Source organism: Lepus europaeus, chromosome 9 (genome assembly GCF_033115175.1).
Source record: "Lepus europaeus isolate LE1 chromosome 9, mLepTim1.pri, whole genome shotgun sequence".
In the NCBI taxonomy this organism is placed as follows: Eukaryota; Metazoa; Chordata; class Mammalia; order Lagomorpha; family Leporidae; genus Lepus; species Lepus europaeus.
The window spans coordinates 83,314,454-83,602,811 of record NC_084835.1 but is presented as its reverse complement, the minus strand read 5'-3'; the positions used below and the strand labels follow the sequence as shown (position 1 = coordinate 83,602,811).

General features: G+C 43.7%; 1 protein-coding gene across 4 annotated transcripts; it reads right to left on the bottom strand.

The window, feature by feature from the left end:
* Positions 1-116,408: 116,408 nt before the first annotated feature.
* MAPRE2 (microtubule associated protein RP/EB family member 2) lies at positions 116,409-286,755 on the bottom strand. 4 transcript variants are annotated; one of them, XM_062201536.1, is made up of 9 exons: positions 286,738-286,755; positions 256,886-256,947; positions 191,630-191,757; positions 165,161-165,306; positions 159,484-159,697; positions 131,191-131,330; positions 126,087-126,245; positions 122,462-122,591; positions 116,409-119,139 (listed from the first exon to the last, which is right to left on the bottom strand). In XM_062201536.1, the coding sequence occupies exons 3-8, from the start codon at positions 191,748-191,750 to the stop codon at positions 122,490-122,492; spliced, it is 882 nt and encodes a 293-aa protein (XP_062057520.1). In that variant the 5' UTR covers positions 191,751-191,757; positions 256,886-256,947; positions 286,738-286,755; the 3' UTR covers positions 116,409-119,139; positions 122,462-122,489. The 4 variants fall into 4 exon arrangements, with proteins under 4 accessions (XP_062057520.1, XP_062057516.1, XP_062057519.1 ...); XM_062201532.1 differs by lacking the exons at positions 256,886-256,947; positions 286,738-286,755 and adding an exon at positions 220,523-220,775; XM_062201535.1 differs by lacking the exons at positions 122,462-122,591; positions 286,738-286,755.
* Between the last annotated feature and the right edge of the window lie 1,603 nt (positions 286,756-288,358).

Sequence of the window (288,358 nt, the reverse complement as noted above, 5' to 3'; positions counted from 1 at the left end):
CGACTTGCAGGAGCCGGGGAGAGCAAAGAGGATGCAGTCCTCCAAGTATTAGTGTCTGCGCTCTGCTCACCGAATGCTGCTCCTGACCACCTCCCTTACTATTTTTTTTGTTTGTTTGTTTTTAAGATTTATTTTATTTATTTGAAAGTCAGAGTTACAGAGAGGCAGAGGCAGTGAGAGAGAGAGAGAGAGAGATATTCCATCCACTGGTTCACTCCCAAGTTGGCCACAACAGCTGGAACTGCACCGATCGGAAGCCAGGAGCCATCTTCTACTGCTTTCCTAGGCCACAGCAGAGAGCTGGATGGGAAGTGGAGCAGGATGCCAGCAGGCAGGCAGCAACGCCGGCCCCTCCCCCTATAGTTGCTTCTTTTGTTACATGGCCTCCATTGTTGTAAGACTTCCAGAGACAGGGCATGTGTTGGGCACACTGGTTAGGTCATTGCTTGGGAGCTCATATCCCATGTTGGATTGCCTGGGTTCAAGTCTTGGCTCTGTGTCCAATTCCAACTTTCTGCTATATGGACCCTGGGAGGCAGCAGCTGATGGCTTTGAGTGCTTGGGTCCCTAATACCCATGTGAGAGACTCAGATTGAGTTCCCGTTCCTGACTGGCCTGTTGCAGGCATTTGGGGAGTGAGCCAGTGGGTGGAGGATCTCTGTGTGTCTATCTCTCTGCTTTTCAAGTAAATAAAAAATGACTTTTAAGGGTTGTAAAAGTCCAGTACTCCTTTTTATCCCACCTTAATTTTCCTTTTCTCCTCTTGGGAGTCAGACATTGGAAAACTGGGATATTCAGAAGCAAGATGGACACATTGAAAAGAAAGTAGCCATACATGATCAGGAAATGGTGCCAGCACAGAGATTGCCTATAACAGTGAGAAAAACAAAAACAATAAAAACAATAGAAAAGATGGCAGGATGTGGGAAAGCAGAGGGAGAATCTGATTTCTGGAATTACCACATTATTAGATTCAAATGTCCAGTTTTCAACAAAATATCATAAAGCATATATGGAACCAGGAAATCGACAGAAAATGTCCCTGAAAGAGACAGGATGGCAGGTCTACTAGAAAAGTATTTTAAAATAAGGTGCTCAAAGAACTAAAGGAGAAGTAGAGAAAGTCAAGAAAATAATGAATAGATGTACATACAATGTGGAAATACCAATAAAGAGCTAAAGAGAGAGCACTGTGGTACAGTGAGTTAAACCCCTTCTTGGGATGCCTATACTGGAATGATAGCTCAAGTTCTGACTACTCTGCTTCTGGTCCAGTTCTGCTAATTCACCCGGGAAAGCAGCAGAGGATGGGTCAAGTGCTTGGGCCCCTGTGGGAAACCTGTACTGGGTTCTGGGATACTGGCTTCAGTCTGGGTCAGCTGTTACAAGCATTTGAGGAGTAAGCCAGTGGATGGAAGTTCTTTCTCTTTCTCTTCCTTTCAAGTAGATGATAATAAATAATAAATAAATAAACTTTAAAAAGGCCAGAAAACCAAGAGAAACAAAAACATCCTAGAGTTGAAAAGTACAATGGGCCGGCGCCGTGGCTTAACAGGCTAATCCTCCGCCTTGTGGCGCCGGCACACCAGGTTCTAGTCCCGGTTGGGGCGCTGGATTCTATCCCGGTTGCCCCTCTTCCAGGCCAGCTCTCTGCTGTGGCCCAGGAGTGCAGTGGAGGATGGCCCAGGTTCTTGGGCCCTGCACCCCATGGGAGACCTGGAGAAGCACCTGGCTCCTGGCTTCGGATCAGCGCGATGTGCCGGCCGCATCGGCCATTGGAGGGTGAACCAACGGCAAAAGGAAGATCTTTCTCTCTGTCTCTCTTTCTCACTATCCACTCTGCCTGTCAAAAAAATAAATAAATAAAAATAAAAATAATTAAAAAAAGAAAAGTACAATGATATTTCTTATAGAAATGAAAAATTCAGTAGACAGATTAAAGGCAGATTTGAGTAGGCAGAAGATAGGGTCAAAGAACCTAAAGATGGATCAATGGGAACTATTGAAATTGTGGAGTAGAAAGAAAAAAAAGTAGAAGAACAATGTGTATCATTTTGGGAGTTTTAGAAGGAAAAGAGAAAGGGGGCAGAGAGAAGATTCAAATAAATAATGGCTCAAAACTTACCAAATTTGATGAAGGGGATGCATATAAACATCCAAGAAGCTCAGCAACGTCTTAGTTAAAGGAACTGAAAGAGACTCATGCCAAGACACATTACAATCAAGCCATCAAAAGGCAAAGAAATTGAGAATCTTTTTTTTTTAAAGATTTATTTATTTACTTGAAAGGCAGTTACAGAGAGGAAGAGGGAGCGAGAGCGAGAGCGAGGGAGAGAGAGAGAGAGAGAGGGGTCTTCCATTTGCTGGTTCACTCCCAAATGACTGCAGCAGCTGGAGCTGGGCTGATTCAAAGCCAGGAACCAGGAGCTTCTTCTGGGTCTCCCACGTGGGTGCAGGGTCCCAAGGACTTGGGCCATCTTCTACTGCTTTCCCAGGCCATAGCAAAGAACCAGATTGGAAGTGGAGCAGCAGGACTCCAACCAGCGCTCATATTGGATGCTGGCACTTCAGGCCACAAGCTTTACCTGTTACGCCACAGTGCTGGCCCCTGGAGTTTCTATACTGTTCCATTGGTCTATACATCTTTTTTTTTTTTTTTTCCAAGTAAGAGGCTGTTTTGATGATAATTGCCCTGTAGTATGTCTTCAAATCTGGTATTGTGGTACCTTTGGCTTTGTTTTTGTTGTATGAGATTGCTTTAGCTATTAGGGCTCTCTTGTGTTTCCATATGAATTTTAGCATCATTTTTTCTAGATCTAAGAAGAATGTCCTTGGTATTTTGGTTGGGATAACATTGAATCTGTAAATTTCTTTTGGTAGTATAGACAATTTTTTAAAAAGACTTATTTATTTATTTGAAAGGCAGAGTTATAGAGAGACATAGTTATAGAAAGACAGGCAGAGAGAGAGAGAGATACAGAAAGAGAGAGAGAGGTTTTCCATCAGCTGGTTCACTCCCCAGATGGCCACAATGGCCGGAGCTGCACTGATCTGAAGCCAGGAGCCAGGAGCCAGGAGCCAGGAGCTTCTTCCGGGTTTCCCGCATGGGTGCAGGGGTCCAAGGACTTGGGCCATATTCTATTGCTTTCCCAGGCCATAGTAGAGAGCAGGATTGGAAATGGAGCAGCTGGGACTCAAACCGGCACCCATATGGGATGCTGGCACTGCAGGCAGTGGCTTAACCCACTGTGCCACCGTGCCAGCCCCATTATGAACAATTTGATGATATTGATTCTCTAATCCATGAACATAGAAGATTTTACCATTTTTTATGTCTTCTTCCACTTTTTATTTAATGTTTCGTAATTTTCATCATAGAAATCTTTGATATCCTTGCTTAAATTTATTCCAATGTATTTAATATTTTTTTATAGCTATTGTGAATGGGATTGACCTTATAAGCTCTTTCTCAGCCATGGTGTTGTCTGTGTATACAAAGATTATTGATTTTTGTTTGTTGATTTTATATCCTCCTTTGTGAGTTCCAATAGTCTCTCAGTGGAGTCTTTAGGATCTCCCACATATAGAATCATCTCATCTGAAAATAGGGATAATTTGACTTCCTGCTCTCTGTCACTCTGCCTTTCAAATAATAAATAAATAAATAAATAAATATTTTAAAAGAGGACCACATAGAACAATATTTGATCAACCTTTTTTTTCTTCAACCATCACATACAACTTGGAAAACAAAAGATGAAGGAACATCTATTGTATTTATCCAAGTTTTTAGTCTTTCTATTCTTCCTTCCTGATCTTCCAAGTTACCCTCTTTTTTATTATTTCTGTTCTGCTTAACCCTAGGGTTAAGACTGGAGTTCAGTATATCTTCCGTTTCTTTGCTGAAACTTGTTTTTGCTCATTGGTATTTTTAATTCGTTTCAAATGTGTTCTTAATTGCGTATTGAAACATTCTTCTGATGGCTGTTTTAAAGTGCTTGTCAGATTATCTGTATCTGTCTCATCTCAGGATCAGTATTTGTTGATTATCTTTTCCCATTCAAGTTGATATTTTCCTAGGTCTTGATGTTTTAAAATTATAGGCAGAACATTTTGGGTATTTTGTTATAAGACAACTATGGATCCTGTATTTAAATATTTAAATATTTAAATTTTAAATATTAATTTGAAAGATTGAGACAGAGAGAGAGAAAGAGAAAGAGGGAGAGAGCAGGAATTTTCACCTGCTGGTTCATTTTCAAAATGCTTTGCAGCATCCAGGGCTGGGCAAGGCCAGGCTGAAGCCACGATCTAGGGACTCCATCCGGGTCTCCCACATGGGTGGCAGGGGACCAAGTACTCAGGCCATTATCTGCTACCTTCCCAGACAAATTAACAGGAAGTTGCATTGGAGGCAGAGAAGTTGGGACTTGAACCAGCACTCCGATATTGAATGCCACTGTCTCAAGCAGCCGCTTAACCTGCTGTGCTGACCCAGTGCAGCTGGTTTCTTGTGAGACATTTGTTGTTGTTGTTGTTGTTTGTGCTCATTGTTTTTTTCTGTGTTGTTGTTAGCCTTTCCAGCTCCAACTCTGGAATATGTGAAGCAAAAAGAAAACCCGAGAGAACTCACCACCTACCTTTCTTGGACCTTTGGACGTCCATAGCCAGTTTGCCTTTTTTCTTTTCTTTCTACCTTTTTAAACCTTTCTTTGTTGTGTTTTATGTATAATATTCAGAGATTTTTAACTATACTTAGCAGGGGGAATAGGGAGAAATGATTTTATTCCACCTTGTCCTGAAACCAGAAACCCACGGAATAGTTTTTAATATATAATATTATTTGTATTCAGATTTGGAAAATGGAGACTTAAGGAGCTCTCCAATGTGTAGTTGCTTTTTGGCAAGTATTGTAGAATTATCACCAGTGGAATTAAAATCATATGTCCTGAAGTCACTGTGCAAATGTCAAGAACAAAGTTTAAGATATTGGATGCAAAATCTAGCTGTGTTTCTGGGGATGCACAGTGATTTATTGACCAGAAGAAGAAGAGAACAGAATACCAGTTGAATGTGTCCAGTGTTTGTCACCCATCCTCTTTTGGACAGAATTACTTTCTGGGAGCTTCATAAAATAGCTCTGTGTGACAGGGAAGGACCTTAGAATTATAGGAAGCCTTGCCAAGATTCCACGTGCAGAGTTTTAGTGAGGCACACACTCATCAGTGTTGATTGGAGTTATGTAACTCATGTTCCCCAGGGTATTACAGCTTGCTTTGTTAGTGTCTAATCTACTGCCAGACTCCCAAAAGGCCGGAATCTGGCAAGACCACACTAAGACGAAATGCAACACTGTTTTTTGAAAGAAAAAAAAAAAAAAAAAAAAAAAAAGCAATCCAAGCTGTTCCCTGTAAATTTTAAGCCTAGATTTAATCAAGTCCAGCCAAAATTATTCCACCCAGGAGCTATTATCACATTCCTGCTTTTGAAAGCAGCTAAAACCACGGCATTGTTGGCAGTCATAGCCAATCCTTTAGGAACAAAAAATTCATATAGCCTCCCAGTTCTTAACTCCAACTTCCTTTTCCTGTTTAACATATTTATGAAGTTAGTTGGGAAAAAAAAGTTTGCGTTTTAATTTGTAAATCTTCAGTTTAGAACTTTCTGCTAATGAAAAGGATACTGAATCTGGACGACACACAGTTACTTGGAAAATTGATTTTTAAGGGGATTAATATGGAGAGCTGTATATAATTTTTTAAGCTAAGAAAATAAAAACCAAAACCCGAGAGATCATAACCTATGACTGACACTGAAAGCTACCAGTTTTTATTTATGTAAATACTCTTTGAGCTGCAAATACTTGACAAACTTGAAGCTAGACTGAGCTGTAATCTCTTCACTCTGTTTCTTCCCCTTGTTTTTGGAGATGCTTACATGAAAAAGAAAATACTTGAAGAGGTATGTATTCTATTATGCTTTTTCAGAAATATCTACTGTTTTGCTTGAGCTGTTTCTATTACACATGATAGCTACTTGCATGTTAATCAACAGACATGTTTTGATCTGGACAGACAGTTCTCTAGGGAAGACCTTGGAGAGCTATCCCGAGGGTACAAGGCAACCTCATTTTAAGCAAAATTGAGAAATACATGGAAGCAGGCTTTATTGAATCGGTGCACTGTTTGTCTTTCCTCAGTTCACCCATTTCCGGCCTCGCGTCTGGTCCCAAGGCTTGATTCTATCCTCTTGTGGCTGTCAGACATTTTTGTCAAAAATGGACTTATGGAATATATCAAAAGTGATTTAACAAAGGTATGAATTCTTTCAGTCTCTTTTGTTTTTACAACAGGATCTCTGGATGACAAAAAAGCGCTCTCGTCTTCCCGCTCTGCTCTCCCCAGGCGGAAGTGAAGAGTAAGAGAGCATGCCCTCTGCAGGCTGTGGGCCCTGGGCCTGTGTTCCCTGGACACACACGAGGCTCTTCCTGAACCAGGGAAGGCCCTCCTGCAGCGGGGAGGGCTGTAACCTGATCAAACCCCTGGAGCCCCGCCATCCCACGTTCTCAAGGGAAGAGCTTAAGCTAAAGACCTTCCCTCATTGGGCCATCAATCCAAATCAGAGTGTCTGTTCATTTAATTGCCAGTGGCCATCTGTTTGCTAATTCATGTACTTCTTTTTCTCTTAGGTTCCAGCTCCTTGTACTGGTTAGCCTGAGCTTGATCTTTAGGTGAACCACAGGTTAATTTTATCTGGAATGGAATATGGTTTTATTAATTCTTCCATTTGGTTGAACTATTTAAGGGAAAGGGAAAAATTGTTGTTATGCTAAAGTTTATGAGGACTGGTTATGTAGGCTCTGGATTGGTATTTGGCTTTGGCTGGGGACATTTGAATACTCCCAGATGAATTGTTCTGTGTTATTCCTTTTCTCAGTTTGGTGGTGAAGATGGTCCTGTTTACATTTACTGATTTTTTTTAAGTGCTAGGCATTGCTCTTTATTTTCTTTTTTTATTAAGCAATTCATATATATTGTAATGGATCCAGTCATATAGTATAAAGGGCAAGTTTAGATAATCAATGTTAATATCCCTTGGCTAAATTTGTACAAAAACGTATGTGTGGGATGGATTAAAGATCTAAATGTAACAAACAAAGCTACAGGAGAATATTTATTTATTCTTTTAGGTTTCATTTATTTGAAACACACACACACACACACAGAGGGAGGGAGGGAGGGAGAGAAACAGAGATCTTTCATCCACTCTTTCACCCAAAGACATCCAAAAATGAGAGTGGTCCAGGATGAAGCCCGCGTGGGCAACAAGAACCCATGCACTGTCACTGTCACTGTCACCTCCCTTGGTGTGCACAGGAGGCAGCTGGAGTCTGGAGCGGAGCTAGGACTCACATCTAGGCACTGGAGTAGGAGATGCAGTCATCTTAAGCAAACAACAAATGCCTGTCCCTGGTAGAATATTTTTGGATTGTGGCAAAGTAGAAGGAAGCAGTAAGGGAGTGTCTTGAAATGGAAAATCCAGAAGCGTAGTCAGATTTGAATACCATGAAAACTAAAAGTTTCTAAAGATGATAACCAGTTTGGGAAATTATTTATAGTGCACTTATAAATACTGCCACTGAATCAACCAATCGTTTTAGTACCACGTAGGCCTAATTTTGATTAATAATTTTAATTCACTCTTGCTCTCTCTCTTTTTTTTTTTTTTGACAGGCAGAGTGGACAGTGAGAGAGAGAGACAGAGAGAAAGGTCTTCCTTTGCCATTGGTTCACCCTCCAATGGCCGCCGTGGCCGGTGCGCTGCGGCTGGCGCACCGCGCTGATCCAAAGGCAGGAGCCAGGTGCTTCTCCTGGTCTCCCATGGGGTGCAGGGCCCATGCACTTGGGCCATCCTCCACTGCACTCCCTGGCCACAGCAGAGAGCTGGCCTGAAAGAGGGGCAACCGGGACAGAATCCAGCGCCCTGACCGGGACTAGAACCCAGTGTGCCGGCGCCGCAAGGTGGAAGATTAGCCTGTTGAGCCACGGCGCCAGCCACATATTCTCTTTTAATAGGAGAATATGTGGGCCAGCACCACAGTTCACTAGGCTAATCCTCCACCTGTGGCGCCAGCACCCCGGGTTCTAGTCCCGGTTGAGGCGCCGGATTCTGTCCTGGTTGCCCCTCTTCCAGTCCAGCTCTCTGCTGTGGCCCGGGAAGGCAGTGGAGGATGGCCCAAGTGCTTGGGCCCTGCACCCGCATGGGAGACCAGGAGGAAGTACCTAGCTCCTGGCTTCGGATCGGTGCAGCGCGCTGGCTGCAACGCGCTGGCCGTAGTGGCCACTTGGGGGGTGAACCGACAGAAGGAAGACTTTTCTCTCTCTCTCTCATTGTCTAACTCTGTCTGTCAAATAAATAAATAAATAAAAAAATAAGAGAATATGTGAATTAAAATTAGTATATTATATATAATTATACTATATTTACTATATGACTAGATATAATGTATATTATATTATATATTATAATATGAATTAAAATTAGACTGAAAATAAGTATATATGTTGAAAGAACCATAAGACTATATTGCCTTGGCTCTAAAAAATCTAACCAGTAGAATTTAAAAAATTCTTGAGTTTGATTTATTTTTGAATTTCTCTTTCATTCTAGATTCTGTAGATGGGAACGCTTAAGGAGAACTCAGTCTCCACCAGGAGAGCTCCTTGATCGTGGCCTGGAGAGCTGGGCCATTTCCCTTTCTGCATCTCCTGGTTTTCTTCACGTGCTAGCGTCTACACACACGGTGTTCCCTTCCTGAGCACTGTTCAATTGCACTTCCCACTGGAGAAGGACAGCACTGGGGACCTCTTTCTTCCTTAGGGTTATGATCTACACTGAGTGGTAAGACTGAGAGGAAAACATTTCTATTAACACTGTGAAGAAAACACAGCAACTTAAATAACAATTTCTTGGGGCTGGTGTTGTGGCACAATGAGTTAAGCCTCCATCTATGATGCCAGTATCACGTCCCTGCTAATGCATCTGGGAAAGCAGCGGAAGTGACTGGGTCCCTGCCACTCACATGGGAGAACCCCTTGGAGTTCCAGGCTCCTGGCTTCAGCCTGATCCAGCCGTAGCTACTGTGGCCATCTGGGGAGTGACCCAATGGGTGGAAGACCTCTTTCTCCTTATGTCTCTCCCTCTGTCTGTCATTCTGGCTTTCAAATAAACAAATCTTAAAAAAAAGTTCATGGGAGGTACATAAAAAGGAATTTTCTGCAATTTATATAAAGAAAGTTATATAGCATCCTGTTGTTTTGTGGGAGTCACTTAAAATTAGGATGGTATGTTGGTATTGTTTCATTGATTATGTTTCAGATTCTACAAATTGGCTGATAGTTATAATAAGGACAGTCCACGTTTCAAGCTGTAATTGAATTGTTGCCTGAATTGTGGACATTAGTGACGTCTGGATGCTGGAATGAAAATAGAGCTTTTCCTTTCCTGGGGTGAACATTCAGTGGGTCAGCCTCCATCGCAGAGGTTACCAGCATGTGACAAGGCACAGCCCTTACGGGCAGCATTTCCTCATCTAGGTTTACTACCGTTTTGCTTAGGCTGTCATCGATATTATTTTTTTCCCCAAGAAGTGTTTTATTTAAAGAATTTAAACTTAAAGCATTTCATAAATAACTTTAGGAACATAGTGATTCTTCCCACCGTACCCACCCTCTCACCCATACTCCACCCCCCTTCCTCTTCCCTCTCTTATTCTCAGTCTTATTTTTTACTAAGATCTATTTTCAGTTAACTTTATACAGAGATTATATATTAATATATATAATACATATAATATATAATAACTCTTTACTTAGTATAGAGTTAAAATATAAATATATAATATTATATATTATATAATATATAACTATATATTATACAATTATAATTATATTAATATAATATATAATTATATATTATATATAATTATACATGTAATTATATATAAAATATATATTTATATAATAATATATATATTAATATATATACTAACTCTATACTAAGTAAAGAGTTCAACAAATTGTATGAAAAAAAAAACCTGTTCCTCAACAGTTGAGACAGTCACTGTTCAAAGTCATTGCATCTTGAAGTTGATGTCACTTTGTAGATATTCTTAATATCACTTTTCTGCATTTGTTTTGTCTACTAAAAATTCGGTAAATATCTGGAAATTTAATTTAACTAATCCTGGGAGTACATTGTTTCCTACTTGCCTGGGTGTGAAAAAGGTAAGTGTGAAGTTATGAGCCTCATTTTATTTTATAAATATAGAACTTTGACAGAGAAACCATTCATTCTTTCCTTTTTCTCTTCTCTTTATGTTTCTCCCTTAAGAGGAATCCAAATTCAAGTGAACTTTGAAGGGCAAAGAACAAGCCCTGTAGCATGTGTACACATAGCAGGGGGAGCAGCAAAGGTCTGTAGGAGTTGAAAAAAAGATGCATTAACAATTTTCTTCATTAAAAATTTTTGACATAAAAATTGTGCATATGACATATGCACCATATGACATTTGGATACATGAATACATTGTGTAATGGCCAGTCAGGGTACATATAGCTGTCTATTTGAACATTTAACATTTCTTTTCCTCTTTTTAAAAATATTTATTTATTTATTTATTTATTTATTTATTTTTACTTTTATTTAATGAATATAAATTTCCAGTGTACAGCTTATGGATTACAATGGATCCCCCCCCCCCATAACTTCCCTCCCACCCGCAACCCTCCCCTCTCCCACTCCCTCTCCCCTTCCATTTGCATCAAGATTCATTTTCAATTCTCTTTATATACAGAAGATCAATTTAGTATAAAGATTTCAACAGTTTGCACCCACATAGAAACACAAAGTGAAACATACTGTTTGAGTACTAGTTATAGCATTAAATCACAATGTACAGCACATTAAGGACAGAGATCCCACATGAGGAGCAAGTGCACAGTGGCTCCTGTTGTTGACCCAACAAATTGACACTCTAGTTTATGGCGCCAGTAACCATCCTAGGCTGTCGTCATGAGTTGCCAAGGCTATGGAAGCCTTCCAAGTTTGCTGACTCTGATCATATTTAGAAAGGTCATAAAAGACAGAGTGAGGATAGTAACCAATGATCCTAAGAGTGGCATTTACCAGGTTTGAACAATTATACAGCATTAAGTGGGGAAGAGGACCATCAGTACACACATGTTGGGAGTAGAGCCATTGGTGGTAGAGTAGAGGTTATGATTACAAAGGAATGAGGCCCAAGTGCACTAGACAGGGCCTAGAACAAAGGACAGAGTCATTATTAGAGGAGCTAAGAAAGGTGCTGTCTAAGCTACAATTAAGTTTTCTGATTGAGAGGCAAATAGAACCTGATAGAAGGGGCTTGATAATAATCTGGTGGGCTTTAGGCCTTGTAAATTCAGAGGCCCAGACCTATCTATCTCTTCACATGGGGTATATCCTAAGGGAGGTGTGAACCTCCTAGGGGAAGGCACTCTGTTGACTTTCATTACTTGGCTGGCCTGGGAGGAGAGCTGGCCAGGTAAAGGCAGGGGGCATCTCTAACAAGAAATTTACAGTTCTGCCTGCAATGTTGCTGACCCTACTTGACCATCCCCTCAGCTGCAGTGGTCACTTTGGAAGTTGGGCTGAGTGAAGGGCTTTTCAGCTTAGAGCCAATAAGATCTGTGGCTCTGACCTGGGCATCCTTCGACTCCAGGGCAGGTCCATTTCCAGTGATCCAACTCTTGGCAGAGCTGCCAGGGCTCTTCACAAGCTGACTTCTGCTGGAGCCCAGGCTTACCACATTGAAAGCCACTGCAGTGGACTGGCCTGTTGGGTCTCCTTGAGGGCAGATCACTGTACAGATCAGCCATTAATAGGCCTGCCACCCATTGCTTCTGATGCCGAGCTTTCTTTTCCTCCTGGTTTGTGTTAAAGCAGACCAGAGGATGCAAGTCAAGGGAGTGCCCGTTTCCCATCTCTAATCTTTGGTGGCCTGAACTACAAGTCTATAGTCACAGGCATGTTCTGTAGTAGTTTTTCTAAGGTAGACAATGCCCATGAGGAAAATTATATTCTCACTTTAAAACTTTCTTTCCCTTTGGTCTGAAAGGGAGGTTTTTTCTACTTACTGTATACTTTGCTGATGGCGATGTGAATCTAGCTATGAGATTATTATTTAAGTTCTTATTTTGGCTATGCTATTGCAGAAAAATGTTAGCCATCTCTTTTATAAGGTCTAAAGATTAAATTGTGCATCCTACAGATTCCTTCATAATAGAATTAGTTTCCTACCTTGAAGAGAATAGAGAAATGAAAGAACAAGTTGGGCTTAGAATAGAGAAATGAGGGAGCAAGTCCTAGATCGCTTGCTGACAATAGCAATATCACATGAATACTTAGCAAACCGTTTCAACCATTAGATAACAACTTAAGAAAACATTTACCAGAAGGTCCAATGCCTTCTATAAATTTTAAGAATCATGTATTTGAAAACACCTCTTAAATATCTAACAAGGTGTAGTTTGTTTAGCCAGTAAACTTAAGCGCAACCATCTAAAATGTTTTTAGTTTCTTTCTACCAACAAGTCTAAAACATATGATACACAGATTCAGGTCACACAAATTAAAATGTATCTTTGATTGATTTTAGCAGCTTAAATTTATGGACAATCTTATCTATAAGCCATTTAAAATAAAACTCTTAATAAAATTTCCCCATGTGGACATACAATATGTACACACATATAATATAGCATAATAGACCAATATAGCAATTTCAATAATAGCTTTTAAAATCTTTAACTCTTTTTGTAGATTGCCAATTGATTTGAATTGCTTTTTCTTTTTAGTAACCTCAGTTAACCATACTTTCTCTCAGTTGGTACTGTTAATACATTATTGGCTTCATCTGTTTACAGAGCCATCCCAAAGTACTGAATACAATAAAAGTGGCTGGAAAAAGTCCATAGGAACCTATAAGAGGACAGCTAAACACAGAACCAACAACGCTTTAGTTTTATATGCAGGAGATCATATATAACTGTGGATGACAAAAGACTTTAAGTCGCCATGTTTAAAATTATAAACTCATCAACCAACAAGAGGCACTTGCTTACTTAACAGTATTTTTGAAAGCACCTGTAGGATTTTACAAGTATTTAACCCTTTAAGCCTCTGGGGCTTTCTCATTAAGATAACTATCATGTCTAGTAACACAAGATCATTAGACTTTTTAATTCTCAAACATTTGTATTAATAGCATTTTCCATTATAGAAACTTAAAGTCTGGTAACAGACATCAAGAGAACATAATAGATTACTTTAACACATTGATTTAACAGAGCATCAGAGTTTAATTCTATGTGTAAGAGAAACTGAGCTTCCTGTGATCTTTTGCTGTGATATTTCCTTCCTTTACCTTCTTTCATATTGGTGACCATGTTTCTGTGTTTCTGTGTGTAACACATCTTTAAGCATCTTTTGCAGGGCAGGATGAGTGGCAACAAATTCTTTCAGTTTCTGTTTGCTATGAAAAGTCTTAATTTCACCTTCATTCACAAATGAGAGCTTTGCAGGATATAGTATTCTGGGCTGGCAGTTTTTCTCTCTTAGTACCTGGGCTATGTCTCGCCATTCCCTTCTAGCTTGTAGGGTTTCTGATGAGAAGTCTGCTGTGAGTCTAATTGGAGATCCTCTAAGAGTGATCTGACGTTTCTCTCTTGCACCTTTTAGGATCTTTTCTTTATGTTTCACTGTGGTGAGTCTGATTACAACATGTCGTGGTGAGGATCTCTTTTGGTCATGTTTATTAGGGGTTCTATAAGCTTCCTGTACTAAGATGCCTCTGTCCTTCTCCAAACCTGGGAAATTTTCTGCTAGTATCTCACTGAAAATGCCTTCTAATCCTTTCTCCCTCTCCATGCCTTCAGGAACTCCTAGAACCCGAATGTTGGGTTTTTTAATAGTATCCTGTAGATTCCCGACAATATTTTTTAGATTTCTAATTTCTTCTTCTTTTCTTTGGTTTGCCTGTTTCCTTTCCTGTTCTCTGTCTTTTAAGTCTGATATTCTCTCTTCTGCTTCGCCCATTCTGTTTTTAAGGCTCTCTAATGTGTTTGTCATTTGATCTATTGAACTCTTCATTTCATTATGATTTCTAGTCACTATCAGAGTTTCTTGTTGCAGTAGTTGTTTCATTTCATTTTGATTCCTCCTTAATATTTCACTTTCACGAGAGAGATTTTCTATCTTGTCCATGAAGGATTTCTGTAGTGCAAGAATTTGTTTTTGAGAACTTCTTAATGTTCTTATCAATTTTTTGAGATCCGCTTCTTGCATTTCTTCGATCTCATCATCTTCATAATCTTGAATTGGGGTGTCTTTTTCATTTGGGGGCGTCATAGTTTCTTCCTTGTTCTTGTTAGCTTGGTTTTTGCGTTTGTTGTTTGGCATGTTGGAGATATTGGGTTTCTTCACTGTGGTGTTTTTTCTTGTTACACTATGGCTCTATATTAAGTGGACTGTCTGCTTTCGGTGGAGCCTTAGAGGCTTCAGATGAGTGTGGCCTGAGAGCTCTGTTTTGTTCCTCAGGGTTGAGGGTATGTCAAAGATGACACTCCCAGGTTAGGTGAGGTAAATCTCTCTTTCTTTTTTTGATTTAAAAGGGAAGTAATTCCGCACAGCTGAACGTAATTGGAGGTAGTTAGCAGGCAAATGATGTACCCACAGGAGCCAGAGATCGGAAGCTCTTTCCCAAGGACCACACAGGGAATCTCTGCTGCCCTCAGTGTGGGCTCCAATTCTCCTGCAGTCTCCCACTGGGTTGCCAAGTTAGATGCTAATCTCCTGTTATTTCACCCCTCCCCACAGAGTCAGGTTTTTCTGCTAGGCTCAGGGCTGGTGCAGACCTGAGGTCGCCCTGCTTATGACGTATGTCCAAAATGGCGCCTGCTCTGTCTTGCTCGCCTTTGAGAGGTGAGCGGAGAGAGAGAAACTTGTGTCCGTATCAGTCACTTTTTTTATTTTTTTTCTCTCTCTTCTAGTTAGCCTGGTGAACTTTTCCCCACGGAGTTTCAAGCCTCGTTCCCTCTAGCCTCCTCTTTCCGCTTGCCTGCTGGTATCTCGGGCTATGGAGGTTCGGCTCACCTCGCGTTCCAGCGCTGGTGCGTTGAGTCTGCCGCTGGTGTCCCGAACTTAGGCTCCCACGCTCTCCACGCAGGTCCACTGTGAATCACTAGTTCCGGAAGAGTTTCCTCTGCTGTTTCATCCCCTTCTCTTCCTTGACCCTGCAGTATCTCCACTTATATTAAACTTTCTCTCCCCCCGGACTAAGTGTGCTTCCTGCCTATTCCGCCATCTTGCCGCCTCCTCCAATTTATTTATTTATTTTTAATTTTTTATTTTGACAGGCAGAGTGGATAGTGAGAGAGAGACAGAGAGAAAGGTCTTCCTTTTTGCCGTTGGTTCACCCTCCAATGGCCGCTGCGGCCGGTGCATCTCGCTGATCCGAAGCCAGGAGCCAGGTGCTTCTCCTGGTCTCCCATGCGGGTGCAGGGCCCAAGCACTTGGGCCATCCTCCACTGCCTTCCTGGGCCATAGCAGAGAACTGGCCTGGAAGAGGGGCAACCGAGATAGAATCCGGCGCCCCAACCGGGACTAGAACCCGGTGTGCCGGCGCCGCAAGGCGGAGGATTAGCCTGTTAAGCCACGGCGCCGGCCTATTTATTTATTTATTTATTAGAGAGGTAAAGTTACAGAGAGAGAGAGGGAGAGAGACAGAGAATCTTCCATCCTTTGGTTCACTCCTCTAAATGGCCACAGCAGCTGGGGTTTGGCCAGGGCAAAGACAGGAGCTAGGGGTTTCATCTGGGTCTGCTACATGAGTGCAGGGACCCAGGGTCCTGGGGCATCTTCCACTACTTTCCTGGGTGTATTAGCATTGAGCTGGATCAGAAGTGGAGCAGCCAGGACTAGAACCAGTGCTCATATGGGATGCTGGCATTGCAGGCAGTGGCTTAACCTGCTGTGCCACAGTGCCAGCTCCCATTTAACATTTCTTTAAGGTAAAACATCCAATATCCTATCTTCCAATTTTCTTATAGAGAAATATGCAGTCCACTAACATTATTTATAGTTACCTTCATGAGTGATAGAGCCCCAGACCGTCTTACTACTAACTAGCTATTACTTAGTAGCCATTCATTAACCTCTCCCCTTTCACTCCCTCTCCTCTTCCTTCCCAGCTTCTGGTAATGACCATGAAACTTTTGAATTAAGATAAATAAAAAAGATTTATTTATTTATTTGAAAGAGTTGCAGCGAAGGAGGGAGAAAGGGAGGGAGGGAGGAAAGGAGAGACAGGGAGAGAGAGAGCGAGAAATTCCCTCATCCTCTGGTTCACTCCCAAGAGGCTACAACGGCCAGGCCTGAGCCAGGTGGAAGCCAGGATCCAGGAGATTCATTCAGGTGTCCCAGGTGGATGGCAGGGTCCCAGACACTTCGGCTGTCTTCTGCTGTTTTCCCAGGTGCATCAGCAGGGAGTGGCATCAGAAGTGGGGCAGCCAGGAACTCGAACCGGCAGCTGTATAGGGTGCCGGCATTGCAGGTGGCAGCTTTATGTGCTATGCCGCAACACCAGCCTAAGAGATGAATTTTTAAAGCTAAGTTTGGGGGCGGCGCTGTCATGTAGTGGGTAAAGCTGCCGCCTGCCATGCCAGGATCCCATATGGGCGCCAGTTCAAGTCCCAGCTGCTTCACTTCTGATCCAGCTCTCTTGCTGTGGCCTGGGAAAGCAGTAGATGATGGCCAATTGGGGAGTGAACCAGCGGATGACAGAAGACCTTTCTCTCTCTCTCTCTCTCTCTCTCTCTCTCTCTCTCTCTCTGCCTCCCCTTCTCTCTCTGTTTAACTGACTTTCAAATAAATAAATGATCTTTTTTAAAAGAGCTAAGTTTGAATTGGTTACCTGGAATCACAGAAATCAGAGACGAAGAAGGACATAGAAGTTCATGTAATGAAAAACCCAATAAAGTAGAAGAACTAAAGGCAGACAAGAGAAGTAACTTCTCTGGTTCACAGAGCTGGCTCTTGTAGGACAGCCTCAAAAGTGCAGGGGCTGCTCCTGGCGTGCCTGTCCTCTGGCAGTTTCAGATTGCCTTTCATGACTGAGACTTCAAATCTGGCAATGAGCATTCTGGGCAGTACATGAAGGTAAGCTGCAGTCAGTGTGCAGGAGAGGTTTGCTCTCATGTAACTTTTACAAATGGAGCCTTTTGTATTTGTTTTACTTTTAACCCAGTGGTTCTACTTTAGAGAACATGAACAATCTGGGAAAAGAGGCAACTGAACATCATGGGAGAATCACCCCAACATTTAGGGGCCTGAGGTAGGAGAGTGTATATGGAAGTACACGAGCTGCTGTCTCCTTCTTTGGCCATCCCTGGCTCAGTCCTGCAGGACAGGGGCCTTGTGTGTGTGTGCACATGGAGACCTGGGGAGCAGTCTCAGCCCCATATACCTCCCGATGTCACCTGACAGCCACCCCGGATACCCAGGGCATCAGGCCATACAGGTGCAGAGACCAGGCTCGGGACCTCCCAGGGAATTCCAGGGAAATGAGACCTGGAGCTAGAATGGGGGTGCCTCTCCTGTGAAAGATGTGGTGAGAAGAGGGCCCCCAAAATGGGAACTGGGGCAAGGTAAAGGGCATGAGGGTGGCCACTGGGTTCTTTATGGCGCAAGTGTTGTAATTAGAAAGTGTTGACCTGTTTAATGGTAGAGAAAAGGTTGACTGTGTCCCATTAATAATAAATAATAAGGGGGCTGCCACTGTGGCGTAACAGGTAAAGCTCCTGCCTGCAGTGCCAGCATCCCTTATGGACACTGGTTTGAATCCTGGCTGCTCCATTTCCAATCCAGTTCTCTGCTATGATGTGGGAAAGCAGTAGAAGTTGGCCCAAGTCCTTGGACCCCTGGGCCGCATGAGAGATCTGGAAGAAATTCCAGGCTCCTGGCTTTGGATCGTCCCAGCTCCGGCCATTGCAGCCAATTGGGGAGTGAACCAGCAGATGGGAGACCTCTCTCTCTCTCTCTCTCTCTCTCTCTCTCTCTGCCTCTGCCTCTCTCTAACTCTGCCTTTTAAATAAATAAATCTTTTTTTAAACTTTTATCTAGCAAATATAAATTTCCAAAGTACAGCTTATGGATTACAATGGCTTCCCCCCCCCCCAATAACTTCTTTCCCGCCCGCAACCCTCCCAACTCTCACTCCCTCTCCCATTCCATTCACATAAAGATTCATTTTCAATTATCTTTATATACAGAAGATCAATTTAGTATATATTAAGAAACGATTTCAACAGTTTGCATCCACACAGAACATAAAGTGTAAAATACTGTTTCAGTATTAGTTATAGCATTAATTCACATTGAACAACACATTAAGGACAGAGATCCTACATGAGGAGTAAGTGCACAGTGACTCCTGTTGTTGACTTAACAAATTGACACTCTTACAAATAAATAAATCTTTTTTTAAAACTTTTTTAAAAAACTTTTATTTAGTAAATATAATTTCCAAAGAACAGTTTATGGATTGCAATGGCTTCCCCCCCCCATAACTTCCCTCCCACCCACACCCCTCCCATCTCCCACTCCCTCTCCCATTCCATTCACATAAAAATTCATTTTCAATTATCTTTATATACAGAAGATCAATTTAGTATATACTAAGTAAAGATTTCATCAGTTTGCACCCACACAGAAACACAAAGTGTAAAATACTGTTTCAGTACTAGTTATAGCATTACTTCACATTGGACAACACATTAAGGACAGATCCCACATGAGAAGTAAGTGCACAGTGACTCCTGTTGTTGACTTAACAATTTGACACTCTTGTTTATGGCGTCAGAAATCTCCCTAGGCTCTAGTCATGAGTTGCCAAGGCTATGGAAGCCTTTAGAGTTCGCCGACTTCGATCTTATTCCGACAGGGTCATAGTCAAAGTGGAAGTTCTCTCCTTCCTTCAGAGAAAGGTACCTCCTTCTTTGATGGCCCATTCTTTCTACTGGGATCTCACTCACAGAGATCTTTCATTTAGGTTTTTTTTTTTTTCCCAGAGTGTCTTGGCTTTCCATGCCTAAAATACTCTCATGGGCTCTTCAGCCAGATCCGAATGCCTTAAGGGCTGATTCTGAGGCCAGAGTGCTATTTAGGACATCTGCCATTCTATGAGTCTGCTGTGTATCCCGCTTCCCATGATGGATCGTTCTCTCCCTTTTTGATTCTATCAGTTAGTATTAGCAGACACTTGTCTTGTTTGTGTGATCCCTTTGACTCTTAGACCTATCAGTGTGATCAATTGTGAACTGAAATTGATCACTTGGACTAGTGAGATGGCATTGGTACATGCCACCTTGATGGGATTGTATTGGAATCCCCTGGCACATTTCTAACTCCACCATTTGGGGCAAGTCCGTTTGAGCTTGTGCCAAATTGTACATCTCCTCCCTCTCTTATTCCCACTCTTATATTTAACAGGGATCACTCTTCAGCTAAAATTTAAATACCCAAGAATAATTGTGTGTTAATTACAGAGTTCAACAATAGTACTAGAACAAAAAAAATACTAAAATGGATAAAGTATTAAATTGTACATCAACAGTCAGGACAAGAGCTGATCAAGTCACTGTTTCTCATAGTGTCCATTTCACTTCAACAAGTTTCCTCTTTGGTGCTCAGTTAGTTGTCACCAATCAGGGAGAACATATGATATTTGTCCCTTTGGGACTGGCTTAATTCACTCAGCATAATGTTTTCCAGATTCCTCCATCTGATTGCAAATCACCGGATTTCATTGTTTTTGACTATTGTATAGTATTCTATGGAGTACATGTCCCATAATTTCTTTATCCAGTCTACTGTTGATGGGCATTTGGGTTGGTTCCAGGTCTTAGCTATTGTGAATTGAGCTGCAATAAACATTAATGTGCAGATGGCTTTTTTATTTGCCAAATTAATGTCCTTTGGGTAAATTCCAAGGAGTGGGATGGCTGGGTTGTCTGGTAGGGTTATATTTAGGTTTCTGAGGAATCTCCAGACTGACTTCCATAGTGGCTTAACCAGTTTGCATTCCCACCAACAGTGGGTTAGTGTCCCTTTTCCCCCCACATCCTCTCCAGCATCTATTATTGGTGAATTTCTGAATGTGAGCCATTCTAACCGGGGTGAGGTGAAACCTCATTGTGGTTTTCATTTGCATTTCCCTGATTGCTAGGGATCTTGAACATTTTTTCATGTGCCTGTTGGCCATTTGGATTTCCTCATTTGAAAAATGTCTATTGAGGTCCTTGGCCCATCTCTTAAGTGGGTTGTTTGTTATGTTGTTGTGGATTTTCTTGATTTCTTTGTAGATTCTGGTTATCAACCCTTTATCCGTAGTATAGTTTGCAAATATTTTGTCCCATTCTTTCGGTTACCTCTTCACTTTCCTGGCTGTTTCTTTTGAAGTATGGAAACTTCTCAATTTGATGCAATCCCAAATGTTAAGTTTTGCTTTGACTGCCTGTGCTTCTGGGGTCTTTTCCAGGAAGTCTTTGCCAGTACCTATATCTTACAGGGTTTCTCCAGTGCTCTCTAATAATTTGATGGTGTTGGGTCGTAGATTTAAGTCTTTAATCCATGTTGAGTGAATTTTTGTGTAAGATGAAAGGTAGGGGTCTTGCTTCATGATTCTGCATGTGGAAATCCAATTTTCCCAGCACCATTTATTGAATAGACTGTCCTTATTCCAGGGATTGGTTTTGGATCCTTGATCAAATATAAGTTGGCTGTAAATGTTTGGATTGATTTCTGGTGTTTCTATTCTGTTCCATTGGTCAATCCATCTGTTTCTGTACCAGTACCATGCTGTTTTGATAACAACTGCCCTATAGTATGTCCTGAAATCTGGTATTGTGATGCCTCCAGCTTTGTTTTTGTTGCATAAGATTGCTTTAGCTATTCGAGGTCTCCTGTGTCTCCATATGAATTTCAGCATCATTTTTTCCAGATCTGAGAAGAATGTCTTTGGTATTTTGATTGGTCTTGCATTGAATCTATAAATTGCTTTTGGGAGAATGGACATTTTGATGATGTTGATTCTTCCAATCCATGAGCATGGAAGATTTTTCCATTTTTTGGTATCCTCTTCTATTTCTTTCTTTAAGATTTTGTAGTTTTCATCGTAGAGATCTTTAACGTCCTTGGTTAAGTTTATTCCAAGGTATTTGATTGTTTGTTTTTGTAGCTATTGTGAATGGGATTGACCTTAGAAGTTCTTGCTCAGCCGTGGCATTGCCTGTGTATACAAAGGCTATTGATTTTTGTGTATTGATTTTATATCCTGCTACTTTTCCAAACTCTTCTATGAGTTCCAATAGTCTCTTAGTAGAGTTCTTTGGATCCCCTAAATAAAGAATCATATCATCTGCAAATAGGGATAGTTTGACTTCTTCCTTCCCAATTTGTATCCCTTTAATTTCTTTTTCTTGCCTAATAGCTCTGGCTAAAACTTCCAGAACTATATTGAGTACCAGTGGTGAGAGTGGGCATCCCTGTCTGGTACCAGATCTCAGTGGAAATGCTTCCAACTTTTCCCCATTCAATAGGATGTTGGCCGTGGGTTTTTCATAAATTGCTTTGATTGTATTGAGGAATGTTCCTTCCATACCCAGTTTGCTTAGAGTTTTCATCATGAAAGGGTGTTGTATTTTGTCAAATGCTTTCTCTGTGTCTATTGAGATAATCATATGGTTTTTCTTCTGCAGTCTGTTAATGTGGTGTATCACATTGATTGTTTTGCGAATGTTGAACCATCCCTGCATACCAGGGATAAATCCCACTTGGTCTGGGTGGATGATCTTTCTGATGTGTTGTTGCATTCTATTGGCCAGAATTTTATTGAGTATTTTTGCATCTATGTTCATCAGGGATATTGGTCTGTAATTCTCTTTCAATGCTGCATCTTTTTCCAGCTTAGGAATTAAGGTGATGCTGGCTTCATAGAAAGAATTTGGGAGGATTCCCTCTTTTTCGATTGGTCTGAATAGTTTGAGAAGAATTGGAGTTAGTTCTTCTTTAAATGTCTGGTAGAATTCAGCAGTGAATCCATCTGGTCCTGGGCTTTTCTTTGTTGGGAGGGCCTTTATTACTATTTCAATTTCTGTCTCAGTTATGGGTCTGCTTAGGTTTTCTATGTGTTCCTGGTTCAATTTAGGTAGATTGCATGTGTCCAGGAATCTATCCATTTCTGATAGATTTTCCTGTTTGCTGGCATACAAGCCCTTGTAGTAATTTCTGATGATTCTTTTTATTTCTGTGGTGTCTGTGTTATGTTTCCTTTTTCATTTCTGATTTTATTGATTTGGGTCTTTTCTCTTCTTTTTTTTTAGTTAGTTGGGCCAATGGGGTGTCGATTTTGTTTATTTTTTCAAAAAACCAGCTCCTCGTTTGGCTGATTTTTTGTAATGTTTTTTTTGGATTCAATCCTGTTGATTTCTTCTCTGATTTTAATTATTTCTCTTCTCCTACTAGATTTGGGTCTGGTTTGCTGCAGATTTTCTAGATCCTTGAGATGAATTGAAAGCTCATTTATTTGGTGCCTTTCCAATTTCTTGATGTAGGCACCTATTGATATAAACTTTCCTCTTAACACTGCTTTTGCTGTATCCCATAAGTTTTGGTATGTTGTGCTGTTATCCTCGTTTACTTCCAGAAAATTTTTGATTTCTCTTTGATTTCTTCTATGACCCATTGTTCATTCTGGAGCATGTTGTTCAATCTCCATGTGTTTGTATATGCTCTAGGGATTCCTGAGTTGCTAATTTCCAATTTCATTCCTTTATGGTCTGAGAAGCTGTATTGTATGATTCTAATTCTTTTGAATTTGCTGAGACTTGCTTTATGGCCTAGTATGTGGTCAATCCTAGAGAAGGTTCCATGTACTGCTGAGAAGAATGTAAAGTCTTTATGTGTAGGATGAAAAGTTCTGTAGATATCTGTTAGATCCATTTGGGCCATAGTGTCGTTTATATCTACTGTCTCCTTGTTGATCTTCTGTCCTGTTGATCTGTCTATTTCTGAGAGTGGAGTATTGAAGTCCCCCAGTACTATTGTATTGGAGTCTACGTCTCCCTTTAAGTCCCTTAACAAATCTTTTAAATAAACCGGTGCCCTGTAATTAGGTGCATATACATTGATAATCGTTGTATCTTCCTGTTGAATTGATCCCTTAATCATTCTATAGTGCCCCTTTTTGTCTCTCTTAACAGTTTTTGTGTTAAAGTTTATGTGGTCCGATATTAAGATGGCTACGCCCGCTCTTTTTTCATTTCTGTTGGCATGGTATATTTTTTTCCAGCCTTTCACTTTCAGTCTGTATGCATCTTCGTTGGAAAGATGTGTTTCTTGTAAGCAGCAAATAGATGGGTTTTGTTACTTAACCCAATCAGCCAATCGGTGTCTTTTAACTGGACAATTCAGGCCATTAATGTTCAATGTGACTATTGATAAGTAGTAACTTTGCCCTGCCATTTGCCAAAGATATTTTCTAATAATGCTTTGAGCTTCCTGTGATCTTTGGCTGTGAGGTTTTCTTCCTTTATCTTCTTTCATATTGATGACCGTGTTTCTGTGTTTCTGCGTGTAACACATCTTTAAGCATCTTTTGCAGGGCTGGATGAGTGGCGACAAATTCTTTCAATTTCTGTTTGCTGTGAAAGGTCTTTATTTCACCTTCATTCACAAATGAGAGTTTGCAGGATATAATATTCTGGGCTGGCAGTTTTTCTCTTAGTACCTGGGCTATGTCTTACCATTCCCTTCTAGCTTGTAGAGTTTCTGATGGGAAGTCTGCTGTGAGTCTAATGGAGATCCTCTGAGAGTAATCTGACGTTTCTGTCTTGCACATTTTAGAATCTTTTCTTTATGTTTCACTGTGGTGAGTTTGATTACAACGTGTCGTGGTGAGGATCTCTTTTGGTCATGTTTATTAGGGGTTCTATGAGCTTCCTGTACTAGGATGTCTCTGTCCTTCTCCAAACCCGGGAAGTTCTCTGCAAGTATCTCACTAAAAAGGCCTTCTAATCCTTTCTCTTTCTCCATGCTTTCAAGAACTCCTAGAACCCGAATGTTGGGTTTTTTAATAGTATCCTGTAGATTCCCAACAATATTTTTTAGATTTCTAATTTCCTCTTCTTTTCTTTGGTTTGACTGTTTCCTTTCCTGTTCTCTGTCTTCTAATTCCAATATTCTCTCTTCTGCTTCACCCATTCTGTTTTTAAGGCTCTCTAATGTGTTTGTCATTTGATCTATTGAGTTATTCATTTCATTATGGTTTCTTGTCACTATCACAGTTTCATGTTCTACTAGTTGTTTCATTTCATTTAGATTCCTCCTTAATATTTCATTTTCACGAGAGAGATTTTCTATCCTGTCCAGTAAGGAATTCCATACCTCAAACATTTGTTTTTGAAGACTTCTAATTGTTCTTATCATAAATTTTTTTGAAATCTGTATCTTGCATTTCTTCCATCTCATCATCTTCATAATCTTGGCTTGGGGTGTCTTGTTTATTTGGGGGTGTCATAATTTCTCCCTTGTTCTTGTTTCCTTGGTTTCTGCATTTGTTGCTTGGCATTGTAGAGATATTCTTTAGATTCTTCTTCCCTCACTGTGGTGTTTTTTCTTGTTATCCTATGACTGTATTAAGTGGACTGTCTGCTTTTGATGGAGCCTTAGAGGCTTGAGATGGGTGTGGCCCGAGAGCTCTGTTTTGTTCCTCAGAGTTAAGGGTGTGCCAAAGGTGTCACTCCCAGTTTGGGCGTGGTGAATCTTTCTTTTTTTGATTCAATAGGGAAGTAATTCCACACAGCTGAGTGGAATTGGAGGTAGTTAGTAGGCGAATGATATACCCACAGGAGCCAGCGATCGGAAGCTCTTTCCCAAGGACCACACAGGGAATCTGTGCTGCCCTCAGTGTGGGCTCAAATTCTCCTGCAGTCTCCCACTGGGTTGCCAAGGTTACCAAATTGTAGCGTCTCTGGAGAGTACTCACGTGAATTCTGTGAGTTCTCTCCCCCACTGTCTCTTTTTTTCACAGTTTCAGTTCATTAGCACCACACATTCACTAGGTCCTAATCTGCTGTTATTTCACGCCCTCAGAGTCAGGTTTTTCTGCTTGGCTGAGGGCGGGTGCAGACCTGAGGTCACCCGGCTTATGACGTATGTCCAAAATGGCACCTGCTCTTTGTCTTGCTCACTTTTGAGAGGTGAGCGGAGAGAGAGAAACTCATGCCTGTATTGGTCACTTTTTTTTTTTAACCTCTCTCTTTTAGATAGCTTGGTGAACTTTTCCCCACGGGGTTTCAAGCCTCATTCCCTCTAGTCTCCTCTTTCCACTTTCCCACTGGTAGACACTATGACTTTAACTACATAGAACCTCAACAAAAGGAGATCTGCTCCTAGGATTTTATCCTACTAATGTAATTGTATATTTGCATAAACATTTAAGTCCTTATTGTAACATTATTTGTAATAGCAAAAATTATAAATAGGTGATTTGGCATTCTATATAGTTTGAGTAATGTGTAGCTGTTAGAAAACAATGAGACAGCCCTACATACCAGTATGAAACCTTTTCTGCAAGACATTTTGCTGAAAAAACAAGAAACCTATGTCTTCCTGTTGATGTGAAATAAGGAGTTTTATGTGCATGAAAAAACAAGAATATATGGGAATGTTATAGATGATAATTGTCTTAAGGTTACAGGGATATGAGTGATGATTTTTCTGTATTTCCAAACATTTTTTAGTAACCTTGTAACTTCACATGGAAAGCTAGGAAAAATGAAGATTTGGGACAAATGAATTGTTAAGCATCCACAATAGGATGTTTCCTAGGCTCTAATATTTTTGTTATTCCTCTCAATTTTATTTTATTTTATTTTTTATATTTATTTTTTTTTGGCAGGCAGAGTGGATAGTGAGAGAGAGACAGAGGGAAGGGTCTTCCTTTTTGCCGTTGGTTCACCCTCCAATGGCCGCTGCGGCCAGCGCATCATGCTGATCCGAAGCCAGGAGCCAGGTGCTTCTCCTGGTCTCCCATGCGGGTGCAGGGCCCAAGGACTTGGGCCATCCTCCACTGCCTTCCTGGGCCATAGCAGAGAGCTGGCCTGGAAGAGGGGCAACCGGGATAGAATCCGGCACCCCAACTGGGACTAGAACCTGGTGTGCTGGCGCCGCAAGGCGGAAGATTAGCTTGTTAAGCCATGGCTCTGGCCTCAATTTTATTTTTTTAATTGTATAGTGTATCTCCTCTTTTTTTTAAAAAAAGATTTATTTATTTATTTGAAAGTCAGAGTTACACAGAGAGAGGAGAGGCAGAGAGAGAGAGAGAGAGAGAGAGAGAGAGAGAGAGAGGTCTTCCATCCATTAGTTCACTCCCCAGTTGGCTGCAACAGCTGGAGTTGCACTGATCCAAAGCCAGGAGCCAGGAGCTTCTTCCGGGTCTCCCACTTGGTTGCAGGGGGCCAAGGACTTGGGCCATCTACTACTTTCCCAGCCCATAGCAGAGAGCTGGATGGGAAGTAGAGCAGCTGGGACTAGAACCTGCGCCCATATGGGATGCTGGCGCTTCAGGCCAGGGTGTTAACCTGCTGTGCCACAGCGCCGGGCCCTCCTCTCAATTTTATAAAAAGTACTAGAGGAGTATTCTGTTCCTACACTATTGAATTCTAACTCTACTTGAACTTAAGAACATTTGACCAGGTCTCAAGTTTTTATTGCCTCTGTTTTATTTGGAAACAGAGTGCTATGATTTGGTTTCCATTAATACAATCATTATAGCATTGCACATGTCTATGCATTATCATGAAATAATGAAAAAGATTTGGTTTCCAGACTTCATTATTCGGTTGTGTGACATAGTTAAACTCAAGAGAGAAGACTGAATTAGAAATCTTTGGCTATGACCGAGAACTATTAACTGTTTTTTGTTGTTGTTGTTGTTGTTGTTTTGTTTTCTTTTCTTTTTAGAGATAGTTTTATTACTTTTTAAATTTTTAGAGTATATTTTTAACTTATTTGAAAGACAGAGAGGGACAGAGAAAGAGACATACAGATAGAGATCTTTCATTCACTGGGTCACTTCCCAAATGCCTGCAACAGCTGAGGCTGGCCAAGCTGAAGCCAGAGAAGGGAACACAATTTGGGTCTCCCACATGGGTGGTAGGGATCCAAGTACTTGGGCCATAACCTGCTGCTTCCCAGGGTATGTACTGGTAGGAAGCTAGAATTGGAAGCAGAGCCAGTACTCAAAGCCAGGCACTCTGATATGGGATGTGGTTGTCCTAACCACCGCCAGCTCCCCTCCCACTGGTTCTTCTCTGTTGGCACAATCTCATGAGTAAAACAAGGCACCTAGATGCTTTGCTTTTTTTTTTTTTCTTTCTTTTCTGGCTGAGCACTGAGCTGTATTATTTAACGTTTAGACACCATACTTCATTTATAGCTATATTTCTGAGTCTTGATAATAATTTGATCCTAATAGAAAAATCAAATCAGATAACTTCTGTAGGAAAAAGGATCTAGCACCGTTTTGAGGAGCTTGGGGTATCAAGGTGATATAATCAATTAAGTATATCAAGTTTCTTTATTCTCTGAGACTTGGCAAAATTCTTAAATCTTTACCTTTCATTGGCCGTCTTTGGCTGTGCAGGGCTAACCTGGAACCTATTTCTTATGAATAGCACAGATGGAAGTATTGAATTAATACTTCATATTAGATTGCCAGTTGAGGCTGAATTTCCATTCTAGTGCTAGAATTCTAATACTTTCTCCCCCACCCCAGATTCTTGATAATAATTGCATAAATAAATTACTACTATTTTTCAGCATAGATGAAAGGGAAATGATCCTAAATTGATTAAATTTAATTCCAGGCACAGGAAAATTGTTTATGATTATAGCTTCCTAATTTGCATATTAACTAACTTTTTAACTATGGCTTATATCCTAAAAATATGATTCATTAAAACTGGAGAAATTCTCTTGATTTATGAATACAGTTTTTGTGTGCCCCTTGTATCCTTGATTCAAATTCATCAGTAATCAAATTGCCAAGTTATGTTTGCAACTGGTGTTCTAATTAGTTTGGGATGGCAACTTACAGTATAAGCCAAAAACAGCATTTTTGAGTGGAATTGCCTCAATTCAGAGTTCTATTAAAATTTTTACTTTCTATTCTTTGAATTTAAAATCCCCCTATTTATTCCAGAAGGAATGGATTCTATATACCTGTTCTTTAATCTCTGTCACCCCCTCCCTCCCTGCAGGAGGTTATCTGATGATGAGAAGAGTAAGACATTTCTAAGCAGAATTCCTGACTGGCTTGAAGATTATATATTTTTCTTTGTAAAATTTGGCCAGTAGCAGAGTGGTAAAAAAGAACAAGTTTTGAAGTCAAGCGAAGTTTGGAATCTTGACATACTAACTGCTTATTGCTTCACACAACTTACCAGGAGTATACATTTGCCAGATGCAGTTTTCTCAAACATAAAGTACGCACATACCCTATCCTGGTAGTGAGTTGGGAGATAGAACGGGAGAGAATACCTGAAGGTGCTCAGGCACTCTGGCATCCATGTTTTGCAATTTGGCCTTTAATTGAATAAGTGTTCATTGAATACCCACTACAGTCCTAATATCATTTAAAAATAAATCAGATGATTTTTAATCAAAGGATACATTATAGAATATTTTACTGTAGTAAATGAATTAGTGATGTTTTATCATATGGAAACCTCACCTATTCTGTACTTCTGCAATCTATTATATAACAATATGATGATGATGATATTTAGTGTACCCCTAAACACAAAGGATCTTTCTAAATGATTAAAGATAGGATAAGTCACATGATTTTACCTTTAAGCATTTTTATTATGTTTTAATTCCTTAAAAATCAGTAATCCAGTTTACTGGGTTCCCTTTTGAGTACAAGTAACTAATCCTATCTATTACTTTTTTTTTTAAAGATTTATTTATTTGAAAATCAGTTACAGAGACACAGATCTTGCATCTGCTGGTTCACTTCCCAGATGGCCACAACAGATAGGGCTGGGCCAGGCCAAAGCCAGGAACCAGGAACTCCATCCAGGTCCACCATGTGGGTGGCAGGAGCCCAAGCGCTCGGGCCATCTTCTGCTGCTTTCCTAGGCACATTAGTAGGGAGCTGGATGGGAAGTGGGGCAGCTGAGATTTGAAGAGGTGCCCGTATGGGATGCCGACGTTGCTGGCAGCAGCTTAACCTACTGTTTTACAATACTGACCCCTAATCCTACATATTACTTTATTTTTCAACTCTTTAAAATTTATATGAGGTGAACAAATTTAATGTATTTTATATATACAAATTTAGGAGCATAGTGATACTTCTTACCCCACCCTCCCTCCCACTCCATATTACTTTTAACAATAGTGAATATGTATAGAACTTTCTGTTAACCAAGAATACCTGTTTTGAAATAATCATACCAGATAACCAGTACATTCAACATTTCAGTGCCAAATAACTAGTGCACTGAAAATTATTAGAAATATTATAAAAATAGTGCCCATTAGCAAGTGCTTACCAAATGCCGAGTTCTGCATAGTTTTCATCCAGTTTCATTGAAAATTAACTCACACTATGCAAGATGCGTAGTATTATCCTTATTGCACGTATTAAGAAACAAATGGGAAGGCCGGCGCCGTGGCTTAACAGGCTAATCCTGCGCCTTGCGGCTCCGGCACACCGGGTTCTAGTCCCGGTTGGGGCTCTGGATTCTATCCCGGTTGCCCCTCTTCCAGGCCAGCTCTCTGCTATGGCCCAGGAAGGCAGTGGAGGATGGCCCAAGTGCTTGGGCCCTGCACCCGCATGGGAGACCAGGAGAAGCACCTGGCTCCTGGCTTCAGATCAACGAGATGCGCTGGCCGCAGCGGCCATTGGAGGGTGAACCAACGGCAAAAAGGAAGACCTTTCTCTCTGTCTCTCTCTCACTATCCACTCTGCCTGTTAAAAAAAAAAAAAGAAAAAGAAACAAATGGGGCCAGTGTTGTGGCAGGGCAGTGAGGCTGCTGCCTGCGATGCCCATCCCATATGGGCACCTGTCCGAGTCCCAGCTGCTCTACTTCTGATCCAGCTCCCTACTAATGCATCTGGAAGAAGCAGTGGAGGATGACCCAAGTGGTTGGGCCCCTGCTTTCCATGTGGGAGACCTAGAGGGAGCTCCTGGCTTCTGGTTTTGGCCTGGCCCATCCCAGACGCTGCGGCCTTCTGGGGAGTGAACCAGTGGACTCTGTCTCTTCCTCTCTCTCTGTAACTCTGACTTTCAAATGGATAAAAAAAAAAAAAAGAAAGAAACTCAGAGACATTAAGTAAATTGCTCAACATCACACAGGACATAGTTGACAGAACCCGGACTTGGAAGCCACCTCAATCCAAAGTTTGGGCTCTTTCTTAACTACCATGCAGCTTTAAACTGCCTTTGAAATGTAGCTTGTATGCATTTTTATTATGCCTTGTGTTCAAACCCTTTCTGAATGCTTCTATGTTAGGAAAATGAATTGTGCATTATCATTGTACTTGTTGTAATATCAAGTCAAGACCATTTCAACGAGTGGGAAAACGTCCTGGCAGGAGCACAGCACCACCGCATCTCTGAGGTTGAGAGGTTGTACTTTTTTAACATCATTGTTGAAGACATGGAGATTCACCCATGTAAATGTCTATTGAGTCATTTCCCTAGCTCATGGCCAGAATGCGGTCATGGAAATGGTATGTTTCACTTCAAGGAAGATAAAGCAAAGAATTGGAGTGCTTGCTAGTAATCACCACAGGGAGATGAACTGGCAACATCAGCCTGTGACTGAGGATTCTAATCTGTCAGTGGAGACACCCTGAAGTTGGCAGCTGTCTGCACAGCCGGGTGTGATATGTGCTTTTTTTTTTTTTCCTGGGTGAAGGGTCCATAGCATTTGTCATATTCTCTATGGCATCCTCAACCAAAATCATGTTAAGAATCGGTTCTTCTAAATTTACCTTACAAAAGTGATTTTTAAAAATATGATTCAAGACATAGTTGAAGATAATTCATGGATATGTATTTGTGAGTTGTTTTATTTTGGCCACGGTGAACAAAGAGAGCTCTATGAGCAGCAGTATTGCCTGTTGCTTAAGAGCAGTTTGTTTCTGGAGTCAAAACTTGGGTTTGAATCATTATCACTGTTCTGTCCATTTTTAACTTCCAAGGAAGGCTGGACTTTCTCTTCTGTGCAGTGGGTATAGTATATGTATCTCATTGGGTCACCCTGGGAATTATATGCAAAAAGTCGGATTGTCTGTATAAAGAAAGTAGAAACGATCTAACTAGCTCAGACATTATGACCCTGGGTCTCACAGGTATGCAGCAAATGATTATAGCCAGAGCTTCATATCCTTTAGTTTTAAACCTAAGACAGTTCAGCTAATCCAGCTGGTAGCCAGGACATAGAAAACAACAAAGATTAAATTAGGTGAAGTCAAAGAAATGGCATTGTCGGCAGAATCGAGGCGGGAAATATGAAGAGAAGGCAGGCAGCTGGAGCAGCTGTGCAGGTCCCCGGGGAAGCCTTGGTGGAGAGGTGCAGTCTGGTTGAGCGACGGCAGGAAGTCCCCGACACTGTGGGTCACACGCTGTTCAGGTGCTCCCAGGTTCAGTCAAGTAAGTGATTTCTCCAGGGGATGAGCTGGCTGCTTGCAAAGCCTCTTCAGCCATGCTGGATGTGTCCGTCATGCTGAGAGAGACACTGCTTTCTAGTGCAAGGAGGGCCACAGAGAGGAAGTAGAAGTGATAGCTCCGCAGGGGTCCACTCTCCTTATGGCAGCTACCGGTGGGCAGGCTCAATCTGTGACCTCAGGTAGGAGGTCTTCTTCCTTGCAGGTAAGTCTTTCTCAGCCTGCTTCCAAGGAAGGTGTTGGCATAAAAGAAAGAAGTGCTTTTCCAATGAAAACAGGAGCTATTCCAAACAGTGACTCAACCACGAGAAGATATTTTAAATGATCATCATCGATCTTTTAAACTTGAAGACAAGGACCGGCGCTGCGGTGCAGCGAGTTAACACCCTGGCCTGAAGCACCGGCATCCCATACAGGCGCTGGTTCAAGACCCGGCTGCTCCACTTCCGATCCAGTTCTCTGCTATGACCTGGGAAAGCAGTAGAAGATGGCCCAAGTCCTAGGGTCCCTGCCCGCATGTGGGAGACCCAGAAGAAGCTCCTGGCTCCTGGCTACGGATCGGTGCAGCTCCCGCCATTGCAGCCATCTGGGGAGTGAACCAGCGGATGGAAGACCTCTCTCTCTCTCTCTGCCTCTCTTCTCTCTGTGTGTAACTCTGACTTTCAAATAAATAAATCTTTAAAAAAACACCTTGAAGACAGGCACTGATATGTATGTATCAGTTATTTTCTTGGTGTAACTATTTATATTAACATTTCTAGCACGGAGCCCCGCACACAGGTCTCCCTTGTTTTCTCCTCCGCCCTACCATCCCCTTCCTAGTCAATGGAGATGGTAGTGATTATTAGGGACCCGGTCACAACACCACAATTGTGTTTTCTAATGAATGACAAGACACATTTGCATGACAAAACACCTTTTTAAAAAAACAACAAAAAATGTCCTGCTGACAGGCCGTGGGACCCTGTAGGGTCAGGCATTTTCTGTTCTCACAGGACGTGACACTGGAGCATTTTCCCAAATAGAAACAGTGGATTTCTTTTCTCTGCAGTCAAGGCCTAGAAGAGTTTATGGACTTGTCCTTAGGTTTTATGAATGGGCCAGGAAAACACCCACATCCTTTTCCCAGGGGCTTTTTCAGAGAATGAGCTATTTTCTAGTCCTACTTATGTTCCAAATCCCTGCACAAAGCTAGTAATTTATAATTGCTGATTTGACTGAATGTATAATCTCAATCTTAGAGCAGTTCAAGTTCTTTTTGGCAATGGCAGGGAGTTTCCATGTTCCCAGAGGGAATGTTCAGTTTACTTTCCTCTTTAATTATAGGGGGTGGTGGTTTTAGCCCTAACACAAGAGGTAAGTTTTGATCAAATGAAGAATCCAGATGGAATGATGGTGTGGTGAGGGAAGAGACAAAGTGATGCAGAGTGTTAGGCAAGTGGCAGCTTCCAGTGGAACTTCTGTTCTTAATCCTACCAGAGCAGCACCAGCCGGGGTTTGTTGACTTCACTCACACTCACAAGAGATGCATTGCTAGCCTCATACGCTTTTCCATTCCGTACAGCAACAGCAATCATCTCTTTTTATCCAGATGACCCACAGTTTTATGTTAGAAGAGAGCTTTGGGTTCCTTCCTCCCTCCTTTCTTTCATTTATAAACAATAGAAATGTATACGTTACAGTTTGGTGTCAGCATATTTGGTATCTGGTGAGGGACACTTTCTGGTTCATGGATGGAACCTTATACTTGTATCCTTGCATGACAGAAGGACCTACATTTTTAATCCTATGGTCATTAATTTTATCTGAAATAGAGAAAATTTCTAGAGTTTTCTCTTGTTTGCTTTTTTTTTTTTAATTTTTGACAGGCAGAGTGGACAGTGAGAGAGAGAGACAGAGAGAAAGGTCTTCCTTTGCCGTTGGTTCACCCTCCAATGGCCGCCGCGGTAGGCGCGCTGCGGCCGGCGCACCGCGCTAATCCGATGGCAGGAGCCAGGTGCTTCTCCTGGTCTCCCATGGGGTGCAGGGCCCAAGCACTTGGGCCATCCTCCACTGCCTTCCCGGGCCACAGCAGAGAGCTGGCCTGGAAGAGGGGCAACCGGGACAGAATCCGGAGCCCCGACCGGGACTAGAACCCGGTGTGCCGGCACCGCAAGGTGGAGGATTAGCCTGTTGAGCCACGGCGCCGGCCTTGTTTGCTTTTTTTTTTTTTTAAATAACATATTTTGGTAGTGTAGCACTGTCACACATTACTTCGTAGGGGACACAGTAACATCTAGGCTTAGAGCGAATTGAGAAAAGGTGGTGGAGACAGCTCTAGAAGTCACTACAAAGCATCTGAGAATCTCCAGATACCAAAGTGGATCTGGGAACCTCAGAACTCCCCTGTGTTTCCTGTCTGGAAGTCTAACATCAAATCCGAGTCAACCTGGGAATCCAGGCTTAGAGAGCTTGAAGAGTCCCTGGAATGGTTGGTGGGTTTTTTGAAAGTTCTAGAAAATTCTAGCATAATTTAAAACCTCACAGCAGAAGGTGGCAAGCTGTGGCCTCGGTGGTTGGATTGCCTGCATTTGAATTCCAGCGCTGCCACTTACTGGCTGTACAACCTTGGGAAAGTTATTCAATCTTTCTTAGTGAGTTGGTTTTCTCATTTGTAAAATGGAGAAGATAATATTAGTAGGTTTGTTTAGAGGATCAAGTAAATTATCTTTAAACAGCTAAATAGGTTATGGCGCATAATAACTGTATAGATTTACAAAGAAAATCCCCGAGAAGGGAGAGATCAATATAATCAAGAGCAGGTGTTGGTAAACTATCACCCATTGGCCAGATCTGGCCCACCATCCGTTTTACATAAATAAAGTTTTATTGGAACACTGCCATGTCTATTCATGGCTGTTTTCTTGATACAATAGCAGAGTTTTAATATCTGAGACAGAGACTGTATGGTCTCAAAACCTAAAATATTTCCTGTCTGGTCATTTACAGAAGAAGTTTGGAGGCTTTGAACTAGTCTTCATTCTTTTGCATTATTTCCCTTATTCAAAAGTAAATGCCTTGGCCACAGATCGAGCCAAAGTGCTTCCAGCTACTCTCTCCCTCCCCAAATGCATGAGAGTCTGTAGGTCATGAAACTCCCATGAAGTAGCACATTGTACCACAAATGAAGCCGACAGGCTGCCCAATGTCACAGAATGAATTGTGACTGGATCTTTTGTGGTGGTACTGTGGGTCATTGAGACTAATATGAAAATTACCTTCTGAGCATTTATGCAAGATAATTTAATTTTAGAGCTCATAAACAAGATCAGAGTTATGTGGTTTAACAAAAGGTCTACTTATGTGTACACATCCTTGCCAAAAATATGATGAAATCCTGAAACATGGCAGACTTAATGGGCACTTTCAGATTTACATATGGCAAACAGCATTGCCTGGTGTATCTGTTCATAGATATTAGAGGTGCTACAGGAAGGCACTTGGGAAACATTGCCAGTAAGTATGAACATGATCTCATTCCTTCTTATAGGGCCCCAATCCCAATAAAGACTCTCATATCAAAGTTCTGCTTTTAAAAATGTTACCTTCCACTGCAAACGGACTCAGCTCTCCACAGCAGCCTGCGGTTCATTTGACCCTGTCCTTGTTCATATTGCATGTCCATTTCTCAAGGAACGCCTGTCTTGCAGCTGCTTACAGGCACGTCGTACAGAGGCTCCGACAACACAGTGGTAGACAAGAGCACTTGAATTAGGTTAAAAATTAAATTCGATTTGTTTTTCAAGCTTTCCCAGGTCATTTTAAAATTTAAGACAACCTTTTTTTTTTTTTTACTTTTATTTAATGAATATAAATTTCCAAAGTACAGCTTATGCATTACAATGGCTTCCCCCCCCATAACTTCCCTCCCACCCGCAACCCTCCCCTTTCCCGCTCCCTCTCCCCTTCCATTCACATCAAGATTCATTTTCAATTCTCTTTATATACAGAAGATCAGTTCAGTATATATTAAGCAAAGATTTCAACAGTTTGCCCCCACATAGCAACACAAAGTGAAAAATACTGCTGGAGTACTAGTTATAGCATTAAATAACAGTGTGCAGCACATTAAAGACAGAGATCCTACATGATATTTTTTAAAAATTAATTTTCTATGCAATTTCCAATTTAACACCAGGTTTTTTTTTTTCATTTTCAATTATCTTTATATACAGAAGATCAATTCAGTATATACTAAGTAAAGATTTCATCAGTTTGCACCCACACAGAAACACAAAGTGAAAAATACTGTTTCAGTACTAGTTATAGCATCACTTCACATTAGACAACACATTAAGGACAGATCCCACATGAGATGTAAGTACACAGTGACTCCTGTTATTGACTTAACAATTTGACACTCTTGTTTATGGCATCAGTAATCTCCCTAGGCTTTAGTCATGAGTTGCCAAGGCTATGGAAGCCTTTAGGGTTCGCCGACTTTGATCTTATTTAGACAAGGTCATAGTCAAAGTGGAAGTTCTCTCCTTCCTTCAGAGAAAGGTACCTCCTTCTTTGATGGCCCCGTTTAAGACAACCTTTTATTTTTTTCTTTCAACTCAATTGGAAAACACCGATGAAGTTATGCCTATGTGTCAACTGGCAAAGAATTGGTAGGAGACAAAGTCTTCAAATCAATTGAAAGTTACTAAGAGGCATACGACCACTCAGCAGTGTCCTGAGAATTAAGGGCTTGCTTCATTAGCATTGATGACTGACAGCAAATGCCATCAATGGCCAGTGTCATTCAGCGAGTACTTATTTACTAATTGTAAAAGTAATTTATTTATTTTGAGAGAGGGAGTGCAGGAGGGAGAGAAAGAGCCCGCATCTGCAAAGGCCAGCACTGGGGCCTGGCTGAAGCCGGTTGCCTGAAACTTAATCAGGGTCTCCCACGTGGGTGGCAGGAACCCAACTAAGCAAGAATTCATTTGGAGCAGACTCTGTGCAAAGTATGTGTGGCCATGCTTCTTTATAGTGGGTTGGTTGTGTTGCAACTGAAGTTCCAATGCCTGGAAGACTTAAATAAAGATCAGTTCAATAATTTTGGGGCCCCTGAAATAATATACAGAATGCTTACAGTTAATCACTGTAACTGTGATAGCACCTATGCAGAAATGGTGCTGTCTTATAAGAATTGCATTCTGTATAAAGCCTTGCTTAAAAGGAGTAGACCAAAATATGGTATTTTTTTTTTTTACTTAAAGATTGGCAAAGATTAAAAATACTTGATAATATGCCACGTGTTGGGTGCGGGGGGAAATGATGCGCTCATACAGTGTTGCTGGAGGTTTAAATTTGACAACATTTTGGGGGCAGTTTGGTGTCATATGTATGCATGTATTCCCTTGACTCAGCGATTCCACTTCAAGGAGTTTATTCTAGAATAAATGAGGGACAACTCCTACAGTAAACGCTCACACACATACAAAGTGGAGTAGTACAAGGATAGAGATTACATCGGACAGTGCAGTCCCCTAGAAATGACAATAACACAGCTGTGGCCCCTTCTAGCTCAGAGGGATGACGAGGTGGAGGGGTTGGTGCTCAGGACTCCCAGAGTGAGAGCTGTGTACACAATACCACCTTGAGGAGAGCAATGCACACACTGCCACAGGGAGGGAGCTGAGAGGTGTAAGCACCCAGCCTCCATCTCATTCCTCTCTGTGGTCTGCCCTAGGTCCCATCAGCTGAAACAATGGCAATCCAGAAGGAAGGGCTGCCTGTTGGTTCAGTTTCTGTAGGTCAACTGCCTGACATGGAGATGAGGGTGGAGAGTGTGTCTGGAAAGGGCCATGGAGAGGTTAGCACACAGACCCAAGCTGAATGTGAGTCACAGCCTTTCTATTCCTACTCATGGCCCTTAGCAAAAACTATTCAATTATCACAAGCTTATCTCCCTCATAGGTAAAATGGAGTTGCTAATCCTAACCTTAAATCTTTTTGATAATTAAATGTACTAATTTATATATAGTCCTTGGTATGATGCTGGACTCATAAAATGACCAATAAGCACTAGCTCTTTCATGGTCATCTTCGTCATTGTCTCATTTAACCTTATAGAGATCATATTAAAAATTATTGGAAAGGCAGAGAAACAGAGAGGATTAGAGACAGAGAGATCTTCTATCTACTGGCTCACTCCCCCAAGCTGTTGTGGGGTAGGGAGCAGGCTGAAGTCAGGATCCAGGAACTCAGTTTAGGTCTTCCCATGAGAGTAGCATGGATCCAAGAACTTGAACTTCCATCTGCCTCCCCCGATGCACATCAGCAGGAAGCTGGACTTGAACCCAGGCACCCTGACAAGGGTCCCAAGCAGTATCTCAATTTCTGTGCCAAACACCTGCCCCCAAAGATCCTATTTTTGAGGCATGCCTGCTCTGGTGCTAACCTGGAAAGGACCAATGGATTCAAAGATTCCTTAGTTGCTGATCTGGCCTCTTACAGAGAGGAAGCAGAGTCGCACACTGTCACTAGGCCTGGCATTGTACCCAGTCAGCTAGATCTTGGAAGCCCCAATTTGATTCCTACCAAAGGTCCGACTATGACAGCCCCAACACAAAGTGTTTGCTTTTTTTTTTTTTCACTTTACGCAAACATATTGTGTAAGGTGATAATGTTAGGATCTTTTTTCAAAGGAATTACTTCTGAAAAGTGCACGAGACACAAAATCCACCATATCTGGAAAAAGGCCGATGACTTTTAACACGTTAACTGCCAGGATCCTTGAATGGTTTCTGAAACACCATGTGAGAACATGTTCTTGAGCCGAACTCTGAACAATTCATTTTATTTTTATTTGGAAGTGTGGTGCTCTAAACATGCCACTGGAAAAATCATTTGTGTATCTCCTAATAAAATAAAAAATGAGGAGAACTTGGAATTTCATAGAATGGGAAACCATTAACTTCTCAGCAGTGTATATGGCTTAATTTACTGTGGAAGGAAAATGTGGAGGTGTAAGTGTATTCATAATTGTGATTTCTGGAGCTATGGTTAATTTTTTATAAAAAAGATTTACTTATTTATTTGCAGTCAGAGTTGAGTTACAGAGAGAAAGACACACACACACACACACATCTTTAATCTACTGATTAATTCCCCAAGTGGCTGCAATGGGCAGGGCTGGGCCAGGCCGAAGTAAGGAGCCAGGAGCTTCATCTGGGTCTCCCATGTGGGTCAGAGGCCCTACTACTTGGACCATCTGCTGCTTTCCCAGGCCACTAGCAGGGAGCTGGATCTGAAGTGGAGCAGCTGGGACATGGACCAGTACCCAAATGGGATGCCAGCATTGCAAGTCAGTGGCTTCACTTGCTGTGCCATAATGCCAGCCCCCAAGTTGTGGTTAATTTGAAAACAACCATCTACCACAACTTCCATTTGGGAACACGTAAGTCTAGGTATATCGTGTTGAACTCCTTGTACACGTCCTCAATTTTTTCATCAAAAGCATTAGGCCTATGCTACATGTTTCCTTCCAATTTGATTTTCCATTCTCATAATAAGAAAATTACCCCCGGGGCTGGCCAATAGAAGATCTCCCTCTCTGTCTTTCCTTTCTCTCACTCTGACTTTCAAATAAATGAACAGATCTTTAAAAAAAATGAAAATTATCCCCACTGAAATTTGCTCAAGGTAACCGGCCAAGTTAGATGCTTTCTGTCCTGTGTTTGGCATCACGTGCATCACTGCCATTTCTGCTATGTTAACCTGTTGGTGGTTGTCAGAGGCAGTCAGTCCAGAGTCTCAGCTCTGGTCTGGCAACACCTTCTGACTTCCGCCAGCGGGACAGGTGCAAGGAAGTGCCAGCTACAAGGTCGTTTTATTCTAAAGAGCAAACTCAATTGCACGGGAGGAACAGAGGCTTTCACAGGTGAGTAAGGCATTCTGGCGACCACAGACTCTCTCTGGAACAGAATGTAACCTAGAGAAATAGACTAACGTGTCCCAAAGAGGAATGTTAGAATTTCTGTGAGGCATTGATTCCATGATGTCGAATGGGGTTCTGTCCAGAACGTTTTCTGTTTCTAGAATAATTTAGAATGAGCACTTCAATGTTGCCCATCTTCACATTAAGGGAAAACCAGCCGTGGCCTCTCCACTGGGAGCAGCATTTGCAACTTTTCCCTGGGTGATGGTCACAGCAGCTGTGATCCATTCCATTGTGATGTGGCGATTTTCTGCCGCAAATATATGGGGGACCTTGCCTGTGGGCAGAGGCTGATGATGGATTTGGAGAGCACAAAGCACAGTGTTCAGAGGACTGTGAAGGGAACGGATCGGCAGCAATGTTTTCAAATTATTTTTCAGTGCAGTGATATTGAGATCTCTTTATGTTGACTGCATGACCTTTTCATTGCTCCTTGGATTGCTAATTCTGGAGGAGGGGCAAGGGGGACTTTTGCCAGATCTCCTGGGGTTACACAGGGCCAGCTGGCAGAACGGAGGTGACATTTAAACTGGGGTTCAGAAGCTGGAGGGGAGCCCTCCTATGTGGGGCTTTACAGTCAGGTTTCTGGGGCTATTTGCGCTCCTTGCATCTGAGCTGTCTCCTATCAGAGGCTGCAAATGTATGTTCTTGTTATATAACCCTACGCTTCTATGGAACAACATCTCAGGCTCTCTCCTCACTCTTAGACCACCCAAAGCTGTCTATAGAGTGCTGCATTCAGACCCCTCTGGTTAATGTGCAACCATGGCATCTGCTTTGGGGAGGGGAGTCTTTCAGTTTACATTATTATTTTTTAAAATTTTGTAGAGTATTAGTTATCTCATTTACTAGAACTATCTAAAAGATACACCACCCACCTTCCTTTTCCAGCTGAAACAGTTAATGTCGGAAGGAGGTAAGGAAGACAACAGCGGTTAGCTCTCCAGGTGTACGTGGCTACTGCAAATTTCTTTTTCTAAGCACTCAAACCCCTCTGTCAATTCTTGCCATAGTTTGAATAGGCTGTGGTCCCTGAACTCACGTTGATGTTGAAAGGATGGAAACTTAACTCAGTTACGGTGGTTTGAGGGGGGCCTATTGGGAGGTCCTGAGGTCACGGTGGTGGAGGGCGCATGGTGGTTCTCCTGAGACGGTTGGTTATAGAAGCAAAGTGGGTCCTAGCAACCCTCTCTGCTTGTGCTCCCAGCTACCATCCTCTGACCTCACCAGATGGCTAAACCAGTGGGTTCTGCCTGACCTTGGACTTGAACCCTCAAAAGAGTGAGCTCAAACAAACCCTCTTTCATAAACAACTTGTCATAAGTATTTCATTGTGATAACAAAAAGCCAACTCACAGGCTGCTACCAGACAAGTGGAGTCATTACTGCAACCACACTGCAGATATGCAGGGGCCTTTGCAACTACTTTACTGGGAAAGTCTGGGAGTGTTTGGAGGGGGCAGGCTGGGGAAAGCCTAGAATGATCTAAGTGGGTGCTATAAGCGATTCTGATCTGGATTTAGAAGACTGCAAAACTGAAATAAGCATGGTAAAGGCCACACTGGTGAGCTGTCAGTGGAAGTGAGATCTACTGCGGATTGGGCTAAGGCCACCCCTGCCATGCTGTGGCAGAGCCCCGTGGCAGAGCCTGGCTGCGTTGGGTCCCTGTCTGGAGACTGTGGGGAGGGGGGCCGAACTATAGGAGGTGCACCTGTTTGGCAGAGGAGATTTCAACGCAGCGGAGCGCTCAGGCTACAGCGTGGGGCAGCTGGATGCTGTTAGTTTTAGAGCAGAACCCAGAGCAGAAGGAGCAGCACAGAGAGATTAGGAAAATGCGCAGCCTGGCGGGAGAAGGAGCTTGTCTGGGACGAGAGAGAGAGAGAGAGAGAGAGAGAGAGAGAGAGAGAGAGAGAGAGAGAGAGAGAGAAAGCGCCAGATGAGAGGGGGCCACGTGGGAACAGCAAAACGAAAAGAGAAAGACCCCAGGCATGGCAGGCAGAGCTGCCCCAGGCTGCCTGGCAGCCAGAGGCCAGGCAGGCTGCAGGTGCACCCTGAACCCCAGGGCGCCCTCGGGATGCCTTTCCCTGCACTCAGCCTGTGAAGCGCTCTGGGCTGCAGCCCGGGTCCAGGCAGGCCCAGGTGCGGCTCGTGCTGCCTGCGGACCGTGGCATCCACGCCCACCTGAGGCTGATTTCGCAGGTGTGAGGAATACAAGAGTCTCCGGGTCGTGGCCGCTTCCACCGAGAAGTGGGAAGTCTGGGAGGCCGGAGTTGCGCTGTGGGGTTGGAGTGCAGACCAGGCGATGCCTCGGGAGCTCCCGGAGTGACGGTACGGTGGAGGCCGCGGGAGGGTAGAGGCCAGCAAGGTGAGACGCCTCCCAGGCTCAGGGATTACGTGGCGGGAGGTGGCCGGTTGGTGGTTCTCAGCGGCAGGATGTTGAATAATGGCGGAGTGGGTGAGTTGAGTTCACTGGTTTTTATCCTCCTGTTACTTTTCCTGAGGAACTGCCTATCCATAAAATTTACTTTAGTAGATTAGCATATGGCTGATTTTTTAAAAAAGGTTTATGTATTTATTTGAAAGTCAAGGTTAAGAGAGGAGAGAGAGAGAGAGAATATTCCATCTGCTGGTTCACCCCTCAATGGCCACAATAGCTGGAGCTGAGCCAGGAGCTTCTTCTGGCTCTCCCACGCAGGTGCAGGGGCCCAAGGACTTTGGCCATCTTCCACTACTTTCCCAGGACATAGCATAGAGTGGGATCAGAAGTAGAGCAGCAGGGACTCGAACCAGTGCCTGTATGGGATGCTGGCACTGCAGGCCACAGCTTTACCCGCTACACCACAGTGCCTGCCCCTGGCTGATTTTTAAAAATTTGTATTTATTTGAAAGACAAGAGGGAGAAAGATGAGGTGAGAGGTGCAGGGAGGAAGAAGGAAGAGAGAAAACTCATCCATTGATTTGCTTTCCAAATACCCTCAGCAACTGGACTGCGCTGGGCCAGGCCAAAACCAGGAGCCTGGCACTCCATCTGGGTCTCCCATGTGGGTGGCAGGGACCCATGTGCTGCTGCCTCTCAGGGTGTGCATTAGCAGGAAGCTGTAATCGGGAACTGATTAGGGCTGGGACTTGACCTCCCATGTGGGATGCAGGTGTCCCAAGTGGCGGCTGAACCGCTGCACCATGGCACACACCCCTGGCTGATGTTTTAATTCAATTTTTGTGTGGATTAGGCCGTACTGCCTTGATGTAAGTGGGCACTCACTAAGAATGTAATGTCGGTTCTTATTTAATTAACCTAACTGAAACCAACCTGAAACTTCTCTTGAAGCAGAAGCAGTAGCTACAAAAGACTAGGCTGGTAAATCCCTGTCTGAATAACATATGTCCAATTTGACAATACAAACCAATATTTTTACTAAATATCCCTCTACACCTCCATGGATTTTAATATCTGCTTTGTCTTTTGAAAAAAGCACCTACCGAGTCTGGAAGAAAACTTGGTTTCAGCTGCAGGTTTAGTAGGGCTCCGCCATTGTTTGCTGTCAAGGGTGTGCTTTTTAAAGTTCCTGGAAAGGAGAGGAAAAAAACAGAAGAGAGCACCAGTCTGTTGACAGATGGCGCAGGGGGCGTCGGCTCGCTGGGAGGGGCGCGGGCGGGTTTAGGGTGCACTGGGAGAGCTCCCCACCAGCTTGCTCAGTGGTGAGGATGGAGTGGATTCCCGCCCACAGCGTGGCGGGCCCGGGCGGGAGCAGCGACACCTGCAACAGCTGCCTGCGGTCTGCAGCACCGGAGACGGTTCCGGAACAGCCTCACGTTTCGGCGCCCGCGTGTCTGAGCATCGTGTCCTGTAGGGATTCAGTTTGCGTTCCTCGGAGCTTAATCTTCATTGTGAGGGGTCTGTTTGCGCACGGATGCTTTGGGTTTATTGCCCTGCCGGTGCAGAATGGATCACTCGGAGCTGCGGATGGCGTTTGTGTCAGGAACGGCAGGGAAGGCCCACAGGGCAGGACGTGGAACCGGTTTATGAAATAACTGGAAGGCCGCGTCTGCCTTCTCTGTTGTTCATCTCACCGCACTCTGCCTCCTCTAATTCTTTTGTCCTGTTCTACACCCCTCTAAGCCTTGTCTGTCACCATCTCCAGAGCAGGTTTTACCTCATCGTCCGTTTTATGCTCTCTTCCCCCCACCCCCCAATCATCTGCAGTCTCGTTATGTTTTTGAGTTACCAGTAGTTACCGTTTCTCCCCCATCTCTCATGGAGAACTCGCTCACACTCACCTCCTACCCATCTACTGTCTCCAGTGTACTCGCTGTTTCTTTGTAATAGTTCCTGAATTTTAATGCTCCCGGTTTTAAGTCTATCTGGGATTATGAGAAAGAGAAATGAGCTCCAAGCTTATAGGCTCCGTCCTAAGAAGATGTTTTGGGATAGGGGATAATATTCTAAGTGTCTTGGTCTATTGCATTGTGAAGACTTTGGAAAAGAAGGAGTATATGAATCCAAAATACTTGTCAAATTTGCGCTGCAAGTACTGTAAATATCAATTCTAGTTAAGGATGAATTAGACCTGTCTCACCAGGACTTTTGTTTTCTTTTAAAGATTTATTTGAAAGTCAGTTATGCAGAGAGAGAGCGCGAGCGAGCAGAGCAAGCGGGAGCGGGAGCTTCCATCCACTGGTTCACTCCCCAGTTGGCTGCAATGGCCGGAGCTGCACTGATCAGGAGCCAGGAGCTTCTCCCAGGTCTCCCACACGGGTACAGGGGCCCAAGGACTTGAGCCATCTTCTACTGCTTTCCCAGGCCATAGCAGAGATCTGGGTGGGAAGTGGAGCAGCTGGGACTAGAACCGGTGCCCATATGGTATGCCGGCATTGCAGGCATTGGCTTTACCCACTACATCACAGTGCTGGCCCCTCACCAGGACTTTTAACTTGGGTATATGCTAAGTGAAGCACATGGAAGAGTTCGATGTTGGGGAAGCAGCACAATATTATGGGAAAAACAGGGACTTTTGAACCAACCATATGTGAATTTGAATTGCTACTGTGCCCCTAGTTAGCCCTGTAATATGAGCAAATTATTGCCATCATTTTTAATTGATCACTAAATGCTTCAAGCTCACAGAAGTACATACTGGAACATTTCTATATCCACCATTTAGCTTAGTCAAACCTTATCCTTTGGCCATATTAATATCAGATCTCTTTGTTAATGATTAAAATACTACAGCAGTAGTTGCACTGTTGTGGTTTGAAGTTTGTTCACTTGTGAAATGGGTCCCATCAAATCTGTCCCCGGGTCATGAGAATTACAGAATGCAGCATCTAAAGCTTCTGCCCTATGGCAAATGCTTTCCAGGACCAGATTCCTCTCTCCCCGTGTGGAACATCTCAAGTAAATCATTGTCGTGGCCTGTTGGACACCATATGAATGAAAACCCATAATTTGGGGCTGGCGCTGTGGCACAGCAGGTTAAAGCCTGGCCTGAAGTGCTAGAATCCCATATGGGCGCCGGTTCTAGTCCCAGCTGCTGCTCTTCCTATCCAGCTCTCTGCTATGGCCTGGGAAAGCAGTAGAAGATGGCCCAGGTCCTTGGGCCCCTGCACCCGCGTGGGAGACCCGGAAGAAGCTCCTGACTTCAGATCAGCTCAGCTCCATTCATTGCGGCCATCTGGGGAGTGAACCAATGGATGGAAGACCTCTCTCTCTGTCTCTACCTCTCTCTATAACTCTTTGAAATAGCTAAAATAAATCTTTAAAAAACCACAATTTTTCTGGCTACAAGTAGCTTCTGATTCTTTATAATAAAACTAAAGATGCTTTTCCTACCACGGACTTAAAAAGCCAAATTTTAATCTTTTCTGAAACTGAGGGTTTTAATGGTTAAATTTTGACAGACATTTGAATTTTCCAATTCCTCACTAAATTGCATTTTGCAAAGAGCATTTTCTAGTCACTTTACTATTTGATTGTAAAAATATTCAAAAGGTGCTTTTCCTGGCACACGAGGGTTGGAACAGCAAGTATGTTTGCCAGATGTTGAGAGGGGAAGCATTTCCTTTGGTAGCTTGCTGTGCTGTAGCAGCAGCTGCCCTAAAGTAAGCTGTCGGCCAGGCAGACAACAGAAGTGTGTAGCCAGTGGGCAGAGAGTGGCACACCGGGGTGAAGGGACTGCCAGAGACTCTGGGAGAATCACTGCTGAGAGCATGCCATGTGTCTCATGAATATGCATGAGCAGTGTAGTCTTGTCAGGCACCATAGTAAGTGCCCACCAGGTGCCAGGCACTAGTTTGTGTGTCTGGGGTATATGTGTAAACTGACAAAAATCACTTTGGTGTGTGGAGCTTAGATTTGAGGGTGTTGAGGACAAGAAGTAAGGAAAAATGGAAGGAGTTCCAGTATGTTAGAAGGCAGTAGGTGGGGACAGTGCTGTGGCATAGCGGGTAAAGCTGCCACTTGCAGTGCTGCCATCCCATATGGGTGCCAGTTCGAGTCCCGGCTGCTCCACTTTCCATCCAGCTCCTGCTGTGGCCTGGGAAAGCAATGGAAGATGGCCCAAGTTCTTGAGCCCTTGCACCCACGTGGGAGACCCGGAAGAAGCTCCTGGCTCCTGGCTTCACATTGGCACAGCTCCAGCTGTTGTGGCCAATTCGGGAGTGAACCAAGGAATGGAAGACCTCTCTCTCTGCCTCGCCTTCTCTCTCTGTGTAACCCTTACTTACAAGTAAAAAAATAAAATATATATATTTTTAAAGACGGCAGTGGGTACCGTGGAGGGGAGAAAGTGGAAGGGTTCATTTGGAAGAGCTGGGTGGGGCGTGCCTTACAGCGGTGCATTAATTCTGTTATTCCTTGATTGGTTTTGTTGAACCAGGAGGTGGACATGCTCTAGGATCTGAAGTTACTTAGGCTCATGGGACAGCATGTCTGGTTGGGTGTGATTGACGTGGACCACAGGGATTGGGGCCAGGGGAGGATTTCTGGGAGGAGGAGGCAGTGCTGGGTGGTGAGAAGGCATGGGAATCTGCAGGATGTGCCTGCAAGCGGGGAGCAGTTGAGGTGGGGTGGGCAGAGCCGGGGTCCTGCTAGTCCAGCTGGGCAGACATGGTTCTACTATGTGGAGGCAGGGGTTGTGAGAGCACCATGGTGGTTTGGGGCTTGGGGGTGAGCTGGGTTGATGCGTGTGGGACTCTGAAAGCCATCGACAGATGAGTCCACAGGTCTGGAGAAGCCCTGGGGGGCGGTGAGGGGTTCCTGGGTGAGCTATCCACAGTGTCATGCTCGTGGGCTGCCCCATGTGGGAGCAGGGTGATCATAGAGGCAGGAGGCAGAGCGGTCACACAGACTGCCTGATGCTTTCTTTGACATGGGCTAGCTGTGGGTTCCTGTCTCTTTTACTGGTTCCCTTCCCACAGTCTTATACCACAGCCTTTTTATTTTTTATTTTGAATTTTTGACAGGCAGAGTGGACAGAGAGAGAGAGACAGAGAGAAAGGTCTTCCTTTTGCCGTTGGTTCACCCTCCAATGGCTGCCGCGGCCGGCACGCTGCGGCCTGTGCACTGCGCTGATCCCAAGGCAGGAGCCAGGTACTTCTCCTGGTCTCCCATGGGGTGCAGGGCCCAAGCACTTGGGCCATCCTCCTCTGCACTCCCGGGCTATAGCAGAGAGCTGACCTGGAAGAGGGGCAACCAGGACAGAATCCGGCACCCCGACCGGCACTAGAACCTGGTGTGCCGGCACCACAAGGCGGAGGATTAGCCTGTTGAGCCATGGCGCCGGCCCTACCACAGCCTTTAATATTTGTTTCTGAGGGGGAAATTAAGGACCCTATTGAAGAGCTCAGGCAGATCAGCTTTATTGCCAGCTATACTCAGAATCTCAGCATGGATTTAAAGCCTAATTCCATTGATCCATTTGCCTATTTTTACAAAAAGACTACACTGTCTTAATTACTATAACCTTGCAATCTGATAGCCTTTACTTTGTTCTTTGTAAAAAGCTTTTATGTGTGTTCTGTTGGTGGTGTTAGTTTAGGTCATGTGTAGTTCATTTGGAATTTAAAATCAATCTATACATGTCTACAAAAGGTCAGTTGGAGTTTTGATGAATCTTAGATAATTTTTGGCAAAGTTTCTGTCTTAGCACTATTCGTTTTTAATTTTTTAAAAATTTTATTTATTTGAAAGATAGAATTACACAGAGTAGGAGAGAAAGAGATAAAGGTCCTCCATTTGCTGGTTCACTCCCCAAATGGTTGCTTGAACTGGGCCAATCCAAAATCGGGAGCCAGGAGCTTCTTCCAGGTCTCCCACATGGTTGCAGGGGCTCAAGCACTTGGACCATCTTCCACTGCTTTCCCAGGCCATAGCAGAGAGCTGGATCAGAAGTGGGGCAGCCAGGACATAACCAGTGCCCATATGGGATGCTGGTTCACAGGTAGAGGCTGAGCCTACTATGCCATGGCACTGGTCCCAGCACTATTAGTTTTTTGATCCATGAAAACTGTGTATGTTTCCACTTTGGTGTTAATGTTTTCAGCAATGTTTCTAGTGTCAGTGTATTTATTGTGCACATTTTTGTCAGATTTATTGTATCTTGATGCTATTTTTAATGACACTTTGTTACTTCAATTTCCAGTTATACACTACTAGTATTTAGAAATAGAACTGAATTTGAGTACTGATTATATCCTCTAACCTTGTTAAACCCACTCATTCTCTCTTTAAAAATTTTTTTTAGATTGCTCTGCCTTGAAAAATCATGCCATGTGAATAAAGACCGTTTCACTATTTCCTTTCTAATGTGGGTAGCTTCCATTCCTTTTGTTAACTTTTGAACTGGCCAGAATCTTCTGTACAATATTGAATAGAAATGATGGAGTGGAAAGAAACCTTGTGATGTTTTTCAATTTCATGATCAAGTATGCTATTATAGCAGCAGGGCTTTTGGATATGCCCTTTAGCAGGTTGAGAAAGGTCCCTTTTGTTCCTAGTATGCTGAAATCTTTTTTTAAGACCAGGAATGAATGTTAGATTTTGGAAAAATTTTTTCCTACATCTATTGAGATGATCATATGGCTTTTATTTTTTGGTTCATTAGTATGGTTCATTATAGTGATTGCTTTTGCATATTAAACCAACCTTGTATTCTGGGATAATTTCCACTTGATCATAATGTATTATACTTTTAATATATTAGATTTTATGTACTAACTACTTAAAAGAATTTTTGTATGTCATTTCATGATTATTCTATATTTTTCTTTTTTTCCAGTGTCCCACTCTGGTTTTTGCATCAGGATAACAGTGGACTCATAGAATGAATTAGAAAGTATTTCTTTCTCTTTAATTTTATGGAAGTTCTAACTGATTTTTTTTCTCATCACATTGGTAGAATGTATCGGTGAGGACGTGGGTTTAAAGGGTATTAGGAACTAAAATTCATTCTTTAGTAGTTTGACAGCCACTTAGGTTATTCTTTTTAAAAAGATTTATTTATCTGAAAGAATGAGAGGGTGAGAACAAGAGTGAGATCTTCTGCTGATTCATATCCCGAATGGCTATAATTGCAGGGGCTGGGTCAGGCAGAAGCCAGAAGACTGGAACTCCATCCATGTCTCCCATGTTGGTTGCAGGGAACCAACTACTGGGGCCATCTTCCACTGTTCTCCCAGAAGCAATAGCAGGGTGCTGTATTGAAAGTAGAGCAGCTGGGACTTGAACTAGTGCTCTGCTATGGGATGCTGGCATCTTGGGCCACAGCTTAACCTGCAGCGCTACTCTAGCCCGTATCTATTTTTTGTTGAGTGAGCTTTATAAGTTGTATCCTTAAGGAGTAAGTTTATTTCATCTAAGATGTTGAATTTTTGACGTAAAGTGGTTCATAATATTCCCTTATAATGTCTTAAATGTGAGTAGACGCTGTGGTAATGTTCCTTCTCTCACTCCTGATACTGATCACTTGATTCTCCCGTTTTTTTTTTTTTTTCTAATCAGCCTGTCTGGATAAATTTTACTGAGCTTCTCAAAGGACCATGTTTTGGTTTCATCCATTTTTTCTATTGTTATTCCATTTCATGTTTTGTTATTCCAACTCTGATCTTTATTATCTAATTTCAGCTGATTGGAGTTGAATTTGTTCTTCTAATTTAAGGTGGACACTGAGGTCACTCATTTGAGACCTTTCTTCTTTTCTCTTACAGGCAGTTAGAGATTTATAGTTCTCCCTAAGCTTTGCTCTAGTAGGTCTTGTGATTGGGTTCTATGCTCATTCCCTCCCCTTGCACCTTAACCTGCAAGTTCTACCCAGTCAGTAAGCTGGGCTGATGGCAGGGCTCGCCTCTTTCATTTCCCACCTCTCAGAAATCACTGCCCTTCCTCCCCTGATAGACAGTGCCTTGAGGACCATTGATCTGTCTGGTGGCAGATGTTGTTTTTGCAGGTAGGAAGCTAAATGTGGTTCCTGTTACTCCATCATTTTTAGAGGTTTATACTTCTTTTTAATTTTAAATAATTTTTTATTTAAGGTGAATAAATTTTGTGTATTTCATATATACAAATTTAGGAACATAGTGATACTTCCCACTCTACCCTACCTCCCGCCCACACTGCCATTCTCCCTCCTCCTCCCATTTTTAAATTTTTTACAATGACATACTATCAGTTTATTTTGTCATCATAAGATTAACCCTCCACTAAGTAAAGAACTCAATAAAAAGAAGTTAAAAAAACACTGTTCAACAGTCCATTTAGCTAATAGATTCTACATTTTTTTTGTACTCTTAGTTATCACAGATCAGAGAACACATATGGTGTTTGTCTTTTTGAGACTGGCTTATTTCACTAAGTATAACTGTTTCCAGTTGTGTCCATTTTGTTATGAAAGACAGGATTTCATTCTTTATGGGTGAGTAATATTCCATAGTGTATATATACCACATATTCTTTATCCAGTCATAGGTTGATGGGCATCTGGGTTGATTCCATATCTTAGCTATTGTAATTGAGCTGCAATAAACATGGGGGTACAGATAATTCTTCCATATGCTGATTTCAATTCATCTGGGTGAATTCCCAGGAGTGGGATATCTGAGTCATATGGTAGATCTATTTTCAGCTTTCCGAGGAATCTCCATACTGTCTTCCACAGTGGCTGTACTAGTTTACATTATCACCAACAATGAATTGGGGTACCTTTTCCTCCACATCTTCACTGGCATTTATTGTTTTTTGATTTTTTTTGTATGAGAACCATTCTTTTTCTTTAAGTTTTATTATTTGAAAGGCAGAGTTATAGAGACTGGGAAAGAGAGGGGGAGAGAGGGGAAGAGTTGGGAAGAGGGAAGGGGGGGATCCTTCCATCTGCCTGTTCATTCTCCAAATGGCTGCAATGGCCAGGGCTGGGTTGATCCGAATCCAGGAGCCTGCAGCTTCTTCCAGGTCTCCCATTCGCATGCAGGGACCCAAAGAATTGGGCCATCTTCTGCTTCCTCAGGTCATAGCAGAGAGATTGAAAGTAGAGCAGCCAGGACTTGAACTGGTGATCATATGGGATGCCAGCATGCAGGCAGTGGCTTTACCTGCTAAGCCACAGTGCTCTTCCCCTTGAGAGCCATTCTGAAGGGGTGAAATGAAACTTCATTGTAGTTTTGATTTGCATTCCCTATGGCTAGTGTTCCTGAGCATTTATTCAAGTTCCTGCTGGCTATTTGCATTTCATCTTTTAAGGAATGTCTATTCAAGTTCTTTGTTTCTTAACTGGGTTTTTTGTTTTGTTGTTGAGTTTTTTGAGCTCTTTATAGATTGTGGATATTAATCCTTTACCAGTTGCATAGTTGGCAAATATTATCTCCCATTCTGTCAGTTGTCTCTTTACTTTGTTAAGTGTTTCCTTTGCAGTGCAGGAGCTTCTTAGCTTAATGCAATCCCACTTGTCTATATTTTCTTTGATCGCCTGTGCTTCTGAGGTCTTTCCTAAGAAGTCTTTGCCTATGCCAATGTCTTACAGCATTTCCACAATATTCTCCTCTGGTAATTTGATGGTATCAGGTGGTAGATTTAGGTCCTTGATCCACTTTGAGTGTTTATTTTTTTTTAAGAAAACTTATTTAATAAATATAAATTTCAAAAGTACAACTTTTGGACTATAGCGGTTTTTACCCCCTCTAACCAGCCTCCCTCCCACAAACCATCCCATCTCCTCCCTCTCCCACCCCATTCTTCATTAAGATTCATTTTCAATTATCTTTATATACAGAAGATCAACTTAGTATATACTAAGTAAAGATTTTAACAGATGGCACCCACACAGACACACAAAGTATAAAGTACTGTTTGAATACTAGTTTTACCATTAATTAGCATGGTACAACACATTAAGGACAGAGATCCTACATGGGGAGTAAGTGTACAGTGACTTCTGTTGTTGATTTAAGAATTGACACATTTATTAATGATGTCAGTAATCACCCAAGGCTCTTGTTATGAGCTGCTAAGGCTATGGAAGCCTCCTGAGTTCACAAACTCCGACCTTATTTAGACACGGCCATAATCAAAATCGAAGTTATCTCCTCCCTTCAGAGAAAGGTACTTCCTTCCTTGATGGCCCTATCTTTCCACTGGGATCTCACTCGCAGAGATCTTTCATTTAGGCCATTTCTTGCCACAGTGTCTTGACTTTCCATGCCTGAGAAACTCTTGTGGGGATTTTTAACCAGATCTGAATGCCTTCAGGGCTAATTCTGAAGCCAGAGTGTTGTTTAGGGCTTTTGCCATTCTATGAGTCTGCTGTGTATCTCACTTCCCATGTTGGGTCATTCTCTCCTTTTTAATTCTATCAATTATTATTAGCAGACACTGGTCTTATTTATGTGATGCTTTTGACACTTATTCCTATCTATATGATCAATTATGAACTTAAACTGATCACTTTAACTAGTAAGATGGCATTGGTACATGCTAGCTTAATGGGATTTGGAATCCCATGGCACGTTACTAGGTCTACCATTAGGGGTAAGTCTGAGTGAGAATGTGCCAAAATGTACATCTCCTCTGTCTATTCCTACTCTTATTTTTTAATAGGTATCAATTTTCAGTTAAATTTAAACACCTAAGAAGAATTGTATGTTCATTAAATAGTTCAACCAATGGTATTAAGTAGAAAAGTAAAATAATAAAGAATAAAATAGTAAGCTATTCCTCGACAATCGGGACAAGGGCTGATCAAGTCATTGTTTCTCACAGTGTCAGTTTCACTTCTACAGGTTTCCTTTTAGGTGCTCAGTTAGTTGTCACAGATCAGGGAGAAGATATGATATTTGTCCCTTTGGGACTGGCTTATTTCACTCAGCATGATGTTTTCCAGATTCCTCCATTTTGTTGCAAATGACCAGATTTCTTTTTTAAACTACTGTGTAGTATTCCATAGATTACCTATCCCATATTTCTTTATCCAGTCTTTGGTTGATGGAATTTAGGTTGATTCCATGTCTTAGCTATTGTGAATTGAGCAGCAATAAATATGGGGGTACAGATAACTCTTTTATTTGCTGATTTCATTTCCTTTGGGTAAATACCCAAGAGTGGGATGGCTGGGGGATATGGTGGGTCTATATTCACATTTCTGAGGTATCTCCAAACTGATTTCCATAGTGGCTTTACCAGTTAGCATTCCCACCAGCAGTGGATTAGAGTACCTTTTTTCCCACATCCTTACCAGCCATTTGTTGGTTTCTATATGAAAGCATTCTAACTGGGGTGAGGTGAAACCTCTTTGTGGTTTTGATTTGCATTTCCCTGACGGCTAGTGATCCTGAACATTTTTTCATGTGTCTGTTGGCCATTTGGATTTCCTCTTTTGAAACATGTCTAAGTCCTTTGCCCATTTCTTCACTGGGTTGTCTTGTTGTTGTGGAGTTTCCTGATCTCTTTATATATTCTGGTTATTAATCTGTTATCAGTTGCATGGCTTGCAAATAATTTCTCCCATTCTGTTGGTTGCATCTTCACATTCTTGAGTGTTTTTTTTTCACTACAGAAACTTCTCGATTTGAAGTAATCCCATTTGTTAATTTTCGCTTTGGCTGCCTGTGGGGTCTTTTCCAAGAATTCTTTTCCTGTGCCAATGTCTTGCAGGGTTTCCCCAATGTTCTCTAATAATTTGATGGTATCATGTTGTAGATTTAGGTCTTTAATTTGTTTTGAATGGATTTTTTTTAACGTGTAAGGTAGGGGTGCCGCTTCATACTTCTGCATGTGGAAACTCAGTTTTCCCAGAATCATTTGTTGAAGAGAGTGACCTTGCTCCAGGGATTGGTTTTAGCTCCTTGGTCACATATAAGTTGGTTGTAGATGCTTGGATTGGTTTTTGGAATTTCTATTCTGTTCCATTGGTCTACTTATCTGTTTCTGTACCAGTACCAGGCTATTTTGACTATAACTGCCTTGTGGTATGTCTTCAAATCTGGAATTGTGATACCTCTGACTTTGTTTTTGTTGTATAAGATTGCTTTAACTATTTGAGGTCTCCTGTGTTTCTATATGAATTTCAGTATCCTTTTTTCTAGATCTTAGAAGAATGTCTTTGGTATTTTGGTTGGTATAACATTGAATCTGTAATCGCTTTCAGAAGAATGGGCATTTTGATGATATTGATTCTTCCAATTCATGAACATGGAAGATTTTCATTTTTTGTATCTCCTTCATTTCTTTCTTTAATGTTTTGTAATTCTCATTGTAGAGATCTTTGACATCCTTGGTTAAATTTATTCCAAGGTATTTAATTTTTTTTGTAGCTATTTTGAATGGGATTGTTCTTAGAAGTTCTTTCTCAGCCGTGGCATTGTCTGTGTATAGAAAGGCTGTTGATTTTTGTGTGTTGATTTTTATATCCTATTTTACCAAACTCTTCCATGAGTTCCAAAAGTCTCTTGGTGGAGTATTTTGAAAACTGTATATATAGAATCATGTCATCTGCAAGTAGGGATATTTTGATTCCTCCTTCCCAATTTGTATCCCTTTGATTTCTTTTTCTTGCCTAATGGCTCTAGCTAAAACTTCGAGGACTATACTGAAAACAGTGGCAAGAGTGGAAATCTTTGGTACCAGATCTCAGTGGGAATGCTTCTAACTTTCCTCCATTCAATAGGAATTTGCTGTGGGTTTAACACAAATTGCTTTGTGTTGAGGAATGTTCCTTCTATACTCAATTTGCTTATAGTTTTCATCATGACAGGGTGTTGTGTTTTATCAAATGTTTTCTCTGCATCTATTGAGATAATCATATGATTTTTTTTCTTCAGTTTGTTAACATGACGTATCACATTGATTGATTGATACCATCCTGTATACCAGGGATAAATCCCACTTGGTCTGGGTGAATAATTTTTTTTTGACAGGCAGAGTGGACAGAGAGAGAGAGAGAGAGAGAAAGGTCTTCCTTTGCTGTTGGTTCACCCTCCAATGGCCGCCACAGCTGGCGCGCTGTGGCCAGTGCACCGTGCTGATCCGATGGCAGGAGCCAGGTGCTTATCCTGGTCTCCCATAGGGTGCAGGGCCCAAGTACTTGGGCTATCCTCTACTGCACTCTCTGGCCACAGCAGAGAGCAACTGGGACAGAATCCGGCACCCCGACCGGGACTAGAACCCGGTGTGCCAGCACCGCTAGGCGGAGGATTAGCCTTTTGAGCCACAGCGCCAGCCATGAATGATTTTTTTTATGTGTTGTTGGATTCCATTGGCCAGAATCTTGTTGAGGATTTTTGCATCTATGTTTGTCAGGGAAATTAGTCTGAAGTTCTCTTTATCTGTTGTTTCTTTCCCAGTTTATGAATTAAGGTGATGCTGGCTTCATAGAATTTGGGAGGATTCCTTTCCTTTCAATTATTTTGAATAACTTGAAGAATTGGAGTTAGTTCTTCTTTAAATGTCTGGTAGAATTCAGCAGTGAATCCATCTGGTCCTGGGCTTTTCTTTGTTGGGAGTGTCTTTATTACTGATTCAGTTTCTGTCTTGGTAATAGGTCTGTTTAGGTTTTCTGTGTTTTCATGGCTCAATTTAGGTAGGTTATATGTGTTCAGGAATATATCCATTTCTTCTAGGTTTCCCAGTTTGTTGGCATACAGCTCTTTGAAGTAATTTGTGATGTTTCTTTTTATTTCTGTGTTGTCTGTTGTTGCATTTCCTTTTTCATCTCATTTATTGATTTGGATATTCTCTCTCCTTTTTTTGTTAGTTGGGCCAATTATATGTCAATTTTGTTTATTTATTCAAAAAACCAGCTCTTCATTTTGCTGATCTTTATTTTTTTTAATCAATTTTGTTGTTTTCCTTCTACTAGTTTTTGGTTTGCTGTTGTTTTTTTAGATCCATGAGATGCATTGGTAGCTCATTTATTTGGTGCCTTTGCAATTTCTTGATGTAGGCACCAACTGCTTTCAACTTTCCTCATAACACTGCTTTTGCTTTATCCCATAGGTGTTGATATGTTGTGTTGTTGTCTTTGATTTCTCTTTTGATTTCTTCTATGACCTACTGGTCATGCGGGAGCATGTTGTTCAGTCTCCATGTGTTTGCATATGTTCTAGAGTTTCCTGAGTTGCTGATTTCCAGCTTCACTCCATTGTGGTCTGAGAAGATACATGCTATGTTTTTTATTTTTTTAATTTACTGAGATTTGTTTTATGGGCTAGCATGTGGTCAGTCCTAGAGAAGGTTCCATGCACAGGGGAGAAGAATGTGTATTCTGCAACTGTAGGATGAAAATTGCTGTAGAAATCTGTTAGGTCCATTTGGTCAATAGTGTTAATTAACTCTGTTGTTTCCTTGCTGATTTTCTGTCTGGTTGATCTGTCCATTGCTGAAAGTGGGGTTTTCAAAGCCCCCTGTTACTATTGTATTGTAGTCTATATCTCCCTTTAAATCCCTTAACATTTCTTTTAAATAGTCAGGTGCCCTCTAATTAGGTGCATATACATTTATAATAGTTATGTATTCCTGTTGAATTGATCCCTTAATCATTACATAGTGCCTTTCTTTGTCTCTTTTTAACAGCTTTTGTGTTAAAGTCTATTTTGTCTGATATTTGGGTAGCTACATCAACTCTTTTTCGGTTTCTGTTGGCATGGAATATCTTTTCTCCATCCTTTCATTTTTCATTCTAAGTGCTTCTTTGTTGCTGAGATGTGTTTCTTGTAGTCAGCAAATAGATGGGTTTTGTTCTTTAATCCATTCAGCCAGTCTGTGTCTTTTAACTGGGGATTTGATCCATTTATATTCAAGGTGACTATAAGTAATGACTTTGCCCTGCCACTTTTCCATAAATATTTTTATATTTTACTTTGGATTTCCTTTGTTCTTTTAATGGGAGATTTCCTTCCTTTACCTTCTTTTGTAGTGATGACCTTGTTTCTGTGTGCAGTATATCCTTAAGCATCTTTTGTAAGGCTAGATGGGTGGTGACAAATTCTTTCAACTTCTGTTTGTTGTGGAAGATCTTTATTTCACCCTCATATATAAATGAGAGCTTCTTAGGGTATAGTACTCTTGGTTGACATTTCTTTTCTCTTAAGACTTGGAGTATATCTCAGCATTCTCTTCTAGCTTATAGGGTTTCTGATGAGAATCTGCTGTGAGTCTTATTGGAGATCTTCTGAAAGTAAGCTGACGTTTCTCATGCACATTTTAGAATCTTTTCTTTGTTTTACTGTGGAGAGTTTGATTAGAATGTCTCATGGTAAAGGTCTTTTCTGGTCATGTCTATTAGGAGTTCTTTGTACTTTCTGTACTTGGATGTACCTTTCTTTCTCCAAATTGGAGAAATTTTCTGTTACTTACCTAAATAGGCCTTCTAATCCTTTCTCTTTTTCCATGCCTTTAGGAATTCCTAGAACCTTTACGTTGGGTCATTTGATAGTATCCTGTAGATTCCCAACAGTGTTTTTTTTAGTTTTCTAATTTCTTATTCTTGTGTTTGGTTTGACTGTACAAATTTCTTGTGCTTTGTCTTCAAAGTCAGATATTCTTTCTTCTGCTTAACCAATTTTGTTGTTAAGGCTTTCCACTGTATTTTTTTAATCTATTGAATTCTTCATTTCCAAGATTTTGATTTATCTTTAAGATCTCAATTTGTTGGGAAAAATTTTATTTCATGTCATGTATGGATTTCATTTTTTTTTGTGCATTTGCTTTTTATTATTATTAGACAGGCAGAGTTAGTGAGAGAGACAGAGAGAAAGGTCTTCCTTTCACCCTCCCCCCGCCCAATGGCTGCTACTACTGGCGTGCTGTGCCGATCTGAAGCCAGGAGCCAGGTGCTTTTCCTGGTTTCCCATGAGGGTGCAGGTACCCAAGCACTTGGGCCATCCTCCACTGCCTTCCTGGGCCACAGCAGAGAGCTGCACTGGAAGAGGGACTAGAACCCAGTACCCATGTGGGATGCCAGCGCCGCAGGCAGAGGATTACCAAAGGAGCCACGGCACTGGCCCCCTTGTGCATTTGCTTTTGATTACTTCTAAGTAATCCTATGATCAATATTTTGAATTCCATTTCTGGCATTTCTTCAATCTCATCGTCTTCACAGTGTAGTACTGAAGTGTTGTGTTCTTTTGGGAATGTCATGTTGTCTTCCTTATTCTTGTTCTTGAATTGGTGAGTTTGTTCAGCATTTGTGGATGTACTCATTGGTTTATTTTTTTTTTCCTTTGTGGTGGCTTTTATCTTTGAACCATGTCTGAGTGAATTAGTGGAGTGTCTGCTTTCAGTGAATACATAGAGGCATGTGGTGGGTGTGGCCAGGGAGCTCTGTTCAGTGTTCCAGGGTGAAAGCTGTGTCTGAGGTGACACACCCAGGTTTGGTATGGTAAATCTCCTTTTTTTTTTTTAAATTAGAGAGGAAGTTTGTTCTTGTCTGTTGGCATAGACTCAGCTGAGCTCCTCTCCTCAAAGGAGACCAGTGCCTGTGAGCTAGCCCCAGTGGGTATATTATCTGCTCTGCCACAAGGACCACACAAAGGATCTGTGCAGTCCTCAGTGTAAGCTCAGATTCTCCAGCAACATCCCTCGCCAGGGAACCAGGGAGCCCTGATCATGTGGAGCCTCCCACAGTGACTGCTCAAAGTCCCAGCCACACCCTGAGTCCTCCCACACAGCCTCAATGTTCTCACATTCCCAGCACACAAGCCTCCCACAGTCACGAGCACCCAGCCCCCTGTCTGTCCTTCCCAGATTTGGGATTTTCCACCTGGCTGGTTGCTGGGCGCAGAGACGAGTTGGTGCAGCTGTTATGTGTGTCCAAAATGGCGCCTGTTCTCTGTCAGCTTGTTACAGGATGCCTTTGCAGGATGATCAGGAGAGAGAAAATTTGTTTCCCCTCTATTTTCTCCTCTAGTTTGGCAAGCACACTATCCCCCACAGAGCTCCAAACCAGATAACCTGTAGGGTCTTCCTGCTTTTTCTTTTCTTTTCTTTTTTTTCTTTTTTATTTTTTTGACAGGCAGAGTGGACAGTGAGAGAGAGAGACAGAGAGAAAGGTCTTCCTTTGCCATTGGTTCACCCTCCAATGGCCACCGCGGCTGGCGCACCATGCTGATCCAATGGCAGGAGCCAGGTGCTTCTCCTGGTCTCCCATGGGGTGCAGGGCCCAAACACTTGGGCCATCCTCTACTGCACTCCCTGGCCACAGCAGAGAGCTGGCCTGGAAGAGGGGCAACCGGGACAGAATCTGGCACCCCGACCGGGACTAGAACCCGGTGTGCCGGCACCGCAAGGCAGAGGATTAGCCTAGTGAGCTGTGGCACCGGCCCTGCTGCTTTTTTGCCAGTGGCTTGGAATGCTGCAGTCTGGTCTCACTTCTCTCTCCAACGCTTGTGTGGGGCCTCTCGGCTGCTGGGGTCTTAAGTTGTGTGCGTCTTTGCCCTACATGTAGGTCCACTGTGTTCCTCTAATTTGTTAGTTTCCTCTGCTGTTTTCTCCCTAACTCTTCCCTGAGACTGCACTCTTTCCACTTCTTTAAAACTATCTTCTAGACTTGAGCAGCAAGCTCTCTTCTGCTCCATCATCTTAATCCAATTCCTCCTATTTGCTTTCTTGTTGAGATGCACATGCTGGCTCTACCAGTTTTATTAGCTTGAAAATATATCAAATGTTTTTGGGTCTCAGGTAAATATTTTGTTAAATATTTATTTGAAAGGCAAAGACAGGTTGACACACACACATATACACACAAGAGTGTGCCCATCCTCTGGTTCACTCCCATCAAATGCTTAAAACAGCAGGGCTGGGCTGGGTCAAAGTGAGGAGCCAGGAACTTAATTTTAATTCTGGTCTTCCATGTGGGTGGCAGTGACCAACTAATGAAGCCTCCTGCCTTCCAGGGTGTACACTAGCAGGAAGAAGGAATTGAGGGTGGATCTGAGACTTGAAGAGATGTGTCCCTGTGGTTGTTTTAATCACTGCTCCCATAACTGCCTCAGGTTCATAATTTTTACAGTGCAAATACTAGTGCCCATCTCAGTGGACTATTGTGAAGATTGGTTAATATATGTGAAGCACTTAGAGCATTGCCTGGTACCTAGTAAACCATTGCTGTTAATGATGTCACTGAGTTCTCAATAAAGATTGAACAGGGTAACAAGATGCTACATGCAAGCTCAGCTCTCTCAGATCTGCCATGAACTAGTAGCATTTGAAGCAGTTTGAATGGGGACGTGCACTGAAATAGTCCACTTTAATACAACCATTAACTTTTATGCAGACCAAATCCTACAGTTTCCCAAATTGAAAAAATTGTTTTCTTTTATTAGTTTGCTCAGACTGCCATCAAAAATACCACAAACTTGGTGCCTTACACAACATAATTTTTAAAAAATATTTATTTATTTGAAAGTCAGAGTTACACAGAGAGGAGAGGCAGAGATAGAGAGGTCTTCCATCCAATGTTTCACTTTCCAATTGGCCGCAATGGCTGGAGCTGCACCAATCCGAAGCCAGGAGCCAGGAGCTTCTTCCAGGTCTTTCACATTGGTGCAGGGGCCCAAGCACTTGGGCCATCTTGTACTGCTTTCCTAGGCCATAACAGAGATCTGGATCAGAAGTGGAGCAGCAAGGTCTTGAACCAGTGTCCATATGGGATGCCGGTGCTTCAGGCCAGGGCATTAACCCACTATGCCACAGTACTGACCCCTACACAATATAGTTTTTTTAAAAAAAGATTTATTTATTTGAGAGGTGAATTTATGGAGAAGGAGGGAAGGAGAGAAGGAGGCAGAGAGATACAGAGAGGGAGAGAGAATTCTCTCATCCTCTGGTTCACTCCTAAGAGGCTACAATGGCTGGGGGAGAGAAGGGGAGAGAGAGGAGGGGAGGGCTCTTCCATCCTGCTGGTCCACTCCCCAAATGGCCTCATTAGCTGGAGCTGAGCCAATCTGAAGGCAGGAACTAGGAGCTGCTTCTAGGTCTCCTGTGCAGGTGTGGGAGCCTAAGGGCTTGGCGATCTTCCTTTGCTTTCCTAGACTATCACAAAGGAGTTTGGAGCAACCAGGACTCAAACTATTTTCTTTTTTTTTATTAAACTTTTATTTAATGAATATAAATTTCCAAAGTATAGCTTATGGGTTACAATGGCTTCTCCCCTCCCATAACTTCCCTCCCGCCCGCAACCCTCCCCTTTCCCGCTCCCTTTCCCCTTCCATTGATGTAAAGATTCATTTTCAATTCTCTTTGTATACAGAAGATCAGTTTAGTATATATTAGGTAAAGATTTCAACATTTTGCCCATATAGCAACATAAAGTGAAAAAACTACCATTGGATTACTAATTATAGCATTAAATAGCAATGTACAGCACATTAAAGACAGAGATACTACATAATTTTTTTTTAAATTAATTAATATTCTATGCCATTTCCATTTTAACACCAGGTCGTTTTTTTTTTTCATTTCCAATTCTCTTTATATACAGAAGATCACTTCAGTATATAATTAGTAAAGACCTCATCAGTTTGTGCCCACACAGAAACGCAAAGTATAAAAATACTGTTTCAGTACTAGTTATAGCATCACTTGGCTTTAGACGACACATTAGGGACAGATCCCACATGGGGTGTAAGTACACAGTGACTCCTGTTGCTGATTTAACAATTTGACACTCCTGTTCATGGCGTCAGTAATCTCCCTAGGCTCTAGTCATGAGTTGCCAGGGCTATGGAAGCCTTTAGAGTTCGCTGACTTTGATCTTATTCCGATAGGGTCATAGTCAAAGTGGAAGTTCTCTCCTCCCTTCGGAGAAGGGTACCTCCTTCTTTGATGGCCCCATTCTTTCCACTAGGATCTCACTCACCGAGATCATTCATTTAGGTATTTTTTTTTTCCATGATATCTTGGCTTTCCATGCCTGCTATACTCTCATGGGCTCTTCAGCCAGATCTGAATGCCTTGAGGGCTGATTCTGAGGCCAGAGTGTTGTTTAGGACATCTGCCATCCTATGAGTCTGCTGTGTATCCCACTTCCCATGTTGGATCTTTCTCTCCCTTTTTGATTCTATCAGTTAGTATTAGCAGATACTTGTCTTGTTTGTGTGATCTCTTTGACTCTTAGACCTATCAGAGCTATCAATTGTGAGCTGAAATTGATCACTTGGACTAGTGCGATGGCATTGGTACATGCCATCTTGATGGGATTGTGTTGGAATCCCCTGGCACATTTCTAACTCCACCATTTGCGGCCAGTCCGATTGAGCATGTTCCAAATTGTTCATCTCCTCCCTCTCTTTTTCCACTCTTAGATTTAACAGGGATCACTTTTCAGTTAAAATTTAAACATCTGAGAATAATTGTGTGTTAATTACTGAGTTCAACCAATAGTACTAGAACAACAACTACAACAACAAATACTAAAAAGGATAAAGTATTACATTGTACATCTAAAGTCAGGACAGGAGCTGATCAGTTCATTGTTGCTTATAGTGTCCATTTCACTTAACAGGTTCCCCCTTTGGCGCTCAGTTGTCACCGATCAGGGAAAACAAATGATATTTGTCTCTTTGGGACTGGCTTAATTCACTCAGCATGATGTTTTCCAGATTGCTCCATCTTGTTGCAAATGACCGGGTTTCATTGTTTCTTACTGCTGTATAGTATTCTATGGAGTACATGTCCCATAATTTCTTTATCCAGTCTACTGTTGATGGGCATTTGGGTTGGTTCCAGGTCTTAGCTATTGTGAATTGAGCTGCAATAAACATTAATGTGCAGATGGCTTTTTTATTTGCCAAATTAATTTCCTTTGGGTAAATTCCAAGGAGTGGGATAGCTGGGTTGTATGGTAGGGTTATGTTCAAGTTTCTGAGGAATCTCCAGACTGACTTCCATAGTGGCTTAACCAGTTTGCATTCCCACCAACAGTGGGTTAGTGTCCCTTTTTCCCCACATCCTCTCCAGCATCTGTTGTTGGTAGATTTCTGAATGTGAGCCATTCTAACCAGGGTGAGGTGAAACCTCATTGTGGTTTTGATTTGCATTTCTCTGATTGCTAGTGATCTTGAACATTTTTTCATGTGTCTGTTGGCCATTTGGATTTCCTCTTTGGAAAAATGTCTATTGAGGTCCTTGGCCCATCTCTTAAGTGGGTTGTTTGTTTTGTTGTTGTGGATTTTCTTGATTTCTTTGTAGATTCTGGTTATCAATCCTTTATCTGTAGTATAGTTTGCGAATATTTTTTCCCATTCTGTTGGTTGCCTCTTCACTTTCCTGACTGTTTCTTTTGAAGTACAGAAACTTCTCAATTTGATGCAATCCCAAATGTTAATTTTGGTTTTGACTGCCTGTGCTGTTGGAGTATTTTCCAGGAAGTCTTTGCCTGTGCCTATATCTTGCAGGGTTTCTCCAATGCTCTCTAATAATTTGATGGTTTCGGGTCGTAGATTTAAGTCTTTAATCCATGTTGAGTGAATTTTTGTGTAAGGTGATAGGTATGGGTCTTGCTTCAAGCTTCTGCATGTGGAAATCCAATTTTCCCAGCACCATTTATTGAATAGACTGTCCTTATTCCAGGGATTAGATTTGGATCTTTGGTCAAATATGAGTTGGCTGTAGATGTTTGGATTGATTCTGGTGTTTCTATTCTGTTCCATTGGTCTATCCATCTGTTTCTGTACCAGTACCATGCTGTTTTGATAACAACTGCCCTGTAGTATGTCCTAAAATCAGGTATTGTGATGCCTCCGGCTTTGTTTTTGTTGTACAGGATTGCTTTGGCTATTCGAGGTCTTCTGTGTCTCCATATGAATTTCAGCATCATTTTTTCCAGATCTGAGAAGAAGGTCTTTGGTATCTTGATTGGTATTGCATTGAATGTATAAATTGCTTTTGGGAGAATAGACATTTTGATGATATTGATTCTTCCAATCCATGAGCATGGAAGATTTCTCCATTTTTTGGTATCCTCTTCTATTTCTTTCTGTAAGGTTTTGTAGTTTTCATCGTAGAGATCTTTAACGTCTTTGGTTAAGTTTATTCCAAGGTATTTGATTGTTTTTGTAGCTATTGAGGATGGGATTGATTTTAGAAGTTCTTCCTCAGCCGTGGCATTGCCTGTGTATACAAAGGCTGTTGATTTTTGTGCATTGATTTTATATCCTGCTACTTTGCCAAACTCTTCGATGAGTTCCAGCAGTCTCTTAGTAGAGTTCTTTGGGTCCCCTAAATAAAGAATCATATCATCTGCAAAGAGGGATAGTTTGAGTTCGTCCTTCCCGATTTGTATCCCTTTAATTTCTTTTTCTTGCCTAATAGCTCTGGCCAAAACTTCCAGAACTATATTGAACAGCAGTGGCGAGAGTGGGCATCCCTGTCTGGTACCAGATCTCAGTGGAAATGCTTCCAACTTTTCCCCATTCAATAGGATGTTGGCCGTGGGTTTTTCATAAATTGCTTTGATTGTATTGAGGAATGTTCCTTCCATACCCAGTTTGCTTAGAGTTTTCATCATGAAAGGGTGTTGTATTTTGTCAAATGCTTTCTCTGCATCTATTGAGATAATCATATGGTTTTTCTTCTGCAGTCTGTTAATGTAGTGTATTACGTTGATTGTTTTGCGAATGTTGAACCATCCCTGCATACCGGGGATGAATCCCACTTGGTCTGGGTGGATGATCTTTCTGATGTGTTGTTGCATTCTATTGGCCAGAATTTTATTGAGTATTTTTGCATCTATGTTCATCAGGGATATTGGTCTGTAATTCTCTTTCAATGTTGCGTCTCTTTCTGGCTTAGGAATTAAGGTGATGGTGGCTTCATAGAAAGAATTTGGGAGGATTCCCTCTTTTTCAATTGCTCTGAATAGTTTGAGAAGAATTGGAGTTAGTTCTTCTCTAAATGTTTGGTAGAACTCAGCAGTGAATCCATCTGGTCCTGGGCTTTTCTTTGTTGGGAGGGCCTTTATTACTGTTTCAATTTCTGTGTCACTTATGGGTCTGTTTAGGTTTTCTATGTCTTCCTGGCTCAATTTAGGTAGGTTGTATGTGTCCAAGAATCTGTCCATTGCTGATAGATTTCCCTGTTTGCTGGCATACAAGTCCTTGTAGTAATTTCTGATGATTCTTTTTATTTCTGTGGCGTCTGTTGTTACGTTTCCCATTTCATCTCTGATCCTATTGATTTGGGTCTTTTCTCTTCTTTTTTTAGTTAGTTGGGCCAATGGGGTGTCAATTTTGTTTATTTTTTCAAAAAACCAGCTCCTCGTTTGGCTGATTTTTTGTAATTTTTTTTTGGATTCAATCCTGTTGATTTCTTCTCTGATTTTAATTATTTCTCTTCTCCTACTGGGTTTGGGTTTGGTTTGCTGCAGATTTTCTAGATCCTTGAGATGACTTGAAAGCTCATCTATTTGGTGCCTTTCCAATTTCTTGATGTAGGCACCTATTGATATAAACTTTCCTCTTAACACTGCTTTTGTTGTATCCCATAGGTTTTGGTATGTTGTGCTTTTATCCTCATTTACTTCCAGAAAATTTTTGATTTCTCTTTTAATTTCTTCTGTGACCCATTTTTCATTCAGGAGCATGTTGTTCAATCTCCATGTGTTTGCACGTGCTCTAGGGATTCCTGAGTTGCCAATTTCCAATTTCATTCCTTTGTGGTCTGAGAAGCTGCATGGTATGATTCTAATTCTTTTGAATTTGCTGAGACTTGCTTTATGGCCTAGTATGTGGTCAATCCTAGAGAGGGTTCCATGTACTGCTGAGAAGAATGTAAAGTCTTTAGATGTAGGATGAAATGTTCTGTAGATATCTGTTAGATCCATTTGGGCTATAGTGTCATTTAAATCTACTGTCTCCTTGTTGATCTTCTGTCCTGTTGATCTGTCTATCTCTGAGATTGGAGTATTGAAGTCTCCCAGTACTATTGTATTGGGGTCTAAGTCTCCCTTTAAGTCCCTTAACAAGTCTTTTAAATAAGCTGGTGCCCTGTAATTAGGTGCATATACATTGATAATCGTTATATCTTCCTGTTGAATGGATCCCTTAATCATTATATAGTGCCCCTCTTTGTCTCTCCTAACAGTTTTTGTGGTAAAGTTTATGTTGTCCGGTATTAAGATGGCTACGCCTGCTCTCTTTTCATTTCTGTTGGCGTGGTATATCTTTTTCCAGCCTTTCACTCTCAGCCTGTATGGATCATTGTTGGATAGATGGGTTTCTTGTAAGCAGCAAAAGGATGGGTTTTGTTCCTTAACCCAATCAGCCAATCGGTGTCTTTTAACTGGACAGTTCAAGCCATTAACATTCAATGTGACTATTGAGAAGGAGTAACTTTGCCCTGCCATTAGCCAAAGATACTTTCTTTTTTTATTTTTTTATTTTTTTATTTTTTTTATTTTTGACAGGCAGAGTGGACAGTGAGAGAGAGAGAGACAGAGAGAAAGGTCTTCCTTTTGCCGTTGGTTCACCCTCCAATGGCCGCCGCGGTAGCGCGCTGCGGCCGGCGCACCGCGCTGTTCCGATGGCAGGAGCCAGGTGCTTATCCTGGTCTCCCCTGGGGTGCAGAGCCCAAACACTTGGGCCATCCTCCTCTGCACTCCCTGGCCACAGCAGAGAGCTGGCCTGGAAGAGGGGCAACCGGGACAGGATCGGTGCCCCGACCGGGACTAGAACCCGGTGTGCCGGCGCCGCAAGGCGGAGGATTAGCCTGTTGAGCCACGGCGCCGGCCCAAAGATACTTTCTAATATATGGTTTGAGATTCCTGTGATCTTTTGGTGTGAGGTTTCCTACCTTTACCTTCTTTCATATTGGTGACCGTGTTTCTGTGTTTCTGTATGTAAGACATCTTTAAGCATCTTTTGCAGGGCTGGACGAGTGGCGACAAATTCTTTCAATGTCTGTTTGCTGTGAAAGGTCTTTATTTCACCTTCATTCATAAATGAGAGCTTTGCAGGATATAATATTCTGGGCTGGCAGTTTTTCTCTCTTAGCACCTGGGCTATGTCTCGCCATTCTCTCCTAGCTTGTAGGGTTTCTGATGAGAAGTCAGCTGTGAGTCTAATTGGAGATCCTCTGAGAGTAATCTGGCGTTTCTCTCTTGCACATTTTAGGATCTTTTCTTTGTGTTTCACTGTGGTGAGTTTGATTACGACGTGTCGTGGTGAGGATCTCTTTTGGTCATGTTTATTTGGGGTTCTATGAGCTTCCTGTATTAGGATGTCTCTGTCTTTCTCCAAACCTGGGAAATTTTCTGCTAGTATCTCACTAAAAAGGCCTTCTAATCCTTTCTCTCTCTCCATGCCTTCAGGTACTCCTAGAACCCGAATGTTGGGTTTTTTAAGAGTATCCTGTAGATTCCTGACAGTATTTTTTAGATTTCTGATTTCTTCTTCTTTTCTTTGATTTGATTGTTTCCTTTCCTGTTCTCTGTCTTCTAAGTCTGATATTCTCTCTTCTGCTTCGTCCATTCTGTTTTTAAGACTCTCTAATGTGTTTGTCATTTGATCTATTGAATTCTTCATTTCATTATGATTTCTCGTCACTATCACAGTTTCATGTTCTACTAGTTGTTTCATTTCAATTTGATTCCTCCTTAATATTTCATTTTCACGAGAGATTTTCTATCTTGTCCATGAAGGATTTCTGTAGTTCAAGAATTTGTTTTTGAGAACTTCTTAATGTTGTTATCAATTTTTTGAGATCTGCTTCTTGCATTTCTTCAATTTCCTCATCTTCATAATCTTGAATTGGGGTGTCTTTTTCATTTGGGGGCATCATAGTGTCTTCCTTGTTCTTGTTACCTCGGTTTTTGCGTTTGTTGTATGGCATGTTGGAGATATTTGGTTTCTTCACTGTGGTGTTTTTTCTTGTTACACTATGGCTCTAGATTAAGTGGACTGTCTGCTTTCAGTGGTGCCTTAGAGGCTTGAGATGAGTGTGGACTGAGAGCTGTGTTTGGTTCCTCAGGGTTGAGGGTGTGTCAAAGATGACACTCCCAGGTTAGGTGTGGTAAATCTCTCTTTTTTGATTCAAAAGGGAAGTAATTCCGCACAGCTGAACGTAATTGGAGGTAGTTAGCAGGCAAATGATATACCCACAGGAGCCAGAGATCGGAAGCTCTTTCCCACGGACCACACAGGGAATCTCTGCTGCCCTCAGTGTGGGCTCCAATTCTCCTGCAATCTCCCACTGGGTTGCCAAGTTAGATGCTAATCTCCTGTTATTTCACCCCTCCCCCCAGAGTCAGGTGTTTCTGCTAGGCTCAGGGCTGGTGCAGACCTGAGGTCGCCCTGCTTATGACGTATGTCCAAAATGGCGCCTGCTCTGTCTTGCTCGCCTTTGAGAGGTGAGCGGAGAGAGAGAAACTTGTGTCCGTATCGGTCGCTTTTTTTAATTTTTTTCCTCTCTCTCTTCTAGTTAGCCTGGTGAACTTTTCCCCACGAAGTTTCAAGCCTCGTTCCCTCTAGCCTCCTCTTTCCGCTTGCCCGCTGGTGTCTCGGGCTATTGTGGTTCGGCTCACCTCGCGTTCCAGCGCTGGTGCGTTGAGTCTGCTGCTGGTGTCCCGAACTTGGGCTCCCGCGCTCTCCACGTAGGTACACTGTGAATTACTAGTTCCGGAAGAGTTTCCTATGCTGTTTCATCCCCTACTCTTCCTTGACCCTGCAGTATCTCCACTTATATTAACCTGTCTCTCTCTCCGGACTAGTAGTGTGCTCCCTGCCTATTCTGCCATCTTTCTCAAACTATTTTCTATATGGGTTGCCTGTGCTGCAGGTGGAGGCTTGACCTATTATGCCACAGCACCAACCCCAGAAATTTATTTTCGAAGTTCTGGAGGCTACAAATCCACGATCAAGATTCCAGGGTTGGTTTCTGGTGAGGGCCCTCTTCCTGCTTGTAGATGGCCACCTTCTCACTGGATCCTCACACAGCCTTTCCCCTGTGCACATTTTGTGTGTGTGTGTGCGCGTGCGCACACGTGCAAAGAGAGGTGTGAGTGTTGTTGTATGAAGACATCCATCTTATTGGGCTAGGGCCCAACTCTTATAACCTCATTTAACCTTAATTGCCTCTCTATGGGTCTTATCTGCAAATGCAGTTATGTTGGGGGTTAGGGTTTTACCTTGCACATTTTGGTGGGACACCATTCAGCCCATAATAAGGATCAGCCATTAAATTAGCTAAAGGAGTCTGATTACCTGAGGAATGTATAATAAATTTTTTTTCTTTCTGAATTTGAATTTTCTCATCTGCAAAGCGGGACCCTCTGAAACATTGTGGCTGGATTTGTTTGGGAATTCTGATAATTTTGATTTTTGAAAGAAAACAGTATACATACACCAAAGTATATATAATATGTTACATCTCAATAAAGCCTGGGGCAGCACTCCTTGATCAAACACATTAACCTATATAGAAGCAAAATGTATAAATATTCACACTAAGTGGATAAATATATTATTTAGAAAAAAATCTGTTGGCACAGATAGGGTTTTTGCTGCCAAGAGTGTACTATGTACTTAGTGAAACGTATTTTGGGTTTCAGAGCTACTTGTATTTTACAATTGCAGGTGAGAACTGCAGGCTTTCATCAAAAAGCTTTGGAGAGGGTTAAATATGTAAAGTACTTGACACTGAATCTCAGTAAACTATAGTGATTGTTGATTTCACTTTAGGACAAGTTTGATTTTGCAGAAGTAGAGCAGTAGCAGTCCCGTGGCGCTGTGGAAGTTGAGGGGTTTTCAGGAATATTCCGCAGTTTCCTTTACAGCTCGGGCCTGGCTGCACCGGTTGTGCTTCGCTGGAGGGTTTAGCTAAAAGTGAAGGCACTGGGAGGCCCACCCTCAGTGAGCAAGGAGGGGCTGTGTATGGAGTGGTGGTGGAGGGAACCCTACGGATACTGGTTCCTAAATAATAAAAATGATGACAGATACTTCCCAAGTAAATGGGAACGCGATGCTGTTGGGGAAGGAACCTGAGGTTTGGTAACAATGCCTGGATTCCAGCCTGGGTTTTGCTGGCTCTGTGATCTTGAACAAGTTACTTAATTGGATTTTAGTTTTTTGTTAGTGCGATGAGGATTACAAAGTTGACTTTGTCTACTTTCTCTGAGTTGTGTGAAGATCAAACAAGACATTGTACATAGAAGCATTTCATAACACTTATAAGTCTAGAGAAATGATAGGGCTGTCTCATAAACATGTTTTTTTTCTGTGCCTTTTTGGCAAAGGGCCCTCAGGTTCTCTTCCAAAGGAGAAGAGTTCATCACAGTTGAGTGTCTTCATTTAAAATGAATGAAGGTCGTCTCATCTCCTGCCAAACCAACCTTTCAGTTGGAGGCAGGGGAATTCTGTCCCTGAAAGCAGCAGGGGGCAGTAGGGTGGGACCGAGCCTCTGAGAATGAAGGGTGAAGAACAGAACAAATAGGCATTTCCGTATTGGTCTCTCTCACTGACACCTAGCTTGTGTCTTGTGATGTATATATCCCTCCTCCTGCTGAGGTTTCTGTTTAAAAATTTTATTTCAATTTATGTAAATCAGATTCAGGATGTAATTATTTGGAAAATGAACATGTTTGCTGCTTTGTGCATTGTTAATGTGAACTTGCTTTTGCTACCCCACATCATATTTTTTCTTGCTGTTACTGTGTCATCAGGTTGTTTCTCTGTAATCCTTTATGCTGCCTTAAGTGCTTTCCTTGGCTCTAATGGGCCATTGAAAATAGCCTATTGGCTCAGGAAACGCTGGCTGAATTACTAAAAGGACCTGGGCAAGGCAGCCTGGTGCAGTGGCAGGAGTGTGGGCGCGGCATCCTTTAGAGCTGGCTTTGCACCTCAGCTCTGCGGCCTGAAAGCTTTGGTTCACACAAGGTCAAGTCCTTTCTCTGAACCTCACCTTCCACTAACACAGAATGAGGAGACTGCTCCTCAGGCTGGGTGGTAACGGTTCTGAATAGCTTTGAACCGTGCTCGGTACAGGGGAGGTTGGTTGGTTGGTTGAAGATTTATTTGAAAGGCAGAGTGACTGAGGAAGAGAAAGAGAGGTCCTCCACCTCTATTCACTCTCTAAATGGCCACAGTGGCCAGGCTGGCTTTGGTCAGGTGTAAGCCCACAAGCCTGGAAATTCATCCTACTCTCCCACGTGGTGGCAGGAGCCCAAATTCTTGGCCATCTCTCACTGCTTTCTTAGGCTCAATAGCAGGGAACTGGATGGGAAACAGAGCAGTCAGGATTTGAACTGGAGCTCTGATATGCGATGCCAACATTGTTGCAGCTGGCATCTTAACCCACTACACCACAACACCACCCCAGGGAGGAGTAACTTTATTTTTGGGAGGACAGACTTTGGAATTTGACTCCAGGGCCATAGCTACCAGCTGTGAGATCTTAGCTAAGTCCCTTGTTTCTCCTGAACTCCTATCCTGTGTGTCACAGGATCACAAAAATACCGATCTACAAGGGTTGTTCTGAAACAAAAGATAGCACAGATGAAGCTCTGGAGCCAGTGGGAGCTGCTCTCCCTAATGCCAGTTGTTCAGTGGCTCAGTGCACAGCCAGGTGGGTCTGGGTCTCATTCCCAGTTCTGCCACTTAACCTTTTTCCCCCCACTTAGCCTGCTGAACTCTATTTTCCCCCTTAGCGAAATGGAGGATTCCATCTTCCTTGCGTCGTTTTTCCTGATGATTAGAGAGAATGTCTAGAAACATCTGGTGCTTTAGTCAAACTGCTTAATAGCTTGCAGTATTAGTAAGTCATTTGTATCTGATTTGCTAATTGCGATTTTTCATTTGCTGGACAATAGCCAATAACAGTTATGTTTAAAGTTTATTCTCTTTTTACACCTGTGCACAATTGCAGTAATGAAAAAAATGAGTTCTTGGCATTTGACTTAAGGGAAAAATGAGGCTGGGCAGATAATATCTGAGCTGGAGGCATAGCAGTAGGAAAGCAATTCAGAGTCCTCCGTGCCCACATGTGACTCAGATCTCATAATCACGCCTAAGACCTTGGGTGTTCAGCCTGCAAGGGAACCAAGCTTAGTTTATACCTAATGTTTATAATTTTTAAAAAACAGTAGTTCTCATTGTTTTTCCCTTTTAAATGTGGTTTGGGCCAGGCTACCAAAGCCAAAAGGTTAATTACATATAGAACCAGGAAGTAAGGGTCCAAGGACAGCTACACCATGTAACTCAAAGCTTACGTTTTTCTAAAATGTGAGTCAGTGAGATTGGATTTAGTTGTATTTGGGAAATTTTTCTCCTCCCCAGTAAGTCCAGTTCACATATACACTTGCCACTTAGAGTGTACAATGTTGTCTGACTTTCCTCTCTGTAGGTTGGCTTGCCTCAGAAATTACCAGGGCATTGCATGGTTTTACCTTATCTCGTGTCTTTTTGATAGAGTAGGAAGACAATTTCCTTATTCCCAATGATGTACTTTATCAGTAAAAGTAATACTTACAGTCACTTTATTTATTTATTTATTTTTTTGACAGGCAGAGTGGACAGTGAGAGAGAGAGACAGAGAGAAAGGTCGTCTTTGCTGTTGGTTCACCCTCCAATGGCCACTGTGGCCGGCGCACTGCACTGATCCGAAGCCAGGAGCCAGGTGCCTCTCCCAGTCTCCCATGTGGGTGCAGGGCCCAAGCACCTGGGCCATCCTCCTCTGCACTCCCGGGCCACAGCAGAGAGCAGGTCTGGAAGAGGGGCAACCGGGACAGAATCCGGCATCCCGACCGGCACTAGAACCCGGTGTGCCGGCGCCGCAGGTAGAGGATTAGCCTAGAGAACTGCGGCACCGGCCACTTACAGTCACTTTAAAAACAAGATCATCAGTCTGGGGCCGGTGCTGTGGCATATCAAGTAAAGCCGAAGCCTGCAGTCCCAGCATTCCATGTGGACTCCACTTCCTATCCAGCTCTCTGCTATGGCCTGGGAAAGCAGCAGAAGATGGTGCAAGTGCTTGGGCCCCTGTACACGTGTGGGAGATCTGGAAGAAGCTCCCAGATTTGAGCAGCTCAGTTCTGGCCATTGTGGGCATTTGGGGAGTGAACCAGCAGATGGCAGACCCCTCGCTCCCTTGCTCCCTCTCAGTAAATAAATCTTAAAAAAAAAAAAAAAAAAGGCATCCAAGAACTTCAGTCTCAGGGAACATGTTACAATCTGAGTAATTTAAAAATGTGGATATCCACTCTCAGAGATAGACAGATCAACAGGACAGAAGATCAACAAGGAGACAGTAGATTTAAATGACACTATAGCCCAAATGGATCTAACAGATATCTACAGAACATTTCATCCTACATCTAAAGACTTTACATTCTTCTCAGCAGTACATGGAACCTTCTCTAGGATTGACCACATACTAGGCCATAAAGCAAGTCTCAGCAAATTCAAAAGAATTAGAATCATACCATGCAGCTTCTCAGACCACAAAGGAATGAAATTGGAAATTAGCAACTCAGGAATCCCTAGAGCACGTGCAAACACATGGAGATTGAACAACATGCTCCTGAATGAACAATGGGTCATAGAAGAAATTAAAAAAGAAATAAAAAATTTTCTGGAAGTAAATGAGGATAAAAGCACAACATACCAAAACCTATGGGATACAACAAAAGCAGTGTTAAGAGGAAAGTTTATATCAATAGGTGCCTACATCAAGAAATTGGAAAGGCACCAAATAAATGAGCTTTCAAGTCATCTCAAGGATCTAGAAAGTCTGCAGCAAACCAAACCCAAACCCAGTAGGAGAAGAGAAATAATTAAAATCAAAGAAGAAATCAACAGGATTGAATCCAAAAAAAATTACAAAAAGTCAGCCAAACGAGGAGCTGGTTTTTTGAAAAAATAAACAAAATCGACACCCCATTGGCCCAACTAACTAAAAAAAGAAAAGACCCAAATCAATAGGATCAGAGATGAAAATGGAAACGTAACAACAGACACCACAGAAATAAAAAGAAACATCAGAAATTACTACAAGGACTTGTATGCCAGCAAACAGGGAAATCTATCAGAAATGGACAGATTCTTGGACACATACAACCTACCTAAATTGAGCCAGGAAGACGTAGAAAACCTAAACAGACCCATAACTGAGACAGAAATTGAAACAGTAATAAAGGCCCTCCCAACAAAGAAAAGCCCAGGACCAGATGGATTCACTGCTGAGTTCTACCAAACATTTAGAGAAGAACTAACTCTAATTCTTCTCAAACTATTCAAAACAATCTAAAAAGAGGGAATCCTCCCAAATTCTTTCTATGAAGCCACCATCACCTTAATTCCTAAGCCGGAAAAAGATGCAGCATTGAAAGAGAATTACAGATCAATATCCTTGATGAACATAGATGCAAAAATACTCAATAAAATTCTGGCCAATAGAATGCAACATCACATCAGAAAGATCATCCACCCAGACCAAGTGGGATTTATCCCTGGTATGCAGGGATGGTTCAATGTTTGCAAAACAATCAATGTGATACACTACATTAACAGACTGCAGAAGAAAAACCATATGATTCTCTCAATAGATGCATAGAAAGCATTTGACAAAATACAACACCCTTTCATGATGAAAACTCTAAGCAAACTGGGTATGGAAGGAACATTCCTCAATACAATCAAAGCAATTTATGAAAAACCCACGGCCAACATCCTATTGAATGGGGAAAAGTTGGAAGCATTTCCACTGAGATCTGGTACCAGACAGGGATGCCCACTCTCGCCACTGCTATTCAATATAGTTCTGGAAGTTTTAGCCAGAGCTATTAGGCAAGAAAAAGAAATTAAAGGGATACAAATTGGGAAGGAAGAAGTCAAACTATCCCTATTTGCAGATGATATGATTCTTTATTTAGGGGATCCAAAGAACTCTACTAAGAGACTACTGGAACTCATTGAAGAGTTTGGCAAAGTAGCAGGATATAAAATCAATGCACAAAAATCAACAGCCTTTGTATACACAGACAATGCCATGGCTGAGCAAGAACTTCTAAGGTCAATCCCATTCACAATAGCTACAAAAACTATCAAATACCTTGGAATAAACTTAACCAAGGACGTTAAAGATCTCTACGATGAAAACTACAAAACCTTAGAGAAAGAAATAGAAGAGGATACCAAAAAATGGAGAAATCTTCCATGCTCATGGATTGGAAGAATCAATATCATCAAAATGTCTATTCTCCCAAAAGCAATTTATACATTCAAAGCAATACCAATCAAGATACCAAAGACATTCTTCTCAGATCTGGAAAAAATGATGCTGAAATTCATATGGAGACACAGGAGACCTCGAATAGTTAAAGCAATCTTGTACAACAAAAACAAAGCTGGAGGCATCACAATACCAGATTTCAGGACATACTACAGGGCAGTTGTTATCAAAACAGCATGGTACTGGTACAGAAACAGATGGATTGACCAATGGAACAGAATAGAAACACCAGAAATCAATCCAAACATCTACAGCCAACTTATATTTGATCAAAGATCCAAAACTAATCCCTGGAATAAGGACAGTCTATTCAATAAATGGTGCTGGGAAAATTGGATTTCCACGTGCAGAAGCTTGAAGCAAGACCCATACCTTTCACCTTACACAAAAATTCACTCAACATGGATTAAAGACTTAAATCTATGACCCTACACCATCAAATTATTAGAGAGCATTGGAGAAACCCTGCAAGATATAGGTACAGGCAAAGACTTCTTGGAAAAGACCCCAGGAGCACAGGCAGTCAAAGCAAAACTTAATATTTGGGATTGCATCAAATTGAGAAGTTTCTGTACTTCCAAAGAAACAGTCGGGAAAGTGAAGAGGCAACCGACAGAATGGGAAAAAATATTTGCAAACTATACTACAGATAAAGGGTTGATAACCAGAATCTACAAAGAAATCAAGAAAATCCACAACAACAGAACAAACAACCCACTTAAGAGATGGGCCAAGGACCTCAATAGACATTTTTCCAAAGAGGAAATCCAAATGGCCAACAGACACATGAAAAAATGTTCAAGATCACTAGCAATCAGAGAAATGCAAATGAAAACCACAATGAGGTTTCACCTCACCCCGGTGAGAATGGCTCACATTCAGAAATTCACCAATAATAGATGCTGGAGAGGATGTGGGGGAAAAAGGGACACTAACCCACTGTTGGTGGGAATGCAAACTGGTTAAGCCACTATGGAAGTCAGTCTGGAGATTCCTCAGAAACCTGAACATAACCCTACCATACAACCCAGCCATCCCACTCCTTGGAATTTACCCAAAGGAAATTAATTTGGCAAATAAAAAAGCCATCTGCACATTAATGTTTATTGCAGCTCAATTCACAATAGCTAAGACCTGGAACCAACCCAAATGCCCATCAACAGTAGACTGGATAAAGAAATTATGGGACATGTACTCCATAGAATACTATACAGCAGTAAGAAACAATGAAATCCGGTGATTTGCAACAAGATGGAGGAATCTGGAACACATCATGCTGAGTGAATTAAGCCAGTCCCAAAGAGACAAATATTATTTGTTTTCCCTGATCGGTGACAACTGAGCACCAAAGGGGAAACTTGTTGAAGTGAAATGGACACTATAAGAAACAATGACCTGATCAGCTCTTGTCCTGACTCTAGATGTACAATGTAATACTTTATCCTTTTTAGTATTTTTTGTTGTTGTTGTAGTTGTTGTTCTAGTACTAGTGGTTGAACTCTGTAATCAACACACAATTATTCTTAGGTGTTTAAATTTTGACTGAAAAGTGATCCCTGTTAAATTTAAGAGTGGAAAAAGAGAGGGAGGAGATGTACAATTTGGGACATGCTCAATCGGACTTGCCCCAAATGGTGGAGTTAGAAATGTGCCAGGGGATTCCAATACAATCCCATCAAGGTGGCATGTACCAATGCCATCGCACTAGTCCAAGTGATCAATTTCAGTTCACAACTGATGGCTCTGATAGGTCTAAGAGTCAAAGGGATCACACAAACAAGACAAGTGTCTGCTAATACTAACTGATAGAATCAAAAAGGGAGAGAAAGATCCAACATGGGAAGTGGGATATACAGCAGACTCATAGAATGGCAGATGTCCTAAACAACACTCTGGCCTCAGAATCAGCCCTTAAGGCATTCGGATCTGGCTGAAGAGCCCATGAGAGTATTGTAGGCATGGAAAGCTAAGATATCATGGAAAAGAAAAAAAAGAAGAAGACCTAAATGAAAGATCTCTGTGAGTGAGATCTCAGTGGAAAGAACGGGGCCATCAAAGAAGGAGGTACCTTTCTCTGAAGGAAGGAGAGAACTTCCACTTTGACTATGACCCTGTCTAAATAAGATCAAAGTCAGTGAACTCTGAAGGTTTCCATAGCCCTGGCAACTCATGACTAGAGCCTAGGGAGATTCCTGACGCCATGAACAGGAGTGTCAGATTGTTAAGTCAACAACAGGAGTCACTGTGTACTTACATCCCATGTGGGATCTGTCCTTAATGTGTTGTCTAATGTGCAGTGATGGTATAACTAGTACTGAAACAGTATTTTTACACTTTGTGTCTCTGTGTGGGTACAAACTGATGAGATCTTTACTAATTATATACTGAATTGATCTTCTGTATATAAAGATAATTGGAAATGAAAAAAAAAACCTGGTGTTAAATTGGAAATGGCATAGAAAAATAATTAATTTAAAAAAATATTATGTAGGATCTCTGTCTTTAATGTGCTGCACACTGTTATTTAATGCTATAACTAGTACTCCAACAGTATTTTTTTTTCATTTTGTGTTGCTATATGGGGGCAAACTGTTGAAATCTTTACCTAATATATACTAAACTGATCTTCTGTATATAAAGAGAATTGAAAATGAATTTTGATGTGATTGGAAAGGGAGAGGGAGCGGGAAAGGGGAGGGTTGTGGGTGGGAGGGAAGTTTTGGGAGGGGGGGAAGCCATTGTAACCCATAAGCTGTACTTTGGAAATTTGTATTCATTAAATAAAAGTTTAATAAATGAAAAAAAAAAACCTACAGATTTAAAAAAAAATGTGGATATCTAATCAGGTCAATTTTCCACCCAAATAACAGTGTATTAGTGTGCTAGGGTTGCTGTAACAACTAAGTGCAAACTGGGTGGGTTAAACCAACAGGCGTTGGTGGTCTCACAGGAGGGCCACGATATCCGTGCAGGCCTTATGGAAGGTCTGTTCTACGGCTTGTGGAATCATTACTCCAGTCCATCTGACTTTGTGTGGTGTCCTCTCCGTACGTCTTCATGTCCTATTCCGTGTGTGTGTGTGCGCATGCGCTCATGTGCATCCCTGTCTCCCTTTTCCTAAGGACCAGTCTCACTGGATCAGGACTCATCTAATGAGCTTATTTTCACGTGATCACTTCTGTCAAGACCTTATTTGCACACGAAGTGACATTCTCGGGTAGATGGGGTTAAAACATCAACATGCCTGACCCAGGGGACACATTTCAATCCCTGGCAATGAGCAGGGTGCCTCACCAAGAAGGCTCAGACACTTTTCCGTGTTTACCCTATGTTCTTCCTTTCTTCACAGGCATCGCTCAAAGGCAAGAGGCACTGGCAAATTCCAATGGCTTTAGTTCTCCGGAGTCAGAGTGTTCTTGATACTTTGTGCTTATTTTGTTTGTTTTATAAGCTGTGGAGAGGAGAAATTGAACATCTATATTGTGCCTTTTGTTGAAAATAATGCTATGTTTTTAAGGACATCAAGTCATTAAAAAAGCAAAACGTATTGTGAGATAGAGTTTAGCTGTATTCATGCATGACTTAACATTTACAGAGTTGGCAAACAAAGGAACTAATGCAAGTTTTTTGTTGACTAAGTGCGTTAAGGCCTATGGTCAGTAGAGCAGAGCTAATGTAGAAGAGATTCCAGAGGAGGGAAAGTTGTTTTATGCTGAAGTTTGAAAGAAGCAAGAGGGGTACTTATTGCTGGAGAAGTCAAGGAAAAAATCAGTCTAAGAAGGGAAAAACTATACAAAACTTTATTTTTAAATACTATTTTTATCGTTTTTTAAAATGTGACAGTTTTTTTTTTTTTTTTAAGATTTATTTATTTGGGCCGGTGCTGCGGCTCAATAGGCTAATCTTCCGCCTGCGGCACTGGCACCCCGGGTTCTAGTCCCGGTTGGGGTGCTGGTTCTGTCCCGGTTGCTCCTCTTCCAGGCCAGCTCTCTGCTATGGCCCGGGAGTGTAGTGGAGGATGGCCCAAGTGCTTGGGCCCTGCACCCGCATGGGAGACTGAGAGAGGCACCTGGCTCCTGGCTTCGTATCAGTGCGGTGCGCCGGCTGCAGCGGCCATTATGGGGTGAACCAACGGAAAAGGAAGACCTTTCTCTCTGTCTCTCTCTCACTGTCCACTCTGCCTGTCAAAAAATAATAAAAAAAGATTTATTTATTTGAAAATCGGAGTTACACAGAGAGAAAAGGAGAGGCAGAGAGAGAGAGAGAGAGAGAGAGAGAAACCTGGTATCTGTTGGTTCACTCTCCAAATGGCTGAAACAGCCAGAGCTGTGCTGAGCTGAAGCTAGGAGCCAGGAGTTTCTTTAGGGTCTCCCATGTGGGTGCAGGGGCCCAAGGACTCGGGCCATCTTCTACTGTTTTCCCAGGCCATAGCAGAGAGCCGGATCAGAAGTAGAGCAGCTGGGACTTGAAGGAGTGCCCATATGGGATGCCAGCATGTCCCAGCGCCCATATGGGATGCTAGCACTGCAGGCGGAGGTCTTACCTGTTAAGCCACAGCCCCTTTATCAAGTTTTAAAGAAAATATCTTTTTTTATTTTTTGTTTTTTGGACAGGCAGAGTTAGAGAGAGACAGAGAGAAAGGTCTTCCTTTCGTTGGTTCACCCCCTAGTGGCTGCTATGGCCAGCGTGCTGTGCTGATCCGAAGCCAGGAGCCAGGTGCTTCCTCCTGGTCTCCCATGCGAGTGCAGGGCCCAAGCACTTGGGCCATCCTCCACTGCACTCAAAGCTGAGAGCTATGAATTCATCTGGATTTTCCACCCATGCACACCTGGTGCCTCCCAGGGTTTATGTTAGCAGGAAGCTAGAATCGGGAGCAGAGCAGGGATTTGAACTCAGATACTCAGGCATCCCAAGCAGCGTTTTAACCAAATGCCCAGCCTGGTACAGAACTTGAAACAATAGAAGGGACGAATCTGAGGGGCGATAAACTTGTGCAAATAAATATATCCTGAGTGCTGACTGTATGTCCACGTTCCAGGCACCTGAATTTATCAGTGAATGAAACAACAATCACTGCCCTCATGGAGCTTAGAGTCCTGAGGTGAGGAGACAGAAAGCAATACGTAAATGACATAATAAGTTAGAAGGTGATAAATATGAGGGTACTTCAAAAAGTTCATGGGAATAAAAGGTAAGATTATTTTGGTGCAAAGTTTTTTGAAATCATGCATAGTTTTTTTTTAACATACATTTTCCATAAACTTTTTGATGAGCCCTCATATTGCACGAAAATAAACATATTTTTAATCCATTTTCCATGAGCTTTTTGAAACACCTTCACCCCCGTCCCCCACGCCCTTGCCCATACTTTGGAAGGGGAAAGAGGACTAGGAGAATTGGAGGGAGAGTGGTTGCAGGTTTAAGTGAGCATACAGGGCAGGCCTCGCTGAGAAGAAATCATTTGATAGAAGAGAGGGAGGTGAGGGAAACATGGCTGCCTGGGGGAAGGGTGCTATTTGGGGGAGAAGAACTGATGCAGATGGCCTACGGGAGGACCGTGCCAGAGATGTTTAAGGAATGGGCACGTGGCCATTATAACTGAAGCAGACCAAGCAGGAGGAAGAGGTAAGAAATGAAGCCTTTTGTTGGTATCTGATTGAAATGGGGAGTAGTAGCCCTGATTTAAACTATATTTAAACAGGGTCTCTTGGTTCTTCAGGAGGGAAAGATAGAGGCAGGGAAACCATGTAGGGGGGCCCTGGGGTAACTGAGGTGAGAACTAGTGGTGCCACTGGGAAAGTGGTGAGGAAATGGATTCCATTTTTGACAGGCTGCTTTCCTGATGGTGTTCTGGTAGCCACCAGGATTTTCTGACAGATCAAATATGTAGTCTGTGGGTCAGCTAGGACACTAAGGTTTTTGTCTTGAACAGCTACAGGGATGGAGCTATTAGCTGATAAGAGGAAGCTTATAGGGCAGGGCGGGGTACAGAGAAATCAGGAGTTCAGTTTGGGATATGCTAAGCTTGGCTATGCAAGTGCAGATACTGAATAGATAGTTGGTATCAGCCTGGAGTACAGGAATGAGGTCTGAGTTGAAAATATAAATTTGGAAGTCATGGACATATGACAAGAACCAAAAGACTGAGCCCTGGGACCTTCCAACATCACAGAGAAAAAGCAACAAAGAAACGAAGGAGTAAAGTGATGGGTAGAAGGCAGAGCGATATGATGTGTTTAACTGTAGAGGAAGGTTAATCATCAACTGAGATATGAGAACATGAAGCTTTGAATATGCAGCAGAGAATCTAGATGTTGTAGATGTTGAGACTGAGGTATAAACTGATAGCACTCGTCTGAAAAGACTTGATGGTAAATATTTCCTTGCAGTATCAATTCCTTGATTCAATCAGTTTCTTTTTTTCCCCCAAAAGAAACCTTTTACTTATGAAATGCATGAAGTTTGTTTTCCTTAAATACAACTTGAGGAACATAGTGATTCTTTTTTTAAAATTTATTTTTTAAGGAATACAAATTAAATAAAATACAACTTTGGGAATATAGTTATTCTTCCCACCATAGCTGCCCTCCCACCCACACTCCTACTCCCCCCTCCTCCTCCCTCTCCCCTTGCCAGTCCAATTCTGCAATAAAATTCATTTTCAGTTAACTTTGTACACAGAAGACCAACTCTATATAAGTAGATATTTCAACAATTTATGCACGCACACACACACACACACTCAAAACTGTTTGAGAACTGGTTTTACAGTTAATTCTCATAATACAACTCATTGAGGTCAGAGGTCCTGTATGGAGAGTTAGTGCATAGTGACTCCTTTTGTTAATTTAAAAATTACCACTCTTATGTATGATGTCAGTGCCCACCTGAGGCTCTTGAAATGAGCTGCCTACTTTGGAGTCCACAAACTCTGTCAGTATTTGGACAAGGCCATAAACAAAGTGGAAGTTCCCTTCTTTAGAGAAGAGTATCCTTCCTCTTTATGGCCACTCACAGAGATCTTCATGTAGAACATTTTTTTGCCACAGTGTCATGGCAGCCTGAAATCCTCTCATGGACTTTTCAGATAAACCAAGAAGCCATAAGGGCTGATTTTGAGGTTTAAGTTTTACTTAAAGTGATTGTCATATTCTATGAGTCTGTTGTGTGGACTGCTTCCCACGTTGGAACAGTCTCTACTTTTTAATTCTATTTATTATTATTACCAGGCACTGGATCATATTTGTATGATCACTTTAACACTTGAGCCTATCTATATGTTCACTTTAACACTTAATATGGTGACTTTAACAATTAAGATGGCATTTTTACCATCAGGCTTAATGGGATTTGGAGTCCCATGGCAAGTTTTTAAACTGTATCCTTAGAGGTAAGTCCATAGGAATGTATGCAGAACTATACAGCTTTACAGTTACAAACTTCCTCCTCTCTCTCTTATTTCCACTCTTATTTTTTACTGAGATCGATGTTCAATGGGATTTATACACATGATTAATTCCATGTTTAGTAAAGTGTTCAACAAATAGTGTGAAGAAAAAAAACCAAAAATGAAACAGTTCTTTGACAGTCAAAATAAGGACAGCTGAAGTCATTCCTTCTTGAAGTGATAATTTCTCTTCTGCAGATTTAGATTTTGGTGCTGTATTCTCGAGATCAGGGAGAACACATGGTATTTATACCTTTTGGACTGTTTTATTTCACTAAGTATGATGTTTTCCAGATTCATCCATTTTTTTTTTTTGCAAGTGACCGGATTTCATTTTTTTAAAAATGCTGTGTAGTATTCCATAGTGCACATTTTTTATAATTTCTTTATCTAGTCTTTGGGTGACAGGCATTTAGGTTGATTCCATGTCTTAGCTATTGTGAATTGAGCTGCAATAAACATGGGGGTGCAAATAACTCTTTGATTTGCTGATTTCATTTCCCTTGGGTAAATTTTCAGAAGTGGGATGGCTGGGTCCATATGGTAGATCTATATTCAGTTTTCTGAAGTATCTCCACGCTGTTTTCCAGAGTGGCTTTGTCAGTTACATTCCCACCAAACAGTGGATTAAGGTACCCTTTACCCCACATCCTAGCCAGCATTTATTATTTGTTGATTTCTGTATGAAAGCCATTCTAACTGGGGTGAGGTGAAACCTCTTTGTGGTTTTGATTTGCATTTCCCTGATGGCTAGTGATCCTGAACATTTTTTTTCATGTGTCTGTTGGCCATTTGGATTTCCTATTTTGAAAAATGTCTATTTAAGTCCTTGGCCCATCTCTTAAGTGGGTTGCTTGTTTTGTTGTTGCAGAGTTTCTTGATCTCTTCGTAGATTCTGGTTATTAATCCTTTATTAGGCCGGTGCCATGGTTCAACAGGCTAATCCTCCGCCTTGCAGTGCCGGCACACCGGGTTCTAGTCCCGGTCGGGGCGCTGGATTCTGTCCCGGTTGCCCCTCTTCCAGGCCAGCTCTCTGCTGTGGCCCGGGAGTGCAGTGGAGGATGGCCCAAGTGCTTGGGCCCTGCACCCCATGGGAGACCAGGAGAAGCACCTGGCTCCTGCCTTCGGATCAGCGAGATGCGCCTGCCGCGGTGGCCATTGGAGGGTGAACCAACGGCAAAGGAAGACCTTTCTCTCTCTCTCTCTCTCTCTCTCTCTCTCTCTCTCTCTCTCCACTCTTTCTGTCAAAAATAAAAAAAATCCTTTATTAGTTGCATAGTTTGCAAATAACTTCTCAAATTCTGCCAGTTGCCTCTTCACTTTCCTGTTTCTTTTACAGTATAGAAGCTTCTCAGTATGATGTAATTCCATTTGTTAATTTTGGCTTTGATTGCCTGTGCTTTTGGGGTCTTTTCCAAGAAGTCTTTGCCTGTGCCAATGTGTTGCAGGGTTTCCTCAATGTTTTCTGATAATTTGATGGTGTCAGGTTGTAGATGTAGATCTTTAATCCATGTTGAGTGGATTTTTGTGTAAGGTGTAAGGTAGGGGTCTTGCTTCATACTTTTGCATGTGAAAATTTAGTTTTCTCAGCACCATTTGTTGAAGAGACTGTTCATGCTCCAGGGATTGGTTTTAGCTCCTTGGTCAAATATAAACTGGCTGTAGATGCTTGGATTGATTTCTGGTGTTTCTATTTGGTTCCTTTGCTCTATCCATCTGTTTTTGTACCAGTACTAGGCTATTTTGATTATAACTGCTCTGTAGCATGTCTTGAAATTTGGTATTGTGATGCCTCTGACTTTATTTTTTTAATTTTTTTTTATTTTTTTAACTTTTATTTAATGAATATAAATTTCCAAAGTACAGCTTATGGATTACAATGGCTCCCCCCCCCATTAACTTCCCTCCCACCCGCAACCCTCCCCTTTCCCGTTCCCTCTCCCCTTCCATTCACATCAAGATTCATTTTCAATTCTCTTTATATACAGAAGATCAGTTTAGTATATATTAAGTAAAGATTTCAACAGTTTGCCCCCGCATAGCAACACAAAGTGAAAAAATACTGTTGGAGTACTAGTTATAGCATTAAATAACAGTGTGCAGCACATTAAAGACAGAGATCCTACATGATATTTTTTTAAAAAAATTAATTAATTTTCTATGCAATTTCCAATTTAACACCAGTTTTCTTTTTTTTCATTTTCAATTATCTTTATATACAGAAGATCGATTCAGTATATACTAAGTCTCTCATGCAATTTTTGCCATATATTTTGAAAGAAGATCAAGTAAATGAATTATATTGCTTTATAAGATTCTTGTCAGTTATATATATATATATTTTAACTTTTATTTAATGAATATAAATTTCCAGTGTACGGCTCATGGATTACAATGGCTTCCCCCTCCCACAACTTCCCTCCCACCCACAACCCTCCCCTCTCCCGATCCCTCTCCCCTTCCATTCACATCAAGATTCATTTTCAATTCTCTTTATATACAGAAGATCAATTTAGTATAAAGATTTCAACAGTTTGCACCCACATAGAAACACAAAGTGAAACATACTGTTTGAGTACTAGTTATAGCATTAAATCACAATGTACAGCACATTAAGGACAGAGATCCCACATGAGGAGCAAGTGCACAGTGGCTCCTGTTGTTGACCCAACAAATTGACACTCTAGTTTATGGCGCCAGTAACCATCCTAGGCTGTAGTCATGAGTTGCTAAGGCTATGGCAGCCTTCCAAGTTTGCCGACTCTGATCATATTTAGACAAGGTCATAAAAGACAGGGTGAGGATAGTAACCAATGATCCTAAGAGTGGCATTTACCAGGTCTGAACAATTATACAGCATTAAGTGGGGAAGAGGACCATCAGTACACACAGGTTGGGAGTAGAGCCATTGGTGGTAGAGGTTATGATTACAAAGGAATGAGGCCCAAGTGCGCTAGACAGGGTCTAGAACAAAGGACAGAGTCATTATTAGAGGAGCTAAGAAAGGTGATGTCTAAGCTACAATTAAGTTTTCTGATTGAGAGGCAAATAAAACCTGACAGAAGGGGCTTGATAATAATCTGTTGGGCTTTAGGCCTTGTAAGTTAAGAGGCCCAGACCTATCCATCTCTTCACATGGGGTACATCCTAAGGGAGGTGTGGACCTCCTAGGGGAAGGCACTCTGTTGACTTTCATTACTTGGCTGGCCTGGGAGGAGAGCTGGCCAGGTAAAGGCAGGGGGCATCTCTAACAAGAAATTTACAGTTCTGCCTGCAATGTTGCTGACCCTACTTGGCCATACCCTCAGCTGCAGTGGTCACTTTGGAAGTTGGGCTGAGTGAAGGGCTTTTCAGCTTAGAGCCAATAAGATCTGTGGCTCTGACCTGGGCATCCTTCGACTCCAGGGCAGGTCCATTTCCAGTGATCCAACTCTTGGCAGAGCTGCCAGGGCTCTTCACAAGCTGACTTCTGCTGAAGCCCAGGCTTACCACATTGAAAGCCACTGCAGTGGACTGGCCTGTTGGGTCTCCTTGAGGGCAGATCACTGTACAGATCAGCCATTCATAGGCCTGCCACCCATTGCTTCTGATGCCTAGCTTTCTTTTCCTCCTGGTTTGTGTTAAAGCAGACCAGAGGATGCAAGTCAAGGGAGCGCCCAAGTTCCATCTCTAATCTTCGGTGGCCTGAACTACAAGTCTATAGTCACAGTCATGTTCTGTAGTAGTTTTTCTAAGGTAGACAATGCCCATGAGGAAAATTATATTCTCACTTTAAAACTTTCTTTCCCTTTGGTCTGAAAGGGAGGTTTTTTCTACTTACTGTATACTTCGCTGATGGCGAAGTGAATCTAGCTGTGAGATTATTATTTACGTTCTTATTTTGGTTATGCTATTACAGAAAAATGTTAGCCATCTCTTTTATAAGGTCTAAAGATTAAATTGTGCGTCCTACAGTTTCCTTCATAATAGAACTAGTTTCCTACCTTGAAGAGAATAGAGAAATGAAAGAACTAGTTGGGCTTAGAATAGAGAAATGAGGGAGCAGGTCTTAGATCGCTTGCTGACAATAGCAGTATTACATGAATACTTAGCAAACAGTTTCAACCATTAGATAACAACTTAAGAAAACATTTACCAGAAGGTCCAATGCCTTCTATAAATTTTACGGATCATGTATTTGAAAACACCTCTTAAATATCTAACATGGTGTAGTTTGTTTAACCAGTAAACTTAAGCACAACCATCTAAAATGTTTTTAGTTTCTTTCTACCAACAAGTTTAAAACATATGATACACAGATTCAGGTCACACACTGGAAATTTTAGAGTCCAGATTGTTTGAAACTTTGATTTTTTTGAATGCCTGTCAAGAATGCTAAGAAGGCTCAAAATCCAAAATATCTGCTTGAAATAAGATTCCTTAATATCATGACATAACATAGACCAAATTTGATCATTGTTACAAGGTTATTCTTCAAATCTTTGAAAATAAGCACATATTTAAGTAACCCATAGCTCTTAATAAAAATTCAGCTGTTTTTGAACAATTAGAATTTAACAGACATCAAGAGAACATAATAGATTACTTTAACACATTGCTTTAACAGAGCATCAGAGTTTAATTCTATGTCAAAGAGAAATTGAGCTTCCTGTGATCTTTTGCTGTGAGGTTTCCTTCCTTTACCTTCTTTCATATTGGTGACCATGTTTCTGTGTTTCTGTGTGTAACACATCTTTAAGCATCTTTTGCAGGGCAGGATGAGTGGCAACAAATTCTTTCAGTTTCTGTTTGCTATGAAAAGTTTTAATTTCACCTTCATTCACAAATGAGAGCTTTGCAGGATATAGTATTCTGGGCTGGCAGTTTTTCTCTCTTAGTACCTGGGCAATGTCTCGCCATTCCCTTCTAGCTTGTAGGGTTTCTGATGAGAAGTCTGCTGTGAGTCTAATTGGAGATCCTCTAAGAGTAATCTGATGTTTCTCTCTTGCACCTTTTAGAATCTTTTCTTTATGTTTCACTGTGGTGAGTTTGATTACAATGTGTCGTGGTGAGGATCTCTTTTGGTCATGTTTATTAGGGGTTCTATAAGCTTCCTGTACTAAGATGCCTCTGTCCTTCTCCAAACCTGGGAAATTTTCTGCTAGTATCTCACTGAAAATGCCTTTTAATCCTTTCTCCCTCTCCATGCCTTCAGGAACTCCTAGAACCCGAATGTTGGGTTTTTTAATAGTATCCTGTAGATTCCCGACAATATTTTTTAGATTTCTAATTTCTTCTTCTTTCCTTTGGTTTGCCTGTTTCCTTTCCTGTTCTCTGTCTTCTAAGTCTGATATTCTCTCTTCTGCTTCGCCCATTCTGTTTTTAAGGCTCTCTAATGTGTTTGTCATTTGATCTATTGAATTCTTCATTTCATTATGATTTCTGGTCACTACCACGGTTTCTTGTTCTACTCGTTGTTTCATTTCATTTTGATTCCTCCTTAATATTTCATTTTCATGAGAGAGATTTTCTATCTTGTCCATTAAGGATTTCTGTAGTTCAAGAATTTGTTTTTGAGAACTTCTTAATGTTCTTATCAATTTTTTGAGATCCGCTTCTTGCATTTCTTCGATCTCATCATCTTCATAATCTTGAATTGGGGTGTCTTTTTCATTTGGGGGCATCATAGTGTCTTCCTTGTTCTTGTTACCTCGGTTTTTGCGTTTGTTGTTTGGCATGTTGGATATATTTGGTTTCTTCACTGTGGTGTTTTTTCTTGTTACACTATGGCTCTATATTAAGTGGACTGTCTGCTTTCGGTGGAGCCTTAGAGGCTTGAGATGAGTGTGGACTGAGAGCTGTGTTTGGTTCCTCAGGGTTGAGGGTGTGTCAAAGATGACACTCCCAGGTTAGGCGTGGTAAATCTCTTTCTTTCTTTCTTTTTTTTTTTTGATTCAAAAGGGAAGTAATTCCACAAGGCTGAATGTAATTGGAGGTAGTTAGCAGGCGAATGATATACCCACAGGAGCCAGAGATCAGAAGCTCTTTCCCAAGGACCACACAGGGAATCTCTGCTGCCCTCAGTGTGGGCTCCAGTTCTCCTGCAGTCTCCCACTGGGTTGCCAAGTTAGATCCTAATCTCCTATTATTTCACCCCTCCCCCCAGAGTCAGGTGTTTCTGCTAGGCTCAGGGCCGGTGTGGACCTGAGGTCGCCCTGCTTATGACGTATGTCCAAAATGGCGCCTGCTCTGTCTTGCTCACCTTTGAGAGGTGAGCAGAGAGAGAGAAACTCGTGTCCGTATCGGTCACTTTTTTTTTTATTTTTCCTCTCTCTCTTCTAGTCAGCCTGGTGAACTTTTCCCCACGGAGTTTCAAGCCTCGTTCTCTCTAGTCTCCTCTTTCTACTTGCCCACTGGTGTCTCGGGCTATGGAGGTTCGGCTCACCTCACGTTCCAGCGCTGGTGCATTGAGTCTGCCGCTGGTGTCCCGAACTTGGGCTCCCACGCTCTCCACGCAGGTGCACTGTGAATCACTCGTTCCGGAAGAGTTTCCTCTGCTGTTTCTTCCCCTACTCTTCCTTGACCCTGCAGTATCTCCACTTTTACTAACCTCTGTCTTGCCGAACTCTCAATGTGCTCCCTTCCTATTCCGCCATCTTGCCGCCACCCTCCTGACTTTATTTTTGTTGTAGAAAATTGCTTTAGCTATTTGAGATCTCCTGTGCCTCCAGATGAATTTCAGCATCCTTTTTTCCAGATCTGAGAAGAATGTCTTTGGTGTTTTGACTGGTATCACATTGAATCTGTAAATTGCTTCTGGATGAATGGACATTTTGATGATATTGATTCTTCCAATCCATGAGCATGGAAGATTTTTTCCATTTTTTTGTATCTTATGTTTGTTTGTTTAGAGTTTTGTAATTCTCATCATAGAGATCTTTGATGTCCTTGGTTACATTTATTCCAAGTTATTTGATTTTTTTTTTTTGGTAGCTATTGTGAGTGGGATTGATCTTAGAAGTTCTTTCTCGGCCATGGCATTGTCTGTGTATTCAAAAGCTTTGATTTTTGTGTATTGATTTTATATCCTGCTACTTTGCTGAATTCTTCTATGAGTTCCAATAGTCTCTTGGTGGAGTTCTTTGGATCCCCTATATAAAGAATCATGTCATCTGCAAATAGGAATAGTTTGACTTCTTCCTTCCCAATTTGTATCCCTTTAATTTCTTTTTCTTGCCTAAAGGCTCTGGCTAAAACTTCCAGGACTATATTGAATAGAAATGGTGAGAGTGGGCATTCTTGTCTGGTACTGGTCTCAGTGGGAATGCTCCAACTTTTCCATTCAGTATGATGCTGGCCAAGGGTTTGTCATAAATTGCCTTGATTGTGTTGATGAATGTTCCTTCTATACCCAATTTGCTTAGATTTTCTTCATGAAAGGGTGTTGTATTTTATTAAATGCTTTCTATGCACCTTGAGAATATCATATGGTTTTTGTTCAGCAGTTTGTTTATGTGATGTATCACATTAATGATTTGTGAATGTTGAACCATCCCTGCATACCAGGAATAAATGCCACTTGGTCCGGGTGGATGATCTTTCTGATGTGTTGTTAGATTCCATTGGCTGGAATTCTGTTGAGGATTTTTGTATCTATGTTCATTGGGGAAATTGGTCTGTAATTGTCTTTCTTTGTTGCATCTTTTTCAGGTTTAGGAATTAAGGTTATGCTGGCTTCATAGAATTTGGGAGGATTTCATCTTTCAATTATTTTGAATAACTTGAAGAACTGGAGTTCTTGTCTGGTAGAATTCAGCAGTGAATCCATCTGGTCCTGGGCTTTCCTTTGTTGGGAGGGCCTTTATTACTCATTCAGTTTTAGTCTTGGTTATGGGTCTGTTTAGGTTTTCTATGTCTTCATGGCTCAATTTAGGTAGGTTGTGTGTGTTCAGGAATCTATTTCTTCTAGTTTTCCCAGTTTGTTGGCATACAGATCTTTGTAGTAATTGCTGATGATCCTTTTCATTTCTGGGGTGTCTGTTGTTAAATTTCTTTTTTCATCTCTAATTTTATTGATTTGGTTCTTCTCTCTCCTTTTTTTGGTTATTTGGGCCAATGGTGTGTCAATTTTGCTTATTTAAAAAAAAACTCGTTTTGCTGATCTGTTTTTATTCTATTTTGTTGATTTCTTCTCTAATTTTAATTATTTCTTTTCTCCTAGTTTTTGGTTTTCTGTTGTTTTTCTAGATCCATGAGATGCATTGATAGTTCATTTATTTGGTGCCTTTCCAATTTATTTTGTAGGCACCTATTGTTATAAACTTTCTCCTTAATCCTGCTTTTGTTGTATCCTGTATGTTTTGATATGTTGTGTTGTCTTCTTCATTTTTATCCAGAATTTTTTTGATTTCTCTTTCAATTTTTTTCTATGACTCACTGTTCATTCAGGAGCATGTTGTTGTGTCTCCATGTGTTTGCATATGTTCTAGAGATTCCTGAGTTGCTGAATTCCAGCTTCATCTCATTTAGGTCTGAGAAGATGCATGCTATGATTTCGATTTTTTTTTTTTTTTTGGTATTCGCTGAAATTTGCTTTATGGCCTAGTATTTGGTCAATCCTAGAGAATGTTCCTTGCACTGATGAAATGAATGTGCATTCTGCAACTGTAGCATGAAAAGTTCTGTAGATATCTGTTAGGTACATTTGGTCTACAGTGTCAATTAAATCTGCAGTTTCCTGTTGATTTTCTGTCTGGTTGATCTATCCATTGCTGAAAGTGGAGTATTGAAGTCCCCTGATACTTTTTTATTGGAGTCTAAGTCTACCTTTAAATCCCTTAACATTTCTTTTAAATAGCCAGGTGCCCTGTTATTAGGTGCATATATGTTTATAATAGTTACATCTTCCTGTTGAATTGACCCCTTAATCATTAAATAGTGCCCTTTTCCTCTTTTACTAGTTTTGTGTTAGTTTATTTTGTCTGATGTTAGTATGGCTATACCAGCTTTTTTTTTTTTTTTGTTTCTGTTGTCATTGAATATAATTTCCATCCTTTCACTTTCAGTCTGCATGCATCTTTATTGGTAAGATGTGTTTCTTAGGCCAGTGCCACAGCTCAATAGGCTAATACTCTGCCTGTGGCGCCATTGGAGGGTGAACCAATGGTAAAGGAAGACCTTTCTCTCTGTCTCTCTCTCTTATTGTGTGCTCTTCCTGTTTAAAAAAAAATGTGTTTCTTGTAGTCAGCAAATAGGTGGGTTTTGTTTTTTCTCCATTCAGCCAGTCTGTGTCTTTTAACTGGGGATTTGATCCATTTACATTCAAGGTGATTATTGATAAATAACTACTTTGCTCTGCCATTTTCCCAAAGATATTCCTAAATTATACTTTGAATTTCATTTGATCTTTACTGAGAGATTTTCTTTGTTTACCTTCTTTCATATTGATGATCATGTTTCTGTGTGTCTATGTGCAACATATCCTTAAGTATCTTTTGCAGTGCTAGACTGGTGACAAATTCTTTCAATTTCTGCTTGCCATGAAAGGTCTTTATTTCACCTTCATTCACAAATGAGAGCTTTGCAGGATATAATATTCTGGGATGGCAGTTTTTTCCTCTTAAGACCTGGACTATATCTCACCGTTCTCTCCTAGCCTGTAGCGTTTCTAATGAGAAGTCTGCTGTCAGTCTAATTGGAGATCCTCTGAAAATAATCTTGCATTTCTCTTGTGCACATTTTAGAATCTATGTTTCACTGCATTTCACATATATTTCACAATGTGTCATGGTGAGGATCTTTTCTGGTTATGTCTATTGGGAGTTCTGTGTGCTTCCTCTACTGGATGTCTCTTTCTTTCTCCAAACCTGAGAAGTTTTCTGCTATTATTTCACTAAAAAGTCCTTCTAATCCTGTCTTTTCCATGCCTTCAGGAACTCCTAGAACCCATGTTTTTTTTTTTTTTTTTTTTTTGACAGGCAGAGTGGACAGTGAGAGAGAGAGAGAGAAAGGTCTTCCTTTTTGCTGTTTGTTCACCCTCCAATGGCCACTGTGGCGCCGCATCTCACTGATCCGAAGCCAGGAGCCAGGTCTCCCATGCAGGTGCAGGGCCCAAGGATCTTGGCCATCCTCCACTGCACTCCCTGGCCACAGCAGTGAGCTGGCCTGGAAGAGGGGCAACCGGGATAGAATCCGGCTTCCCAACAGGGACTAGAACCCGGTGTGCCGGCGCCGCAAGGTGGAGGATTAGCCTGTTAAGCCATGGCGCTGGCCCATATGTTGTTTTTTTTGATATATATAGTATATATACTATATATATTATATATTTTTATATATTATATATATATACACACACACACACACACACTATAAGTAGTATCCTGTAGAATCCCACCAGTGTTTTTTAGTTTTCTAACTTCCTCTTTTGTGTTTGGTTTGACTGTATACTTTCCTGTGCTTTGTTTTCTAAGTCTGATATTCTCTCTTCTGCCTCACTGACTTCTGTTTCTGCCGCTCTCCACTATATTATTTGTTCTATTGAATTCTTCATTTGATTTTGACTCTTCTTTAAGATGTCAATTTCATGGGGGAAATTTTCTTTCATGGGCGGCATGGATTTTAGTAGTTCATGCATTTGCTTTTGATTACTTCTATAATCTTTTGATCATTTTTTTGAGTTACATTTCTTGTATTTCTTCTATCTTCTTGTCTTCACAATCTATTATCAAAGTGTCATGGAGCATCATGTTGTTTTCCTTATTCTTGTTTCTTGTCTTGGTGCATTTGTTGTTTGGCATTTGTTGAGATAACTTTAGTTTCTTCTTCGTCTTCCTTCCTCCTCTTCGTCTTCCTTCCTCCTTTTTTTTTTTTTTTGCTGTGGCAGCTTTTATCGTTGTACTATCACTCTGTAGATAAGTGAAATGTTTGCTTTCAGTGAATCTCTAGAAGCTTGTAGTGTATGTGGCCAGAGAGCTCTGTTCAGATCTCCAGGGTTAAGGGCATGCCTAAGGTGACACACCCAGGTTTGGTATGGTAATTCTCTCTCTCTCTCTTAATCAAAAGGGAGATATATTCTGCTCAGCTGAGCTCTCAGCAATGGAGACCAGAGCCTGAGCTCTAGCCCCAGTAGGTATAATATTTGCTCTGTCCCAAGGACCACACAAGGATCTGTGCAGTCCTCAGTGTAAGTTCAGATTCCCCAGATTCCGCTGTCTCTCACCAGGTAACCAGGAACCCCTGAGCTTGTGACATTTCCCACTGAGACTACTCAAAGTCCCAGCCACACTGTGAGTCCTCCCACACACCTTCACTTTTTTCCCCACAGTCTGGGTTCAGAAGCTTCACACAGTCACGAGCTCCTAGTCCCTGTTATTTCTCTCCACCAGAGTCAGGAGTCTCCACTTGGCTGGTTTCCAGGCACAGACACGAGCTGGTGCAGCTGTTATGTATATTCAAAATAGTGCCTGCTTTATTGGCTTGTTACAGTACAGTAAAGTGATCAGAGAGAGAGAAACATGTTTGTAATGTAGCCCCTCCCCACTTTTTTTTCCCTCTAGTTTGGCTGGTACACTTTCCCCACGGGACTCCAAGCCTGGTTCCCTCTAGGCTCTTCCTGCCACTTTTTCACCCATGGCTTAGCCTGCTGTGGTCTGGTTTCACTGCATTTTCCACTGCTGGTGTGTAGGCTCTCAGCTGTTGGAGTTCCGAGGTGTGGGCGCCCATGCCCTCCACATAGGTCCACCGTGTCCCTCTAATTTTGGTGGAGTTTCCTCTGCCATTTTTTCCTCAACTCTTCGCTGAGACTGCACTATCATCACTTTAAAAAAAAAAACAACTATCTTCTCCTGGGCTAGAGAAGTAAGCTCCCTCCCTGCTCTGTCATCTTGGAACTCCAGGAATCTCCCATAGGTTTTGATATGTTGTACTGTCATCTCCATTTGTTTCCAGAAATTTGATTTCTCTTGATTTTTTCTATGGTCCACTGTTCATTCAGGAGCATGTTGCTCAGTCTCCATGTGTCTGCAAATGTTCTAGAGATTCCTGAGTTGATTTCCAACTTCATTCCATTGTATCTGTTAGCATGGGCTATCTTTTCCCATTCTTTGACTTTTCAGTCTGCATGTGTCATTGTTGGTTGTGTTTCTTGTAGGCAGCAGCAAATAGATGGGTTATGTTTTTTAATCCATTCAGCCAATCTGTATCTTTTTACTGTAGAGTTGAGGACATCTACATTCAAGTTGACTATTGATATGTAATGGCTTTGCCCTGCCATTTTTCCAAAAATATTCCTATTTTTACTCTAAGTTTCCTTTTGAACTCTTAGTGATATTCTTCCTTTTCCTTCTTTTGTAGTAATGACCATGTTTTTGTGTTTGTGTTGTGCAGCATAGCCTTAAGCATCTTTTGTAGGTCTAGACGTGCTGTGACAAATTATTTTAATTTCTGTTTGTTGTGGAAGGTCTTTATTTCACAAATGAGAGCTTTGCAAAGTATAGTATTCTGGGTTGACAATTTTTTTCTCTTAAGATTTGGAATATATCTCGCCATTATCTCCTAGCCTGTAGGGTTTCTGATGAGGAGGCTATTGTGAATTTTATTGGAGATCCTCTGAAAGTGATCTGGCATTTCTCTCGTGCACATTTTAGAATCTTTTCTTTATGTTTTACTGTGCAGAGTGTGATTACAATGTGTCATGGTGAAGATCTTTTCTGATCATGTCTATTAGGAGTTCTCTGTGCTTCCTGTACTTGGATATCCCTTTCTTTCTCCAAATTGGAGAAGTTTTCTGTTATTATTTCACTAAAAAGTCTTTCTAATCCTTTCTCTTTTTCCATGCCTTCAGGAACTCCTAGAACCTGTATGTTGGGTTGATAGTATCCTGTAGATTCCCTATAGTGTTTTTTAGTTTCTAATTTCCTTTTTTTTGGTTTGACTGTATAATTTCCTGTTCTTTGTCTTTTAAGTCTGATATTCTTTTGCTTCTCCAATTAGGTAGTCATGACTTTTCACTGCATTTTTTTATTCTATTGAATTTTTCATTTCATTTCGACTTCTCTTTAATGTCTCAATATTTTGGGATAAATTTTCTTTCATGTCCTGTATGGATTTCAGTAGCTCATGCATTTGCTTATGATTACTTCTATGTAATCTCATGGTCAATTTTTTTGAATTCCATTTCTTGCAATCCTTCCATCTCATCTTCACAATGTAGTATTGAAGTGTTGTGTTCTTTTGGGGATGTCATGTTTTCTTCCTTATTCTTATTTCTTTAATTGGTGTGTCCATTGTTCAGCATTTGTGGAGTTTCTCTCTCTCTCTCTCTCTCTCTCTCTCTCTCTCTCTCTCTCTCTGTGGTGGCTTTTTTCTTTGTACTATTCTCATGTACATAAGTGGAGTGTAGGCTTTCAGTGAATATCTAAAGGCTTATTGTGGGTGTGGCCAAGGAGCTCTGTTAAGTTCTCCAGGGTAAAGGGTGTGTCTAAGATGACATACCCAGGTTCAGTGGGGTAAATCTCTTCTCCCTGTTTTTTTTGTTTTTGTTTTGTTTTTTAGCATAAGGGAAGTTTATTCTGCTCAACTGAGCTCTTCTCCACAAAGGAGACCAGTGCCCGAGTGCTAGCCCCAGTGAGTATAATAATTGTCTGCTCTACCTCATGGACCACACAAAGGATCTGTGTAAGCCTCAGTGTAAGTTCAGATTCCCCAGCGATGTCGCTCACCATGTAATCAGGAGCCCTGAGCATGTGAAGTCTCCCACAGTGATATCCAATGTCCCAGCCACACCGTGAGTCCTCCCACACAGCCTCAGTTTTTTTCACAGTCCCAGCACAGAAGCTTCTCACAGTCATGAGCTCCCAGCCTCCTGTTAGTTCTCCTCACTAGACTCAGGAGTCTCCACTTGGCTACTTGCTGGGCTCTGACACAAGCTGGTGCAACTGTTATGTATGTCCAAAATGGTGCCCACTCTATCGGCTCATTATAGGACGCTGTTGTAAAGTCATCGGGGAGAGAAATGTGTCCTTCCTTTTTTTTTCCTTTCTCTAGTTTGGCTGGTATACTATTCGCCATGGAGCTCCAAGCTGGATTCCCTCTAGGCTCTTCTTATAGCTTTAGCACCAGTGAGTTGGGCTGCTGCGATCTGGTCTCACTTCACTTTCCAACCATGGTGCTGAGGCTCTCAGCTGCTGGAGTCCTGAGTTGTGGGCATCCATGCCCTCCATGCAGGTCCACTGTGTCACTCTAATTTCCATAGAGCTTCCTCTGACATTTTCTCCCTAACTCTTCCCTGAGACTGCACTCTCTCCCCCCTTTTTAAAACTATCTTCTCTTGGACTAGAGCAGTAAGCTCCCTCCCTACTCCACCGTCTTGGAACTCTTAATTGGATTCTTTACAACTGAGAAAATTTTTCAAATGTGCAAGGTTCAGATGTATGCATCACATTCTACCATGGCATTTGATAAGATGTGGTGTTTCCTTCTGAATAGTTCAGAATAACAAGGTCTTCATCCATTAGAGCCAGCATGCACTTCTGTGTAGCATTTCAGAACCTTCCCCATAGTTACATGCCATTTCTTACAACTTAGTTTCACTCAAAAGCTTCATAAGGAAGAGGTGTATCTTCACAAGCCAGACTTCAGGACAGATCTTCCTGACTTCCAATTTTGGCCTCATGCTCTTTAGTTTTTTTGCTGTGATCATCTGTCTTGATTGTTGGCCTTTAACTCATTGGGAACTTGGGTTTTCTTGCATTATGTGTTATGAAATTAAAGACCAATAATTCCAAAAGGATGCTGAAATAATATATATTATATAAATTATTTAAAGATTTATTTATGTATTTGAAAGGCAGAGTTACAGAGAGAGAAGGAAGGATAGAGGGAGAGTTCCTCCATTTATTGGTTCACTGCCCAAATGGCTGCAATGGCCAGGAGCCCAGAGTCTACCACATGGGTGCAGGGGCCCAAGCACCTGGGCCATCTTCCACCACTTTCCCAGGTGCATCAGTGTGGAGCTGGATTGGAAGAGGAGCAACCAGGACTCAAATGGTTGTCCATATGGGATGCTGGTGCCACAGGCTGCAGCTTAAGCTACTATACCACAGCACCAGCCCCTGAAATAATATATTTTAAGAGTATTGAAGAAATTTCTAGGGGCTAGTACTATGGCATAGTGGGTAAAACCACCACCTGCAGTGCTGGCATCCCATATGGGCACCAGTTCAAGTCCCAGCTACTCCACTTCCAATCCAGCTCTCTGCTATGGCCTGGGAAAGTAGTAGAAGATGGTCTAGGTCCTTGGGCCTCTGCACCCATGTGAGAGACCTGGAGGGAACTCCTAGATCCTGACTTCGGATCAGCTCAGCTACAACCATCATGGCCATCTGAGGAGTGAACCAGTGGATGGAAGACCTTTCTCTCTCCCTCTCTACCTCTCTCTGTGACTCTGTCTTTCAAATAAATAAATCTTGGGGGAAAAAAAACATTCTAGAGAAGATGTGGAAGTTCAACAACAGCATCCTGCAAGAGAGCTAGGAGGAGGTTTCTGACACTTCTCTACCACGCAGACTCCATGTGTGTCTCCCTTAACCTGGATTCCAGCATGGTGCAAAATTTGCCTCTTTTTGTGGCTATTTGATAACTGCCGACTGAACTGGGGCTTCAGAGAAGTCACTAAGTGTTGGCATTTACTAACTTTTGAAACCTGCTTTGACTTTCCTGGTCCCATTTTCTCTGTTGTCATTGTGATCTAGGTTCTCCAGCTCTGTCAGAACTGCAGCAGGAAATTCAGATTTAACCTCAAGAGTCAATGTTTTGTCTTGTGTCTCCTCTAATTTAACACAGATGTTAGGATGGCTATATTTTACTGGAACATTTATTGAATTTCTGCCTTACTCCCCTTCGTTTTTTTTTTTTTAAATGGGAAACAGCTAACTCCAGTGTTCGTTAAACTCAGAATACAAGTTGCAATCTTGAGCATGTACGTGGAGAGAAGATATATTTGGATTATTTACTTAGATTACAAACCCTTAAACCGTTCCACTATTGGAGGGAGAAACTTTCCCTTCCATAAAAAGACATAGAAAAATAAACAAAACAGTACTAAAAATGAAAAAAAGTGCTTAAGGACTGAAAAAGTAGCCCTGCTGACTGCCCTTCTTTGGGCTAGTAGGAGTGTCAGTGCATTACCTGGGCGTATATAATGTGAGTGAGAAGTCACTCTTTTAACTTCTGCATTCTGTTTTCTGCTAAAAGGCTTTACTTTAAATTGCACGGTTTCAGAGAATTGCACAAACCATCTGGATGGCTCAGGATCCCTGAGAGTGCTTAATTTCATCTCAATGCAGCACACATCCTCTTTGGGTCAGCTGGTCAGGTGAGTGGCCAGCGACTCTAACAGAAACCATGAAATCCAGCTGCTTTGGCCACAATGCTGCATTTGCCTGTCAGTATTGGATTCACACTAAGATGAAGGTGTGAGATTATTCATATGTTTTTAGGTATTTTTTGTTTATCAGCCCAGTGACATGATTTGCTGCAAATAGTCCAAGCGTATATGTCCCAACTATATTTTGACACTCTTTAGATGTACTTGATTGCAGACATTGTTGTTTATTGTGTTACTGAGGAAAATAAACAGAAATCTGTGTCCTCAAACCAATCACCAATTTATTTACTCCAACAGAGACAGCTAATCATGAAACAGAACTGTGCTCTGATGGAATGGCTGCCTCCCATGGGGCGTAGGGAGCCCTCAGTACATGCAGCCGAGTCACTGGCATCACTGTGGCACGTGTTCACGTGACCATGTGGCAGGGATCTCACAAAGACACACATGCACTGAGTGGGCGGTCGGTCTCGACATCCGCGGCTCCCCTCACTGCCGGATGCTCTGTTAGGGCATTTGACTGAGTCCCGTCAGGGCTGGCAGCGTCTGGAAAGCTTGATTATTCAATGAGTGATTTGAAGTCCTGTTCACATCTGGTCCATTGTGTGCCAGTGAACCTGCTAATGATTACATGTATACACTTGGCTATGATACACAGAATCAGCCTTCTGGGGCGGGGAGGAACATTTATAATCATTTATTGTTTTGGCACTGAAGTTTCCTTTGAAATTAAAGATTTCTATCATGCATTCATTGGGAATGAGCTGGGCATCTGGTTTTAAGAAACCCAAACAACCTATATTGGCTGGAAACAGTGGTCAAAACAAAATGCAAAGTTCCCATCTCTTCCTCCCTACAGCACTTCCTCCCCCTAACTAGCATACTTCAAAAAGTTCCTAGAAAGTGGAATTAAAAGGCAAGTTTAGGCAGGTGGTGTTGTGCAGCAGTTAAACTGCTACTTGGTCTGCGTCCCCTCCCATATCAGAGTGACTGGGATTGGGTCCCACCTCTGCTTCTGATCCTGCTAATTTACACCAGGGGAGACAGCAGCGATGGCCCAAGTACATGGGTCCCTGCCACCCATGTGCCACCTAGATTGAGTTCCTGCCTCCTGGCTTTGGCCCGGCCTGGCCCTGGCCGGACTTTCAGGAAGTGAACCAGTAAATGGGAAACCTCTTTCTCTCTTCTGCCTTTCAAATACATGAAAATAAACATAAATAAAAGGTAACTATTTTGGCACAAAATTTTTGAAATCCATTCATGTTTTTTCATAATATGTATTTTTCCATGAGTTTTTTTTTTATCTATTTATTTATTTTTTTGGACAGGCAGAGTTAGTGAGAGAGACAGACAGAAAGGTCTTCCCTCTGTTGGTTCACCCCCCAAATGGCCGCTATGGCCGGCGCGCTGTGCCAATCGGAAGCCAGGAGCCAGGTGCTTCCTCCTGATCTTTCATGCGGGTGCAGGGCCCAAGCACTTAGGCCATCCTCCACTGCACTCCTGGGCCATAGCAGAGAGCTGGACTGGAAGAGGAGCAACTGGGACAGAATCTGGCACCCCAACTGGGACTAGAACCTGGGGTGCCAGCGCCGCAGACAGAGGATTATCCAAGTGAGCTGCAGCGCTGGCCATGAGTTTTTTTAAAAAATTATTTGAATGGCAGAGCAATAGAGGGAGAGACAGAAGAGAGATCATCCAACCCATGGCTTATCCCCAAGTGGCTCTGCTGAAGCAAAGAGCCTGAAACCTCATGCTGGCCTCTCATGTGGGTGGCAGGGGCCCAAGTACTTGGGCCATCTTCGGCTGCTTTCTCAGGTGCAGGGAGCCGGATTGGAAGCAGAGCAGTTGGGATTCAGACCAGCACTCCTGTATGGGATGCTGGTGATGAATTGACTGGCCCTGCCACTACACTGGCCCCTCTATGAGTTCTTTGAAGACCCCTGTGTGCATGGATTTCAAAGTTTTTCTGCACCAAAATTAACTTTTAATTTCATTTTCCATGAATCTTCTGAATTAACTTCACATATAACACCACCACCAATTATTATGCTAGTGATGCAACTGCTGCAGGAAGCAGTTTAGTGTATCTGGCCAATAACTTATTTTATAAGATGGTAAAATATTTCTATCATTTTTACTATGGTACAATTTATCCTTGTGGAATTATAACAAACTTAAAAAAAAAAAAAACCTGTCTTTTTTTTTTAAATTTTTGACAGGCAGAGTGAACAGTGAGAGAGAGACAGAGAGAAAGGTCTTCCTTTGCCGTTGGTTCACCCTCCAGTGGCCGCCGCGGTAGGCGCGCTGCGGCCGGCGCACCGCACTGATCCGATGGCAGGAGCCAGGTGCTTCTCCTGGTCTCCCATGGGGTGCAGGGCCCAAGGACTTGGGCCATCCTCCACTGCACTCCCTGGCCACAGCAGTGAGCTGGCCTGGAAGAGGGGCAACCGGGACAGAATCGGTGCCCCAACCAGGACTAGAACCCGGTGTGCCGGCGCCGCAAGGCGGAGGATTAGCCTAGTGAGCCGCGGCGCCGGCCAAACCTGTCTTTTAAGCTCCAAATTGCTATGGATTTCTTACCTTGACTCAGATTTTGCACAGCATCTACATGTAATTTTAAACCTAAAATGGTAAAGTAGTAGTTTCTAGAGGTTGTTGGTTCAGATTGACTTGACTATAAAGTTCAGCTGTGAAACTCAGCTGTTGTGTGGCAGTTTCCAACTTCTCAGATTTTTTGGGGAAAATGACACGGAGCCATGTGAGATTCTGCTTGGCCGTCCTGTGCCCAGAGAGACCTCTCTCGTAGGACGGATCACTCTGCCTACGGGGCCCGGGGCATTCAGTGAAGCAGGTTAAGAGCAACGTCAGAACCCCTCGCATCCTCTTTCTTCACCTGTGGTCTTGGCTTGGACCATGTTCAGCAGTTGGCAGGAGATCCGAGGCAGCAGAGGCTGAGTAGTGAGTGGGGAGGGACCAGGATTTGCTCAGCAATGAGGACCTTGATGTTCTTGAAAGATGGTACTTAGTTCAGCTACTGCCATTCGGCAAAGCAGAAAGCATAATCAGGCTTCTGAGAGTTAGTACTACCTCCAGAAGGCCTTCTGGCACACACTTTTGTTTTTCTTAGTGGGGCACATCTGAAGAAACCCCTGGAGAGAGATAGGTTTTATTAGGCTTTGCTTCCTTGGTGTCTCTTGTTTTTCTCTCTGTCCTCTCTGGATGCCTTAGCCCATGTGACATGTTGCCAGGCAACACAGGCTGTATTTATATCTGATGTTGCTCTCTCCAGAATGAGTTAAGGATCTCAGGGTCTATTTATTTATTTATTTATTTATTGGAAAGAGTTACAGAGAGAAGGAGAGGCAGAGAGAGAGAGAGGGCTTTCATCCATAGGTTCACTCCCCAATTGACTGCAACAGCTGGAGCTGCACTGATCCGAAGCCAGGAGCCAGCAGTTTCTTCCGGGTTTCCCATGCTGGTGCAGGGGCCTCAGGAGCTGGGCCATCTTCTACTGGTTTCCCGGGCCGTAGCAGAGAGCTGGACTGTAAGTGGGGCAGCTGGTACTTGAACTGGAATCCATGTGGGATGCTGGCACTGCAGGAGGCAGCTTTACTCGCTATGCCACAGCACAGACCCCAGGATCTCAGGGTCTTAATGACATTATTGCCCTGGCAGAAGCTCTTCCACAGTAGTGGTGTGAATCAAGCTTGCATTGATGAATCCAGGGAATATATACACTGTATATTAAATGGTGATTGATCTTTTGGAAGGACAGGACAGCTTTAGGTCTTCAGGTTTGGGGAATGACTAATGTTGTCTCAAGATGTTCCGAGCTTTGAGGATCCTATTTAAAAACAGGGAGTTTCTATGGGGTGGTATATAGAATATTCTCAGGACTGAAGGTCTTGGATTCATAGAAGTTGAATTTAATTCAGGTGAATTTAGGTGTTTCCATATTTGTACCTGCTACTGATTACAAGTTTTTTTTTAAAAAAAATATTAATTATTTTGAAGTCAGAGTTACACAGAGAGAGAAGAAAAGGCAGAGAGAGAGAGAGAGAGAGAGGTCTTCCAGCCACTGGTTTACTCCTCAGTTGGCTGCAAAGGCCAGAGCTGTACCAATCTGAAGGCAGGAGCTTCTTCTGGGTCTCCCACGTGGGTACAGGGGCCCAAGGACTGTGGTGGAATGAGAAGGCCATGCCAAGATGGCTGCTGGCCACAGAAACTGCCTGGCAACAGGCTGTGATTGGATGGCTTCGGAAACTGCCTGGCAACAGGGTTTGATTGGTTAGGGCATATATCATCCCTTGACCGGATTGGCTGCTTTGGCTATGTAAGCTGCTGTAGCAACTGAAATAAATGAGTCTGCAGGCTGCTCGCCTCTGGCCTGCTTTCACCCGACTCCCTGGGTCTGTGTGGTGACTCCGCTCCTCTTGCTCCCACCATGCTCCTCCTCTCAGAACAAATCCACTGCAACAAAGAACTTAAGCCATTTTCCATTGCTTTCCCATTGTCATAGCAGAGAGCTGGATCAGAAGTGGAGCAGCTGAGACTCAAACTGATACCCATATGGGATGCCGGCATTGCAAGTGGCAGTTTTACCTGCTACACCACAGTGCCAGTCCTGTGATTACAAGTTGTCAGATAAGTGTATTTATGGAAGATCCCACAAAATATACTCTAACTATGGTGCCAGTAATGTTCTAACTTGTAATTAACTTACAGTGATATGACTGACAGATTTTAATGAGTTTGGTTAATACAGGCAGATACACCTTATGGTTCAGGAGCAGCATCAAAAGAACTCTCCTGGATGTGATTGTTCTTGTCAGGCATGTTGAATCACTTAATTACTTTCCTTCCATTGGGGGAGGTGTTGGACTTAGTAGATGTAGGAGGAAGCTTGGTACTCTTGGGAAACACCTGTAGGTAGGACTGGTTCATGTTCTAATCACTCCACCAAACAAGGGTGTGGTTTAGAATTTCAACAGATGGGATTACTGGACTGGAGCTGGGTTTTGGGGAAAGGTTAGGGTTGCCCTTGGGCTACAGTGCATGCAGCCATGGGAGATTAAATGACACAATCCAGTCCAGGGCTTGAGTGGGGTGCAAGAACAGAGGAGGAACAAGTCAGAGTAGAGAGAAAACCTGGCCACGGGACTATGGCAAGGTAGCTGAAGACACTGGACTGAGCAAGTGAGTATAGCCCTGAAAGGGTAGGTAGGAGGCAGACTCTAAAGGTTCCTGGGTATGTTGGACAGCTCAGCTAATTGGAGAGCTACATGCAACCAGCTTACTTTGCACTGAAAATGGCTTAAGGCAAATATATTGTGTAAAAGATCATATCTGTGGATGTCCTGTTGACTGGGCTTGCAGAGCCTCATGGCTCTGGCTTGAGGAGAGAGGGCTCCAGGAAGTGCTTAGGTCATTCCAAGAGAAACTGGGGATGTCAGACCCTGCCTTTCTCTACCTTCCCGCTTCCTCCACATTAACAGCAAGCCTCACAGCAGGAGTCAGGACTTGTCATGGTTAAAGGGAAATACTAGAGAAGAGGTGGGAGACGCTGGTCCTTCGCGACTGGTTGGAAGCTCGATAGTCTGCCAGCTGCAGACGCATCAGTTCCATATTTCCTGTTGTCTGCTTTTACGTTTTGGCCTGCAGTGTTAAGGCAATCGGTGCAGTCCGCTCTTCAATTTCTGTGTGGTCCCATGAATGCTACAAGCGAACAGCGAGGGGACAGGGGTTTCTCTGCGGACTCATTGGATGGTCTTGCTTTCCAGTTTCATTTCAGTAAATAATGGTCTGCTCATTATAACTGGTAATACAAAGGAGCTATTGAAGTGGAGGGGTATTTTCATGTTCTCAAATCAGAGCCAAATGAGCAAAACATTACAGAATAGAAGTTGGAATTGTTTCCAAATCAGAAAAAGTCACATTGCTCTATAATTTTTTATTCTGATTCCTATTTATATTTTTTTGTGGAGGCTGAGTTGTGGTTGTCATAGCAATTCCTTTTTCTCTGCATAAAATTCTGATACTTGAGATTTTTAATTTTACCTCACAGTAAGAAAAGACCCAGTTAAGTCTAAATACTTCCTTTTAAATAATATCTGACCAGATCTTTTAACCTTTACCTCATCACCCTAACATTTTCTGATCTCTGAATTACAGGGTTCATCAGGATCCCATTTTGAAGGGCTGGGGAAATGGTCTTAAAAGCAGGATGGTTTGCAGCCCAGCCCGAGTCCCGGCACCCACCATCCTTTCCCTGACACCTTGGTGGCTCTGAACCCCTTGAGGATTTCCTTCCTGTCTGGATGCTGCAGGTCCTGGCTTAAACACCAAAAATCTTTGTTGGATTTTCTTTTCTTTCTACTCCTTTTTGTCTTCTTCATTTTGCTTTTTTGTATTTTTCAGGCATGTTTTACATGTTTTAGCCTTGCTATGCTACTAAAAATTCTATTTTGAAGCTGACAGTATTTAAAATTTTTATTTTATTTGGAAGGCAGAGAGACAGTGGTGGTGGTGTGATGGCGAGGGAAGTGGGAAGGTACAGATAGATAAATCTTTCATCTACTGGTTCACTTCCCAAGTGCTCCCAACAGCCAGTGCTGGGCCAGGCCAAAGCCAGGAGCCCAGAGTTCAATCTGAGTCTCCCACATGGGTGGAGAGGCCCAACTTGAGCTACTGCTGCGTCCTCCCAAGGGTGTGCATGAATAGGAAACTGGAATAGGGGGAGCAGGGACTTAAACCCGGGCGCTCTGATATGGGGTGCAGGCTGTGCCCAATGTTTGCCCATCATTCATTAATAACTGCGTGAGTATTGTGTACTTTCTTTGGGTCAGTGTTCTATGTAAGGATAGTGAGTCAAACAGTGTCTATGTGGCTGTGGTTCCTGGAGCAGTTAAAAGGATTAGAAATTAGCTAAGTAGTCCACTATAAACAGACTTGGATAGTTCTACACGATACTGAATGCTTATGTATGTAACTACCTATTGAGCAACGGTTATGTACCAGGCTGTGAGTGTACAAGCGGGCTCGTGGTACTTTCTCTGTGTTCCACGTAAGGAAGCTATTTCAGCACGCAATCCAATAACTTGCCAGACCTCAGACATGGGTCCCTGTCCACCGTGCTGGTGGAGGATTCACTGAGCGTGTGTGGGAAGTGTCGGAGAGGAGACTGCTGGAGCAGCAGCCTTGCCTCTGCTGGTCGTCATGAGAGGCGGCTGAGCAGAGCGTCCTGTGGAGCCCCCCCCAGCGATCGGGGGCCCTCATCCTGATGAATGAGGCAATGGCGAGGATTCCTCCTGAGATACAGTACAAGTTAGGAATAGAGAAAGGGATAGAGTGTGGCTCTGTGTTGAAAGTGAACAGCATGTCCAGTAAAATATGTGCTTTAAATGATCCCCGAGCTGTTTTTTAAATTGCAACCAATAAAGAAATCTGTCCAAAGGAAGCGTTTTTCCATAACCTTCCCTTTGGAAAGAGCCCAGGTTTTCTAGTCCTGCATACAGAGAAGGCATTTTCAGGAGAAGGGAGTTTGGGGGAGAGAGCAGGGCAGGAGAATGGGGACTCCCCATAGGTAACGGTGGCTGTGGATGGATTCTTGTGGCTGGCACTGCTCTCTGGTCACCTTAATGCGTGCTTCGTTGTTCTGTGGTGTGGAGTGACATCGGCTCAATGAGCAGCATTAGAGCCCTTTCTTGGCTCTGTTCCCCTGGGCTGTGGTCCTCACTGGTGTTACGAGGCCTCTGGAAAGGCTGAGGAACTGCCTCTTGTCTGCTTGGAAAACTGTGTCCTGGCTGTGACAGAGGATGTGGGGCACGCGATCTGTTACTGCTTCTGGGAGGTGGACAAAAGCGCCAGGGCTGAGGTGGAAGCAGGCGAGGCTGGGTCTGATGGCGGAGAGGGGCTCGTGTGAAACATGAGTGCTGTCCTGGGTGACTTCTCTGTGGTTTCCACCCGCCTGGCTGCCCTGAGCTAACCTAAGACGTAGCTGGCTGCTCGGATGCACGCACTGGCTGGGAAACCCTGGCAATGCTGGTCCGAGCGTGCAGGGCAGCCATTCGAAAATTCATTTACAAAGTTACTTTGGGCTAGTCTGCACTTATTTTTCCTCCTTCTTATTTGCACAGGAAGTGACCTCAGATTAAAAGACTGAGAGAAATTCAATCAACGTACCCTGGAAAGGGACCATGCAGTGCGTGGAGAATCAGCCCATTTCATTTCCTTCCCACCCTCCCTCCTGTAGCTTCTAGAAGTAGGCAAACTCTGCCTAGGTCAGGGAACTGTCCCTCAGGAGCAGGGTATTTTGATTGTGTAGTTTGTTAGGAATCAGGATCTCTAAAACCCAGAAGGGCTCTCCAGTGTCACCTTGCCCAGTGCTCTCATTTCCCAACATCTACATTTTATGAAGTTATCCACAGTGAAGTGATGTGCCCAATTATCTCCCAGCTGTTACAGCACACACGGGACTCAACTCGCACTCTGTGCATGGTAACCCTACGAAGTAATATCTGTCCTTTATGGTACGTTGTTCTAGTTATCTACTTCTGTGTAACAAGCCACCTAAACTTAGGGACTTAAACCAATTCATTATTATTTCTGGTGGTTCCATGGGGTGGCTGGGCAGGATGCACGGTTGCTGTTGAAGAACTGGATACTGGGAGTCACCTGCAGACTCCTGGGGGCTGCACACCCGGCATGGCTTCTTCATGCACCTGGTTGGCAGGTGATGCTGGCCTGTTAGCTGGGAGCTCAGCTGGACTTGACATTGGATGGTCTGGAAGGTTCCTTCTATTCTACACTGCTGGGCAAGTTACTTCCATCCAAGAGCCTCACCTCCTGATAATGTCTTAGATTGCAAGGAAGACTCAAATATTAACCCTGAAATTATATGGAATCTGCAAAACTGGTCAGATTTCAGACAGTCTCAGCCACTGTGTCCCAGGCTCTTTCCTGAATGTCCCTCACTCTTCCTTTTGGCACCGTCATCTTTTCCTGTGTTGTAGCAGCCAGTTGCTTGGCATGAGGGTTCCCTCCCCTGCCTTCCTTGAAAGCTCTAGCACCCACTGCACAGGTGCTCGACGTCTGGTACAGAGAGAGGAGGGGGAGGGCGCTGCCGTATCCAATTGCCCAGCCAAAGAGACCGAGGGGTCACTGGCAACCCTCAGTACTGACGGCCGCTGGGTCAGGTGTCTACCCTGGAGCAGGCAAGTCTAACGCATGGCTGCCTCTGGCTACTGCCGCCATGGGGGAGCTGGGAACAGGACAGAAATGTTTAGCACCAGGGTAATGATAATAATATTGTAATTCCTATGTTATCTCCCTCACAGTACTGCCATCCAAACCAAAATTAATAATAGCTACTATTAAACATCATGGTCAAGATACTTTATCAACATTATCTTCATTTATTTTTCAAAACGATTTTGCAAGGTAGGTGACATCTACATATACAGAATAGGGTATGAAGGCTAAGCAATGATTATACCCAAGTAGAGCAGGACTTGAATCCAGCTCAGATAATCATCCTCCTCGACAGGATTTGTGCAATAATTTTGCAACCTGTGACAGGTTTTACAGATACGACATTTTTTAAAAAAATTAAATTGTATTTATTTCAGAGGTAGAGCTACAGAATACAGAGAGGGAGAAACAGAAAGGTCTTCCATCCACTGGTTCACTCCCCAAATGGCTGCAATCACTGGAGCTGGGCCGATCTGGAGCCAGGAGCTGCTTCTGGGTCTGCCATGCAGGTGCACGGGCCCAAACACTTGGGTCATCTTCTGCTTTCCCAGGCCACAAGACAGCTGGATTGGAAGTGGGGCAGCTGGGATTTGAATCAGAGCCCATATGGAATGCTGGTGCTGCAGGCAGTGGCTTTACCAGCTACGTCACAGCGGCAGCCCCCAGTTATGATATTTTTATGGTAATACGATCCCCCTGAAAGACTTGTGTTTTGACATGGGCAACTAACCAGCTGTCGGTGGGCTTTCCTCAGGACAATTCTGATGGTTAGAAGAGCAATAGCCAATAGCTTCATATATTGCAATCTGAAAATTTCCCCGTCAGCACATTGCCAAAAGTAAGCCTAACAAATACCCACAAACTCGCAGGATTCAACTGTCTGGTGCTGCCAGGGAAGGCTGTGCCCTCTCTGCAGCCCTGGTTCTGGCTGTGTGAGGAGTGGGCTGGCGTCTCCAGGCAGGGCTCCCAGGCTTCCATGAGACCAGCCCCGGCCCTGGGTTTGCTGACTTCTGGGGACAGAGCGCCTTAATCAGCAGCATTCGGCGTCCACCCTCTAGGACCTGTCGGGGGTATAAGGTCACACTCTCTGCCAGTCAGTATCTGAACTTGTGCAGCAAAAAGGGCACGGGGCCTCACACCAAAGCTGCCGCCTCTCCTGCATGAGGCCCACCCTTCCCCTGCCCCCTGTGCCTTAGAGCTATCTGCACGCACAGACAGCTGGGGGCCCCAGGTAGGTTGCCCTTTCCTGAGCCACTCACTGGCTGGTTGGAAGCAGGCCCGAGACTGATGCTGTGCGTGCCGTGACAATTTGCCTAGGTTGGGCTGCTTACACTGTTTTAAGTTCCTCCTAGGAGGAGCCACTGAGAAATTTCTGTCTTAAGTGTCTGTGCTCCTAAGTTACTGGTTGGTTTTCATCTTGTGGACACTTGAAAACCAGCAAAGATTGCTTGCCTCTCTATGTTGGCTACTAGGGAGCTCAGAGGTAATCATTTTCCCTTTAGTAAAGGCCAGAAGACTGTAGGATCCATGTAGAGCTACTCCCTTTACTGCTGGCCACTTATCCTTTCTCTCCTGCCCACGCTGAATTCTCTGATGTCTCCCTTTACATTTGTAACATGCTGCTGTTAAAAACGGGCAAATGGGCTGGAGCTGTGGTACAGTGGGTTAAAGCCCTGGTCTGAAGTGCCGGCATCCCATATGGGCGCTGGTTCTAGTCCCGGTTGCTCCACTTCCAATCCAGCTCTCTGCTATGGCCTGGGAAGGCAGTGGAAGATGACCCAAGTCCTTGGGCCCTTGTGCCCATTTGGGAGACCCAAAAGAGGATCTTGGCTCCTGGCTTCAGATGGGCAGAGCTCTGGCCATTGCGGCCAGTTGGGGAGTGAACCATCGGATGGAGGACCTCTTCCCTCCGCCCCGGCCTCTCCTCTCTCTGTGTAACTCTGACTTCTGAATAAATAAATAAATAAATCTTTAAAAAAAATTGGCAAACAACTTCAGTTTACTTTTTCTGCGCTAGGGCAGGTAGCATAAGCTTAATGGATTCCGAATGCCTGTTCTATGCAGCTCTATAAGTATGGTGTTATTTTAGGAGGAAAACGTTACTTTTGGCAGCTGTGTTTCCCCCATAGTTAGTGCTCAGCTGCTGCTGCTGCTGCTTTTTTTTTTTTTTTTAAGGATTTATTTGAAATTCAGAGTTAGAGAAAGGGGGTGGGGAGACAGAGAGAGACAGACAGACATGGAGGGAGGGAGAGACCAAGACCTTCCTTCTGCTGGTTCACTCCCCAAATGGCCACAAAGGCTGGCCATGGGCCAGGCTGAAGCCAGCAGCTTCTTCCCGGTCTCCCACGTGGGTGCAGGGACTAAGCATATGGGGTACTGGTGTTGCACGCAGTGGTGTAACCTACGGTGCTACAGGACTGGCACCAGTGCCTAGCTGCTTAAAACAATTAGAGGATAAAACAAAAATGCTATTTACAAATTCTGTTTATTTTTAGCTTAAAAATTTGTCTCGAGTTTTTCTTAGCTAGTATTAGCAGTGTTCTTATATGTATGAGTATGATTTTAACTTTTAAAAAAGACTTGTGTTTGGTGATTCCCTCTCCTATTTCTTCCTGGGGAGATGGCTGGGTGCACACTTGAACATATCTATCTTCTTCAATAAAGAAGTGCAATCATGAATGACACCTTTCTGTGTGTCTGGCAAGGGCCAGTTCCTTCTCTGGTTTCCAAGGCACAGTTTCTCCAGAGGAGTATGTTAGTGGGCCAAGTGACTTCCCATCGGGGGTATGGCCACTCATCTGGCCTGTTCTCTGTGAGCAGCCAGTCCCTGCCTCAAACTAATTCATTGTACAAGGACTGTTCTTGTTGGGCTGTATCTGGCTAATGACACAATCAAGTCCACCGCTGTGTATTTCTTAGAACACAAATAAACGAGTTGAAGGCTGCAGGAGTATTGAGATATCTTAGAAATCAAGAAGGATGCTGTCTCAGACCATTGTTGCCAGCCTCCATTCCTCTCCTCTCTTTCCTTTCAAAGGACAATTCTGTAATGTGCGTGTCACTGAAGGGGACCAGCCAGGAGTTACCCAGGGAGCTGAAAGCTTCCTTAGGCACAGCTCTGATAGAAACTGCTCAGAGCCCTCAGACAGGTTCCCAAAAGCCAGTAAGTTTAGCCCTGTACTCACACATAGTGGGTGGCTTAGGAACACTTTTATACATAAATTCATTTTTTTTGGCGGAGGAGGGGGGATGCAGAGTGTGACCCAAGAAAATAGGAGAGACTGGGAAGCCAGTTTGGGTAACAGAGCATCTCAGTGAAGCAAGCTAGGTTTTGATGTTGTCTCCCTAGTAGCAGCTAAACGAGATTTCTTTTTTTAAATTTTATTTGACAGATAGAGTTAGAGACAGAGAAAGGTCTTCCTTCCATTGGTTCACCCCCCAAATGGCCGCTATGGCCGGAGCTACACTGATCCGAAGCCAGGAGCCAGGTGCTTCCTTTTGGTCTCCAATGTGGGTGCAGGGGCCCAAGCACTTGGGCCATCCTCCACTGCCTTCCCGGGCCACAGCAGAGAGCTGGACTGGAAGAGGAGCAACCAGGACCCATATGGGATGCCGGGTGCTGTAGGCGGAGGATTAACGAAGTGGGCCATAGCGCCAGCCCTAAATGAGATTATTTCACAGTCTTATGTGGCAAGTGTATAGCTGTGTGGTCCAAAGTACTCCTTTTTTGAGTTGTATGTGAACTGGCCATCATGTAACAAAATCATGTGTTCCAACTAGGAGTTACCTACACTGTGGAGTCTTTGCTTAGTAAGAGTGGTGATATAACATGTCTGCCATTTCCACCATAATGTTCTTAGAAGAGACACATTTTTTTCTAGTTTTTTTGTTTGCTTTAAATATTTTATTTGAAAGGCAGAGCTAGAAAGGAGGAGAGAAAGAGAAATGTTCCATCCACTGGTTCACTCCCCAAATGGGCCAGGCCAAAGCCAGGAGCCTCCTCCAGATCTCCCATGTGGGTGTGGGGCCCCAAACACCTGGGCCATGTTCTGCTTCTTTCCCAGGTGCATTAGCATTGAGCTGGATCAGAAGTGGACCAGACAGGACTTGAACCAGCACTCATATGGGTTGCTGGTGTCACAGGCAGCAGCTTTACCCACTAGGCTACAACGCCGGCCCTAGAGACCAATTCATATACTTGAGCCCTTTTAAATCTCCTGTAGGCATCACAAATACAGTCATTCATTCTGTGCCTATTAAATCTGCATCCTAAAAGGAATGTTTTGCATCCCTAAGTAAATGGTATCCATATTTAAAAATATTTTTAATTATTGCTTGAGAGGCAGAGAGATACAGAGAGTTCCCATCATTGGTTTGTTTTCTAAAAGTTGCAATGCCAGGGTTGGGCTGAAAGTGAGGAACTTAATCCAGGTCTCTCCTGTGGGGTCGGGAACCCAGGTACTTGAGCCATCAGCACCGCTGCCTCCTAGTGTCTGCATTAGCAGGAACCTGGAGTTGGGAGACAGAGCTGGGAATAAAACCCAGGCACTCCATGATGGGACATGGTAACTGCGAGGCTAAATGCTGGCTTCTGGTATCCGTGCTCTTAAGAAAGTAAAACTAAAACTTTGCACGTTGTAGTTGTGTGGCTAGGGACAACTGGAAAGCATCTCGTGATATTGTAGGATCATTCTCTTAAGAAAAAAACTGACAGCACTCTGGGGAAAAATTCCACATGCCTTGTCTTTTTATTTCTTATAAAGCGCAGGTGACTGGATAATGTCTGTGTCTAGAAGACAGGATGGCCCCTGTGCCTCTTTTGATGTGGCTTAGCCTATAAAAGATGAACCCTTTACAGGGCTTTGCTATGGCCTTTTTTTTAGAAAAAGCTTCACACTTGTAAAAATCTGTCCCACGAGTAGGTGGTCACATTTCAGCCATCTACTAAGTGTCGGATCAGAAGAGAGTATCGCACTAGAATGTTGTGAGTTTGGATCGGAATTATGAACACATTTTTGGAATTTTTCATCATTTTCTAACTTGTAAAGGTCCATGTAGGCTGTCATATTTGACCAAGCATTTTATTAAGATAAACATTTTTAAAGAGTTTTCAAGGTATTTTACTAAGTTAAGATTCCAGGAGTAAAGATATGAGGGCTGTTTACTACACAAAGAAAGAAATGCGCACTTTTTTTTATTCTCTGGAAAAGAACATATTTAGGCCCTGGGCTGGTTTCTACTGATAATCAAATTCAGAGGCATATTACTGATTCATTATCCTTTTAAAAACCCTCAATTTATACCCAGTCATGATAAGAGTTACAAAAATACCACAAGAGACCTGTGTAAGAATTTAAAACTTGGCAAGCCTTTGCAAGGGCTTAACATTTTGAGTGGAATGAGAGGAAAAAGACCCTCAATAAAGTAACTGCAATTGGGCCTGCCATTCTGATGACCCTGAACTCCACAGAGCTGCAGACACAGCCTCAGCAGGTGCACCTCACAGTGCCCCACCTCTACAGGACGTCTTGGCATCTGGGCCAGAGCTGCGGGGTCTGCTCTTGGGATCGAAAGTCCTGGTGCCATGCGAGAGCCCCTCAGGGACCAGTGGGTTCTCCTCTATCATCTTTGCTTTCCTTCAGGCAAATAAAGCCAGAGCTCTTCACATGAATGGAGAGCCCATTCTGAGCACCCAGTTTGGCAAAGCAGGAGTTAGACATCCAGGGAGATGCTCTCATCCGACACTTGGTGCCATGTGGCGACACTGCCTTAGTGCTGAGAAACTGGGTCGGCAACTGTTTGCGAGCCTTCAGGATCACAGGTGTGTCTGGAGGCTAGCAGGAAAGGTCAGAAACCAAGTTGTGTGTGTGTGTGTGTGTTTAGTTTTAGAGAAGTGGCATTCCGAAACTCATTTAGTGGACTTCTGTTTTGTTTCGGTTTTGTCTTTGGACTCATGAGCTCCACCCATAATACCAGTGGCAACACATTAAGTGTTCAGAGATGACCTCAGATTTCATAAAATGGGACAAGCATACTGTTTCACCACATTTGAATAACCAGTGACAAGTTGCTGGAGTACCATTATTTTACGACGAAGCACATGTATTTTCTTTTTTTTTCTTTGACAGGCAGTTAGAGAAAGGTCTTCCTTTTTCCGTTGGTTCACCCCCAAAATGGCCGGTACGGCCAGCGCGCTGCGCCGATCCGAAGCCAAGAGCCAGGTGCTTCCTCCTGGTCTCCCATGCGGGTGCAGGGCCCAAGCCATCCTCCACTGCCTATCCGGGCCACAGCAGAGAGCCGGCCTGGAAGAGGGGCAACCGGGACAGAATCTGGTGCCCCGACTGGGACTAGAACCCGGGGTGCCGGCACCGCAGGCGGAGGATTAGCCAAGTGAGCCACGGCGCCGGCTGAAGCACATGTATTTTCAAGTAGTTTCTGCACAGATGTCTAAATGTTAAGAACTGGCTCCAGGTTGGTGAATTACATGAGAAACACACGAGTGCACTGAGCATGAGCTTATGACCCAGGCAGTGGGTTACAGACTTCCGTCCCAGATGCACCCCAGGGAGCAAGGGGTCACGTTTCTGTCTTCCCTTGTTTTCCCTTTCCTCTGTGCCTACTAGAAGAGCGCCTCAAGGCACCTAGATGAAAATTGCCAAGAGATGGCGTAGCAACAAAACTGGCCTCTAGGTGGGGCTGGCAAGCAGGTCTGGGAAGGAGGCGCCCGTTAGGGTACAAAGGATAGGGCCCGAACCTCAGTCCTCTGCAAGGCTCCAGGACGGTCATCCAGTGCCCATTACCTGCCTAAGGTCTGCCCAGGTGGCTCGCTGGGCCAGTTCATTCCTTTCTTTCTTGCACCCGTTCCTGTTTAGTCTTCTATTCCACTTGTAGCTGTAAGTCCTCACTCCTCATACTTGGCAAACAAGCAAGGGGTGAGGGGAAGGAGACTACCCTGATTCAGAGAACTCCGTCACCCACATGGCTCTGCTGGAGATGCTTCCTCAGGCGCGCTTTCCCAGGCGCTCGGCGGCGTCCCGACCCCACCGACCGCAGCTAGGGCTTTGTTTCCTCCTGAGTGGAAGGTTTCCTAAAGGAATTTTTTTGCGATGCTTTCTTGAATATTAGAACTGCTACAGTTTCTCTCAAGTACTAATTTGTAAGACCTGTTAGAACATTTGCCTTCAATAAAAACAAAGCCACTCTTCCTTTCCCTGATAAATAAGATGTGGGGAGATGTGGGCATGTACACATCTCTCCTTCACACACACTCACAAAAAGGAAACTCTGGCATAGCAACTTAAGAATCTATAGATCCAGGGGCAGGCTCGGCAGCCCAGGGGGTGAGGCTGCTGCTTGGGCTGCCTGCATCCCACATGGAGTGCGGTTTGAGGTGTGGTTACTCTGCTTCCGACCCAGCTTCCTGCTACTGCATCCCGAGAGGCAGCAGAGGATGGGTCAGATACTCGAGCCCCTGCCACCCACGTGGGAGGTGCACATGGGGGCTCGGGCTCCTGGCTCGGACCTGCTCTGGCCCTGGCTGTTGTCAGAATTTGGGAAGTGAACCAGTACATACAAGGAGCTCTGTGTCTCTGTTGCTCGGCTTTTCAAGTAGATAATAACATTTAAAAAAATCTATAGATACAGGCAGGTTTTAACATACTTTTTTATTAAATATGTAAAAAGATCAACGCAAGTCAAGTTATTCACATATTCAAGAGACAAAAACTCTTCTACCATGCGACAATAGGTGGGCAAGGTAAATGAATGTGATACATCTGAGTAGGACTTTTCTTCTATTAGCTCATGACTTATCTCTATTTATAATTAACAGTACATATGTTTACATTCCTTTCAGTTTACATTTCATATATAACAAAAGCTTTATGGTGTACTATTTAGTTAAAGTAATCTGAATGCACAGTAACCTTAACGGAAGAACGGGACTACTCACCAGGGAAGGGACGAGTTCTTGGTTCCCTTCTGGAGCCGACTTCTCTCGGGTCAACAGGGTTTGTCTTTGTCTTTTTTTTCCTGCTTTTCTGCTTACAATGAACAGAGGCTTTCTCTTTGCCCCCTGCTTCGATCACTTCCAGTCTGGCCACAGCAGTGGAAGTGCTATAAGCAGCCATCTGTGGTGTGAGGGCCACTACGAATGAAACCAAGCTTCCTGAGGGAAGGAAGAGCAGTGCCCACACCCAGGGATGCGTTTCAGCCCAGCCTGAGGCCACGTGCCCCGAACACCGAGGGGAGACTGAATGGTGGCGGGAGTGGAGGCCAGGGGTGCGGCTCACGGGGGCTGTCTCAGAACCTTGGCTGTTAAAGGCTCTCCCAAACATCCGGGACGTCACCTGGGATGCAGCACAGGGAAGAGGTTTAAGATGGGAAAGAAAGAGGAATGTATAGCTCTTCTCTAAATAAAGGGTCTCGCCCAAGCCTTCAGTAGGGAGAATGGAGTATGGATGCTCATTGCCGCCTAAACTATCTGACCATTGTGTTTAGAGCAGAGAAGGCTGGGGAGCTGGAAAGGAATGGAGTGGTTCCAGCAAGAGCCCCTGGAGAGGCGTGTGCATGTGCCCCAGGGTTAAGTGGTTTCTGAAGAAGGCAGGATCCTGACTCCTGCTGCCTACTCACGAGTATCCACCTGCCTGGGGACGGCCAAGAGGGCCAGAACAGCAAAGCACTGACGGACGTATCATCTGCAGGGAATTATTTATTGTGCCTCTTTGCAAGAGCTATTTTTTAAGAAAGGGCAGTCGATGAGTACAACACCCCAGGAAGTGCGACGCCGCGTATAGCACAGCCACTACCTGTACCCAGGCGTGGGAGGATGTCACCGCCGAGAGCCAGGCTTCGCAGCCTTGGAGAAGCGAGCTGCCGCTGTCGTGCAGAGTGAGCAGGAGAGAGAAGGGAAACCAAACACCATGGAACATCTGTCCGGGTCTGCACAGTGTGTTGTAACAATCTCAAAAATACAAGCCATCTTTTTCCACATATAACTCAGTAAATACCACTTTGCTGCAGAAGATTGATTTATTTTGGAAAGAACTTCTTTTGGTGAAAAGCTTTAATGCTAGAATTTGGAAGTTAGTATTTCACTCATTCATGGAGAAATTTCAAAGCTTGAGGGGATGTAATTCAGAAATTTATTTTAAGCTTTTTCAATTAAAAGTGGAAAGTGGGGTGGGCATATTTGTTTCTTGTTTTTGTTGCACCTGCTAAGTCAAATAACAAGTGAAAGTAAATCTGAAGTGAAATGACTGATCCAGGAAGGGATACCATCTGTCCAAGGGGGAAAAAATAAAGGCAAAGATGTTGAGAGAGACTAAGAAAATGTGCAAATATTAGTTTAAAAAATAAGGAATGCTTTAAATTCATTATGTTTCCTCTGTGAGTCACCATGGTTTAGCAGAGGTCAATGACAAGGAGGGCCCTTGTGTTATAGAGGGGCAATTCCTCATCCCAGAAGATGGCTGGATCATGGGTTTTTCTGTGCTGTTGTTCCAGTGTCAACACTAGACTGCAGAACCATGATTTTCCTTGGAATTATGCTATGAATAAAGTCTTCCAGCCAGCGTGCAGCCTCCGCAGCGCCTAGGAGCTATGGCCTGCACACCCTGGGGTTACCTTGACTGAATCCTAGTGAGGGACAGCATTTGGGCTGAAACATCAAGGAGGAAGAGGGATGAGGCACCAGACCCCTTCGGACTGCAGGTAACTGATGACAACCGTGGGGGTGTGGCTGCCCACTGAAGAGGACCCTGAGAAAGAAAAGAGCATGAGAACCAGGGGAGGGGGCTGGGAGGGCCGGGGCACATGGTGAGAAGTGTTTTCCTTGGGTGGATGTCTTTCAAAACTAACAGGCTGCTGTGTGGACCCTGCCAGGGCCTGAGGGCCTAGTTCTGAAGCCGTCTTTTTCCCTTTCGTGTTGTCAGCAGAGGGAGAAACTGACCCTGTGTTCTTGCCCACGGTACGCGTCACTGTCATTATGGCTTTCATATCGAGTATCTGTTTCCCTTTGCTCCAATTGTTTCACCAACTTTATGTTTAGAGGTTAGATTCGCAAACATCAAAGCACCACAAATGCATGTGACATCTAGTGACACTGGGCTGAGAAATGCCAATATAAATACCATATATCAAATGACCATTGTTTCACACCAGGATAAAAAGGGGTGGTGGTGGTGTTGGTGTTGGGGGTGGGAAAGAGTTGTTCTGGAAAGAAATGAAGAAAAGAGCAGAACCAATCTCAAGCAGCCAAGTGGCGAAGTTGAAGGTATGTGACCCTATGATGTCAGGTGGGTGGCCAGACCAGCGCCTGCTGCTAATGCATCTTGGCAAAGAAAATGGGAACTGAGCGCGGTGGCTGGCGTGGGCGACAGTGCGTCGATGGGAACGGCAGATTAGGACAACTGGTTGCTGCTCAGCTTGAGGCCACACATGTTCCAGATCTCCAGAGGAAAAGTTCCCGTGCGCAGTGGAAGGGGCCGGAGCTCTGGGAGGCTCAGTACTCTTCCTGCTGCTGGGGCTGCTGGTCGTGGGTTTGCTCCTCAGCTTCCGGCTCGTCTGTGTGGCCCTCCTGCGTGTGGGACGGGGAGAGGTTTTAGTGGAGATTATTTACTGGGTTTCCTCCGGGGTCCCAGCCCCCCAACCTCACTGCACAGTGTGGCATTTCAAAACTGGGTGGTACCAGGTACAGCTCGCCGTGCCAATGTTTCCCAGTTCCCAGTGGGTACCAGCGAGGAATGATGCCTTCGCATCCCCCCGGTCATTCTAGAAAGCACAGTTGTTAGGCTTCGAGCACCAAACTTCCCGCTTTATTAAACACATGCCATCCTGGTCCCACCCTTCTGGTTCTTGTTCGCATCCGTTCCTGCTTTGACAGACAGGTGCGGTGTTCCTCCAGATGTCCGACCCAGAGAAGCACAGCACGGACGTCGGCTCCAGACAGCCATGCCTGCGACTTCTTTCATTGTTTGCTCTCACAGAGAAGAATGAGCTCCTCAGCTGCACTTCTCTGCTCAGGTACCAATCCAGCTGAGCACACCTCTGTCAGGGCAGGCGGCTGCTCACACCTGGACCGCTGACTCACCCTGCCCCTCCCTTCCTGTCCAGCTGCTACTCCCTGCAGTGTAGGACAAACCCAAGTTCAAGATCCCTTCAACTAGGGGGTGGTCATCTCCTAGGTCCCTGAGTCAGGATGATTTCTCTCCCTTCTCCAGAAATTTTTCCTCCTGACTTGGAATCCTGTTTTTCTAGGACTTCTTGGGCTCATTCACTCTCACTGTCAAAATGAGTCCATGTGGTAGTGAAGGAAAGAAGTCTGAGGATTCAAGAGCTGATGATTGAGACGCAGACCAGGATACAGTGTAACATCAAGGTTATACGCATGGGCTCTGGAGTTCACATCCCAGCTCTGCTGTTTGCCAACTGTGTTAGCTGTGGGCACAAAACTGCTCTATACCTCAGTTTTCTCACCTGTAAAATGGGGAATAAGAATGTCCAGGTAACAATTTTCAATGCACTTCATTGTTCATTGAACCCAACAAAGGATGTGATGAAATGGGTTAAGTGCCTGGAAGACTTGGCACATAAAGAATGCACGAGAGAGCTGCGATTATGACCTCTGCTGTGGCAGAGCTCTTTGGAATCTATTCCAGAACTGTAAATAATTTTTAAAAAATATCCTTTCTGTGACAACCAATAATGGGAGGGGACACTGAAGAGCCAGGATCAAATGTGGCTCTGTAGCCACGAGCACACGACTTAGGAGACATCAGCTTTCTCTCCATACTCGAGGCCACACTGTTACAACCACCTAGAACTGTCCCACCCAGTGCAGCATCCTCTGTCACTCCGTCCTTAACTGCTGACTTCGGGGAGACCTCGGCACCCTCTGGGCTCCCAGTCTGGCGACTCCCTGGGCATTGCAGCACCCTGCTTTGCACACTGTGTGGCTCTCAGTGGGCAGTCCTCTCGGCTCAGAAAGTTAGGGCCTCCACTGCCCCTGCACTTTCCTGGGCAGGAGGAGGGTACTGCTTGTCGGCGCGGTGCAAGAGAGGAAAGCAGGCACGTCATCCATCTCCTGGAGGCAAGTTCTCCCCTCCTGTCAGGGAAGCGGGAGGGCGGGGCCCGATGCTCGTGGGCGTTTCACAGGGACGGTCGGCTGGCAGCTCTGGCCATCTGTTCTGCCACATGCTCTACATTACGAGAACGGGGGCCGGCGTTCGGCACAGCAGTTTACATATGCCTTGGAGTGCCCGCGTCCCGTACTGGAGTGCCTAGATTTAATCTACGGCTCCTCCCGACTCCAGCTTCCTGCTGATGCGCACCCTGAGGAGGCAGCAGGTGATGGCTCCAGTATTTGGGTCCCTGCCATGCATGTGGGAGACCTGGAGTTCTGGGCTCCTGGCTTAGGACTGGCTCTCATGGCATTTGGGGAGAAAACCAGCAGATGGAAGCTCTCTGCCTTTCAAATAATGCAGTTAAAAAAGTAAAGGCTGGTCCTCCCGGGAGCACCTATCACTGTTTTCACCCCCAGTTCTTGCTTTGTTAGTGGGCACACTGTAGCCTTGAGGATGGTGCCACATCTGCCTGTCCTCCAGCGGGGCCCCGAGCCCCAGTGGGTTAGGGTTTTTTATTCCTCCCAAGTCCTCATTGCTAGTGTGGTGTCTTCGCCAGTGTTCACTCTCACTTTAGCTTTTAGGCTTTTTTCACATAATTGTTTCTGTGCACGTGAGGCTGCCGGAGAGCACAGAAATAAGGATCTGTTGTACATTTTACAGAAAGTCTTGTTTGCTTACATCACAGTCGGGAGTTGAATGGAGGATAGTGGAGTTAACCCAGAGCTGAGAGTTGGAAGACCTGGACTCAAATAATCGCTGAGCCTGTCACAAGCTGCAGAACCAGGAACCCATCAGCTGAGACCCCTCCCCGGGCCTCCTTGCCAAACACACTGAATGAGAAGGTGGGTTTGTTCCCTTGGCCAGGGCTTTGTGGTCTCCAGCTGGCCCAGGGCAGCTCCCCCCACACACTGGGCTGAAGTCCCAGGAGCTGCAGATCCTGGGCCCTCTCTTACTGGGCAACCCTAGTGCAGAACAGACCTCCCAGGCTGTGATGGACCGTGAATGCTTGAGTGCAAGTGAGGGCGGTGGCTGTCTGGGAGAACACACCTGTGATTGCAAGGTGGCATTACATATCACAACCGCGAATGCCCAGCCCACCTAATGCTATTGTAGGCCCACTGCAGGAAACACAAAGATGAAGACCTTAAACCCACCTGGAAGTGGGCGACCAGGCAAAACTTAGGGCAAACATGAGATTGCTTCGTTGGAGAGTTGTCTACTTGATCTCATGTAATATGTGCACATCAATCCAGCACACATTCCTAAATGTTTTGCTGTGAGTTGTGTGTTTGTAATTCTTTGCCCTTAACAGAATTAGAGAAGTTAGAAGGCTCCTGGCCATTGTGGGAGGACAATGGGGCAAAGAAGGAAGGCTTCCTGTTGGCTGGACACGGAGGTTTCAGGGCTGTAACCTCCTCTGATTTGTTCGTGCTGCTTCCTCTGCATTAAAAATACCATCCCCCTCTTCCTTCTATAACCACTTATGTCCCCAGCCCTCCTTCTCCATCCGACACGGACACCCTCTTTGCTGTAAAGTCTTTGCTTGGCCCTCCAGGCTGTTAGGCACTTCCCACACAGGTTTATTTATGTCTCTCTTCACATTTATCATCTGCCATATACTCCCATCACTTGTATCCTGTCTGTCTCCCTCAGTGGGGGACTCTGAGCTCTTTTGAGGCAGGGGCTGTGCCTTTTTTTTTAAGTTACTCAGTGCTTAGTCCAGTAACAAACCCAGCCTATCTGCAAAATGCATTGAAGGAGCAAGAACATCTTTACCTCCTTTTAACAGTGGCTTCCATGACAGTCAGTACTTGGCAACCAAGCACTTGTGCATCAGCTGAGAGAATCCACATGGGAGCAGGCAGCCAATGCCTAAGCCCGGACATCTGTGGCCCTGAGTTAAGTACTAAAGGAAAAGATAACAAGAGTGATAAAGAGAGGTGCGGGACAGCTGGCTGGCAATCTGCTCTGGAAACTTCCATTAGGTTTCTACGACTGGGAATTGTCATCCCTGTTGACTGCTCTATTTCAAACTCCAGCTGGGTTTTTACATCCTCCAGATATGATATGCTAGGGTTGCTTGACCATGACACTCAGGGGCAGTCCCCACCCTGCAATCCCAACCCCGGCTGATCTACGTTTACGAGCAGAGCACTCACTAGAAGCCAGCCCCTACTTCTGGAGCTCCTCTCCCAGCTCCAGGGAGCAGCAGTCAACCAGAAACCTCCACCATCGCAGCTCTGCACACATGAACCAGGGTCAGTGCTGTCGTTTCTTCCCAGGGCTCATGCACATCCTAGCCTACAGGTGGCTGCCCACCTTCCATGTGTGGGAATGGCCTGAAAACAAGACACAGGAGGAGGGCTGAGCACAGCGGGGCAACAGGGAGGGTGTGGTGACATCACAACCACGGAGCACATTTTCCCAACGTGATACCTTCCAGACCATGAGACACAGGGGCAGTGGGCGGTGGTGACGCTTTCATGAGACTGCCTGCCTCCCTCCCCTCAGGCTGCCGCAGGCAGAAGGGCACATGATCGAAGGCTTCAGGGTGGCAGGATGTCCCCGTGAGCCTCTGCAGAGGAAGCAGAGGGGGGAGCAGACGAGCCACTGCTCAGCCTCTCCACGTCCACCTCTGCAAGCAGTCGTGTGTGTGGTGCACAGAGAGCACCCAGCACCGTGTCCAGGCACAGAGCAATCTTTCCTTTCTTTCTGTACCGAAACCAAAGGTTAACAAAATGGGTCTAGCACATTCCAAACAAGGACACCTGGCATGTTCCAGGTCGGCTGCCTTACTGTCCATGGAAAACTCAGTGTAGCCTGATGCGTATCTTTTGGAGTCTTCCAGACATATCCTACAACTGGAAAAGTAAGACAGCAACTGCACTGGAAGACTTTGCTCCGCTAACACACACATGGAGTTTAAGTCCATTTTTCTCTTCCAGATTGCAACAGCCTGGTTGCTCTCATTCTCTTCTTGGATTCTGGATATGTCCTAACTCCCTACCATATACTCACATGGTGATGCCAATGTCTCAGTCTCTGCTCCCTACCCTGCTTCTCTTTTGGATGAGAATAGCACAGTGCCTGAGATGACAACAAAGGTACGTTTAAGAAAGTTAGCCAGGAAAATAAGTTCTCCAATGATGCTGATTTACACGATGGAGGCCCAGAAAAAGAAGGCAGGAGGACTTGAAGGTGTAAACCAACAAAATGAGACAGGGAGTTCCTTGGAGGAAGTCCAGGAAGGGGTCTGACTACTTCCTGCTCTACACACACAGCCGGTTGGGCTGGAGCAGAGACAGTCCTGGCTTGAGGCTTCCCCAGGTGGTGCAATGCTGATGTCCTCCCTGCTGATGGCACCTGACAGGCTGAGAGGGTGGTAACAGGGCCCTTGAGCTTTGGGGCTCTGCGTTAGATAAACCTAGCTCAAATTTAAGCGTGAACCACTGAGCAAGTAACAAACAGTACGCGCTACACAGGGATGTGGTTAGGGGGAGAACGTACGTAGAATGTGAATACAGTGTCTGGCTCATACTAAGCAATACAGCTATTACTATTATCATGATCCTGTTTAAAGAGGGCTCAGACTTGGAGAAGATGCATCACAAACTCGTGTTTCAGACAATCCTAGAAAAGGTATTTCAACTTCTACTGCCTTAGTCTCCCTCATCTGTAAAACAGGATAACATTATTTACCTAAGAGTATTCTCGAGATATTAAAGGCGTTATAAACTCACATACAGAGCGTTCTAGCCCTTTTCCTCTTATACGCCATTGTAGGTGCTTAAGGAAAGGACCTGTTCAATCCATTACCTACTTGGACTTCTCCCGGGGCTGTGCACATTTTAATGCACAGACCCTGCAGGACCAGTTTTCTGGATGCAGAGGAGCAGGCTGGCACTGGGGTGGGGCAGGGATGGGCATAGCAGTACAGAAGCTGAGGGTGGTCACTTAGGTAGACCCCCTTGAGATCACACCCAGGAGGCAAGAGCTCTCGCCTAAGCCCTGCCTGTGCTTAGCCAGGAATTCAGTGACCTACAGGGCTCTCCTGGGACAAGATGTGACCCCAAGGTTTTACTTCCCACTGGAAGTTCAGGGCTGGGAAGAGGGGTTGATCCTGCACAGTGGGCTGTCTCACACTAGTTGGTATGATCACAGCAAGCACCATCCACTCTGCCTCAAGGCACTGTGTACACCATGGCGCCAACTTATGGCAACCAAGCTCTGGAAGGAATAACTAATTCATCCAGTCATGACCCAACACGCTCTACCAGCACAACCTTGAGCACACCCTGCTCCTGGGGTCACAGTCACACTGCAAATCAGCTGCTTTTGTCTCCTCTGAATGTGCAAAACTGCACCCGTGAAGCCACCATGACGTCCATGACCAAACCACACGATTCCTGGGGCTGCAGAATCTACATTCTGGGTTATGGATCATCAAGAAAGGAATCAATGGACATGAAAACATGGTTAAGGCAGACCTCCCCACCCGCAGGCACGGTGCCTCACAGCTCAGGAAAATGTCTCTGGGACAGCCCCTAAGTCGCAAGTGGCGTAAACGTCAGCCTGGCCTTCGGCTGGAGGGAGGCAGAAGTTGCTGGTGGCCTCTGCCACTCCATGGAAACACAGACACATGCACGTGACCCCATCACAGCACCCTGCAAGCATCCGTCCATCGGCCTCCAGATCAAAGACACCACCACCAGCTTCAACCTGGCCCGAGGGCTCGGAAGTCCGAGCCCTGCTCTCTTGCCTTCCTCTGGTGGACTCCGGCGCCCTCCTGTCACAGGCAGGTGTAGGCAGCCTGTTTCTGCCATTCAGCCACCCCAGGCCCTCCTGTTCCTCACGTCTGCCTTCCATCAGCAGACAGAACCACCTGCAGGGGCTCCCGCAGCACATTCATACGTGAGCAGCAGCCCTGGGGGCAGGGGCTGCCCCACAGGAGGGCATCTAGCAGAGGGCTGGCCCACAGGCCTGGCCTGGCCCTGAGAAGCCACGGCAACCAGCTACGAAACACAGACAGCTGGGGGGCTGACAGGGGTGGGAAAAGCATCTCGATTATTTTCTCCTTTAACCACACTATGACCTCTCATGAAGAAGCAAGAATCCTTACACGAATTCTTGCTCATTTGCTCTGAGAGTTAAAAGCCACCTGGGATGTGGCTGTGCATTTTTCTCAAGTCCCCCCGCCCCTCTCCAGGCATCTCCTCCCAGATTAATTCATGAACGCACGGCCCACAGACACAGGTCAATGGATCATGATGATAATGACATGTATTCCTTTGCGAATACCAAATGTGCTAACTGAGCTGCAGTTCTCATTGAGGTGTCAATGCGGACTTCTACGGCACGCGAGTCCCCTGCGCTTGGACCGAGGAGGGCCCGTCACACTCACATGTTCTTCGGAAGCATAGAGCACTTCCATTAGTCGCTGCACAAGGTCGTCATTTTCCTGCCCGTGTTCCTGGCAGAGCAGCTCAATCTCTCTCAACTTCCCAAAGTAGAAATCCCTTTCCTTTTCCACACCTTCAAGGGCAAGTTTTAATGAATGTACCTGCATGAGGGTGGGGAAGAAAAACCACAAAGTGTAGCATTAAGAAATAAGGAAACAACTACGCATGTGTAGAAAGATCGAAAACAAGAGACCTGACAAGTCACTGAGTCGGAAGCAGACATGACAGGGATGTGGTCTGGAGCTTGAACTTGGGCCGAAATGTGCAATCTCAACCTTTAATCAACCGTTAATCCCTGAGGGTCAGAGCGAGTCCCCCTGCTTGCCTGAGTCCACCCACGCTGGGAGTAATCTCCGCTTCCCGCCGACGTGGTTGCGGCACATCTTACTCCTAACCTGCCGCTACGGCCTCCCCGAATCCACGTGGTGAAATCCCAAGCCCTGGTGTGGTGGCACGAGAAGGCGAACCTTTGGGAGGTAACCAGCTCCCAAGTGAGGTGAGTGACGCCCCCGGGAGCTCATTCACCCTTCCAGTGTGTGCACAGAGCGGGAAGGCACCATCCACGAGGCACGGGGCCCTCACCTTGATCTTGGGACCTCCCAGTCTCTAGAACTGGGAGAAATAACTGCCCATTGTTTACAAGTTGCAGTGGCCCACACAGACCAGAGCACTAGCATCTGCAGGGAAGGGAGACAGCCACTGGGAGGAAGGCGGAGAGCCTGAGTTCTAAGTGTGGCCGTGGAGAGCACTGGGAGGAGCCTCCTTCCTTCAGGTCACTTGCATTAAGAGCCGCTCTTAGTTTTGGCCCCTTTCACAAATGACCCTGAGCCAAACAAGATAAGCATTCTCCACTGAGAAATCAGGTCTGGGTGCACAAGGAGACTGGGCGAGACTGAAGTCCTGGCTGGGTGGATCGGTTTCATTTCTCCGGCTCTGCGTGAATCATGGGAAGGTATGGAAACTCCATTCCCTCAGCAAATGAGCCCTCATCCCCTTTTCTCTGCCCTTGACACTCCCGAGGCTGTGCACCTGGTCACAGCAGCGGTTACAGGGACAGTGCAAGGGAGGGAGGAAATGGCTGAGGCAGGGCCCAGCGACACGGTGCACTAGGGGCTGAAGAAACCCTGCGAGGGGTGTGGCGGATCTGGTTTCCAACCTCAGGCTGCTGCACTTCTACATGCGCAGCAGCTCACACAGGCCCCAACCATCACCCCGTTCTTGGATGCTGAGTACTCTTCAATTCTTAACCATTTATGTTTAGAGGGGTTTTTTTTTTTTAAAGGATTTGAAAGGCAGAGTTACAGGAAGAAGGAGACTGTCCATATGCTGGTTTATTCTCCAAGTGGCCACGACAAGCCCAGGCTGGGCCAGGAGGAAGCCAGGAGCCTGAAGCTCCATCCTGGTATTCCACATGGGTGACAGGGACCCAAGGGTGACAGGGACCCAAGTACTTGAGCTAACATCTGCTCTCTTCCTGGGAGTATCAGCAGGGAGCTGGATCAGAAGTGGAGCAGCTCGGACTGGAACTGGTGCTCTGATATGGGATGCTGGCATTACAAGCTTAACTCAATGTGCCACCAATGCTGTCACACAGAATATATTCTTTAGGAGATAAAACCCTGTCTTTCATGTTCCTCCTTAGGTAAAAATCTTTCAGTATACTAAAAATCACCCATAACAGAATGTCCAAAAATTACATTTGGAATGCAAAATTTTCTTCTTTTAAAAAATAATTCTGGGCCTTTGTACATGCTATTCATCAGCCTGAAATTACTGATTCAATCAAGCTTCTACCAACATGCCAGTACCCATTCCCTTCTTGTGAACCTGGCAAACATATATCCATCTTGGAAGACCCGGGAATATGGTCCTTTGGCCGATGTTCCCAACATGTAGTTGCTCACAAAGCCTCACAAATGAGGGTCAGTTGCTAACTTTAAACTTTTAATTCTGTTAATATTATAGCTTGGGCATTTATGAAGAATGAAGCCAACCAGCCTGATTTCCAAAAGTGAGAATCCCTGTTTTAAAAATTTTTTCCTGCTCTCCGTCCCTGGGCGTGGCCACAGAGCGCACCTGGACGCTGTGCGGTGCCAGCCAGGGTTCCTGTGGCCGTTCAGGGGTGCCAGCTTTTGTCCCAGGCCAGGACACACACAACCCAGGAAAGCCAGGCTTGTCTGCCTCCCGAAAGTGCTGCGGGCTGCACGATGAGCGAATGGCCGAGGCGTCTGTGCAAACCCCAAGCCCGAGCAGGGCTAGTCCAGTGTATCGGGTACCACGTGCTCAACTGTAAACCAGCGGCAGCAAACCCAGATGCGGACAGATCAAGTGGCAGACGCAGGTCCGTTTTCCTATCTCACTCACCAAGCCAGCCCCCTCCTTCCTGTGGGCTGTGGCTAACGCTGCAGCATGGAGGTGATGCTGTAGGCAGAGCCTTGAGAAAAGTCAGGGGCAAGGGTGAGGTTCTCATCTCGCTGTTCTCCCAGGCCTGGCAGTCCAAACAGCAGCCGCAGCCACAGCCACAGCCCCCCGCCAGTGCTAACCAAGGCCATGCCCCCCGGCCCCTGGGGGACCCACTCCTCACCAGCAGTCCCTGCGCACAGCAGTGACTCCCACCTACTTCCTGTCTGCTAAGCCATGTCCCGAAACAGTGCCCAATTATTTTATCGATGTCCTTTTTCCCCCCACACCTTTTGATTCATTTCTAGCATCGGAATTGACCAGCACAGTGGGACTTTTATAGTATATCATGTGAGATCGCCTGAATAAAGGCATGAGGCCAAGTAAATGAAAATTCTTAAAGTTTATGGCACTTGTCACTTTCTCTATTACTACTGTAATTCACGCTTCAGCCCAGGCGTTTCCACACAGCCCCCCTTGTCCCAGCGCTCTCGGTTCCAACACTGTGCTGCCTGGGTGGCCACCACCAGCCCTCAGCGGGGCCTTCCATAGGCTTCAAGAAGAGAAAATAGGGGGAGCAAGATCAGATAGGCAGGGGAAGGGCTCTGGAGTGAGCGCTTGGTGAACATCATTCTGACTTAACAACTTAGGGTTTGTGCAACCTCCTTTCTGAGCACCGAGGCGGGGCGGGCACACTAACGAAAAGGATGCCCAGTGGGAGGAGTGTCCTCTCTAGTGTGGCATTTTGGATGGTAGGTGCAGCTCAGCCGAGGCATTTTGGAGGCTGGGGGATGGGGAGCTCTCTGTGTGATCTGGAGGGCTAATAGGAGCCTAGAGCCTGGAGCCGGCCCCAGCGAGAAGAAGCTTGGCTGGCTGCTGACGGCTGCCAGGGACAGAGGCGCGGGGAGGACCTCCAGGTTTCCATGTGGTCCTAATTTGGGCTGGAGGGGGAGGACCTGGGTGTGGTGGAGGGAGGAGAGGAGTCCTGACGGAGCATGAGATAATAAGGATTTCAAAAGAATCTGAGTTCCCTAGGAGAAAAGAGTTATAAATCCAAAATAGTCCAGACCCACCGCCGCCTGCTTCTCTCTGTCTACTCTGATTTGCATGGAGCCTTAGGCATGTGGCCCAGCGCTCACTGGCGCTGCCCTTACTGCCTTGCATCTGAGAAGTCATTACCTGAAATTCTGTGGGCTCCAACTGAGAACCAGCCGGTCATTAGAACATTCCACAGTTTCCAAATTAAAGTCCTACCCACCAAATGACTTAGAGTTGTACCTTTTTCATTAAAGTGGCCAGAATGGTAAAGAAACACCCTCATTAAGCAACTGCCTGCTTTTAGACTCGATTTGTGCTTGCAAATATACAATTATCTCAGAAACTGTTCCCAGACTCTCCCTGGCTCCTGAAGAATGAGATTAATCACCAGGCCCCGCCCCGTGCGTGACTGGGAATGGCCCGAGGGCCTACGGCACAGGCTCTGTTCAGTTCACGTGTAGTGGAGGGGCCAGGATGAGAAACTTGCATTTGCGGAAGTGGGGGGGAGGGCCTTCCACTGAGGGTCCTTGACTCTCCATTGTTTTATTACTTTCAAATGAGGGACTGTCTTAGGCAAAATTGGTTACTGTTAGTTAGAGAGTAACCTGGGGGTGGGGTGGGGTGGGGCTGGCATCTGGCATAGCTGGTAAAGCTGTGCATTCCATATGGGAGCTGGTTCGTGTCTTGGCTGGTCCACTTCTGATCCAACTCAGTGGAAGATGGCGCAAATGCTTGGGCCTCTGTCACCCCTGTGGGAGACCAGGATGAAAATCCTGGATTTGGCCTGGTCCAGCCCTGCTGTTACAGCCATCTGGGGAGTGAACCAGTGAGTAGATCTGTCTGTCTCTGTGTCTCTTCCTCTAACTCTTTCAAATGAATAAATAAATCTTAAAAAAAAAGCAAGCAACCTAGGATTTTAAATTATAAATTTCAAAGACAGTAGAGCTAGGTTTACTGTAATTGTAAGGAATATTTAGCCAAAAAGGAAGGTTCTACTTAAAACACAACTGTAGCCTTTTAGATGCCCTTACCCCTCCTGCTCTTGACACAGTGTTGAATTCAGAGCTTCTGTGGCATCCAACTTTTGCCACTGTGCAAAGCGCTGGGTTTTTTGCTTTGCTTGAGTAATAACTGCTGTCTGTCTGTCCTATGAGGGATGGGAAGGGATCTCCCTTGCCACCATTCTATTACTCACAGGAAGTACAGTAGCTCAGCCAACAGCTGCCCAAAGGAAAGAGGGCAGGAGGGAGGAAGAGAGAGAGAGAACCTAACCCTAAACAGCCTCTAACTCCATGCAGCCTGGCCAGAGGTGGGCTCAGTGGTCCAGCCTGGAGCTCAGGACGGCTGCTCAGAAGAGGAGGAGGGGGCCGGCATGCGACCTGCAGCAAGGCCAAGTCACCTGCTGCCTTCTGAGGTGTGGCTTTGAGACTCGGGGGTAATGGCTTTTATTTATTGTGGGCTACGGACTTTCTCTGGCCGAGCCATTCCTTTAGCTCCTACGGGCTTGAAACCACTGATTCCACCTCACCTTCCCTCCCTCATCCCAGGCTCACGGGTTGGCCCCGCACACCACTGCTGCCAGAGGCGCGGCCGTGGACAAGGAGTTACCTGTTCATTAAGCTGTATGACCTGTGTTTCTAGATCTTTATCAGATTTGGATGCTGAGCCGCTGGATGAAGCCCTTTTGGCAGATGAGGGACGAGAAGGTGTGGATCCTGGTTTAGATGCTGGACTTGACTTAGCTGCACCTGGAAGCAACCAAAAAAAAAAAAAAAAAAAGATAAATGTTGGCAATGCTAAAACTGCTTTTAGATATACAGTGAGAGTGTGATATAAAGGGGCTTTACTGTAAAGTCTGAGAGAGAGCTGCTGTGACCTCTTTCCCATTCTAGAAGGGGCACCAGTGTGCTCAGGACAGGTGCACATGCCAGCCACTGCGGCGTCCTGGCCAGCTCAGCCTTTGTGAGCACTGCTCTTCCCTCAAGTACCATGAGGTTAATGTAATTGCCCCTGCTCCCTCCAGAGAGATAACACTAGCAGATTCCAAGGGATTTTAAGTTGTTTTTTTTTTTTTTAAAGAAGAAAGGTTTTTAGATAGAAACTCAATTAGGATGATAGAGTTTAACAACCAAGAGAAAAGACTGAATAATACTTTAGAAGAAATATCCACATAAGTGTGTATTTTTTCCTCTTTTAATATATTTTCTGCCATAGCCACTGACACAGCCCAGGGGCAATGTCATTTCCACAACAGTGAGCACTCCTGATACCCAAATCTTGGTTTCTAAAGGTTATTCTGTTATTTTCAAGGGCTTCTTCAGAAACGGCTGATTCTAGGGGTGGGGCAGGAATGACAACTTGTGTTAAAAAGCAAGAATGTGCTCCAGGATTAATGTCACAAGGACCACAGAGGTCAGCCTGAAGGGGCTCCCAACCAAGCTGCACTTGGGACCATTCTTATCAGGGAGAATAATGGCTATAAGGTAATGCATCAGATACACAGAAAGCCATCTCTTGCAATGAGAGAGAGAGTGTCTGACAGTGAGGGCCTACATGCATGAGATGGACGGGGGCGGGGAACAAACATAAAGATCTTTCCAGGACACCGACAGGCTGCGAATGCAGAAGAAACACCAGAAGTAGAGAAAGGCTGTAACATCCATCCATGCTCCTGGCTTCCGCCTGGCCCAGTGCGGGCTGGCCATTGTGGGCAACTGGGGAGCGAAACAATGGGCGGATGATCCATCTCTCTCTCTCTGTCTCTCCACACCCTATGTCTCTGTCTCTATATAACTCTCTATCTTTCAAATGAAAGTAAAATAAATGAAAATTTAAAAACCAGTAACTAATAGCCAATTCCCAGAAGGCTCAATGCTCAAGGACACCGAAACATGAGATGAAAGGCTGGGGAGGAGCCGCAGCATCAAGGTATTACACTATAAATTAAAGAAGGATTGCACCTTTAAATGGGGCGGTCTAGGGTCAGCACATTAATTAAATGGTCTACTTACCACCAGTGATAACGACAGACTTTTTTTTTTTTAAAAAAGAGAACATGGACTTAAGGTAAGACCTCACTGATTTGAGCTCAGCTCACAATACCCTGAGTATCTAGAAACAAGAATGGCCACTGCAGCCCAAACTGAAAGTATACACAATGAAGTTTATGGACTTCATGGATTAAGAAACTGGGGCCCATTCCCGGGTGCCCACCCATTCCTTTGTCCTCTGAATACAGTGCCAGCTCTGATGCAGCCCTGGGGCAGGAGTTCCTCCCGTGTGCTCCCCCTGGTCCAATTCCCTGCCACAACCATGGACTGTCTACCCTTCCAGCAGGCTTTCAGAGGGCAAGGCACATGCCCTGTTTCTCTCCGTCACTCTGCTGGCGCAGCACAGTGTTCAGTGAAAGAACAGATGTTTGAACAAATACCTGAACAAGCAATCAAACCTGTTTATGTGGTTTCCAACTTTACAATTTATTTCCAACTTTACAATGCATCAATGCCAACAGAGCACAGAAAAGCAGGGGGTTCCCAGGCAACTGTGGGACAACAGATACAAGTTTCAACCAATGCCCTAATTACAAAGTAGCAAACAGGAAGACTATAAAATGTATGCTGTATGACTTCAGGTGCCTCCAGTCATTACAAAGGCAAGCCGTGCACGCACCCCAGGAAGCACTGACAGTGCTGCAGCCTTTCAGAAGAATGCCTATCTGTTCTCAAGAAGAAAAGAAACCAAAGGAATCTTCTTCAAAAAATACAAGGTGCCGCAGTTACCATGCCACCTGGGATGCCTGCATCTCCTGTCAGAGTGCTGGCTCCGCTCCTGATTCCAAATGCCTGCTAATGCACACCCTAGGAAGCAGTGGTGATGGCTCAAATATTTGGGTACCTTCAACCCCTGTGGGAGACCTGAATTGAGTTCCAGGCTCCTGGCTTCAGCCTGGCCAGCCTCAGCTGTTGCAGGCATTTGGGAATAAATCAGCAAATGAGACCTCTGGCAGTCTCCCTCTCTCCACCCCTCTCTAGCTACCTTTTCAAATCAACTGGGAAAAAAAAATGCCTCTTTACAGGGAATTAAACTGGGAATGACTTGAGCAGTCTGAGTGCGCACGGGGTAATTCTGCAGGGGTGAGCGAACAGCACCATGGCCGAAGTTTCCTGAGGGCTCTACAGAGCGCCTGCTGGCCTTCATCTGTGACAGGGATGGAGCTGCAGGGATCCTCCATCTCAGAAGCCCATCCAGCACCCTCCTGCAACACTGCTTCTTTTTCAATTTTTTTTTTTTTTTTTTACAGGCAGAGTGGACAGTGAGAGAGAGACAGAGAGAAAGGTCTTCCTTTGCCATTGGTTCACCCTCCAATGACCGCTGCGGTTGGTGCGCTGCGGCCAGCGCACCGCGCTGATCCGATGGCAGGAGCCAGGTCCTTCTCCCATACGGGTGCAGGACCCAAGCACTTGGGCCATCCTCCACTGCACTCCCGGGCCACAGCAGAGAGCTGGACTGGAAGAGGGACAACTGGGACAGAATCCGGCGCCCCGACCGGGACTAGAACCCGGTGTGCTGGCGCTGCAGGCGGAGGATTAGCCTAGTGAGCCGTGGTGCCGGCCTGCAACACTGCTTCTTAGTGCCATGGCACAGGTTCTTGAGCCCAAGGTCACACTAAGCAGGTCAAGCCAGCAATGTGGAGGAGCAGGCAGGGAGGCTAGAGAGGACACCCCAGCTGGGCAAGAGGCCTTCTCAGAGGGCAGCCACCAGCCCAGCACTTGAAAACCACGTTCCTTCCGATGCTTTTTATAAGCAAGACCTCAAGTCTTAATACAAAGACCGCTTAACAGAGAGTGGAGCACAAGCCATCTATGGTCAATGCCCTTGACTTGCATGTTATTCAGTCCTGCCACAGGCCACGTGCTGAAGGTCCCCAAACGATGAAGCTGCAGTCTCTGTTCTCCAGGAGCACAGCCTCACCTGTGAAGGCCTGTGAAGTCCCAGTGCCTGCAACATTTCCCGGCTGGTGTTCTATGAGAACACGGCCACCCAGCTGGCTGGGGCTACGCTCCCCCTGCCTGAACTACTTGCACGCCTGTCCCCACCACGCCCTTTGAGAGGCTAGGTCTACCATCCTGCCAGTCTCCATGCAGATGGCACCCCACACGCTTACTCAGGGCTCGTGCCAGCCGTGACGGTACAGCACCTTCCGTATCGGCTACATCTCCCACTGGACGGTGCAGGAGTCGCACCTGTTTTGTTTACCACCTACACCCCCATGGCCAATCACAGCGCCTGTCACACAGACACTCAATTTTGGCTTTCATAGTTCATGAAACAACTCCTGGCAGAGGCATTCCTCCCAAATGCAGGGAAAGCCGGAGGAGCTGAGCCAATGTCAAAGCACTGACAGGAAGAGCCAACATAGGAGAGAAATGGAACAAAAGCCGTCAGTCTCCCGGGGAGCAAGCTCCTCCTCGGCTTCCTTTCCAGATCCCTTCCACTCTTGCTTAGGTACCTTCTATGTGGAATCGAGACAATGGGTTGAGCGTGTAAACCCAGGCAGCTGCCCTGAGTGGGAAGCAGCAAAGGGGCTTGTGTCGGGCTGTCTGCTGCCCCTCCCGTGTGAGACAAGCCCTGCAGAAGGGGCTTCCCTTACACAGCACGCAGCCCCCTCCTCCCTCCAGGCAGACCTCCCCAAGCAGGTCAGCAACGCTGACACGGCTGGTTGCAAACACCAAGCTTGGCTCGTAGACAAGCTCATGTTCTTACACGCTGCCTGGTACAGTCTGATGTCAATTTCCAAAGAAACAGGGAAGACACAGAAGCTGATGGCGGCCACTAATTATGTGTTCAAGACCTCATCAAATACTGCTTGAAAAAAAATGCAACTGTTTCCATAGAAGGAGAAGGGCAAGGCCCTAGGTTCAGTGAAGAGCAACTATAGAGCAGCAGAGGAAGCTGGTGGGGATGGAGAGGAGGCGCAGGGAGAGAAACAGAGAGTGGGAGTGACTGCTGCACATGCTACACGGCAGAGGCCAGGGCTGCTGCGCTGCGGCTGTTCCAGTTCCCTCCCGCCACGTGTAGCCTCCCAGGGACACCGCTCTCATTTTCTAGAGGAGACAGATCCCTGCCATGGACAGAGCCCGACTCTCCAAGCTGCGGTTCCTCACCACGGCACCGGAGTGTCACGGTGTGGCGGCAGCCCAGGTCTCTCACGGGCACACATGTGTGCACCTGCAGAGCTACTCTGGTGAGAAGGAGGAGGGCAAGGAAAAGCAGGCCTGCTGTCCTCTGCTGCAAGGCACTGGGTGTGTGCGAAGCAGGGCCTGGGCCCCACTTTTCCTGACACCGCTCAAGGGGTGGGCAAACAGCGTCCATCCCACCGCTCACAATCACTGACCTGGGACCCAGTGCAGGCTGAACAAAGGAGGGCACGGAACAGAAAACACGCGTGAAGATGTAATGAGAGATCATCAAACAATCCATATGTGACAGTTAAATCAGAGAGCTTTTGAAAATCTGATTACGCTGCTTGGAAAGAACCCGATCACAGAGGGGAACGTGATAAATGGGAGGCAGACACTTGTTACCTGTCCACTTCTACCTTCCAATGGATCCGTATGAAGAAATTAAGCACTAAGAAAGACATGGGAAAGAGCTTAGATTCTTCAGAAGTTTACTTCATTTTTTTTTGGTAAAGAAAAGGGTTAAATGCAAAGTTCATGTTCAACAGTGCCAAAAGCGACCCTGCTTCATCACAAGCTACCATCTGATACAGAAGGAATTTACCTCTCACAGCTGCCCCATGACCAAAGCACCTTAAGAAATGCTAAATTACAAAAATGAAACCTGTCCTTACATCTCACGCTTTACTTTTTAGAACAGTGCACAGGGATGCTCAAGTAGTACATAACTCTATAGACAGCTCCGGTCTCTGTTTCTTTAACCTGCTTTCTGGGTCCTGCCATCTTCCAAATAACCCCGTTCTGGAGTGTGTACCTAGTTCCTGGGCTCAGGTATCCTTCTCCCCCTTACCTGGGCCACTTAAGGTAAGAACGTCATTAGGAAATTGCACCAGGTCAGTAAGCCCACGCTGATACAGCACTTTCACACAGGCTACTCCGCACTCCAAGCTTGCGAGGAGAGCCAGCAACATCCTGCAGAACATCCAATCCTGGTTGTAGATACGGAGGAGCTGACGAGCCGACTTCCTGCTCCCCAGACTGGCCTGCTCCGCCAGTGGGCTCCCTTCTCCTGTGATGCCCATGTGAGGAACACTGACATCATGGCTTTTAAAGAGGGTATAGTGACTTTGGCGATAATCAACATACTGACTTTCTCTTGCAGCTATCAAACATTTCAACGGTTTTTCTCCCTCAAGTTGCATTTGGTGATGTTCTGAAAGCCCAGTGAGTGGTAGCCCTGTTTTTACAAGCAGTTGTTTTGCCCTCCAGCTTTTCTCTCCTTGATTTTCCCTTTCTAAATACAAGGGAGTTTCAGAAGTAGAGGAAAATAAACATAAATTCTGTGCAAGTCCCTGTCATTCTCGAAGTTTACCCACTGGATTGGGACATGATTTACGAAGCTAGTCTTTGAGCATTTGTGTCTTAATTGATGCCTTTAGGATTTGGGGTATAAATACGATTCCAAGACATTTTAACCATGGTTGTAAAAAAAAAAAACAAAAAACAAAAAACAAAAAAACAGAGCAGCCTGGTTCACTGCCTTACTGAGGCCTAGTGCACGGCCGTGTCTGATGTCAATAATTAGTAGCTTGCTTAATGTTTATGGAAAATGCTACAGCATTTGGGGCATATGAGGCCCCATGGATTTAGAAGGATGAAGCAACTCAAAGCACTGTACTTGGCTTTATTCTTCGGAGCCAGGACTCTGCTGGAATTTAGAAATTCTTCTCACATAATCTTCTGTACTCCTTCTGCCAAAATCATAAACAGAGGAGCTAAAAATATGGCATTAATACTGTTGACAAGAACCACGGAGACACTGAAAACATGAGCATGTACACCACTCTCTCCCTCTCCTCTCAAGAAGCCGCCGCTCTCTGGTCGCTCCCAATTCTCCCCTCCTTTGGGACACTATCTGCCCCCCTCCCTCCTGCACAGAACTACTGGAACATGGCAGAGACACAGCACATCTGCACCGATAAATCATCTGCAGATGATCTGACGTTATTTGCTTATCGCCTTCACTTAGCAAATAGATTTTATCTTTTAACCAAGATCATGAGTTTGGTTTTAAAAAAAGAATAAGGCCACTGCTAGGGGAGGTGGGGAAAGAGTATGGGGCAGACTGATGAGGAAGAGTTCCCAAGGGAGGAGACTCTCCCAGTGACCCAGCTGACACCACAGCCACCATCCTGCGCAGGGTCACTGCCAGCTCCTGCACAGGTCTGATCACTGTGTACTCCAGGAAGGGGGACCTGATCCTCTCCTTCTAAATGGCTCAGACCCCCATGTCACAGGTTCTGAAGTCTGTTCCGCTCTAAGGACACAAAGAGCACCTCAGTGACCAGCAGGGAGTCCAGATGGAACTTTTTTTTTTTTTTAAATAAACATGTTTTTATTTATTTGAAAGGCAAACGCAGAGACAGAGAGAAAGAGGTCCTTCATCCACTAGTTCAATCCCCAAATGGCCACAACAGCTGGAGCTGGGCTGATCCACAGCCAGGAGCCAGGAGCCAGGAGCTTCTTCTGGGTTTCCCACACGGGTACAGGGGCCCAAGGACTTGGACCATCTTCTACTGCTTTCCAGGCCATTGCAGAGAGCTGGATAGGAAGAGAAGCAGCCAGGATGCATCCTGGCACCCACATGGGATGCCAGCATCACAGGAGGTGGCTTTACCCGCTATGCCACAGTGCCGGCCCACCACCTGGGACTTTAACAGAGGTCCTGGGTGTCTTGGTTCATGAGATCATTAAGATGCAGTTCCCAGCCCCTATGGCTTTTGTCTCTATCAATGCAGCCAGTGGCCAAGTGTATCTCTTCCTACTTTTTACTACTTAAATGCTAGCTTGTAAAAGCGAGCAGCTTGGGCCCAGTGTTGTGGCACAGAGGCATCCCACAGAGGCACTGATTTGAATCCCAGCTGCTCCATTTCCTATCCAGCTCCCTGCTAACAGCCTGGGAAAGCAACGGAAGATGGCCCAAGTGGTTGGATCCCTGTACCCACATGGGAGACCCAAAGAAGCTCCTGGCTCTTAGCCTCAAACTGGTCCAGCTCTGGCCATTGCAGCCACCTGGGGAGTGAACCAGCAGATGGAAGATCTCTCTGTCTCTCCCTCTCTCTGTATAACCCTGACTTTCAAAAAAAAAAAAATCTTAAAAAAAATAAAATAAAATAAAAGCGAGCAGCTGTTCCTTGAGCCGCTTGAGGGGTGGTGCCATACCCTGACCATGAATCACACTGATCTGTGGGAATGAAGACCTGGGACAGAACTGGGTTTCCTTCATCTTGCAAGCGGAGAGGCAGTGCCAAAGTGGGGGCTCTGCGGGCGGACGGCCTTCCCAAGAATCTTGGCATTGCCACTTGAGAGAGGAACAGCAGTGCCTATGTCTTTCAGAGTTGGGAGGAGTATGAGTTAATACATGGAAAACTCATACGCGAGAGTCTGGCATATCCTAAGCAGTCAATAAATGGTAGCTGGCATCACAATTCTCACTCAGCAAATGAGACCTCATTTAACTAATGACAACAAAGTTCACTTAATCTCATTGCTAGACACTAGCAAATTGACAACCAAGTCGCTTAAATGATAAGAAAATTAGATTCACCTTTAAAGACAACCTTTATGAAAGTTGATTAACAGTGGGGGGGGATAGGCATTACAGTGCAGGGGCTAAGACACCACGTGGGATGCCCCTGTCCCATGTTCATAGTCTGGACCCCTGCTCCTATCAAGCTCCCTGCTAATGCACATCTTGGAAGACAGCAGATGGTGGTTCAAGCACTTGGGTCCTTGCCACCCATGTGGGAAACCCAGATGGAGTTCCTAGATTTTGGCTTCAGCCTGGCATGGCGCTGGCCATCATGGGCATTTGCGGAGTGAACCAGTGGATGGAGAAACGCCCCCACTCCAGGGCCTTTCCAATAAAATGAAAACAAAAACCAAAAACCAAAACTGACTAACCTATAGCTAACCAGAGGGCTCCAAGGCGTCAGATCTCCCCACCCCATGCAGTCTCTATCTTGAAAACCAGCTGTCATGGCTCAAGTCCCTGTGCTGCTTCTTAAATCATTCCGATTCATTCACTCATATTCAATATTTACTGAATCCCTGTTATGTATCTGGCAAGCTATTAGGCTTTTGGGATAAAATAATGAATGAACCAAAGAAGATGGCTGCCCTTGTGGAATTTACAGTCTTTTTTTTTTCCCCCAAGATTTCTTGATTGATTTGAAAGAGAGAGATTGGGACACACACACACACGTATCTTAGGGAGTACAGAGGGAGGGAGTAGACAGAGATGTATCTTCCATACTTCTATATGCCGCTTCACTCTCCAAATGGGCCAGGCCAAAAATCAAGAGTCCGGAACTCCATCCACGGCTCCCACATGGGTGCAGGGGTCCAAGTACCTGGGCTGTTTTCTGCTGCCATCCCAGGCGCCTTAGCAAGGAGCTGGATCGGAAGTGGAACAGCCAGGACCTGAACTTGGATTATATGGGATGCCGGTGACACAGATAGAGGTTTCCCTACTATGCCACAATGCTGGCCCCAGGATTTACACCGCAATGGGGAAACTGGACAATCAGCCAGCTACTATGTAGATGAGAGAGTAAACTAGAAAGTACTATGGGAAAGAGGGAAGTAGGGCAGGGTGGGGCTGGCCAAGGGTCCATTTACACAGGGACTGTGGGAACACCCTGAGCACCCTCCATCGTTTTCTCTCTAGTCTCAGCTCCTCACTCAGGCCTAAGGGACTCCCATGGGCCATACTCAGGCTGGGTGCATGCAAAAGACAGAGCTCTAGGGCACTGAACACTGACTCTGCAGGAGTCAGGAGGCAGGCCGCCACAGACGCCAGGAGGAGAGAGCTACAGCCAGCAGGTGTGGGAGTCACGTAGCTCAGAAGGTTCATTCCTCTCCTAATAATTCCATAGTCACAACTTCTGGGATCCTAGCAAGGGATGGGCCAGGTGCAGGAGTAACTATTAGTGACTTCACGGCCCGGCTGAGGAAATGAGGTTTGAGCCAAGACCTCAGGGAGGTGGAGAGGGCAGCCATCTGGACGGCCCGGTGCACAGCAGCGCAGGCAGCAAAGGTACAAAGGTTGTGCAAAGGCCCTGCTTCCCCTGGCCGGGTGGCTGCAGCAAGTGGGGCACTGCAGGAGAAGAGATGGTCAGAGAGGATTCTGGAGGGGCCGGGCACCCAGGACCTCACTGGCGGCTGTCAGGAGGCTCCTGGGCACGGTGGTGTGAGCTGCCTGCTGTGTTGAGAACACACCAGGGAGGGAGAGGTGGCAGTGAGAGCAGACACAGGAGGGCCAGTCAGCAGGCCACAACGTAATGTCTCTATGCATGAGAAAGATGAGCTTTGTTTTATTTATTTATTTATTTATTTGACAGGCAGAGTTAGACAGTGAGAGAGAGAGAGAAAGAGAGAGACAGAGAGAAAGGTCTTCCTTTCGTTGGTTCACCCCCAAAATGGCTGCTACAGGCAGAGCTACGCTGATCCGAAGCCAGGAGCCCGGTGCTTCTCCTGGTCTCCCATGCGGGTACAGGCGCCCAAGCACTTGGGCCATCCTCCACTGCCTTCCCAGGCCACAGCAGAGAGCTGGACTGGAAGAGGAGCAACTGGGACTAGAACCTGGCGCCCATATGGGATGCCGGCACCGCAGGCGGAGGATTAACCAAGTGAGCCACGGTGCTGGCCCCCTGTTTTGTTTTCGGTAGAGCATTTGCAGCGCTATAGTTTACAAAATGCTATTCCACGCCCTATAGAACAGTGACTGCATGCACAGCCGTGTTATATAAACTCTGTCTTGTGACGTTAACAGCAACAAAAGGACCTTCTGTGATCAACGGCACCTGCTATTGATTCCAAGGAGACACAGGGAGGCAAGAGCTGTGAGTCCCCGGCTCCAGGGTCATCCATGACCTGATGCATGGCTCCGCCCTCAGAGAGCACACCAGTGAGGCAGGCTGCAAGTCAGGAGCCCCCTGCGGAGGCGGGTGCTGCTGCACCGAGTGAACGGCAGCCAAGGGTTCCTCAGGACCCCTCTTTGCTGCCCAGCATTGGCAAAGCTGCCCCAGAAGCGGGCAGAGGCTGGCTCCAGGGCGCGTGTGCATGAGTGGCAGCACTCACGCTCCGAGTTACTTCTGCTCTGCTTACTGTCCCTGCTGGAGATGATGTGCTTATTTTTAGCCATCATGTGATTCTCCAGTATTTTCCAGGCTCTGCTTGAGTCACTCTGGTTTCAGAGAATTTTTCATAGGGCAAAACAACATGCAGGAAAGTACTCTGGATCTTGAAACAGCTCTGCTATTAAAAATTTTAGCTTTTAAATACTTATCTCAATATGGTATGCATTTCTTTTGATAAACTACTGACTTTTCATACCTCTTGCATCTTGGTAGAAAATGAAGCGAGGTTCCAGACACCTAAGTACCAGATTCCACCACCATCTTAGTCTAAAATGCCATTTTCCAGTCATTCTCAGAGCAGTGGAAATGGTGAAAATCCATCATTGCAATAAAACTCCCACGCGTCACATCCCACAGTAACTCAGAGGCATATCCCCTCGCCTGCTTGCTGCAGCAGTTGGGGAAGGCAGTGGCTGGCGAGCCAGCCGCCAAGAATAAAGATGTTACCATGACAACGGCAGCCCGGTGCCACTGTCCTTCTGGCACCCAGCAGTCATTTAAGGAAAGAGCTTATATACTAAGGCAGCCATTTTTTTGGGAACACAAGTACTTCGTTCCTTTGGGATAAACTGTCCTTTAATTCAGAGTCCCTGTGACTTCCAGCTAACAAGCCCAGGGCTGTTGGTTGTTTTTCTGATGGTGGCAAGCCTGCTGTGCTCCATCAATACAACCTCACCCACACAGAGATATGGTCCGTGGCCACAGAGCAGGGTGGAGACAGGGGAACAGAGAACCGTGAGCAGAGCCTGCTTGACTCATCACTCTCCTCTACTTCCCCCAATTGGGTACTGCTTACAGTCCTCTGCTTCATCAACCAAGGACCCAGCCAGAACCATGTGTGCCATTTACCCTTGGTTTCTTCTCCGCCTTTACTTCTCACATCCCAGTAGTCACCCCATCCGTGAGTGTATCTCAAAGTCTCTAACCTACAGGGCTACCACCTTCCTGAGGTTGGCATCTTGATCCATAGGTTAGTTAGCCAGTCTTTCGGACTGCACACGTGCACCTTCCAATGTGGGTTCTCTACACATTGCAGAGCCAAGTTCTGCTTTAACCTTGCAATGGCTTCCAACAGTCCGTCTAATGGAGGGTAAACCCTGTGGGACCAACAGCCCTTAAGGGGTCCCCCAGCCCGGCCATCTCTGCTTCCTGGTGCTTACGCCTCCCTCTGTAAAACACTCGGCTCCCTGAGTGCAGGCGGGACACCAACCAACAGATTGTGGCAAAGGTGATGGGGAGTCATGCCTGCCATCATGTCTCCAGAGACGACACTGACTGACTGATGGGTAAACATGCTGGCCAGAGTCCTCCTTGTTGGCCCCCAGGGAGTAGCTGCCATAAAGTGAGCACTTCTGTTGGAAAAGCCCAGGTGGCAAGGAGATGCACATGGCCTCTAGGACCTGAGAGTGGCTTCCAGCAGGACTAAAGCCTACGGCCTGTAGTTGCAAGGGAACTGGCCATAATCCAACGGGGCTTGGAAGTGTGTCTTCCGGTTGAGACTCTGCTGACACCATAGCCCCTGTGGATCCGCTCACTACAGCCTGGCGAGCCTTTACAGCAGACAGCCCAGCTAAGCTGTGCCTGGACTTTAGAATCTGCAAGACAAGACAGGTCTTCCAAAGGTTCATGGGAAACACAAAGTACGCAAAAACTACGCATGGCTTTTAGACTGTTTTCATATCAAAATAAATTTATCCTTTAATTCTACCTTCTTGCAAACTTTTATTCGTGTCTGTTGTTTTGGGCGGCTAAGTTGGTGATTTTCCCCTGCTGGTATCAACAGCAATGGCCGTGCTGCAGAGGAACCCTTACGAGTCAAGATCCATACCGAACAACATGGGCTCCACTGACCACTGCGCATGGATGCTCTCGACTTCCACGTCCTGTTCCTTCTGTCCGGAACGCTCATCCCCACCCTGCACCTGGCCTTCTACGCCTTCATCAAGTCAAAGCTGGACTTCACTTTTTTTTCTTCCAGGAAACCTTTACAGAACATGCTGGAGCAGCTCAGGTGGGTAGTCTTCCCATATTCCCCAAGAGCCCTGACCTCACCTTGTCATTACTGGTTATGTGTCATCAAGTTTTGCTACTAGGAAACAGGGGTCTTGTCAGAATCACTGTAGACCTCTAGAATCTCTTTACGGTGCCACAACAAACGCTTGTTCAGAGACGAAATGAGAAAATGAGGCTTCAGTTAGAGCTCTCAAAAAAAAAAAAAAAAAAAAAAAGACAAGGAATCCAAAAAATAGAAATAATTTGTTGTTTAAATTTTCAGAGCTGCTGTCTGGTACACAATAGTACTTTCTTTTAACATTTTTATTTAAGAGATGTAGAGAGGGAAGTAAAGAGGAAGACAGTGCTTCTCCTTCTGCTGGTTCACCCCCACCAATGCCTACAACAGCAGGGGGTAGGCCAGGCTGAAGCCAGGAGCCAGGATCTCTCACATGGATGGCAGGGACCCAAGAAATTAGGCCACCATCTGTTACCTTCCCAAGGTCTGCATCAACAAAAGCTGGAGTTGGGAGCAGGGCTGGCACTTGAACCCAGGCACTTTGATATGGGATGCAGGTGTCCCACCTAGGGGCTTAACTTTTGCACTAAATGCTACCCTGCACCACGCACTTTCCAAGTTACAGAGCAAAGGACTTTTCTGACAATGGAGATGGCTGGAGAGCACTTCAGAGACAGCCATGTGTTGGTTTCTGTATTGCATTTTCCTTCATCCCAGTGAACACTGAAGGAATTCAATTTACATTCATTCAACTCAACCAATATTAAAGAAGGATCCTCTATGTGTCAGACACTGGGGAACAATGACTGAAAAAGACAGAATGGGTTTACAGTTTAGAAAACTTGATTCAAAGAGAGTCTACGAAATTCTTCAAGTCAGAATGGTAAGCTGCCACTTGGGCTGCCCGCTTCCCATACTGGAGTGCTGGTTTGACTCCCGGCTTCTCCACTTCTAAACAAGCTCCCTGCTAACGCATCCTGGGAGACAGCAGATGAGGGTGGGGGAGAACTGGATGGAGCTCTGGCTCCTGGCTTTGGCCTGGCCCAGCTTCAGCTGTTGCAGGCATTTGGGGATTAAACCACTAGATGGGAGATCTGCGATTCTCCCTCTCTGTCATTTTGCCCTTCCAGTAAAAATAAATAGGGGCCGGTGCTATGGCGCAGCAGTTTAAAGCCTTGGCCTGAAGTGCCGGCATCCCATATGGGCGCTGGTTCTAGTCCCAGCTGCTCCTCTTCCTATCCAGCTCTCTGTTATGGTCTGGGAAAGCAGTGGACGATGGCCTAAGTCCTTGGGCCCCTGTGCCCATTTGGGAGACCCAGAAGAAGCTCCTGGCTCCTGGCTTCGGATTGGCACAGCTCCAGCCATCGCAGTCAAGTGGGGAGTGAACCACTGGATGGAAGCCCTCTCTCTCTGTCTCTACCTCTCTCTGTAACTTTGTCTTTCAAATAAAATAAATCTTTAAAAAAATAAATAAATCTTGAAAAAAAAAAAACCAACTGTTTTCTAGTCCTGCTTAACATGCCAAGTGACAAAGAAGGGGACCAATAATAAGGAAAACTGGTCTGTGTTATTCTGCTTACAGAAGCAGAAGGAATGCTAAGTCACCATCTTCGGAGATCTGACGAGGTTTGCTCAGGCTGAGAAGGAAACTCTCAAGTTATGACACCTGTACATGGAGTAACCCAGGGAGGAGGGGCAGAACGGACAAGTACTGTGACGTGTGTAAGGGTCGGCTCTGTAAGAGTGACCGCTACTGTTTACAAAGGGGCTAGGGTGGCGTGCTTTCCAGAACACTCTAGTGCAGAGCCGTGTGAAGGGACAGCGTCTGGCTTGCTGAAATACATGCGGATGTTAGCGCAAGGACTTCCTCTTCATGTCGAAACCTCTCAGACCATCTCTGCATGAAGTTCTGTGAACTGAGGGGTTGAGAATTCAGGGATTGGTAGTCTTACTAATCCAGGGCTTAGAATTCTGGGCTTTATTCACATCTCTGCTTTTGGACTGGAACAAGTGACCTCCCATGTCTTGTATTTAGAAATACAGATAAGGCCGGTGCCATGGCTCAACAGGCTAATCCTCCACCTTGCAGCGCCAGCACACCGGGTTCTAGTCCCGGTCGGGGCGCCAGATTCTGTCCCGGTTGCCCCTCTTCCAGGCCAGCTCTCTGCTGTGGCCAGGGAGTGCAGTGGAGGATGGCCCAAGTGCTTGGGCCCTGCACCCCCTGGGAGACCAGGAGAAGCACCTGGCTCCTGCTTTGGGTCAGCGCGGTGCGCTGGCCGCAGCGCACCAGCCGCGGCGGCCTTTGGAGGGTGAACCAACGGCAAAAGGAAGACCTTTCTCTCTGTCTCTCTCTCTCTCACTGTCCACTCTGCCTGTCAAAAAAAAAAAAAAAAAAAAAAAAAAAAAAAAAAAAAAAAAAAAAAGAAAGAAAGAAATACAGATAAAATACAGTCACTCTCACTGAAGACCCTACTGTGAGAATGAATGGGAATATTTTCAAACTTTTAAAAAAGTCATTCTTATTAAAAAATAATGTCATCCCCACAGAACAGTGTGTGCTCACAATGTTGTTTCAAGCATTAGTCAGTTTGCAAAACCTTTTCTTTCCTCCCTACACTATGCAATCTGAGTTGTTTTGTGAAAATTTACTGTGGTTCAATATAGTGTGGGGAGGAGATAAGAATATAAAACAAGACTCTAGCTGTGATATTTGAAAGAAGCAATATAATATAATGCCTACAGAGTATGGGCTCACAGTATGGAATCCCAGTGTCAGGCTTCAAATCTTGAGCGCTCGGCTTCTAGAGCGTGAGCCTGGCACGGTACTGAGCCTCTGTGTTGCTCAGTTTTCTTATATGGAGGTAATAATAATATCTACCTTTTAGGTTTGCTGTGAAGCTAATGAGCTAATCCATCAAGTGATTAGAACTAGGTAGCACTTAGTATGTGCTCAATATGTATTTGCAAATATTATTCCCTTTATATTTTAAAGGTGTGCACTTCCCCTGTCATGAAAAAAACCTTCTGTTCAGGTTACAGTGAGATTTAAGAGTTACACCCCTACAGTAACAGGGCCACGACATTTTATAGGCTTTGGTCTCGGTGCTTTACCAAGTTCTAGTTTTAGAGAAAACTGTGTACATATTTCAATTCCAGAAATCTAAAGTAAAAATTATAAATTGATTTAGTAAATCATCTGCCAAACATGCCGTCTCAGTAAGCATACACACTGGGGTGGAAATGAAAAAATGCATGACTTCCAGAAACACTGCCGGGGATATCCTGAATTCCTCATGCTTCTTGGCTCTTCTCTGGGTCCAAAATTAAAAACTTGCAGACATGCAGTGTCCTGGCCTCATCTCTCCTGCTGCGGTTTTATCATCACTACAGGCAGGTTCTGCAGTCCGAACGCCTGCGTTCCATCTGCCACCCATCCCCTCACCACTGTCCTCGATGTGATGGAAAACCATGACACTGTGAGTGAAGTGAGGCCTTAGGTAAGAGGGCAACCTCAATAATGAGACTAGTGCCCTTCACAAAAGAAGCCCAAAGGTGCCACTTACGAAGAATGGGCCCACACCAGCCACTGAGTCTGCCAGCACCCTGACCCTGCCTTCCCTAACCCCAGAACTGTGAGAAAGCAATGTCTGCTGTTCATGACTATCCAGTTTATGCTAGTTTCTTATAGCACCTACAGGCACTAAGCCAGCGGTGACATGTAGTTTTAATTACTCTTTGAGGAGAAAGTATCCCAAAGCCTGGCAATCGTCTTATGTAACTAGTTTAGCTACAATAATATGGAACTGAAAGAATACAACCACCACTACTCCTATTTTTCCATGGAGTAGGGGATCCCCTCCAAGAATTCAGTTAGCTGGGCCATTAAAGTGTTTCTTTTCATGTTCTTCAGGTCTTATTATAGCTAGGACAGCAGCCATTACCTGCTATGCAGCTTAGCAATCAGAGTGTTTCTGAATAGGAATAGGCCAAGGGAATGCAATGCTGATATGGTACACGGGTTATATGAAAGATACAAACATTATTCCATATAATAATGGGAAGTGCTAACATCTGTTTGAAAACAAGCCTTGCGAATTACAGGGATGGTAAGAAAAATCCATCTCTTCCTTGTATTGAGTTTGTACTGCCTGAGCTCTGAAAATTAGCATTTAATTCGTGAAAAGGTAGACAGTGGGTAGGAGGGTATATAGTTAGGTGACAGGGGACTGCAAAATCGTAGCCTGAAATACATAACCATGACTCATCTTGATGAGGGGACCAGAGGGCTCCAAGAAGTCCAATGCCATCATGGGTTGTGTTAGTTTATAGAGCAGATAGGAGACAATACATTTCCTAGTGTAAATGGTGGCTTTGGGAAAAGACCAATATTTGAGGTTAAACAATGGATTTTTGTCAAAAGGCAAATGGCGACGTACATCTTGAAGACAACAAGGAAAAAGAAGTCCTGTGTGAGGGCAAAGGCCTGAAGCTAAGGTAGGGACCTCTTACATGGGATTTAATTTTTCGAGTACTTTCCCCTTAGACTCTCATTGAGTTGCGTCAAAAACATCAACACTCTTTGCAGCGATGTAACAAAACCTAGTCTCTACAACATTTACATTCGGAGTAACTAGGATGTAATCCGAAAGCATTTGACACACAAAGAGCCAGAAAAATGTGAAATATTCTCAAAGGAATGGAGAGTTAACAGATGCCAACTGTGAGGTAGCCAGGATGGTAGAATAGCAGAGAATTAGAGCAGCTGCCAACCATGCTTAGTGACCTAAAGGAAAACATGGTCACAATGAATGCAAAGGTGGGTGACTCAGCAGAGAAGGAGGAAACAAAAATAAAAATAAACCCTCAAAAACACAGGAGCTGAATTTTTAAAACGTACTCGACAGAACAGAGATGACAGGACAGACGGGGTGAACGTGAGGATTATCCACAGAAACCTATAAAAGAAGACAGGAAGTAAAGATTGGGAAAAGTTCAACAGTACTTCAGAGACCTGCAGGTTAATTTAAGAAGCTCTAAGATATTTATAAGTAGAGTCCTAGCAAGAAAGGATAGAAAGAATGGAGGTGAAAAAATATTTGAAAAAAATAACGCTGAAAATTTATCAAAGACATAAACTTATAGATTCAGCAAGCTTAATTAATATTAAAACAAGATGAATTTCATAGTCCCATGATTATACACATCAACAGTCACACTACTGAAGATCAGACAGAAGGGAAAGTCTTTACTGTGCCCAAAGAAAATGATATACACCAAATAGGGGAAGAATGATTTGATGACTGTGCAATTCTTATCTCGAAAATTAGACAATGATAACATCTTTAAAGTGCTTAAACGGGGAAAAAAGGTTTCAATCCAGTGTCTAGTGAAAATATTAAGAATTAAGGTAAGACAAAGACATTTATAGAAAAAGGAAAACGAAAATAGCACATTGCCATTGAATCTTGACTATATCACAAAACCAGAGGGAAACTCAAGATGTTCAGGAATGAACAACAAGGGAAATGGTAAAAATATAAAAAGTTACTATTTTTCTTTAAAATTCATTTGAGAGAGTGGTAGCTAGAAAGAAAACATAAATTTACTTATTTGAAGGGCAGAGGCACAGATACAGAGAGAGAAATCTTCTATCTTCTGGTTCGCTCCCTCAATGTCTACAACATGGGGCTGGGTCAGGTTGAAATCAGGAGCACAGAACTGTTTGGGTCTTCCATATGCGTGGCAGGACTCCAGTATTTGAGCCATCACCTGCTGCCTCCCAGAATGTACATTAGCAGGAAGCTGAAATTGGAAGCACAGCTGAGACTCAAACCCAGGCACTCCAATATAGGATGCGGGAGTCCCAAGAAGCATCTTTAACTGTGCTGCCATCCATCCCATATGAATTTAAAGCAGCACTACTTACTAGGAATTACATGAGTGACTTAAGTATTTTAAAATTTTCTAGTAGCCACATCAAAAAAAGTAAGAGACTATTTTCAACATACACAAAATATATACAAATTTATGCAGGTAATCAATGTAAAAATTAGCTATTTTACATTTTTCATAAGTCTTCTAAGTCCAGCATACATTTTAAACATACAGTTCATTTTTTTTTTTTTGACAGGCAGAGTTAGACAGTAAAAGAGAGACAGAGAGAAAAGTCTTCCTTCCATTGGTTCATCCCCCAAATGGCTGCTATGGCTGGCGCGCTGTGCTGATCCGAAGCCAGGAGCCAGGTGCTTCCTCCTGGTCTCCCATGCGGGTGCAGGCGCCCAAGCACTTGGGCCATCCTCCACTGCCTTTCTGGGCCACAGCAGAGAGCTGGACCGGAAGAGGAGCAACCAGGAGTAGAACCTGGGGTGCTGGCGCCGCAGGCAGAGGATTAGCCAATTGAGCTGCGGCACTGGCTACAGTTCATCTTAATAAACATATTTCCAATGCTCCAATGTCACTGTGCATAGGAAAACGTGGGTTTAGAGTAAAAGTTATATCACTGTCTTATGTTTATAATGTATGTAGCTATGATAACTATGATAAATATCATTGAGGGGGTTGAAAAGTTTCATATCTTACATGAAGTTATACAATATTAATTTAAGTACACTATGAAAAAATAAGTATTTTAATCTTTAAACACCAAAGAATTAACACAAAGAGGTATAGTTAAAAAGGCAATGGGTATAAACAGCACTCTGGCCTCAGAATCAGCCCTTAAGGTATTCGGATCCAGCTGAAAAGCCCATGAGAGTATTTCAGGCATGGAAAGCCAAGACACTCTGTCAAAAAAAAAAAATGACCTAAATGAAAGATCTCTGCGAGTGAGATCCCAGTGGAAAGAACAGGTCATCAAAGAAGGAGGTACCTTTCTCTGAAGGGAGGAGAGAACTTCCACTTTGACTATGACCTTGTCTAAATATGATAAGAGTCAGTGAACTCAAAAGGCTTCCATAGCTTTGGCAACTCATGACAAGAGCCTAGGGTGATTACTGATGCCATAAACTAGAGTGTCAATTTGTTAAGTCAACAACAGGAGTCACTGTGCACTTACTCCTCATGTAGGATCTCTGTCCTTAATGTGTTGTACATTGTGATTTAATGCTATAACTAGTACTCAAACAGTATTTTTCACTTTGTGTTTCTATGTGGGTGCAAACTGTTGAAATATTTACTTAATATATACTAAACTGATCTTCTGTATATAAAGAGAATTGAAAATGAATCTTGATGTGAATGGAAGGGGAGAGGGAGCGGGAAAGGGGAGGGTTGTGGGTGGGAGGGAAGTTATGGGGGGGGGAAGTCATTGTAATCCATAAGCTGTACTTTGGAAATTTATATTCATTAAATAAAAGTTAAAAAAAATCTCACTGCAAAAAAAAAAAAGGCAATGGATAAATTAAAATAAAATTCTGAAATGTATTTTTAAAATCTGAAGTCAAGAAAAAGAGAAATGGTGAAACAAAAAAACAGAGGGAGCAAAAAAGAAGACAAATGATAATATGGCAGAACTAAATCCAACCAGATCAGTAATCACATTAAATGTAAACAGCCTAGACACTCCAATTAAAAGGCAGAGATGATCAGAATAAACAGAAAAACTAGACCCAATCATGTGCCACCTACAAGAGACACATTTTAAACACAGACAAAGATAGGTGGAAATCTAATCTACCATGGGGAAATATACACACCAGACTAACAGAGAGTGTTAAGAAAGCCAGTGTGGCTGTACTAATTTAAGGTAAAATAGATTGAAACCAAGAGCATTGTTAAAGAGGAACAGCCCTCCCCTCCCAAAAACGGACAAATCAACATGATCATTTACCAATCAAAATCTGCATGCACCTAGTAAAAGCCGAAATATAGAAAATAAAATTTGAGAGAATTAAAGGGAGAAATAATTCCACAATCAGTGAAGGAAAATTTAACACCCTCTATGCAGCAATTATTAGAACTAGACCACATACTAGGGTAAAACAAAAACAAAAACAGAAAACTTCTGTGAAGATCTGAGTAACACTAGTAACCATCTTGATCTGATGAGATTTCTAAAACAATACACAACGAGCAACTGCGGAACACACATTTGTTTCAAGTGCATATGGTGCCTTCACTAAGAGACCATATTCCGGGCCACAAAGCTGAGATGAGAACAAGAATAAAAACCACTCTTACTGCCCTGATTCACTGCCTCTTAAAAGACGACACAAAACAAAACAACAAAGTAAAAGCCAAAAAAAAAGGTGCAAAGTGCTGCTTAGATTACAGGCACTCAATGAAGGCTCGTACATTGCTAAACAAATAAATGAACACCTTTTAAGGCTGTACTCCTATGAAGAGCCTTAGAGAGCCCAAAATTAAAGGTGACTGAGAATGAAGAGTATTTGAATATTCAATACTTTTTGAATAGCATTATTGGGATTTATTTAAACCGACATTTAATTATGATTGTTCAAATATATTATTCTATGCTTCTTACGTTGTTTCCTTTTTAAAACCAACTTCTCTAGCATTTCTATTAATCTGATTTTCAGACTGAAACACTGAAGTCCCTAAGGCAAAGAGAAAGATCAGACTGAAGTCCCACAGAACTCTAAATCCATCACACTATATTTGTATATATGAGTTTGATTTAAATAAGTCAATGCATGTGAATTTGTAAAGTAGCTAAGCTATGGTTGCTATAGAAACCATAACTTGGAATTTTCTTTTAAGTGCAGCAAGTACGCACATGTAAAAATGGATCCCCGGGACAGCTACCTCGAGTTGTAAGTGTGGCACCTAGCGATAAATTTATGAACATTATGATTCACAGTGACATGCACTTAATAGATATCTACCATTATTAAAACGTGTATTTTAAAATATGGTCATGGTTGGCAGATTAAAACTGATTCAAGATGCAACTCCTCAGAATGGAGACAGAATAAAACTGGCCTCGCAACCAGTAACGCTTATGTGACAACCTCTGGTTATGCCTAAGCTTGTCATGGGGCAGGTAAGTTGCCCAACTACACATAGATACCAAACTACTCAGTGTCTTCTGTGACTCCACAGAAGAAAAGCTTTTATCTGTATTGAAGAGGCAGGAACATCTCACATGTTCTCACAAAAACAGAATGCACCAAGTAGTGCAGTGTGTATTTCATTTCATATTTCACAAGTATGCAACCTCTGATGCTCGGCAATAGTAGTAGTCAGTATGATGTAAAAGCACAATTTTTTTCCTTGCTAATATAAACAGATCTCTCAATTACCATGTGGATAGTCCACTCTGTGAACACTTTTTCCACTCTAATCTGGCCTCTTTGTCATACAGGTCACCTTGGGATTACCACTTACTGCTCTCAATGCGTAATACTACAGGTAGGACATGCAAGTTAACTTTAATATTAGCCTAAGGAAATATGTGGGGAAGGATAAATCCACTGCAAAATGAATCAAGTATTCCAAAGTCTAACAGGGAAAAATAATTGAGAACCTTCTGTTTGCAATTATACCAGCCATGGTTTGTTTTGCTAACGTAGATAATTAAGAAATGACCAAGGCTTGGAGGTGGGGACAGAAATTACCGCTGACTGACTAACCTGGCAGTGCTGCGAGACAAATGGGATGCAGATATGTGAATGTCCCAGATGGCTGATCCTCATCTCATCAAGCACTTTAACTTGCCCTAAATTTTTGAATGGACAAAATTAGACTTGTATGTGAAGAGAATGGCTTTGAGTAGTTTCAGACCAGATGGAAGGAGACCAGTATAGAACTGCAGAAATAATTCATGGGGCAGATGACTGCAGGCCAGTATTAAACAGAGAAGTACAGCAGAATCCTAAGAATCAGGAGTGATCTACAAGAGTATGGATGACTGCATGCTGGTGTCACACACTCCAGGAGCTACTGTGAAGCCTGGAGCTCACTGATTTTATAATAGAGATACCAGGATAACAGACTCTTTAGTAAGGTTTTGTTGGCTTTTTTTTTTATGGTTTGTCTCATTGATACCTGTGTACTTCTTGCCCTAATAAAGTTATGAGCTGAAAATCAAATTTCCATGTTTATTGCTTTTTTTAATTTAAGATTTATTTGAAATGCAGAGTTAGAGAGGTCAATCTTCCATATACTGATTCATCCCCCAAATGGCTACAATGACCCGGGCTGGGCCAGGCCAAAGCCAGGTGCTTCTTCCAGGTCTCCCATGTGGGTATAGGGGCCCAGGCACTTGGGCCATGTTCTGCTGCCTTCCCAGGCACATTAGCAGTAAGCTGGATCAGAAGTGGACCAGTTGGGACTTGAACTGGCACCCATATGGGTTGCTGGTGTCACAGGCAGCAGCTTTACCCACTAGGCTACAACGCCGGCCCTAGAGATCAAATCTTATATTTGAGCCCTTTTAAATCTCCTGTAGGCATCACAAATACAGTCATTCATTCTGTGCCTATTAAATCTTCATCCTAAAAGGAATGTTTTGCATCCCTAAGTAAATGGTATCCATATTTAAAAATATTTTTAATTATTGCTTGAGAGGCAGAGAGATACAGAGAGTTCCCATCATTGGTTCATTTTGTTTATCGTAATTGCAGTCGTGTGCTGTGTAACAATCATAGCTATGTTTTGGTCAATGACAGACCACAAATATGGTGGTGGCCCCTCAGATTATGTTGCATAGTGATGTCATAGCCAATTCAGTCTGTATAAAGTACACTGTATGTTTGCACAATGACAAAGTGCCTAATGACACATTCTTCCGTACATGTCCCTATCCTTCAGTGATGCATGACTGTGTGTCCACATTAAGAACGAGCAATACAGACTCTGGATAAGTACCTTAGAAACTGTCTCATGCGTGAAGTACGTGAGTTTTATGGCATAGATTTTACGGCACCTATTCTGACTCTCAGAATACATTTTGGCTTACATTTTCTTTGCTGTATTCCCAATAACTGGATACAAGACCTCTAGAAAAATGAGGGCTTAATGCACTTAAAGTTGCCTCTTCCAGGGCCAGCGTTGTGGTGTAGTGGGTAAAGCTGCCACCTGCAGTGCCAGCATTCCATATGGATACTGGTTCGAGTCCAGGCTGCTCCACTACCGATCCAGCTCTCTAGTATGGCCTGGGGAAGTGGTAACAAGATGGCCCAAGTCCTTGGGCTCCTGCACCTGCGTGGGAGACCCAGAAGAAGCTCTTGGCTCCTGGCTTTGGATCAGCGCAGCTCCAGCCATTGCGGCCAATTAGAGAGTGAACCAGTGATGGAAGACCTCTCTTTTCTTTCTGCCTCTCCTTCTCTCTCTGTATAACTCTTTCAAGTAAATAAATAAATCTTAAAAAAAAAAAACCAAAAAACACTTGCCTCTTCCTATTTTTTTCTTTCTCTTCCTTTTTTTAAAAAAGATTTATTTATTTTATTTGAAAGGCAGAGTTACAGAGAAGCAGAGGCAGAGAGAGGTCTTCCATCCACTGGTTCACTCCCCAGATGGCGGGAATGCCGATCCAGAGCCAGGAGCTTCCTTCGGGTCTCCCACGTGGGTGCAGGGGCCCAGGGAGTTGGGCCATCTTCCAAGGTATCAGGAACAGAGACTCAGGAATGACTGCTTCTGGGATATTAAAACCCAAATTTATTACCTGTTGACTTTAACGTGTTTCACAAGCTTTGACACCTGAGAGGTTAAGCTCTGGGAAATATATATTTCTCTTTCAGGTTCAAGGACATTCTATCAAAATGGCACAAGTTTCTCTGTGGTTTCTGTGAAAGATGGGGGAATTCCTAGAGAATGAGGTCAAGGCAGCATAATGACAGTTCTGTTTGGGGGAGGAGTGTTGGTGCCAATGTAAAAAAAAAAAAATTAAGATACATTATGATTGGGGAAGAAAAATATTCTGAGGTCTATCCAATTTCACTATTACAAACTTGGAAAAAATGGCAGTTGAATTTCAAGACCAATCTGTATACCATTAACAGCTATAGAAGATGACTTTAAGATGAGAAATACCAGCCACCCTTGATTTTCTCACCTCCATCTCCTCCCACTCCATCTGTCTCCTCATTCCCAGACTCTGGGAGGCCACTGCCCCTTTCTCTCCTGCAGCTCCCAGACTGATGGAAGCTGCTGACAAAGGGAGAAAGCCAATTTTACCTGCCATAAATTTTTGCTTCCTCAACTTCTGTGCTTAGTTTTCACCCAACTTCTCCCATCACATAGGCTCCAGAAAATAAATAGTCCCACCACTCCTTTAGAATCCTTTTCTGTGCCCTAACCACATTCCCCCTACTCCAGCTCCAGGGTCGTACACCACTAACTTCTCCAGCTCCAGGGTCGTACACCACTAACTTCCCCCCTTTTTCCTATTTTCAGTTACTCGTTTTCCATGGACCTTCCACTATCTTACAAACCCATTCACTCTGCCTTATCCTAAAAGCAAACAAAAACAGGAAACAAAAGAATACTGGGCTGGGAGTTTGGTACAGCAGTTACGATGCCATCTGGGATGCCTGCAACCCGATCTGAGTGCCTGATTCATATCTGAGCTGACGTGGCAGCTCCACTCCCCAGGTCAGCTTCTTGCTAATGTGCATCCTGGCATGCAGTGGGCGCTGACTCAGCATTTGTGTCCCTGCCACCCCACGGCAGACTGAAAAGTGAACTCCCAGCTCCTGACTGTTGCAGGCATTTGGGGAAGGAACCAGTGCATGGGAGCATTTTCTCTGTGTCTCAAAAAAAGAAAAACCACTAAAAAATACCATTCTTCTTCCAGTCTTACTTTCGGCTGGTTTTCCTCCACTAACCAAGTGTTTTTATTTTCCTGACAAATCAGCTGCAGGTCCAGTCTACCGTCTCCATTGCCACACTCCACATGCCCTTCTTAAATTGCTGCAATCCAGGTGCACACCCTCAGCATTTTAATGGACCAGTTCCCTAAAGGACTATTAATCACCTCCTAGGAGTCAGATTTCCTTGGCCCATTTGCAAGATTCATCCTCCTTAATGTCTTCACAATTAATATTTGGCACTATTGCTGACTACCCCCCCACTTGTAGAAATCTCCTCCTGCCTGCTCTCTGATGCAGAGCCCTCCTGGTTTTCTTCCTCACGTTCACCTTTTTCTCAGTGTCCTCCTCTTCCTTCCCCTTTGCAAGAATGTACTTTCCAAAGATCTACATTAAATGATCTTTATTCTGTATAGGCTCATCCATTCGATGGCCCCTAAGTTGGATTTTTATGCTTTCTCAATTCCCTTCCTCCAACTCACTCCTCAGCCTATCCCTGGTCCCGTCGTTCCACTGAATGATCTCCCAGTTGGGCAATGCAATGGACTCTTCTAGGCCTCCTTTTCTTTCTTTCTTTTTTTTTTATTTGACAGGTACAGTTATAGACAGTGAGAGGCAGGGACAGAGAGAAAGGTCTTCCTTCCGTTAGTTCACCCCCCAAATGGCCTTCACGGCTGGCGCTGCCCGATCTGAAGCCAGGAGCCAGGTGCTTCCTCATGGTCTCCTATGCGGGTGCAGGGCTCCCTTTCACTTGACTTCTCAGCAGACTGACTCTGCTGACCATTTATCTCCCTTCCTGTGCTTCCCTGAGACAGTACACCATAGTTTCTTCAATTTTTCTGACATCTTTTCTGTTTGAAGTCCAGGCCACATCTTTCAACATTAGACTCCCCTAAGTCCACTCTGTATTCACATCCAGCTTCAACTGCATGGAACATCGGGAAGACTTACAAATGTTTATCTCGAGCCTACACTTGAGTTCCAGACACACGTGTGCACACATGCACGTAACCACACATATCATACACGGACATTTCACGACTCAGATCTCTTAGATGCCACAAAGGAATGTCAGACTCAGCATGTTCAAAACAAACTCTGGATCCCTTCCCAGATCAGGTGCTCCTTCAGCACTGCAGACAACAGGAGGGTCTGAGCCACGCTCTAAGATGAAAGTGACTGAGATTGAACACTATGCCCGTCCACCCAGTTGTGGGAGGCAAACCAAAAAATCATGCTTGAGCTAGCTCTTTTATCCCCACATCTCCATTCAGTACTCATATCAAATCTGTTTTCCATCCTAACTATCTCCCAGGTGTCTATTCCTCTTCATCTACATTATCACTATTTTAATCTAGATGAATAAGAAAAATTCATGTAAAATACTGTTAAGCATGCATATTAGCCTTGATATCTTCTAAAAATATTTTTAAAAAGAGTTTTGCCAGATTTCCAAAGGTCTCCTTCTACCTGATATAGCCACAAATCCAGAAATGAAAACAAAAAGGTTTCTTTTTTTTTTTTTTTTTTGACAGGCAGAGTGGACAGTGAGAGAGAGAGAGAGAGAAAGGTCTTCCTTTTTCCATTGGTTCACCCCCCAATGGCTGCCGCGGCCGGCACGCTGCAGCCGGCACACCGTGCCTATCCGAAGCCAGGAGCCAGATGCTTCTCCTGGTCTCCCATGTGGGTGCAGGGCCCAAGAACTTGGGCCATCCTCCACTGCACTCCTGGGCCACAGCAGAGAGCTGGACTGGAAGAGGGGCAACCAGGACAGAATCCAGTGCCCTGACCAGGACTAGAATCCGGGGTGCCGGCGCTGCAAGCGGAGGATTAGCCTATTGAGCCGCGGTGCCGGCCAAAAAAAAGGTTTCTTAACAGTGAGGCAAATCGATTATATGAAGCTATTACTACCTATGTAGTATTGTGAACCATTTCTAACCCATTCTGATTGGAGGTCTCACATAAAGAAAGAACTTGTATTCATTACAAAATTAAGGTTTCCGGTTTAACAGTTTAGAGTAGCCAGTTTAACGGGGCTCCGCATTTAGGATGGAAACAAATGGTTTCAGAGGCTTTCACTGTTTGTGTGCCCAGTACTTACGATAAGAAGTTTATATAATGATCCAGTTTTACAGGAGCCCATTCCACCTGGTAAAGTCTGCTTTTTATGTCGGGGATGCTTATAATACATTTTAGAAAGGTTTATATCCACAAAAGTTAAGAAAAATTTAAAGTTCCACCTATTCATCCTGCATGACTTCATTTTTGGACAAAGCTGGGTAAATGAAGTGTTGCTGAATATTTCATATAAGAACTGGCACTGCCCAAACAGGAGACAGAATAGATAGTTCCTGAATTTCCTCTGAAGTATTACAGATGATGACTCATACTTAGCAGCATGAATCAGTTTATGTTCTGGTCTATACTGCCAGCAAGTAAGCAGTAAAAATATTTCGGTCAAAAACCTAAACAGATGACTTGAGATTTCTCAGAAAAATTAGAAGGAAAAGGAAATCTGTTGTTAGCTGAATGTTTTCAGTGATAGAACAAGAATAACTCTGCCTTCTTAAGAATTTAAATTGGGATCACTGGACTCAGGACAAATGGGTCACAGGAAGAAAAATGTCAAACAGACCATAACAGAAACCATCCAAAGGCATTAAGAGACTGACCGCTGGGAAGAATCAGTCACAAACAGCCTGTGGCGCATGGGAGGGTCTGAGATGACCTCACTGTCACAGTACCTGCGGTGGGCGAGTTAGCGTGGTGCGACTTTTTTGGCAGGTTGAAGATCTGTTCGCCAGGGTCAGGGGGAGGAATCGCATCTTGCCCTTGCCGAGCCTCTACGGGATCATACTCCTTCCCGTCGTAGTTAGCATCATAGAATTTCTTAAACCACTGAATAAAATCCAGGTTGTCTTGGAAACGTCCTTTCACTAGCTTCTCCACTGGAATTACCTATAATATAAAATCACCACGTGAATCAAGGATCTCAGGCTTGTTTGCTTTAATACGATGGAAGTGCTCCCTCAGTAAAATAGAAAAGATGATTCCTATGTGCAATTCATGACAATCAGTCTTGCTCTTTTTTTAGCCAGCTACCTTCTAGAATTAACACAGTTTTTCACCATGTTTAATCATATTAAAACATCAGAGCTGGTTCTCCTGGAACATTTAATGCTTCTGAACAAACCAGACAAAAGGAGGAGTATCCTCAGCGCCTACTGTATTTGCTGTCAAAACATCTCCCCTCAAAAACATAGGACTGCAATGCTGTGCTTTTTCCAGAATAATGAGTTCTCTTCATTTCTTGGTAATGCTGGGTCCAGATGTGTTGCAATAAAGTCTTCCAAGGATTGTAGCTACTAGACAGTGCAAAGGAGGAAGATCCCTATCAATGAAAACGTATACCAATCTAAGGGTTCGTATGAGACAAAATGAGTTTTCCCAGAGCCTATTTACAATGTAGAGCATGGGTGAAATTCACCACAGTGCAGGTCTCGTTATCTCCTGGCCTATGCGGGAGCACAGCTGGCTTGCTGGTGGTGTTCAGGAGAAATGGAGGCTGAGAGGTCACAGAAGCCCCTCGGAAGAGCAGGTGCACAGCATTCACACTGACTTCCCACCGAGGAAGCTCGGCTTCTCACAGTCATTCTTTTCGACTGCAACCTAAAGAGGCATCCAGTATGCCCGATACAGGACTTGCAGAAACCTTCAAGATGAGGACAAGGTCAACAGGTGGCCCGATTGCTCTGATCCAGGGGCCACTACTTTGAAAGGAAAATGAAAGGTCCCTCACGACTGGAATTGGACCCCCCCACTTTTTTCTTCCTACATCCTTGGTGGGAATACTAGTTCAATGTGAACCGTGAGAGAGTGACGGGCTAGGGTGTATGTCAGATTGTGTGTGGGTGTGTGAGCACGTAAGCCAGGGAGAAGAGCATGGCTTCTTCATGTGACAACATGAATGGAAGCTGTGCAAATTAAACTTTTAGCAAGGCTTTTGCCACTGCAGGAGCTATAAGCCGTTGCTCTCCTAAAATTGGGCCTCTTTAAGCAATGTAGAAAGACCTTCAATAGTAGTGACAATTTACAAGTAAGAAGTAACTGATGCATTTTAGGCTATCCATTCAATTAAAGTATTAGTGATACATTTCACAAAAACATTTTTCTAGGCTGCTAAAATAGAAACTAAGCCCAGTATAGAACAAAGGAAGGAGAAGTAAGCTTTGGGAGGAAACTCCGTTTGTCATGAAGGTGCTCTGGCAATAGATTTCAGTGCTGACCGTTCTCTCCTCCTTTTCCCCAGACTTCAGCAAAGTGTGCTCGCAGCAAGAATTCCTACCACACACATACTGACTTGGCTTCTCAGTGTACTATTTAACTACTTTTAAGGCCTTTGAGTTTTAAATTTTTACTTCCTTTTGGCTTCTTAGAGGGGAAGACTCTTTAAATGAACACACTACTCTACTGTTTATTGCCAGACATGTGAACACTGATAGAGTTTTAGATGACAGTGGCACATTCTCTGTTAAAAGAAAGCACTTATTTCTGCTGATTTAATTCTGCATTCCCCATGAAAATGAAAGTTTCCAGGGCAGGAGTGAAGAAATCCGAGGTGGCTTGCACAATGTGCACAGAGCCTTCTGACACAGCCCTGGGCTATGGCAGACATGAAGAGAGGTCTGCAGCACTGACTCTCTGGGACTTCTGGAAGCAATCAGAGCACACTGAAGCTAGAAGGCTAATAAAGGCCATCAAAGCCAGTCTCCTGCCATGGCAAGAATTTCTCTTCAACACTTTTTTTTTTAAAGATTTATTTATCTATGTGAAAGGCAGTGACACACACACAGAGATCTTCCATCTGTTGGTTCACTCCCCAAATGGCCAGAAGCCTTGAATTTCAACTGGGTCCATATGGGTGGCAGGGACCCAAGTACTTTGGGCCACCTTCTATTGCCTTCCCAGGCACATTAGCAGGGAACTGGATGGGAAGTGGAGCAGCTGAAGCTCGAACTGGTACTCATATGGGATGCTGGTCTTGTGTGTGGTGGCTTAACCTGCTATACTACAATGCTGGCCTCACTCTTCAACATTGTCAAAAACTGCTTATCCATCATCTGCACACACAATTCTAGAAAGATAGGGAGCCCACTAATTTGCTTTATAGCAAGTTACACCAATAAACCCACAAATTAGTGTCTCTTTTCTCTGCATGTATAGAGAAATGAATGAAAAAGCCACAAGAGGCACACTAATTTATTTACTTATATTTTAAAGATTTTATTTACTTATTTGAAAGGCAGAGTTACAGACAGTGAGAGGGAGAGACAGAGAGAAAGGTCTTCCTTCTGTTGATTCACTCCCCAAATGGCTACAATGGCCAGAGCTGCGTGGCACACTAATTTATAAGAGGAGAACCCACATAACTCTAATTTTGAATAAATATGCAAGTAGCTCACTGGAAATCAGCCACAATAAAGGACGTAAGAAAGTTGAAAGCATTTAGAATGTTGAGATGTTAAAGAGACCCTATGTTTTGAAATTAAAATTCTGAGAAAACCAGTAGCCAAAATTTTCTGTTTTTAAATTTAAACTAATTTATCTGAAAGGCACAGTAAGAGAGAAAGAGGCAGAAATCTTCCACCCACTGGTTCATCCCCCAGATGGCCACAATATGGCCAGGTGTGGGCCAAGCCGCTGCTTTCCCAGGCACATCAGCAGAGAGCTGGATAGGAAGTGGAGCAGCAGAGTCTTGAACCAGTATTTACACGGGATGCCGGCGCCGCAAGGCAGAGGATTAGCCTGTTGAGCCACGGCGTCGGCCCCCAATTTTTTAATATTTGGTTAGAGTGTTTTCTTTCTTTCTTTCTTTTTTTTTTTTTTTGACAGGCAGAATGGACAGTAGAGAGAGACAGAGAGAAAGGTCTTCCTTTTGCCATTGGTTCACCCTCCAATGGCCGCCGCGGTAGGCGCTCTGCGGCCGGCGCATCGCGCTGTTGGTTAGAGTGTTTTTATTTGAGAAGATAATAACTGCACTAAATAAAAAATATGTAGTTTACCAAACTTTTCTTTCCTTCAACCTTTACCTCTTATAACTCCATATTTTCACCACAGTCTATTTATTACTACTATTAATGCAAGGCAAAGCGTTTCATTTCTCCCTTATACAGAATTTTTCCTTTTCAAGCTTATTTACTCTAAGAGATGTAACCTAAATAAGGAATCTGTATTTTTTTTTTTTTTTGACAGGCAGAGTTAGACAGTGAGAGAGAGACAGAGTTCCATTGGTTCACCTCCTAAATGGCCGCTACGGTCGGCGTGCTGCGCTGATCCGAAGCCAGGAGCCAGGTGCTTCCTCCTGGTCTCCCATGTGGGTGCAGGGCCCAAGGACTTGGGCCATCCTCCACTGCCCTCCCGGGCCACAGCAGAGAGCTGGCCTGGAAGAGGGGCAACCAGGACAGAATCCGGCGCCCCAACCGGGACTAGAATCTGGGGTGCTGGTGACGCAGGTGGAGGATTAGCTTAGTGAGCTGCGGCACCGGCCAGGAATCTGTATTAAATATGTATTTGAACAGTAGTAAACACGTAGAAAGAGACTGGATGGGTTTTAGCAATAGTCCCCCTATTGGGAAGAGGGTGTGGGGAAGATCCCAGTGCCTAATCCATTTGTACTTGCATCATTACAGGACCAAATCCTAACAATTCAAAGAGGAAAAAGGACAACTGACAGACACTGGTTGAGAACCTGAAGGCACAGCCTATGTTGGACATTTAATCACATTCTCATTTCAGATTTGTAACCAAGGGTGAAGGGTCTTGAGTGTCCCTGTTCTGATGGGTACATAAAGAATTTAACTTGCTCAAATCATAAAGCTCAGATTCAAACCCACGCTGTTTCCATCACAGCATGCTGTTTTTCCAAAGGAAGAAAATACACAAAAAACCTCAGGGGCATCTAGCAAACATAAGATTTTCTCACGTTCAAACCTAAATAACAACAATATTTTCTATTCCCTTTTTTCTTCTCTGAGAAGTTTCATTGGTATACCTTTTAAAAATTAATTTATAAAAGGGAATAAATTTAATATATTTCATATATACAGTTTTAAGAGCATAATGATACTTCCCACCCTACCCTCCCTCTCTCCCTTACTTCTACCCCCCTTCCTTTTCTTATTTTTCTTTTAATTTTTACATTGACATACCTTCAATTTTCTTTATAATCACAATCTTAACTCTCTACTAAATAAAGAATTACAACAAGTACTAAGCAGGAAAACTACTCAAGGGTAGAGACAAGGGCTATAAAAACAATCAAATCTCAAAATTTCAATTTTGCTCATACACAGTTTTTTTTGTACTTTGTGTATTAGTTACCGCAAATCAGGGAAAACACATGATATTTGTCTTTCTGGGAATAGCTTACTTCACTAAGCATAATTGTCTCCAGCTGCATCCATTTTGTTGCAAAAGACAAGATTTCATTCATTTTTATGGCTGAGTAGTATTCCATGATCTTATATATACACCGTAATTTCTGTATCCAGTCATCAGTTGATGAACATCAGGGTTGATTCTGTATCTTAGCTATTGAGAATTGATCTGCTATAAATATGGGGGTACAGAAAACTCTTTCATGTGCTGATTTCATTTTCTTTGGGTAAATTACAGGAGGGGGATGGCTGGGTCATATGGTAGACCTATGCTTAGATTTCTGAGGAATCTCCACACTGGCTTCCACAATGGTTGTACGAATTTACCTTCCAAACATTCCCAGTGTATTAGCGTACCTTTTCCCCAACATACTTGCTAGCATTTGTTTTTTTTTTTTTTATTTTTAGATGAAAGCTTTTCTAACTGGGGTGAGGTAAAACGTCACTGTAGTTTTATTTGCATTTATTAACAACAGCTTCGTAGGTATAATTCTTGTTAAGAATGGCTACAAATTTAGAAAATTTCCTGAAATAAAAACCCCACACTGGAGCTGACATTGTAGTGCAGCAGGTTAATCCTCTGCTTGCGATGCTGGCATCATATATTGGAATGTGAGTTAAAGTCGCAGCTGCTGCACTTTGGAGCCAGTGTCCTGCTAATGTGCCTGGGAAAGCAGCAGGAGACCTGGATGAATTCCTCTCTCCTGGTTTTGGCCTGGCCCTGGGGGAGTGAAGCAGTGGATGGAAGACCTCTTTCTCTGTCTCTTCTCTGTCACTGTGCTCTTCAAATAAATAAATAAATAAATCTTAAAAATACCCATACAAATATAGGAAGTTAGGGCTGATGCTTGTCGATATGTACAGACCGCAGTGTTGCTGAGACATGAAGACATATCTGCTTGACACATTCTTGGAGTTTTCCATTTTTGTTCAAAAAAATTTTTTAAGAAAGTGCATTTTATGGAGGTACAAATGAATCTCCTACCTTATCAACATTCATTCGCTTAAATGATGCTTGCAGAAGTTTAAAATTGTGAATATATTCATGCTCCAACTTTGCTTGAAATTTTACTTTCTTCAAACTAATGCAGCCTGGAAAGAGCATATCCATGAACTGGCAATAGGCGGCTCCTAGAAAGAGACAAGGAAAGCGACGGCATGAGTCTGGTTTACCCGGATGTGACCGAGGACTGCCGGGAACGAAAGGGATTGTGCGTAGAGGAATTCAGGTCACTCGGAGTGTCCCAATCATCACTGTACTCAGGCCTCTTTGTCCACCAAATGTCCTTTGCTGCAAGGCAAAGTCCGTGCCTCCAGGACACAGCACCTGCCACTTCCCCGTTCCTGAGCACTGTGTGCTGTGCTGCAGGCGCCAGAGCGTCACCAGGTCCCATGACCTATGGTAATGGCAAGGAAACCAGGGTAAGAATAACTTTGTCTAGTTTCTATCAGATAAAAGGAACATACTTTTTCTTCCATCTTAGCTGCTACCTACTTCAAGTCACCGTAAGTAAATAAATTTAAGATGAAAAGTTGAAAAGGTAAACATGAAAGAAAGCTCTCATGAAATATGTGGCTCAGGGTGGCATCTGGCCTAGTGGTCAAGCTGTCCGTTAGGACGCCCACGTCCCATAATGCAGTGCCTGGGTTTGGTTCTGAGTTCCAGCTTCCTGCTTGTGTAGATCCGCTGACAGGTCAACTGATTAGGTTTCTGTCACCCAACCTGGACTGACATTTGGCCTGACCCAGCCCTGGCTACTGTGGGCATCTGGAGAGTGAACCAGCAGATGAGAGTTCTCTGTGTCTCTATTTTTAAATGAATAAAAAATAAAAATAAATTTGTAGTTTAAAAAATATACATATGCCCAAGCTACTTTATATCTACCTTGCAAAGTGACTTAGGTGGAAACTGTGTTACTAAGACCTAAAACACCAAAACCAGCTGCATACCAATTTAATTCCAGTCTAAGGCAATGAGGCTGCCATATGAACACGGAGGATGAAGACAAAACACTACGAAATTTTAGAGTCATGCTGTTAAGACAGTGAAATAAATATCACTGAAAAGTCCAATAAGTCCCCTAAGTGAAAGGGATTTTAAAAAAATACATACAAAAACTCTTACAATATAACCATTTCAATGAAAAGATTACAGTAAGATCATGTTTACTGATGCATAACTTCTTAATAGTAAAAGCTAATGGCATCCAAAGCTGGATCCCAAGGTGGATTGCTCCTTTTCCTTTTACAATAAGAACAGCAACTGAGTAGCAAGAATGGAACAGACAGCCGTGTTGACATTCTTTCCTTGCTGTCTCCAGATCTCCTGGTCTGTTTCTACAATGTTCTGATGATCTCTGGTATGTGAGATGCAGGCCATTCTCCTTCAAGTGGGAAGAACTATTCTCTTACATCAAATAGATCCCCAGCATCCTTACTGAGACAGGAATCCCAGAGGAGAAGGAACACAGCACTAGGAACCTGACGGCTGCTAGAACGGAAAACGCTGGGGGCAATTCACTTGTAGTAGGTGGTGCAACACAGGCACCCCAGAGTCTTTGCCTTAGGTTTCCTCTTAGATGCTGTACCTTGAACACTAATAGCTTAGTGGGCTCCTGGTCAAGCAGACGGACTGTTTGTAAAAAACACACCAAATAGGTACAACAAACCAAAACACAACACAAGGGAGGTGGTCAGAGAAACATCTGGTGCACTCAACCACCATCCATTTATTCAGCTCTTCCTTTAAAAAACCACCAGATGGAGCAAATCCCAACAGTCACCTAACATTATTCTACAGATAGGAGCATGGAAACACAGCTGCCTCATTACCTGCTCTTTCAAGTTAGTTTCACTAATTTCACCTTTGGAGCATAAAATTAATCAATGGAGACCCAGATGCTATACATTCTTACAAACCAGGCAACCAAATCACTCACCACTGAAATTTAAAAAGCAACAACTTTTGAAAACAAAACAAAACAAAAAAAAAAAAAAAAGGAAGGAAGGAAAAAAAATCACCTCTAAGTATCAACATTCAGAAATGATTACTGGTATATATGTCACTCTAGCCTTTTTTGTATGGGTGGGGTGTTTTTTCTTAGAAACGAGAACCTACTTTAAAAATGTAATCATATTATATCTATTTTTATGTAAATCTTTTCTTAACATAATAGACCACGATTCTCTTTCAGGGTCACTTAATCCTCGACTAATATTTTTAATAGCTTTCTGATTTTATATCATCCTTAGCAACTTTCCCAAACCAACATTACATAAATATTCATGCATATTTCCTTCTTCAAGTACTTTTACGGTCTCAAGTTTTACATTTAAATTCTAAATCCATGTGGAATTTATTTTGGACTGTGATACCAAGTATGGTTCCAATTTTAGTCATTCCAAATGTTGGTGGAAATCTGTCATTTCTGGCTCCCCTGCATTTGGACACCTTCCTACCTGGGGATGCTACAGGGCCCTGCCTCCCACCCTGGGAGCTGAAGGTAGGCAGGCAGCCCTTTGCTACACCCAGCAACAAGGACACAGGCCCTGCTCTGAGCTCTGGCTTTGGATGCTCCTGTCTGGGCTTCTGAGCAGAGGGAGGGACAAACGCACAGGCCCAGCTGAGCGCAGTTGTGGAGGCAATGGTGGGTCTTGAGTCCAGAGTTACATGACAACAGCAAGGTGTCAGCCTGGCCTTCCCATCCCTGTGGCACAAGACAGCCTGTGTTCAGCCCCCTAGCCTCCTTTGGTTCCTATCATCTCCCGAGTTTGTCTTCCTATCAGCTAACTCTGAGCTGCTCAACAGCTTCCCTGGACATTTCTCTTCTGCTTAAACTTTCCAGGATTAATTTGTTATTTTCATCCCAGATTGCCAACTGAAAAAGTTAGCTGGGTGCTGAGCTGGTACTACAGAACAGAAAAACTATACTTTCCTTACTGATGAGTAGAATTACCTTTACTATACATTAATTTTCCTATTACATGGATTTAGGTCTCTTTCTAGATTTTTTTTTTTTTAATTTGGCCATCTTGTGATAGTTCCATATTCTTATTTAAATTCTGTAATATGTATTACTATCTGTGGAATAATTCCTCCTTCCCCCTTTCTCACAAATTTTCTTAATTTTTACCATGCATTTATTCTTTCCACTCCATATTTGTATTTGTTATTCACAGCATATAGAAAATGGCTTCAGAAAAACATTGAGTCATTTATTTACTAATTAATAACACCTTTGAGATAATTCATATACCATAAAATTCACCATTTCAAAATGTACATTTCAGTGTTTTTAATATATTTATAGAACTTAAAATCCATTGCTACTATCTAATTCCAGAAGATTTTCATTACCACAGGAAATAAACTTCACACTCATTAGCAACCACTTGTATCTTCTCTCCTCTCTCCAACCCTGGCAACCATTAATCTAATTTCCTGTCTTTATGGATTTGCCTATTCTGGGCATTTTATAGAAATGGAATCACATAATATGTGGCCTTTGTGTCTGGTTTCTTTTCCTGAGCAAAATCTTTCCAAGGTTCATCAATGTTGTGGCACATATCAAGTCTGTCTTTCTTTTTACAGATGAATACCATTCCATTGTATGCATATACTACATTTTGTTGATCCACTCATAAGACATCTGGGCTGCTTTCACTCTCAGGCTATTTTGAGTAATACTGTAATGAACATTTGTGTACAAGTTTCTGTGTGCTCACACATTGTCAGTTCTCTTGGATATAATCTACCTGGGAGGAATTCCTGGGTCATATGGAACTCATGTGAAACATTTTGAAGAACGGCCAAACTGGGACCCACACTGTGGTGTAGTGGAAAGGCTGCCGCCTGCAGTGCCAGCATCTCATATGGGCACTGGTTTGAGACTCTGCTGCATCTCTTCTGGTCCAGTTCTCTGCTATGGCCTGGGAAAGCACTAGAAGATGGCCCAAGGCCTTGGACCCCTGCACCCATGCGGGACACCAGGAAGAAGCTCCTGTCTTCAGACTGGCACAGCTCCAGCTTTTGCAGCCATCTGGGAGTGAACCAGTGATGGAAGACCCTCCTACCCCCTCTCTTTCTGTCTCTAACTCTGCCTTTCAAATAAATAAACTTTTTTTTTTTTTTTAAGAAAAGCTTGCCAAAGCACGTGTGCCATTTTACTTTCTCACTAGTAATGTATGAGAATTCTAATTTTTCCACATCTTTCCTATATTTATTATCGTTGGTTACTTTTTAAAGATTTATTTATTTGAAAGTCAGAGTTACACAGAGAGAGGAGAGGCAGAGAGAGAGAGGTCTTCCGTCTGATGGTCCACTCCCAAGATGGTGGAGCTGCACCGATCCGAAACCAGGAGCCAGGAGTCCCCCCCAGGGTCTCCCACGTGGGTGCAGGGGCCCAAGGACTTGGGCCATCTTTTACTGCTTTCCCAGGCCATAGCAGAGAGCTGGATTGGAAGTGGTGCAGCCAGGACTCAAACCGGCGCCCATATGGGATGCTGGCACTGCAGGTGGCAGCTTTACCCACTACGCCACTATCATATCCCCAGGCGGTGCCCATATGGGATACCAGCCTACTACACCATAGCACCTGCCACTAAAGTTTGGGTTTATTTCTGAACTTTACATTCTATTCCATTTAAATATCTAACCTACATCAGCAACACACTGCCTTGACTACTGTAGCTTTGCAGAAAGTTTGGAAATCAAAAGTAATTTCTCCAACTTTCCTTTTCAGGATTATTTTCAGGATCAGTTTGCTAATTTCTGTAAAAATGGAAGCTGAGATTTAGTTAGGGATTGCAATGAATCTAGAGAGATTAATTTGGGAGTACTGTCAACAATGTCAAGTTTTACAGCCATGAACATGGGATTTTTCACCCTTATTTAATTGCTTTCAACAGTATATTACAGTTTTCAGTATACAAATTTTTGTTAATTTTTTTAGTATTTTATTCTCTTTAACATTATAAATATATTTGTATTCATAATTTTGTTTTCAGATTGTTCCTTGTTATATAAAAATACAAATGGTTTTTGAGTATTCACCTTGTATCATGTGACCTTACTTAACTCATTTATTAGCCCTAATGTCCGTTTCTTTTTGTTGTCTCATTTCCCTGGCTAGAACCTCCAGTTCAATGTTAAACTGGAGTGGTGAGAGTGGACATCCTTATCGTGTTCCTGATCTTAGAGGAAATGCATCCAGTTTTTCATCACTAAGTATGATGTTAGCTGTGAGATTTTTGTAGATAGCTTTATCAGAGAGAAAATTCTTTCTATTGCCAGTTTGTTTAATGCTTCTTATCATGGAAGGGTGTTGAATTTTATCAAATGCTTTTTTCTGACTCCACTGAGATGTGGCTCTGGCATTTATAATATTAATATAACAGTTGATATTCACATTAAACCAAGCATGTATGAATCTATTTGGGCAGGGTGTATAATCTTTTCTATGTTCCTGGAATCATTCTGCTAGTATTTTATCCAGAATTTTTGTGTCTTCATAACCAATACTGTTTTGTAGTTTTCTTGTGATATTGTTGGTTTGGGTATTAGGGTAATACCAGGTTCAAACTCTGATTCAGGAAGTTTCCTCCTCTTCTCTTTTTTTGGACGAGTTTGTGAAAGACTAGTGTTAATTTTTCTTTTAACACTTGGCAGGACTCACCACTTCAGTCATCTGGGCCCGAGTTTCTCTTTGTAGAAAGTTGTTTTTTAGTTAGTAATTCAATCTCTTGATAAATAGGCCTTTTCAAAGTTTTTTTTTTTTTTTTTAAGTTGAGTCAGTTTCAGTAGTTTATGCCTTGCCAGGTCCAATTTATCTAGGTTATCAAAAATTGGTTTTTAAATATTTATTTCATAAGTTGAGTTCTAATGAATCTTCAGGTGCTTTACTATGTTTTCCTGGGGAGAAGTCATAACTCATAAAATGACACAATCGTATTATATACACGTATATATTTTTACATACACACACACTTTCGTCTTTCTTTAATGAGGATATTTTAGTGAGGATATTATCTATGTTAGTGACCACTAATTCTGATACTAGTGAAATGTGTTTCTACTTAAGTTTTACCATGCATAGATACTGAATTTTATCAGCCACCCTTCCAGTAATGATGAGATAATAAATTTTTTTCCTTTAATTTATCATATTTATTTATCTCCTAATGTTGAATCATCTTTGCCTTCCTGGAATAAGTCCTGTTTGGTAATATTTGCTAACTTTTCACCATAGTTAGGATTTTTGCATCTATATGCATAACTCTGTGTACTTTTGTTCTATTTAGCTATCATGATTCTTCTATTTATTTATTTTTAAAAGATTTATTTATTTGAAGGTAAGAGTTATGGGAAGGGGGAGAGGGAGAAGGAGGGGGAGGGGGAGGAGAAAGGGGGAGGGGGAGGGGGGAGGGAGGTCTTCCATCTGCTAGTTCATTCACCAGTTGACTGCAATGGCTGGAGCTACACTGATCTGAAGCCAAGAACCAGGAGCTTCCTCTGGGTCTTACACGTGGGTGCAGGAGCCCAAGGACTTGGGCCATCTTCTGCTTTTGCAGGCCATAGCAGAGAGCTGGACTGGAAGTGGAGCAGCTGGGACTTGAACTGGCGCCTGTATAGGATGCTGGCACTGCAGGCGTGGCTTTACCTGCTACACCACAGCATCGGCCTCATGATTCTTTAAGATTTAAAAAATAAATTATGAGACTATCCATAATTTTTGAGGGTCTAAAAACTTGAGCAATAAAATTAAAAAAGAAAAGTCTGGCAAGAATCCCAAGTGAACAATTTACTCCTTGTATGCCTTGGGCTTTTCATACCTTTCCTATGCATTTCAGAACCAGGTGAATACCAAGTAAACTGAATAACTTCTTTTTTAAAAAATAACTTTATTGGGCTGGTACTGGGGCATAGTAGGCTAAGCCTCTGCCTGTGGCACTAGCATCCCATAGGGGCACTGGTTTGTGTCCCTGCTGCTCCTTTTCCAATCCAGCTCTCTGCTATGGCCTGGGAAAGCAGTGAAGGATGGCCTGAGTGCTTGGGCTCCTGCACCTGCATGGGAGACCCAGAAGCTCCTGGCTCCCGGTTCTGGATCGGCTCAGCCTGGCTATTATGGCCATTTGGGAAGTGAACCAGCATATGGAAGACATTTCTCTCTGTCTCTCCCTCTCTAACTCTACCTCTCAAATAAATAAATAAATAAATTAAAAAAAATACTTTATTTGGGAGTCAGAGAGACAGTGAGTGTGCACCAGTGTACCAGCCCTAGTTCCCATCAACTGGTTCATTCCCCAAATTCCTGCAACAGCTGGAGTTGAGGCTAGAAGCTGGGAACTCAAATCAAGCTTCCCACTTGGATGGCAAGGACCCAACTACTGATACCTCCTACTTGATGTCTCCAAGATGCATTAGCAGGAAGCTGTATTGGAAGTGGAGATGGGACTTCATCCCAGGCACTCTGATATGAGATGTAGTCCTCCCAAACAGTGGCTTAACCTGCTGTGCTACAATACCTGTCGTGCCCCCTCATGTAAAAAAATTCTCTATTTCTTCCTTAATCAGACAAAATAGGCACCAACTAACTTGGAAACTCAAGAATCACTGTCAGTGTCCTGGAAGTCTTGGCCAGCCACAAATCAGAATTTTTTGGGGGTCATTTCATTACCCTTGCAATAGTGTGACCTACATTTTGTGTGCTTCATCAAATTGTGCCATGGTTATCATTACTCAGACTATGAGCCTCTCATGCTAAGAATGTCACAGAAGTTTTCTATGAAACCACCATCAAGCCCAAACTCTTTCTCGGCCTGCAAAGCCATGTGATAAGGCAGGTCTAACTTTCCCTTGCCCAGCTTCCCATTAGGAAGCCCCTTTCATACCAGCTTCCTTGCTGCTCCTAGACCGCTTCTGATCTGTTCCTGCTTTAGGACAGGCAGACTGTTAATCTGTTTCAATGTTGGGATTTCATATTTTAGTGTATATACTCATAAGAATTTCTTTTTACATATATGCTGCGTGTCTATACAAACAAAGCAAGCATTTCATCTCTGTGAATAAGAGAGCTCAAAAATGCTAGTGGAAAAATGGAATTAAAAGGTTAAGTTTACTTTGGTATAAAAAATTTTGAGGTCTATGCATAGTTTTTCCATGATACACATTTTCATGAATTTTTTGGAGAGTCCTGGTATGTATGTATGTATGTATACATATTTATATATATCTTCTGTCAAAAAACATCTCACAGCACTTTTCAAAAATGCAACACAATCTGTAGAGAAGACATCAAGCCATATTGAGTTCTGACGTGAACAGTTACTCAAATTCCCCTTCTGATTTTCTCATAGGCCAAGACCTATTATAGAGTTGCCCATATCATTGAGGGATTCAGTTACAACTTTCCACTTACTGTAATCTTATTCGGTATTGATGAAGGGTTAGAAAAAAAGAATGACAACCTTAATTTACTGGATCCATCTATGCAACCACACCCTTCATTATAGAAACCATTACAGATAAGCGACTGTGCAGAAGCTTATTCTTTTAAGCTAATGTCAACGAGGATGTGGAAGGATAGAGAACTGGAGTGTTGGCCCTTGGCTCTAAGCCTTCCGCATCTTGAATGGACTGTGACTTGTCATCACACCCTTCAAAGCCAACAGTACTCTCATCTGCAAACGTCAGGATTGGATAGACTTCTAAACTCTAAAATTAGATGATTCTCTAAATCCCAGTCTGGCACCAAACACCCCCTCCCCCAAGGGACACTCAATATTCCTGCTAATTAGTAGAAAACAGGCTCCTTTCTCATAAGACTATGGCATCTGCCCACACTCCTGCTTCTAGTCATAGCCATTTTTTGTTTAGTTAATATAAGAGTGGGCACTAGGACACTGCTGCAACTGGGGAGGTATTCTGCAGGCACACACTGCCTTCCCAGATGACAGTCCTGGAAACCCTATCTTATGTGTACTCCTCCTTGAGCGCCTGACATTTACCTATCTGTAACACAGCCACACTTTCTGTCATCGTCAATAGCTACATATTAGCAATGAAGGTATTTTCGTATTAGACTATTGCCTGCAAACAATAATCATCAAATCATTCCAGCTTTAGTTTTACATTCAGCCTTATCATTCTGCGCACTGATCTTCCTACACAACTGCATCTGTTACCAAAGCCCAAAACTCCTGATGAAGGCACTATTTCCCTCTGGGGAGTCAGGGCTTATTAAAGAGGTAAGTGAGGGTTCGTATTTCTAGCACGTCAGCACATATCTCTTTACCTACACAAATTCATTTGAAGAGTTTCATGGAATTGGGAAACAATGTTCTGAAAGATGAACATTTTAAAGGCATTTAAAATCCTCAAGTTAACTGCATCATTCAAATCCAACAAAAACAGGACTAAAGAGGTAGCAGCTCTGTGTTGTTTTTATAGGCATCTTTCACATTCTTTGGCACGAAGAGCCCCTCGATAGCTTCAGTTCGCAGAGTATCACTGAACTGAACTTAGGACACTGTTTTGCTTACCTGCCCCAAGTCACAAATGCAAAAATAACAACCAAGAGTTCAGAAATCTGGGTTCAACTGAGTTTGCTCCTTTGAATTCCATGCTCTTCGACTGAGCCTCCCGTTTCTTCCCAGTGCTTGGAGTTATGTCCGAACCCTTTTTTAATCCTACTGCAAGTTAAGTCCCCCAAACCAGTGGCTTTCAAATGGATGTAGAGGAGAATAATAGCCGGCGGGAAGATTGGACTCCCGCAGACAGACACAGAGAGGGTTTATGTGGGCTGCGGGCGGTGCTGAGAAGCCCCATCCTTCCCCCAGAACACACGGAGTCAGCTGTCCAAGGTCAGTCTCATCTCTTCTAGCAACCATCATTCGGGCAGATGGGGTTTTAAGAGTATCAGCAGACAAATTAAAAGGCCTTGTCAAACCACGCGGTTGGTGTTTCATCTGATAAATGCCCTCGGTTTTTTATAATTCATAGGACACAAAACCTTGAGAACATTGTAAGACAGCAGTGAATTTCAGTGAAAGGGACCAGCACACTCTGTTCACCAGCTGCCTTCGAGAACTAAAACAACTTCTTGCAAAGTACTGCTACTTCGAAATCAGAATTTTATGAAGACACTTGCAAAATAATGCTAAAAGTTAGACCTGTTGTAGAGAAAATTAATCAGATATTAATATCAATGTAGTGAGTTGGTTTTCTTTTTTCTTTAAGATTTTATTTTATTTATTTGAAAGAGTTACAGAGAGCTACAGACAGAGGGAGAGGTCTTCCATCCGCTGGTTCATTCCCCAGATGGCCACAATGGCTGGAGCTGCGCCGATCTGAAGCCAGGAGCCAGGAGCCAGGAGCTTCTTCCAGGTCTCCCACACGGGTGCAGGGGCCCAAGGACTTAGGCCATCTTTTACTGCTTTCCCAGGCCATAGCAGAGAGCTGGATTGGAAGTGCAGCAGCTGGGACTAGAACCGGCGCCCATATGGGATGCTGGTACTGCAGGCCAGGGCTTTAACCAACTATGCCACAGCGCCGGCCCCCTGAGTTGGTTTTAAAGTGTTTCTTCATAGAATACCATGGAAGAATACAGAATATTCTCTTTTATGTTCCAAATGGAACTTTCAATGCAGTAAAATCTTCATACCCAATAGCTCTTAAGATTTAGGTATTGGGGGCCAGTGTTGTGTCCTAGTAGGCTAACCCTCCGCTGTGGTGCTGGCATCCCATATGGGTGCCGGTTCAAGTCCTGGCTTTTACTCTTCTGAGCCAGCTCTCTGCTATGGCCTGGGGAAGCAGTGAAGGATGGCCCAAGTTCTTGGGCCCCTGCACCAACATGGGAGACCTGGAAGAAGCTCCTGGATCCCAGCTTCAGATTGGCCCAGTTCCATCTGGGGAGTGAGCCAGCAGATGGAAGACCTTTCTCTCTGTCTCTCCCTCTCTCTGTCTGTAGCTCTACCTCTCAAATAAACAAATCTTAAAAAAGAAAAAGATTCAGGAATCAAGTTTTTTACTCTAAATTTTAGAGAAACAATGATAAAGTAGGTAGAAATATACAATACACACAAAGCAGCTGCTATTTTATGACATATTTGCAAAAAATAATTTTCATAGAAATTAACAATAACTCCATACTGAAAACTGGAACAGGGTCAAGAACTGTGGGACAGCAGGACAGCTGGACTATTTACAGTTGTTTTATTCACCGAAGCATAATTACCCTGTACCTCGTCAGGACTGAAAAAAAACCAGCACAACTCCAAACCTGCTTGATCAGAGATTCAGACGACTGTAAGAACAAAGAAATGGCAGGTGAAGAATTATCTTGTTGGTTCAGAAAGAGCTCTTTCATCTGCTAATTATCGGTCCAGTGCGAGGTGCATGGTTTCACTTTTAGTTTCTAACATCAGGGCTCTCCTTTGGGGTCATGTGCTCATCAAAGCCGACCTAAACAAGCTGTCTGACGTATTCTGGTTCATGCAGTAAGTTTCAGCTTCTACTAGGGACATGAGAAGGAAGGAAATGGGAGAGGCACTTGGAGCACAAGGCAGGAACGGTGTGCAGGACAAAATGTCACTGGCTTCAGGGGCCTGACACTGACACTGGCAACGCAATGTCCCAGAGGCTGGAGTCCGAGAATAGAGCTCAAGGTAGAATTTCGCATTCCAGATAGAGGAGGGAAGGAGTCAGAAAAAGCCTTTATAACAAATGAATAACAAGTTAGAAAGGTACATACGAAAGCCATTCCGAAGGAATCAGTTTTCTTATTAAGCTCATGGAAACAGAAAGTTCTGTAAAGCCGTAATATCAGGGAACACAGCTTCTTGAGCATGTGTGTTTTTTTCCTTTTTTTTTTTTTTAAAGATTTTATTTACTTGAAAGAGTTACAGAGAGAGGCAGAGACAGAGAGAGAGGTTTTTCCATCCCTGGTTCACTTCCTAAATGCCCGCAATGGCTGCAGCTGAGCCAATCTGAAGCCAGGAGCTAGGAGCCTCCTCCAGGTCTCCCAAGTGGGTGTAGAGGCCCAAGGACTAGGGCCATCCTCTGCTGCTCTCCCAGGTGCATTGGCAAGGAGCTGGTTTGGAAGTGGAGCAGCCGGGACTCGAACTGGCTCATGTGGGATGGCGGTGCTGCAGGCCGGGGCTGTAACCCGCTGCACCACCTTGTCTGCCCCGTGTGTGTGTTTTCACACGTTTGTATCGTATCATCTATTTTAAGAGGCAAAAAGGCTTTTAAAATTAAGCACTGAAATAGAAGAATGACTATGTAAAACAGCAAGATTTAAATTGAGAAAACCTTGAGGAGGAGGCACGACGTTAAGCGACATGATGTTTTCTAATTTTTGTGGTGATCGACACCTCTGAAGGAATGCCCACATTCAGGTGGCACTGAGGGAGTCCACCTTGTTCATTAATGAAAATCCAAAAGACAAACACACACACTTAGGAATAGGCTCTGATGTTTGAAAATAATTTTTTTAACAATTAAAGGCAGAAAGAGAGAGAGAGAGACTGACACAGAGACAGAAATCTGTCTGCTGGTTCAGTTCTCAAATGCCTGGACACAGCCAGTGGCCAAAGCCGGGAAGCTAATTCATGTCTTCCAGGCAAGTGGCAGGAACCTAAGTCCTTGAGCCATTCTCACTGCCTCCCAAGGTTTGTAGTAGCAGGGAGGTAGAGTCAGGAATGAAACCCAGGTACTCTGCTGTGGAACTTGGGCATCTTAACTGCTAGGCCAAATTATTTGGCTCGTGATTGACTTTTAGTTGACAAATAATAATTATATATATATTTGTAGGGCACAATGTAATGTTTTAATCTATGTTGTTGGAAGATTCAATCAAACTAACTTATCAACTCACCAACTTTCTGTGGGCAAGCATATTTATAATGTATTCTTTGGGCAATTTTGAAATATACAATATTTTATTAACTGTGGTCACCATACAGTACAACAGATCCCTAAAATTTATTCCTCTAGGGAAGAGCTTTATCTTATAAAACCACATAATTTACTTTGGGGAGCCCAGAGAAAGACACATGGAAAAGCCAGCAAATATACAAACCAACTGTAAGTTCTAAACCATATGGCACATAAAACTAAAAAGGAGTTAGTTTGGTTTGCTCAACAAAAGCCCAAGAAAGAATAATTTTACCAAATGGAGAAAGTCAAGTCAAACTCACATGAGGCTTCTCAGTGCTCAAGGAGCTTAACTCCTAACACTGAAGCCTTTAAAGCAGGTGGTCAACAACTCTAGGACTTTCTCAGCCTCTGAAAATTGCCAAGGGAGAGCCGACATCTCATTGCAGAAGACGGCAACGCCAGGACATCTGGCATAGAGTGGCAGGTGTGCTGGGTGAATGCAGGCTCCAGGCGGGGGACCTCTGAAGGCAGAGGCTGCAAAGGTGAGCTGCAGACAGACGGCTCAAGTCCTTACAGCCAGGAGAGGAAGCAGCTCAGCTCAACCTGGGAGCTGTGGGGGGACCAGTGCCCATTCCAGGGCACATGCATTTCAGAAGAGGGGCCAAGCTACCATTTTTAAGACGCGATTTTCAGAACATATCTATTTTTAGGGCAAATTCAATTAAGAGTACAAATTAAATTAAATTTCTACTAAATCACTGCCCACCTCATTTTACCAACAGTTACACAGGCCAGGTACAGACTAAGTGAATTCCTGGCTGGTACCCACCAGAGAGGCTCTTAGTGTAAGACACAGGGCCAGCAAACCTGCAGTCCATTTCCACAAACACATCCCCTTTCTCAGGTTCCTGTTTTTGATGCAGAGGTCACTGTCCCTGGGACTGGGAACGCCAAGCTCCTTCCCCAGATATAAGCCAGTTTCATTCTCTCCAAGGCTTGCACGTGGGAGCTCTTTTCCATCCCCAATCCGCTCCATCAGCTCTCTCTCACACCAACAGTACCCTCACCACCACTTTCCTGAAGACGGCTCCTTCCCCGACAGCTCCCTGAGAAGAGGCTTACTGGGCAGAGAAAGCTCAGAAGGCTGGGGGTGGCACCGAAGGAAGCCCCCCTCGACCTCTGCTCCATGAAACAGGAACCCACAAGTTGCTATCATGTAACATTCATGCACACTGTGAAACATGACAGAATGTCATTCTGGAATACCTGCTTCATATTTTTCAGGTTAATGCCAGCACACTATGATTTCCAAGCACTCTAGTATTACAAGGAATTCAAGGATTCCATCATTTAGCAGAAATAAAGGAAGACCAGAATAATTACAGAAAGAGAAGAAAGGAAAGAAGCAAGCAAGAACTTCTGTGCATTTTTTTTGGTAGATTTTAACACGATTGTCTGACTTTAAAGTTGACACACACACGTTTTCCTTAAAATCTGGCTCCTTCTATGGTGTTTTAAAGTTCTTTCACGAACTGCCATACAAATGTCATCTAGAAGAAATGAAAGTGGAGGAAGATCCTCCTTCTGGGCAATGTTAACAGAAACGGCAGGAAACTGTGCTGGCAAGAACGTCACATTTCTATGCTTATTGTCAAATCCATGGCCATAAAAGCTTCAGTGTTACTCGCTGGGTGAGAGCACGCCCCCGGCAGGGGAGGGACAAATAAAGAGAGGTGACTCGCTGTCTGTCAGAATGATGTCATGGTTTCAGGGCAGAAAATCCCATCTGCAGAGTGACAGTTATCTTAAGAGATGCCAAGAAATTCAATTATTCTGTTTGCAGGTGCGTCTTTCCAACATGCCCAAACACCTGGCAGTGTTTTTATATTGTCTACGTGTCTGATAAACTCTATGTTTAAAGAAATTCAAGAAAAAAACTTAGAAAAAAAATATTGTCTTTTGCCGAGCAGCAGACTTGGGATGCCTGGCTTGACCTTCCTGTGTAGGAACTGGATGGCCTTGTAATATTTCAGACAGTCCCAAGTACACACTTCCTGTTTGTGTTGTCAACGATCTAACAGTGAGACAGGCTGGATGCTAGATGTCTGCTTTTGCTCAGGGATCATGTTCTACCTTTGGTTTGTACTTGGGCAAGCTGAGAAACAGGTACGACCAGAGTGCTTTGGATAGCAATACATTAAGAACTTTGATAGTTAAGGGATAGGGCCTAACTCTTTTTTTTTTTTTTTCCCTCCTTTTTGGTATATTGCTGGATCCTCAGATCCACCATCTGACCATTTTACCCCATGCTCTGACACACTGTGGGTACTCAATAAATACCTGTTGAGGGGCAAGAATAAATAAAGCAACATACAGAACATCAAAATGATACATTTACTCAAAATCACCATCTTCTTCTTTTTGGCCTGAATCTTATCCATATTAAAAAATCTAGTTTGAATAACATTTCAGTTCAGTTCAACTTTATAAATATTTATTGACATCCACTAAATTTGCATAGCTGCTTGGCCAAAAACCCAAATGTGAGTAAGACAAAAAGTTTTTCTAGATGAAAATAATCTTTCCTTCCACTGAATCACACCATACTTATTACCTGAAGCATAACTATCCCTCTTTTGCTGCTCTGAATCCTAATATATGATGCAGATATTTTATGCATGCATGTATATGCAAGAAACCCCGTACCTTTCCCTGCCTTTAAAGTTTTTCTCCTGAAAATATCCTTTGGTCACCTTTTACATTTGAATAGAAACTCCTTGTTCTTCCAAGCACCGCCTCCTCGATGAGTTGTCTCACTGCATTAGCTATGGGAGTCCAATATGGTTTGACTTGTATTTCAATTAGCTCTCTCTCCCAGCAGATTGGTGAGTAGCTCTTTCAGACTGGGGATGCTGTCCAACTCATCTTTCTACTGTGCTCATACAGTGTCTGCTTCCATAACCACTGGCAGATCTAGAATTTCTGTATGGAAAAGGTTTAGGAACTGCAGCCTAGAAAGAGTTAGGAAATAGATATAGGAATAGAACTAGGTAGAAAAAGGGTGATGTTCTTAAATGTTGCATTAGCAGGTCTCCCTACAAAAAAGCAGGAAAACATCACCTTCATATATTAAAGAGGCTGGAGAAATACTGAGGGAGCCTCTTGGATGGTTACTGCAATATAGTTTTATTGACATGAATTAAGTATATGGGAAACAGTGACACATTGATGAATCAATCCTTTGGAGGCCAAGCCTGTGGCAATTATTCCAGATGATGTTCTGTTTTCCTCAATGGCACAGAAAGAAGTCCTCTCAGGAACAAGCTTGTTGGGGCTAGCCCGGGGTCAACCTGAGCAAAGGGTCACACTCTTGGGGTTTGGCTGGTGGATCTGCCTAGATGTGCATGTGTGAATCCCCAAGGAAGCACTGTACTGGCTGTTGTTTCTCTGGTCAGGGACTACTTGAGAGAGAGTTGAGAAGCTCTCCCAAGGCAAGTGGTAAGATCTCAGACTCACCTCCATTTGTATGGGGTGGGGGAAGACCGGGTGGAGCAAGAGAAGGAACAAGAAGAACATGTAGAAAGAAAGAGAGGTTCCCTCAAGCCCGTCTCAGCAGGTACAGCAAGTTAGAATTTTATGAGACTGGGAGCAAATGCCTGTGTGTTTCCACTGGTATCCATCTTTGGTATGCGAGTTCTTGATAATGATGACATTGGGAACACTCTTGTCATTAGAAGAATTACCAGATACGCACCATTTCTCCAATCAGAATGTAATGAGTAGGTAAAGGGAGTCCTTTTCTATTCCCCCTGCTCCTACAGTGTTTAATGGACTCCTGGCAAATGGATTTGGAAAGAATCGGAGATGCACCCACATGTGCACGCACACGCCCAGTAAACCCTCCACCACATACACAGCTGCCCTATCTCCCATGAGAACACGCTCGGATCCAAGGAGACTCACACTCCAGTGATCGCCATCAGCACCGAGCTTTTACTCTGATATATAAAATAGAGAAAAAAATTCCTTTCTTCCTTATAGACTTGTTATGAGAATTAGAATAATCTATATAAAAAGCACACTGAAAATGGTAAGAAATATAAAAGTTGAGCCGTAATGCCATCATTATACTCCTAAAATATAAAACAATCTATGATGTGCATGGTTAAAATAATCAGCACTATAAAAATGAATGGGCCTGAATTGGACTGTTTCAGATATGAAACATTCAATCTCCAAACGCACGCTTTAGATTCAAAGGACAGGGAACAAAATGAGATCCTTGGATTCCCACCAGCAAAGACAGGGTATGAGCACATTCCTAAGATGCTGCAGCTTATCTGCTGAAAACCATTCGAGAAGTTCTCCAGTTCTGAAGACTTTTCCCAGATAGACATTTGAGGTGCTTAAGTAATCACAAATTCATTTATAAAAGGAAATGACTATTTTCCCTCAAATTTACACTCTTCCTGTTGAAGTCTTTAGATGTTTTACACCAAAGGGGAAAAAAGGGAAAGAAAAATAGCATCATGAATACCAAATGATGTCTTACACAGAACATATCCATCGTATAAAGTAACTGACATCTTGAGTAAAAGCAAAGATAACTTTCAATAAAAGTCTTTTTTGTTAAGATACTGCTTTTTAAATATCTTGGTGAATGACTTCAAAATAAGCATATGATCATGTGCTTTACTTGTAAGCATCTTATCACAAAGGAAACAAAACCACGGAAGGGACTCTAAAGGTTTTTGTAATCAGAATAATGAATTACAAATAAATCTCAAGACCTATCACAAGCTTGATTTCTAACAGTTTCCCAAGCCCTACACTGAGGTCCCTGGGCTGTGGTTCTGTGGCCCGGTTCTTGAAGTCAGTGAGGGCTGGGGTTTCCGAGGCTCACTGAGACTCAGCAGTATTCACTGGCCTCACCTGAACGCACTCCACTCTCCTTCGGAGCACCCATCCCGTGGCACAACTGTTGCATTCCTCCCAAAGAAGTCGGCAGTGCTATGGTTTTCTGAGAGTACCCCATGCAGTTTCCTCTCTAGGCTAACAACCACATACCCATTCACTGGTGCACAGAAGGTAAGACTCAATGGGTTCTTCCTACAGAAGATGGAGCAATGTAGGAGGGTCTGTGAATTACTCAGTAGGAACTCTGAAGACCGCAGTCATCTGAGTCAGCTGGGAATTTTCCCAGAGACAACAGTAAGAGATCAAAGTGTGGGATTTAACTAAGGGTATTACTTTGTGCAGATTCCTAACGTTATTTGTGTGTGAGAGATCTTAAAAATTCACAAAGGCAGTCATTATTAGCTTAAGTTTCTAATAATACGTCACCGATTTGCTTTGTTCCTCTTCAGGTACTATATTAAGTTCCTAGTGATTACATGTTCCTTGATTTCACATTAAGTATATACACATACTGTCAGGCTTCAATAAAATAATTACATTCTAGGCCATCTATTTTCCCTAGCCTTTTTTCGGTTTTTAAAATTTGCCTCATTTATAGTGTTTGTCACTACCCAGGAGGGACTCCAGTAGAAACGGATAAGAACAAGATTAGTGCCGTTCCTGTGAAAAATGTTAACGAAGTCACATAACACTCACCCAGCAGTCATCACTGAGGTTTGGCTTTATGGAATTTAAAAATATCTGTTGCATTCCTCCCAAAGAAGTTAACAATTCTATGGTTTCCTGAGAATATCCCACATGTATACATAGTTGCTTCAAACAAGTAGAGAAAAACTAATTCTCACATACCCCTATGATGAGATCATCAGGAAAATTCTTTGTATTTCTCATAGAAAACACCATGCATCACATATTTAAGGCTGTACTTAATAAAGCACATGCCTTCTACGGAGTCCCCATGTCACAAGACAAAAGCTACCCTAGCTTGAGGAGTGGGTCAGAGGAGACGTAACTAAGTACCCCACATGTTCTACATACTAGTTACCCCATCCAGCTTGAAGAGGGAGGAGAGCACTTCTGAGGTGTTTCCCAAACTATGGCCATGCTAGGTCATCCAGGAGCACCAGACACTCCCAAAGAATCTGAGTGAATGTCTTTCCCACTGACTCACTCTCTCCGCCTCCCTTCACGTTCTTCTTCCTTTGCATGCTCAAAGCTCTTCCAAAACAGCACTTCCCAGTGTTCTCCAGTTTTCTGAAGGCTAGCACTCGTCTGTACTGAGTTCGTGGAGGGACTTGAGGACTGTCCATGTCTTCTTTATCCCTCAGTCCTCAGGGTATAGCCCAAAGAAGGGCTCAAAACATGCTTACCAAATGAAATTAAACTGATTATCAGAACTGAGTACAGTAATGAGGGCAGTGAAGATGGGGCTGATTGCTTTCAAAAATGTATCATCAATATAGGGAAAATTCACACTTTATGGGGCAGTACATGAAAGTAAAAGCATACACACTTTTCCTCACTATGGTATTCACAATTACAAAAGGCTGTGCAAACAAAAATCTCCAACAAAAACAGTAATGGTCTATGATTACCTTCAGCAGAAAAATGTATAGATATATGTTAAAAAAACAAATTTAGAAGGGAAAAAGTCTACTGTACTCTGCATTCCACTTGAAAAATAAGCTCCCTTTCAAGTAGTGCAGTATCTATGACTGTAGGGATATTTGAGTGTGTGACCCCTGCAGCAACCAACCTGAGGCTGGACCCATCCCTTCCATACCCAACTCACTTTCTGTTCCCTTCTTTTCCAATTAATTGGTATGCTGAGCCCGAGTCAACAGATTTTAAAATCAACTTAAGTCAAATAAAATTAGAGAAAAAAATCTATCAGCAGAACAAACCAAACAAACAAAAACCTTATATAATATATCACACGAAAGAATAATATTCCACTACGGTACAATTACTTCTCTAATAATAGTAACACAATCTGAGATGACAGCCTACAATTTTATAAAGCAAAGTAAACTCTTGAGCTTACAGACACTGATGGAATATCCTTACTTGGTTTCAATACAAGTGAGCCAATAAGAGAAGCTCTACTAAATTTAGACTCTGAGCTGATTTCATCACCAACCTGTCCTCCCGACAGAGGTCTCTGCAGATGGGACACCACACAGGCTAGGATCAACCTGTTTAACAGGGGCAGCCGATCTGCAGCCAAAAATGGTCACAAAGAACAGTGCTGGGCTCAGGATCAACTGCCATCAAGCCAAAGCTGAGAGCACCCATCCCATAGGTGCCAGCACGTCTGATGGCCACACCTATGTGAATCCCAGAGCTTCCTGTCAATCCTAGACCCTTCCAGAGCCATCACGTACCCAGAACGTAAGTGTGACTACAACATCACCAGCCAAATCCAGAAGCTTCCCTGGAAGAAAAAAATACCAGAAACTTGATCCAAGACAAAGCTTGAAACACATACTGAAACAGAATCAAATCCTGATCACTTTTTCATAGCCAGTCAAGAAAACATCTAAATTTCACATCTAAAATGGTTTAATTCAAATGATATTTTATTAAAATACTAAAAGGTTCAAGACTATAACTGATCTTTCAACCAGTGGGTGACAGTACAGGATAGAGTGACGGCTCAGGCAGTGACTACCCTAGATGTGGATTTGGGCAGATGCTGGCTTGCCCTGTGTGGTCACTGGAAAGGATGGGGAAGGCACATGGATAGAAGGGCAGGCTGTACTAGCCTTGTGAGGGTGGAGCAGGCACAGCCGTTTAGTTGGCTAGGAGCTGACGGTGACCCGGTCTAGGGAAGACAGTCTGAACACAGAAGAGGGCAACAGAAAGCAGCCCCAGCATTATGGCTGGGGTGAGGGCTGTGGATGAGGAAGAGAAGGAGGAAGAGAGAAAAGGACATTGCCTCCGACTGCCTTCTTGCTGCCCTCTGCGCTTCCTCTGTTCCTCCTCCTCGTATCAAGTCCTCTGTCTCTGCTGTCATCTCCAGTAAAGGATCAGTGGAAGCTGCCAAAGCTGTTCTCAGAGATTTTTCTTCCTTTTTTTTTTTGAGAGGGAGGGAGGGAGAGAGGAATGGAGGAAATCTCCCACCTGCAGGTTCGTTCTTCAGATGCCCGCAATAGCCGGGGCTGGGTCAGGCCAAATCTGGGAGTTCAGTCTAGGTCTCCCATGTGTGTGGCAGGGACCCAATGACTTGAGCCATCACCTGCTACCTCTCAGGTTCTGTACTAGCAAGAAGCTGGATTCAAGAGTGGAGTCAAGACTCGAACCCAGGCACTTCAATGTAGGATGTGGACGAGCCAGTCGGTGGCCTAACGACTAGGCCACATGCCCACCCCTATTTTTAGGAGTTTTCTTCTTTTTTTAAGCACCATACTATTTGTCTTCTTTATTTTAAAATAAACACCTAGTAAACTGGTTTAAACTGGTATGCAAGCAAAAATCCTGTCTTCTTCCCTAAAAGCCATATAAATTTTATAAAAGAAATGAAAACATAAAATATTTATGTTATGTAGATCTGATATCACACGCAGCTCAATTCTCCATTTCATCATGGGAAATCCAGTTACTCATTTTATTTTTTTAAAATTTTTATTTATTTATTTATTTTTATTTTTTTGACAGGCAGAGTGGACAGTGAGAGAGAGAGAGACAGAGAGAAAGGTCTTCCTTTTGCCGTTGGTTCACCCTCCAATGGCCAGCGCACCGCGCTGATCCGAAGCCAGGAGCCAGGTGCTTCTCCTGGTCTCCCATGGGGTGCAGGGCCCAAGCACTTGGGCCATCCTTCACTGCACTCCTGGGCCACAGCAGAGAACTGGCCTGGAAGAGGGGCGACCGGGACTAGAACTGGGTGTGCCGGCGCCGCAAAGCAGAGGATTAGCCTATTGAGCTGCCAGTTACTCATTTTCAAAACAGATACAGGTGAACAGTACCTTGTCAGGGAGTGTTTATATCTACAGATAGCCCACTCTCACATATGCAATCTATTGCTTTGCTTGAAACTTAAAGGTTACCTTTTCACAACAAATAAATGCAAATCAAACACATGGTTACCCAGATTTAATGTTCAAAGAAAAACTTTCATGAGGTTACCACCTTGGATAACACAACAGGACATAAGACCGTGTCATTTTCATTTAGAATTTACTGCAACATATTTCCAAGTGTTTACCTTCTCACACCATCTTTCTTTAAAAAAACCTTTAAAAACTGCTTACATCAAAACATGCAGAAAGGTACAAAACTCTGAAGAAAATGCAACACCAATGTGGGTAGTATTTTTAGCTCTTTATGAGCTAAAGAAAAGTTGAAGTGAGTTTCAATACTGAGCTGAAGGGAAATCTCTTAGTTGGAAATTAAAAAAGAAGAAAGATATAGGAGATAATGCAATAGGGAACAATATTCAAATGGGGAACTGCCAGGATTAGCATTTACGTCTTTAGGAAAGAATAAAATATGATGTTGTTGAACCAAAAAAAAATCAGGTTTAATATGTGAAAGTATTTTGTGTCTGTTTTTCCAGAACATACTACTAAAATAAAATCCCATGCAGCAGACTAAAAGGAATTAAAATAAACATTGAAGAAAAAAAATCACCCAAGAAAACTGGTGATTCATAAGTATAATGAAGATAAATCACTTAGGTCAACAATATTTAGTTTTCTCCTTATTCTAAAATCACTACTAGTCTACCTTAAATGTCTTCTAGAACAATGAAGGGTATAAATAAATACATTCATTAATAAATAAATAGAAAAATAGCTTCGTCTTGCTAAATGTCATTGCTGAAGATAAAAAAGTCACAAATTAAATTATGAATAAGGAAACTGTGCCAGAATAGCTTTTGGATCATTTAACTTCACTTTTAGTGGCTTGAGGTTTCTCGAAAATGTACTGCGGGCTCCAGGGTGCAGCATGTGAGTACTTGAGATGCTTGTTAAATGCAGATTTCCAGGCCTCACACCCAGGGGTACTGATTCAGAAGGCCAAGGACCCCATGCATTTGCTTTTGCAGTAGCTCCCCAGATTATAAATGCATATGGCCTACAAACTACACTTTGAGAAAACCACTGCCTCAAGTAAAAGAGCTGTCTCTCTGCTATGGAGATTAACATTTTTCCCAGCAAGAAACTTGTTTTAGAGCAGAAAGCAACCTTTAAATATATTTATTCTTTTGAACCATCAACCTTGTAATTTTCAGTAGCCAGTGAGTAATCCTGGTGGAAATGATATCTGTTCAACAGTGACCCAAATTGCTTCTACAGATTTTTGCCAAGTCATACTCAACAGTCACCTAGCTACAAATGGTTGTCAAATGAATAGCAATGCTTTAAGGTAACTGTACAAGAATCCTCCAAAAATGCTGCTTAAAATTTTGTTGACTTGCTTCATGAGAGACGTAAAGATCTACAAGGAAATTACATATTGCTCACTACCATCACTGCTACAAATTCTAGTTGGCTCTCTCTTCATTTGTTACCCCAAAGTCGCCAAGTACGTAACACAGGAAGCTCGCCGTGGTTCCTCTACCATTCAAGACCCACGACCGAGAATTTCCTCCATGACTCTTTCCCTTACCCCTTTCCTTCTGCTGTCTCTTTTCCTTGATAACCAAACCCATTCCCATTATCTGTATGCACATACACCCGCTTTGTGGGTCAGATACCACATTTTGTCTTTGCCTCCAGCTGTTGCCAACTGCTTTTCATTTATCCCCAAAACGAGCATCTCTTGAGGGAACACTGCATGTCAGGTACTGTGCAAAAAGTAAACCAGCAAACTGGCACATGCCATTAACAAAGGGGTTCTAATAAAAGAGAAACATTTTTTGTTTTGTAGCACTATGTTCTTAGAATTTTATCTACAAATATCATTGAATCTGTTAAAAATTAAAATAAAATTTAAATAAAGGAAAATAAATATCAGAGGCCCCATTATGTACAGCAAGAACTATGCAATATGTGAGCGGCAATCTGAGGTTGAGTCAGATACAGTGAGAATTGTTTCTGAAAGTAACTTTTATGGTCATTTCAGTAGGCCAACAATATCTATGAGGAGTCTTCAAAAGTGGAAAATGTATATTATGAAAAAAAGAAAGCATACACGGGTTTCAATTTTCTTTTGTACCAAAAATAAGAATATCTTTTAATTCCATTTTCCATGAAGTTTTTGAGGTGCTCTCCTGTACCTGCTCCATCTTCCATAGTCTAAGTCTGTTTTCCTGTAGTTTATACTGCAGGGCAAAGAAACGGTGAGTAAGCACCCGTTTCCAACCTCATAAACCACAGGGCTTCACAACTGAGCTCAAGCACAGAGCTGGGAAAGGAAATATCTAGGTTCTAGTGCACCTCACTGTCTTCCTCACGGTAAAAGCGATGAAGGCTGGGGCAGCGGGGGTGGGGGGAGGTGTTGACAGTACTGAAGGCGGGTCTTCTAGTGTATTCTGGTCAAACCGAGACCAGGAGACCAGGAGGAGAGAAAGAGAATACACTGCATTCGTATTTTCTATTATTCTGTACCGTTTTCACATTAGAGCTAGAGGCAGAAAGGGAAATTTCTTACCCATTAGTTTGCAGGAAAAAAAATACTATTTTCCAAAGGAAGACTATTTCTTTGATGGATACTAGAACTTAAGAATGGCGGCCGGCGCCATGGCTCAACAGGCTGATCCTCCGCCTTGCGGCACCAGCACACCGGGTTCTAGTCCTGCTTGGGGCGCCGGATTCTGTCCCGGTTACCCCTCTTCCAGGCCAGCTCTCTGCTATGGTCCGGGAGTGCAGTGGAGGATGGCCCACATGCTTGGGCCCTGCACCCCATGGGAGACCAGGAGAAGCACCTGGCTCCTGGCTTCAGATCAGCGTGGTGCACCAGCTGCAGCGCGCCGGCTGCGGCGGCCATTGGAGGGTGAACCAACGGCAAAGGAAGACCTTTCTCTCTGTCTCTCTCTCTCTCACTGTCCACTCTTCCTGTCAAAAAAAAAGAATAAAAAAAAAAGAAAAAAAAAAGAATGGCACATTTTTATAATGAGCCACTACTTTATCACTGAAGTTGATTTTTTCTTTTAAACAAGTTGAACTTGACATGTAATCCTTGCGGATCTACTCGTACCAGATAGATCCCTGCAGACATTCAATCATGAACACAAAATACAGTCCAGTCCTCAAGAGCTCTCCTTACCCTGCAGGGAGCAGCAGTCACCCACTGTAGCACAGTGCGCCAAGTGTATTCTATGGGGCTGAGCTCAGTGTTTTGGAAACACCAGAGCCTGGAAAATGCTTCTCGGAGGGGGTGGCAGGTGAGCTGGACTTTAAACCATGAACACATTATACCACAAACAGAAAGAAGGGGAAAGATCTCTTTAGCAAAGAAGAATTAAAAAGAAAATAATGGAAGCAAAAGGGATGGAGTCTTTAAGGAACAAAGAGCGCTTTGTGGGTCAGAGGTCCAGAGGAGAGATGTGGAGGATGAAATTGAGAAGATAGGCAGGTGGCAGCCAGAACAAAATGGACTTTAAGAGCCACACAGAGAAACTTTGAATTGTATCCTGTAAGGATACAGGGGAGGCCCAAAAGTTTTTAAGGATGAGTATTGCAAGATCTAACTCATGTGTGTTTGCTTTTTAAAGATTTATTTATTTATTTGAAAATCAGAGTTAGAGAGAGCAAGAAAGAGAGGCAAAGAGTGAACCATCTGTTGGTTCACTCCCCAATTGGCTGCAACAGACATAGCTGTGCCAATCCGAAGCCATTCCTCAGGGTCTCCCACCCGGGTGCAGGGGCCCAAGGAGTTGGACCATCTCCCACTGCTTTTCCAGGCCATAGTAGAGAGCTGATCAGAAGTAGAGCAGCCGGGATTCAAATCGGCACCCATATGGGATGCCAGCACTGCAGACAGTGGCCCCACCCACTACGCCACAGCGCTGGCCCTCTAACTTGTGTTTTAAGAAGCAACTGTGGGGGTCAGTGCTGTGGCATAGCGAGTAAAGCTGCCACTTGCAGTGCCAGCATTCCATATGGGTGCTGGATTGAGTCCCAGCTGCTCCACTTCCGATCCAGCTCTCTGCAATGGCTAGGGATAGCAGAAGAAGATGGCCCAAGTCCTCAGGCCCCTGCACACACATGGGAGACCTGGAAGAAGCTCCTGGCTCCTGGCCTCGATCAGCACAGGCCTGGCCATTGCAGCCATCTGGGGAGCAAACCAGCAGATGGAAGACCTCTCTCTCTTTCCTGCCTGCCCGTCCTCCCCCCTCCCCTGCATCTCTTTCACTGTGACTTTCAAATAAATAAATAAATAAATCTTTAAAAAAATAAAAAAGAAGTGTAGTGGCTGATGGGGTGATGAGGAAGAGGCAGCTGATCAGAAGGCCCTAGAAAGCCCAAGCAGAGATTGCTCATCAGAAACTGTGTAGCTCTGCGCTCTTACACGTTCATAACATTTCCCCCCATAAGTTCTGTAGTTATACCGTGCTTTCGTCTTTCATGACATAAGTCAATAGTGATATTTTTCCCACTCAAAATATGTGATATTATTTCATAAAATCACATTGTATGTAATTTCATAAAAATTTCACAAAATCACATTCCACGACAGTAAACATTTAACGCGAATATTTAAAAGATGGTCTCTTACCTGAACAAAGCTGTTCCACTTTTGTGTAGTTTAAAGATACTATGTCATTAACCCATGCAATGATGTCATGTCTGCTCATAGTCTCTTGGGTTATCGAGGTAGAATACACATTGACTGCCATTCCCCAGCTAGAAAAAAACAAACACATTTATTTACCAATAACGTAAAAATGAACTCAGATCAATAACAGACAGTATTCAAGGTCAGGATAACTGGCCAAGTTTTAGGGGATACAAAAATTCTGCTTTGGCTAAACCTTGAATTTTTCTCTCTCTTCTACAAATCTGCCATAATATGACTAAATTTTATATATTTTTCAGGCACTATCATGCATGCTGTCTCTTCCCCAAGTAGATCAGAATGTTCCTCAGGTTGCAAGATTCCTAATTCATAACACAATCGAGTTTTACCTTTGACCTTAAATCTGTGTATGGTGTTAAAAAGTTATCAGGCCTAGGACAGTGCACATACAAGGAATCTTTCAATTTTATGTAATTATTTCACAGTAGTTTCATTGTAAGTAATTGTAAACATCAGTGCTTTGGAATTTGGTCATTCTAATAAATGTGTACTGGTCATGACTGTTTTTAACACTTAAACCTGGATGAACCTTTGTAATTTTACTAATTTTGTGAAATATATGTGTATGTACAAATGCATTATAGCTGCACATTAACTTTTATTTTGAAAATTTTCAAATATATGTAAAAGGAGAAATAATAACAAACCAGTTATTCTTATTTCTTGGTTTAAACAATTACCACTACTCGACCTATCTTTTCACTTGCACACTCATCAACTTCCCTTTTGCCAATCCCAGGCCTGGCTCCCTGCAAGCCAGATTATTTTTCAGTAAATGTGAGGCATCACATCATTTCACCTCCAGATACTTTAGTACATGTCTCTTAAAGGACACTACCCCCCATTATTATTATCAATCTAAAAATAGATATAATCACTGAATATCATCAAATTTGCATTACAGTGTCTTACAGTTTTGTTTCAGGTTGTCTGAATCTAGATTCAAATAAGGTTCACACAATGTAATTCTTTGATATGTTCTTTAAGCTTCTATTGTCTACAGGTTTCTTTTCCATTTCTAGTCTTTCCTTGAAACTGCTGCTCTTGTTGAAGAAATGGGGTTATTTGGTAGAGTTTCTATAGTGTGGATTTTGCACACTGAATCCCACTGGTGTGGTTTAGCATGTTCCTCTGCCCAGTGTTCCTACAGACTGGTAATTCCATCTACAGGCTTGAGTTGATTCCAGTTCTAATGTGGGGAGGAGTTACCAGGGACGGGAGGGGCCCAAGACTGCTTCATGCAGGGTTTCAACATCTTCAGGAAGCACATGGTGCCTGACTCCTCCCATCCTAGCATTGGCCACTGAGGATACCTGCCTAGGCCAACTACTCATTAGAAACTTCAAGATGATAGTCTATTAGGCAGATCTGATAGCTGGAATAATTTTACATAGAGGAACTGCCCACTGAGGCAAGGATGATCTAAGAAAGGCAAGATAGAGGCCTGATTCTTTCTCTGTTTCTTGGTTTTCAAACATTGTGGTGGCTCCCTAATGTTCTCCAGACCTGACCAAGGAGGTTTTTATGAACTCGCTGCAGCTTCCACCTTTATGAATGCATGCTTCCAAGAGCTTCTTCAAGAGTTCTTTTCACAAGGTCCAAGCAGTCTTTGAAAACTCCCTTTCTGGTGTGACAACATGATTCAGGTTTGGCTTGTATCATTCCTGCCTCACATCTAAAACCAGCCATTTCTTGATGGGCTCCTAATTTGTTTTAGTGGCAAATAGTACTTTGAGATATAGAAGTAATATGTTTAAACATGACCAGATATTATAGCAAAATCGATAGTCTGTAAGTTTTACACAAAAATCTACATATTTAATCACATTGAAACAACTTTGTACTTCAAAGTACTAAATATTTTATTTCTATATAAATATAAAAATAAATAAGTAGCCCACCACTGGTCTGTCCACAGAAGCACCTCATCTCTAAATCTGCTTCTGCAGAGCTGGAAAATGTCACCATTGGACTCTCTCAGCATGTGACCGTGAGTACTGCTTTTCTAGACCACTACTACAGGTTTTTAGCATATTCTGCTTAATAACTTGTTCCCTTTATCATTTATTAAACAAAACCATTTGATTTTAAAATCAAGCCAATTCTTATATAAAATTCAAACCTTTATAAGGATAAATAGTTCAAAATTTATAATATTGTGTGCTTTCTGATGTAATTTTCATACACTAGATAATTTTGGGCAGTTGTGCTTTTTTAATGGTTTCTTCCTCAGGCAGGAATGCAAATCTTTTGCATTAAGGGCAACATATTTATGGTGAGTGATGTGTCAGGCACAGAATTATGCAAAATGGCTCCAAACCAAACTGAGAAAGTCTTGCTCCAGATGATTCAAAAACAAAACTAAATGCAAAGAAGAAAGACACGCAGATCTGTGCTTTACAAAGATAATCTATATACAAGTGTATAAAAACGGCCTAAAATGGCCTGTGGTTATAGAACAGAAAGTATTCTACAATAAAAGGCCAGGTGGATGTATTAGCACAGCTTTTAAAAACATCCATGAGAGGAGCCAGCACTGTGGCAGTAAGCAGGGTTAAACCACTGCCTGCAGTACCAGCATCCTATATGGGCGCTAGTTTGAGACCCAGATGCTCCACTTCTGATTTACCTCCCTGCTCATGGCCAGTGAAAGCAGTAGAAGACGGCCCAAGTCCTTGGGCTTCTGCACCCACGTGGGAGACTTGGAAACAGCTCCCACATCCTGGCTTTACCGAGAGCATTACTCAAGGACACAATCAGCCTTCATACTCTCAGCAGACACTGGATACACAAAGGCAAGTGAAGGCGCTATCAGCTCATTCACAGGATCAGGTAAACAGTGAAAATAGCAGTGGATTTGTGCCTCAGAAATCCTCCAGTTAATGAGTTACTAGACTCACCCCTCTAACCTCCCGAGCACCCTTCTCTAACCAACACAGCTGCACTCCCCAGAAACCAGGAAGAGCAACCGTGGGTTAAGGCATCTGTGCGAAAACTAGGTTAGAGCAAAAGAAAGAGCGAATCAATGAAGGTTAGGGTTAATTTTTTATAGCATGTCCTAAATTGAAACAGTGATAACACAGGTAATAAACAGAATTCAATACAGACTTCAAAGCAAGAGCCACAGGGTCCGCACTGTGGTGTAGTGGGTAAAGCCACCACTTGTGATGCTGGCATCCCATATGGGCACCTGTTTGAGTCCTGGCTGCTTCACTTCCATTTCCAGCTGCTAATGCACCTGGGAAAAAGCAGCGGAAGATGGCCCAAGTGCTTGGATACCTGCTACCCACATGGGACACACAGAAGAACATCCTGGCCCAGCCCTGGCTGTTACAGCCATTTGGGGATTGAACCAGCAGACGGAAGATCTTTCTGTTTCTACCTTTCTCTCTGTAAATTTGCTTTTCAAATAAATACCTAAATCCTTAAAAAAATTAATAGCTACAGAATCAATATAGTTATTCTCTACTAATCATCTATGGTGACTAAAATGTTCTTATACCTATTTTCCTCTCCACATTTCAGTAAGATACTTGTCAACTGTGGCAAATGCACCTGGAGGTTTGAGAGCTCTGGTCTGACTCCCTGACCCTCTGAACTCCCAGCAAGCAAGGTGACAGTGAACACAGAAAAGGAATTTCATTCTTCCTGTGTCCCCTAGCCTTTTCCCTAATTCCTTAAACTCCCACTTTTATACAGGGACAATCTCAATATATCTAAATCTAAATTATCAGAGAGACTAAAAACTTTATGGGAGAAAATTTACATTTTTCCATATGTCATTCTCAGGAGAGGGGGTATTAAGTGGTCCAGCCCTCCCATAGACATGCTCTAAAATCAGGAGATTTCCTTCTAATTTCTTGGGTCTCAATGTACAGGGCCATATAAAGGCAGAGGCACCTGACCCTGCCTTGTCTACAGAAATGCTATGTGGATAACACAGGAGTTTGTACAGCATCCCAGAGTCACAGTGATTCCATGCTCCCATTTGGATCCTTGAAGAACCCAACCCTCCCATTATGATCCTTGACAAAATCAACAATTATATTCTTTCCTTACAAAAGGGGATGTTCAAGCTGTCACTCGACAGGTCACAATAGCAGGAAGTCACACACACAATCCAGGACTCCTAATCCTTGAGAAGAGTACCAAACACATGAGCATTCCACTAGAGGTAGAAATTTGTAGCAATTCAAAATATAAATTTTTAAAATGTACTGAGTAATTTCCAGAGACTCAATAAAGAAGAATAAATGGCTATGAAAGGTAAGGTTATACCAAATGCTACTGAACAAAGAGCCAAAGCACTGTGCAGGGCTGATCCTCCTGTATGAATCTTTGACACGACCTCACATGCAGTTTATACTTAGAGGGCCTGCCAGGTAGCCCTGCGGCACAGTACTTCTCCCTGCACCATCCTTGCAGAGAAGAAAGTCAAGGCACTGGCCCCATTCTGTGGCTTTCATCAGAATCTTAACCAGACCACTGGTTTAACACCTGCTAAGTCGGAGCGCACAGAAAGCAGAAGATAAATGAGGGACAGTTTCCTGGCCTCACAGCCCTGGGCCACTGGATTTACTTGTCTTCTAATTTTTATTAACTTATTTTATTCATTTCAAAAGCAGCAAGAGAGGGAGGAAGAGAGAGAGAGACAGAGAGATGGATGATATATAGATCTCTCTCCTATCTGCTGGCTCACTCTCCAGACACCCACCATCAGCCAGGGCTGGTCCAGACGGATGCCAGGAGCCCAGTACTCAGCCTGAGTATCCCAGATGAGTGCCGGGTAGTTGAACCTTCATCTGTTGCCTCCCAGGCTGCACATGAGCAGGAAGCTGGGTGCCCTGATATAGGACGAAGGTGTACCAAGCAGCGTCTTAATCACTGCACCAAATGCCTGCCCCTATATATACATTTACTTTAAAATGAACTTGCATTCATTGTTACTACTGGAAAATAAACTAAAACTCATGGGAAAGAAAGAAATACATAGAGAAACAAAAATCCTTTCAAAAGCCAAGTCACCATCCTGGCTTGTCTAATAGTGATCACTGATACACCTGACTTTGGGAAAAGGACAGCCTCAGGCTGGGAGCCAACGTGTTGATTTTGCTCAGTTTCATCCTGGATTCAGCATTTGGCAGTGGCACTGGGTGGCGAGGCATAGCAAGCTTATGCTCTGTGGCAGTTACTGAGCCATACAAATTACACACTGAATTTCTGCTTACTAAAACAAATGGAATTTTTTGTGAGTCAATGAGACTTGAGTTAGCCTACTGCGCAGAGCCTCCATAAAAGCTTGGGTAAGTCCCAAATCATCGAAACCAAAATATGAATTCTACTGCCTTACCAGTTAAGGGCCCAGAACTCAATTATGAAATATTTCACAATTTTGTCCAGGAACAAATTTGGCAAAGTTTGTGAATGACTCAGAGGAGGCGTGTCTCTAAGATTAGACAGATGTGTAAAATGTCACTGCTAGCATTATGTGTATTGACTGAAATTATTTCTTACGTAAGTTATTTTGTGTATCTGCCCTACCCTACCCCACACAAATAGACGATCACAGCCACATTTTGAGCGAGGGGACTACTTCTCTTCATTTTCTCCCTTTACTCTGCCACTGATCATCCCTCTTGAAGGAAAACACAGTGGATGCTCTCCCCTATCCCCCAGCAGGGCTCATGATGGGTCAGGTGTCCCAGGATCCTGGTTCTGTGTGTCTGGATACAAGGAGAAGGGCTGAGAAATTAATTTTAGGAATGAGGCATGTGGAACTTATTTTGATTTAGATTTTTTTTTTTTTTTTAACAACTGAAGTCTGACTTTGCCAAGCTTCCCAAGTTTAGACATGGCCATCTGCAGAAGAACAGCTCTCTGCAAGTCTTTGACTACTGTCTGCTGCGCTGGAGGAGGAGGCGCCCTGCCTCAGATGGACCCCAAACCCACTGCCAGGCTGAGCCTTTAAAGGGCCTTTTGGATGTAAATCACCTTCTTATATCACCCCTACAGCAGTCCACATTCACCTGAGGACTTCATGTTCAACACAAAACGCTCTGAAAACTCAACCCACTCCATGCCATTATGTCCTGTTCACATATTTTGCACAGCAACTACACCCATACTTGGGGCTGTCTTTCTTCTCTCTCCTAACAATCTCTACTTTCAATATGCTCTCCATCACCAGAAGTACTCCACCCACAACGATCTAAGATAAACAGACGCAATGCATTCCTCACTCAATTTCACATAAATGAAACAAAGAGCAGACTAGAAAAGAGGTGCAAAAGAAAACGGTATTTTCTTTTACTTGAGAAACTTATTTCTTTGAACTTGGGCATCCGGTGATTTCTGAAGCCCTGATAAAAATCTGTAACCCAACTGGCTTCCCAGTCCTGTTTCAAAGGAAGCCACGTCCAGCTAAAAGCCACGTCCTTTCCAAGTGTCTGAGCAGCAGCTGGATGACCCACATCTCCATATTTGCCCAAGAGTGAGAAGCACCCGTAATCCGTAGGAACTCCTTTTTGTTGTTGTTTTTGTTTACCAAACACTGGACTTACACTTGGTTCAAGTCAAGGCCACACTGTTAATTTCCATTTCACAGAATGTTTTTGGCTGAAGTTTTTAGGATTGTCAAAGTTGACCTGTTCCCACAAACCAGGTAAAGGGAAGCACGTTAATTTAAATGCACTCCTAGACATTACTCAGAACTTTTTTGGTGTGCCATTGCAACAGAAAAAACCAATCGACATACACTTCTAAGTATCCACAGATATTTTAAGAGTTTAAAAGAGATTTACCAGTCATTGGTGAAATAGTTCCCTCTCTTAAAGGAGACATCTCTCTACAATAACCGATAAAAAGTTTGAAGGATATAAATGTGCACTTATGGCCACAGATTAACTACTGAGCCACAGGGGAAAACCCCAGAGCTGTTCCCAGGGACTGCTTCTGCATCAGGGAAAGAGATCCACTTGGGAATGAAGAGATTGAATCCCACCACACCCCTGCTCTCCAATGTGGAGTCTGCCTCTGGAAAGCCGTGTAACAACAGAGGGCTCTGCCTGAGAGCCTCCTTCCTGGCTCCCGCCTAACAAAGGCTGCCGGGAAAACGCCACGGCTGCCCCTCATCCTGAACTGGGCATCCGGTGGGAGTGGCGGTGTAAATGTGTCCTCTGAACCAGAAGTGTCCCTGCTTTTCAGCTGTGCGTAATTCATTCTTTAGAGTCATGAGCATGAGGGGCAGGGTTTAAACATTTCACGGGGGACAGACTCTCGCCAGATCCGTCTCTAGTCATCACTTTCTCTTTAGCTGTGACCCGACGTGCATGGGCAGGGAGGGGAGATCAGGATGATGTACAGAGGAGGCTCCGTAGGGCATCTGTGAAAGGCAAATCTCTCTGAGGTGAAACGGCCCCGGGCCGGATCTCAGAAACTTGTGTGTTTCATGTAAAATCAGCTATGAAGCTACTGTTTCACTTGGGGGCCCACTGACGGGTGCAGAGATTCTAGGGCTAGGACAGGATTTGAGAGGTCATATTTTGTCTTCAGGCGATAACACAGGTAAGCCACAGTAGGCAGACTTGCACCTGTTTTATTTCTACAGGGCTCAATGACTGTGCTGGGGTTAGAGAGACAATGCAGACTTCCCTGGATGGCCCCTGGATCAGCAGGGGTCTCAGAGCAGTACTGACTTCATGCGAGGATAAGAAAGAAACATCAGGACACTGCCCACAAGGATAAAATACATAAGAAGAGACCTCAGAAAGTTTGGGGGAAACAGAACTAGATGTTTATTTTGGTGCTTTTTTAATAATATTCATTTTCAATGAATTTTTGGAGATTCCTTGGATATTTTCTTTATTTATTTACTGATCTTTTACCAAGAAACCTTTTATTTAAGGTTGGATGTTTTATTAAAACATAAACATTGGGGCCAGTGCCATGGCACAGCATGTTAATCCTCTGCCTGCAGTGCCAGATCCCATATGGACACCGGTTCTAGTCCCGGCTGCCCCTCTTCCAATCCAGCTCTCTGCTATGGCCTGAGAAAGCAGAAGATGGCTCAAGCGCTTGGGCCCCTGCACCTGCATGGGAGACTGGGAAGAAGCTCCTGGTTCCTGGCTTTGGATCAGAGCAGCTCCGGCCACTGCGGCCATCTGAAGAGTGAACTAGCAGCAGGAAGACCTTTCTCTCTGTCTCTCTTTCTATCACAGTCTGTAACCCTAGCTCTCAAATAAATAAGTAAAATCTAAAAAATAAACAAACATTGAAACGTACTATTTTTTTTCCTGCAAAATTAGGCATTCACAATTTACAACTAGGAAAGAAAACCAATGTAAGCAACTTTCACACTAGGCTGCTTCAAGAAACAGCAGATGAACATGGGTTATATCAGAGGCTAAGTGGTCTGCTATTTATTCTATGCATTTCTAGGCTGCTTACCCCTGCAATATTAAACTGCGTTTCATTATCATTCATTGCTTAGTGAGAATGCTTTTAATGTAGGCACAAAGTTCCACGTGGTCTGATGATCAGGATAAACTCCAGCTACTGCTCGAAACCACTACCTCTCAGAATCAAAGAAAATCATACTCTCTTTCAGGATGCCAACTCCTTTTGCCATTAACTATGATTTTTAAAAATTTTTATTTTTCTACTTTATTTGGCGGGAGAGGAGGAGGGGAAGGGGGAGGAGGAGAGAGAGAAAGCTCCCCATCTGCTGGCTCACTCCCCAAATGGCCACAACCGTCTAGAGCGGTGGTGGAAGCTGGGATAGGGGAACTGGGGGAACGTAGTCTGGGTCTTCCAGGTGAGTGGCAGGGACCTAACTATTGGAGCCTCACTACAGCCTCCCAGGATCTGCACTAGCAGGAAGCTGGAATCCGAAGCAGAGCTAGGATTTGAACCCAGGCACCCCAATATGGGATGCAGATATCACAAGCAACATCTTAATCATTATTCCAAATACAAACCCCCCAACTACTACTTTTTAAGCCAGATGGATTAGTTTTTGTCACATCAGCAAGAACTATGTACCATTCTATGTACCATCTTTTACAAAACAGAATATTTTTCCAAAGTCTGCTTTGAAAATCCACTCCCTCTGTAACAGCCTCAGTATTGTCAACATCCACCTCATCAAGACTGTTCCCTAGGTGTTACTATGCATCTAGCCCTTTGTTTGGCTGCCCACCTTATCATAACTGAAAGAAAGAATGAAACTTTCAAAACAGCATACATGGGTGAGATTTTGTATGTGCTTTTGTTTTTAAACTCGGAATTAACATCACTAGCTACAACCCCGAATCGAATTGGAAACTTGGCTCTCATCCTAGAAACAAAGAAATTTTTAATCTATAAAGCTCTTTGTGGCATTTATAATGTCCATGGATATGAATCGAAGTACATAAAATGTGAGTTACATACACACACACACACACACAAACACAAAACACCCCCCCTCCCCACATACAATGGGCATACGTTTCTTCATATGGTCAGACAATACAGCTGATAAGGCAGATCCTATTTGCCTAAATGTCCATATGTTTTGAGCAGTGGGTGGCTTTGTCCACTGCTCTGAAAATAATTTCAATGACCCAGAGCTCATTCCCATGCCACAAGACTTGGCAGGTCTCCTCAAGGCACCAACGTGCACTCAGCAGTCGCCCTCCTTCTCCTGGATCCTCGTCCATTCACTCCCTCCTGACCATATGCCTCCTGTTTACTTTCCCAGCCCTCCTTGGCTTCATTCCCTCTCACTCTGACCTTCAGCCTCTCCCATGATCCCAAGTCATTTCCAGTCAGGCCTGTGGCCACCCCCAGGATGGTCCCCGGGCAGCCTTTCAGGACCCAGGCACTGCTGATACCAAGGTGGGTGGCCATGTTCAGCTGTGAATCCACTCTGCATAAAATCAGGTGCATAAGACAGAGCAGAAGAGTACGTGGCCATCCGACGAACTAGCTGCCACTAGGCACTGTCCTGTGTGGACTCGCTGTGTTGGGAGTGCCCCACCTCCTGGTTCTGAGTACATTATCTCTCTCTCTCTCTCTCTCTCTCTCTCTCTCTCTCTCTCTCTCGCTCACACACACACACACACACACTCTCGGTGTTACAGATTCCTCCCCAGATGCTCAGGATCTCCAGGGATGCCTGCTCTAAACCATCCCATAAGAAGACACAAACGGTAGGTGGCAGCTTCAAGGTTAAACCCAGGGGTAAGCAAGGTTCAAGGCCTTCTGCAGATGGAGAGATGCCAGTTGTTGGCCCATAGCACTGTGGGCTACATCACCTGCTTCATGTTCGGCTCTGAGGCTAACTCCTCAGCAAGCCTCCCCCGTCCACCCTCTGGAGGGGCCTTCTGTACTTGCACACCACACTCTTCCTCCCTTCCTGACACTAGCACCATCCATAATTATCCTGCTTGTTTATTTCCTGCCCATCAAGGCAAGCTCTGTGAAGGCAAGCACGTTATGGACAGATCTGTTTACAAGTCTATTTCCAGAGTCTGGGACAGTGAGTGGCACCGGAAGTCAAGGCTGAATGAATGTGTTGGTGGAAGGGGAACACACAAGGTGCTCACAATCACACCAAGTAGGCAGCCGCCAGTACCTGCCCCTAGTGCTACGTAAGATGGCAAAGGGGGGATGAATCAGGGTTGAGTGGGTTACAGGGTTTTGTCTTCTACATCTTATGAAAAAGTGAGTAGGCAAAATTCTTCATGTCTGAAACGATACCAAAATCTCACTTAGTTGGACAGCTGGTCTATGGAGCTCTGATCTTGGGTCAGGGGCACAGCATCTGGTCCCATGGCACAGCTAAATCAACTGGTTGGGTAAACTTAGACACATGTGCCTTAATTCCTAGGGTCCCTTTTTCTTCACCGGTAAAGCAGAGGAACTAGGTTAGATGATGTAATAACCAGCATTTACTGGAAATTTTTTTTTAAATTTTTTTTATTTTTATTTTTATTTTTTTTTACAGGCAGAGTGGACAGTGAGAGAGAGAGACGGAGAGAAAGGTCTTCCTTTGCCGTTGGTTCACCCTCCAATGGCCGCCGTGGTAGTGCGCTGCGGCCAGCGCACCGCGCTGATCCGATGGCAGGAGCCAGGTGCTTCTCCTGGTCTCCCATGGGGTGCAGGGCCCAAGTACTTGGGCCATCCTCCACTGCACTCCCTGGCCACAGCAGAGAGCTGGCCTGGAAGAGGAGCATCCGGGACAGGACCGGTGCCCTGACGGGGACTAGAATCCGGTGTGCCGGCGCCGCAAGGCAGAGGATTAGCCTAGTGAGCCGCGGCGCCAGCTACTGGAAATTTCCCACTCGCCCTGTGTAAAAGTAAGCAGTTAATATGTATTTTCTCATCTGGTCTTTTCGACAATGCCATAAGATAACTTCTGTGACTATGACATTTTGTAGGGAAAGATACAGGTTCACACTTTCCCTGCCACAAGTGGCACTGTTGGGATCTGGACCCAGGACCGACTCTAGGATTCTTGCTGTACCAAATCTAACCTCCCACCCCCTGGCCCACCACTGCTGGTCTCTGTCTGTATTTTATCACGAGGGTAAGTGAAAAGGGAGGGGGGAGGGACTCTGAATGGGCACACAGCTACAGTCCTTAATCAAACCATTTTTTTCATTTAATTCTATCAACCTCCCACTCTATGTTTTTACTTCAGCCAAGATGATTTTTAAATATAAGTTTCCCTGAAGAAGAACATGAAGTGTAGAGTTTTAGGTGACTAATCAGTCTACTGTTGGGAATGATTTTTGGCTGGAAAATCTGCTGGCTATAATATATAAGTCATATTAATATTTTAGGAATCACATTTTACATTTCTAGTTACTACATATTTTGCACTCAAATGCCTCAATTTACTTTTTGTAGATTACTCAGAATGGACAGAGATCACGTACATTACTACTTATAATTTTTTTCAAAGCTACTATTTTCCAGTTGTTATCTTGACTATGTATTTAGAAAAGAAAGTATCTTGAAAAAATAAACAAATCTGTTCGTATCTCATTCTTAGAGGTTTGTGCCTATCCAAAGGTAGGTATTTAAACTATTCTACTGTTCATTTTTTAAGCTCATGAGAACATTCTGAAATGGAAATGAAAACAAAATACCAATAAAATTAAGCCTATTAATAGGATGAGGGAAGTAGAGGCCAACATAAAAAATATATCAGTGAATGTGACTCCAAATGGGTAACATAGTACCCATCCATAACCCGCCAGCCTATTCGGTCCATCAGCTCTTCTTGATTCTTTCCACAGCCCACTCTGACATGAAACCCAAAATGGAAAATTTCAAACTGGGAAAGACCATCACATTAAGTTTCTTAATTCTTGCCTCTAGTTGGCAAGGTACTGATCAACTTCTACATCAAACCTACTCTCTAACCCCAAATTACATACAAGATGGGATCTCTCTTGCACACTATATGGAAGAACAAATGGAAATTTTGATCATTGCCATCACTAGGCTAAGATGAATGATGTTTGGCCAAGTAGGTAGAGCTGTAGAGCAACATCATCAAAAGTAAGAGCTTTGTTTTATTACCAGGTCCCCAGAGCATCATCCCCAAAACTTCCTTTCCCAGATTAAATGATTCATCTCAGCCAGAAAATGGATTTCCCCATCTCTTCCTACAATTCCATGCCTGGATCAGAGTTCATTCAGCTTTCCCCTTCCCTATCTTCCTGGCACTGGTTTGAGCAACCAGATACCATCTAGTATACTGGAATGGAAGAGGAGTTTGGGTTTTTTTCTTGTAAATCACTAAACTTATCAACCACTTATTTGAAGAAGGGACAGGTAAACTTTTGCATCAGAAGTACCCAGCAGTACCTGAAAATCAGTACACACACACACATGCACACACACATGCACACACACACGATTTAACTTGCAGGACTTCTCTGCTCTCTCCATTGCCTTGTCCATGTCAAAAGTTGAAACACTTCTGGCACCAGTGTAAAAACACAACAATTCTCTATGGGAGGTTGAAGGAACTGAATATCTGAATAAAAATTAGGTAAGAATTATTCCACATTCTGATTGAATCAGGTACAGAAATAAGAGGGGCGGGTACATAAGACCCTTGGGTTTGGGGAAGGCAGTGGGAGGGAAAAAGTTTCCTTTAGAGTCTACAACTCTATGGTACAAAGCTAACAAGAGCAAAGGAAAAAAAAAAAAACTAATATAGGTATTGGAGTGGAGGATTAGCGCCACTAAATCTAGATTTTTTTTAAAACTTGGGATACTTAAAGACAAGAACAGTAACAACTGATTAAGAAACATTCAAAGATAATTAAAAGAAAGGAAATTACTCATGAGATGACCTTATAAACTATTTGACTACAGAACTAGAGATGCTATTGCAGATAAAAATGTCTAAAGAACAAGAAGGGAAGCAGATAAAGCTAGTTCTAGAGTGAATCTGTTAAAGATACCTAATATGTCTACGGCCATACATCTTGAATGCCTCTGATCTCATCTGATCTCGGAAGATACCTAATATTTGAGCCAATTTAAACAGAGAAAATTCATAGATTTGGCAAACTGCCCCACCCCAATCTCACCACTATTACTAGTTTCTAGGTTCCAAAGGTTACATTGACTTAGAGACTTTAAAATATGTAAAAACAAAACAGGTTTGAATTCAGCAATTGAATATAAAGTACAGCTTTCTGCTTTTCCGGCCTCCCAAACTGAAACCAAGGACCTGAGGTCACACAGACTCAATGTCTTAATGACCTACTTTACTTTACCTTATGTTTCAATTGGAGCTACTATTCTAGTTACAACATTTAACATTAAAACCCTAAATACTGTAGAAATATCGACTCATTATATCTACTCAAAATATTAATCTTATTTAAAATGAAGGCTAAAAATACCTCAAAAACTTGATGGGGCAAAGAAATAACAAACTCAAGGTAGGATACTAGTAAAAAGAAAATTATCATTTTTGAAAAGTTGCTAAAGTGTTTTCATTTTAAAAACAATAACTTTATACTAAAAAATCTATACATTTTCACTACAGAAAAAGTAGAAAGCACAGACAAAAATAAAATAACCATTATTCTATCACCCAGTTACCAAGCTCATATTTACTTCTTTTTAAACCTCTTTTGTGTGTGCAGGGGTGAGAAGGAGTATATATAGATGTATATTTTTTATACATGCCCTTGAAAAAATGGGCACAGAGTTGAGTAGAATTCCCCCAAAATTCATGTCAGCTGGGAACCTCAGAATGTGCTATTACTTGGAAATAGAGTCTTTGGAAATGCAATTCATTCAGATATGGTCTTTTTGGATGAGGGTGGGCCCTAAACCCAATGACTGGAGTCCTGAAGGGAATGCTGTATGTGCAAATGGAGATGCTTGACAGCAAAAGGCAGAGTTTAGAGGTGAAGCTGTAGGCCAGGGAATGCAGAGGGCCACGAAGAGAGGGGGGAGGGTTTTCTCTAGAGCCTTCAGAGGAAGCACAGTGCTGGCTACACCTTGATTTTGGACTTTGAATCATCTCAACTGTGAGAGGACAGATTTTAAGCTACTCAGCTTGTGATGATTTGTTATGGAAATCCCAGGAAACTAAGACAATGCACATATGCTTTTGCATAAGTAGGTTGTTCACTTTTCCCATCTTTGTCACAGGTAATATCTGTATTATATTTAATTGTGTACATATACTGCAGTATGCCCAATTCCAGAATTTTATTATTTATTTAGTTATTTGAAATGCATACTTTGGGAAGAGGGCGGCAGAGAGAGATCTTCCATCTGCTAATTCACTCCTTAAATGCCCACAACAGCTGGAGCTAGGCCAGGTTGAAGCCAGGAGCTAAGAACTCTCTTGTGGATGGAAGGAACCCAATTGCTTACACTATCATCTGTTGCCTCCCAAGAGCTTAGCAGGCAGCTGGATCAGAAACAGAGGTGAGACTCAATCCTACACACTCTGACAGTGACGTGGGTATCCTAAGCAGTGGTTTAACCCACTATGCCACAATGCCCACCACCAGAATTTTAGCACGTTTAATTTCAAGATCTTTTGTCACTTTCTCACTCTATTTTTAAAGATTTATTTATTTTATTTGAAAGGCAGTGTTATAGAGAGGCAGAGGCAGAGGCAGAGAGAGAGAGGGAGAGAGAGATTATCCATCCATCCATCCTCTGGTTCAGTCCTCAGATGGCCCCAATGGCCAGAGCTGCGCTGACCTGAAGCCAGGAGTATGTTCCAGGACTCCCATGCGGGTGCAGGGGCCCAAAAACTTACTGCTTTCCCAGGCCAAAGCAGAGAACTGGATCAGAAGTGGAACAGCTGGGACTTGAATCAGTGCCCATATGGGATGCCAGCACTACAGGCAGCAGCTTTACCTGCTACGTCACAGTGTCACAGTGCTGGCCACGCTCTTTTTTAAGCCAATTATCATTTCAAGCCAATAGAACTTGTAGTCACTTAAATGCTAACAATGACCAAATCATCATCAGCTAACAAAAAGGCATTTTTCCAAATTGTAATTCTTTAGGACATTTTTCAGGAGAAAAGAGGTTATTTGCCAGTTAGAGTCCTAAAAGTCAGAGGGACACCATTGGTCTGGGCTTCCGAGTTACAGGAAAGGAAGCAAGTGATTATTATTATTATTTTTTTTTTTTAAAAAAAGGCTATGTCCTTTGCCATCTTAAGCCTTGGGAATCACAGGATGTCCTGTCTAATAGTATTTGGCTTCCTTTCATGGAACAACCTCAATTAAAGTGAAAGAACAGCTTTAACTCAGCTAATACTCGAGCGGGTGTGGCTGTGGCTGTGGCTGGTTCAGTCCCAACCAGAACACAAACAAAAGCCATCTTTCTATATCCCTGACAGCAAGAGACTGCTGCTGTCAGGGAAGCAGGGACTCAACTGAAATGTGGCCTGGTCTGGCACTCAAACGGGTACTGGCGAATGAAGTAAGTCACATTCCCCCAAACCCTACTTAGTAGGCCTAAGGCATTTGTGAACTCACAAGTGCACTTGTCTTTTATACCTTCGGGTTTGCAAACACATGTGGCTAAGAAATCGGGTTCGACGTGGACAGATTTCTGAGATCTCTGTCCTTCCAGACATACAAGGCCCCCAGCAGATCCTGCAGGTAAACCTCTGCCCTTACGAGCCCTCTGCTTCCCAGCCTCTAAATTCCATAGGGGCAATGTGTCCTTAGGGGCTTGGAGAAGTCAGAAGCTAAACTGGTGGTGGCAACAAAACAGCCAAGTTAGAGAGAGTGGGAATGGAGTGAGGGAGAGTTGGGGTGCACCCCCCACAATTTGAAAAGAGGGTGAGCATCTGATGATTTAATTATGCTGGACAAAATTCTGAAAGCAGGCAAATGGCTCCTTGTTGTATTCAAAGAAAAAAAATCATCCCCACGTACATTTTCATCTTGAACTTCATAGCAGTGTTTTTGCTGCAGCGTTAAGGAGACACACGATGCAAAGCACAAAGCCTCCACGTGACACAGGGCTCCTTACCACACCATTAAGAGAGCACTTGCTATCTGGGAAGGCCCCAAGCAGAAACCAAGTTCCTAAATTTTACACTTTCCTAGGAAACTTTCAAAGTGGACTTAGGGCTTCCCCCAACCCCCAAGATAAAGTAGTTACTCTATTGCAATTTTACAGTCTATTTTAATAGAATTATTTAATATGTACTAACTCAGGGATGGATCATCCACCACCTAACTGGTATAAAAGGCATTGAAGGCAAAGACCAAAAAGAAACAATGATTCTTTATCCTGAGGGGCTTAATATTCAGGTTAAGAACATAACACCCAGGCACATGAAAGTCTAATTTAATTCTATGTTATAGTAGCCTCTTACAATTAAACTTTTAAAAGATCCCCTTTTTTAAATGGGCAAAAGATGTGAATACTTCATGAAAGAAGATACACAGGCCGGCGCTGTGGCTCACTAGGCTAATCCTCCACCTGTGGTGCCGGCATCCCATATGAGCGCCGGGTTCTAGTCCCGGTTGCCCTTCTTCCAGTCCAGCTCTCTGCTGTGGCCCAGGAAGGCAGTGGAGGATGGCCCAAGTGCTTGGGCCCTGCACCCACATGGGAGACCAAGAGTAAGCACCTGGCTTCTGGCTTTGGATCGGTGCAGCGCGTGGGCTGTAGCAGCCATTTGCGGGGTGAACCAATAGAAAAGGAAGACCTTTCTCTCTGTCTCTCTCTTACTAACTCTGCCTGTCAAAAAAAAAAAAAAAAGAAAAAGAAAATAAGACATACAAATGGTTGATAAGCACCAGAAGATTCCCAACATCACTGGTCATCAGGAAAATATGTGCTGGGGTCAAGTTCCTGGGCTACTGCTGAGTCTGGCTTCCTGCTAATGTGCATCGTGGAGGTAGCAGGTGAGGGCTCAGGACTTGGGCCCCTGCCACTCATGGGCCCCTGCCACTCAGGTGGGAGAACTGTCTTCAATTTCAGGCTCCTACTTTTGACCTGGCCCAGCCTCAGTTGTTGTGTACATCTGGGGAGTGAACCTGTGGATGGAAGATTTCTATTTTTTTTTTCTCTTTTACTCTTTGCCTTTCAAATAAATGGCAATAATTTTTAAGTGAAAAAAATATTAAGACTCTTAAAGATGGTCTAAATTCAAAAGACTGACCATACCAAGCGTTACCAAGAATGTGAAATAATTCGAACTCTCATTCTCTACAGGAATGCAAATTAGCACAATCACTGTGGACAACTGTTTGTAGTTCCTTAAAAAGTAAAACACCATTATATGACCCAATCACTTGACTACTAGGTTTTTACACCGCGATAAATGAAAACAAATGTCCCCAGCAAAATTTGTCCATGAATATTCATAGAGGCTTTATTCATAATTGCAAAAAAACTACAAACAACCCAAATGTTCATCAAATGGTGAATGGCTAAACAAAACATGGAACAGCCATATGAGGGAGTACATCTCAGCGATAGAGCAATGGAACTGCTGACAGACCTAACACGAACAAGCCTCGAACTCATCACGGAGTGAAAGCAGTCAGACACCACGTTCTGTACACTGCATTCTGTACGACTCTGGTGGCATAAAATGCAATCTCCACTGTGGTGACAGAAAGCAGGTCCACGGTTCGTGGTGCTGTAGGCAGAGGAGATACAGTCTACCAAGGGTACAAGGAATGGGAATGTTCTGTGTCTTGACTGTCATGATGGCATAGAGGCATATGCAACTAAAACTCATAACAATTTTAATAGATGCAGTACACTGTACATAAATTAATACAACTTATAAGGGAGGAAAGGCTACATTGTAATTGTATGATTTTTTTCAGGTTCAATTTGGATGTTTAATTAACATCTACTATGTGCCAGGTATTGTACCAAATACTTAGGACACAAAGACCACAGGATATTATAAAAGGGTAAAGAGAAGGTTGAAACAACAAGAAACTACATCAGCTACTTTTTTTTTTTTTTTTAGAATTATTGATTTTTTTGAGAGGCAAAGTTACAGAGAAGGAGAGACAGAGAGAGAGAGATTGGCCATCTGCTGGTTTACTCCCCAAATAGCCACAAGGCCCAGAGCTGGGCCCATCTGAAGCCAGGAGCTTCTTCTGGGTCTCCCACTTGGGTGCAAGGGCCCAAGCACTTGAGCCATCTTTTTCTGCTTTCCCAGGCCATTAGCAGAGAGCTGGATCAGGAGTGGAACAGCTGGGAATTGAACCAGCATCCATATGGGATGCTAGCACTGCAGGCAGAGGCTTAATTTACTATGCCAGAGAGCTGGCCCCAGCCACTATTCTTGAAGGCATTTATTTTGCACCAGGCACCACAAAGTATGCTTTCTGTTCCACTAAGAACCCCGTGAAGGGGTTAAGCTCTGGTTAAGCCACCACTTGTGAAGCCAGCATCCTATACCAGGGTACCAATTTGAGTTCCGGCTGCTCTGCTTCCAATCCAGCTCTCTGCTAATGCACCTGGGAAAGCAGCAGAGGAAGGTCCTAGTACTTGGGCCCCTGCCACCCATGTGGGAAACCAGGAAAGAGATGCTGGTTCTTGGCTTCAGCCTGGCCTACCCCTGGCTGTTGCAGCCATTTGGAGAGAGAAACCAGTGAATAGAAGATCTCTGTTTCTCCCTCTCTGTCACTCTGTCTTTCAAATAAATAAATCTTTAAATAAATAAAATGTTTTTTAACAAAGAATCCTGTGAAGTTGACACTGTTGTTATTTCCAAACATACAGGAGGAAAAGTGGGCTTAGAGAGGCTGGAAGATTGCCCTGAATCATAGAATCAGAACACGGGTGGAGCTGGCACAGAAAATGAGTCACACCCTGGCCACACTTTGCCCACTCTACCTCACTGCTCTTCCAAGCCCAGGCAATCTGAGATCTTCAACTGAACTGAACATGGGGTGGGAAGGCAGGTATGGGATGGTCCAGGCCATCTTTTCCATCCGGATCAAGTCTAGAAGTGGAGTTGAGGGAGTAGTGCCGCAGACTGGACACAGGTTCTCTGTAATTCACGCTGACATCTCCAAGTCAGTCTTGTGACAATGCTATCTGCCTGGCAGAAATTCCAGGGAGAGCGCAATCAGCTTCCCAAACACCAGACTGGCTTCTTAATTTATTGCACACTCCAGGCCCTGCCTGCTAAGAGATCTGGGAGAGCCCCACTGGCCCCCTTCCCCTGGGCCGATGGGACACTCATCATCCCCCTTCCCTGCCTTGGAGAACAGGGCTGGAGGAAGGAGAGTTTCCCTAAGAAACCATGACCCTTCTCCATGCTGCACGTAACCCCCCCCCCCCCCCCCCCCATGACCCCTGCCTGTCTCCTGCTTCTTTTCCTGGCAAAGACATTCAGCTCACAAGCTCCACAAGCTTCTTTATTTCAAGGTTGCTGCCAGTGAGCAGGGCCCTACGGTAAGGAGGATAATGTATTCAAAGGGCTCCCTGTCTTTGTTCCTTAATTGGTTAGTCCCCAGGGGCTCGCTCACACGCACTCAGACTGGTGGTGCGCTGGAGCAGAGAGGCAGGATGGATGCAGCCTTCTGCATCCATGGGTCAAAGGAGAGTTCCACAAAGGCCAGAATGTGCTACCTAACTTCCTGGAGGTGACAGCTTAGGCTACGCTGGGACACACACAGGACTGCAGCCAGAGTGGTTAGAAAATGTCAGGGACCCGTAATCTCATGGTGTGAGGGCCCCGCGCAGTACCTGACAAACAGCAGGTGCTCAATAAATAGGAGGAAAACAAAAACGCAAAGAGGATATTGAAAACTAATCCTCACGGTGAATTATTTTGCAGTTGGTGTGAGATTCCCGGAGCATACTAAGCAGGCTGGACACATCACAAAAAACAGCACAGGCAGCGCCGATGCACTCTGGAGAAAACGAAACAGAATCTGGACTATGGACTGCTGTGTGCAAAACCTCCAAGGGCAAAAGGGGGCAGATGCTGGACGAGCACATTTGGTCTGTGATCGTGAGACGTGCATTCAGCAAATCCTTAACATCAGCCACGTGACTCCAATGAGTTCAGCAATATTTACGTATTCTGACATGAAAAACTCAGCCTACTAAAATCCAAACTCAATTTTTATAATCCAGGCTACTAAAGCGCTGACAGAAACACCACTGATTGATTTGGTAAGGCATTTACATGGTTTCCATTTTTTTAGAAAAAACATAAAAAGGTACCCAGTGACTAATCTGTCCAGTTGCCATCATTATTAATTTATATCCTTTTAGTTTCTCCATGCATATCAAGTAGATATGAATAAACAGTGTCGTTTTCCTCACCGTTTGCACACAGGTTAGTATACTGCACGGTTGTCAACCTACTGGTGGCCAACACAAACATCATAAATATTGAAGGCGTCACGGATAAGCCTTTTACTTTTCCTCAAGTGACTTTCTATAAGCCTTCCCCACCACAAGACACTCGACAATGCTTAAAGTTGTGCCTCAAGGTCACGTTAATGAAACATATACAGAGGCCATTCAAACACAATTTCTCCTGACATGCTCCATTTCTGAAGGCTTTTGGAAATTACAGCAGTGCTCATGCTGCCCTTACCACATATCAGTACAACAATCACGTAGCTACTTTCACGAATACAATGCTGGGAAGACATCTGAACCAACAACTGCCACCTTCCAGAGAAAGCAAGACAGACATGGAGTATTCCCTGGGAGCACCTCACAGCCCTCCCCCCAGGCACGTTCCCCCCACTGCTGCCAGGGGCCCCGGAGGCTCTTCCAAGGAGGGGCTGTGCGTGATCTGTCCTCATATTCCAAGGGTCCAGCACAGATGGTGGCATACAGAAGCAACTCAAAGTTTGCTGAACAAAGGATTTGGGCTTAAATTTTAAACACAGCAATAACTGCAACAAATGCAGGAGTGGAGATTTTTTAAAGTAGCTTCTTAGCAACACAAACATGTTGTTTTGGCATTCCAAAATGACGACCAGGGAGTAGACAGCGAGCGAGGGGAGGGGAGGGCCCATTTCAGGAGCTCCACTTTCTCCTGATTTGTCGAGCGTCACAGGAAAATCTTGCAGGGAATCAGGGAGGGCTCCTAAATGGAGGATACCACTGTTCACAATCAGACTATAACTGCAAACATGAGAAAGCCTCCCAGAGATGTCAATGCCTCCAGCATTTTTGACAAATTACCTCCCAGGGCTTTGCCAGGGTAGGCTGACACTAAATAAAGGACAAAGAATGAATGTATTTAAAGCAAAACAAGAATAAAACCAAACACTACCTCTAGGAAAAATGAACCAGAATCACAAAAACCTGAAGGGTATCTCTCATGAAGAGCATTGTCATTTTAGGCTTATCTGACAACAAATACTGGCTATAAACTCCAGGATCGATTGTGCACAATTAAAATCTGTATCTTGGCTATACTGCTGTATGGAATTTTATGGATAGCCAAAATGCCTTTAGGAAGTACAATGCTGACATTAAAACTACAGGATGGGGGGGGGGGGGGGCTGGCTGGCACTGTGGTATGGCAGGTAAAGCTGCCACCTGTAGTGCCGGCATCCTGTCTGGGAGCAGGTTCCAGTCCTGGCTGCTCCACTTCCGATCCAGCTCTCTGCTATGGCCTGGGAAAGCAGTGGAAGATGGTCTAAGTCTTTGAGGCCCTGCACGCACATGGGAGACCTGGAGGAAGCTCTGGCTCCTGGCTTCAGATCAGCCCAGCTCCAGCCGTTGTGGCCATTTGGGGAGTGAACCAGTGGATGGAAGACTTCTCTGTAACTCTGCCTTTCAAATAAATAAATAAATCTTAAAAAGAAAAGCATGATTTCACCCTGTTTTAAAAGAAACAAAAACAAGAAAACTGTATCTTGGGAAAAGATCACATGTCCATAAGACTTCCACCAATGCACACATTCTCCTCCTTCTCAAGTCCAAAGTCAAAGCCAAAATCAGATTCTTTGGCACAGTCATTTTGCCTGCTGGAAACAAGCAAGACCTTGAAATAACAGAAAGACTGGTTTTCTTGACCTATATCCTTAACCAAACAAACATCAAAGGATACCATCACCAAAAGCTGCCATTAACTACATCAACTTATGTATCTATTACCAATTTCTGTCCCTTTAGAAAAACAAAGTAATGCTTAAAGAAAAATCTGTCCTAGTTCAAGAAAAATCCTAATTAGCCCAGGGAGATTTGCCACTGAAAATGTACAAATGTTTGGTTGTTTTTGCTTTTTTTAGTAACTTACTAAGAAACTATTTCCTGGTGGCATATAAACTCTGCTCAGTCTTTTTCTCACTAATGATTTCTTTGCATTAAAATAAATCATCTTTGGAGATGCATCTAACAAAAATATATTATGGAGAAAATAATTTGATTCATGCTATAGGGAAAATATTCTCTCAATGAAAAAATAAATGCCAAGGGCCAGCAACTTTGGGGCAAACAATCAGAAAAGGATACCAATGGGATGTGAAAGGCAGCATTACAAGAAAAAGGGCTGCTGGAACAGTGCTCAAGATCTTGCCTGAGTACAGCACAGCCAATTCAGTAGTCTATCGGCAGCTAGCTGAAAGACAGCCTGCAATCAGGAGAAATGACACTGTTCTGACTGACTTCACGGTGTATGTGGGTGGGAGATCACACACAGAGATCAATTTGTTCTTGAAAGTGAAATTGGCAAAATTTAGAAGTAAACAAACCCAGGATCCAGGATCAATCCACAGTCCCCTCCAGGTACCACCATCAAGGTAGCCATCTTGTAACTGCGAGGGGATTGGCCCTGGCGTCAAGTCTCCAGCCTTCCGAGCGGTTTCATCAGCCAGGTGTGTGTCTCTTAAGGCTTCAGATGACAAGGCAACGCCTTCACAGTGAAGTACCTGACACTCTACTTCTGAGTCTGGAGGCTCTGAACAGTGTCATCACTCCCCACTAGACACGCCTTATGGCACGCTGCTAGCGACAGTGTGACCAACTGCAAATGGCAAAGCAAGTGTCTCAACTAAGAACCAGTGGCATTCCTGGGCAGAGCTGCATGTGCTGCTTCCGCCGAAGGAAAGCCGACCTGGTTCTCACACAGCGCTTCTGGAGCTCTTTCATGGGGAACTAAGTGTTCTCTAGGTACTATGGACGCAGCAGCGTGGGGCACAGGTGGACCACATTTTCCTTTCACTGCTCTCTCTTTTGTTGTTTAAAGATGTATTTATTTGAAAGAGTTACAGAGAGGCAGAGGCAGAGAGGGAGAGGTCTTCCATTCGCTGGTTCACACCCCAATTGGCCGCAAGGGTCAGGAGCTGCACCGATCCGAAGCCAGGAGCTTCTTCCGGGTCTCCCACGCAGGTGCAGGGGCCCAAGCACTTGGGCCATAGCAGAGAGCTGATCAGAAGTGGAGCAGCCGGGACTTGAATCGGTGCTCATACGGGATGCCAGCACTGCAAGCGGCAGCTTTACCCGCTATGACATAGCGCTCCTTTCAACTCTCAATTCAGAACAGGAGCTCCACCTTAGCACGCACCTCTGTTTTCATTATATTGCTTATCAGCTAACAAGCCCTCTGTGATTTCCTATTTTCAAGCTCTAACTAACTTGCCTGCCTTTCCATGCTCTTGCCATACTGTCTACTACTGTCCCAACATGCACCTGGCCAGGCCAATGGAAAGTCTGATTTTAGAACCTACGCTCTCTTCACCAAAATGTTTGGTTTCCCACAGTATCCTTCAGCTTCCTGCCGCACGCTAGCCTTCAGGGTATATTTTTTCATTCTGAATCACTGTGCAGGAAATGCAAACCACTTTTGCTATCAGACGAAGGAAAATATTGACTGCAATATAAATCTATTAGAAAATGAGCTGTTTATAATAGAATCTCACTTAGCTAGAACTCATGTCCTTGAAGGGGCATCTAGCACAGACACTGGCCAAAGCGGACTCCCAAGCATTTGTTGACTTAATTCTCTAAATCAAGCGGGATAGTTAGGTTAGTCCTGATCTTTCTCCTTCCATTAATCTAAGGGACTAATCATTGCAGCTTCAAGAGTTCCCTATGAATCCAAGAAGGATGCTGTATAAGGAAACAGTTTCCTAAATTCCAGAGGACAATCTCACACCATTGCCCCACTAAGATAACGCACTGTAAACAAATCTGACAACCAGCTGCAAAGCAGGGTGAGCTATGCTCCCCAAGGGCAAGAGCACGGGGAAGACCATTCTCTCTCTCTTTTTTTTTTTGACATGCAGAGTTAGACAGAGAGAGACAGAAAGGTCTTCCTTCCATTGGTTCATCCCCAAATGGCCGCTACAGCCGGCACACTGGGCCAATCTGAAGCCAGGAGCCGGCTGCTTCCTCCTGGTCTCCCATGCAGGTGCAGGGCCCAAGCACTTGGGCCATCCTCCACTGCCTTCCTGGACCACAGCAGAGAGCTGGACTGGAAGAGGTGCAACCTGGACAGAATCTGGCGTCCCAACCGGGGCTAGAACCTGGTGTGCCAGCGCCGCAGGCGGAGGATTAGCCAAGTGAGCCATGGTGCCGGCAAGACCATTCTCGTAACAGAAGCTCTGAGAAGTTCCAAAGTAGAACCCAATAACAAGGCATCAAGGATTAGGAACAAAAATCACAATTTTCAAAAACCTCCCTTGGCAGTATTAAACCCAGATGATACTAATACATACATAACACAGACATATAAAGCCAGATTTCTCTTGTCTGTAGCTGCTGGTTGGGAGAATGTGATCTGAAATCAACATTCTAATAAAAGTGAGCCATGTTATTGAATGGAATAGCTTCTGGAATGGAACACACTTTCACCACACTATCATATATACTGTGTTGCATAGAAATACCTAGTGTGCGTGTGTGCGCGTGTATATATACATATACACACAATATTTCTTTGTTTTTCATAACAGTTCACCATTTTCAATCGGCCAAGCTGGATGTTTTAGGTCAATGTTTCAGGCTTAAGTTTTACTTTTCCCTCTCTTTACAGTCCATTTCCTGGGGCCAAGTAATTTTTTTTTTTAAGTATTCAGAAACATATGCTACTGCAGTTGCACGTCCAAACACCCATGTGGAAATAGGCCCCTAGCCTTATCCATTCGTTCTTAAAAGACTGGAGTATGCACACAAAGATGTAGTGGGCAGAAGGCCAGTTAATAAATCTCATTTCCGACTAGCATCTGCATGAAACTGAGCCATGGGGAGTACTCTCTCGGGGGAGATGCAGAGCACGATTCAATCGCTCTGCGAATTAAACAGTGTCACCTCGGATGGCCCATACCACATTTATTTTTTAAGCAGCCCTTAAAATACATGGATTTCCAGTGCTCATGAATGCAGTGAGGATGCTAGGGCTGAGCAGGCAGCAGAGGACATGGGCTGTGGAAGCACACCAGCCACACGGCTCTCTCCGGCCATTTAATGGGAATTACTTCATCTTCTCAAGGAAACTTGCGTCTCAAACTAAAGAGTACGTTAGTTTCAAAAATTATTTGTTACCTCCTCTACTCCAGGCTGTGAAAGTGGGTCTCGATCTACACTAAGAAATACCTGGGTTAAGAAATCTGGGTCAGGAATCACATCTGACTTTTATTTATGAGCAATCTGGTACAAATGCTATCGCAACAGAAGAGTGGCTGCCTGCCCATTACGGGTGCTCCAGGGCACTAGCCCATCTCTGGGTGTCCTCTCCTGTCCCCTGTGCTGCCAGCGAGCTGAGCAGTGTGCCTGCTCCAGGGCTCTGTCCCAGCCTTCTTCTATTTACAAAGCTCTCTTCTGCTACGCAATTGGGCTTAAATGTTGGAAGTTAACCTCACAGCATCTCTGTAAGAATGGGATTAGACATTCCTCATACTTCAGAGCAAAAGTAGGCCCAAGATAAAGGACCTGCTGGGAGCCTACCCAGGATTCAGCCAAAGAAGCAGGACAAGAATTGCTTCTGATCTTGCCAGGGTATTGGGCTTACCCAGGCCCCTCCAAGGGATTCCACAGAGAATTTCTAAGCACATCTCATGGTTGAGGGCTTTACTAAACCTACAGCCAAAGACGTTTGGTTAAATCTCTACTTTTTCAAATTGCCTTCCAACTTTCCCCAGCAATGAAATGGCTATATTACTCCAGTCTGGGGAAGCCAAAATAATGATGGAATGCTTCCTGCATAGAAAAATGTGTCACATTTTTCCTATCCTTACATCCCTCCAAAAAAATAAGGAGTGGCTACAATTACACTGGTCATCCATTTTGACCAAGGAAATTCAGTGTGTCTTTGTGAATCCACTCTGTCCAACACAATACAAATATAATTTCAGAGGCTCCTTTCTTCAATTTAACCTATGTCATCTCTCTATAGTGTCCAGTAATCCTATTATATAAAATACAAATACAATGATGTTCTAGTTACACAAAAATTTCTTCATTAGATGATTAGTTAAGTTCTGTTGTGTTTTTTTTTTTTTTAACTTAATTTCAGGTACCATTCTAGGGTCTCAGATAGCAAACTGCAAATGGGTAATTTAGGAAATAGAAATAATTTGGATTTAATTAGAGAGGAAAACAAGATTTCATTGTAAAGGAATAACATCACTAAAAGGTAATATTTAACTTGCCAAGTTATCTTTCCATTGCTATTTCAAGTTAGTTCTTATGAGTAATAAAATCCAACTAGGCAACTTCCTTTACCCGTGTGGTAAAATTCTAACTCTGTTGTAAAAGCAACTGCTACCTTCATTGCAGGGATTAACATTTAGCAAATGGGAGCTTCACATTTATTACCTAGTAGAACAACTCAAGTTTCTTGTTTCCAAATTCTGTTTTTGGGCTTTGGGGTGTTCACAGAGGAGAAAGATGGGGGAGCGAGAAAAGCAGGGATTCAACTTTCGAATCACAGGGTCTCCAAAGAGCGTCTCCGGAACAGTGGGCTGATTTCGGTTTCCACTCAGATGGTACCGAGCACTCAGATCTAAGGATGCCATGTCAACACACTCGCTGGAACCATAAGACGTGAGATTTTGGTGACCTCGTGAGCACAGCCAAAATTAACTCCAAGTATTATGTAACTGCAGAGAGATGACAGGGCAAAGGTTGCTCACATCCATTTGGCGTCAACAGCCAGTGGCGGGTGTTTTTTGTTTAACAGGAAGGAACTGAGGGGCTTTTGCTCTCACTTTATGATAGGTGACATTTATACACAGACTAGTTTACCCACAATACCATCTGAATGTTTAGAAGAAAGCTCTAAAAAAATAAAAAGAGGAGAGAGAGAGAGAGAGAGACGCTGATTTCCTGTTGATCACAAGCTGAGAGGATGCGCTTTGGAGGTGTGTGCACTCTGCCTGAAAGCAAAAGCATTGTTAGCGGTTATCAAGGTAACATTTAAAAATAACTCCCCCTGCACAAAAGAACTTCAGAGGAAGCAGGGCCGGAGCTATCAGTCTCCCTTCAGACCCTAGCTGCATTCCCCATTACATTGTTATCCTTATCAAACAATGCAAACAATTTTAATGAGCTTATCTACGGGAACATATTGCCAGATATGTTAATGCAAAAACGATGCCAACCGCACAGGCTAACCCATTAATCAAAAGGTTCACAATACAGCAGCCGGAGATCAGACCCCTCCTCAAATCAGACCCCAGAAATTACCTTCCTCCGGTAAAGAGGGAGGAAGGGCTCCCCCACCCAAGCGGAGGCCATCAAGTCCTCCGAAGACGCCACACGGCGCCCAGCTTTTTTCCAAGTCTGTCGCAGTCCGACCTCTTTCTAATAAACCCGGGGTTCTAGGGAGAATTTTGGTGAATGTCTGACACCGTGACCTCTGCTGTCAATCCCTGCGCCAATCAGCGAGCAGAATCCTTACAAAGCTCCATCAATCTGGCGGTTTCCCATCACAGACTGCAGCTTAATCTGGAGGATTCCATCTTTCCTGCACACTCCCCAGGTTCAGCGCCAACGTGTTCTCGCCACCCTCCCCGACCTCTGCCTGGAGCCACGGCTACCTCATGGCTGCTTTAAAATCTACAAGGGAAGGAGGAGAGGAAGTGCCGCAGCCCATGGCTCTTCGAAGGGTGTGGGGTGGCGGGGAGAGCAGCGTGCATTTCCAGCGATGTGGAGGCAGGCTCCGTGCAGGCGGCAGACCTACTCCCCTCTGCAGTCGGGGACGCCTCGACGCACACCCGACAGGACACACGGACGCAGACCCCCCCAGAATCGCAGCCGCCCTCCCAGACGCACGTCTGCAGCCCGGCTCCATTATATAACGGGCCGGACTTCCGCGCGCCCCCGCGCCGCTCCCGGCCGCCGCGTCGCCCGTGCCAGCCCCATTACCTGTAGGAACGCTCCCCGCGCACTGTGTGCTTCCGGAAAGGAATGATGGTCCCGTTATCCTGGATGATGTCGTTGTTGTTCTCGCCATTGGGGGACAGGGTTTGGGTCGGCCCGGGCATTGGCGCTCTCCCGAGAAAGGGAACAAACCGCTGTGGGCTGGCTGCGGAGGAAGGTGGCTGCGTCTTCCCGCTCGCTGGCGCTCTCGCCCGCTCGGCGCACCGACCCTGCCTGCCGCCTGCCCGCTCGCCGCCTGCTCCCGGCTCTCGCCCCGCCCCGCCCGCTCGCGGTCCCGCCCTCTCGACGCTGACGTCAGAGCGCCGGCAGCAGCACCCTGGTCACGTGGCCCTCCCGGCACCATGGCAACCCGCTAACTCATCACCTCGCCTCGATTCGCACTGGGCGGCGGCGTGACCAGGCCAGCCGCTCCAGGCAGGCACCGGGGCCTACATCTGGCATGTAAAACCCCAGGCCACCGCGCAGCCCCCCTCGCAGGCTCGCCTCGTCTGAAAACCCGCTCTTCCTCTAACCGTTTCCTTTCCGACCCGTGCTCCCACTGCAGCTGTGTACACAAAAGAGGGATTCATGCACAGGGGTGTGGGGGACCCTTTAACTCCTTCAACACCAAGTGCTTGTGCCAGGAAAATCAAACTTGGTCAGGTTTCAGAAAAATCTAAAACGCTGTCCTGACCAGCTTTAAGAAAAGGTATCAGAGGAAAGGGTTAACATCCCGAGCTTCCTCCCCCACTCTCGGAACAGCAACAACCTCCTCCCCAAAAGCCAAAAAAAGAAAGAAAATCTAAGGAGAAGCTGGACTTCCTTTAATCAATGGCCTTTCCTTTTCATCGGTGGCCTTTACTTTAATAAAGATTGCAAATCAAGAGATTTTTCTGTACAAAGGAATCCCCAAAGAGGGTTAAAAAAAAAAAAAAAAGATAACCACCATTTTAGAAACACCGTGGTTAAGCCCCAAACCCCAGTGTTAATCCTTCATGCTACCTCCTGGTACAGTTTGGTGATGCTTTACCATTGATTCCATTTTCATTTGCATTAAACAAGTGATCACCTCATTTAATATTTGGAGGCATTCAGTAGACAAGCTGTTTTATAGCATTGCAATGCATTTTTCAAATACACTGGGCATGAGACAGGTTTGTGCTGTTTTTTATCCCCATTTTAAAGACGAGTAAACTAGTGCATTAAAGTAAACTGCTTAAGGTTACACAGGTAGGAAGCAATGAACTGGAAATTCAAAGCCACATGTGACATGTTTTTATTAGTGTGACTAGACAGTCAATCGTCTGTATTTAAATGAGAGCTCAACTATTGCAGATCAAGGTAGAAATCGAGCACTTTGGGTACACTCCCAACATGACCATTGTGAAAGGACAGCTGTGAATAGAACTGCTACCACTGTGAAAAATCTATGAATTAGATTGTAAATTCTGAACAGACCCCAAGTGTACCCAGTGCTCTCCTCTAGGGAGAAGAGAATTTGAAAGGTTCTCTACTATCAAAAGTGGTCTCTGGGGGCAGGCACTGTGGCAAAGCAGGCTAAGCCTCTGCCTGTGGTGCTGGCATCCCATATGGGCACTGGTTCGAGTCCTGCCTGCTTCTCTTCTGATCCAGCTCTCTGCTTATGGCCTGGGAAAACAGCAGAAGATGGCCCAAGGACTTGGGCCTCTGCAACTTTGTAGGAGACCCAAAAGAAGCTCCTGGTTCCTGGCTTCGGAACAGCCCAGCTCCAGCCATTGCAGCCATTTGGGGAGTGAACCATAGGATGGAAGACCTTTCTCTCAGTCTCTCCCTCTCTCTGTAACTCTACCTCTCAAATAAAATGAAAATAAATAAAAAAGTGGTCTCAGGCCAGCGCTGCAGCTCACTAGGCTAATCTTCTGCCTGCGGCGCTGGTACTCCGGGTTCTAGTCCCAGTCAGGGCACCGGATTCTGTTCCAGTTGCTCCTCTTCCAGTCCAGCTCTCTGCTGTGGCGGGGAAGGCAGTGGAGGATGGCCCAAGTGCTTGGGCTCTGCACCCGCATGGGAGACCAGGAGGAAGCACCTGGCTCCTGGCTTCAGATTGGCAGGGCGCGCTGGCCGTAGCGGCCATTTTGGGGGTGAACCAATGGAAGGAAGACCTGTCTCTCTGTTTCTCTCTCTCTTACTGTCTAACTCTGCCTGTCGGAAAAAAAAAAGTGGTCTCTCACCTTTTATGGGTTGGGAAGGGAGAGGAATTGGGGTATAAACAACAGCATCAATGCATATGGCAGAAGTACCTGGCTATAACTCACTTTACATTATTGTATGATTTATCAGTTTTCTAATTTTGTGATACAGATATTAAAATGAAGTAAAAACCTTGTTGTCCCTGACAATTCTTCAGTGTGAGTTCCTGATAATAAGTTATTTCTGGTATCAAGCTTCTGGAATTAGAGTCAAATATTTCACAACCCAGATGGTAATGCGAATCTCAAACAAGCCCCTCCCCCCATTTTATCCTCTCTTTGGACTGTTATTTGAATAATTTGATTTTCTCCTTCTCCATTTGGTCCATAGTGCATAAGTTAATTCTTTCATCCACATCTCAGTTTATGTACGAATTTTTTTTTCTCCTATAGTTAGATTCTAATTCTAGACTTGCAAGGTACACAAATATCTAAGGACCGGACGTACATACACCGAGCCCTCATGTTCCACAGTGAGCTGACCGTACATGACAGTGTGGTCAGGGCTACAAAGACCCATGCTTCCTCTTACTATTTCTGTTACTGACCCACTGTTGTCAGTTTCCTTACTGACTTGCTCCTTTCACAATGCTTCCCCTTTCTTTAGGACCAAACACTCTGACGTTGGAAGGCAGAGTCTACAAATGAAATCCTCCATGTTTTCAGAGCATGCCCTTTTAGTGTGGGTTCTCTAGCAATTTCCCATGCTCCCAAATGAAGCAATATGTTAGAAATAATTGGTGTTATCATGAGGACTAAATTTGTCAGAATTTGAATTTATGGTTCATTCATTATAACAACTAATTCTGTAGAGCACATACTCCCACTTTGTTTCTAGGCAGCTCATGAAAGAGGGGATGATAGCCAAGAATTTGGGTTGATGGGTCCAAAGGCATGGGGTGGTGAGCCAGGTGAAGGAGGTATCTAAGAGCCCTTATAAATCTTCCTCGACGACTGCTCTGAGCCACACTACTATAAAGGGACCCAGAGAGCTCCAGAGACCAGTGATTACCCTCCAAGATGCAGGGGTAACAGGGGTAATAATTTGAAAATATTAAACAGATGTGTTTTCATTCCTCTCCCCCATAAATCAGATTACCTGGCAGCCCTTCTCCAGTTCAGCCCCAGGGAAAAGGGAAGGGCAAATTCCACTGTGGAAAGGAGGATGATATGATATAGGGAGGTGCAGAAAAGGCGGGAGGAGGAAGGGGAGAGCCCACCCTTTCCAGCCCCAACTGAGTGTAAGAAGGGGATGAAGGTAGGAAAAAAGCAGGGTTTCCCATCTGCCGATCTCCAAGTTCAAATCCCAGAAGGAAAATGTTAGATTGGTTGAGGACAAAGCCACATCCCAAGGGGCTCACTTTTGCTTGTCTCCCATGTAAACTCTAGAACCAACTGCCTTAAGAATTCCCTGACATCCCATCCCTGAGAAAGGTGCAGCCCCACCAGAGACCTCCCTCCCCAAGGAAGGTGCAGCCCTGTCATAGAAAAGACTGAACTATCTAGGGCTTGGTATGGCTAGGGAGAAGCTAATCTTTCAACTCTCAGTCTTTCTCTTTGTTAGCATGAAGTATGGAAGGCATCTAGAAATTTCTGTGAGCCTTGTAGGGGAGAATAAGCAGGAGGTTGAATGGATGGTGCTATCAGAGACCTGAGTTGGTGGTGATGGTGGTGGTGCTATGAGAGATATATTACAAGAGAGAAAAGGGATATTTAACCTGAATCTACAGGGTAGAAATGTTGGCGCAGAGGCCCTAAATAGGAGAAATAGCCAGGCCTGAGAAAGTTATACAGAGTCAGGACAAGTCTGTAGGGAGATACTACAGCTGAAGGGGTCAGGCATAGGACAATAACAGAATGTCCATGGATAGGCACACACCAATGACTCTTTAGTGGAGTCAAACATTGCAATACCAAGGACAGCGTGAAAGGCCCCAAGTCTCTCCCTCCCTTAGGTGTCTATAAGTCCCACCCGCCTATTCCTCTTGGTAGCATTTTGCACGGGAGCTAGGGAAAGGGCAGGGTATCTAAAGGACTGCATATTCACCTCAGGGATGAAACCACCCAAAGATGACCTAACTTGGAAGATGCTGGAACACAGAACTGGCAAGCAGGGTGGGGAGAATTATACAGGCTCTAGGAAAACAACTAAGCTAAAATGCCTTTGTACATGTCACTCTGGATTAAAGCTTTGTCTTATGTCCACTGTTAGACCTGCCCACAGAGAAATCACTCTTCTCACAAACACGGTGACCACATTAGGGGCTCTGCAATCAGGCAGGCCTGGATCCAGGACTTTTCTCACCACCTGCTGATTCTCTGACCTTAGCAAATTACTTCACATCTCTCAGATTTACTGTCCTCATCGATAAAGTAGGTGTGATAATCCTGGTTTCACAGTGTAGCTGTGGAGATTAAATTACATTCTGTGTTTAAGGCATTTAACACAGTGTCTGGCATAGAGCAAATCCTCTTTAGTGGTAGGTGTTCTTATTTTTATATCATATGTTAGGTATATGCTAAAATGTTCATTCATTAATTTAATATTGATAACTGGGTTTCTTGTGTTCTAGGAGCTGGTAAAGGAAATGTCTCAGGCTATGATCTCCAGGAGCTCTCAAGGTTGTGGGTGAGCAATAATAATCAGCTATTAGGATGGGACAGATGTGTGGTAAGAATAGCACCTCATAGTATAGGATGGAAGCATAGAAGATGAGCACCTAGAGCCGGCGCCGCGGCTCACTAGGCTAATCCTCCGCCTTGCGGCACCGGCACACTGGGTTCTAGTCCCAGTCGGGGCACCGATCCTGTCCCGGTTGCCCCTCTTCCAGGCCAGCTCTCCGCTGTGGCCAGGGAGTGCAGTGGAGGATGGCCCAAGTGCTTGGGCCCTGCACCCCATGGGAGACCAGGATAAGCACCTGGCTCCTGCCATCGGATCAGCGCGGTGCGCTGGCCGCAGCGCGCTACCGCAGCGGCCATTGGAGGGTGAACCAACGGCAAAAGGAAGACCTTTCTCTCTGTCTCTCTCTCACTGTCCACTCTGCCTGTCAAAAATAAGAAAGAGAGAAAGAGAGAAAGAGAGAGAAAGAGAGAGAGAAGAGAGAGAAAGAGAGAGAAAGAGAGAGAAAGAGAGAGAAAGAGAGAGAAAGAGAGAGAAAGAGAAGAGAAAGAGAGAGAAAGAGAGAGAAAGAGAGAGAAAGAGAGAGAAAGAGAGAGAAAGAGAGAGAAAGAGAGAAAGAGAGAAAGAGAGAGAGAAAGAAAGAAAGAAAGAAAGAAAGAAAGAAAGAAAGAAAGATAGATAGATGAGTACCTAGGGGATGGTGCTGTGACATAGCAGGTTAAAGTCCTGAACTACAGTCCTGGCTGTTCCCCTTCCAACCTAGCTCTCTGCTAATGCACCTGGGAAAGCAGCAAAAGATGGCCTGAGTGTTTGGGTCCCTGCACCCACATTGGAGACCTGGAGAGGCACCTGGCTCCTGGCTTTGGATAGGCTTAGCTTTGCTCTGGCCTTTGTGGCCATCTGGGGAATGAACCAGCAGATGGAAGATTTCCCTCTCTCTCTAGTTCTACCTCTCTCTGTAACTCTGCCTTTCAAATAAATAAAATAAACCTAAAAAAAAAAAAAAAAAAAAATGAAGCCGGCACTGCGGCTCAATAGGCTAATCCTCCGCCTTGTGGTGCCGGCACCCCTGGTTCTAGTCCCAGTTGGGGTGCTGGATTCTGTCCCGGTTGCCCCTCCTCCAGGCCAGCTCTCTGCTGTGGCCAGGGAGTGCAGTGGAGGATGGCCCAAGTCCTTGGGCCCTGCACCCGCATGGGAGACCAGAAGAAGCACCTGGCTCCTGGCTTCGGATCAGCGCGGTGCACCGGCCGCAGCGGCCATTGGAGGGTGAACCAACGGCAAAAGGAAGACCTTTCTGTCTGTCTCTCTCTCTCACTATCCACTCTGTCAAATAAAAAAAAAAAAAAAAAAAAAAAAAAAAAAAGAGAGAGAGAGAAACCCATCAAAGGAAACTGTGAAAGATTCGGCCTCGGGGGGCCAAATCACGCAAAGGAGTGGTTTCAGCAGTCCCAGGAGAAGCAGTCTCACAGGGGAGAAGTCTCTAGGGCCACGTGGAAAGTCTGAGTCAGAACAGGGCAGAGAGGTATTCACTAGATGGTGTTCTGGAAGACACTGTCAGAGTCTGGATTTCAGATCAGACCCATCAATGGTTATAGAAGAAAATAAAGAAATCTTTCAACAAATAAAAAAGCTGTAATTCTTTGCAAAATGATGAATTTTCTGGTAAAATCAAGATATTCAAGGAAAGAAGAGACACTAAAGCAATGGATACATGCATGTATGTATGTACATCTGTAAATGTATGTATATGTGTATATGTATATGCATGTGCTATAAGCCACCAACAGGAATCAATAAGTATTTGCACTAAGAAGCTCCCAGCAAATTAGAAGGGGGCAAGATATTAATCAACGAGCATTTGTTACCCATCAGATGAACTAATCCTATTTTTTAGCCCCCAAACTAGTGGGATCAGGAGTCACTCCCTCAAACCCTCCAACAAGAAAGGAAAACGATTACTTAAAAGGCATGTTCCAGGGCCAACATTGTAGAATAGCAAGGTAACCTGCCACCCGTGACACCAGCCTCAAATAATAGGGTGCTGGTTCGAGTCCTGGCTGCTCCATTTTCAACCTCAGCTCTCTGCTAATCCACTTGGGAAGGCAGCAGAAGATGGCTCAGTTACTTGGGCCCCCACCATCCACAGGAGAGACACCCGGATGGAGTTTCTGGCTAATAGATTTGGCCTGGCCCTGCCCTGGCCATTGCAGCTATTTAAGGAGTGAATCAGTGAATGGGAGATGGTTCTCTCTGTTCTTCCCTCTCTGTCACTCTTTCAAATACATGTGTGTGTGTGTGTGTATCTTTATTTCATTTTTTTAAAGATTTATTTATTTATTTGAAAGGCAGAGTTACAGAGAGAGAGAGAAGGAAAGGCAGAGAGAGAGAGAGGTCTTCCATCTACTGGTTCACTTCCCAATTGGCCACAATGGCTGGAGCTGCACTGATCTGAAGCCAGGAGTGTCTTCCAGTTCTCCCAAGTGGGTGCAGGGGCCCAAGGAGTTGGGCCATCTTCCAATGCTTTCCCAGGCCATAGCAGAGAGCTGGATTGGAAGTGAAACAGCCAAGACTTGAACCGACACCCGCACTGCAGGTGGCGCTTTACCCACTACGTCACAGTGCCAGCCTCTTTATATATCCTTAAAATGAAATACATGTTTGGTGAGCAGGATTTCTAAGGCAGGCCCAAAAGACACAGAGCCAGGGGCATGAAACTAATGAGCAGCAAGGAAACAATCTACAGGTCAGAGCATACAGGTTCAATCAGAGAAGATAGAACTGGGTTTCACCTCAGAATTTCATTCACAGCATTTTCACAGAGTTTCTACTTTATAGCACAATCATGTTTCTCTTAGGACATAGGATAGGGAGCATCAATAATTGCCTATTGGCAGAAATTGTTGTCTTTTTACTTCTCCCATATGTACAGTTTATCTAGAGTGGAGATTCTTTTTTGCATTGCTTTGGATTTGAGAAATTCTTTTTTTGTTTGTTTGTTTGTTTTTTTGACAGGCAGAGTGGATAGAGAGAGAGACAGAGAGAAAGGTCTTCCTTTTTGCCGTTGGTTCACCCTCCAATGGCTGCTGCGGCCGGCACATCACGCTGATCTGAAGCCAGGAGCCAGGTGCTTCTCCTGGTCTCCCATGGGGTGCAGGGCCCAAGCACTTGGGCCATCCTCCACTGCCTTCCTGGGCCACAGCAGAGAGCTGGCCTGGAGGAGGGGCAACCGGGATAGAATCTGGCACCCCAACCGGGACTAGAACCTGATGTGCCAGCGCCGCAAGGCGGAGGATTACCCTGTTAAGCCACAGTGCCGGCCGAGAAATTCAAAATACAATATCAGAAAAGATATGAATTTACTAACCAGGAATGGATGCCAGTTCTGATTCCATCCCAGAAGCACCTGCTCATCACAAATGTCTTTTCCAGGTTAAAATGTGTTCCTTGAAGCTGATAATCACCGCTGTCAAAAGCATTCACAGCTGTCACACCACCTTACTCTGGGGCTTCCTTAGATCGTTATCACCTCTGAATACAGACAGAAGATTCCACTTAGCAGTCACCTCTGCTGCCTTGGGAGAAGTCATTTCTCCCATGTGTCTTGTCCTAAGATATTTTCCAGTAAGGAATGACAGGTTCTGGTTATCAATCAGTGGCTTAAAATATGTCCCATGCCTAAAATGATAGCAGTGAATAAATATGTGACTGACCAGCCAAGTGTTGCCAGCCTTCAGATTGCATCAATAGAATAGAAATGTATTTGAGATTGCTCAATTACTCACTACCTTTAACCTAGAGGCATATGAAGGTTTTATTAGTTCTTCCTCTGGATCTGGTAAAAACATTATGAAGCAGATGATGGCACCAGTACGAGAGTTCTTGCCACACTTGTGGGAGACCCAGATGGAGTTTCTAGCTCTTGCCTTTGACCTGGCCCAGTCCAACTGTTGCAGGCATTTGAGGAGCAAATCAATGAATGGTTCGTTTCTCTCTGTCTCTGTCACTGTGTGTGTGTGTGTGTGTCCCACCTTCCTCCCTCTCCATGTCCCCTTCAAATAAAAATATCTTTTTAAAAAAGAAAAGTTTCTTCAATCCCCACATAAAGAAAGTCTGCTTCAAAACCCACCTATGCAACTGAAATCTTGAGATTTATTCTTATAGATTATCAGCCACCTTTATAGCTATACTGATATTTTCAGAAGGTGGAATTTTCCATGTCCTCTGCTAGCAAAATAGCAAGGTTTCCATAAGATTTCTTTGTGTGTTGGAACTTATTTTCCAATTTGCTTTTTCTTAGTTTTTCACGAGCTTGAATTTAATTGTGTGGAATAACTCACAGAAATGATGTGAATGCAATTTAAAAACACTCAGAGAGCATTAGGATTTCTCTAATCATTTGATCAATTCTGTGCAATGTGAGGTTTCAGTCTATTAAATAAAAATGTGCTTTTGAATTATACCATCTGGCTAAGTTTAAGAGCTTAAATATGTTTTCCATAAAAATACAAAGTGATAAATGTTATAATTGAAGAATGTATTAAGAATCACAGGAACATAAAAAAAGTAATCACGCCTGGGGAAACTAGAAAAAACTTCACCATGGTAGTAACATTCAAATCACTGAACATTTTTATTGAGCACTTGCCAAGTGCCAGGAACAATTCTAGGCAGAGGAGATACAGAAATGAACAAGAGAGACAAAAGTCCCTGCCCTCATGGAATTTACACTTGAGCTTATGAGTGTGTGTATGTGGTAACACGAGGAGACAAACAGGGTATCTGATGGTGGTAAGTGCTATAGGGCAAAATAAAGCAAGGAAAAGGACAAGGAGTGTGGATAAGGGGCACTGTAGTTTTACATGGAGTAGCCAGTGTAGACATCCTGAGAAGCTGATATTTAATCAATGACTGGAGGGAGGAAATCAGCCAGTGTAATGGCCCTGCAGTGCAATAAGGAAGTCAGATGTACCTGCTGCAGAGTGCGTGTGTCTGTTCTGGGGAGATAGTGGCACTAGCTGCAGGAGATGAAGTCAGATAAGAACCACAATGTGCAGGGCAATGACAAGTTGTTGTAAAGACTTCTGCTTAAAACCAAAGTTAGAAACCATTCATGTGCAGTACTGTTAGTGTTGGCACAGATGTGGACTATTCTCAAATCACAGTAATAGCAACACCTAATAGTTGCATATTTTTATGGGCCAAGTGCTATGCTTTACGTAAGTATTTTAATCCTCACAGAAATGAATGATAAGGGGATTGTCCTACATCCCATTGGTCAGAGGAGGTAGGCAGTTAATTCAGTCAGATCACCAGCAGGGTTGGGCACGAGCACACCTGCCACATGTCAAAGACATCATTTTCCTTCTCTAACTCACACTGCTTTCCACTAGGATCTGACAGACTTGGAAAAAAGAATGCAGAATCCAGCATTAGATAGTCACAGGGCTGAGAGAGCAGAAGGACATGGACCAAGGAATGTAGATTGATGCGGCCCCCAGCACTGTGGTGTAGTGGGGTGGGGGCAATAAAGACGCTGCAGTGCCAGGATCCCATATGGGTGCTGGTTTGAGTCCATGCTCCTCCACTTCCAATCAAGCTCTCTGTTATGGCCTGGGAAAGCAGTAGAAGATGGCACTTGGGCCCCTGTACCCACATGGGAAACCTGGAAGAAGATCCTGGCTCCTGGCTTCAAAATCAGCCCAGCTCTGGCTGTTGCAGTCATCTGGGGAGTGAGCAAAAAAATGGAAGACTTTTTCTCTCTCTCTGCCTCTCTGTAACTCTCTGGCTTTCAAATAAATAAATAAAAATTTAAAATGATGTAGATTGCTGTCATGCAGGCAATGGCAGGACAGCAATGCTGTGCAGGGGCAAGGAAGTGAGGAACCAGAAAAAGGGTACAGGCACACAGAACAGAAAGGACTGAGGGATGGGATGTTGCACATGAGTGCAGCATTTGTGGGAGTGAGTGTTTGGAAGAAGTGTGGCAAAGGTAGGCATATACAGTATATTTGATAGAAAAATTATTTTCTTACTCTTATTTATAAAGATTATTTTATTTCGGAGTCAGCTTCAACTAGCAGTGTCCATTTTTTTGATACTTTCTATAAGGAGAGAATACGAAAGGCTTTTTTTTAAAATTTTCATTCAAAACTATAATATGCTTTAATTTTCACTATGCCAACACTGTTATAATTCAAACATCCAGCAATGGAAAGGCCTATTTGAGAGTTTTCACTAAAATACGTCTAAAGCCAAATGTATACAATTTCTTTGTTTCCCCCTATTTTATTTTCATGTTAAAATGAAACTCATCTTCTTAAAGTGACATGGTAGGACAACCTAAGGGAAAGAGAAGGACCCATGGGCTCTGTACCACTAACAAATAATCTTCTAGAAGTCTCAGAAGTTTTCAAAAGAAGATTTCCTTAGGGTCCTAAGAGATCATATAAATAGGATCAAGTGCCTGGTAAAAATAATAGATAGAATTAAAAAGGAGAGAATGTCCAACATGGGAAGCAGTCCACACAGCAGACTCATAGAATGACAATCACTTTAAGTAACACTCTGACCTCAGAATCAGCCCTTAAGCCTTCCTGGTCTGGCTGAAAAGCCCATGAGAGCATTTCAGGCATTGAAAGCCAAGACACTGTGGCAAAAAACAAAACAAAACAAAACAAAAAAAAACAACTCTACGTGAAGGATCTCTGTGAACAAGACCCCAGTGGAAAGAAGTGGCCAGCAAAGGATTACTTTTCTCTGAAGGGAAGAGAGAACTTCCACTTTGCTTATGGCCTCTTCCAAATACAGATGGAGTTTGTAGGCTCAAAAGGCTTCCATTGCCTAGGCTGCTCATATCAAGAGCCTTGGGTGGTCACAGGCATCATACATAAGAGTGTTAATTGTTAAATTAACAGCAGGAGTCACTGTGCACTTACTCCTCATGTAGGACCTCTTTCCTCAATGAGTTATATTAAGAGTTAACTGTGGCCGGCACCGTGGCTTAACAGGCTAATCCTCTGCCTTGCAGCGCTGGCACACGGGGTTCTAGTCCTGGTTGGGGCGCTGGAGTCTGTCCCAGTTGCCCCTCTTCCAGGCCAGCTCTCTGCTATGGCCCGGGAGGGCAGTGGAGGACAGCCCAGGTCCTTGGGCCCTGCACCCACATGGGAGACCGGGAGGGGCACCTGGCTCCTGGCTTCTGATAGGTGAGATGCGCCTGCCACAGCGGCCATTGGAGGGTGAACCAATGGCAAAAAGGAAGACCTTTCTGTCTGTCTCTCTCTCACTATCCACTATTCCTGTCAAAAAAAAAAAAAAAAAGTTAACTGTAAAACTAGTTCTCAAACAGTTTTGTGTGTGTGTGCAAAATGTTGAAATCCTTAGTATAGAGTTGGTCTTCTATGTACAAAGTTAATTGAAAATGAATCTTAGTGGAGAATGGGACTGGCAAGGGGAGGAGGATGAGGAGGAAAGGTGGGAGTGTGGGTGGGAGGGCTGATATGGTGAGAAGAATAACTATATTCCTAAAATTGTGCTTATGAAATTTCTAGTGTCTAGAAAATAAATTTAAAAAATGTCAGCTAACCCATTGGGCTTTACTTTTGGCTTTGATGTGAACAGATTTAAATTGAGCAAAGAGTTCTCAGTATGCACATGAAGCCAGGGAAACCGTGTTCTTTCAGGTATCAGATGCCTCCAGAGTTTCAGAGCCACTCAGAGGCCAGGCCTTCAAGGGGCCCCCAGAGATGCCAGGAGGAAGGCTCTCCTGAGCCTGGGGATCTCTGGGAGGCATAGTGTGTACAGCGGCAGAATGATGGCTCACGGGTGGCTCCCCTACGGCGTGTCAAGGGCACATGAGGCCGGCAGCTGGGAAGCACTGTGAGTAATGGAAGAGAAATTCCCCAATTTCTGACCTCATCCAAATAAAATGTTTTAAAAGAAAATTAAAGCAGCTTACTTCATTAGAAAAGAAAATGCAACTGGAAATCATGAAGTAAGACTAAGTTTCCATCAGAAATTTTTAACTGGAGTTTATATTTTGTTTCCTCCTTAGAAATGTTTTAATTTGAGCTTGAAGTGCTAACTATCTTCATGTCTTCAATGTGCATGCACACAATATCAATGAACATGAACACGAATAGTCCAACTACAGATTGTAGGATGCAAAAACATAATGGGTCACCTTTGAGAAGTTTCCATATAACTGTTATAAAAAGGAATGAAACCCTAAAGAAATCCAAAGGCATCTTACTCCTAACATGTGCTTAGACACAAGGAGTTAATAGCTGGTAGGTTTAGAATCAATTCATAGCCTGACTTCAGACTCTTCCTCCCCCAGTATGCAAGACCAGTGTCTCCAGGGAGGGGCCTAGCAGCCTTTAGGGATGCAAAGGAATCCTTAGAAAAGAGAAGTATAAAAATACTGTTTCAGTACTAGTCATAGCATCACTTGGCTTTAAACGACACATTAGGGACAGATCCCACATGGGGTGTAAGTACACAGTGACTCCTGTTGCTGACTTAACAATTTGACACTCCTGTTCATGGCATCAGTAATCTCCCTAGGCTCTAGTCATGAGTTGCCAGGGCTATGGAAGCCTTTAGAGTTCGCTGACTTTGGTCTTATTCCGATAGGGTCATAGTCAAAGTGGAGGTTCTCTCCTCCCTTCGGAGAAGGGTACCTCCTTCTTTGATGGCCCCGTTCTTTCCACTGGGATCTCACTCACAGAGATCATTCATTTAGGTCTTTTTTTTTTTTTTTTCCATGGTATCTTGGCTTTCCATGCCTGCTATACTCTCATGGGCTCTTCAGCCAGATCTGAATGCCTTGAGGGCTGATTCTGAGGCCAGAGTGTTGTTTAGGACATCTGCCATCCTATGAGTCTGCTGTGTATCCCACTTCCCATGTTGGATCTTTCTCTCCCTTTTTGATTCTATCAGTTAGTATTAGCAGATACTTGTCTTGTTTGTGTGATCTCTTTGACTCTTAGGGCTATCAGAGCTATCAATTGTGAGCTGAAATTGATCACTTGGACTAGTGCGATGGCATTGGTACATGCCATCCTGATGGGATTGTGTTGGAATCCCCTGGCACATTTCCAACTCCACCATTTGCGGCCAGTCCGATTGAGCATGTTCCAAATTGTTCCTCTCCTCCCTCTCTTTTTCCACTCTTAGATTTAACAGGGATCTCTTTTCAGTTAAATTTAAACACCTAAGAATAATTGTGTGTTAATTACTGAGTTCAACCAACAGTACTAGAACAACAACAATAACAGCAAATACCGAAAAGGATAAAATATTACATTGTACATCTTCTGTATATAAAGAGAATTGGAAACGAAAAAAAAAAAAAAAAAAAGGAAGGGAAAAAAAAAAAAAAAAAAAAACAACCTGGTGTTAAAATGGAAATGGCATAGAAAATTAATTAATTTGAAAAAAATTTTTGTAGGATCTCTGTCTTTAATGTGCTGTACATTGCGATTTAATGCTATAATTAGTAATCCAATGGTAGTTTTTTCACTTGATGTTGCTATGTGGGCAAAATGTTGAAATCTTTACCTAATGTATACTAAACTGATCTTCTGTATATAAAGAGAATTGAAAATGAATCCTTACACGAATGGAGGGAGAGGGGGAGCGGGAGGGGGGAGGGTTGCGGGCGGGAGGGAAGTTATGCGAGGGGGGAAGCCATTGTAACCCATAAACTATACTTTGGAAATTTATATTCATTAAATAAAAGTTTAATAAAAAAAAAAAAAAAAAAAAAAAAAAAAAAAAAAGAAAAGAGAAGTAAGGCCATGTAGCACAAACAACATGTATATGTTATTTTTTCTGCTCCTCCTTCTTCCGGGAAATATTTCTTCAAACCTTGTGGTTCCAGCAGAACTTGCCAGTTATGATACTTCATCCTCCTGGCCTCAAGGAGTGTTTCAAGGATAGGCCTACAACCCAAACCAGGCCAAGGAGAGTATTTCTCCAGAATTTTATTTATTTTAGATATTAATTTTATTTGAAAGGCAGAGTGACAGAGATATAGAAACACACACGTACACACACACACAGAGAAAGAGAGAGAGAAATAGAGAGAGAGAGAATCTTCCCTCCACTGGTTCACTACCCACGTGGCCGGAATGACCTAGGCTGAGCCAGGGCAAAGTCAAGAAGAGCCTGGAACTATATCTGGGTCTCCCACATGTGTAACAGGGGCCCAAGGACTTGGGCCATCTTCTGCTGCTTTCCCAGGCACATTAGCAGGAGCTGAATGGGAAACAGAGCAGCCAGAGCCAGGACTTGAACAATCACTCTGATGTGAGATGCCAGCATCGCAAGTGGCAGCTTAACCTGCTGCACCAGGAGCACTGGAGCTACAATGTATATGTGTGTGTGGTGGGGGAGGAGAGGATTGGTGTCTCCTCATTAAAGATGGCCTTTTACAATTAAGTGTAAACTGCATTTTTACTATATTTTGCCCAGAAGAAAATGGTAGCAAAGTAGTAAGACTTCATGGTTTGGATTAGTACACACTTGGATTTGAATCCAGATGCTGCTAGTACTTACAAGTTGTGTAACTCTGGTCAAATTATTTAATTATTTTTTAGCCCCAGCTTCTTTATCTATGAAATAGGGACAACGAATTACAAAGGTAACATTTTGAGATGTAAGTCTAGATTCCCACCATGCATTTTTGCCACTCTTCTCTTGAAGCTGGACTTCCTTCCTCTCTATCACCATGGTAGTTTTGATCCATAGATTTCGGCAGAAATGATGCCAACCAACTCTTGGCCTAGACCTTCCAATGATGGAACTCCTGCCTCCATTTCTCAGAAGTTAACTGTCTTTAAGACGTTCAGTTACTTTGGGACCAGCAAGCTGTTGGAAGTACAAGCCATGTGGAGAACTCCATGAAGAGTGAGAGGAAGGGAGAGGGAGGGACCACAGGGAACTAGGTCCAAAGATGTGAACAGGGAAGCATCCTCTAGTTCTAGCCCCAACAGATGTCACTATATGGAAACATGGATTGGGAACAAACTGTCTAGCTGAGACCTTCCTGAATTCCTAATCCACAGAACATGAGGTATAACAAGATGGTTATTTTAAGTGAACACGTTTGGGGTAGTCTTTTATGCAGTAATAGATAACAGCAACATTCATTGGCTCTATTGCTGTATAATGAATCACTCCAAAACCGAGTGGACTGAAGCAAGAGCAATCATTTTGCTAATATCTCATGTCATTCTAGCTGACTGGGTTCAGCTAGGTGGTTCCTTCTCATGGTCTCTCACGCAGCTGTCGTCAAAAGGTGACTAGCTACTGACTGTATCTTCAAGGCTTCTCGTAATTGTTGGCTGATGTTGCCTTTTGTTTGGGGCTGTGGTTGGAACACCTACACAAACCTCTCTGTGTGGCCTTGGCTCCCCTACAGCATGGCAACTGGGTTCCAAGAACAATCATTCCTCAAGAGCAGGTGAAGGGTGTGCTGTTTAAAGCCTGATTTTGGAAGTCACAGGGCATTACAGACACCATACCTGGGCAAGGTAACCCCAAAGGTCCACCCAGATTCAAGTGAAAGAGATCTTAACCCTCTTGATAGCCTTGCATGGGAGAAATGTCAATTTCATGTTACAAAAAAAAATTGGGGGATGGGAGATAATGTGACAGGCATCTTTGGAAAATACTTTCTGCCATCCACACCCAGATCTACCTGCCTATTCCTCCATTCTTCAGCATGTGATTGTGAAACAGTTGCAAACTCATGCTTATGTCATGCACTGTACAAACACTCCATAAAGAACACATTCCAGTCAAGAGGAGAAATATGGCAGAAATGGAGGAGAAGGAGAAAAATCAATGCTCAAGTACTGAGTTTCAAAATACACTTGCAAGCCCATGAAAGACAAACCTGAAGAATATAAATTTGTGAATCTCAAAAATCTGACTTTTAAATATCAAAAGGATAAGATCCTTTAAAACCTTAGAACCTACACTTCACGCCAGAAGCCATAAGACAATGTGACTGGTTGGAGATTTGAATTAGGGGCTTGAGTACCCCTGATCGGGGAGCTGCCCTCTCTCCTATCCCTCCCCAAGTCAGCCTCTCCACTTTATATTTGAAACTCTGAGAGGTACCCAAGCCCGGGAACAGAGGTTCCCAGGTCACCGTGGACAGGAATAGCAGGATGCAGGTGCGGGAGAAGGACTTAGAACAAGATCGTTTTTTGTTTTCTGCAAACCTAACAAACGCTTCCGGGGAGGGCGGAAGAACAAACCTGACCCCATGTGGAAGCGACAGAAACATCAGCAGACAGGAACAGGCAGCCTGGGCTGGCGGTGCTGGCTTTTCTGGGGGAGCGTTGCCATGACAGCAACTCTAAAAATTGCGTCTCTATTCAGGTTTCCAGAAGTACCTTGTAAAAATGTGGTGTGCTGTCTATATTCATCACCGCATTCTCTCACTGAGTGAGCAGACCAGAGGCAGAAGCAGAAATTAGGTTGGCGCCATTGGCTTGGACAATGCATTTCACGAGGAAGCTGCTCCCCTACTTGGCTCCTGTTCCAGATCTGCTTGAGCCGGACTCATACCCAGCACTGAGTTCTGACTCCTCCAGAGCCCTTTTTCTTCCCTCCTGTCTGACTCAGCCACCCTACCTGTTCATTTCACAGTGACCCTGAGCATCTATCTCCCTCAACTCACATCCCACTTCAGATAGACTCCCCAGGCCCACCTCGGGGGTCTCTCTAGAGCAGTTCCCTTGCTTCCTGATTCTCCTACTTCTCAAGGAATCCAAGGTTTCACCCCAGATCATCTTCCCTCTTCTCTCATTAAAATGTCTTCAGTAACTCCGTATCAGCTTCAGGATAAAAATTCCAAATTTTACTTTTAGTACTGGTAGCCCTTTGCAATCTATTTGACATGGTTTTACTAAGGAGGGGGATAGTCAGGTCTAGGTAAACAGAAATCCTCGCCAGCCTTGCAATGTCTTTAATGGTCAACCTTCCCAGGATGCACCTGTGTTTCATCCGGGACCAGAAGGAGACAACACCATGATGACCACCTGGGATTTAAGTTGCATATGGCAGTGTCATAAAAATCCCAGGAAGCTTTATGCATACTTGTTTGTTCATTCAATTAAGGCACCACCCTCTACCTAATAAAAGAGGCTGAGAATGGGGGAAAGGTCGCTTTTTAACATGGACCACATTTGGAGACGCTGCTTGGGCTTTCTCTCTTTCTTCCACACGTCCGTCCGTCCCTCCCTCTCTCCCTCCCTCTCTCTTTCTCTCTCTCTATCACACACTCACTCACTCACTCACTCACTCACTCACTCGGGCAGCCCTGTGGCCTAACTCATGGTAGGTATTTCTCTGTGTGGGGCAGCCCACACTCACACAGGGATGTATGTTTATTCTCTCACTTTTAAATAAATCCTCTTCTCACATGTGCGCTCTATATGCCTCTGTTTAGAATTCTTTCTGGGGGGCAAGAGCCTGGAATAAAAATGAAAGTATACAGGCCCATATCATAAAGACCCTATTGGTCTTTATGTGTGGTGAGTGTGGGGTTAATTAGGGTACCTCCTCACCTGGAATGTTACTGTGGCTCTGAGAGCAGAAGAAGCAGAGGCTCCCTCCATGTGTGATAAGCAAAGAGAAGGTCCTGTCAAGCTTCCTATTTTGAATCTGTCATTTTCATAGAAACAGACTCTTCCATCCAATTATTCAACTGGACTATGTTCAGTGGTACTGCTAGATCTGTAAGCTACCATTTGAAAATAACTTCAGCCTCAGTACATAGTTAGGAAGCGGTGGGTGTTTAGCCTAGTGGTTAAGATGTTTGTTAAAAACGTGTGTGTCACACATCAGAGCACCTGCGTTTGATACCCAGCTTTGGCTCCTGACTCCAGTTTCTTGCTTATGCTCACTCTCAGAGGCAGTGGTGACAGTTCAAGTAACTAGGTTCCAGCCACCCACGTGGGAGACCTGGATTGTGTTCCCAGCTCCCACAACTTAGCCAGGCTCAGCCTTGGGCTTTTGTGGGCATTTGGGGAGTGAACCAGCAGATATGAGTTCTCTCCCCCCCACCCCCGCTTCCCCCCTCTCTTCCCCTTTCTCCCCCTCCTCCCTCTCTCCTCCTCCTCCCTCCCTCTCTCTCCTCCCTCCCTCTCCTCCCTCCCTCCCTAATAAGGACATTAAAAAAGATTAAAAGTGGTGACCCACTTTGTAGCACAGCAGGTTAAGCCACTGACTGATTGCTGGCATCCCACATTGAATGCTGGTTGGAATCCCAGCGGCTCCACTTCTGATCCAGCTCCCTGCTAATGCACCCAGGAAAGTAATGGAAGGTGGCCCAAGTACTTGGGCCCCTGCAACCCACGTGGGAGAACCAGATGGAGTTCCAGGCTCTTGGCTTCAGCCTGGCCCAGCCCTAGCTGTTGTAGCCATTTGGGGAGTGAACCATGAACCAACTAATGAAAGATATCTCTCTCCTATAACTCTTAAAGTCTTTTTTTTTTTTAAGAAAAAAAATTAAAAGTTAACAAGAGGATACTAATGTAGTTAGATGAATTTTGATGATATAAATGTTAACAGTACTGGAGTTGTTACCTCCTGTGAGCTCCTGTCCATTAGGAAGCAGGAGAGAGAGCCGGGAACATTGAGCCATCACATCTGAACTTTATAATTGCTTTGACTGTAATCAGATTACATCAGTAATGTCAGAATCATGAGGTTTTCAGTGAACTAAAATAGCCTAAAATTCATAGGGAACTGTGGGATGAAAGAAATAAAGAATTAGAGTATTGCTATTGTCTACTGATGCTTAGAACAGCCGAAGTTCCACAGAGGGTGCTTTCTGAGCCTGGGTGACAAGTCTCAGAACAGTTTCTCTGGCCAGCCCCTTCCATCTGGACAAGGCCCGCGAAACAGCAGCTTCACATCCTGCATGCGAAACACTCAACTCCGGGCAAAGCCAATCGTTCCACAAGTGGCCTCCTCCCACATTCATAGCACTTGAGAAGAGTTCCCGAAGTTTGGACCCAGTGCTGTGGAGCACAGCCAACACACTGCACAGCGGTTATGGAAGAGCTGCAAACCCATACTTCTGTCACGTGCTGACAAACACTCCATAAAGGACATTCCCATCAGGCGGAGACATACGGCTCTGCTAGCACTCACCAAGGTGAGAAGCTGGCTTTCATCGAGAGAGACTTCAGAATAACCCCGTAACGTTCCTTAACTATGCAGTCTGAAGATTTATAGTTAGCCTGTTCACTTTTCATGTTTTATTTTCTCCACTCCCATCCTCCAAGCAGAAGAATCATTTTATTTCCATCCTATAAATGCATCAAAGTAGGCACTGACAGCAAGGAGGAGAAACGCATCAACAAACTAAAACAAGCAACCAGTCAGTCCCCTCAGAGAGCTTAACACTGATATTTACCTGGCAGGAACTTTCCCTGTTACTATGAGAGGTGTTGCCACCCTCAGTCGTGTCTGTGGTGTAAAGGAAGATGCTAAATTGGCTGAGAAGATCTTTTTCTGATTCCCTTTGAATATCAGTAGGCAAATGTGAGAGCCAGGTTTTCTGCACGATTATAACTGTCTTCAAAATGGAAAGTGGGAGTGGGTGTTTGGCACAGTGTTGAAGCCACCACTTGGGACACCTGCCTCCCCTGTCAGGGTTTAGATTGGAGTCCTTCTCTCCATTCTAGTTTTCAGCTAACATGTATCCTGGATTCTCTCCCACCCAGGTGGGAGATCTGGATTGAGTTCTTGGCTCCTGGCATCAGCATGACCTAGGCCCTGGCTTCAGCCGGGCTCAGCACTGGCTGTTGCATGTATCTGGGGAGTGAACCAGCAGGTGGCAGCTCTCTCTGTCTCTCCCTTTAAATAAATAAAAGAAACAAAAATTTTAAAAAAGGATTTGTGCTAAAAAAAAAAAAATGAGGACTGGAGCATAAATGAACTTTTGGATCCTGTTCTGCAGATACTCCTGGTACATTTTATTAATCTTGGAATCCATACTATTGTTTGTCAAGGAAAAGTAAGCTAAACTGGTCAGTAGAACTGAAATATGTTTATTTGTGGGGCTGGCAATGTGGCACAGTGAGTTAAGCTGCTGCCTGCAGTGCTGGCATCCCACAGGGACACTGGTTCTAGTCCTGGCTGCTCTACTTCTGATCCAGATCCCTGCTATTACACCTGGGAAAGCACTAGAAGATGGTCCAGGTGCTCAGGACCCTGTACCCACTTGGGAGACCAGAATGAAGCTGCTGGGCTCCTGAGCTCCGGGCTTCTGTCTGGCCCAGCCTTGGATGCTGTGGCCATTTGAGTGAACCATTAGATGGAAGGTCTCCCTGTCTGCCTCTCTGTAACTCTGCTTTTCAAATAAATAAATCTTTTAAAAAATATATTTGTATAAAATGCTTGTCATCCTAGGATCATTTTATCAATAGCTTCAATTACATACATACTAATTTTTCTCAACTTGAAAGGCAGATTGAAACACAGAGAAAGAGAGATTTTCCATCTGCTGGTTTACTCCTCAAATGCCCACAATAGCCCAGGCTAGGTCAGGCCAAACCAGGAGCCTGGGACTGGCCTTCCACATGGGTAGCAGGGGCCCAAGTGTTTTTTTTTTTTTTTTTTTTTTTTTTTAATTTGACAGGCAGAGTTAGACAGTGAGAGAGAGAGACAGAGAGAAAGGTCTTCCTTCCGTTTGTTCACTCCCCAGATGGCTGCTACAGCAGAAGTTGCGCCAATCTGAAGCCAGGAGCCAGGTACTTCTCCTGGTCTCCCACGAGGGTGCAGGGCCAAAGCACTTGGGCCATCCTCCACTGCACTGCCAGGCCACAGCAGAGAGCTGGACTGGAAGAGGAGCAACTGAGGCTAGAACCCGGCGCCCATATGGGATGCCGGCACTGCAGGTGGAGGATTTACCAAGTGAGCCACGGCACTGGCCCAGGGCCCAAGTGTTTTATGCATCATCTGCTCCCTCCCAGGATGCATTAACAGGAAGCTGGATTGGCAGCAGAGTAGCAGGGCCTGGAACTAGCACTCTGATATGGGATGGCATTCTAATTGAGGACTTAACTCACTGCCCACAACTTCCACTCCAATAGCTTCAATTTAGATTGAGTCTGAAAATATACATCTTTGGTTTGTTCCCTCTTTTCTTTAACCCCTTGCTCAAATATTACCCAACCACCAACTCCTACCAATTCTTCTCTAATGGCTTCTCTCAATATTTTAGTTTCAGCCAGATTCTTACTACCTAGAGTGTAGATGCATGCAATAACTTCTACAAGTTCAGATCTTTCTTCGAATTCATTCTATACAGGAAATCAATCTTTGATTTATAATTTGTGAAAGTACTGTACACATGTTGGGAAGTTAGAACAGAATGTATAATATACAAAGTAAACATCTCTCTTACTACTGCCCCTTATGCCTGTCCCATTTTCAAGAAATAATGGTCTTTATTTCTGTTTTCAGTTCTTCTGGGTTATAATTATTCCTCTAAAAATTCAGATATACACTATTCTTTATTTACATAGTCTTTAATTTGTACTAAAATTCAACATACTTCTTTTAATTTTTCTCTCCTCAATTCTTTTGGTAATATCACCAAAGTAAAATGTTTTTTTCACAAGTTAAAAAGCATAATCATTTTAAGATTGAACTTGAATATTTATATTTATATTGAATACTTATATTCAATAGTATAATCTCTATATAGCTTGGTTTCCTAACCACTTTTCTTTTCAAAGATTTATTTATTTGAAAGGCACAATTAGGGAGAGACAAATTGAGAGCGAGAGGGAGCGAGAGAGAGATCTTCCATTGGCTCATTCACTCTCAAATTGGTCGCAACAGCTAGGGCTGGGCCAGACTGAAGCCAGGAGCCAGGAGCTTCTTCTGGGTCTCTCACATGGGTACAGGGATCTAAGCAATTGGTCCATCGTCCTCTGCTTTCCCAGGCACATTAGTAGGGAGCTGGATCAGAAGTGGAGCAGGTGGGACTTGAACCAGTGCCCACATGGAATGCCAGTGTTGTAGGCAGTGGCTTTACCTACTACACCACAACGCTGGCCCCACTAACCACTTTTCATGATAGAAGAAACATACCAGAAGCTATGATAAAAAATATTCAAGTATGGGACCAGCACCAGTAGGTTAATCCTCTGCCTGTGGTGCCGGCATCCCATATGGGCGCCGGTTCTAGCCCCAGCTGCTCCTCTTCCAATCCAGCTCTCTGTTGTGGCTTGGGAAAGCAGTAGAAGATGGCCCAAGTACTTGGGTCCCTGCACCCACATGGGAGACCAGGAAGAAGCACCTGGCTCCTGGCTTTGGATTGACGCAGCGCTAGCCGTTGTGGCCATATGGGGAGTGAACTAACGGAAGGAAGACCCCTGTCTCTCCCTCTCACTGTCTGTAACTCTACCTCTGAAATAAATAAATAAAATCTTTTTAAAAAATGCTCAAGTTGGCTGGCGCCGTGGCTTAACAGGCTAATCCTCCACCCTGCAGCACTGGCACACCGGGTTCTAGTCCCGGTTGGGGTGCCAGGTTCTATCCCAGTTGCCCCTCTTCCAGGCCAGCTCTCTGCTATGGCCCGGGAAGGCAGTGGAGGATGACCCAAGTGCTTGGGCCCTGCACCCGCATGGGAGACCAGGAGAAGCACCTGGCTCCTGGCTTCGGATCAGCACGATGCACCAGCCGCAGCGGCCATTGGAGGGTGAACTAATGGCAAAAAGAAGACTTTTAGCCGGCGCCGCGGCTCACTAGGCTAATCCTCCACCTTGCGGCGCGGACACACTGGGTTCTAGTCCCGGTTGGGGCACCGATTCTGTCCCGGTTGCCTCTCTTCCAGGCCAGCTCTCTGCTGTGGCCAGGGAGTGCAGTGGAGGATGGCCCAAGTGCTTGGGCCCTGCACCCCATGGGAGACCAGGAGAAGCACCTGGCTCCTGCCATCGGATCAGCGCGGTGTGCTGGCCACAGCGCACCTACCGCGGCGGCCATTGGAGGGTGAACCAACGGCAAAAAGGAAGACCTTTCTCTCTGTCTCCCTCTACTGTCCATTCTGCCTGTCAAAAATTAAAAAAAAAAAAAAAAGGAAGACTTTTCTCTCTGTCTCTCTCACTATCCACTCTGCCTGTCCAAAAAAAAAAAAAAAAAAAAAAAAAAAAAAAAAAAAGCTCAAGTTGTACATCTGAGTTTGCATAATACTTCAAATATCTGTGGAAAATGAAATTAAGTGTTGTTATTTTGGTACAAACTATTTTTGAAATCCATGTATTATTTTTTCATGATACACATTTTCATGAGATTTTTGAAAACCCTCACTAGAATCTACTTTTTTTTTTTCTTAAAGACATTCTTCGGCTGGTGCTGTGGCTCAATAGGCTAATCCTCTGCCTTGCGGTGCCGGCACACTGGGTTCTAGTCCCGGTCGGGGCACCGATTCTGTCCCGGTTGCCCCTCTTCCAGGCCAGCTCTCTGCTGTGGCTAGGGAGTGCAGTGGAGGATGGCCCAAGTCCTTGGGCTCTGCACCCCATGGGAGACCAGGAGAAGCACCTGGCTCCTGCCATCGGATCAGCGCGGTGCGCTGGTTGCAGCGCGCCCGCCCCGGCGGCCATTGGAGGGTGAACCAATGGCAAAAGGAAGACCTTTCTCTCGGTCTCTGCCTGTCAAAAAAAAAAAAAAAAAAAAGACATTCTTCATGGAACCTACTATGTAATTTGGACTAATTGCCTTGATATTATTATTGGCATCTTAGTCTTTCTTGTACTAATTCTTCTACTAGTTCCATCGTTTTTTGGGATGCTGTGTTATATTTATGTTTTCTGGAGTATAGCTACACACTTTTAAAAAAAATTATTTGAGAGGCAGAGAGAGAGAGAGCATGAGCGAGAGAGTGAGTGACACACCTCCTGTTCACTGGCTCTTCATGAGGGAGAAAGAGACAGACAGACCTTACATTCACTGGTTCATCCACTAAAAGGCCCCAACAGTGGGGCTGGGCCAAGCTGAAGCTGGGAGCAGGGAGCTCAGGATCTGCATTAACAGAAGGTTGGAATCCAGAGCGGGAGCAAGGGCTCTAGCCTAGGCACTCAGATATGCGATAGAGGCATCCTAACCAGCAGTTTTACTGCTAGACCAAACGAAAGCTTTATTTAAGACACACACTGGAAGAGGATGCTAATGGTTAAGCTCAATTTATAAGCCAAAGTAATGTAGCATGAATAGCATTGCTCCACAAAGGTCTGAAACACTTCCCTCACCAACAGCAAACACAAAGATAGGGATGCAGAATTCCATGAGAGAAACTCTGCTAAGCAGATAAAAAGCTTTGTCACTGCCTTGAAAAATGCCAACAGAGTAGGAAGTCGGCATCCAAAGCAGCATTTAGAGTCCAGCTTTTATTAGAACATAAAAAGTTCCCATGGCCTAGAATCGAGTCCTCTGGGGAGACACCCTGGGGCTTATCTTGACCTCACTGTTCATGTTCCCCAGTGCAGTCTGATATTAACCTGATAATCTGTGATTCATTTGAATTGCTTTCTTCAAGACGAACTTCAGCTAACTTTAGAACAGGGACAAACATGTCAGCGCACACATTTTAAGCAGAGTGATATTTGAGGTAAGGGATGCTGAAAATCTGTGTCATGCACAGTACAAGTAGCCAGGCAACCAGATGCTGAGTTGGCTTTCTAGAGTATGCAGAACTCAGAAGGCTTTGGGCATCCATTAGTGCCCAGTGTCTGGGAGGACAATTATAATGCAACGCAGCAGCCATTACTCCTGAAAATGCTACACTTGAAAAGTAAAAACCACATGTGTGAAAAGCTTTTGAAAATTGGTGGGACTCAGCCAGTGCCGCCGTAGCTCAACAGGCTAATCCTCCGCCTGCGGCTCTGGCACACCAGGTTCTAGTCCCAGTCGGGGTGCCGGATTCTGTCCCGGTTGCCCCTCTTCCAGACCAGCTCTCTGCTATGGCCCGGAAAGGCAGTGGAGGATGGCCCAAGTGATTGGACCCTGCACCCGCATGGGTGACCAGGAGAAGCACCTGGTTCCTGGCTTCGCATCAGCTTGGTGGGCCAGCCGCGGCGTGCTGGCCTCAGTGGCCATTGGGGGGGTGAACCAACAGAAAAGGAAGACCTTTCTCTCTGTCTCTCTCTCTCACTATCCACTCTGCCTGTCCAAAAAAAAAAAAAAAAAAAAAATTGGTGGGACTATGCAGTTAGGAATTCCATAGGACATAAGACACAGGGGGTATGAGGACATACCGGTTTGAGACTGCCAGTCAGGGGTACTATAAGTTGAAAATATCACAAAGTTCGCTTTGAAACAGACTCCAGACAGTAAATGGCAGAGTTGGAGAGATAATGGTATATCAACTTCATGGACTAATCTATAGACAATAAAACCACAATCATGGAAATAGACAGAAAACTGCTCACGACATGAAGTGAAATAAAATGGCAGAATACTCGAATGTGAACTAGTATGGTTATAATGATGTAAAATTGGATGAATGAGGACTTGAAGGAAAAAAGGAAAATACAACAAATGATTTGTTAGAGTAGGATTATAGGTGAATTGTTTTTTATGAGGCCTACTATTATTCTTAGTAATGTAATTTTAGGAAATAATACAGAAGTGGAATAAAGTTTCATATATGTAGGAGACATGTGAGAAAGTAGGCAGGCAGTTATTATGCCTTGGGAGATATTTGACTAAATGATTATAGATAATCTATTATACACACAAACATACACATATGCATGAAATATTTAAGTGTGTATATATAAGTAATAACTTTATATATGTACCAGGTGATTTGAGATTTTTGCCTAGATAGTAGCTAAGATGCTGGAATATGTCTCAGTTTCTTGAGTAATTTAATCAAATAATCAATTACACAGATTCTAAATAACTAAAAGCTATGCTTCTAGGAATGGATAATTTGTTATCAACATAACTAAAGTGGTAGGGAGAAAGAGATCATGTGGGAGAGGACAGGAGCGAGGAACACAGATACAGCTTCTGCTGTGAAGGACATGTGCACACACACAGAATTAGTCATTACCTCCACTGCTATGGTATGAACACAATTTGGCTTCTGAACTCATGCAGAACTTCAAACCGCAAAGTCCTAAGTTAGTAGTAGTCCGAAGGTGGACACTTAAACAGATTATGGTGTTTAGGAGGTGGACTTCGTTGGGGGTCCTTAGGGCGCTGCAGGTGTGCCCTTGGAAGATGGTTCTCTCAAGTGGGTCAGTTATAGAATGTGAATGGGGCACAGACTTTCTGCCTCCTGGCTGGCCATGTGACCCTTCCTCCACATGCTACCCCACTGCTATCCACTGCCTCTACCAGATGTTCGGCTAATGGGACCACCCAATCTTGAAATTGAATCTCCGAAACTGTGAGCTAAATAAATGTTTTTCTCTTTCTAAAGTTAATTTCTCTCAGGCATTTTATTGCAGTAACAAAAGCTGACTCCTATATCCACCCTCTCTCCAATCCTCACCTGGAGGTCTTCTACTTCTTGGGTAGTTCCAAGCACATGTGTCCAGCTGTGAGCACTGCATGTGGAGGTAACAAGTTTGGATACACACCTACTTGAGCTCCAATCTTGGCTCTACTACTTACTAGCTGTGTGCCCTGAACAAACTTGTAAACTCCCTGAAACTCCATTTCTTCATTTGCAAAAAGCTTAAACAAGTTTTTATATAGGGTGTATAAGGATTCATGAAACAACGTATGTAAAGCTGTTAGTTGAGCGCCTGGTACACAGTAATCATTAAATAATGTTCGTTCTTTCCGTTACATTTTCTCCTTTGTATGCAGGACTCTGATGTTCAGGTTTTAGGCAGAGTATTTAGAAACTAAGGTGAATCCATTTTAGCTGCAGGTGTTTTACAGATCTGGTTCCTTCTCCCATACCTATCTCCACACCAACCAGATCCCAAAGCTATCAACAAGTTGTCAATGGCAGGACCAGGATAGTCTTGTGTGGACATCAAAGACCTGAATGAATTTGGAGTAGCTCTCTTTGCAAGTTGTATTAAAAAATTTCTTCTTTATCTAATCTGGCTTCCATAGCTAGTTGTCTAATGTGGTAGCTGTTAGCCACATGTGGTTTATGTTGAAGGACCTAAACTTTTACTTAAGATGCGTCTACTCACTCTCATAGCTGTGTCTTAAGCACTCAATGATGTCATGTGGCTAGTGGTGACCAAGTTAGGTGACACAGATATAGAGCATGTTCATCACTGCAGAAGCCCTGTTCAACAACACTGCTCTAAAGCTCTGGGGTATCAGTGGTGGAAAGCAGTATCATCGGGCTAATGCCTCTCGTCTTTGTGCACGAATCTGTTATTTTTAGTGACCCTCAGATAGGAAAGTAAAGTCAGAAAGTGAAGTGGGGGTAAAAGAAAAACATTTCTTGATTAGGGGTCTCAAAATATACAAGCACTCCAGACACCAGACCAGGAGACATCAGTACAGCATTCCTTCCACACATCATTACCCACTTATAAACAAATTTCTTGATAAGAATGTCAACCTCATAGTAACTTGAGTGACATTTTCGCTAACAAAAATGAGTGTTACTTAACCAGATCCTGGTCCTCTATGCAGAAGGCAGACATCTATAGGGATGTTCTAGACAAGAAAGGCTTGCTAAGCTGTGGCACGTATCTTTCTAAATGCAATGCTGTAGTTGCCTCTGGAGGAAAAGTACCCATGACAGGCAAAAACGTGTCTGTGAGAAGGAGATGTAACATTGTCAAACTACTCCATGAGACGTTAAGTTTTCAATTAAAGCTGATCCCCAGTAACTCTACAGTCAGTAAAGGACCTGGGTGAGTTACATTATAATCCCTGTGCAAGTATCAAACTCTATAAACAAACAAGAAGCAACTCTTAGTCACTGGGATCCTAACAACACTTTGAAGAAAGAATAAATCATTATCCTACTCTAAATAAATGTATTACTGAATGATGAATTTTCATGTTTCCCAAAGAGAAGCTTTTATAAAGTTTTCATACATGGACCTCATATGGAATGCCGAGACCTGATAGAGAAATATATATAATCAACCTGTCTAGAAAACCAGAACTATAAATCCATGGCCACCAAACCCAAGTGGGTCTCAAGGCTTCCAGATCACCCTTTTGTTTCCCTAGTCTGCTCTCTGGCACTATTCATGAACCACTAACTTTAGTACTTTCTGTTTCCTTCTCTGATCCTATCACCCCTCCCATCTCTTCCCTTGGCAGATGGCCTTTCTCTCACTTTACAATCTGTATTGCAGCCACTAGACTAGAAGTAAGTAAGGCTTACTAGAATTAAGCCCCCAGACTATACATTTGCTGAATGGCAGCCACTCTTGCTCGTTGTGCTGAAGAGGTGAGGCTTGTCCGTGGCCTCCTGCCTCCTCAAAGACCTGGTCTATAACTTTCTACCGGGCCCTTCCATGCCCCTTCCACTGGCTCTTCCCCAGCACCACCTGAATTGCTCCAGTTTCTTCTACCTTAGATCAACTCTTCTCCCATGAAGTCCCTCTTGCTCTCTTCATCTCTTTAGCTAAGTATCTCAAGGTTTATCTGGACCTACCCTTTCCACATTTCAGTTTCTCTCACTTGCTTCTGGCTTCCATTCTAATCATGCTGTCGAAATCATCCCAACAAGATCCCTATTTACCTCCTTGTTGCCAGATTAATAGGCACGTTTTAGTCATTACCTTATGTAATCTTTGTGGCCCATTTGCACAGTCTTATGAGGTTACTTTCCTGTGGCTTCCATGGCGGCATACTCACCTGACCTTTCTCCTGTGGTTCTGACTCTTTTATCACTTTTAGTCTCTCTCCCATGGTGGGACAAGTAAGATACATATAACAACATTTTACCATTTTAATATTTTAATTGTATGGCTCTGTGGCATCAAGTTTATTCACATGGTTGTGTGATCATCACCATTATCCATCTGTATTACTTTTTCATTTTCCTAAACTGAACTCTATATGCATTAAGTATTGATTATCCATTCTCCCCTCCTCCAGTACAGCCACAACTCTGTTTCTGAATTTGACTACTCCAGGTACCTCATAGAAGGGGAATCATATAGTATTTGCCTTTTTGCAACTGGCTTATTTCACTTAGTATAATGTGCTCAAGGTTTTTTGTAGTGTAGCTTGTGTCAGAATTTCCTTCCTTTTTGAGGCTTACTAGCATTCCATCATATATATTTAATGTTAGGCTTGTCCATTCATCTGTTAATGGACACTTGGATTGTTTCCACCTTACGCTACTGTGAGTAATGCTGCCAAGAACACAGGCACACTTTCTTCTTTCTTAATCCACCTTTTAAATATTGGCAATCTTCAAGATTCTATTCCAGACTCCCTCTTCTCATTCTGCACTCTCCTTGGGCAGTCTTACCTATACTCACGACTTACTGCTTACATGCTAGTGACTTCCAAAGCTACACTTTGTTTCTTTCTTTTTATAGTTCAGATCCTCAACCCTATCTACACCCTCTGGGATATCACCAATACCCTAAACTCTACATGTGTAATACTGAGCTTCTGAATCTTGCCCTTACACATACAATATTTCCTATATCAGCCAATAGTACCCCAAATCCTCCAACTACTTAGGCAGCCACCTGGGCGCCATCTCCCGTCCACCACAGCATGGTTGCATTCCCAGGGAGCCCACTGAATCCCAGGATCTCCAGGTGACTCTTTCTTACTTTGGCCTCCTTGAGGAGTGTCCTTAAAGATCAACAAGTACCCATGAGAAAGATCCTTCATCATTACTCTTCTCTGTATAAAACACTAACACTTCCAATTATATCCCCTAATGCTTTCACTCTACTTTCTTCTTAGCATAGAAATAGTGCTTACCACATAGCAAGCACTTAATACATTTTTGTCAACTGAACAAATTAATCTTTGATCTCTCCTTTACCCAATCCTGTCATTTTTGTTACCTAAATTGTACCCAAATACACCCTCTTCCCTCTACCCCAACTGTCACTACCATAGTTGGATGCTCAGTATCTTTTTCCTGGCCTTTCTACTTCTTTTTTTTAATTTATTTTTTGACAGGCAGAGTTAGAGAGAGACAGAGAGAAAGGTCTTCCTGTTTCCGTTGGTTCACCCCCCAAGTGGCCACTACGCCCGGCGTGTTGCAGCCGGAGCACTGCGCTGATCCAAAGGCAGGAGCCAAGTGCTTCTCCTGCTCTCCCACGAGGGTGCAATGCCCAAGCACTTGGGCCATCCTCCACTGCACTCCCGGGCCACAGCAGAGAGCTGGACCAGAAGAGGAGCAACCGGGACAGAATCCGGAGCCCTAACCGGGACTAGAACCCGGGGTGCCGGTGCCACAGGCGGAGGATTAGCCTAGTGAGCCGCGGCGCTGTTTCTACTTCTAATATTGTCTATACTCAACCTCTTTTCCACACAGCTGCCAGAGTGACCATTTTAAGATATAAAACTTCTCTGATTAAAACACTTCAATCTCCCTTTTAGGATGTGACTCAGGGTTCTTCACTGGCCTCACAAGGCTTTCCCTGATCAATCTGTCTGTCCAGCTCCATCTTCCACCACTCCCCGGAGGCTACAACTCAGCATTGACTTTCTTTCAGTGAATGACTATGCCTTATACTTCTCTTATTTTCTCTCCAGATCTTTTGACGCTGCTGTTCTTCCTGTCCAATTTCCTCTTCTTCTTATGTCTCCCTGCCACCCCTATTCCCAACACCTGGGTAGCTCTTCCTTCTTCTTTAAAGATCTCATTTTAGATGTCCCTGAACTTGGAAGCCTTAGGTGATCTTCCTGGAGCAATTCTGACTTAGATGTCACTGCAAATCTCCCACCAAAGCATGCATCGTCTAAGATAGAACTTCCTGTTGCATCAGCATTCTCCACAGTGAACCATGACTCCATGAGGGCTGAGATCCTGCCCGTCTCTTACAAAACATGCCCTCTGCCCCTGGCACATCAGAGCTTACATGTGGAGTCATGGTAGAAAGTTAATATTTAATACATAATTCTTCAAAATATTTGAAGCCTGGGTCATCTCAAACATCCAGAAAAGTAGGAAAAAAGGATACTGTGCACTCACATCTAGCAGCTATGTACAGAAATTAACATTCAACCACATTTTCTTTATCTAGTCACTGCTTTATATTTATCTGACAAATCATTTTAGAGTAAATCACAGAGAAAATGAATGAATTCTTAAATCTTCCAAATTGTCCATAGAATAGAAAATAAGCCACTGAAGAAAAAGAGAAAGAGAAATCATGAATAAAAGTCTCCAAATCTCTACTTACGCGTGGATAAGTGAGATCAGAAATGAGGGCACTAGGCTCTGCACCAGCTCGTTTTATAAATGCACTCTCATCCATCATTTAATTCTTATGAGTTACATAAGCTAACCTTATTAATACACAAAAGGAACCGTGTGAAGAGCATGGTAGCTCTAGGCAGGCAGTGGAGAGAAAATAATTATGAGTATCCAAGAAGTACTCAACATTCATGTTACCTCCAGTCATTCTCATGACAGACTCAAGACCTCTTATGTCCCTACTATGAAAATACAGAGAGTGCAGCTCAGAGATGTCAACCTATTTGCCCAGGTTCTAAATGAGTTATGTAGCAGGTGTAGGCATCTGTTCTAAGTTTCCCCCTCTTTATACCACTCAGCTATCAATTACTATTTAAACTACACTTTTAATTAAAATTGTAAATTAAAAGTGTTTGCTTTGTTATGAGATGGATAGAATACATGCTATTGTTTTTACACACACAAAGAATGCTTAGACCAATCCTTTTTCAGTTCTTATTACTCCTTGGTATAGATGGGCAGGGAAAATTTGAAGTGTGAGCAGAGAGCAGTAAGAATCAGGAACCAGGGTTCTAATGCCATGGCTATGTCACTAACTATCTGACCCCAGGCCAATCACTCCACTCTCCCAATGTGGCCAAGGAGTGAATTGGATTAGATCATCATTGAGGTTCCATCCAGCTGCTTCAGAACAAGACAAATGAAACCCTATAATTCTTAGAGATTTGCTCCAGACATCAGTTAGTGAGGGCTACAATGTAGGACTAGCTGACCCAAGTCCTAGGCACTATGCATTCCCTGTACTCTGAGGGCAATAGCTGTCATGTCAGCCAACTCTACTTGGAATGTCAGCCAATACAAGTGCTATTATAACTTTCAAACTTCCAGAAACGGATGCCAACAGATTCTGACTCTATTACTAATTGAAGAAAATGTCAAAAGAGGAACCACAAAAGCGCTTCATTCCAAAGAAAATCCCCACTTCAGCCCTAGGTCCATGTATCCTCGGCCAGACAAGCTATCCTTATTGCACTTACAGTTAGCTTTTAAGGAGTTTCTACTCCTCTAGGTGTGAAAATCTAAGAGCTCTGGCTTGTTCACCTTTATATCCCTAGCTTTTAGCATAGAATTTGGCACACAGTTGACAATCAATAAATGTTTGTGGAATGAATGGCAAATCTCACCACCCCTCAGTATCCAAAACCAACTTAAATACATGGCTTGGTTCACATGCCATATTTACCTCCCCTATCCCAAATTGCCATACTTTAAACTGTTTTTATTCTATGGTGCATTTTGTTTTCTATATTTTATTACATATATTCATGTATATACATTAAGCCCCTAATAAAGTCAACTCTCTGAGATAGCAAGACTCTATGTCTGGCTCACCATTGACACCCTGTAATACTTAGTTCATAGCAGGCACACAATTGTGGAGTGAGCACATCAGTCATGAGAGAGATATATTTATATATAATGTATCAAACCAATCAGCATAGTGCTTTACAGATAGCAGACATTCAATAATTATCAAATAAATGCTCTAAGAATGTGTATGTAAAACTAGTACCCTCAAACTGCAAATGTTTGTAAATTATTCCAGACCTTTTGGGAAAAGATATAGTAAACTAAAATCATAAAAATGATCATATCCTTGATAGATTAACAGATTAAAGCAAAGCAATCAAAATGACAAAATCTACATAAGAACTTCAGTGTATCTTTTTTTTTGTAAAGAAAAACTGGAAACTATTAAGAATTAAAGCACATATTATGGCACATTGATATACTGTTATTCAACTATTCTAATGATAGTTCTGAGGTCTGGTGAAAGTGAAAGATGCTTGTAACAAAGTACAAAGTTCATGAGCATTATGATATAAAAGTGAGAATGCTTACAGGAAAAGTAAATATGCAGACATATAAAAATAGTTCCTTTGGAATGGTGTTGTGGTAGGTAACTCTTCCCCTCCCCCAAATTTCTTAAAATATTTTCTTTACTATTTTTTATAATAAAACATTTGGTATAGTCAACATTAACTTTTCCTTAAGATGGCTAGATTTCCCATTGACGGTTGTTTAGTTAGGACCAAAGCATAATGTGAAATTGCTTAGTAATTAGCTACTACCTCACAGTTTAGGAGTTCAGTGACACCTGATGGGGATGCTATCATGTCATGAGGCTTAAGGTACATGCATGGTCTAGATTTGGATGAGAAGCAAGCAGCCAGCAAAGAAATGTCAGGACTCACATAACTAGTGATGGGATGACCCACTAGAGGAAATTATTCCTACTAGGCTTAAAGAAACGAATGGAGGCAGGGGGATGAGGATGGCTGTCTTCTTGGTTCTCGTACCCTCCTACCCTCTTACCATCTGATACCTAACAGGGCCTGTCTGCACTCTATGGCCTACAGGCCAAACATGGCCTACTGCCTATTTTAATAAATACAACTTTATTGAATACAGAGAAGTCCATTCATGTATGTGTTGTCCATGGCTGTTGGCACACTACAATGAGTTGAATAGTTGTGACAGAGACTGCACAGCCTGCAAAGCGGAACATATTTGCTATTTGGCTCTTTACAGAAAAATAAGCCTTTGTCCTTGTAGCTTCAGATATAAGGAGATTTATAAAGAGATACCCTATTAAGTAACAGCCACTCTTTTGGGGGATTACTTTTTTCTTCAAACATACATCCTGGAAGACAGGGTGATCACAACTTTGCATCCAAATGGAAATACTTCAGAGGGCAACAGGGGGTTGCTAACTGGACTACATTCCAGGACAACAGAAGGAGACCAGGATGGTCCCAGACTGAGTAGGTACGTGGACCAGCCACTGGAAGGGCCAATAGGACAGATCAGTTTTCAAAGGGCACTTGATGTCACCCAGGTATTGCTTCTGCTTGTACCCAAAAAGCTCAGGTGGCTTCTCTTCTCTGCTCTTCCTATTTCTATTGCCCTCAGATACCTTCCCACTGCCCCTTGTCCCAGCTCTAGAAGAATCCAGTTTCTGAGACATACTCGAGGCCCCACCTTCATCTGAGCAAAAGGGGAAAAGTTTACTCACCCCACTTCATTAACTCTTAGTGATTCCAAATCAATACAAACAAGAAATCTGTACATTTAAATTTCACTGGGTTTACTATCAAGCAACTTAAAAAATGCTCCTTGAGGAAAAGAATTTCAAGTTTTTCTTCTCAAATAATTTTAAAAAACCATCATATACAGCATTTATCACAATGAGACCTTGGAACAAATATGACATTGATTTGAGCTTTTAGTACTCACTAATCAAAACTCCTTGGAGATATTATTTATGAATAGTCTCTAAATCTTTTATTTCAAAATTTAAAACAAAAGAATAAAACAACATATAATCCCCACATTTTGTTTTTAGTAAATATTTTTGATGTTGAGAGAGAAAAGATTAAAAAAAAATGTTTGGAGCATCTTTGATGAAATCTAGGACATTGTACTTTGCGACTATTCTCTGGGTGAACAATAGCTCACAGCTTTGAAAGCTTCAGTGGCTTTCCAACTATTGCCATCTGGTGGAATTTTAGCTAACTGTTCCTTTGTTCCAGGGAGCTCGTAGAGGTGAACCTTGAAGGCATTATTAGACAGACAGACTCAGAGTACCATTGGGAAATAACTGAAGGTCAAAATGATTGTGTCTCAAAGACATATCCCACACTGAAAAAATGAGGCATTTTGGTCTCCATCTCTATCACAAGACCCTTTCTCTCCCTCCCTCTTCCCCCTATCTCTATTGTAAAATCAACAGAGCAGTTGCCTTGGTTTTTAACAATACCAAAATAAAAATTATTCATTCATAATAATCAGAAATGTCATGAGGTCATTTTTCCCATAACTTGACATTTCTCCCCTCTATTTATTAGTAATAAGATCTCAAAAATTAAACTTGTTCATTTCTAGGGAAACTTAACTCATAGCAGTTAATTAGCCCCTAGTATGCTCAGGAACTGAAATATAGTTTGAAAAAGATTTTACCAGAGCATATTTACACAAATCCTAGCTTGAATCATATCATGATATTTTGAAACTAAATTTGTTACAAAGGCAGTAATACCACTCACTTTGAATCAATCTGCAAACAAAAAGCCATGGGGACATAATTTATGTTTCAACCTTACCTTGAGCATCCAGGCTCTCTCCCTGGCTGTCGAGATGAACTGTTCCTCTGGGAAATGGGACACTGGGAGAGAAAAAATGGAAAGGGGGAGAGAGAGCAAGAGAGAGAATTTAATATGATTAAAACATAGGGGCAGAGAGTTTTAAGTTAGTTCATTGGGTGTAATCAGCAATGGAAAAAGGAAATCAAAGAAAAAAACACACCTAAAATATCCTGTAAGTTGGTTGCTGTCAGACAGACAACAATCTCTATTATCAGGTAAGTTCTTAGATGTTATCATAGTTTGTGAAAATTTAGAATAATGCCAGTCCTACAAGAATACTTATTTAATCTAACTCCAACCCTGGTAGTCCCATAGTATCATGTGTTAATAGGTAACCCCAGGAAGCAGTGCCTCTGGTGAGGTACCAAATGCCAAAATTATTAAAGTACTGACTTCCTAAAACCTCAATTTGTATGTTTTATTTTTAATATCCACAGAGGCTTACTCTAGCCAAAAAAAATTTTATTTTTGATAAGATAAGCATGATAAACAATCAAACTTTACAAACTAAAAAGCATTGCTTTACTTTTTGTATATAAATTAGCTATTTCTCTTCCAAACATGTGCTAACTAAATGATAAAATAAGACAGTAAATTGATAAGCAATACTTCTAATTCTGCAGGATGAGAAATGAATTAATTTCAGACTAGGATCTGATGTTGGGAGCATGGATGGATGCTAGGAAAGCTGCTTGTGGCTCAACCATATGCTGGTAAAATCGACCTCACATGCACACAAGGGTGAGCCTTAGCCATCCTCCCCACACCCCAAGAAACACACAGCAAATGCTTCCTTCCCATCTTCTACCCAAACCCTCACCCTGCCATTGCTCTGCCATATTTTCTGCCTATCACCATTTCAGAAATGCCTTTGGGGCTTATTTAGTTTAAAATCAGTTGTATAAAAACACAGTATCTGTGGTAGATCTAACACTATGTGATTAATCCCAGACACAGTTCTGCAGATGTTGCTGGGAGAAGAATTTTCTTCTTCTTCTTCTTTTTTTTTTTAAAGGAAAGTGGGGAGGCATTTCATACTTTTTATATGAGGAGGCTTAAAAAATAAAAACAAATCAAAAACAAAATGGTAGGTGTTCAGATAATAAAACTAAGCTAACATCTGAGGTATTTGTGTTCTACTGTTTACAGAAGGAACTTGAAAGTAATTCATAAATGCTGGCTTATTCAAAAAATCAGAAAATATGAATAGTCCCAAACCCACGCAAACTGACTCTAATTTTAATTTTTCCTTCAGATAAAAATTATTCAGGTAAAATTTCTTCACAAATTCTATAGCAGAATATAATTTTATGGATATTTCAGATCTTTCTATTATTTGATAATTGATAAAAATAAAAATTCAGATTTAGAAAACATCAGTTGCCATCCATGTCAGCTTTTTTTTTTTAACTTAAGTCTTCCAAGCTTCCAGGAACTTTAACTGAATCAGAAAAATGTTTCATTTGCCTTCTTTATTTAACAATTACTCACTAGCTATGTTACCATGCAAAGCACTGGTCACCAATCTAGGAAACAAGCAAGAACATAGGTTTCTAGTTTACCTATAAGTCAGATAAATCAGCCCTTAGAAAATTCAGTATTGTTTGTGTACAGTTGGGTTTTTTCTACTTTGACAACAACTTACTGCTAATTTTTCAGCAGCCACAAGAATCCATGGGAGAAAAATGAGATCATTTGTTGAACATCACATGTGACAGTCACTTCACATATTTACCTAATCCAGTCCTCAGAACCACCCCATTGCCAGTGAAGACCCTGAGGCTCCGGGTAATAGAGCAGTGTGCTGTATCACACAGCTAGAAAGTGACGTCTGTACCTGAATCCCAGGGCCCCGCATCTGCTTCTTTTGTACACCTGTCCTCTTGCTTTTGTGGATGATGAGGCAGGTGTTCTGTCTGCACACTGCACAAGGACACAACCTTGATTACCAATACACTATGAAGGGCTACCTTGTCTCCTTTCCCATTAGAAAAGGCCAATTGACTTTGAGTCACCTGTCACTCAGAGGACTAGAAATAAGCAGCCAGAGGCCAGCTGCTTTCTCTGGGCTTGTGGATGGAGTTCCTGGCTTCTTTGGCCAGGAACCTTGGCCTTGCCCAGCCCCAGCTGTTATAGCCATCCGGAGGAGTGAACCAGCAGATGCAAGATCTCTGTCTCTCCCTGTCTTTCAAATAAACAAATTTTGAGGAAAAAAAAAAGTCTTCCTGACCAAGAGACAGTATTACTGCCTCTAGCTGCTGATAGCCTTCCCAAGAACAGAACACCAGCACTGAGTCTGAGCCCAGATTCTCCTCTCAGCTATCTGTGGACCCTCAGCAGAAGCCACAGCCTGGATTTCAGGCCACACTGAGACACTGAATCGCTCTGGCTGTAGGTCATGTCCTAGCACGTGGCAGGCCAGGGCTTTTGAGGACTAAAGCAGCTTGTAGGCATTAAGGGGCGGTCACAGGCTGTTATGTTACTCCCCAGGCCGAGCCTACCTGCTATCAGCCTTGCAGAGGGCCCTGCCCCTACCAAGCATCACCTCAGTTGGTGGTCTCGGGCCAGGCTCAGAGCCTTCTCCAAGGGCAGCAAAGGGAAGCCCAAGCCTGTCTAGACTAACTCCCCTGGGATGTGACTGCTGGGAAGCACGGAGCACAGCACACACCAGGGAAGCCCAAAACCACAGGAGAGTATCCGGCAAGCCAAGGAGGTCCAATCGCACTGTCTTGGGTATTAAGTCGGTACAACTCATTCCTCTCCTTCAGAGAGAGACAATCTACCAAATGACCCGCATTGTATACTTAGGGACTCCTAAGATGTTACAGCTAGCTGATCAAAGGGATTACAAAGAATGGTAATCATGTTATAAACGTCTTACAGTTGTGTGATTTGGATTTCTGTAAACTTAAAAGATAATCCTCAGAAATGACCTAAAATGATACCAATAATAAAATAGAAATCCAGCTCTTTTCATATAAACATTGCTTAACCTCCTTTCTTTCTTGGAATCTTCATTTATCCATCTGCTACTTCCCACGTGAACCAGAATTAAAATCATTTTTAAGACTGCCCCTTCCATTCTAGAATAAAGGCATAATGCTAAAGATATATAAGTAAAATTAAAATGAGGAGACAAGCTACATACATGAGAAATATCACATGCATTGTAATTCTGTGAAATGTTTACAATGACATTACTTGCACTTATTCATTTTTAATTAGTTGCCCTTGAAAACAGCGTAGTAGTCCAAATAAAAGGGTTCTTTCGTCCTATGCGTGATTGACATTGAAATGTAACATGTGAAGTGGGAAAGGAGCCCAGGGAAGAGATTCAGTGTCAAGTTCAGTTTCTGAGCCTAGGGTTCAAGTTTAGGGCCTGGGTCACAATGGAAACCAAAGCCCTGCTTTCCATGAATCCTGTCTTTGTAATTCCTTATTTCTTGGATCTTCTAAAGAAGGAAATAGTAACATTAAGTATGAACATGCGACTTTAAGTCAGTCTAAGTAAGACTTTGACCTGGGGAAGAGGGCTGTACAGACACCGAGGAAGGAGGGCTGCAGTTATCTCCCTCAAAAGATGCATAACCCTCATACTGTTTGGTTGTGCACTGTGAAAAACTTTTCAAACTCCTGTTTGTTCTTACATTTTAAGCAGAATCTGTTCAAAGCATTGGTAAGTGGATAGAACTTGCAGACACATCCAGGACTGTCTGCATAGCCCCTGCCCACAAGTTTCCTGCTGTAGCTCATGTGAAGACCTCAATGCTGATGTAACAACAAACAATATGGCTCTTGGGTCTTTGCTGCGGTCTCTGCCTTACAGACATCTGGGGCTACAACAGGAACTGAATTCCTAGATGGGGAAATTCATACTGAATTCCATTCAACCGGAAAATATCCTACTAAAATTCCAAAGCTGAAGCGCCAAGTATGCTGTCAGGATACAACAGTTCTGGGGGGAATCAATATATTATTGGAAATCCAACTAAAATATCCAGCTTGAGAATCTTTCTGAATGGCTTTTCCTTTCATAATTCTATATGTCCATACCTTTTAATCCTGCAAGATTTTTCACATATATCATCTCACCCAGATCTTGAAATTGTTAATTCTTGTGTAACTTCCTCTGGGGGTCCACTGTGCTTGGCTTTTGAGTGAGTGCCTTTTTCTTCTTTCCACTTCTTCCTTGGGGACTTTGATGTCATACTAAATGGCAGAGTTAAATCTCCAGTTCAATGTCTCAACCTTTTTTCTCTTGTTTTCTCCTACCCCTATCTCCACTCAAAAGGAGCTATTTAAGACTTTGTCTGCCTTAGAGTCCCACTCCCCATATTCTAGAAGTTAAATGTGAAGAATATGTTTTTGTGTATTAGAGCTGAACTTTGCAGGGCCACAATCTACTGTCATATCCAACCTTCACCCACCCCTGCCAAGAGCGTGTGCTTTAATCCAAATGAACAAACATGCACTATTGAGCATCTCCTTGTGTCAGACACTGTTAACAGGGACACACAACTGATCGAGGCAGAGCCTGCTCTCCTACTCTGCAAGTTATAGAAAACCCTGTTTTGAATAATCCCATGAAATGAGATGATCATTAACCCCATCCTGTAGGTGGAGAAACAAGCTCAGGGAGCCGATTCCTTGCATGAGATTACACACCTAGCAAAGGCCAGAGCTGGGACCCAGACACTGGCCTTGTGATTCTGAACCACAGCCTTTCCTATGAAACCATCCTGACCCATTTGGCTCTTGTCTTACACATTCCAGGCTTCCTTTGCATATTATTATTTTACAATCAAACTTCATATATTCGAAGCAACAGGACACCAAGTTGATCATCTTAAAATTTTTATAGATTTCTATTCTCATATATTCAACATTCATTGAGTCCCTACAGGTAATAGCAGCTACTACTTAAGAGTAGCTAATACCCCTCAGGTGCTGTGCTAAGTGGGTTACATGTATCAGCCTACTCACTCCCCACAGTGAACCCATGAGGGATGCTACTTTTTTCTTCCTGTCTTACAGATGTATGAACGGAGGTTTGTGGCAGCACTGGGGTTCAAATTCAGGTTAGTCAAACTTTGCAGCCAGAGCTCTTATGTGCCACCTATGCACCTCCCCTGTGCCAGGCAGGAGCTGCTCCATGAATGAACAACACACAGTTCGGCCACCCTGAAGCTTACAGTGCAGTTGGGGAACACATGCACATAAATCATTAATGATATCACGGGGTTTTGAATGCAATGATATCGACAGAGCAGAAGAACAAAAGGGAAAAATTTATGGCTGCTGTTCTCTTGGATGATCTGCAGAGTCTGAACGTCATTTATGTTTTCTTCCATTCTGAAAATTAGAGGCAAATAAGCATGTAACTTCTCAGACTTCTCTCCAGCGTTTTCAGGTTCTATGAATCACCTGGGAGTCTTGTTAAAATGCACACTGTGATTCAGTAGACATGGGGTGGGGTCTGAGAGTCTGTCTTCTGGGTGACTCCGATGCTGCTCTTCTGGGGACCACGCCTTGAGTTGCAGGACACTTGATGTCTCCACTTCAGAGCTTGTTCCCAAACCTGCTGTGAAAATCTAAGATGCACTTAGACTCCCAACCAATTCAAATACACTAACTTACAGCTCCACTTCTGCAATCTACCAAGAATCAAAGCAAAATTAAGGAGGTAAAGTCTCTCCTGGGAGCACATCACTTTTCCTGCTTCTCTCTCATCACATCCCTAACCTCCCAGGGCTAATGTAAGCATTCCATGTTTCAGATCCTTGGGGAATTTGCTCTTCTTTCCAAGGTGATAGGCACTTAAGCAAGGAATTCTCCAGTACAAATCATTAGATAGGGCTTTAACCAAGTTTTGTGATTTCTTCTCTGCTGACCTGAATGGCTCATTCTGGATCTAGTTACATGAGCACCCTCAATGGAGTCACTATTATTTTTCCTAGTGTGAACAACTGAGCCAATCAATGCTACCGCACGTATATCCAGGGTGCTTGAGATCAGAGGATGCCCAAATGGCCTGCCAAACTGTGTCAAAAGTAAGCAATGAACTTAATACCTAAAAATGTTGCACACTGTTTCTGCAACAGCGTACTTGGGCCATCATCCTGCCTAAAAGTGTCAAGTTCAAATTGACTTTTGAGATTGCCTTCTCTTTACAAACACATTCATGAATAAATTATCAAGTCCTCTCATGGTGAACTCTTTTTAAAAAAATTTTTTTATTTGAAAGGCAGAGTTACAGACAGAGATAGGGAAAGACAAAGAGAGATCTTTCATCCACTGGTTCACTCCCCAAATGGCCACAACTGTGGCTGACCCAGGCTGAAGCCAGGAGCCAGGAGCTCCATCCACGTCTCGCACATAGGTTTAGGGGCCCAAGGACCTGGACTATCCTCCACTGCTCTCCCTGGTGCATTAGCAGGGAGCTGGATTGAAGTAGAGCAGCCAGGATCAAAACTGGCACCCATATGGGATTCAGATGCAGCAGGCCTCAGCTTAACCCACTGTGCCACAGCGCTAGCCTCTTTGTGCACTTTCATTTCCAAACTGGGGGAAAAGAAGTGTCCGTCAATGTCAGAATTTAAGAAGTCCTGAACTATGGTGGATCGTCTCCTAAAAATGTATTTATCAACTGATTTTTTGAAACCCTAAAGCATCTTCTCCATGGGAAGCACGAGGTGGTTAGAGGTTAACACTGTATAATTCTGTATTTTTAGGACCTTTGAGGGCCACCCTGGGAATCCAAATGTTATTTGGAAACCTGCTTGGTATGAAAAGTATTGAATCTGGAGTAAAATTCTCTGGGTCTGAGGTTTTTCCAGTTATATGACTTTGGACATGCGTGTGAAGTGTGGGCTCCAGATCTTACAGTTTTCTGTAAAATGCAACTACTTAAAGGGTTGCTGATGCATATAAAAATTCTTGGGCAACTGTAAATTTCTAGGTATATGGAAATATTTTTATTATTAAGTTTGGACATATCTCCTTGGCAACTGGATCTAAATATTACAGGGGCAGGAAATGTTAAAATGGAATCCTCTCTAGGGGAAACCAAGAGCCCAGACAGAATGGGAGGGAATGTCTATCTTAAGGGATCTCGTAGACACAGCCCCTGCAGCAGGACTCACATTGGCCCCTCTGGCCTGAGGCCTCTTTTGCTGCCTCTTCAGTACGTAACCTTGGCAAACCCCTCAGGTTGACCCCATCTAAGACTGGCAGCCAGAAAAAAGAATTGAACTTTATCTTTTGACTACAAATGAAACATCTGTTAGCTTGATGATGAATAGTAGCACATAAGACTGTTACGTGCTTTATAGCTACCACTTCATTTAACCCAGTGTTTAATATTCTTATTTCCTTCCAATCTTTTAGACCCTAGAGAAACTGCTTTTCTATCTTCTTGTTCCTCCCCATCCCACAAGGTGCTTCCTTTCTGCTTCTTGCAAGGACAGCTAACGTATCCCTCGTTCTTCCCCGTCAGTAGAATGCATTTAAGAGCCAAAATGAAGTTCAGATGATCTAGCAAACACTGTCCCAAGCAAACATTCACTAAAAACTGGAAAATTTTGCAATTAAGTGATTTCAGTAAAAAAAAATCTATGTCTCAGTCTTTCATCTAGAAAAGAGCAAGATTAAATAACATGATCTCTAAGTTGCCTGTAGCTCTAAAAACTATGATTCTACTTGGTATGACTAATGCAAGGCCTATATTTCAGATGAATATATACTGATTTTCTGAGATCCCTGTTAGAACATATTGAGTATGTCAGACATTCAAGATGGGTGGACACAGCTAGCTCTAATCACTCCTATGAGGAGTGAAAGTTGTCTTGGGACTGTATGTGGAGAGGTGGCAGACACTGCAGCCAGGGCAGGGAAAGGCTTTGTTAATCACAAATCCTTCCTTGAGTACCACTTGGCTTTAGTGTTCAGGAAATGGGACCATAAAAAAAAAAAAGCAATGAATGATTCCTACCTTTGAGCACTGCTGTTGACCTGTGGCTTTCTATACTCCCTAGCATAACTGAAATACAGTCTTAAAAGGTTGCAGGCATTTGGCCTAGAGGCTAAAATGTCCATGTCCCACAGCAGAGTGCCTGGCTTCAACACCCACCTCTGGCTCCTGACCCCATTTTCCTGGTAAAGCAGATTTTGGAAGGCAGCAGTGATAGCTCAAATAATTGGGTTTCTGTCATTCATATGGGAGGGCTAGATGGACTTCTTGGCTTCTGGCTTCAGCCTCGCCCAGTCCTGGCCATTACAGACATTTGGAAAATGAACCAGCAGATGGGAGCTTGTCTTCTGTGTGCTTCTCAAATTAAAAAAGATATACTTTACATATATATAATATATATACATACACTTTATATATATATATATATAATTAAAGGAAATTCCTTTTGTACAGTGGTCTTCATAAAAGTTCACATAGATTCACATTATGAAAACACTATGTATGGGGGCCAGCACTGTGGTATAGTGGGTAAAACTGAGGCCTGCAGTGCCAGCATCCCACATGGGCACTGGTTCAAGTCCCGGCTGCCCCAATTCTGATCCAGCTCTCTGCTATGGCCTGGGAAAGCAGTAGAAGATGGCTCAAGTCCTTGGGTCCCTGCACCTGTGTGGGAGACCTGGAGGAAGCTCCTGGCTCCTCACTCTGAATCAGTGCAGCTCCAGCCAGTGAGGCCAATTGAGGGGTGAACCAACAGATTGAAGACCCCCCCCACCACCTCTCCTTCTCTCTCTCTGTGTAACTCCGACTTTCAAATAAATAAATAAATAAATATTTTTAAAAAACCACTATGGAAAAGTTAAAAGAAGGAGGAGAGCGGCAAGATGGCGGAATAGGCAGGGAGCACACTATTAGTCCAGGGGAGAGACAGTTTAATATAAGTGGAGATACTGCAGGTTCAAGGAAGAGTAGGGGATGAAACAGCAGAGGAAACTCTTCCGGAACTAGTGATTCACAGTGGACCTGCGTGGAGAGCGTGGGAGCCCAAGTTCGGAACACCAGCAGCAGACTCAACACACCAGCGCTGGAACGCGAGGTGAGCCGAACCTCAATAGCCCGAGACACCAGCGGGCAAGCGGAAAGAGGAGGCTAGAGGGAACGAGGCTTGAAACTCCCGGGGAAAAATTCACCAGGCTAACTAGAAGAGAGAGAGGAAAAAAATAAAAAAAGTGACCGATACGGACACAAGTTTCTCTCTCTCCGCTCACCTCTCAAAGGCGAGCAAGACAGAGCAGGCGCCATTTTGGACATACGTCATAAGCAGGGCGACCTCAGGTCTGCACCGGCCCTGAGCATAGCAGAAAAACCTGACTCTGGCGGGAGGGGTGAAATAACAGGAGATTAGGATCCAACTTGGCAACCCAGTGGGAGACTGCAGGAGAATTGGAGCCCACACTGAGGGCAGCAGATTCCCTGTATGGTCCATGGGAAAGAGTTTCCGATCTCTGGCTCCTGTGGGTATATCATTTGCCTGCTAACTACCTCCAATTACGTTCAGCTGTGCGGAATTACTTCCCTTTTGAATCAAAAAAACAAAGAGAGATTTACCACACCTAACCTGGGAGTGTCATCTTTGACATACCCTCAACCCTGAGGAACCAAACACAGCTCTCAGTCCACACTCATCTCAAGCCTCTAAGGCTCCACTGAAAGCAGACAGTCCACTTAATATAGAGCCATAGTGTAACAAGAAAAACACCACAGTGAAGAAACCAAATATCTCCAACATGCCAAACAACAAACGCAAAAACCAAGCTAACAAGGACAAGGAAGACATTATGACTCCCCCAAATGAAAAAGACACCCCAATTCAAGATTATGAAGATGATGAGATCAAAGAAATGCAAGAAGCGGATCTCAAAAAATTGATAAGAACATTAAGAAGTTCTCAAAAACAAATTCTTGAACTACAGAAATCCTTAATGGACAAGATAGAAAATCTCTCTCGTGAAAATGAAATATTAAGGAGGAATCAAAATGAAATGAAACAACTAGTGGAACAAGAAACTGTGACAGTGACGAGAAATCATAATGAAATGAAGAATTCAATAGATCAAATGACAAACACATCAGAGAGCCTTAAAAACAGAATGGGCGAAGCAGAAGAGAGAATATCGGACTTAGAAGACAGAGAACAGGAAAGGAAACAGGCAAACCAAAGAAAAGAAGAAGAAATTAGAAATCTAAAAAATATTGTCGGGAATCTACCGATACTATTAAATAACCCAACATTCGGGTTCTAGGAGTTCCTGAAGGCATGGAGAGGGAGAAAGGATTAGAAGGCATTTTCAGTGAGATACTAGCAGAAAATTTCCCAGGTTTGGAGAAGGACAGAGGCATCTTAGTACAGGAAGCTCATAGAACCCCTAATAAACATGACCAAAAGAGATCCTCACCACGACATGTTGTAATCAAACTCACCACAGTGAAACATAAAGAAAAGATCCTAAAATGTGCAAGAGAGAAACGTCAGATGACTCTTAGAGGATCTCCAATTAGACTCACAGCAGACTTCTCATCAGAAACCCGACAAGCTAGAAGGGAATGGCGAGACATAGCCCAGGTACTAAGAGAGAAAAACTGCCAGCCTAGAATACTATATCCTGCAAAGCTCTCATTTGTGAATGAAGGTGAAATTAAGACTTTTCATAGCAAACAGAAACTGAAAGAATTTGTTGCCACTCATCCTGCCCTGCAAAAGATGCTTAAAGATGTGTTACACACAGAAACACAGAAACATGGTCACCAATATGTAAGAAGGTAAAGGAAGGAAACCTCACAGCAAAAGATCACAGGAAGCTCAATTTCTCTTTGACATAGAATTAAACTCTGATGCTCTGTTAAAGCAATGTGTTAAAGTAATCTATTATGTTCTCTTGATGTCTGTTAAATTCTAATTGTTCAAAAACAGCTGAATTTTTATTAAGAGCTATGGGTTATTAAATATGTGCTCATTTTCAAAGATTTGAATAATCACCTTGTAACAATGATCAAATTTGGTCTATGTTATGTCATGATTTTAAGGAATCTTATTTCAACCAGATATTTTGGATTTTGAGCCTTCTTGGCATTCTTGACAGGCATGCAAAAAATCAAAGTTTCAAACAATCTGGTCTCTAAAATTTCCAGTTTGGGCCCAACTGAAAAAATTGAAGGACCTATGTCTCTCATCTTACAGAGACACCAACTAATCAGTCTATTTGGATTATATTAGAAGGACTGTCAAGATGTTTTGTGGTACCAGACTTTAAGTTTCTATAATGGAAAATGCTATTAATACAAATGTTTGAGAATTAAAAAGTCTAATATCTTGTGTTACTAGACATGATAGTTATCTTAATGAGAAAGCCCCAGAGGCCTAAAGAGTTAAATACTTGTAAAATCCTACAGGTGCTTTCAAAAATACTGTGAAGTAAGCAAGTGCCTCTTGTTGGTTGATGAGTTTATAATTTTAAACATGGCGACTTAAAGTCTTTTGTCATCCATAGTTATATATGATTTGCTGCTCATAAAACTAAAGTGTTGTTGGTTCTGTGTTTAGCTGTCCTCCTATAGGTTCCTATGGACTTTTTCCAGCCACTTTTATTGTATTCAGTACTTTGGGATGGCTCTGTAAACAGATGAAGCCAATAATGTATTAACAGTACCAACTGAGAGAAAGTATGGTTAACTGAGGTTACTAAAAAGAAAAAGCAATTCAAATCAATTGGCAATCTACAAAAAGAGTTAAAGATTCTAAAAGCTATTATTAAAATTGCTATATTGGTCTATTATGCTATGTTATATGTGTGTACATATTGTATGTCCACATGGGGAAATTTTATTAAGAGTTTTATTTTAAATGGCTTATAGATAAGATTGTCCATAAATTTAAGCTGCTAAAATTAATCAAAGATACATTTTAATTTGTGTGACCTGAATCTGTGTATCATATGTTTTAAACGTGTTGGTAGAAAGAAACTAAAAACATTTTAGATGGTTGTGCTTAAGTTTACTGGCTAAACAAACTACACCATGTTAGATATTTAAGAGGTGTCTTCAAATACATGATTCTTAAAATTTATAGAAGGCACTGGACCTTCTGATAAATGTTTTCTTAAGTTGTTATCTAATGGTTGAAACGGTTTGCTAAGTATTCATGTAATATTACTATTGTCAGCAAGCGATCTAGGACTTGCTCCCTCATTTCTCTATTCTAAGCACAACTTGTTCTTTCATTTCTCTATTCTCCTCAAGGTAGGAAACTAATTCTATTATAAAGGAATCTGTAGGACGCACAATTTAATCTTTAGACCTTATAAAAGAGATGGCTAACGTTTTTCTGTAATAGCATAGCCAAAATAAGAACTTAAATAATAATCTCATAGCTAGATTTACTTCGCCATCAGCGAAGTAAACAGTAAGTAGAAAAAACCTCCCTTTCAGACCAAAGGGAAAGAAAGTTTTAAAGTGAGAATATAATTTTCCTCATGGGCATTGTCTACCTTAGAAAAACTACTACAGAACATGCCTGTGACTATAGACTTGTAGTTCAGGCCACCGAAGATTAGAGATGGGACTTGGGCACTCCCTTGACTTGCATCCTCTGGTCTGCTTTAACACAAACCAGGAGGAAAAGAAAGCTCGGCATCAGAAGCAATGGGTGGCAGGCCTATTAATGGCTGATCTGTACAGTGATCTGCCCTCAAGGAGACCCAACAGGCCAGTCCACTGCAGTGGCTTTCAAAGTGGTAAGCCTGGGCTTCAGCAGAAGTCAGCTTGTGAAGAGCCCTGGCAGCTCTGCCAAGAGTTGGATCACTGGAAATGGACCTGCCCTGGAGTCGAAGGATGCCCAGGTCAGAGCCACAGATCTTATTGGCTCTAAGCTGAAAAGCCCTTCATTCAGCCCAACTTCCAAAGTGACCACTGCAGCTGAGGGTATGGTCAAATAGGGTCAGCAACATTGCAGGCAGAACTGTAAATTTCTTGTTAGAGATGCCACCTGCCTTTACCTGGCCAGCTCTCCTCCCAGGCCAGCCAAGTAATGAAAGTCAACAGAGTGCCTTTCCCTAGGAGGTTCACACCTCCCTTAGGATATACCCCATATGAAGAGATATAGGCCTGTGCCTCTGAATTTACAAGGCCTAAAGCCCACCAGATTATTATCAAGCCCCTTCTATCAGGTTCTATTTGCCTCTCAATCAGAAAAATTGTAGCTTAGACAGCACCTTTCTTAGCTCCTCTAATAATGACTCTGTCCTTTGTTCTAGGCCCTGTCTAGTGCACTTGGGCCTCATTCCTTTGTAATCATAACCTCTACTCTACCACCAATGGCTCTACTCCCAACCTGTGTGTACTGATGGTCCTCTTCCCCACTTAATGCTGTATAATTGTTCAAACCTGGTAAATGCCACTCTTAGGATCATTGGTTACTATCCTCACTCTGTCTTTTATGACCTTGTCTAAATATGATCAGAGTCGGCAAACTTGGAAGGCTTCCATAGCCTTGGCAACTCATGACGACAGCCTAGGATGGTTCCTGGCGCCATAAACTAGAGTGTCAATTTGTTGGGTCAACAACAGGAGCCACTGTGCACTTGCTCCTCATGTGGGATCTCTGTCCTTAATGTGCTGTACATTTTGATTTAATGCTATAACTAGTACTCAAACAGTATGTTTCACTTTGTGTTTCTATGTGGGTGCAAACTGTTGAAATCTTTATACTAAATTGATCTTCTGTATATAAAGAGAATTGAAAATGAATCTTGATGCAAATGGAAAGGGAGAGGGAATGGGAGAGGGAAGGGTTGGGGGTGGGAGGGAAGTTATGGGAGGGGGAAGCCATTGTAACCCATAAGCTGTATACTGGAAATTTATATTCATTAAATAAAAGTTAAAAAACAACAACAACAACAAAAAAACCCACTATGTATGGATGTCAAAAATGCTTTGCACCAAGATACATTTCAATTCCATTCTTTCATGAATTTTTGAAGTACCCTTGCATTAGGCTAGAAGGAAATCTTTATTGTAGTTGGTTCAATTCTTGTGTTTTAAATCCATATTCTTCCAGTTTTTGCAGGTGTCAGATTATTGTTTAGTAATTGTGTAGCAATCATGGAATGCAGGGCTTTTGGCCTTACCTATATTTTGAAGCAACACAACATAACTCACTGCCGGACTGAATCAGTACTTCTGCCTGTTCTCTGTCTTTCCTATCGCTCACAGCATATGCTATATGGCCTCTTGATTTCTCAGTCCAGGTTGACTGATGGGAAGATGAGCCAATGCTTGCAGTCACATGCACAAGGAAATGTGAACTCAGGAAGGTTCCCGAGTAGAAGCTATTAAAAAATGCATCTGCTCTGCCAGAAATCACACTTGCTTTCAGATTTTGAGGAGCTATAATAGCATTCTCCATATGTTACATACATTTAAACTTATCACTGGATCTACCCATTCCAATCTAAATAACTCAATGTGCTAAATGACTACCAAAACTACATATTCCCTTCACGTCTAAAAAGTAATTTGTGGATTCACCAAAGGAATAGTTCCCAGTGCATTTTCTATTCTGTTTTCCAATAAGGATGATGCATCAACAACAAACTTTCAGGGCAATGGGCTATTTTGTAGAGAGAGACTAGGAAGAGCCATGGTAGTCTCCTTTTATTGATGAGACTGAAGGCCACAGGTTGAATTGAGTTGCCTTGGCTTGCATGGCTAAGCACAGCTGAGGAAAAAAACAGCTCTCTCACTCTTGCTCTCTTGGAAATCAGATGAAATTGACTCCTTGTTAATAATAATAAAAAATTACACCTGCCTGGTAAAGGTTTTCAGTGAAAATCATTGTTTAGATTTAAAATTTTAATTTGGAACAAAGGGAGGTAATGAGAAACAACCATATTTTGTCTTACTTTTTTTTTTTTTTTTGACAGGCAGAGAGGACAGTGAGAGAGACAGAGAGAAAGGTCTTCCTTTGCCATTGGTTCACCCTCCAATGGCCGCCGCGGCCGGCACACCGCACTGATCCGATGGCAGGAGCCAGGTGCTTATCCTGGTCTCCCATGCGGGTGCAGGGCCCAAGCACTTGGGCCATCTTCCACTGCACTCCCTGGCCACAGCAGAGAGCTCGCCTGGAAGAGGGGCAACCGGGACAGAATCCGGCGCCCTGACTAGGACTAGAACCCAATGTGCCGGTGCCGCAAGGCAGAGGATTAGCCTAGTGAGCCGCGGCGCCTGCCTAATTCATTTTTTTGATATTTTAATAGATATTGCTGCTTCCTCTATCATTTCTCAAATTCTTCATATCTGTGATACTTTTAACTTGATCTTTTAATTTTTTAATCTCTGGAATCTCTACTCATGATCCTAAGTAACAGACATGTCAATAATTTTTCAGATTCAGAAATGAAGAGGCAAAAGTCTCCAAACCAAAGGTATACAAAGTTATTTACAAAGTAGCACCAAAGTTCAAGATTTTTAACCACTCTAACACTTAAAAACTCCCAAAATGTGAAAAGTAAACAAAAAAAAAAGCAACTCATGCAGTTTTCAAATTTCAAGAGCGACATTTACAACACCACTAAGTCTCACAAAGATGTATTGTTCAAAATTGTCTTTCCATTGGGAAGGGCCACAAACCCCATGGAAAAACATGACTCAAACAGAGGTAGGCTGGTGTTAGAAGTCACAGATCACAATAATTGTCCTACTCATCCTGCACACCTCCCTTGCGTCAGATTGCTCAACACACTCCAAAGGTGTCAACATGACTCTTACAAACTCCACCCAAGGTGTCAGGCCTGAGCAAATTGCCACGAGTAGTGTCATTACAGACTTCAAGACCCTCTTCCAACAGAGGAGATGACCCTGACTCCCATTCACAACTCCACTGACAGTGGTGTCCATGGTGATGGGTGAGTACAGCAGTAGGCACCCAAGAGGGAAAAAGGCCAGAGGCTCTTGAATATAATTACACTCCTTTTAGCCCTGGGTCTGTGGGGCTAATTGTGAGAGCTGCTGGTAAGCAGTACCAGGAGCCCCTTGTTCCTTTCAAATAAGGCAAACAATAGCCCTGTAGGACAGATGTTTCTTGTTTTGGGACACTACTTGATTCCAAAGCTCTGATCAGCCTCCTGCTCCTTCGAAACAGGGGTTTGGGGGTTGAGGCTCCATTTCTCTGATTGCCCCCCAAACCCTAGGGTCACAGAACATTCCTTCTATGATGCAAGACTAAGGGAGCCAAGAAGACATGGAAAGCTCCCTATAGCTTAGTTTTTATGAAAGTTGAGAAACACCAGCATACAAGAATCCACTTTTGATTGTCTACAATTTTAAAACAAAAGTCTGAAAAATAGAAATCCCCAGGTAATCAATAGTTCACTTTGAATGCAGGACTCAATGAAATTTGTCATAGATGAGAGCATTTGGGGGGGGGGGGAGTCACATCCTGAGATTTTTATACCTAAGAAATATAGTTTATTCTTAAATTTTATAAATACTATTTTCATTTTATTTAAAAGGCAGAGACAGACACACACACAGATGGATACAGAGAGATCTCCTATCTGCTGGTTCACTCCTTAAATGGTGCAACAGTCAGGGCTGGGCCAGGTGGAAGCAAAAAGCCCGAACTCAGTCTGGGTCTCCCAGGGGGATGGCAAGGACTCAGGCACCTGCTGCCTCTCAGGGTGAGCATTAGGAGGAAGCTGGATTGAAAAAGGAGCATCTGGAACTCAGCAAAGCACTTCAATACGGGAGGAGGGCATCCCAGGTGGTGACTTAATTGCTTTGCCAAATGCCCACCCTGGTTTAATTTTTTTTAAATAAAAGTGTCCTACATTATGATTCCAGACAAAAGTATCCTAACACCTATCTGAGTTAGTTGCTTTCAGGAATCCCACCATTTTTCTCTTCTAACATCTACTGGTGCTCTCTACTGTCTGTCAGAGGGCTACCTCTATGTTCCTCCCTTTAACAGGCACCCAAGCCTGCCAACTGATCAACCTGCATACCAAGTCTCCAGTGTGACTCCTCCCACAGGTACTGGTATTTAACAGGTCAGGATTTTAAGCAGAAGGGGTAAAGGTTCAGCAGTGGACTTCCAGAAATGGTTTGCAGAGGTCTATTCCCTCCCAGGGGTGTTTTCCATGGTAAAGACCCATGAGGGAGAGGGCCCCAGCTGAGCACCCCATTCCTAGCACAGAAGACAATACAAAATGGCCTTACTGGGGCTGGCACTGTGGTGGGTGCAGTGGGTTAACGCCCTGGCCTGAAGTGCCAGCATCCCATATGGGCGCCGATTTGAGACCCGGCTGCTCCACTTCCGATCCAGCTCTCTTCTGTGGCCCGGGATAGCAGTAGAGGATGGCCCAAGTCCTTGGGCCCCTGCACCCATGTGGGAGACCCGGGGGAAGCTCCTGGCTCCTAGCTTCAGATTGGCTCAGCTGGAGCTGTTGTCATTTGGAGAGAGAACCATCGGATGAAGACCTCTCTTTCTTTCTGCCTCTCCTCTCTCTGTGCCTCTTTCAAATAAATAAAAAATATTTAAAAAAAAGTCTTACTGGAAAAAGGTGAAACAGTCCCCCAGACTGAACTCCTGTGTGCTGCACTTGATGTGCGGAGGAGCATGAATCCATCACAATCCTCAACCAGTTCATGTACGTGGGGGTGAAAAGCAAAGCAACATTGGCACCTAAGTCATCCCGTGGGGACAGATGACCAGAGGGTTAGGAAATACTTTCCAGAGCCTTCTTACAAGTTAATGCCTCACAACAGACCACCTGTGGATCTTACTGAAGGTCAGATTCTTGAGACTCTCTGGAGGGGGCCAGAGATTCTGCATTTGCAAGAAAGATGTCCCCTGCTGATGCAGATGCCAGTTTTGAGGAGGGAGGACTTCAAAGAATTCCCACCTGAGATGAAGCAAAGCCTGGGCCTGAGTCACGCAAGGAAGGCAGCCCAGGCAAAAATCCAGAAAGCTGGATGCAGGAAACTCTAATATTGCTACAGTAACACTTCGCAGAAGATACTGAACATGAATACAGGCAAGAAGGGCTTTACAGAGAAAGCAAAGGTTTTGGTAACAGTTGCATGAGGGTGATAAGATCAGGAGTGCTTCCCTTCACACCCTCCCCTCTCATATCTGATTCTCACTAATGAATTTGTTTCTTACAACAACACAAGGATGAGTGAGTTTCCCTTCTCCTGGCTAGTGGAGGAAATTCTGCCCTGGGGCAATTTGTTTAAAAATAATAGTAATATCCACCCAGACTCTTCCAATTTGCGGTTGTCTGATTGGATAAGATAAAAATGTACTTAATTCATCAGTTATGTAAGGAAGTGGTTTGGATGGTTACCTTCAAAAATGTGCATTTTTCAAGGAATAGTTGAAGGAGTATTTTTATAACAAGGGGTGGGACTAAAGTTATTGAAGCACATTTTTAGAATCCATTAACAAACTATTCCTGGGAAAGAGTACAGGGGAGATTGTCCTGGCGGGTGGGGATTTCGCAGAGCAATGACTGGTGAGGAACTCACTGCTTGGGACTCTGCAGCATGAGTTTCCCAGCTTGAGCAGAACGGAGAGTCTGCAGTTGACTCGGACATCCAGCCAGGAGCTGCGTGTCAGCAAGATGGGTGCTCCAGGGTCCCATTCCCCCGTGCACAGACGGAACTGTAACAGTGAACATCACTTTTCCCAAACCAGGCTCGTGCCAGGAAGCTGCACCCTGTAATGTCTAGTCACCTGCCAGCCCATCCTCCAGTTGTCAAAGACCTCACAGCACATTATATACCTTGTTCCTGACAAGAACCTCATGAGATTTTGGCTGGTTCTGCTGTCTTCTGCTGACTGGTGAGACAGCTCAGAGAGGTGCTGGTGGAGGATGTTAAGTGACATCGCTAGAATCACCCGGTCATCAACAGAACCAGTTTTAAACCTCAGGCCATTTGATGTTCCTGCTCCAATAGCAAGTTTCTTTTCATTATACAATGCTATGAGGTTTTTTTTTTTTTTTTTTTTTTTTTTTTGACAGGCAGAGTGGACAGTAGAGGGAGACAGAGAGAAAGGTCTTCCTTTTTGCCGTTGGTTCACCCTCCAATGGCCGCCACGGTAGGCGCGCTGCGACCGGCGCACCGCGCTGATCCGATGGCAGGAGCCAGGTGCTTCTCCTGGTCTCCCATGCGGGTGCAGGGCCCAAGCACTTGGGCCATCCTCCACTGCACTCCCTGGCCACAGCAGAGAGCTGGCCTGGAAGAGGGGCAACCGGGACAGGATCGGTGCCCCGACCGGGACTAGAACCCGGTGTGCCGGCGCCGCAAGGCGGAGGATTAGCCTAGTGAGCCGCAGTGCTGGCTGCTATGAGTTCTTAAAAAAGTAATTAAACATGGGGGGCAGGCAGCACTGTGTGTAAAGCCACTGTCTGCAATGCTGGCATCCCACATGGGCACCAGTTCATGTCCCAGCTGCTCCACTTTGGATCCAGCTCCCTGCTAATGGCCTGGGAAAAGCAGAGGAAGATGGCCCCAAGTTTGGGCTGCGGTCACCAGTGTGGGAGACCCGGATAAAGCTCTGGCTCCTGGTTCCTGGCTTTGGGCTGGCCCAGCCCTGGCCATTGCAGCCATCTAGGGAATGAACCAGCAGATGGAAACAAGCTCTCGCTCACTCTCTCTTCTCCTCTTTCTCTGACACTCTAATAAATCTTAAAAAAATAAATAAGGTAGGCAGACATAAAGAAGTGAGGTTTGTGAACTCAAAATATTATTTAAGTTCTTAATTACTTTCTAAAACTCAGCGTTTTTAACTGGATATCTTTTGTCTAGTTTTAGAGAAACCTAGGGATAGAAGTAAGTGAATGTGGTATTGGCACATAAATATTTCTGTGTAAGTTACAATATATGAAGACACAGGGCAGGGATTTGCTGGTGATCTGAGGACCAGGAAGTTCGAGCCACCTAATTTACAGGTTATGAATCAAGGACAACACAGAATGTTACTTAACAGACTGTCAATCATGAGTCTTATTATTTCACATGGGCTCATCATAAAACCATACTATAGTCATGTAAAATTTTCAGATGCATTAAATGGAAATACCATGGTTGTGTATCTTGAAGATATTTGTTAAAAAAAAAACAAAAAAAACAAAAAAAACAAAAAAACAACTTGAGCCAGCGCCGCAGCTCACTAGGCTAATCCTCCGCCTTGCGGTGCTGGCACACCGGGTTCTAGTCCCAGTCGGGGCACCGATCCTGTCCCGGTTGCCCCTCTTCCAGGCCAGCTCTCTGCTGTGGCCAGGGAGTGCAGTGGAGGATGGCCCAAGTGCTTGGGCCCTGCACCCCATGGGAGACCAGGATAGGCACCTGGCTCCTGCCATCGGAACAGCGCGGTGCGCCAACCGCGGCGGCCATTGGGGGTGAACCAATGGCAAAGGAAGACCTTTCTCTCTGTCTCTCTCTCACTGTCCATACTGAATCGATCTTCTGTATATAAAGATAATGGGAAATGAAAAAAAAAAAAACCTGGTGTTAAATTGGAAATGGCATAGAAAATTAATTAAAAAATATTATGTAGGATCTGTCTTTAATGTGCTGTACACTCTTATTTAATGCTATAACTAGTACTCCAACAGTATTTTTTTTTTCACTTTGTGTTGCTATATGGGGGCAAACTGTTGAAATCATTACCTAATATATACTAAACTGATCTGCTGTATATAAAGAGAATTGAAAATGAATCATGATGTGATTGGAAGGGGAGTGGGAGCGGGAAAGGGGAGGGTTGCGGGTGGGAGGGAAGTTTTGGGAGGGTGAAGCCATTGTAACCCATTAGCTGTACTTTGGAAATTTATATTCATTAAATAAAAGTTTAATAAAAAAAACTATTTGGCCGGCGCCGTGGCTCAACAGGCTAATCCTCCGCCTTGCGGCGCCGGCACACCGGGTTCTAGTCCCGGTCGGGGCACCGATCCTGTCCCGGTTGCCCCGCTTCCAGGCCAGCTCTCTGCTGTGGCTAGGGAGTGCAGTGGAGGATGGCCCAAGTCCTTGGGTCCTGCACCCCATGGGAGACCAGGAGAAGCACCTGGCTCCTGCCATCGGAACAGCGCGGTGTGCCGGCCGTAGTGCGCTACCGTGGCGGCCATTGGAGGGTGAACCAAAGGCAAAAGGAAGACCTTTCTCTCTGTCTCTCTCACTGTCCACTCTGCCTGTCAAAAAAAAAAAAAAAAAAAACAAAAAACAAAAAACTATTTATTCTTAGATGTTAAAAGAGTATTAGGGATTACTTCAACAAGGTGTTAAAAAGAAAATTAACGTGTGAAAAAGTGAATCTTCTAGGTCAGAGCTTCTTAAACTAATTTGCATGTGAATCACCTGTAAGCCCTTTGTTAGAGCCAAGATTCTGATTGAGAAAGTCTGGGGTGGAGCCCGAAATTCTGCATTTTTAGGCACTCCTAGGTGAGGCTGATGTTACAGGTCCAGACCTCACAGGTAGTAAAGCATCGCTAGAATTACCTGGAATCGCACTTTGATCAGCACAAACTGCTGATGTGGCCAATGGACTCCTTGTGTTAGCTCCCCTGGAACAAGTTACCTATTGAAGTATCCTATTCTTTGGTCTGTGAAATTAAGAGTACTATAAAATATCTTACCAATAAAAAGATTACAAATTTTCTAGTTCTGATTTTAGTTTTGATTCAAAACATTAAAAAAATTAATTCAAGAGGTAGGGAGACCGAGAGACAGCTCTTAACCACCTGTTCACTTCTCACAGGCTCACAATGGCTTAAGCAGGGAGACAGAAGTCAACCTTGCTCTCCCACACAAGAGTCATCACCTCCTGCCCCAGAGTCTGCATTAGCAGGGAGCTGGAGGCTGGAAAGTCACAAGCACTCCAGTGTGGGAAGCACTCACTGCCAGGCCAAGTGCTTGATCCTGGTTTTATTTTCCTCTTAATTAAGCAAATTAGGTAACAAACTTCAGCTAATGACCTGATTGTTTTTCTTTGGTAGGTGAAAGCAGCTCAGATATTTTCAACTATTATCACAGAAATACAACCTCAGATAAGATATTGAATAGATCAGGAAACCTAGCCATTTGAAATTTATTATGTGATAAAAGTAGAATTGCTAAATTTAGCAAAAACAAATAAAACTCAGCAAAGGATGACAAAATGAAATGCCTAGTAAAATCTGAATATTGCATAAAATTTTAGTGTAAGTATATCCCATGTCATTTACAATCTATGGACATACATTAAAAATAAATCATTGTTTATCTGAAATTCAGCTTTAAGCAATTTGTCTGCATTTTACCTGACAATCTGTAGATAAAAATATATCCCCAAATTCTACCTTACCTTCAGGAGCTGGAGGATGTGTGGAGGGTGAATAACAGACCCACAGAGGGGGTGTTTAAACATCTTGTGGACAGGGAATTGTTTTCAGGACTTGACTTGGCTGTTACCACTGTTGATTTGTGGCAGCTCCCCTGAGAGGTTTGTGGACACTTGAAAAAATGATGCCAGAAGGCAAGCTGGGAATGAAACCAACAGTCTTCTACCCACAGCTTCTTGTGGGGAAGGACAGATGGGGGCAAGAGGGAGGTTTCTCTTCCAGCTCTTTCTTTTTCACCTTATGGAGGGTGGGAGAAATCGGGAGGAAAATGGAGAAGATGGTTTCCTGGTGAGGGTTATGAAATGTTTATCTTCCTAACATCAAAATCCCTGGTGTGCTGATTGGATTTAAGAGAATCTTTGAAGAAGGAAGGAACGTGCGAGGCACTTGCAGTTACTCTCTCATCTCTTATCAGCTGCTGAAAGCTCTTTTCACAAGCTTTCAAAGAGGGTAATCTAGTCCTCCTCGGACTTCACTTTTATCCATGACATCCTATAAGTAGTTTCAAACACTGTAGCAAAACTAAAAGGCATTATTCCATTTTCTAGCTGCCTTTTCTTATTTTCCTTTTTCCTACCTAATTCCTAGGCCAACAGTCATTGCTGCTAAACTGTAAGTTAGGCTGAAAGTTTGCCTGATAGCAAAGTACTTATGAATGTCTTGTTCCTATTTAAGCAAGATAGTAAGAGTAAATCCAATTTCCCCCTAGTTTTAAGAACTGATTGGCAGAGAACTACTAGCAATATGAGGATATTCAAAAAAGATTGTGGGAAATGGAATTACTAGACAAGTTCACTTTGGTGCAATAATGCAGCTTTTTCGTAATACACGTTTTCCAATTTTTTAAAAATACCCTCATATATGGCATGCATGTTATATTAAACAAAATGCTTCCAGGTGAAATTAGATTATAAAGGAGGAAAGTTCATCGCACTTGGACTGGTTCTTCACTCAGGAGTTACACATTCCCCTCCTTTACCCCTAATTACTGTGTTGCCAGCACTCATGGGTTCCATTGCCTTGGGAGTTAGTGATCCACATGCCATTGCTATCAACAGTCCTAGGGTGGGATTAAATGCACTTATGATTTTGTTGTTTTCAGAAATGATTCAACTGGGATTGGTGTTGTGGCACAGTGGACTTGTGACACTAGCATCTCATATGGGCACTGATTCCTATCCTGGCTGCTTCACTTCTTATCCAGCTCTCTGCTAATGTACCTTGGAAAGCAGTGGAGGATGGCCCAAGTTCTTGGGCCCTTGCACCCATGTGGGAGACCCGGATGGAGCTCCTGATTTTGGGGGCCCAGCCCCGGCCGTTGTGGCCATTTGGTGAGTAACCCAGCAGATGGAAGATCTTTCTCTCACCTCTCTCTACATTTCTGCCTTTCAAATAAATAAATAAGTAAATAAGCTCAAAACATAAAGAGGAAGAACAGAGCTGTTTCCAAAAGCAACAACTTTCCATATTGTGCTTTAAGTGTATGAAGTGACAGTCAATGAAAATTTCTAAATCTAAGTCTTCAAATGATGCCTTCATACACTAAAATAAGGATAAAAATGTTCTCATAGATTGGAGAAAGAGAAATGCCTTCCAGTAAAGAGTTAAGGCAAGTATTCACCCTGGAATTACTTTTCAGGGAGTGTTCTCACATTTTTAGAGCTGCAGAAAGTGACTAACATAACTAACAGTGCATAGCACTGCTTTGCAGCTGACCACACCACTAAAATCCATGTTAGAAATGTGCTGCTTTTGTTAAATAAATGCACACACACATGTGTGTGTGTGTGTATACACCCCTATCTTCTATCTTCAGGGATTAGTAAAGGTAAAAAAATGTTAGAATACACAGATCACCTAAAAGAATAAGACAACAGAAAAGATTAAGGCTTTAAGGACCAGAATTCTCATTTCAAACTGGAGTACATTGAATTGGAATTAGAAATCAGAATTTTTCTGTAAGTATCAGTGGGCAACCATTGCACCCTGCCCAGTGTCCCAAAGCAGCTGCAGACAAGAGGTAAACAAATAATGTGACTGCATTCCAATAAAGGATTACTTTGGACACAGAAATTTGAATTTCACCTAGTTTAAGTTTTCCCAAATATTTTTCCTTTTTGGATATTTTTTCAATCATTAAAAAGTCTTAAAAAAAAAAAAAAACCTGAGGGCCATTGCTTGCTAATCCCCAAAACAGAGGAAGCCATGGGCTTCAACTCAATACCAGCTGAATGTTATTATGTGAAGTGTGTTAAGTTCTTTTTGAAATGTGTATATTATTAGATTACTTTGGGAGCAAATTCATCAATAATTCCATTCTATAAAGCTCTGGTGTGACAAACTATATTTTTGAACACTTCTCAAATGTTTCAAGTTTGGAGTGAAAAAAATCTGTGGAATTAATATTTAAAAAATGGTATCTAGATTTGGTCTTATCCCAGATTAAGAAGAATTAAGTTCCTTCCACATTTAGGATTGTGGGTGAATCATCTGAGACTTGCTCTTTGCAACCTGTAACAGGTGAATGCTGCAAAGAGAGCTTCCAGTACTAGAAGGTGCTTCCAGGGAGATATTCCAGCATGAGCTGCAAGGCTCCTTAGCTGAGATGTTGAACAAGGCATTTAAGCTTCTTTGGGTGGTAGGACTAACCATGAGGGGCCCCTAAAACAACAGAGTTTATGTTTCTGTGACCTGGGAAAAGATTTAAAGAAGTTATTACTTCGGTTACCTAGATAAGAAGGTAAAAGATTTGAAGGTAGCATGGTCCAAAGGTTATTTATTTAAGAATGAAGTCAGTGAGAACATGATGTAGTGAAAGTTTCCTCTTATTTTAAGCAGGGAAGAAATAATCAGAAATGATCTTGGGGCTGGCACTATGGCGTCGTAGTTTAAGCCTCTGCCTGTAGTGCCAGCATCTCATGTGGGTGCTGGTTTGTGTCCCAGCTGCTCCTCTTCTGATCCAGCTCTCTCTGCTATGGCCTGAGAAAGTAGGGAAGGATGGCCCGAGAGCTTGGGTCCCTGTACCCACATTGGAGACCCAAAGGAAGCTCTTGGCTTCAGATCAGCTCAGCCCCAGCAATTGAGGCCATTTGGGGAGTGAACCAACAGATGGAAGACCTTTCTGTCTACAACTCTACTTCTCAAATATACAAATAAAATCTTAAAAAAAGCAATGATTTATTCTCACCAAAGCCTCCAGGCAAAACTACATCAAAATCTGTATGGTGTACTAGATGCTGGAAAAGCATTCAGTAACCCAGTGTTCAAACCTTGGCATTGCCACTTTTCACCATCACTGAACTCTTTGATTTACTGGTGCTATTTAGTGCCTGGGAATCCTACCTCCTAGCTATATTTAGGTTCGATAGGTTAATAAGACCAAAAGACTAAATAAATATGAGATCATAAGATGGGGTGGTTGTTGCTTATCCTCAAAAATATTGTAGAGCTTCTAAAATTGAGATAACACCCTTTCTACCCATGTCACCCCTTTTAGCCTATTTGTAAACATTATAGACTTGGGTACACTTCATCCTCTGATAAATACTTTGACTAAAATGTATTCCATTCTATTTTTCTAGTCCATATTTCAATCTTTTGGTATCAGAAGTGCACATCCAGTCCTCTTTTAAAGTTACTCAGAGATGAGAATAGATTTACATTATTTTGATCTTTGGACATTAAAAAAATTATCACCTTATTAGAGAGAGACACACACACACACAAAGATCTCCCATCCCCTAATTCACTCCCCAAATGTCTGCAACACCACAATGCTGGGTCAGCCAAGGCCAGGAGCCTAGCACTTAATTCAGGTCTTCCATGTAGGTGGAAGGGACTCAACTACTTAAGCCACCATCTACTAGGTCCTGAACCCAGGCACTTTAATGTGGGATGCGAACATCCCAAGTAGCTTCTTAACCACTGTGCCAAATGCCTACACCCAGAAATCTTAACATTTTGGGGGGTATCTATCAAATAATACAACCAACTTTGCACTCTTAAATATGCTATGTAAATATATTTGTGCAGTGGGAAGATGACAATGAATGGTTTAACTTAACCTATTCTGAAATAACTCTCCTAGCTTATGAATTCCTTTAGGAATCCACATGGCTGGATATGTGCTTTCCCCCGCAATGGGTGGAGAGTAAAGGTGTGGCTAAATGTTAGCAATGATCAGTTCTGTTCAAAAAGGCATAATGTTCCATGTGAAAATTTAAGTGAACCCATGAGCTCTCATATTGGCACTTGAGAACGGTAATAGACCTTGGGTTCCTACATAACCAGAATGTCTATCTTGGAGAATAACAAAACTGAATACACTCAGGATGCTTTGTTTTCTAGTGATCTCCTCACTATCTGAAAATCTTCAGTACCAACAAGCAGCACCTGCAAACACACAGAGGTCTTACCCTCGGTGCATTGGGAGCTGCAGACATAAAGGCCCCTGTGAGATCAAAGAACACCAACCAGGAAACCATGGGTCCTGCACAAGAGGCCCAGAGAAGGTTCAATACCTGACGACATGGAGGGTTTGCTATGTGCCAGAGACTGCTGTTTCTTCAAGGAATTGAAGACGAGAAGAAAGTATTTAGGCAATGGTAGAGAGCATGTTAGCAATAATGAAAAAGAGATACAAAAAAATCTGAAATAGTAACAAAAAGGTTATTTACTAAACTTCCAGTGCATCTTTAAATAACTTATTTTAGACCATCCTTTGAGGATGACTTTCTTAAAAGAAACCAGGGGTTAGTAGTCATCAAAATTTCATGTAAAATGTGAGATTTAACTATCAAAATGTACCCTTGAATCCAGCTCTGAATTTATAATCACTGTTTGGCTTTTATTTTATTTGAAATTTAGGTGGTGCACATTCCTTCTGTCTACTTCACAAAACTGAAATAACCCAAACCAGCTTATACTTTCCCTAAAGTTTTTTTATATATAAAACCGCCCACTAAGGAAACCACAAGATGTCAAGCTGGCTTGGAGTTTTGTCTTCCAACATGCGACAGCATTCAAGGAAGTGGGTAGAATGGGGTACTGGACAAGGGAGCACCTTACAAGCAAACAGACCCTGATCGGATATTAGAACGTGCTTTCAGAGTGTAGTATGTGTGTCTCAATGAGCTACTCGCTGTCATTACTTCCTATTCACCAGGCTCACTTTGGAGAGCAGCCTGCTGACTCACGAGGGTGGCTGCTGGGCTTCCCTGCTGCCTGCTACACATGAGTCATCACAGCAATAAAAGTTTTTATTCGGCTCCCTTAACAACAGGGCAGAAACCAGGCATTGACAGTGAACTTGCACCTTTCCAACAGGAACCAGGCAGGGCAGGGAAAAACGATGTGGTAGGTGGCACCATCAGCGAGGCTGTCAGCTGACAGTCCCCTGGCCCAAGACCTTAGTCATCAGCGCCCCAGTTTCAGTATCTGTCCTCTCACCCACTCAAGTAGTTAAGCAGGCATCTTGTCTCGCAATGCCTGCTGTCGGCCACTGAACTCTTCCTTTGTGCCAGTGGTTTCCAAACTTGGCTGCACAGTGGAATCACCTGGAGGTTCCCCACCTCCTTAAACACAGGTGCCCAATTCTCACCCTCAAACAACCTTTAAATACTTTAAGATGGGATTTGGACCGCAGGAGTTTTCTAAGCTTCCCAGGTGATTTCAATGTGCAGCCAAGTTTGGGAACCAGTGCTTAGGAGAACCATTGCTTTTCCCGTGCAAGGAACTCTTACCCGGTAATGCCTATTTAAGTTTAAACCTTTCGCTCCTAAACCTGCTACCTGCTGAGAGAGCTCCTGACAAACAGCCCCAACTTTAAGTCTTTCATGAGATCGCCAGAAAATGATTGCAAACCAGGAGGTTATTTCCAGAAAACTCGATAGTAAACAAGCACCGTTTACCGGCCCCCACCCCCACTCTGGGTACTTGCTACAAACTTCGCCTAGAGAAGCACCTCGAACCCTTGCTACTCTTTCAGTTACCTTTTGATCTCTGTGCTGTTTCATTCCACAGTGTCCTTTCAGCCAAGCTGCAAGCTGTGGGTCCTCTCAGACGGGAAGCAGGAGCGGCGTCTGACTTCAGCCCAGACTGTACCGCGCGCTCCACCTCGCGCGGCTGGGAGCGACCTCGCCTCGCAGCGCGGCCCCGGGGCAGATACTGCGCTAATCAAGGAAGTTCCTCCTTATCCTTGAGCGCGGGCGGCGTGGGTTTGAACACTTAACCCTTAATTCTGCGTTGGCTGCGCTAAGATGCTGTTAGTGACCGCCTCTCGCCTAGCAGGTCCGGGCCACTTTTTTTTTTTTTTTCTTTTTAGGAGGGGACGGGAGCAAGTGATGGGGAAGTCGACAGGTGCGGGGGCAAAGGGATGGCCGACTTCCGAATATTAAGTACTCCACAAGCTCCCGGTCCGGGGAGGACTAACAGAAGGGGACTCAGGGTTAAGACAAAGGCGCCTCTCCACCGAGCGGCTGCAGCGGCCCTTCCCCCGAGGTGGCAGCGCTGCACTCGCCACTGCACTGGCCAAGGAGGGACCCTATCCGCAAGCCCTTTGGGGTTTGAAAGTCTGCGTTCCTAAGAGCGCTCCAGGCTCGGAAGGGAGGGTCTTTCCGTGCCCACCCCTCCTTCCGGCCTTTTGTGGGATTTCTGGCCCAGGCGCAGCCTTTCTAAGGGTAGAGAGCCCAAAGAATTTCCTAGCGAGGCAGGGGTGGACTGAGCAGCCCTCGTCCGGCGCGCATGGCGCTCCCCGCGGAAGAACCGCTTGGGCGCCCAGTAATTACCCACTCCCTATCCCCTCTGCCCCACTCCCGAGTCCTAGAGAGTGAAGCTGAAAGCCACGAGGCTGATCTCTCCGCCAGAGGGGAACCCCGGGGGTCGACAACAGAGCCTGGGTCGCTGGGCTGCTTCGCAGCCGGCGGGCGCCAGCGCGCTGCACTTCTTGGTCTGCTCCGAAGCGCGCAGCCCCGCCAGCTCCACCCCCCCACCCCCTGCCCAGGTGACCTCCACTCTCGAGCTTCGGGACGCCCACCTTCAACAACGCCAAGTCCCCGTGCCCTAACTGCCCCTCCTGCCCCCGCCACCCCCAGGCTGTCCACTTTGCTTCCGCCAGCGTGGCAGCTCCAACTCCCTTCCCGCTTCCCCGAGCGCGCAGCGCTGGACCCCGAGGGGGAGTCGCAGCTGCTGGGAGCGCAACGGGGTGCACACCCAGGAGCTACGGCGCCGACCCCAGCACAACTTCTTGCTGCGCCCGGGGACCCCCGGCTCCGCTTGCATCGCGACCTGCGGGCTGCGGCGTCCCGCGGCGGGAGGAGGCGCGGCCAGCACGCCGCCTGGGAGGGGCTGAACCTTGGCAGGGGGTGTCTGGGTGCACCGGAGCGGTACCGCTTTAAATGCACTTGACTCACCTGCTCCGGCGCTGTCGCCTCCTTCCTCGGCTGACAGCTGGGGGCTTTGTTTTCTCCACCCACCCGGCGGGCTGCGCTCCGCCCCACGGCCGCACGTGACTCGCCGTCTGCCACAGCCGCGGCTTGGCGAGTCCATCCGAGAGAGCCTGGACAGCACCGCCCCTTCCCTGGGGTGCGGGTGCAGGTGGGGACCCCAGCCGGGGAGAGGCCCACGCTAGTCCGAGGAGATCCGCCCGAGGTCGCTGCTTCCCGGCCCTGGGACGCGGGGCTGAACTTGTAACATGAAAGAAAGTGCCAACCGGTGAAATGAAGCGGGTTGTGGGCCCCACCCTAGAAGGGGCAGGCAGGCACGGCTGGCAAAAGGGGCTTGGAAGGGCGACGCCACGCCCTGAACTCCGTGCCTGCGGGCTGGGGGCTTGTGCCCAAGCAGAGCGCCCTGCTGTTTACCCTGAGCGTTTGTACGTATCCCTGCGGCATGATTGACAAAAAGGGGCGAACTAGTTTGCCATGAACATTATTAATTAAGCAATTCTGAGTACAACTAACAGCTTAATATTAGCAAGTTTTATGACTTGAGGCTCCAGATCTGCTTGTTGATGCTGTTGATATTTTGGCTTCCATTTGGAAACTGAAATCCAGGCATCCGGGCCAGAGGAACTAACTCCAGAAGATTATTGACGTGGGCTCTTGTCCATTTGGAACAGCACCTGCTTTTAATGAAATGAATTAAGAAAACGTTCTGGCTTCCAGACGCAGCTCAGTAATCTGCTGCTTTTGGAAGTGGTCCCGACCCTTGCTGGTCAAAGTGATCGCTAGCGTTGGAGACCGTCTTCCTTCAGTTCTTGCGGAACGCACATCTGTTTTTTTCCCCCCCAAATCGCCACTGGGGAAGAGATTACGTCTCCCCCCAGCATTCATTAAAGCAAGGTATTATTGGTCGAGGAGTGATCCAGGCCAGTGCAGTCGGATCACCTGGGGGTCTTGTTATCGTCAGATTCCCGTTGGGTGGATCTGGGGCTGACCTGAAGGTCTGCACTTCTAGCGAGTGGCTAGGTGAGGCGGATGCTGCCAGTTTGACGACCAGCTATTCAGTAGCAAGGCCTGGAGTAGCCTGCTTGGCATTGGCCAGCCTATTTTGAAGCCTGGCTGAACGTTTTTGCTTCCCAAACTATATAACAGAGATGAAACTAGAACCCTCTGATCTGGTTGTCTTGAAGATTAAATGAGAAAGTCCACAGAAAGCACCTTGTACAGTGCTTGGCGCACCCACTCAGGGTTCAGAAAATGTCAGCTGATAACTCTCAAGGCCATCCTTGCAGGGGCAAAGCTGGCGCCAGGTCCACCATGCCTGCAGGGGGAGCAGCTGTGAGTTGGGCTCCCCCTAGCCATGAGGGAGCTGACCCCGGAATGATGAGTGCACCCTCTGGGTGCCATGCCAGAGATGCAGGATAAGTTTGTGGGATAAATGAATGACTATAATGCAGAGCAAATCACACAAGCTAAAAAAGTTCTTCTGTTTCTACTTTAAATCTTGATAAATTGGCTCTGAGACATGGAATTAAAAAATCATTTTGCTTTTTATTACAGATAATGTCCAGCTGCCTGTCAGATGGGCCATCTA

Bases quoted from the DNA above. Each gene is read 5' to 3' on its own strand.
- MAPRE2 (XM_062201532.1), bottom strand. From the start codon at position 220,641: ATGCCCGGGCCGACCCAAACCCTGTCCCCCAATGGCGAGAACAACAAC. The intron at 191,758-220,522 runs GTAATGGGGCTG...GTTTTTTTCTAG, and splicing joins CGCGGGGAGCGTTCCTACAG to CTGGGGAATGGCAGTCAATG. The intron at 159,698-165,160 runs GTAGGAGATTCA...TTTATATTATAG, and splicing joins AGCGAATGAATGTTGATAAG to GTAATTCCAGTGGAGAAGCT.